Genomic DNA, 214,852 nt, shown 5'->3' on the forward strand with positions numbered 1-214,852 from the left:
TTTTGGCAAGTTACTTAACATCTCTGTTTCTCATTTTTTCTAATGGAGAGTTTCCTTATGTACCCAATTAGGATAATAATAGTTCCTGTGTCATAGGATAGTTGTATTAATAAGTTAATATCCAGTAGAAAAAACTAGTAACATCTGGGAATTTAGAGAAGAGCTCATGAGAAAGGAAAACCTCAGTAGAGTCTCAAAGCATGTGTATAAATCGGGCAAAGAAAAGTTGGGAGACTGGGGGGAATCAAGGCAGAGAGAAATGCAGAAACAAAGTTTCAGAGGTTAGAAGTAGCAAAGTGCATGCAGAAAACTTCAAGCAATTCAGTATCACCAGAGTATAAAATTCAAGGAAGGGGAGTGGCAGAACAGGAGGCTAAAGGGAAAGGGAGTAGGGAAAGCAACATGGAAGGCCACCTATGTTATCTTACAACTTTGTAATTTATTCTGAAAAAAAAAAAAAAAAAAGTGGGGGGACCACTGAATGGGAGTGAGTTGGTCATATTTGCATTTTGGACATCTTGTTTAAACAAAGAGAGTCTACCAACTGAGCCACCCAGATGCCCTGGACATATATTTTTTAAATATTTTAATTTTTTAATTAACATATACTGTATTATTAGCCCCAGGGGTACAGGTCTGTGAATCGCCAGGTTTACACACTTCACAGCACTCACCATAGCACATACCCTCCCCAATGTCCATAACCCCACCACCCTCTCCCGATCCCCCTCCCCCCAGCAACCCTCAGTCTGTTTTGTGAGATTAAGAGTCTTTTATGGTGTGTCTCCTTCCCAATCCCATCTTGTTTCATTTATTTCTTTCCTACCCCCCAAGCCCCCTACGTTGCCTCTCAACTTCCTCATATCATGCCCTGGACATATTATTTTGACCGACTTAAAAGTCCCTAATCTCCATACTCACTAAGATGGCTACAATAAAAAATGTGGACAATAAAAAGTGTTGGAAAACGTATAGGAAAAATGGAACCCTCACATGCTGCTGTTGCCAATGTAAAATAGTGCAGTTCTTCAGAAAATAATCTAGCAGTACCTCAAAGAGTTAAACATAGAATTACCCTATAATGCAGCAATTTCACTCCCAGGCATATACCCAAGAGAAATGAAAACACAATTTGTCCTCTCGAAAATGTATACGTCAACATCCATAGCAGTATTATCAGTAATAGACAAAGCATGGAAACAAGCTAATACCCACCAAGTGATCAATGGAGAGATAAAACGTGGTAAATCTGTACAATGGAACCATGAAACCTGGCCATAAAAGGGAAAGAAATGTTGATTCAGGCTACAATGTAGATGAACCTTGAAAACATGATGCTAAGTGAAAGAAGATAGACACAAAAGGCCACATATTAGTGATTCCATTTACATGTAAAATATAAGTAGGCAAATCTGTAGAGACAGATTGTAGATTAGTGGGGCGCCTGGGTGGCTCAGTCGGTTAAGCGTCTGCCTTCGGCTCAGGTCATGACCCCAGGGTCCTGGGATGGAACCTGACATCAGGCTCCCTTCCTCAGTGAGGAAACTGTTGCTTCCTCTCCCTCTGCCTGCTGCTCTACCTACCTGTGCTCTCTATCCCTCTGTCAAATAAATAAAATCTTTAAAAAAATTTTTTAAAAATAATGTAGATTAATGGTGGCCTAGGACTAAGGCAGGGTGGTATAGAGATTGACTGCTAATGAGTAAGAAGTTTCTTTTTTAGGGGCACCTGGCCAACTCAGTCAGAAGAGCATGTGACTCTTTCTTAATCTTGGTGTCTTGACTTTGAGCCCCAGCTTGGGTGTAGAGATTACTTAAATAAATAAAGCTTTTTTTATAAAAGGAGATTCTTTTATAGAACATGGAAATGTTCCAAACTTAGATTATGGTGATGGTTCCACAACTGTGAATATACTAAAACCCCTGGATACCTGATATAGGTGAATTTTACAGTGTATGAATGATATCTCCAAAAAATGTGGTTTTTCTTAAAAAGCCAATAGTCTTTCCAATAGAATATTATGTCGCATGGTTATTACCATTATTATTACTTTTTAAAGTTTCTCTTAAACGTATGTGACATAACATGTGTCATGAAAGAGTCATACATTTTGAATTTGCAATATTGCCTTTCGTGGCATCAAGTTTTTACTTCTTTATCCATGTTAATATAAAATTTTTGAAACAAAGTGGTTTTAAAAGTTCCCAATCTAGTCACATCTTTATTTTAGTATTTTTTTCCATCACATTGAAATAGTAACATTTTGCAGGGCACATTACGACTATAGAATAAGGAACATTAGAGATGGATTTTCCTCATACAGTTGGTACTTTTTTTTTTTTTTTGAAAGAAACATACATTTTTAACTAGAGGAATCAAATTTTTTTTCTTTTTTAAGATTTTATTTATTTATTTGATAGAGAAAGAGAGCAAAAGCAGGGAGAATAGCAGGGGGAGAGGGAGCAGCAGGCTCCCCACGGAGTTGGGAACCCGATGTAAGGCTCTGTCCCAGGAACTGGGATCATGACCTGAGCCAAAGGCAGAGGCTTCATTGACTGAGCCACCCAGGTGGCCCATTCACCTCGTACTTTAAACAAAACCTAAAATGTATAAATTTTTGACTTCTGGAAATAAAAGAATATTTCTAAAAAAAAATCTGAAAAGGATATAAATTATTTTGAGAACCAATTTTTACTTGTTAGAAAATATGGTTTAAATACCAGAAAGAGGGACACCTGGGTGGCTCAGTCAGTCAGTTAAGGATCTGCCTTTGGCTCGGGTCATGAACCCGGAGTCCTGGGATCGAGTCCCACATCGGTCTCTTTATTTAGCAGGGAGCCTACTTCTGCCTCTGCCTGATGCTCTCTCTGCTTGTGCTCTCTCTCTCTCTTTCATTCTGACAAATAAATAGATAAAACCTTTAATACATAAGTAAATACTAGAAAAACTATTATCTTAGCAATGTGTCATATTCCAGAAATATCATTAACTAAATATGGAGAAGGATATAGTTAATTTATATCTGCAATCATAAACTAATCCAACAAAAAATATTTTTTAAGTTTAAAAAGTGCTTCCCTGCTTATAGAAAACATTAAAAAATACACGTAATGCTTGAAATGACCAAATAAATAACATTAACATTTACTTAACTTTTAAACAGGCCAAACCAACCTATTTCCTTATATTTCTCCCCCCAGCAAAACTTGAATAAACTACCTTATTCTCATTATGTCCAATTAAAGAGTGAGACACCTTCACACAATTTTTTTTCTTTACTCCAAGGTTATTTTATGCCACAAGTCCTGCCAGGTATTTGATGACTTTCAATAAAAGGAAGAAGTTTCAGTAAGAATTCCAAGATTGTCTCAGAGATTCCTGCCCTTTGATTTATATGCCTTGCATATCTGAGCCCAGCGAATATGATGGAGTATCTTTCCCATGATTAGATAACCAAATTGGACTTTGAATTAAGAGAAAAAATTATCTTGAATGGGCCTGCCTTAATCAAGTGAGCCCTTTAAAAGACAGTGAACTATCAGAGCAATGTTTTTGGAATCCCTTGAAGAAAAAACAAATTGTCATTTTATGATAGGGTGCCATGTGGCAAGGACCTGAGAGCAGCCTCTAGGAGCTAAGACCAGTCCTCAGCTAACAGCAAGCAGGAAATGGGAGTTTAATCACAAACCACAAGGAATTAAATTCTACAGACATCCACAGTGAGCTTGAAAGAGGACTCTAAGTCTCAAATGAGAGCTTAGCTGTGGCCAACACATTGATTTCTGCCTGGTGAGACCCTGAGCGGAGGACCTAATGATGTCAAGCCAGACTCCTGACTGATGTAAACTGTGAGGTAATAAATACGTGTTGTTTTAAACTACAAGATTGTGATAATTTTTAATGCTGCAAAAATAATTAATATAAAGGAGGTAAGAGACAAGCCAGCTTCCCTTAGATTCTAGGGTGTAGTTCAGTAGTGTTAAGTTTATTCACATTGTTTGAAACACATCTCCAGAACTTTTCCATCTTGCAGATCTGAAACTTTATGCCTATTAAACAATAACTCCCCTCATCCCCTCCCCTCAGTCCTAGTAACCACCTTCTAACTTCTGTTTCTATGAATTTGGCTGCTTTAGATATATTGTGTAAGAATCACGCAGGGAGAATTTTGAAACCGATTAAAAAAAAAGTTTAATGAAAAAAAAAAAGAATCATACAGTATGTGGTGCTTGGATGGCTCAGTCAGTGAAGCGTCTGCCTTCAGCTCTGCCTTCAGCTCAGGTCATAATCTCAGGGTCCTGGGATCAAGCCCTCTGTTGGGCTGCCTGCTTAGCGGGGCATCCACTTCTCCCTCTCCCATCGCCTCTCTCCCTGCTTGTGCTCTCTTGCTCTCCGTCAAATAATAAATAATTTTTTTAAACCCATACAATATTTGTCTTTTTGTGACTAGTTAATTTCACTTAACATAATGTCTTCAAAGTTCATCCATGTTCCAGCATGTAACAGGATTTCCTTCCTTTTTCAGGCTGAATACTATATCACTGTGTATACATTTATACCACATTTTCTTTATACATTCATCTGTTGATGTACATTTAGTACTGGTTATTGGGAATAATGTTGCCATGAACATGGATGTGCAAAATATCTCTTTGAGATGTTGTTTTCAATTCTTTTGGATGTATATTCAGAAGTGGAATTGCTGGATTATATGGTAGTTCTATTTTTAATTTTTTTAGAAAGCATCATACTACTTTCCACAGTGGTTATACCATTTTACACTCCCACCAACAGGATTCCATTTTCTCCACATCCTTGCTAATACTTTTTATTTCCTGTTGTTTTTTTATAGTGGCATCCGAATGGGCATGAGGTAATGTCTCAATGTGGTTTTGATTTGCTTTTCCCTAATGACGAGTGATGCCAATAACCTTTTCATATGTGTATTTCCACTTGTATATCACCCTTGAAGAAGTGTCTAATCAAATCCTTTGCCCATTTTTAATTGAGTTATTTGATCTTTTTATTGCTGTGTTGTTCTTTATATATACAGGATATTAATCCCTTATCAGATATATGATTTGCAAATATTATCTCCCATTTGGTAGGTTGCCTTTTCACTCTTTTGATTGTGTCCTTTGATGCACAACAGTTTTAGTCTGAAGTAGTCCTATTTGTCTATTTTTGCCATTTTGTCTGTACTTTTTTTTTTTTTTTTAAGATTTTATTTACTGGGGCACCTGGATGGCTCAGTGGCTCTGCCTTCAGCTCAGGTCATGATCTCAGGGTCCTGGGATGGAGTCCTGCCTTAGGCTCTCTGCTCAGCGGGAACCTGCTTCCCCACCCCCCAACCCCTGCCTGCCTCTCTGCCTACTTGTGATCTCTCTCTGTGTGTCAAATAAATAAATAAAATCTTAAAAAAAAATTTTTATTTACTTATTTCACAAAGAGAGAGAGAGAGACAGCAAGAGAGGCAATACAAGCAGGGGGAGTGGGAGATGGAGAAGCAGGCTTCCCGCTGAGCAGGGAGCCCGATGCTGGGCTTGATCCAGGACCCTGGGATGAACACCCAACACGGGGCTCTCAAACTCATAACGCTGAGATCAAGAGTCACACACCCTTCTGAGACAGCCAGGTACCCCTCCTTTTCCTTTTCTAAACATAGACTGGCAGGAAAAAATACTTGCGTGAACTAACTTCCTTGGGTGTAGTGACCCTGGTAAAGATTTGGTATGAGTATTCTTGATTTCTATTCATCCTTTTCCTCCCAGAGATGGTCATTATTTTCTTTTGTTACTGTCATCATGTTCCATGTCCTGAGAGCTTGGCTTTATGACAAATGAGAATATTCTGTCTGGTCTCCATCAGTTACAGGATGCAGACAGCCAAATAGGCTATGGCTCCAATACAAAACACCATACTGGATCTGAGCTGAATTGGGTCCAGCGCGATGCAACACTCCCTTAGTCTGACTATGCCAACTCTCCGAAGATTGTGTCATTAGGGGTCCAGTCCATAAGGCGACTTTTGTCGTCTCAGGCTTCATTGTCTTCGTAGTGACAGAAAAGTCCCATTCCAGTGGCATCTGCCTGGTGTCACAGATAGCAAGTCTATGTCACTTTCTTGCAGGAAACCAGAGATACCATTTTCACTATACCATTCTTATCACCAAGACAATGAATGCTTCTGCTTTCTTAGGATAACTCTGGGAGTGAACTTTCTGGATCCTGTGAGGACTGCCTTTTTTGCACTGCACTTTGAAATGTGTCTTATGTTCTTGGTTGAGCTATGAAAAGGCATATTGGTTTAAGCCACTACTGGGATTAAGATTCTACTTGTCAATGGCCAGATGATGGGTCCTTTGTACTGGCTATTTTTGAAAGAAAAAAAATTTACAGAGCTCTCATCCTAAACAATTATCTTACTGGTACTGATGGAAAGACCAAATTAAAGAGAAGACACGAAGGAGTATTACAGCTAGGCTTAGAGATTCCCTTAACAAGATGAAAGGACAGAAATTAGAACAAAAAATAATGTCCACACCCAGTGTAAATTCCCCTTCTTAAAATCAGGCCCATCTGCTTGTTTTAACTTCCCTCTCCCTACAAGATTTGCAGAGAGCACTTCAACCTAATCTTCAGGCCCAGGGTATAAAGATACTAATGTAAATGCTGAAAGCCAGAAATTGAATTTAGTAGAAGCATCTGAGACAGGCAGTAGGGCTCACTTTGCTGTTTCATACAATCTCTGCTTTTCAGGCTGGCTCTGCCAGCTTCAGGAATTCCTTTTTTTTTTTTTTTTTTTTTTTAAAGATTTTATTTATTTATTTGACAGAGAGAGATGACAAGTAGATGGAGAGAGAGGCAGGCAGAGAGAGAGAGAGGGAAGCAGGCTCCCTGCTGAGCAGAGAGCCCGATATGGGACTTGATCCCAGGACCCTGAGATCGTGACCCGAGCCGAAGGCAGCGGCTTAAACCACTGAGCCACCCAGGCGCCCAGCTTCAGGAATTCCTATGCAATATTCTTTGTGGATATATCCTGGACCCCCACAATAAAGAATTCACGTACCACGGACAGCTTCAGATCTTTTAAAATGTAAAGCCATTTTAACTCCATTTTCAAAAGTTCCTACCACATTTAGAGAAGAGTTAGAAAGATCAGTGGCCATTCACAACTGCACTCACTGATCATCTGCTAAGGGGTGTTCTTCCCACCCACAGTTATACTGTAGTTAAAACAAACCAGACAACTCCCTGAGGAAACCCCCCCACCACTACTACCACCACCACCACCGCTGCTGCTGCCATTAAGAGAGGAAACAGATGACCAGAATTTCTCCTAGGCCTTCCTATAAGTGATCAGCTGAAGGTTCATGTTCAGGGGCTAATAGAAGCGATAGTAGAGTCCTTTCCCCCTAAGGTAAAGTGGCCCAAGGTTGAATTGTGAAGCAAATCCAAGAAAACCAGCTGGATGGGTGAATCAACCTAGGATATCAGGTAGGCTGCAACCTAATTCTTCGAAGACTTGAGAGCAACTGTCCTTACCTTACAAATCCTTGTGAAACTACAAATGCAGCTCTACAAACAGTTCAAAGTTCACCTATTCCTTTTTATTTTTTTTTAAAGATTTTATTTATTTATTTGACAGACAGAGATCACAAGTAGGCAGAGAGGAAGGCAGGGGTTGGGGAGCAGGCTCCCTGCTGAGCAGAAAGCCCAATGCAGGGCTAGATTCCAGGACCCTGAGATCATGACCTGAGCTGAAGGCAGAGGCTTTAACCCACTGAGCCACCCAGGTGCCCCCACCTATTCCTTTTTACAAACTTCCAAATCTCCCCAATTTATGTCAAAAGGCTTATAAATATTAGCCTCAGAAAACCAAGACTTTCTCGGGGAAAGCATGTATTCTTTCTCTATGTCTTTGTGATGTAAATGTAACTTGTCTAGGCCATTTCTATAAAGTACAAACTTCAGAGAAGTAATTCTTTTCAGAAGAATGAAAAAGGGAAAGCTCGTTTGAAACTCAGACAAATGAAAAAGCCCTTATGTGTCTTCTCCAGAACTACTGGTTTTTAAAAAGCTTTAACCATCTGAGCAGGTAGCATATATTTATTCTATCTGCCAGAAATATGGGTTATACCTAACTCTCCCTATAACTAGTGAGTTTTATATTATTGTACCTGATTCATGGCAGTAACTTTAAAATGGAAGCTATAACATTTCTGTTTCTATTTGTATGTCTATATATACATGTGTTATAAATATGTGCCATTTTCTACCTCCAGATGGTATACTAAAATTAATCTATAAAAGAGCTCATTTAATTGGTTTAAAGAAATTTGTTTATATAAATTAAGTATTCCTAAAAATTTTCAGAAGTAGAATACAAATTAGCCCAAACGTTTTTCAGGTTCTTATAATCTGGGAAAATATACTGCAGCCAATTTAAGTTGCCTGATTTAGTTAAAATAGATACATCTTTAGGGTTACCTGCCTTAAATATAATACTTTTATTCTATCTAGGGTTCCTAAAGATCAGATGAGTTCATGTTATCTCTTACAAAATTTGTCAGCAAGAAGATGGCTGACTTTGTCTGATATCTCAAGAAGTTTGTGTGAGTATCCTAAGCATAATTGTTAAGAAGTAAATTAAATACATATAATTAGGATAAAAAAGTTTTTTTGTTTTTTTTTTTTTAAAGATTTTATTTATTTATTTGATAGAGACACAGTGAGAGAGAGAACACAAGTAAGGGGAGTGCGAGAGGGAGAAGCAGTCCCCACCCCCAGCAGAGAGCCGGATGTGGGGCTCTATCCTAGGACCCTGGGATCATGATCTGAGCTGAAATCAAATGCTTAATGACCAAGCCACCCAGGCGCCCCCGGATAAAAAAGTTTTAGATGAACTTCTTTTTTAAAAGATTTTATTTATTTATTTATTTGAGAGAGAGAGAGTGAGCACACACCTGTGGTTGTGAGCAGAGGGAAGAGCAGAGAGAAAGGGAGAGAATCTCAAGCAGACTCCTCCATGGAGCTCAGTGCAGAGCCAACACAGGGCTTGACCCCAAGACCCTGAGATCATGACCTGAACCAAAACCAAGAGTTAGACACTCAACCAACTGAGCCACCCCGATGCGCCTTAGGTAAACTTTTTAAATGGTTTCCCCAAATCTTCTTGGTAAAATGAAGCCTTAAATTTTGCTAAGGTAAGTTAAAGATTGAGTTAAATTCATTAAATATCCAGAACATTTCCAACTAAGATAAAATGCTGAAACATTAATTACTGAAAATAGCTTTACCCACTTTTTGCTTCCTTTTACAGAGGAACTAAAGACATTTGGATGTATTCATAAACATGTTTGGTGCTATGCTGAGAAATTTACTATGAGAAAGCATATGTTTCCAAAAATTATAAAAAGTATTCATAAATTTGCCAGGCCACAGAATTCTAATACAAAAGTCAGTTCATGATTGTTCAATTCTTTACTTTCACTAAAAATGAAGGTTTTTAAGGGTTAAAAAAATTCTAAAATATGTATTTTACCCAACATTTAAATAATTCTTTTCAAATTATTCCATAAAACAAAAGATGAAGCAAAGTTTCCAAATTTGTTCTATGAAGCCAACATTACACTGACACCAAAACAAGATTAGGACACTACAAAAAAAAAAAAAAGAGAGTTACAGGCCAATATCTCTAATGAACATAGATGCAAATATCCTCAACAGAATATTAGCAAACCGAATCAACAATACATTAAAAAAATCATTCACATGATCGAGTGGGATTCATTCCTCAGATGCAAGTGTGGTTCAATATTTGCTATCAGTGTGATACATCAAATCAACAAGAGAAAGGATAAAAAAATATGTGATCATTTCCATTTATGCAGAAAAAGCATTTTACAAAGGACCTCATCCATTCCAAGATAAAAACCCGCAACAAAGTAGGATTAGAAGGATCATACTTCAACATAATAAAGGCCATATATGAAAAACCCACAGCTAACATCATACTCAAAGTTGAAAAACAGAGCGTTTGCCCTAAGATCAGGAACAAGAGAAGGATGTTTACTCTCACCACTTTTATTCTACATAGTACTGGAAGTCCTAGCCACAAGATTCAGACAAGAAAAAAAATAAATAAAAGGCTTCCAAATTGGTAAGGTAGAAGTAAAATTTTCACTATTTGCAGATGACATGACACTATATATTCAAAATCCTGAGGACTCCACCCAAAAACTATTAGAACTGAAGAAATTCAGTAAGGTTGCAGGATACAAAATCATTGTACAGAAATCTGTTACATTTCTATATATTAATAATGAAACAACAGAAAGAAAAATTAAGAAAACAATCCCATTTTTTACAATTATATCTAAAAATAATAAAATACCTAGGAATAAATTTAAATGAAGAGGTAAAAGACCTATACTTTGAAAACTACAAAACACTGAAGAAAGAAATTTAAAATGACACAAACAGAAAGATATTCCATGCTCATGGATTGAGCAATTTATGGTTTAATGTAATCCCTATCAAAATGCCAACATCATTTTTCACAGAACTAGAACAAACAATCCTAAAATTTATACGAAACCACAAAAGATCCTGAATAGCCAAATCAATCTTGAAAACAAAACCGGAGGTATCACAATCCCAGTTTTCAAGATACACTACAAAGCTCTAGTAGTCAAAATAGTATGCTATTGGCACAAAAATAGACACATGAGGGGTGCCTGAGTGGCTCAGTGGATTAAGGCCTGTGCCTTCGGCTGAGGTCATGATCTCAGGGTCCTGGGATCGAGCCCTGCATCAGGCCCTCTGCTTGGCAGGGAGCCTGCTTCCTCCTCTCTCTTTTCCTGCCTCTCTGCCTACTTGTGATCTCTATCTGTTAAATAAATAAATAAAATCTTTAAAAAAAATGGACACATGGATCAATAGAACAAAATAGCCCAGAAATAACTCATGAATATATGGTCAATTAATCTTTAACAAAAAAGGCAAAAATATGCAATAGGAAAAAAGACAATCTCTTTAACAAATGGTGTTGAGAAAACTGGATAGCTGAATGCAAAAAAATGAAACTAGACCACTTTCTTGCACCATACTGAAAAATTAACTCAAATGTGAGACCTGAAACCTTTAATAATCCTAGAAGACAGCACAGGCAGTAATTTCTCTGACATCAGCATAACTACATTTTTCTAGGTATGTCTTCAGGGGCAAGAAAGATAAAAACAGAAATAAACTATTGGGATTACATCAAAATAAAAATCTTCTGCACAACAAAAAGAAACAATCAACAAAACTAAAGGATAACCCACTGAATGGGAGAAGATATTTGCAAATGATATATCTGATGATGGGATTGTATAAAAAATAAATAAAGAATGTATACAACTCAACAAACAAGAAACAAATAATCCAATTAAAAGAAAATAATCCATAGGCAGAAGACATGACGGATATTTCTCCAAAGAAGACATACCGGTAGCCAAAAGATAAATGGAAAGATGCTCAACATCACTCATCATCAGAGAATTGCAAATCAAATCTACAATGAGGTATTACCACACACCTGTCAGAATGGCTGAAATCAAAACCACGAGAAGTAACAAGGGTTGGGGAGGATGTGGAGAAAAAGGAAAACTCATGCACTGTTGGTGGGAATGCAAACTGGTACAGCATTTGTGGAAAACAGAATGGTGGTGTCTCAGAAAATTAAAAATAGAACTACCATATGATCCAGTAATTCCACTACTGGGTATTTACCCAAAGAATATGAAAACACTAATTTGAAAAGATATATGCACCTCTATGTTTATAGCAGTGTCATTTACAATAGCCAGGATTTGGAAGCATCCCAAGGTCCATCAATAGATGAAAAAGAGATTACACACACACACACACACACACACACACACACAGAGCAGAAGGTTAACCATAGAAAATAATGAAATCCTGCCATTTGCAATGACATGGATGGACTTAGAGAGTGTGATGCTAAGCAAAATAAGTCAGTCAGAAACAAATACCATGATTTCACTCATATGTGGAATTTAACAAATGAAATAATGAACAAAGAAAAAATGAACAAAGAAAAATGAACAAAGATGAACAAAGAAAAATGAGCAAAGAAATGAACAAAGAAAAAAAGAGACAAACTAAAAAACAGACTCTTTTTTATTATTTATTTATTTTAGAGAGCCAGCAAGCGAGGGGAAAGGCAGAGGAAGAGGGAGGAAGAAACTTTAGCAGACTCTGTGTTCAGTGTAGAGTCCAACTTGGGGTCCAATCTCATGACCTTGAGATCAGGACCCGAGTGGAAACTAAGAGTTGGACACTTAACCAACTACGTCACCCAGGGGCCCCCAAAACAGACTCTTAAATATAGAGAACAAATTGTTGGGCACCAGCAGGAAGGCTGGTGGGGGGTTGGGTGAAATAGGTGTTTGGATTAAATAGTACACTTATTATGATGAGTACTGAGTAATATATAAAATTATTGAATCACTATATTGTACACCTGAAACTAATATAACACTATATGTTAACTATACTGGAATTAAAACATTTTTAAAATCTTATCTCCTTGTAAAAAAAATTCTAATATATGTAATTAAACCTACTAGAAATAATAGGGCATATATCTAGGGATGCAAGTGAAGTAGAATGTGTGTTTTCTTGTGTGTGTGTGTGTGTGTGTATTTTCAATAAAAGAGGTATAAGGAAGAGAAATGCTTTTTTATTAAGAGAAAAGAAGGTAATTTTGTCCTAAAGCGAGATTGGCTATTTCAAAACAGGAAACGGAAAAATGTAAGACAAAATCTGAAAATTGTAGAAGCATTTTGGAAAAGGAAGCTTTAGAAAGAAATTTTATGCATGGTCAGGGCTGGCTAAGATTGAAATGAATTTAATTAAGTGAGTGAATTTTAATATGAAAAGTAAGCTGGTGCAAAATTAGAATTTAGTTTTCTTTGTGTTATAAGAACAAAGTTTTCTTAGACTATTGGTCTGCTCTTAATAGGAAATTATAAAATGTTTTTCTTTACCTATTAAAGTAATCTGCCTAGAAAACAAAGATTCTTCTTGTCAAAATAATTTCTCATGTTCTCTTTATCCAATATTTGCTGAATCTTGGGGTACCTGGCTGGTATAATCAGTAGAGCATGCAACTCTTGATCTTAAGGTTGTAAGTCCAAGTCCCATACTGGATGTAGAGATTACTTAAAAATAAAAATTTATTTTTTAAAAAGATTTTATTTATTTATTTGTCAGAGAGAGAAAGAGTACACGCACAAGGCAGGGAGCATTAGGCAGAGGGAGAAGCAGGTTCCGTGTTGATCAAGGAGCCTGATGCAGCACTCAGGACTCGATCCCTGGAATTATGACCTGAGCTGAAAGCTGACTGATTTACCCAAATGTCCCCAAAATAGAATTTTATAGAAAGAAAGAAAGAAAAAAGAAAGCTGAATCTTCTCTATCACGAGAGTTAAGCTTTTTTTTTTTTTTTCCCAACAACTATTTAACTTTCTTTTGTATTTGTCTGCAGAATCTTTAATTGTCACTATGGTTAAATGGGTATCTAAGTATTGTTTCATAGTAACCTATGATCCTACTTGAAAAAAATTTTTTTTAACTTTTTGATATTTTTGGAGCGCCTGGGTGGCTCAGTGGGTTAAGCCTCTGCCTTTGGCTCAGGTCATGATCTCAGGATCCTGGGATCGAGTCCCGCATTGGGCTCTTTGCTTGGCAGGGAGCCTGCTTCCTCCTCTCTCTCTCTGCCTGCCTCTCTGCCTACTTGTGATCTCGGTCAAATAAATAAATAAAATCTTAAAAAATATATATAAGCATTCCTGATCTTGTATGAAATGCCTAGAAACCTGATATATCCTGGTATAATGCTATCATCATAATTCCAGTTATTATCTTAAAATGTATGTCACAGAAATAAACAGATTTCCTTGTCAATTGCATTATAATGAAATCTCATCAGATCTTTAAGCACCATCTTTAGGTCTTTTGTCATTTACAGTTGTTTTACTCTGATGCTTTTGTAATGGTGTTCCTTCAGGTTCTTCATCTTCAAGGAGATTCATGGAAAGAACTTTGACAAGTACGGGTTTCTGATAACTCTTTTGATCATAAACTGAATTGGATAAGAATTTCCAAAACTAATGAAAACCCTGGACTGAAGCAGAACAAATATTACTTAAATGGGATTGAGGGAACTGGGGAGGATGATTATAATTTTTTTATGACATTTTGCTTGAAACATTGCTGGTTCCTTAATGTTTTATTTTTCCAGATTTAAGGAAACGTCTTTTCTTAAGCTATCTATGACTTAAAGCAGTTTGGTAAAATATACCTTTGTAACAAAGATGAAATATTACCCTTTCTCCCTAGTGGATCCCCCAGAACTCAGAAACTCTGGGGTCCTCTTTTCATGGCAATATAGTTAGTTATTTGCAAAAGTTCACTAAGAGTCTGTTGTCCTTGTTACAGGACACAATTGGAAATATTGCTTATTTTACTAAGGCTTTGACTATGTTGAGAATGTGTGTGGATTCAGATATGACCAGTCAGCTTTAAAGGACTGTAGTTGACTTTATGGAGCTAACAAAGCCTCTTGGAAAACTTGGCCTGCTACCTTGCTTACAGAGATCCTGACAGCCTTACCAGGTGAGTAAGGAAGACCACTTCCTGGCAGTCCCAGAAACCTCAGAATATTTGGGGGACCTTGAAAAGAAAGTAATTTACTCAAATCTATAGGTATTGCAGGTGGAGTCAGATGGTGAGTATGTGGCTTGTCTTCCTAGCCTTAAGAGGCTTTTCAAAGACCAATCTAAGATTCCTTATGAAAAGTTCCAGCAAAGCAGATGTAAGAAAACCTGTATGATAAATCACTATTTTTGCTACACTTATATAAATAATCAGGTTCCGTTTATTGAAACGACTTAATTTGCAAACAAATTAGTCTTACTGTGGTTATCTTTGATAAAAGTGAGAGTGATTAGAGAGAGAAAAATCATGTTTCAGTAAAACATAATTTACGGATATAAAATTCTAATGCTATTAATTATCTTTGAGGTTTTGGTTTCTACCCATACAGTAGACTAGATCCTGAATTCTTCTAGTTTCTTAAAATATATGGCCACAACTCTCCTAATTAACATTTTCAATTTTCTCTCACCTTTCTGATTGGGAATCATTGAAAACTAAAACTAAAACTAAAACCCTTTCCTCAAAGCCATGTAAGCGAAAGCTAAACAATTTATAAACTTCAGAGAAATCACCACAACAGCCCATGTATGGACAGTTTTCATGCCTATTGCTGTGCGGCTACTCAGAGAGACCACTACCAGCATTCAGACTACAGACAAGGAAAGTCTATCCAGTTGTCACTGCCAGCCTTATTCCATCTGAAGATGCTTCTAGGCTGATATCTAAAAATCTTCTCAATGGGCTGCCTTCAGAACCCAGACACAGACACTATAATCCACTCCAATTATTAACCATTGTTTTTCTTCTATTTCCATAGAAATACCTTTTATCAAATACCAGATTGTTTGAACCACAGGTCTCACTTTGGGAGCCCTCCACATCTCTGCTTCCTGAAATGAGACACAACTATCTAAGTGAAGCGACCTACCCTTAGCACGAACAGACCAGCTCCACAAAACGAAACAATCTACCCATTCAGCTCCTAGACTCTGAAGCTTCTTGGGGAAGTTTCGAAGGCAGGACCAGAGGGGAGCAGAATACGCCACCCCAAAAAATGTCACTTGGACATGTGGATTATTTTGAACTGAAGTCAATCAAGACCCAACAGATTTAAGACAAACTTCTACCTCTCCCTTAACGACCTCCAAGAATTTCGATTGGGGGCCTGGCCCAGAAAGACAGCTATTACCAGAGACGACTTTTTATCTGAAAGACATAGATCTGTGTGGCAAGACAACAGCTAATTACCAACATGGTTTTCTTATCGTCCTGTGAATTATCCTCCTCCTCTTTGAAGCCCCAGGCCACTATCCCATTCCTCAGCAGAGGATGGCAAATAAGCCTCAACTCCCTGACATGCCCTTGAGTCTCAGATCGCTGGGGCTCTGGCACCTGGGAAATTTAACTTGTTTTTGTCCTGTTAATCTGTCTTATGTCAATGTGATTATCAGACCAGCCGAAGAACACAAAAGGGAAGAAAGGAAAATTTGTCTGCCCCTATACCTTTAACATGACCGTTCTTCACGTGGCAACGTGCCGTGATCTAAAAGACTTGCCTCCATCACCACAACTAAGTAAAAGAAGAATTAAAAAGAATTTAAAAATTCAGTCTCATTGTATCATAGTACCCTGTAGCAGCCCAAACACCTTCCTCCTCCATCTCCCACTTAGCCAACAAAAATCTTGTAATTAAGAAAGGAGGATCCTGGGGTGCCTGGGTGGCTCAGTCGGTTAAGCATCTGCCTAGGGCTCAGGTTATGATCTTTGGGTTCTGGTATCATGCCCTAAGAGGGGCTCCTTGCTCAGCAGGAAGTTTGCTTCTTTTTCTCTCTCTGTCTCTCTCTCTCTTTCCCCTCTGCCTTTCCCACCCCCTGCATGTTCCCTGTCTCTCAAAATAAAATAAATAAAAGCTTTTAAAAAAAAAAAAAGAGAGAGAAGGAAGGATCCTTTTCTGACACTTGTCCATATTTAATAATGGGTATAGAAATGCCTGAAGAATTTTTATTTCCTTTACTTCATTTCAAGGTTTTTTGTTTTTGTTTTAGCAAAAAAACACCCCAAATATTTAGAAGAAATGCTTTTGATTTTGTTGCTGTCATGGCATCTTAGAAAAAAAAAAAAAAAGCTGTGGACCTGATTATTATGGCAGTGCCACATCTGTCCTTTAACATTTTGTAACATGTATCAATAAAACTCAAATACCTCAATTATACTGGGAGGAACTCACTTGGACACAGCCCTTTATTTTCTAGAAGACACCAACTATTGCTATGAACAAAGGAGAGGACTCAAGAGTAGCTAGGTAGGAGCTCTAAGGATGGCAAACGGGTTGGAAGGTTGACTGTGGGATTTTCCTTGAAGTTGAAAGTTTACATGGTAAGTAGGCTGCTTCTACTTAGATTCTATGTTTATTTGTAGTGGTTTATGGTGGGGAAAGCAGCTGATGAAGAATGTGATATCCTGGGGCGCCTGAGTGGCTCAGTCAGTTAAGTGTCTGCCTTCGGCTCAGGTCATGATCCCAGGGTCCTGAGATGGAGCCCCGCCTCGGGCTCCTTGCTCTGACCCTGCTCCTGTGTGATCTCTCTCTTGCTCACTCTCTCTCTCAAATAAATAAATACTGTTTAAAAAAAAAAAAAATGTGGGACGCCTGGGTGGCTCAGTTGGTTGGGCAGCTGCCTTCAGCTCAGGTCGTGATCCCAGCGTCCTGGGATCGAGTCCCACATCCGGCTCCTTGCTCAGCAGGGAGCCTGCTTCTCCCTCTGCCTCTGCCTGCCATTCTGTCTGCCTGTGCTCGCTCTCTCCCCCCCTCACTCTCTGATAAATAAATAAAATCTTTAAAAAAAAAAAAAATGTGATTAACCCCACCCCCACACCGAACCAGGATTAGAGTCAAGCAAGTAAGTCACTCAAGTAGAGTGTAAAGTTTTAAAACTCAGTCATCAAAGCAAATAATACTTTAATGCAATATTTTTAAAACACAAATTTAGTACAAACACCCCTGTAATGAACAAAACAGCAAAACTTTATTTTTATTTTTTTAAAAGATTTTATTTATTTATTTGACAGAGAGAGAGACAGAGAGGGAACACAAGAGGGGGAGCAGGAGAGAGAGAAGCAGCTTCCCTGCTGAGCAGGGAGCCCGATGTGGGGCTCAATCCCAGGACCCTGAGATAATGACCTGATCCAAACACAATCAGAACAAGCAACAGAAACACAAACCCATCTTCAACAAGATTAGGAAATATCTGTACCCCCAGCTCACAGCAAGTGAAGACAAAAAGCAGGTGGAGAAACGAGAACTAAATTTGCAGAGGGGGGGCGCCTGGGTGGCTCAGTGGGTTAAGCCTCTGCCTTCGGCTCAGGTCATGATCCCAGGGGCCTGGGATCGAGTCCCGCATTGGGCTCTCTGCTCAGCAGGGAGCCTGCTTCTCCTCATCTCTCTGTCTGTCTCTCTGCCTATTTGTGATCTCTCTCTGTCAAATAAAAAAATAAAATCTTAAAAATAAAAATAAAAATAAAATAAATTTGCAGAGGGCTTGGAGCGCCTGGGTGGCTCAGACCTAGTCGGGCTCCCTGCTCAGCTGGGAGTCTGCTTCTCCTTCTCCCTCTACCCTTTCTCTCCCCGATCGTATTCTCTCTCCCTCTCTCTTTAATAAATAAATAAAACCATTAAAAATTAAAATAAATAAGTTAGCAGAGCAGAAAAAGGCCAAACTTTGTTGGAGAGTGTTCTCAAGAAGCAAGACAACTCATTCCAGAAAGGCTTAAGCTTTGAAGCCTGGTCCCTAGAAGGCAGTGGTAGGAATGGGGCACTGAAAGCAATGAGGGGTGTCTGAAAAGACTGAAAAAGAAACAGACCTATAAGCCTTCCTCCACTCCCATCAGTCAGGGACCCATCCTCCCCAACTCCCCCAGTTACTTTCCTGGGGAGAAACCACCTTAGAGGCTCTTGGGGAACACTAGGCAGGGTGAGGCTTTAAGGAAAGTCTGCTTCCTGAATCGTGAGCGTCCTCCCTCTCTTACCTCACCCTGTGGTACAGCACCACCAGCCAACCTTATCCTTCTCAGGCAGCAGATTAGAGGCTGTCTCTAGATAAACTAAATTGCTACAGAGAAAATACCTACCCATACTGACATTTGGGGACCACACCCACGCCCACAAGCTGGCTGACTATCTCCTCAATCTAAAAATAAGCCCACAAGCTAAGAAGACCTGCCCACTCACACAGAGTTTCCAATCAGCTTTGCAGTGATTCATTTAAAAACCTGAACAAACATCCAAGGATCACCAGATCTTTGAGGAAAGCTTCCAACAGTAAAGACAGAGGCCAAAACAAATAAACCGAAAGGGAAGGAAAAGAATTCAGAGGAAACAGATAATGCAGATGGTAGAAGAAAATTTCAAAAAGTAAATTAATATTATCAGGGAGATAAGATTCTAATCCCTTGAAAGAAGACTGAAATTCTCTCAGAAGGAAGGAAAGAAGGAAAAGGGAAGAAATGAAAGAGAGGAGGAAGAAAATGTAGAAACAACAGGTGATTTTGGAAATTAAAAATGAGGGTAAAGCATGAAAGATAACAAAATTAAAGTATTAATCTGAGAGTTTCAACATCTACCTAAAGGAGTTCCCCAAAGAGAAGACATTGGCAACAAAATTATTAAGGAAACAGCACAAGAATATTTTTCAGAAAAAAAAGTCAACAGGGCACCTCGGTGGCACAGTTGATTAAGCACCCAACTTTTGGTTTAGGCTCAGGTCGTGATCTGGGGGTGGTGAGATCGAGCCCCCCCCCCAATCAGGCTCTGTGTTCAGCATAGAGTATGCCTGAGATTCTTTCTCCCTGTCTCTCTGCCCCTCCCGCTCATGCTCTCTCTCTTTCAAATAAATAAATCAACCTTAAAAAGAAAGAAAGAACAAGAGGAAGGAAGAAAAGAAGGAAAGAAGGAAGGAAGGGAAAGAAAGAAATGCCAAGTCTCCAGTTTAAAAGTCCACATTAAGGGCACCTGTGTGGCTCAGTTGGTTAAATGTCTACCTTCGGCTCAGGTCATGATCCCCAAGTCTTGGGACTAAGTCCCACAAGAGGCTCCCTGCCCAGCGGGGAGTCTGCTTCTCCTTTCCCACTGTTCATGCGCATGTTCTCTCTCTCTCTCTCTCATGCTCTCTCTCTCAAATAAATAAATAAAAATCTAAAGAAACAAAACAAAACAAAATAAAAGCACATATTGAACAAGCAATTATGGAATCATTATATTGCACACCTAAAACTAATATAATGTTATGTGTCAGTTGTATCTCAATGAGAAAAAGTATACTGAGTGCTCAATATAATAAATTTTAAAAACAGCAACACTAAGACAAATCAACTTGAAATTTCGGAACACAGAAAAAGAGACGATTCTAGAAGCTTTCAAAGAAAAAAAAAACGCAAACAGAAGACTGAGAGTTGGAATCATGTTGAATTTCTCCACAACACAGCATGCTGGAAGGCAACGGATCATTGTCCTCAAAATTCAAAATTCAAAAATGGCTTTAACTTAGATAGATATGCATAGTATCGCAATGTTTTCTTCTCCACACTCTTTGTCAGCATGACATTAGAGGATACGCTCCAACAAAATAAGAGCGTAAAAGACAAAAGAATAAGTCATTGGATCCAGGAAACTGGGCCAAGCAAGGATGACTGCTGTGTAGAAGGTCTAGAAGGAAATCACTACAGATCCAGGAAGGAGGTCTATCCAGGCAAGAAATGGCAGTGATAGTATGGAAAATGGAATTCGCCGGCATTTTACAGAAGTCAGAGAGTCAAAGAAAACTAAGCAGAGAGGGAGAAAAAAGGGCAGGTGTTAAATATCATTATTCTACACTTTCAGGCTAAGCAGTAGATAATATTTACGTGCTAGTGGTATTGAAAACTCTGGAAAGTTAAGGAGGAATCCCATATTTTCCTAAATATGGAAAAATGTTTATGCATAAAGATATCCTTTACAGTGATTATAAAATCAAATAGCAAAAATAATCAAGATGTCCAACCAGAGGGGAATAGTTGAATAAATTATGACATATCACTAGATGGAATTTAAAATAATAACATTACCACTTTTGTGCATACCAGGACTCCTTTTAGAACCTAGCTTGAGAGCAGCTTGTTAAATTGAAAGGAGAAATTGAGAAAAGGAGAATGAAAGCTGTTTGTGTGTTACTGTTGTGGGAAACTAAAACTAAGTGCCTTGTAGAGATGTCAATCAAGTAAATCCCCAAACAAGCAGCCTCAGAGTCCCATGTTGCTAGTATTTAGCATTGTCTGTATGAAGTAGGAAACAGAAGGTAAATGTTTCGGTAAACCTGTTTCTGATGGCTTTGAGAAGAAAGACACAAAGGTCTGTGATATGATCTCGAGATGGTAGAGCCTGGAAAGAGACAGATGACTGTGGCCTTGATGACCTACTTCAAGAGTGATTCACTTTGCAATAGGAAACAAGTCAGGAAAGATCATGGATAGAGTCAAGAACAGAGCTCACCTTCTTTTTTTCCCAGGACAAGATCCTCAGCCAATCAAAGAAACTGCCCTTCTACCCCAGCAGCTCCAGGCATGAAGTCCTGGCTGCTTCTGAAAAGGATCAGTAAGGCAAGGAGGCAGGGATCCCTGCAAACCCTGCTGGTGACTCCAAGCCCCAGTGACTCCAAAATCATCTGCCAGAACTCAGCCTTTTATGCAATAGAGCTGTTAGATGATTTCAACAGAAATGCCCCAAATGCTTGAAAAACTGATCAACTTTGGCTCTGCATTACCTCCAAACCTCCAAAACAAGACAAACAAAAACACAGTATGAGAAATACAAGAGTCTATATTACATTTTCTTAGTTAAGACTATTTTGAAACAGAAACTCCTCCAACTCCCTTCAGCCAAAAAAGAAAATTCACCATAATGATGCAGGGGAATCTTGAACCCGTGGGTTGGAAACATAGCTGGGAAACCAGGAATAGAAAACTGTCACAGACCAGACCAAATGCCCTTTTAGTCTCTAGTCTGTCTGTCTCTCTCCCTGACTCCTTTTCTTCTTACCAACCACTTTTGACCAATATTTTGAATTCACTGGTTTAATTGTCCTTCCAGGGCACCAGTCTGGCAAAAATCCCAGCCTGGATCAATCCAACATTTCATACCATCTGTAGGTGGACCTGCACTGCCGTGGACCCATGGAGAAAACCATGCGGTGTGGATTGGTATGATTGGGATCAATATGAATTCATGGCTTCCAATATCCACTGGGCCCTTAATCCTGACCAGGGAATCTTTGGCTCCCCTATTCTGTGCACACATCCGTTCTTCACCCCTCTTCTCCACTCTTCTTTCATCTCCAATCCTGCTGCTTCTCCCTCATGAGTACCGAATCCCCTCATCTCTTACTTTACAAAGAACAGGAAGTAGTAGTAAGAGTAAAAGATTTTTAGAAATAATAACAGAAGAAAGATATAATAATAATAGAGCCTGGAAAGCTATATTAACACTCTGGAAAGCTCTGTTAACACTCACCAACTAACCATTCTTTGATCTTTCTCCTGTTAAATAGACACGGCATCTCTTCCCCTACCTGGGAGGCTGATCTCTTTACTGTGTCTCTTCAACTCATTAGGGACCTCGTTCAAATTGTTATCTCTATCTCATGTATTTTATGCTGAAGACTCACAACCTGAGCCCTTCGACCTCTAGCAGCTAACACTCTTTGACATTTTTAGCTTAAATTTTTTTAAGTATGGCTTAAGCATGAACTATTTTAGGCTGTGTGCTACAGAATATTGTGGTGAACTAGACAGATGTGATCCTTGTGAACTTCCCAGGCCAGGAGAAAGATTTTGAGTAAAGAATTATAAGTCTGATTTGTGTTAATTAATGAGAAGTACAGAATGCTGTGGAAATTTGCAGTAAGGAAATTTAACTTTACCTAGAAGTCAGGAAAGGCCTTCTTGAGGAAGGTAAAATTTAAAGCTGCCTCCTAAGGAATGTATAAGAATTCAATAAGAAGAAAGAGGTTTAAATACTATGCAGGTCTAACCAAAATCTTATCAGATTTTCATGAAACTTAACAAGTGTATTCTAAAATTGAAATGAAAAATGGGGTACCTGGTAGGCTCAGTCAGTAGAGCATGCGATTCTTGATCTTGGGGTGGTGCATTCAGGCCCCACATTGGGTATACTGAAAAACAAACAAACAATCAAGTAAGTGAATTAAAATTAAATAAATAAGATTGAAATGAGAAAGAATAAAGTTAAGAATCACCAAACCAATCTGAAGAGGAATAAGATGGAGGAACTTGTCCTCTGAAGACCTATTGCAAAGCCATAGTAATTAAGACAGTGTAGTTTCAGTACAGAAATAAAATTAGAGCAATGAAATCTTCTCTATCCCTGTGCTTTTCTGTTCATCCTTCAAGACACAGTAAGAATTATCACTGCCTCCAGGAAACCTCTGAATATCTCTACCCTCCGAATCTTGACTAGGTTCCATTTTGTGGTGCTTCCATGAAAGTTCCCTGAGAGTTAGGGACAGAGGTCGTTACTCTTTTTCACTGTTGATCCTCAGCCTACCTGGCATTCCTTTAAGGGAAGACTTGAAGGGTACTACTTTACAGGCAGCATGAAAATAGTGCTATCCCACCCCACCCCAGCCTATCTCTTGCTACTGTTGACTTCCCATCCACTTTCCCTTATTTATTGAAGACGTTAGTACTTTCGGCCACAGTCGTATTCTCAAAATGGCAGCCAATTTTCTGAATTTATTATCTACAAAGACAATTCATCCAAAGTTTGTCTTTGCAGTTTCTTGACATCATCATCTTTCAATAGATTCATTCTACCTCAGCTTCTCACTTAGAGGGTCATGAAGTCTACCTTCAAAATCATGAATTCAATCTCTCCACTGTGGACATAAAAGAATGTCACCCAAATTAAAACAAACAGAGGCTATTTTTTCAGAACTTGCTATGGCAAAGCAGTCAGCCATCATCACTTGCTTTTGGCAGAGACCCAAAGGCAAGCAAGAAAGCTTCATCATTAAAAACAAACAAACAGGGGTGCCTGGGTGGCTCAGTGGGTTGGACCTCTGCCTTCGGCTCAGGTCATGATCTCAGGGTCCTGGGATCAAGCCCCACATCGGGCTCTCTGCTCAGCAGGGAGCCTGCTTCCTCCTCTCTCTCTGCCTACGTGTGGTCTCTGTCTTTCAAATAAATAAATAAAATCTTTAAAAACAAACAAACAAAAAACTCCAGGTATGCTCTGGTGGGCAGTGGCTAGCATGAGGAAGGTGGAGGCATGCTAGCTGGAAATGAGACATCTTACATGATTGCTTCAGGGAGCACATGTGGCTCTCTCTTGTTCTGAGTTGGAAGGGAGGGCCAATAAATAAATATACAAATAGGGAGACCAGCAGGCATTGACCAAGTCCTGATCATTCCATGCTTGTTGCTTCAGAGGTTATGGATCAGAATTCTATGGCTATATATGGTTTGGCCATTGTCCATTTGTATATTAAGTCTTCCACTACTCATTAAGCATAACCTTCAAACTTTCCAGTACCTGTCCAAGTATACCCTCTTTGGTGATTCTTCACCTCACATTTGAACTAGTTGCCATCTCTCACTGGATTTTCTTTTCTTTTCTTTTTTAGGTAGGCTCCATGTCCAATGTGGAGTTTGAACTCATGACCCTGAGATCAAGAGTTGAATGCTCCACCAACTGAGCCAGCTAGACATCTCTTACTGAATTTTCAACTTCTCTGTACTGGATATTTTCCTTCAATATCCAGGTAAGTTACACTCTTTTATAACATCAAAACAAAACAAAACAAAATGAACAACAATCCCCTATCTGAATTCCATCTTTTCACCTACCAACACACCACTACCCTTTGCAAGAAACTTCTCAATTTTTCCAAATTTTTGGATTCACCAAAAGCTTCATTCCTAACTCTTCTCTCTACTTTCCCTGAGATGGTCTTTATTCTAAAACTGATGTATATCATTACCATCTTTGTATGTATCTGAATTTCATCATTAGGTTTACTATACAAAGTTTTAATATTTCATCCTTTGGAAGTATAAAATAAACAATTTCATTTCATTCAAGCAGGTATTAATGTATGTAGCCCTAAACAATATATACCATGGGTTTTTTTGTTAAAATTTTACATAACCATATCTTTAAAAATTTGCTTATTATGCATAATTATATTTTTTCATTTTAAAATAATTACAGAGTCACAGGAGGTTGTAAAGACAGTGCAGAGAGATCCTATGAATCCTTCATCCAGTTCCCCCTTCAGTTATATTTTATATAAGTATAGCTCAATATGAAAACTAGAAAACTAACATTGTTTCTTTGTAGTTTTATACCATTGTGCTGTGTGCAAACACCACTGCGATTGAAATACAGATCTATTTCTTTACCACAGATGTTTTCCTGTGCTACCCTTTATAGCCATACATTCACTCCCTAAAAACTCTGACAACCATTAATTTATTTTCCATTTCTGTAATTTTGTCAGTTGTAGAAAGCAATATAAATGGAATCATGCAGCATGCATTCTTTTGGGACTGGCTTTTTCACTCATCATAATGCCCTTGGGATCCATCTAAGTTGTTTCATGTATCACCAGTTTGTTCCTTTTTATTGCTAAGTATCATGGTGTGGATGTACAACAGTTTATTTAGCCATTCACCTATGGAGGGACATTCTGGTGATTTATAGAGTAGGGCAATTACAAACAAAGCTGCTATGAACATTCATGTACAATTGATATGTGAGTGTGAATTTTCATTTCTTCGTGATAAATGCCTAGCATGCAAATACTGTGATTAATGTATGTTTAGTTTTTAAGAAACTGCAAATTGGGGTGCCTGCGTGGCTCAGTCATTAGGTGTCTGTCTTTGGCTCAGGTCACGATCCCGGGGTCCTGGGGGTCGAGCCCCATTATCGGGCTCCCTGCTTGGTGGGAAGCCTGCTTCTCCCTCTCCCACTGCTCCTGCTGTGTTCCCTCTCTGTCTCTCTTTGTCAAATAAATAAATAAAATCTTAAAAAAAAAAAAAAAAGAAACTGTCAAATTTTTTTTCCAGTGAGGGTACACCACAGGACATTCCCATAAGCAGTGTATGAGCAAACTAGTTTCTCTACATTCTCGCCAGCATTTGCTATTGTCACTACTTTTTGTTTATCATGTCTTTTCTAATATATGTATAGTAATATCTCATTCTGGCTTTAATTTTTATTTCACTAATAGGTATTGAAGTTGAACATCTCATTTGCATCAGTATAGTATATTTTCTTTGGTAAGAAAAAATTCTTTTCACATCTTTTACCCATTTTCTTTCTTTTCTTAAAGATTTTATTTATCTATTTATTTATTTAGAGAGAGCATGCACACATGTACACGAGTACATGTGTGGGATAAATGGAGCAGGAGAGAATCTCAAGTAGACTCCATGCTAAGCACAGAACCCAGTGTAGGGCCCAGTCTCACAACTTGGAGATCATGACCTGTACCAAAATCAAGAGTCCTATGCTTACCTGACTGAGCCACCCAGGTGCCCCTTTTACCCACTTTTTTTTTTTTTTTAAAGATTTTATTTATTTATTTATTTATTTGACAGAGAGAAATCACAAGTAGATGGAGAGGCAGGCAGAGAGAGAGAGAGAGGGAGGCAGGCTCCCCGCTGAGCAGTGAGCCCGATGCGGGACTCGATCCCAGGACCCTGAGATCATGACCTGAGCCGAAGGCAGCGGCCTAACCCACTGAGCCACCCAGGCACCCATTACCCACTTTTTAAAAAAGATTTTATTTATTTATTCAACAGACAGAGATCACAAGCAGACAGAGAAGCAGGCAGAGAGAAGGAGGGGAGCAGGCTTCCCACTGAGCAGAGAGGCCGACTCCCAAGACCCTGGGATCATGACCTGAGCCGAAGGCAGAGGCTTTAACCCACTGAGCCACCCAGGCGCCCCCTCTTTTACCCATTTTTAACTGGATTTTTTTTAATGTTGAGGGATTTTTATATGTCTTAGCTCTAAGTCCTTTATCAGGTATGTAGTTTGAAAATCAGAACAAAAGTTTTAATTTTGAAAAAGTCCAATTTATTCAATTTTTTTTATGGATCATGCTTTTGGTGTGATACGTAAGAATTCTTCAAGCCAGCATAGGTTCCAGAGATTTTCTCATATGTTTTCATCTAGAAGTTTATAGTTTTACATTTTGCTTTTGAATCTATGATCTGCTTTAAGTTAATTTCTACATTTTGCCATGTTGATAATTGTAGTTTAGCACAACCTTAGTACAACTTTTTAGGATATCATTCTACAACTTAATCACAGTGCATCTGTCCTTTGCTATAAATGGGAAAGTCGAGTTATTTCCACAAACGGTGCCGCAGTGATCACCCTTGTTCATTTCATTTGATGGGATATTATTTTGTGCACACTATTCCCTTCTTAACTCATTTCAAGAACTTCTTTTGCTAATTTTAATCGTTGCTTTTCATTTGTTGTCTTACATGATCACTCAAAAATAATTTTTTCCCTTCAACTCACACTTCTGGTTTTCACCTCCTACTTCTTGGATCACTACTTTTCAGCTTTTCCCTTGAACTTCTTTTTTTAAAGATTTTATGTATTTATTTGAGAGAGAGAGCACAGCAGGGGTAACAGGAGAGGAAGAAGCAAACTCCCCACAGAGTAGGAAACCCTACGTGGGGCTCAATCCCAACACTCAGAGGTCATGACCTGAAGTGAAGGTGAACCCTTAACCGACTGAGCCACCCAGGCACCCCTTCTTTGGAACTTCTTTAGCCAACCTTTCAGCATTGGAGTCTCCACGCTTAGTTATCAGCCCTCTTTTCTGGACTCTGTATACATTTTTCCTCTACACTCTACATTTCCTCTACATTGTACATTCCATCCATTTCCACGGTTTCAAATACCAAATTAATTTCTTTATGAGACATTTTTTCTGAGCTCCAGAAACTTACTTCTAACTCCTGATTCAACATCTCCACTAAGATGTCACACATTTTGTTATCTCAAAACCTAATATTGCCAAAACCTCTGTATATCCACAGCCATCTTATAAGTCTAATTTTTTGTAACTTGCCAAGGTCCCCTACAACGTTGAGCCTTTGTATATGTCTGTGTCTCTATCCAGAATGCCCTCTCCTTTCTCTTTGCATAGTTAACTGTTCTACTCGTTCGTCAAACCTCAATTTAATTATCACTTCCTTGGCAATATCTTCTCTAATCATCTCCAAACCAGGGTTATATTCCCCTTTATTTTTCTTCAGAGACTCTATCACAATTACAATTGAAGTATTTTGTTTATGTAATTATTAATATCCATCTCCCCTACTATGTGTCTTGCTCACTGTTATATGTTAGTCCCTAAGTACGGGGCTTGGTGCATAACAAATGTCTAATAAATGTTTATAGAAAGAATGGGTAATTTTTTTAATTTTTTTTAAAGATTTTATTTATTTATTTGACAGAGAGAGATCACAAGTAGGCAGAGAGGCAGGCAGAGAGAGAGAGAGGAGGAAGCAGGCTCCCTGCTGAGCAGAGAGCCCGATATGGGACTCGATCCCAGGACCCTGAGATCATGACCCGAGCCGAAGGAAGTGGCTTAACCCACTGAGCCACCCAGGCGCCCCAGAATGGGTAATTTTTAAAAAATATTTTATTTATTTATTTGAGAGAGAGTCAGCGAGAGAGAGAGAAAGCACAGGCAGGGGGGGAGGCAGGCAGAAAGAGAGGGAGAGCAGACTCCTCTGCTGAGCAGGGAGCCTAACGTGGGCCTTGATCCCAGGACCCTGGCATCCTAACCAGAGCCAAAAGCAGATGCTTAACCACCCAGATGTCCCAAGAATGCAGAATTTTTAAGTGAATATTTGAGTAGCTGAATGAATAAATATTTGGGTGAAACATTTCAAGAATCTTAAAAATAGGGGCGCCTGAATGGCTTAGTGGGTTAAAGCCTCTGCCTTCGGCTCAGGTCATGATCCCAGAGTCCTGGAATTGAGCCCCATATCGGGTTCTCTGCTCAGCAGGGAGCCTGCTTCCTCCTCTCTCTCTCTCTGCCTGCCTCTCTGCCTACCTGTGATCTCTATCTGTCAAATAAATAAATAAAATCTTTTAAAAAAAAAGAATCTTAAAAATATTTATATCATTAATTCACTAATCACTCTTCTGGGATTTATCCTATGTGAACAAATACTAAATACAGGCAAAGCTTTGTATATAAGTGTCTTTACTATAGTCTTCTTATAACAAGATAGATAGATGATCCAAATATCTTACAAAAGGTAACATAAGTATATTAAAATTAAGTAATTTATTTCCAAATCTAGCTGATTATCAGAATCCCCTAAGGAACTTTTATAAAAATAGAGATTTCTGGGTCTCACTTTGGACCTACAATATTAAGCTCTCTGTGAATGGACACAGGAAAAAAAATTCCTTAGATTCTTCTAACGATTAGCTGGGTTTTGGAATCACTGGGTTTAGTGTGAAGAATATAGATTCTTAACCAACTTTGCTGGTTATCAGCTCTGTGGCCTCAGAGCAGTAAATTTTCAGACTTCCCTGAGGCACAGTCTCCTCATCTGTAAAACACCAATACCTGGCATACTGAGGAATGAAAAAAATGATGTCTATAAGGTATGGGACGTGCATGTTAAGTAATTTGCTATTAGTGTTAAGGTACATTGACACTATGGAATATTCTACAACTACCAAAAAAAATCTTTCTGAAAAAATTCTTATTCTCCCACATCTTTTTTTTTTTTTTTTTAAAGATTTTTTATTTATTTATTTGACAGAGAGAAATCACAAGTAGATGGAGAGGCAGGCAGAGAGAGAGAGAGGGAAGCAGGCTCTCCACTGAGCAGAGAGCCCGATGCGGGACTCGATCCCAGGACTCTGAGATCATGACCTGAGCCGAAGGCAGCGGCTTAACCCACTGAGCCACCCAGGCGCCCCTTATTCTCCCACATCTTAGTTGAAGTCCTAGAAGAAAGGGTAATTTGAGGGGATTTAATAAAGAGATTATTTACAAAAGGTTAAGAGAAACCAATAAGGATTACTGCGGGACTTTTGGGCCTGTCAATAACGGCTACCATTCCCAGGCCTGAAAGAAGCCCTCAGAAAGGGTAGTTATATGGAGAGAGACAGGAGCTGGGACCTTCGGGAAAGGGACAAAGCCAACCCACAGCAATCCCTCAAAGAAGGAGATGGAAATAAATACTGTGTTGCCCGTTGACCAAATCCATATAGAAGAACCCAATAGAACCTACTGATGAAATACGTACTGGTCCACCTCCAGGGACACAAAGCAGAATGGAAGAGTAGATTCTGACTAAAGTGGAATAGGAATAGTATACATAAGTATTTCAACTGTGTAAAATATCCATAACTCTTAGAATGTTAGTAAAAACATCAATATTTTAGTATTGTTTGTTTGGGGGGAGTGAGAGTTTGGATTACCTTTGCTTACTCTTTCTAATTTTTTGAATACCATAAAAGTTTCAACCATAAATAATAACAGTTAACATTTATTCAGCACTTACTGACTTTTTGTTTTTGTTTTTATTTTTTAGGATTCTACTTTTTAAGTAATCTCTACAACCAATGTGGGACTTTAACTTACAACCATAGATCAAGAGTCACATGCTCTACTGACTGAGCCAGTCACGGTCCTGGAAGTTATTGTTGTATGAGCATATGTGTATTAATATATAGCATCTTTTCAGCAACCCCATAAGTTCAGTACTATCACTATTCTCATTTACAGATGGAGAAATTGTGGCTAGAGAAGTTAAGTAACTTGTTAGAAGTTATACAGCCTTAGCAAATAAACTATGGAGCCATGATTTAAATATCATCCTTCTACTCTAGAGTCCGTGCTTTTAAAAACTTACTGTTATTTTCACAGTAGGCAACAAGAAAGACTTTTGCAAAGGAAAAAAATGAATAAACTTTGTTTTTTTTAGTGCATGAACATGTGAGTAGGTGGAGAGAGGGAATCTCCAGCAGAATCTTCAGCAGACACCAGTGTGAATGAGGAGTCCAACATGGGGCTCAGTCTCATGACCGTGAGATCATGACCTGATCCCAAACCATGAGTCCATCACTTAACCAACTGAGCTACTCAAGTGCCCCTGAATAAGCTTTTTTTTTTTTAAGATTTTATATATTTGTCAGAGAGAGAGAGAGAAAGAGAACACAAGTGGGGAAGCAGCAGAGAGAGAAGCAGGTTCTCTGTGATATAGACCTTGATCCCAGGATGCTGAGACCATGACCTGAGTCAAAGGCAGATGTTTAACCAGGTGAGCCACCTAGGCTCCCCTGAATAAGCTTTGTTTTAAAGAAAAATGTTTTGTAGTAATTTTTCCTGGTATTCAATTGAAATAAAAAATATAATACATGTAATAGCCACCCCACATATACTATATAATATTAATAAGTGGTTTAGTATGTATAGTATAGTATAATAAACATAGTAAAGTATAATAAAAATAATAAGATTTATATATTTGATTCACTATTCTCACGTCTTTCTTCATAATAAAATCTCTGATTTTCCTCTGGGCATGAGGCCACCCAGAATAATGACTGCATTTTCCAAATTCCCATATAACTAGGTGTGGTCATCTCTAAATTCTAGACAGTAAGATGTAAGTAGAAGTTATGTGTGCAGCATCTAGAAAGTAACTGAAAGGAGGGAGTAAGTACTTCTCCCCTTTGTCCTTTCTGTTGGCTGGAATGAGGATATGATGATTGGAGGCTAAGCAGCCATTTTGGATCATAAGGTTAAAACCATATCTTAAGTTTGACTAAGTAGCAAGGTAAGAAGAGTTTGTACTCAAGAAATAAGTGGTGGGGAGGATGTGGAGAAAAAGGACCCCTTGCGCACTATTGATGGGAATGCAAACTGATATAGCCACTGAGGAAAACTGAGTGGTGGTTCCTCAGACATTTAGAAACAGAACTATCCTACAATCCAGTAATCACACTACTTGGTATCTGCCAAAAAACAAAACAAAACATTAATTCAAAGAAATGCATGTACCCCTATGTTTATAGCAGCGTTATTTACAATAGCCAGATTATGGAAGCAGCCCTAGAGTTCATCAGTAGGTGAATGAATAAAGAAGATGTGGTATATAAATATAATGGAATATTATTCAGCCATGAAAAAGAATGAAATCTTGGCCTTTGCAATGACATGGCTAGAGCTAGAGAGTATAATGCTAAGTGAAATAAGTCATTCAAAGAAAGACAAATTCCATTTGATCTCACTCATATGTGGAATTTAAGAAACAAGCAAAAGGGAAAAAAAGAGAGGGAGACAAACAAAGAAACAGACTTACAGAGAACAAATGAATGGTTACCAGAGGGGAAAGGGGTGGGAGGATGGGTAAAATAGGGGATGGGGATAAAAAAAATGGGTAAAATAGGGAGTACACTTGTCATGATGAGCACAGGGTGATGTATGGAACTGTCGAATTACTATATTGTACACCTGAAACTAATGTAACATACAGTAGCTATGTTAACTAACTGGAATTAAAATAAAACATTTTTTAGAAGTGCTCTTTGAACACTTTGAATTCTAGGCTTTGAAACATATTTACTTATATAATTATTAAAATGTTGAATATTTCTGGAGTCTAGAGATTATGTGAGCATGCACACCAAAATCCTCTATGAAGTTTTAATTACCTTATTATAAAATATTGCAGACATAAAGTAAGGTACAAATCATAACATAAAAAGAAACCACGTACACCCTACTCAGCTTAAGAAATAAAGTGTTAGTGTTGAAACCTTCAGAGTGTTCTTCCCTATTCTTAGTTCTTTCCACTTTATAAAAGGCTGCCTCTCTCCTGAAATTAATGATTATCATTCTCATTTACATCTTTATATTTTTGCTACATGTATATATGACTCTAAAGAACAATTGTTAGTTTCTGCCTACTTTTAAGTTGTATATGATTTATATAAATGAAACAAATTTCTTGGATTTTTCTGCAGTTTGTGGGGGTGCTTATTATAATGTTTTTGAGATATAATCATGTTGGTTCATGTAGTTACGCTTCATGTCACTTACATGTATTTTTTAAAATCCTAGCATTCTTCGGACGCCTAGTGTGGCTCAGTGCATTAAGCCTCTGCCTTCAGCTCAGGTCATGATCTCAGGGTCCTGGGATCGAGCCCTGCATCAGGCTCTCTCCTCAGCAGGGAGCCTGCTTTCCGCCCCGCTCTCTCTCTGCCTGCCCTCCTCTCTGTCTACTTGTGATCTCTGTCAAATAAATAAATAAAAATCTTAAAAAAAAAAAAAATCCTAGCATCCCTGGGGCACCTGGGTGGCTCAGTGGGTTAAGCCTCTGCCTTTGGTTCAGGTCATGATCTCAGGGTCCTGGGATCGAGCCCAGCATTGGGGCTCTGTGCTCAGTGAGGAGCCTGCTTTCCCCTCTCTCTCTGCCTGCTGCTCTTCCTACTTGTGATCTCTCTTTCTGTCAAATAAATAAATAAAATCTTTTTTAAAAAAGAAACATCCTAGCATCCTGTAACTAAATTATAGTGATAGAAGAGTGGTTGCCGCTGGTAGACTGGAGCAGACTGGACTGGACATAAGGGAATTTGAGGATGAATGAAATGTTCTATTTCTTGTTTTGGATAGTGGTTACTGAGCATATGTAATTGTCAAAATTTATTGAACGGTACATTTAAGATCTAAGCATTTCACTGTATACTAACTTTATCTCCATAAAATGATTAAAAGCAAACAAGTAAAAAACAACAAAGAACTCTAGTCTCAGGCATTCTAATTTAGTAGGTCTGTGCTGGGGATAAACATATGTATTTTTTTACAAAGTTCTAAATAATTCTGAGGGGCACCCTCAACTGAGCACAACTGCCCTAGAATGATACAAAGTTGGGGCAGGAATTAGGAAGAAGAATAATCTGTCAAAGATCTGGGAAATAGGGGCGCCTGGGTGGCTCAGTGGGTTAAGCCGCTGCCTTCGGCTCAGGTCATGATCTCAGAGTCCTGGGATCGAGTCCCGCATCGGGCTCTCTGCTCAGCAGGGAGCCTGCTTCCCTCTCTCTCTCTCTGCCAGCCTCTCTGCCTACCTGTGATCTCTCTCTGTCAAATAAAATAAAATAAAATAAATCTTTAAAAAAAAAAAAAAAAGATCTGGGAAATATCTCATGACCTTCCTAGACTTCTTAGAGACGTCTAATATGACCCCCCTAGATCTCTTATAGTATAGCTGGCAAGTTTTACAAGAGAGGAAATAGGATGTTTGACCCCAAGGCAAACATTAATGGCAGCTAGTCCTGACTGCAGTAAAGCTAAGATTTTTACAATTTAGTAATGGACAGCTAAGTTGGATTTTTTTTTAAGTTTGTTTGTTTATTTGTTTGTTTGTTTATTATAAAGTAATCTCCACACCCAATGTGGGACTTGAACTTATGACCCCAAGATTAAAAGCTACATACTCTTCTGACCAAGCCAGTCAGGCACCCCACAACTTAATTAAATATAATTCTTTCTCACCCATAGATGGAGGCACAACTAGGAATTTTTTCTCACCCATAGATGGAGGCACATCTAGGAATATATCTACACGATACGTATTTAGGTGCTATGCCTCTTCAGATTATCTAGTTTCCCTCTCATCCTTTTTTTTCATCTTTTATCTTTGTTCCCCTATCTCATGTTCGTTTCGGAGTTAAATCAAGGAAGGGACCTCTCAGTTCACTCTTTGTATATGACTTGATTTTTTTTTTTTAAGTATAAATTTCAGTGCACATTTTGAGAAGCTCTTTTGTGCAAAGTACTATTTTAAAGATGATGTGCCTGTTTCTCATAAATTCAGAAAAAGGTACCTCTCCAAAGATGCCAGTTGAGGGATTAAATTCAACTTAAGTTGGCTGTACTCTTTGCAGAGGTCCCTAATGAGGCATTTCTTGTGTGCATTTTGCCCGGATCTTGGCCAGAGTCTTCTGCCTCCTGTCTCTCATAGTCTCACTTATTATTGAAAATTCTCTTCAAATTTCAACTCTCCTATAACAGGTAAAGGTCAAGATTCTCACTTCACTGAGCACCTGGGTGGCTCAGTGGGTTAAGCCTCTGCCTTTGGCTCAGGTCATGACTTCAGGGTCCTGCGATGGAGTCCTGCATTGGGCTCTCTGCTCAGCAGGGAGCCTGCTTCCCCACCTCTCTCTGCCTCCTCTCTGCCTTCTTGTGATTTCACTCTCTAAACAAATAAAATCTTAAAAAAAAAAAAAAAAGATTCTCGCTTCACTCAAAATAACTGCCCAATGAACAACTGATTAAATTGGGATATTTCCATTGTAAAAAAAATTTTTTTTTCTCATTGTAAAAGCAATACACGTGTGCATCAATTAGGAGTATATTCTTGTAGGCAATATATTGGCTAACTTAAGCAAAAAAAAGAAAAAAATGTATCTGACATATATCAGAGTAGTTCACAAAATCAAAGAAAAAAACTAAAGATCTGAGAAGCTGGGGGCAAAGGCAAGGCCAGGGATCTGAAAGTAATGAGCAGCCTTCATGGGCTACCTTTCCACAAATATTCACTGACCTCCAACAACATGCCTGGCACCAGCCGCGGCCTACCTCAATCAGTCATGGTAGGAAAAAAAAGAGGAGTGTCAAGCAAGGCTTTGCCAAAGAAGAAATGCTTGAAACAGGTCTGAGAGAAAACACACAGATAAACAGGCAAAGATGTCAAAAAGGTCAGATGGCAAATACTAGGAGGGAAAATGGCAAAGAAGGCAGGGAAGGTTACGAGAAGGTTTTATGTCTAGTCCCCAGAACTGCAGTGGAACTGGGGGTATAGAGGTTGAGGGTAAGGAGAAGGGAGAGGAATTTGGTCTCGATTATACCCAGAGGGTCAACTGATGAGAACGCCAACTATACCAAAATCGTGTAAGAATGTGAGATTAAAATCAAGTGGGATTTGACCTGAGACTGGCTGGGTGGTGAGAGGATTCCAAATAGCTCAGAAAGACCCAGAAGTCTGATATAAATTTGATGAGCAAAAAGTCAAATGATCAAAATGCTTGGACAATAAAAACAAGAATGTTCCGGGTGAATACCAAAGACGGGAACTTAATACTCACAGGTATACTATGTGTAAGAGAGCCAGCTCTACGTTAACAGCAAGGGACACTGTAGACATGTTTATTCATGAAATATTTAGATATAATCACAGGTAATTAGGAAGAAGAAAGGAGGAAAAGGAGATACCAATATGTGTAGTATTTACTAATGTCAGGCCTTATTCCAGGAATTTACACACGTTGTATAATTTAATCCTCAAAACAATTTTATGAGATAGTTGCTGTTATTTATCTCTCTTTCATAGGAGAGGAAACTACAGACCAAAAATACTAAGTAGCTAGTAAAGTATGGAACCAGAGTTTGCTGACCTCAGACTCTAACTCACTATAATGTGACTTTAATCAGGAAACCATAATCAGATTGGAGATGCAGAAAGATCCCTCTGGTGACAGCTAAAAAGAATTCAGGAGAGTAAGTGTATGGCAGTTGTCAAGAAGGTAAGCAGGGCAGTGTGAATGATGAGTGAAGTCTGAAAGACTAGACTATTATGGTAGTCTGGATGGGGTTTGGAGGATCAGAGCCATGGTGGTTGGAGAAGGGAGGAAAAACAGCACAAATTAAAAGGAAACAAAAGGAAATAGAATTATTGGGATTTGGTGACCAAAATCCCGGCCCTGGGACCATGCCATGGGAACAGGGGCTGGCCCTGTGCTCTGTGTGTATGTGAAGAACTAAGTGTTGGGATTCTGGGTCTATGGAGATTTGGGTCAACTACAGTGAAAAACCAAAGAGACTTCTCATTTTGTTGCCAACCTTCATATGTGTGAGGTCCTACAGGAAGCGTGCAGGGAGTTTGTGGAGAGGTACTGTTGAGACTGTCTGGGGACAGATAGTGGTGACACATTCTTGAGCACAGGCCCAGAGCCTCCAGGGTTTTCCTGCTAAGGTGGTAGAGAGGGAACTATGGCAGCGGTAGTACACTCTTAGTTTCAAAGGTAGACATTTGAGCTTCAGCCCCCGAGGTTCCTTGGCAAGTTCAGTGGTCAGGCTGACCATAGCTGAAAGAACAAATGGAACAGACTCTCAGACTCTCTGGTTTCTTTGAGATCATTATTCACAGGCCTGAGGAAACACTGGGGTTATTGGATGTATCATGAGTAAAGAAACTCATGGAAGAAGATAACCTGTCCCTTAACCACAAAATGGAGACTCCAGGTAGTTAATAAGAATAGCAGTAGGTTGTGAGATTAAGAGTCACTTATGGTTTGTCTCCCTCCCAATCCCATCTTGTTTCATTTATTCTTCTACCCACTTAAGCCTCCATGTTGCATCACCACTTCCTCATATCAGGGAGATCATATGATAGTTGTCTTTCTCTGCTTGACTTATTTCGCTAAGCATGATACGCTCTAGTTCCATCCATGTTGTTGCAAATGGCAAGATTTCATTTCTTTTGATGGCTGCATAGTATTCCATTATGGACATTGGGGAGGGTATGTGATTTGGTGAGTGCTGTGAAGTGTGTAAACCTGGTGATTCACAGACCTGGGGATAAAAATATATGTATATAAAAAATATATGTTTATAAAAAATAAAAAATTAAAAAAAAATAAAATAAAATAAAATAATTTTAATCCCCAAAAAAAAAAAATAAAAATAAAAAAATTTATTAAAAAAAAAAAAAAAAAAAAAAAAAAAAAAAAAAAAAAAAAAAAAAGAATAGCAGTAGGTTGGGGAGAGGTGGACATGTGACCTGATGCATAATGGCACATCAACTAAACTTTGTATTTTAGGCAGAGGGAACAGCATGCACCAAGTTCAGGGTGCAAGGAAAAATACTGATTTGAAATGGATTACATAAACAACATTTTTTTTTTTTTTTTAAAGATTTTATTTATTTGGCAGACAGAGATCATAAGTAGTCAGAGAGGTAGGTGGGGGGGGCGGCGGGGGAGGAGAGCAGGCTCCCCTCTGAGCAGGGAGCCTGATGTGGGGCTCGATATGGTGCTCAATCCCAGGACCCTGAGATCATCACCTGAGACGAAAGCAGAGGCTTAACCCACTGAGCCACCCAGGCAGCCCTACACAAAAAACATTCTGCTATTTCCATGAGCAAGCTACCATTCCTCCTCTTGTATTATTTATCCTAGCACATGAGTGAAGTATAAAGTTAGATGAGTGACAACAGAAAGAAATTAAAAAGCTTAACAAGGGCTATCATTTGAAGTCTTGTAAGTCTCCATGTTACTCTTTGTTCGCTATCATCCATTGATTTTGTAAAATTCTGAGTCATCTCATTTGATATTCCATTTCATTCTATTCTCTGCTTCTGAATCAGTATTAGGAACGTATGACATTTTCCTGCTCTACTCTCCATGTCTCTTTTTATATTTGTCATTTCTTTATCTCTGTATATTATATTCTATGTGTTTTCCCTAGATCGATTTTTCAATTCCTTAACTCTCTCTCTTTAGCTACTTTAATCAGCTGTTAGACCTGACCATCATTTTAAAAATGTCAATGATTACATTTCGATTTCTAGGATTTGTATTTGTGAAGAAATTCGATTTCTTCCTCTTCTTCTTCTTCTTCTTCTTCTTGGAGGAAAGAGGGTTTTCGAACCTCTGGTATTTTTTCAATTTTTTTTTTAAAGATTTTATTTATTTATTTGTCAGAAATCACAAGTAGGCAAAGAGGCAGGCAGAGAGAGAGGAGGAAGTAGGCTCCCTGCAAGCCCGATGCGGGGCTCCATCCCAGGACCCTGGGATCATGACCTGAGCTGAAGGCAGACGTTTAACCTACTGAGACACCCAGGTGCCCCTCAATGTCTTATTTTTGTTCTAAAGTTGTCAATTTCTTCTGAAGTATGTCTTAATATAGACTTATTTTAAGACTGTATCATGGGGGCGCCTGGGTGGCTCAGTGGGTTAAGCCGCTGCCTTCGGCTCAGGTCATGATCTCAGGGTCCTGGGATCGAGTCCCGCATCGGGCTCTCTGCTTGGCAGGGAGCCTGCTTCCTCCTCTCTCTCTCTGCCTGCCTCTGTGCCTCTATGCCTACTTGTGATCTCTGTCAAATAAATAAATAAAATCTTTAAAAAAAAAAAAAAAAAAAAAAAAAAAAAAGACTGTATCATGAATGTACTTTGAAAATGTTAGTGTATAGCAGAGTTGATGTTTGTTTTCTGTTTGACCTTAAACAGAAAAATAAAAGGGGTTATAGCTCCAAAAAAAAGTATATATCATTAAGTATATATTAAATAATTATATTTTGTATTCTTTACTGAATAGGTATCTGCCACCCTTCGGTGTCTCATTTTGCTGATTATTGTGTCTTTCCTTATTGATGGAGCGTAGAGTTTCCCTCTATGTTTTGAAATTTCTGTGTGGTTAACTTCATGTTCAGCTAGGCTTTTATCTTCTGGAATCTTATGAAGCCTGTGTTAAGAGTATGTCTCTCCAGAGAAGTTTTTACTGACACCAAGCCACTTTATTTTGGTCAACTTTACTGAGGTATAATTTACATTCAACAAAATTCACTAACTTAAAATGTGCAATTCAAGGAGTTTTGATTAATGCAAGCAGACATGAAACTAAAACCGTAATTAAGATACAGAATATTTCTATCACCCTAAAAAGTTCCTTTGTGCCTCTATGTAGTTAATCCTCCTCTGTCACCCCAGGCAACTATTGATTTACTTTATCTCATTTATACTTTTGACTGCTATAGAATTTCATGTAACTGAGACCATACAATATGTAGTCTTGTTTCTGATCCTTATATTTGGCATAATTCTTCTGATACTCTTCTGTGTTAAGTGTATCAGTGATTTACTCATTTTATTGACATACCACAACTAACTATTCACCAATCGATGGACATTTAGGTTTCTTCCAGTTTTTGAGTACTATGAATAAAGCTGCTATGGATATTTGTATACAAGTGTTTGTATAGACTTTTGTTGACACTTCTCTTACAGAAACACCTATTCCTGGCCTATATGTTAAACATATGTTTACCTTTATAAGAAATTGTCAAACTTTTCCAAAGTTGCTATTTGGAAACTGTGAAGCTTTTCCAACATGAGTACTGGCATTCCCATTGGTGATATATCAGAGTTCAGTTGGTCCACGTTCTTACTATAACTTGGTATTATCAAACTTTAATTTTAGCCAAACTAGTATAATGGTATCTCGTGATCTTAATATGCTATTCCCTAATGATTAATGATGCTAAGCATCTTTTCATGTGTGTATTGGTCATTCGCATACATTTTTGTCATGAACTGCCCATTGACACTTTTTGTGTATCTTTTTTAAAAATCTTTTTAAAATCACACTGCTTGTCTTCTTTTTATTGAGTTGTAATAATGGTTTTTTAAAAATATTCTAGGGTGCCTCCGTGGATCAGTCAGTTTAGCGTCCAACTCTAGATTCTGGCTCAGGTCATGGTCTCCAGGTCATCCCTCTCCCTCTGCCCCTCCCCCTACTCATGTGTTCTCTCTCTAAAATAAGTAAATTAAAAAATATTTAAATTTAAATTTAAATTAAAGAATATATATTCTAGATATAAGTTCTTTATCAGATATATGTTTTGCAAATATTTTCTCTATGTGGTCTTTCATTTTCTTTTTCTTTTTTTTTTTTTTTAAAGATTTTATTTATTTATTTGAGAGAGAGACAGTGGGAGAGAACATGAACGAGGAGAAGGTCAGAGAGAGAAGCAGACTCCCCATGGAGCTGGGAGCCTATGCGGGACATGATCCCGGGACTCCAGGATCATGACCTGAGCTGAAGGCAGTCGTCCAACCAACTGAGCCCTGGTCTTTCAGGCGTCCCTGGTCTTTCATTTTCTTAAGTGTTTTTCAAAGAGCAATCATTTTTCATTTTTATGGAAAAATTTTTTCTTTCATGGGTTTCTTTCATAGGCCTGAGCCTACTTAAATAAAAAATTAAATAATATTTATATAAAAATGCAAAGGACCCAGAATAGACCGAAACAATCTTATAAAAAAACAGAATTGGAAGAATGCATACAACCTGATTGTAAGATTTCTATAAAGTTACAGTAATCCAGAGCATGTAATATTGGCATAGGATTGACATGTAGATCAATAGAGCAGAATAGAGCGCCCAGGGTTATACCCACATATATAAGGTCTATGTCCCAAGATAATGTAATGGGAGATAGGATAATCTTTTCAACAAATGGTGTTGTAACAGTTGGATATCCATAAGCAAAAATAAAGGTTTCTCTTTATCTCATATCAGACAAAAATTTTAACTTATAATGGAACATAAACCTAAACCTAAGTTCTTCCAAAGGCAAAGCTGGGTTGGGAAAAGAATTCTTACATAGGCCACCAACTCTGGGCTTGAACTCACAACCCTGAGATCAAGACCTGAGCTGAAAAATCAAGTCAGATGCTTAACCAACTGAACCACCCAGGTGCCCCTATATAAATTTTAAAACCTGCTTGTCAGTTTATACAAAAAGTCTGCTGAGATTTTGTTTGGTATTACTTGAATCTATAGATCAATTTGGGGAGAATTAACATCTTAACAACATTGAGTTTTCTGATCCATTAATGCAGTATCTGTTTACTTAGGTAATCAATTTTTCTCAGAACAGTTTTGTAATTTTCAGTATATAGGTCTTGCACATACTTTGTTAAATTTATCCATAAGTATTTTTGGATTTTTAAAAAGATTTTATTTATTTATTTGTCAGAGAGTTTGAGCACAAGTGGGTAGCAGCAGGCAGAGGGAGAAGCAGGCTCCCTGCTAAGTAAGGAGCCCAATGTGGGACTCCATCCCAGGACCCTGGGATCATGACCTGAGCCAAAGGCAGACGCTTAACCAACTGAGCCACCCAGATGCCCCTCATGCTTTTTGGTTCTACTATAAATGGTGTTTAAATTTTTTAATTTTCAATTTTTCATTGCTGATAAGAAATACAATGATTTTTGTGTATTGACCTTAAACCCTGAAAGTTTGCTGAAATCACTTATAGAACTAGGACTTTTTTTGTAGATTCCTTAGGATTTTCTATATAGATGATTATGTGGATAGTGAGCCACAGCTCACTTTTTTTTTTAGATTTATTTATTTTAGAGAGAGAGGGAGAGCACTCACAAGTGACCTGGGGCAAGGGTAGAACGAGACTCCTAAAGCAGAATCCTGAAGCAGAATCTGTGTTCAGCAGTGAGTTGTATACAGGAACCCTGAGATCTTGACCTGAGCCAAAGCCAAGAGCTGGCCACCTGAGCAACTGTACCATGTAGGCACCCCCACAGACCACTTATGTTAAATTCTAACTGGGAGTTCCCAGACTGATACAAATACACTGATGGTTTACATTCAAACTCCAAATCTAAGTGTAGACAGATTCAAATTCAAATAGAATATTTCCTTTTTACTGCCTAGATCCCAGGTCCAGAAGACAAGCTTTCTTGTCCTTTCCCTATGCCAGGAAGCAGAGTTTTTCTTGGTCCACTTGACACTTAGGCTACTTAGAGCAGCCTTTCAAAGTGTTGACCTCATTAAGAGGACTTTCTTCCAGCTTCTTACCTCATGAGATATCACAGCCTTGCTAAAACCTAAGCGCCATTGTTATCAGGATGGGAAAACCCCATCTAACCTTGGTCCAGGGGTACCTGAGTGAAGAGCCCACTTCCCTACTGCCCTGGTTTTACTTTCTTTGTTTTTGGCTCTCAAGTATCAGTTACCCATTTCTGTAACTGAACTAATGTGTCTCTTCATTGGGCTGGTCCTGATTTGTATCCTTTACAACAAAACTGTAACTGTAAGTATAGCACTTTCCTGAGTTCTAGAAGTCATACTAATGAATTACTACACTTGATTGGGAGAGGCGGTCATGGGAACCCACCCAGATTTGTAGCCAGTTGGTCACAGGAGCAGGTGGCTGGGGGACGCCACTTGCAGCTGGCATCCACTTGAGGAAGTGGGGCAATCTTATTGAAGATTGTGCCCTTTAACCTGTGGGTTCTGACCGTAACTCTAGATGGTTAACATTAGAATAGAATTGAATTGCCGCACATCAGTTGGCCTCAGAATTCAAGGGCAGTCTGGGCTAAGAGGTGAGGAAGTAGATTGTAGCTCTTGAGACCAGCAGCAGCCAAGTCACACTGCAAAAGCACATGCATACTGGGAAGGAAGGAATGTGTGGCCATTACACAAGCTTATTACACCTACTTTCTTGCTAGCTTAGCTCTTCATTTAAAAGAATGTTTGTTATATTTTATCCAGCACTTCTAGGTGTTTCGTAGGGAGGTTTTCCCACTTACCAGTTCACAATATTACCAGATAAAAAAGCTCTCCTTATTACTTACCATACACACTCAAGTAGGTAATTAGAGGCTAAAAAGGAAAGGCTAAAAGGAAAACACTGCCAGTAGCACAGAAAGATCCATTTGAGAGGAATCCAGACAATAGAGAAGAGGATGGGTTAGGCAGCCCCAGTTAAACTTGTGAAAACAATGAATTATCTGGGAGGCTGGGGTGGGTGTTGACTTTGAGCTTAAAAAAATGTATAAAATATAGCAGACATCCAACAGAAATAAAAAGAATGTAAAATATTAAAAGGGCATAGAAATCTCTCTGAAAAGAAATTCCTGCAAGAAAGAGAAGTTTCTTCTTAAAGAAAAAAAGAATGCTTCAAAATACCATCTTTGTTACCGACAGAAATAAAAAATTACTGAAAACTGATATTTTTAACGTCATGGTTGTACAGTGTTGTACTTCAATTTCTTTTCTTTAAGATTTTTATTTATTTGAGAGCCTGAGAGCTGGGGGATGGGCACAAAGAGGCTCCCCGCAGAGCAGGGATTCCCAGGACCCTGGGATCACACCCTGAGCCGGAGGCAGAGGCTTAAGCCACCCCGGGACCCCACTATTTTAATTTAAAGTCACAGACACAGTACTAAAATTGGAGCAGTCCGACAAAGAAGCACAAGGGAATAGCAGTTGACTTAGTTGACTTTCGATAGCACGCCTCAGCACAGGGATTGTTTCGCTGCTAGGACTGCTTCTGCTGAATATGCAGATAAACTAAAAGCACCACGGGGTTATACAGAAAAGCTAGAACTACAGATCATTGCTATTAGGTCAGTCCTTTAAGGGAAGTAGGAAAGGGCCATGGGGAAGTAAGATTAAATCACTTGGCAGGGGATAAAGAGTCTCTTAGGTAGTTATGGATTCCTGTTTAGACTGGAGGGTGTGTAGGCAAGAAAGGTTCCCCACCTTCAGGCACCAGCAAGAATATTCTCCTATCTGGACATCCTCCCTCTCTAAGTGTGGTTCATGGATCAGATGTTAATGTGGCACTCAGGCCACGCTGCCTGTCATGTCTGGGTTGAATTACCTGACCTAGATCTTCTTTCCTGTAGACTCTAGAACCCAGCTACCTTCATTAGGTCAACAAAAGGAACAGGTAGGTATTGAACTGTTCTTTGCACTCTCATTAAAACTTTTGTGCAGGGGCGCCTGGGTGGCTCAGCTCCCCCCCCCTCTGTTCCTCTCCCTTGTACATGCTCTCTCTCCTGCGCGCGCTCTCTCTCTCAAATAAATAAAATCTTTAAAAAAAAAAAAATCAACTTTTGTGCACCATACAGCATATTCTTGTTATCTATACCGCAGTGAGACTGGACAGGACTAGAAATACCACATCTCTTATACAAGAATGTTCAGAACAGCTCTCTTCTTCATGGCTGAAACCTATAAATAACTCAGTCTATCAACAGGTGAATGGATAAATTGCAGTATATCCTTATAACAGAATAATGTTCAGGGGCGCCTTCGTGGCTCAGTTGTTAAGCATCTGCCCTGGGCTCAGGTCATGATCCCAGGGTCCTGCGATTGAGCCCAACGTGGTAGGGCTCCCTGCTCAGCAGGGAGCCTGCTTCTGCCTCTCCCACTCCCCCTGCTTGTGTTCCCTCTCTCGCTGTATCTCTATCAAATAAATAAAGTCTTAAAAAAAAAGAGAGAGAGGGGTGCCTGGGTGGCTCAGTGGGTTAGGGCCGCTGCCTTCGGCTCGGGTCATGATCTCAGGGTCCTGGGATCGAGCCCCGCATCGGGCTCTCTGCTCGGCGGGGAGCCTGCTTCCTCCTCTCTCTCTGCCTGCCTCTCTGCCTGCTTGTGATCTCACTCTGTCAAATGGATAAATAGAATCTTTAAAAAAAAAAAAGAGAGAGAGAGAGAAGAATGTTCAGCAACAAATACCTCCAAATAGATGTAACAGCATGGATTAAATTTAAAACCATTATGCTGAGTTAAAGGAGCCTTATACAAAAGCATATACTCTAAATTTCGCTTATGTGAACTAGAACAGGCAAACTAATCTGTTCGACTCATTCCCACTTTCCCCATTGTTTATGGAGAGCTAGCTACTCTGGAATTCTTTCGGTTCTTTGAAGTCAACAAGTACTGTACCTTTCCACCTCAGGGTCCTTGTTCTTATTCTTCCCCCTGAGTAGGACAGTGTGCCTTCCCCTACATTGAGACATTCTGTCTTCCGTTCCTACATTGAGACAACTGGCAACAACTTGGCACAAAAGTGATTTCAAACTATGTAACTACATAAATACATTCCACTAAATCCAAACTAAATCCTACAGTTTACATATTCTTCCCTCCCCCCACCCCAAGGAAAACTACCCTAAACCCAGACTTAGATGAGCTTTCAGAACATCTGGTACTGTCTTTTCCACTACTATCCTAATTATAAACAATTAATGATATTACTTGTTGGGGGACTTCTCCACCTTCAACTATGACTATCTCAATGTCAGAGACTCTATATCTGTTCACTGTTCTATTCCAGGCCCCTATCACCATTCTTGAAAGTGTAGGGGCCCCTGCGTGGCTCTCTCTGTTGAGCGTCTGCCTTCGGCTCAGGTCATGGTCCCAGGGTCCTGGGATGGAGTCCTGTCTCAGGCTCATGGCTCAGCAGGGGAGTCTATGTCTCCCTCTTCCTCTGCCCTGTCCCTGCTATTGTGTGCGCTCTCTCTCAAATAAATAAATAAAATCTTAAAAAAAAAAAAAAGAAAAAGAAAAGAAAGAAAACATAGTAGGCAAATCATTAATATTTGTGGGTTAAACAATTAGCCAAAAGAATGAATATCTCCATATTTCCATATTCTCATTTTCCAAAAACTTGATGGTCTTTGATACCTTTTTATATGATCATGGTTTTAGATTATTATTTTCTTTTTTTAAAAAGTTTCTACTTTCATTCCAGTTAGTTAACATGTAGTGTTACTTTCAGGTGTACAATATAGTGGTTCAACCATCCCTTACATCACCGAATGCTCATCATGTTTGCAATACTATTTCCTATATAGTGAATGAAAAGTAATCTAGTCTTCTCTCTAATTTGGTTATTCGAGGCTTTTTTTTTTTTCCTATTGCTAGTTTTAAAACACTTATTTTGGCTCCACAACTTGTTCTGGTAATGTCATATAAAGTTCTAGGGTTGTTGTTACATTTGGGAAATCCCCGTCAAGTTTCCTTCATGTCTGAAGTACAAAGGATCTGAAGATGTCTTGTGCAGTGAGAAACCTTAGATACTCTGCATTGTCAACATTCATTAATAGTTTGCAGTAGAAGAGTTCCTGGAAACCATTCCTACATTGAGACAACTGGCAATAACTCAGCACAAAAGTAATTTCAAACTGCATAACTTCATTCCACTAAATCCAAACTAAATGTATCCAAACTCAGCTGGATTCCAAAAATGCCTAAGGACACGCAAGTGCCTCTCAACAGGAAGGAGATGCTAAGGAGGATAGAGTGGAGAGTGGCAGTCTTAATCTACTGTTGAAGATTTTCTGGATTTGGGACCCCCGGCATCCCGGTGATTTAACTTTTTAAAAATTAAGCCACACAGGGGCACCGGGTGGCTAGGTCCTTAAGCGTCTGCCTTCAGCTTAGGTCATGATCCTGGGGTCCTGGGATTGAATCTTGCAGGGGAATCCCTGCTCAGTGGGAAGCTTGCTTCTCCCTCTGTAGGCCTCTTACCCTACTTGTGCTTGCTCTCTCTCTCTCTCTCTTTGACAAATAAATACATAAAATCTTCAAAAGAAATTTTCCTAATTAAAAAAAAAAAATCTTAATAACTGTGTGACTCTGCTAAGATCCTTCCCAGAGGGTGCTGACACTTGAACTTCATTGGCTTCTTGGTAAATCCATCTCTGCCTACCTCATTGGGTTGTTCATAGCATTAAACAATAACCTGGATGTGAAAGTACTTTTTAAACTATAAAGAATTACACAGAGGTAAGACAAGGATGACGATGGGCTCCCAGCGTCAGTCCAAGTTTTGTCCACTGTATATATGTATGGAGATAGCTAGTAAACTAGTGGGAAGAGCTAAAAGAATCCTATTTGCAAGAAGGTGGAAGGAGTTCCTGGTGAGAAAGTTTATCCTAAGAGGACAGCCAGGACTGACACATTGGACTTAATAATGAACCCTTGGTATATACAGTAAGAGATTATTTTTTTTCCCTCTATGGACCATGTCTCATCCTTTCATGGGAGTCAGTTGTGGGGTGCATTATGAATAAGCACTAAAATAACAATTTCATTGAATAAACTTATAAGTCATCTGACCAAGGAAATTTTGTTGGAAAACTTTCCAAAACTCCACTCTAAAACTTCTTAGGGTTCAAAGCCACAGTGATAGATTCACATCTTCAAACAGTTCAGTTGACTGAATAATAAAACATCCCTGACCCTGCCTATGTAGTTCTATGTTCAAATATGATAAGAAGCTACTTATTTACATGAATTGCTATATTGTTACGCACAATTAAAGCTATTATTTTTATTAAAACTTTTTTTAAAGTTAGTATATAACACTCTCCCATTTTTCCTGGGTCTTAGGCCAAGTCAATCCATTTAAAAAGAGTTGACATGATTGGATAAATACAGTAAAGAGAGAAAAAAGAGAGCAGCAGTTTCTATACTTAAATTTTTTTCTATATTTAGGGGTGCCTGGGTGGCTCAGTAGTTAAACGTCTGCCTTGGGCTCAGGACATGAACCCAGGGTCCTGGGGTGGAGCTCCCGCATCAGGCTCCCTACTCAGCAAGAAGCCTGCTTCTCTCTCTCCCACTCCCCCTGCTTATCTTTCTCTATGTCAAATAAAAAAATAAACTTTAAGGGGCGCCTGGGTGGCTCAGTGGGTTAAGCCACTGCCTTCGGTTCAGGTCATGATCTCAGGGTCCTGGGATCAAGCCCCACATCGGGCTTTCTGCTCAGCAGGTAGCCTGCTTCCCTTCCTCTCTCTCTGCCTGCCTCTCTGCCTACTTGTGATCTCTCACTGTCAAATAAATAAATAAAATATTAAAAATAAAATAAATAAATAAATAAATAAACTTTAAGAAAAATAATTTTTTCTATATTTAAAAACCTTTAAGTAATATTGTAAATATCTAATTCTACTCCATTGTTGACCCTAATTCCTCCTATATCTGAAATGGAGTCAGGGGTAATAGCAGTGAAAGTCTAATACAACTGGTAGTAAAGTATTTCCTTCTTCCCCTCCACTCTTTAGCACATCACTTGATAAATAAAACGGTTCATTTATTTTTTTTTAAAGGTAAGTTTTATTTTTTTTTATTTTTTAAAGTAATCTCTACTTCCAATGTGGGGCTCAAACTCATAACCCCCAAATCAAGATTTGCATGTTCTATTGACTGAGTCAGCCAGGCACCCCTAGTTCCCCTAGTTCATTTCTTTCTTTCTTTTTTTTTTTTTTTTAAGATTTTTATTTATTTATTTGACAGACAGAGATCACAAGTAGGTAGAGTCAGGCAGAGAGAGAGAGGGGGGAAACAGGCTCCCCACTGAGCAGAGAGCCCGATGTGGGGCTCGATCCCAGGACCCTGAGATCATGACCTGAGCTGAAGGCAAAGGCTTAAACCACTGAGTCACAGAAGCCCCACCCCTGGTTCAGTTCTAATGAAAACACCAGAACTCTACCTTGACTGGGAAAAGTAACAGAGGTACATCCAGTATTAAACAGCCATATTGTTAGCCAATCACACAGACATACGCAGTCCAAGATGTTTAGATTCAATTGCACAAATATTTATTGAGTGCCTATAGGTGCCAAGCACTATTCTAGGTGGTTGGCACACAGCCACGAACAACAACAAGATCCCTGAGCTCACACAACTTGTATAGTAACAGAATGTACACAGTAGTGCCTTGCTTCAAGTTAGTGTTGGATCTCCTAACTCAAGAGTCACAAGGGAGTAAAGGTTTGAAAAGCGTTCCTCTACTCTTTTCACATCAGCCTCCCCAGTCATCAACGGGCAGGGGTCTTGCCATCTAGGCCAGTTGTGCTGCCTATTTGGCTATCCCTTTCACTGCCAAGAAAAAGCATCCTCACCTTTGGCGCTTCTCTTTTTTTTCTTCTCTCTCCATGACACCTACATCCTTCCCCCAGGATACTACCTCTTTTCACTTCTGGCACAGGCTATGAGCTCTATTCTATTTTAGATGACAACTGGGGTGTGTCTGATCCTTTTAGTGGAGTACATACAATCAGACTTTTCACATCACAAAACAGACCTCCCCCAATGTGTCACTATTCTAAAAGGGTCTGGTCTTGGTCCCTTCCTCAGCATTCAGTCATATTGTGCCTTTCTGTTCCCCATGGTATGTGCTAGCTTCCAGTAAGGAAATGGCATACAGAGAGGAAAGGAATGTCTGTCCAGCCACAGTAACAGTGAGAGAAACAGGAATGAAGATTAGGATACAGAAATGGAGTTTCCTGTAGATAATAGTTTTTGTTTCATTAAAAAAATTTTTTGAACTTATTAATATGGATTAAGTATTATTTATTAAAATGTGAATAATATATTCATTTTTAAGATTATAGAAGTAAAAAATTACATTTTAATAATTAAATTCAATGCTAATGGAGTTTTTTTTTACACATTGGTGGGTATACTGGGAACTTTGTGTGTGTATGTGTGTGTGTGTGTATGTAAATACAAAAACCATTGCTGTGGTACTACTTTAAGAGAGAAAAAACTTTGATGGAGATCTTTTGGAGGATACCCCTGGTCCATGACCCAGTAATCCTTCCTTAACTCTAGAAATTGCTATTGGATTCACTAACAATGGCTCACCTAGAGGTACATTTTAGACATGATCCTGACCATCTGGCCCCAACTGGTTAGAACAGGTACGGCCACCTGGAGAGACAAATCATAAAGAATAAACATAATAAATAAGTAAATTATTTAGCATATACTTGATGATAAATGCTATGGAGAAAAAGAAAACAATTAAATCTGTTGTCTTTAGCATTTGGGATTTGGACTAAGAAATTCTTGTTTAGTCTAGACTGATCTAAGATGAAGGAGATCTAGAGGCAGAAGATGAGGGGCAGTTCTCTTCTGCATGCCATGTGAACTGAAAAGCAAATAAGAGGGTCTCTTCAAAGAGCAAAGAATAAAACAGGTGTTCAGAAGATAGCAGACTGTATCCTGATGGCTTTTCAGTTCTACTCCCATTCTTTTCTTGAGGCATAGCTGTAATTTTTGCTCTTGGTTTCCCTAAGATATTACCTTGTTTATCTATCTATCTATCTATCTACCTATCTCTTGCTAAAGCTAGTTTTAGTTTCCTTTGTTCCTTGCAACCAAAGAGAGCAAACAATAATGATAAAAATATCAGCAATTGTAACCAATATTTATTAAGCCCTTAGTAGGTGCTAGGGTCTGTGCTAAATACTCTAGGTATTCTATCCCATTAGATGTAGATTTTGTCACATTTTAAAAATTATTTTGCTTCCCAATTTTAAATATTTTGGAACCATTTTTTTCTGAACAAACCTTTTTCAGAAAGCTTGGAAAGTACATGAGAGTATGAAGGAAGAGAAAAGCATATCCCATAACCTCATTAACAAGAGAGAGCCATAGTTAACATTTTATCTTTGCTTACACCTAAGAAAAGTCTTATTTCCCCACCACCATCCCAATTCCGTTATCTTCTATCCAGACTTCCAGTTTCCAAATTAAGAGTTAAGATAGCACAAATATAAGAAAATAGAGTAAAAGAAAAAAAAGAAAAAGACTGCCAGTTGAATTCAGGGACAATATCTTGTCACCTTTGCATCCTCAACATTTATCTGCCAATAGTTTAATGTATCAAAACCCTAAGGTTCTTAACTGGCCTCTCCCCATTGTATGTTCTGAAATACACGAGGAGATGAAGCTAACTTCCATGGAAAGTTCTAGCCTCAGTATGTGTCTCGGTCAATCAATCACTGAGTCTATACTTAATAGTTCTGAAATTTAAAGTGGCTTTCAGATGGACAGCCCTGAGGCATTTGGGGTATTTTCAAACACCAAAGATTCCTCATTATGTTCATCATCCTATGCTTTATAAAGACTGAAAAGATAACTGATATATTTTCGAAATATTTTCAATGGATTGGACAGAAAAGGAATTTTCTGGTTAAGTTTCAGTGTGTCAAAGAATTCAATCAACAGGAAACATCTTATACCCTTAAAATCTTGATAAATCTCAGTTAGAAGGTGAAACAATTCTTGGGGCACATGGGTGGTTCAATAGGTTAAGTGTTTGACTCTTGATCTCAGCTCAGGTCTTGATCCCAGGTTCATGAGTTCCAGCCCTGTGTGGGGCTCCATGCCTACTAAAAAAAAAAAAAAAAAAAAAAAAGAAGAAGAAGAAAAAAAAGGTGAAACAGCTCATATTAATTTTTCTGCAGATTCCCTGCTTATTTTTCTTTAGTCTCTGGATAAGTCTATGCATAATTGAACTCCAAAAAGTTTTTCCAAAACAGTATCTATCCAGGTAGCCACAGTCCAAGAACTATTCAGTTTCTGGAATCACTTGAAAAAATTCAGAAGGCAAATGTTGTGCAAATTCTTTGCACATTCCTTGGACAAGTCTGATAGTGCTGGCTACCAGTTCTAATGTGGTTACATTTCCAGTTAAACCAGAAATTTGAAATTCAGTTACTTATTCCTATAGTCTGCCACAGTTATTATAATGACACTTGATGGTTATAAATCATAGAAAATATTGTACTTATAAATATCCTTAATAAAGTGAACATAAAAGAATTATTCAATTATTAAACAAGCTCACTGTGACTTCAGTCCTTTCAATTTTATACAACCTCATTTAGAACATTATATATTCTCATTCCTAAACTGCTTTCAAAATTCCAGTTTTGGACTTTTGCATATAAGCTGACAAATGATCACTTTGAGCCAAAGCTTGGTGAAGCTGGTTGCCAACCACCAGGTCCATTTTTGTAGTTTCTCCATCATAGTTGTGTAATTATTTAAATATTTGCTTGCATATTGTTCTTATTTCCTAAGAAAGTGAGAAAATGGAAAAAGGAAAATCCAGATTCTAGAGATAAATTGGGGCTCAAAGTTTACTATGGCTGAAAAAAAAAAGGTAGAAGTAAGATAAACTGTTGGTCACAGCTTTATAAATATTCTATGGGTCTCTTTCAAGAGCAAACGGTTAGGTCCAAAAATGAGAGTGAAGAAATTTTTCCCTCAGAAGGTAAGATGCTTTTGCTTTCTTACAGCTTCTAACCAATCTACTTGAAGATAAATTTTACACATGGCTGGTATAATAGTTTCCTAGAGCTGTTGTAACAAACTACCACAAACACAGAGTCTTAAAAGAAAAGAAATTCATTTTCTCAACTGTTCTGGAGGCCAGAAGCCCAAAATCAAGTTGGCAGCAAGGCCATATTCTATGTGAAGGCTCAAGAGAAGAATCCGTCCTTGCCTCTTTCCTTGCTTCTGGTGCTTGCTGGTAATCTCTAGCACTCCTCGGCTGGAGGCTACCTCATGCCAACGTCTCTGGTGGCCTGGCCTTCTTCCCTGCATATCTTCTTAAAAGAATATTGGTGTTTGGATTTAGGGCCAACTCTAATCCAGTATGACTTCATTTTAACTAATTACATCTGCAAAGAACCTACTTCCAAATAAGATCATATTTTGAGGTTCCAGGTGGACCTGAATTTTGGGGGCTACTATTTGACTCAGTAAAGCTAGGTTCACAGATCATGGTTAAGATTTCATCAAGTCCACGGGGTGCCTGGGTTAAAACCTCTGCCTTCAGCTCGGGTCATGATCCCAGGGTCCTGGGATTGAGCCCCATATAGGGCTCTCTGCTCAGCAGGGAGCCTGCTTCCTCCTCTCTCTCTGCCTGCTTGTGATCTCTCTCTGTCAAATAAATAAGTAAAATCTAAAAAAAAAAAAAAAAAAAAAGATTTCATCAAGTCCAATTTTTAATTCTAAATCAAGTCATGTTTGGTGGTAAAAGATCAGAAATTTGTTCAAATTAGCTCAGGTAAAAGGGATTATACTGTAAGGAAACAACTCTTATGGGGAGTCCAAAGAAAGCAGAATAATCAGGACAAAAATTAGGACACATCAGGTTTCCTCAGCCTACACGTATGTAGACAGTTAAAGACTGTTACTGTTTTGCATTGATATAATTCGGCTAAAAGTTCCATCTCTTGCTGGGTCTCCATTCACAGCCTGTTTCATGATATTTGTTTGGCTCAGATCAGCCTATGGACAACATTTTCTTGGTTCAGGTTCCACAGTAGGCTCAGTCAAGTGCGTGCATGTGTGTGTGCGCGTATGAGAGAGAGAGAGAGAGAGGAGAGAGAGAGAGAGAGAGAATATGTAGGGCTGTGATAGCAACCATACTCTTAAAAGAGTTTGCAGGAGGGGAGGTAATTATTATCCTCTCTAATATGTTTCGATAAATGAATCTCTTCTGCCTTTACTGTAGTGAATTAGTATTTGTCATAAGTTTACTTTCTTAATTATATTAATCATATAAAACAACAGGAGTCTGGCATCCCAAACTTCATAATAAAATACATTGTAATGTGATTGTTCAAAGTTTAATTACCATGAAAATTCTTTCAGTCCTATAATCATTTATCTCCTAATACTAGCAATTTGAGGAAGCAAGCGGTTTGAGAAAATATAACTCCAAATAATTTCTCATTTTACCACCACTATTAGAAAAAATTATCGGGGTGGGGGGAGCAGAATTTCTTCGACTTTGGGGGATATAATTTTCAAAAATATTAAGTTATAATATTTTTTTTAATTTCTTGAAGAGTTTGTCATCTTATTTCTTTTCTCTTCTGCAACTCAGAAACCCTGAATTGGATTACTCATCAACCTTGGGTTATGAACACATCCCTCACCGGTGCGTGGATTGTCCTTATTCATTCATACATTCATTTACTTATCATTTAATGAACACATATGAAGCCACCACTCTGCTTTGATAGGGATACATCTACCTGTGCACTCATTCTCCCATTTTGTCCCCCTGTGTTCCTTCCTTCCCTTTGTACTTCAGGGAGCCACCCCCCTGAGCTTTGCTTTTGAACATTATAAACAAGTTATCATATTATGTCACTAAGATTTACTCATCTTGTTTATACCTGTGGTTTCTTTCATGTTTTGAAAATATTTGGTTATAGTTTGTTTTCCCTGCTAGTTAAGTAATACTTAATTTTGATTAAACAACTTTAAGAAACTGGTAGGGGCACCTGAGTGGCTCAGTCAGTTAAGTGTCTGCCTTCAACTGAGGTCATAATCCCAGAGTCCTGGGATGGAGCCCTACACTGGGCTTCCTGCTGTGGGAAGTGGGGAGTCTGCTTCTTCCTTTCCCTCTGCCCCTCCTCCTGCTTGTTCTCTCTCTCTTACTCTCCTCTCAAATAAATACATAAAATCTTTTTTTTTTTTAAATTTTTATTTATTTATTTGACAGAGATCACAAGTAGGCAGAGAGGCAGGCAGAGAGAGAGGAGGAAGCAGGCTCCCTGCTGAGCAGAGAGCCCGATGCGGGACTCGATCCCAGGACCCTGAGATCATGACCTGAGCCGAAGGCAGCGGCTTAACCCACTGAGCCACCCAGGTGCCCAGATAAATACATAAAATCTTAAAAAAAAAAAAAAAAAAAGGAGGTTGCTATAACTTATGTTGGTGCAGATCAGCCTTTACAGTTTAAACTGAAGAGAGATGTGCACGGAGACTAAGAAACTAGAATTCAAATAAAGACTTCAAATTACTATGACAAGTTAATCACTAACGTCTTGGTCATATTAGACCAAAATGATTCAGACTTCATATTTTTAAAATTTTAAATATTTTATTTATCTGACAGCACAAGCAGAGGGAGAAGCAGGCAGAGGGAGACGGAGAAGCAGGCTTCCGGTCGAGTAAGGGAGCCCGACGTGGGGCTCGATCCTAGGACCCCAGGACGGTGACCTGAACCAAAGGCAGATGCCCAATGACTGAGCCACCCAAGCACCCCAGGCTTCATATATTTTGTCTTTATCAATCATCAGTGAAACATGTCAAACTTACTTAGTTCAGTACAGATAGATAAATTATTATTATATGCCTAAATAGATTCCAATTTTAGCAAATCTAAGCCAAGATGTCAGTGATATCTGGAAAGACACTAAAATAAAGCACCACTTTTTCAACTCTCATAGTGATTATGACAGATGGTTAATTTCTCTGTGACCAGAGGTACACGGATGATTCATATGCATAATTTGTGAAAATACTCAGAACAGATTTAGTTAGTTCATTTCAGATCGAAAAGCAAATAAGTAATTTCAGATAAAAAGAATAGACATTTTTTTTAGAACTGCATTAAATATCTTAAATATTTTGGGGTGCCCGGGTGGCTCAGTGGTTTAAGCCTCTGCCTTCGGCTCAGGTCATGATCCCCGGTGCCTGGGATCACGCCCGCATTGGGCTCTCTGCTCAGCAGGGAGCCTGCTTCTCCCTCTCTCTCTCTCTCACTGCCTGCCTCTCTGCCTACTTGTGATCTCTGTCTGTCAAATTAATAAATTTAAAAAATCTTTAAAAAAATAAAAAAATAAATATCTTAAGTATTTTTGTATTTTTAATCTGCTTGATTATACTTTACCTTAGTCCACTTTCACTATGCACAGCTTTAGTCTTCTATTACCCCGATTCATCCTTTTAAACTATCACCCTGCTCAACATCTATAGTATTCAATATGAACACAATTTATCTTCTAACATCATTTTCTGTCAATCACTCCTCCGAACTCTATACTCTAGAACTGCACTGTCCAATATAATAGTGACCTAGCCACATATGGCTAGATTTTAAAGTTAAATTAAATTAAAAATTCAGGGGGCTCCTGGGTGGCTCAGTGGGTTAAGCCTCTGCCTTTGGTTCAGGTCATGATCTCAGGGTCCTGGGAAAGAGCCCCACATTGGGCTCTCTGCTCAGCGGGGAGCCTGCTTCTCCCTCTCTCTCTCTGCCTACTTGTGGTCTCTCTCTCTCTCTCTCTGTGTCAAATAAATAAAATCTTTAAAAAAAAAAATTCAGTTTCCTGGTTGTAGTAGCCACTTTTCAAGTGTTAGTCACAGTTTTCATCATCTTCATTGTTACTACCTGGTCCTTATTACCATCTCTCCTTGGGATTTTTGTAGTTGTCTTATACTTGGTTACCCTAATTCTATAATTGCATTTCTACATTGTTTTCAACCCAGCAGCTAGAATGATTCTTTCATTATATATAGATAGAGAGAGATAGAGAAAGAGAGAGGGGGGGGGGAAGCGCACTTATGTAGAGCTGAGTATGTACCAGTTCCAATTCTAGGCACTTTACAAATGTCAACTTATTTATTCCTCATAATGACCCTCAGAGATAGAAACTATTACATCTGTTTTACAGATGAGAAGAAAATAAGGCACAGGAAGACTAAGTAATTTGCCCAAGGTTGCCTGGCTCATAGAACATAAATCATATTGTGTCACTTCTCTATTTAAAATACTTCAATAATTCCCCCATTTCAGTCATAGTACAAGCCAAAGTCCTTCCAAAGACCAAGGGCCTAAAAGGCTACATGTGATCTGCATTCCTCTTCTATTCCATTTTTCTCCATAACAATTTATTTATTCTCTTGTCTACCTCTTCCCAAACAATTAAGTTTCATTAGGGTAGGCAGGAATTTCTGTTCCCCTCTCCACTACCAATTTTTTCTAAATGCCCAAAACAATGTCTTGCATAGCAGGCACTCTATAATTATTGCACAAATAAATCTATCCCTTCTCATATATAGCAAGTGGAGACAAATGTTTAAGAAAGGAGGTTAAAAGCAGAGATTTCAGAATTCCTATTTTTCAGAATTGTATAAATTCTATTTATTTATTTATTTTGGGGGGGTTGGGGGAGCAGAAAGAGAGGGAGAAATAATGGAGAATATAGGGCACCTGGGTGACTCAGTCGGTTGACGCTGCCTTTGGCTCAGGTCATGATCCCAGAGTCCAGGGACACCCCCCCCCCCTCCGCCTCTCTGCCTACTTGTGATCTCTGTCTGTCAAATAAATAAATTAAATCTTTAAAAAATAATGGAGAATCTAAAGCAGGCTCCATGTCCAGTGCAGAGCCCAATACCAGGCTTAATCTCACAACCCTGGGACCATGACCTGAGCCAAAATCAAGAGTCAGTCCCTTAGCCAACTAAGCCATCCAGGCGCCCCTAAATTTAGTTTACTTACGGGTTGTAATCCTTAGGGCTTACTAATCTTGTGTTTATAAAGTCAAACATATTAAAAAATCATAAATTGTGTAAAATTAAAACTTATAAAGCATATATAAAATTCCATTTAATAACGGGTAAATTACTCGGATAAAAAAAGAAAATGAAAAGCATCACTCTTCTGTTATTTGTGACAGATTTAAAAAAAAAAAAAACCACTTTGAGAGAGAGCACTTAAAAGAGAGTAGGTTTTGGTAAGTTCAGTTGTTTGGATGAAGATGAACTTAAATGGATTGTCTGCTACTCTAAATGCCCAAGAACAAAGCACTGACTTTTGGGTAGTTCTAGCAAATGAGCAACTATGGCCAGTTCCATTCCAAGATGAGAGCTCCCTTGTGTAATATCTGAAAAACAATTCAGTGAGTACATTACCTTTAATATTTTTCAGACCAAGTAAAGGATGTGGAAAAGACCAGCGGATATTCATCAAAAATAATAATCGAATACAACCAAATATAATTTTAAACTATAGTAGTGATCGGTTTCAAAAGCTGAATGCTATTTCGTATTATTCCATTCTTTTTTCAGCTTCATCTTCTGATACATGAGCACCTGAGGTTCATTTGCCTTTTTTACTTTTTTAACATTAAACTGTTCAAACCCACTGCATTGGGTGTTCCTTTGGATAAAACAAAAAGTTATTCTGGGTATATTTAAAACATTTTTAAGAAATATTTTTATTTCCATATTCACAAGAACCATCTAGCTAATTTGCAAATACGCTTACTTCTGGGTGTCACTCAGAGATCCCTGTTCTCTAGGTTTGGGAGTGGAGCCCAGGAACCTACGTTTCAGACCATTCTTTGAGCACTATTCGACTCAAAGCTACTTTCGTATTTTCTATCTTTCAAACTATTAATTTTAGAAATGCAAAGAGGGGAAGGCAAAAACTCCTGTGGCTTTCAGAAGGAACAAGAATGAGTAGCTCACGTCGTGCCATGTTGTAAAACTTTTCCTCAGTTTGCAGATCTTCTGTTCCTGGGGAGGAAATTAGTTCATTTTCACCGAGTAATTAACCGTCTTTCAAGCGGTTCCGTCCATGCCTCTCAGGATGACCCCCAAAAGTCATGAACTCATCTTCGCAGCGTAACGTAAAGCTCATCTCGTCTTGCCTGCCCTCACAGGGGCCTCTGGGACCGGGTTCTCTTCCCGCCACAGGGGCCCCTCCTCGGCCTGCCCTTTGGGTCCAATCCTCACAGAGGCGCTCCGCGCGACAAGTCTTGGCGCCAACCGGGTGGCGGCGCTGTCCGCCCCGCGCGCGGCCGCCTCAGGCCCGAGGGAGGCGGAGGCACGGCCGGCAGAGGAAGGGGAGGGAGCGAGGCGCGCGCCCTGCTCTCGCGTGCTCTCGCACCGCTCGCGTGACCGGCTGGTGTGTGCGCCAAGGACCGGCTCCCGGGGGCACGGACGGCCGGGCGCGCGCCGCTGCGAGGGGCGTCCGGGTCCCGGTCGGCGGACCCGGCCGGCGCGAGGTGCGGGCGGGCCGCGGGGGTCTCGGGCGGACACGGGCGCACACGCTCCCGGAGGAGCCTTCTCGGAGGCTGCTCTTCCTCGGCCAGACGGAGAGCGGCAGTGTCTCCCCGCCCAGCACACACTCGCCCCGCGTCTCCCCCCGCGGCGGCTGCTCCTCCTCGGCACCGCCAGCCCCAGCGCCGCTCCGGGGCGGGCGGCGGCGGCGGCGGGACCCGCGGAGCCGCTTTGTGTGCAGCCCGACGAGGGGCGGCGGCGCAACCACCTGACAGAGGCCCGGGAGCTCGATGCACCTTCCGCCCGCATGAGGAGGAGGAGGTAAAGGCGGCGGCGGCTCGGCTCCCGCCCTCGGTTGGTGGAGGGAGGGGACGGAAGGGGAGACCAGAGCGGGCGGGTGGGGGGGGGCGCGGGACCGAGGCCCGGCGGGGCTGCCCGGAGGTGCCAGTAAGGCCTCGGCAGCGCCGGACGGCGCCGAGCAGTCGGGGTCGAGAGAAGCCGCCGGGGCCCCTCCGCCGAAGTTGAAGGAACAAAATGTGAAGTGCGGAGCCGCGTCAGCCGCTTCCTGGCGTGGGGTTTGGGGTGGAGGGCGGCTTGTTTTCCCCTCCCGCGGGACAGGGGAGGGGCGGGAGTGTGGCGGGGACGCCGGGGGTCCCGAAGCTCGGCCCGGCAAAGGCGTTCGTTTCCCGGAGCCACCGTTGCGTGTGGGTCGGGTTGAGTCCCTAGTTTTGCGGCCTAAGCCGAGCCCTATAGGCCTCGCGTCTCCTTTCCCGAAGGGGACTGGCCGGGCGGGGACTCGGAGCTTCTCTCCGACCGAGCGGGGGCCGTGAGGGCCTCGCCGGGTTCGGGATGCTGCCAAACTTCGGACCTCGGTGCTTGGGGGTGGATTTCATTGTGAACGGCGGAATGGGAAACTCCTGGCGCTTGCTCGGCGCTTCCCGCGGCCGCTGGGGCCGGAGAGCCCCGTGGGCCCGGGGCTGGCGGGGCCCGCGGGAGTGGGGGTGGCGGGGCGGCCACCAGGGTCCAGGCCCGGGGAGGGGCGCGTGGCGGGGCCGCCGCCGAGTCCCCGGGCCTTCCCGGAGAAAGGGCCCTTTGCAGATTAGAGATTTTTGAAATGAAAAAAGAGGTTACAAAGTCTCCCTTTTCTCGCTGAACTTTTGTTTTCTGACCGATAGAGGCCGGTAGAGGACTGTGAAAGAAAAGTTGTCCCCCAGGATGGACTTCACCGCGCAGCCCAAGCCTGCCACTGCCCTCTGTGGCGTCGTGAGTGCAGACGGGAAGATCGCTTACCCTCCGGGGGTAAAGGAGATCACCGACAAGATCACCACGGATGAAATGATCAAGCGACTGAAGGTAAGCGACTGGACACAGTGTTCACACTTCAGACGTTTGTGCTCCGTCCTGTGGTATTAACTGTACTGCTAGGCCTGGCCTTTACAGTTTCACCTACCTGGGCTTTTTTAGGTATTTTATCATCTCGTTTTTTACTCTCTCTGAAAGGTATTGTTCTTTCTTGGCTGTATCTTTGAATAGTTCTGTAGGTATGTAATCATTATGGGAAATTAAAAGGAATGTGCTTGTTTTTTCAAACATGAGAATTTAAGTGCTTTTTAAATAACTTTTTTCTAGAAATATTTATGAGAATGCTGTTCAGAGTAGCTTACAACCTTAAATGGAGGCAGTAGCTTGCCTAGGAGGGTTCCAATTTCCGTTCATTTCTGAGGAGATCGATTTATCACCAAACCATTTTAGTAAATGGTCAGCAATTTTCTAATATCCAGAAGCTTGAATATGAATTTAGTATTGTTAAACTTTGACAGAATGTACTGACTTCAAAATTCAGACGTGAAGTAAGGTGATGATTTAGGTCCACATGTTCAAAGGGGTTTTCAGGAGAATATTTTAGCTCTTTTTAAGTTAGCTTATTTAAGCCATGGTGATCTTAAGATTGAGGTTGTAAGTTCCAGCCTTATGTTGGTCAGCATTTTGCTTTTTTCTGTTGCATGGACATAGATTGTGCCTACAGCCTTATAAGATAGTGCTGTTCTTATTAAGGGATCAACTTGATGCAATGGTTCTCAACCAGTTATTTTCTTTCTTTCCTTACTTCCCTCTTCCTTCCTTCCTCTTCCTTTCATTCAGGTAGGCTCCACCGCCAGTGTGGAGCTCAGTGCAGGGCTTGAACTCAGGGCTGTGAGATCAAGACCTAAGCTGAGATCGAGTCCAGGACTAAAGCAACTGAGCCAGCCAGATGTCCCTCAGCCAGGGCATATTTGACCCCCAGGAACATTTGTCAGTGCTGGAAATTTTTTGGTTGTCACAACTAGGGCCAGAATGGAGCAAGGAGAGGGAAAGACTTGAGGCAGGAGATCCAGATAGGAAACTGGTAAAAGTGTAAGTGAAAGATGTTGAAATCTTGAAGCTGGGCTAGTGGGAAGAGAGGTAGGGAAATATCCAAGAAATGTTTCAGAGTTAGAATCAATTAGACTTGGTGGGTGGTGAGGGAAGAAACAATGATGACAGTGTTTCTAACTTGGGCAACTTGATGAAATGTATTTTTAGGGAATGATCTTGCCCCTTTGTTCTAGAGCTTAGTATATAGTGCCTACTAAATGTTTTTGATGTTGTGAGTGCTTAATGAATATTTAAAGTATTCCTTTACCTTAGTTCTTAAAATCTAATTAGATCCTGCAATTTGTTGACTCTTTTTTGAAGGAAAATGATTACAGTACCTTCCATTAAAATAGATTTGATACTAGAGATTATACATGAGGCGAGGTCCTTAATTGATGCTTTTTAAGGTTGTATTGAATGGTGTTGCTGAAAAATTATGAAATGCAAAGCTATTAAGTAAGCAATTTGTATCTTTTAATTTTTATTTTCATATAAAACATAACGAAATCTTGAATTCTAGTGATGGATAATCCATATGTACTTTTTCTACTTGAGGATAGAGTGTCAGAAATGCCGTTGTATAAATGGACATGTAACCAAGTCTAGAATGAGCTTTGGGTTAGGATGTCATTTGTTATGAGTTCTTTTGGAAGTTAAAATTGACCTGCATTTTAACCAGTTTGAATGTCCTGCTAAAATTTCGCTTTTCTTAAGAATCTTATGATTTTGTTTTCCCCTTGTTTTTCTAAGTCTGTTTTTGAATTGGGCTCCCTGGTTAGTTAAAGTAGTACTGTCTCAATGGAAGCATAGATTTTTAATAGTGTTTAACCAGTTTTGATAATTTTTGTGTTTATTAAACCCTTAATTATGGGCAAATTTTGTAAATTCAGTAGTTTTTTTAATTATAGCGTAGCAACAATGTTTAAATGCTGTATAAATGCAAACTGAGCTTAAAGAAAGGTAAAATCTTAGTGGAATTCAGAGATGTTTGGTCCATTCTCTTCAGTTTTCAAGAATGGGACAAATATTTTTAACAAAACCATAATTTTAGAGTTAGAAGGATGTTAAAAGAAATTCTAGAACTCCCTGTATTTCACAGATAAGAAAATTTAGGGCCAGAGTTGCCAAGTAACATGTATGGAGATCAGTCAGTCATAGAGTGGCTTAGTGGCAGAACCAGGACAGTAGCGTCTAATTTATTTTCATTCTTATAGCTGATTTTCTTAAAAGGATCTAAGTATAACTAAGAAGTCGTGATTTTTTTTTTTTTTTTGCAATAAAAAAAGAGAAGGGAATCAATGAGTTAATTTGATCTTTTGCAAGGAGATAATAGGACAGCATTTTTTTTTTTTTTTAACACTAGAAGCAATTGTAAGCTTTTTCAAGAAAGTTTTGAAGCTTTCTTGAAAATGGTTCTTAGAGTATGTTTTTGGAATAGCTAAGATATACTTTTGGGTATATATTATAGGTTTTAATTTCAGTTTTCAAAGAAGTATTTTAAATATTTTTACACTTCCAATCACACTGGCCTTCAGTCAGTTCCTTGAACATGCCATGTTCATTTCTACCTAGACAGATTCCACATTGCATGACCCATATGTGTACTCTTTTCAACTTCCTTTGTCGTTCGTGTGTTCACCTTTTGTCACTCATTTGTTGTTCTTAAGGGAAGCCTCTTAGATTCCCCATTACGTGTTCTTTTAGCTCCTTCATAAAATTTTTTACAGATCTATTACATTCATGTGTATGTTTATTGGTTTGTCTCCCCAACTCTGTGTAAGCTTCATGAATACAGGTACCATGTCTCTTTTTGTTCACTTTTGTACCCTGCCTGCACCACATTTAATGCAAATAATTGGTCAGTGGACAAATGAATACTTTGTATTAATATTGGGTTAGAAAAAATAATAATAGTAGATTAGAGAAATACCTATATTTTGGAAATGAAGGATAATTTGAAAATATTTTGAATTGCAGCTAAGTCTTTACCACCAAGTTTGCATACCAGAAAGATACCATGGATATTTAGAATTTTAGATCCACAAGATAGCTTAGAGGTTATTTGGTTCTGTTCTGATTTTCCAGATGAAGAAATGGAGTCTGTGATATTGTGACCAACCCTAGTTACAGAAAGCTGAAAACTTTCACCAACAGTTTTGTTGCTTAGGGTAGCCCGGCTGGCTCAGTTGGTAGAGCATGCAACTCTAGATTTCAGTGTAATGAGTTCAGGCCTCATGTTGGGCGTGCAGCCTACTTTTTAAAATAAACAAACAGTTTTTATTACTTAGATAAGTTACAATTATATATTAATTTTAGAGATATTAAAGGCCATACAAAGTTACCTGTTAGAAAGGACAGCTGATTGTTTACTACTAATGGTACATTAAGGAACAAGGTTTATGGTTCAGGAGCAGCCTTCCTTCTGTATAGTTAAGGATTCTGAAACTAATGTAGCAGTCATGTCTGATAACTTTAATAACATTAAAAATACACCTATAAACAGTGTTGTACAAAATTCCATTAAGTGCTTCTATGCACAGTTTATTATACACAGTTGGTTTCAAATCATGTATTAATACAGAACTACATGCTGCTCACATTTTTTTTTTTTTTTAAGATTTTATTTATTTATTTGACAGAGAGAAATCACAAGTAGTTGGAGAGGCAGGCAGAGAGAGAGAGGAGGAAGCAGGCTCCCTGCTGAGCAGAGAGCCCCATGCGGGACTCGATCCCAGGACCCTGAGATCATGACCTGAGCCGAAGGCAGCGGCTTAACCCACTGAGCCACCCAGGCGCCTTTTTTTTTTTTTTTTGGCTAACATTTTATTCCTTCCTTTCTTGCTATTTTGGAAGTGGAAGGTCCTTGATAAGCCTTGATTTTTAGAGAGAGGGATGGACCAGGTTGAAGATTTATTTATTTATTTAAGTAATGTCTGTACCCAACATGGGGCTTACTCAGGACCCCGAGATCAGTAGTCACACTCTCCAGCTGAGCCAACCAGGGGCCATGAAGATTGTTCCTTATATCCACTTATTACCTGATCTTAGGGTTCAGTACCCCAGACAGTTCTCTGGCTATTAACTTCATACCCAAATATGCAATACTCATTCAGTCACAGTATTATATCAAAATCCTTACTCCTTTGGGGTTAAGAATTGGGAAAGATTAAATAAATAACAGGGTTTCGTTGTTCTTAATATGTTCCCCATTTTTTCTCCCACCAGCTGTTACTTCTATATTTTTCTTTGTATTTTTCCTGTCATCTTTGTCTTTGTGTCAACCATTCCCTCTGCCCCACACTCTTCTCCTTTCTATGGTATGGTTTGTTTGATATAGTTAGGAATTAGGATATGGTGGGCTTGATTTAAGGGAAGGGCATCTCTCTTTTCTCATCAATTGTAGGTTGTGAGGGGAAGAAGAGATTAGGAGCAGAGGAAGGCCAGCCATGAATTCTTTCCTGTCTTTCCTCCAGGTGGATCCCAGAAATAACTGTTTGGATTATAATTATTTTCACTTCCATAAAAGATTTTTATAATCCCTAAATGCCACATAGGATGCTGATTTTATATATAATTCAGTATTAACTGCCAATCTAAAATTTGTTCATATATTTTATTTTAATATTTGTATTAAATCTTCTTTGCAGAAGAATCTGCTAGGAAATTAAAAAATTAAATAGGCAAGATTTCTTAAAATGAAGTCCTGTAATATAGCCAATATGTATTTGGGGAGTAATGCTAACTAGCACAGTTCTTCTTTTAGACTTGCATTTGTATAGAGGAACTATTCTGCTGTGTGAAGAACTACCCCAAACCTAGTGGTTTAAAACAGTGAAGTCTTGTTTTGTTTTTTTAATTTTATTGTAAAATATATATAATAGATTTTACCATTTTAATCATTTTTAAGAGTACAGTTTTGTGGTGTCAAGCACATTCACATTGTTGTGCAACTGTCGCTCCAAAACTGTTTTATATTCCCTACCTGAAACTTTGTACCCCCTAAACAGTAACTCTTGGGGCACCTGGATGGCAGTGGGTCTTGGTTAGTGGTCTGCCTGCAGCTCAGGTCATGATCTCAGGGTTCTGGGATGGAGCCTGGTGTCCATTGCATCAGGCTCCCAGCTCAGGTGGAGTCCGCTTCTCCCTCTCCGATTGCCCCTCCCCCTGCTGTGGGAGCGCAGGCGCACGTGTGTGCATGCACGCGCTTGCTTGCTCTCTCTCAAATGAATAAATGACGGGGTGCCTGGGTGGTTCAGTCGATTAAGCTATTAAGCGGCTGCCTTCAGGTCAGGTCATGATCCCAGGACCCTGGGATCAAGCCCAGAGTCAGGCTCCCTGAGCCTGCTTCTCCCTCTCCTTCTGCCCACTCTCCCCCACTTGCAGGTGCACACATGCTCACACTCTCTGTTGAATAAATAAGTAAAATCTTTTCAAAAAAAAAAAAAAGAAATCTTAAAAAGACAATAACTCTGATTCCCCTTTCCCCACCTGAAACTTTCCCCCAGCCAGGGGCAACCGTCTTTCTACTTTGTGTCTCTGAATTTAACTATTCTAAGATTCTAGTATAAGTAGAATCATGTAGTGTTTGTCCTTTTGTGGCCGGCTGTTTCATTTAGCATAATGGCTTCAAGGTTCACCCATATAGTATGTGTCAGAATTTACTTCTTAAGGCTAAATAATATTCCACTATGTGTATATAAAGCATCTTTTGTTTTTCCATTCATTTGTCAATGGACACCTGGGTTGCTTCTACCTTTTGACATCTGCCGCTTTTCTTCTTTATCTCACATATTTTGTGAATCAGGAATTTGGGCAGGCTTGGCTTGACTTGATTATTCTTCTCCATGTTCCTTACAGTTCTCATTAATTTCTTCAGCTGGTGTCTAAAACTGGTCTAGAAGAGCCACACTGGTTTCTCTTAAACACTTCCTGCTTTGGTAGGAACAGCTGTAAGGTTGAACTCAGCTGGGCCCTTTTACCTATCTGTGATGTAATCTTTGGGCTTTTCTGTGGGGTCTCCCTCACAAGGTAGTTGGACTCAGGCTCTAAGACACCATGGAGGAAGTTGCCAGTACTTTTTAAAGGCTTGGTACAGAATTGGCAATGTCACATCTACTTTACTGGTTAAAGTAGCCATTGCCCATTCTACATTCAAGGGTAGAAAAAAATGATTTGATTTCTCATTGGAAGAAGAAAGAAAGAATTTGTAGCCATCTTTAGATAGATTAATCACAGGAACTCTTCTGACAAATCAGAGTATACCAACTGTAGACTCTGTAGCAGTATTCATAAACTTGAAAAACACTTCACTTTCAAAAATAATAGTATATTTTTATAACCAACTTGCTAGATTTGTGAAATTTATTTTAAATACTGTAAGAAAAATTCATAGAAATTCCTTTATGTGCTGAGTAGGGAGAAATTATATGTGGGCTTCTCATGATTTGATCTTAGAATCCTGTTTCCTTTATTATTTGAATTTTTACTGGAGAGTATTGCTGCGTAATGATGATGATTTTTCCACTTCCTACTCCTTTTTAAGAATTACCTCAACTTTGAATTTTGAGACATTTGAACCTCTGGAAGAGTTGGAAAAAAATTGTACCTTCAACACCCATATCCCTTTCTTTAGGTTTACCAATTGTTAACATTTTGTGGCCTTTGTTTGCTTTTGTTTCTCCATATACACACAGAGGGAAATAGACATGATACACTTTTTTATACCAATACATATATTGCGACATTCTGCTCATGAATGCTTCAGTGTTCTTCTTAGAATGATGATCTTTGGGGCAGCTAGGTGGCTCAGTCAGTTAAGCATCTGCCTTCTGTGGAGGGCATGATCCCAGGACCCTGGGCTTGAGCCCCACATACTATATAGGTGAACATAAAATGTTGCCCCACTGAGCAGGGAGCCTGCTTCTCCTTCTCCCTGCCACTCCCCCTGCTTCTACTGTCTCTCTCTCACTATCAAATAAATAAAATGTTAAAAAAAAAAAGCACACAGAAATCCCCAGTGATCATTATCCCACTCAAACTTAAAATTGGTGCAGTGTTATCTGTTATCCTGTTCATAGTAAATTTCTCCCAGTTGCCCTAAAAATGACCTTTTAAAAGATGGAGTTTTTCCTCTATCCAAGTTTCAGTATAGGATCATTTGTATATGTTACATCTCTTTGGTCTCCTTTTTTAAAAGATTTTTATTTGTTTTAGAGAGAGAGCACATGTGCAGGGCAGGGGTCAGAGGGAGAGGGAGAGAGAATCTCCAGCAGACTTTGCTGACTACAGAGCCTGATGCAGGGCTCCCTCTCAGAACCCTGAGATCATGACTTAAGCTGAAGTCAAGAGTCGGAGGCTTAATTGACTGAGCCACTGAGACGCCCCTCTTTAGTCTCTATTTAATCTAGAAAGTTCTGTCACCATTGTTGGAGGAGGGGAGTCATTCATGATGTGACATTTTTGAAGCATTGGTCTCATAGGAGTGTCGTAATCTGTTTTTGTCTCATTTCGTTGTGCTTAGGTTGAACTTTTTTGGCATGTACTTTACCATGCAAGTGGTGATGTGTAGTTAGTTTCCTTTACATCATCAGAAGGCACAGAATGTCATTTTGTCCTATTGGTTAATGCTAAGTTTGATTGTTTGGTTATTATGGGTAAAACTCTTTCATTGCAAATAATCCCTTTCCCAGCTTTGCAATTACTAAGTAGTGTTTAAAGTGAGAGTTTTTAAGAATAATTTGTTTTCCAACAGTTTTTACTTAACTTTGGTGGTTATAAAATTTTGCCTTTTTTTGATTCTGTCATTCCTTCTTACATGTGTTAGCTGGCAAAGAGCTGGGAAAGAGCCTTCGCCCTGTTCCCCCAACCTCCCTCCTTTTTTTAAGAGTTTATTTATTCATTTGAGAGACAGAGTGCACACAAACAGGGGGAGAGGCAGAAGGAGAGGGACAAGCAGCTCCCTGCTGAGCCAGCTGGAACCCTGTTGTGGGGCTGGATCCCAGGAACTAGAGATCAGGACCCGAGCCAATGGCAGACACCTAACTATCTGAGCCTCACCTACTCCCCTTTTTAAAAAAATTATTCATGAAGTCTTCATTCAGTGCATTATAGTCTGCTGTCTTTATTTCCTTTGAGAGTCAAATTATCCCAAAATGAGCATGCTGGCTTTGGTGTATTTTGAAACATCTAGTGTCTTTTCGACATGTCTCTGAGTCTTTGAGCATTCCTTTGTTTTCTGGCGCAACCTGTTCACCTTGTGCTTTCTTTCCTGCTCCAGATTTAGATAGGTCATTTTTTTTCCAGAGTCCTATTTCCATTCTAGTTAGAGAGAGGTGTTTGTAAACCAAGGTCCTAGCGTGGGCATTGGGTTCGCATAGGTAGTAGGATGTAATTTTTCAGTCCCTTCAGTGTGTAGAGTTAGGAAATGTAGATACATAATTTAAATCATGAGTTCATTCGGTTCAGTTAAAATCCAGCACCACAGGGACACCTGGCTAGCTCAGGCAGTAGAACATGTGACTCTTTCTTTCTTTCTTTGTTTTTTAAGATTTTATTTATTTAATTTGGTGAACAGGATTGGGGGAACAGAGGGAAAGGGACAAGCCAACTCCACCCTGAGCTTGGAGCCCATTTTGTAAGGCTGATCCCGGGACCCTGAACTGAAATCAAGAGTTAGGCCCATAACAAACTGAGCCACCTAGGTACCCCAATGCACGTGACTCTTAACCTTGTGGTTGTGAGTTAAAGCCCCATGTTGGGGGCAGAGGTTACTTTAGAAAAAAAAACAATGCAGCGCCATGGTGTTTCCTAAACTTCCTCCATTCCATATTTATACCATTTTTCTGCTACAGTATAAATCCTGTTTTCCTTTAACTTTGATAAATTTATTTCCTTGTACTACCCAGCTGTAAGCTCAAAAAAATTTCACTACTATACCAGTATCCTTACATGATTTTTTTTGCAGTTTTGTTGTCCCCCTAAGGTTGATAGAGTACTGTATTTGTTGAATTTGAATTCTTTTGTGTAAGTGATATCAATTTTGTGTACCATTGGTTTCTTTCTGTTTGTATTCAGTTTTTATACACACAATACGTTCAATTTCCACACTGGTATATGTGATCCTTGCTTGACTTTTTTTTATTTTGCTAAGAAATGCATAACATAAAATTTACCATCTTGACTGTTTTTAAGTCTACAGTGCAGCACTGTTAACTATGTGCATTTTTTGTGTGTGTGCGCCTCCCTCTGCCCCCTCCCACATATGTACGCATTGTTAATAGGACAGATCTGTGTAACTTTTTCATTTTACGGAACTGAAACTATGTACCCACTGAATAACTCCCTCCTTTTCCCCTCCCCCTCAGCCCCTAGGAACCACAGTTCTATTTTCTGTTTCTAGGGGTTTGACTACTTTAGATACAACCTATGAGTAGAAGCACATTTTATCTTTTTGTGACTGGCTTATTTCACTTAACAAAATGTTCTCAAGTCTTATCTGTGTTGTAGCATATGACAATTTTTTAAGGGCTGTATAATACTCCATTGTATGTATATACCACATTTTCTTTATATGGTGATCTGTTGATGGATATTTAGGTTGTTTCTGCTTCTTGGTTATTGTGAATAATACTGCAGGGAACATGCGTATGCATACATCTTTTTGAGGTCTGTCTTCATTTCTTTTGCATATATACCCAGAATATATACTACTGGATCATATGATGATTCCATTTCAATTTTTTGGAGGACCCCCCCCCCATACTGGTGCCATAGCAGTTACACCAGTAGTGCACAAGGGTTCTAATTTCTCCAGATCCTTACCAGTGCTTGTTATTTTCTGTTTTTGATAGTGGCTCTCTTTCTTTCTTTTTTTTTTTTTTTTTAAGAATTTTATTTATTTATTTGACAGAGAGAGAGACAATGAGAGAGGGAACACAAGCAGGGGGAGTAGGAGAGGGAGAAGCAGGCTTCCTGCTGAGCCGAGAGCCCCATGTGGGCCTCAGTCCCAGGACACTGGGATCGTGGCCTGAGCAGAAGGCAGACGCTTAATGACTGAGCCACCTAGGCACCTGATAGTGGCTATCTTAATAGGTGTGAGGTGATATCTTGTAGTTTTGATTTGCAGTTCCCTGATGAGTGGTGCTTAGCATTTCTTCATGCTTACAGGCTATTTGTGCATCTTCTTTGGAGAAATGTCTATTCAGGTCCTTGGTCCATTTTTTTAATCGGTTTGTTTTTCTGTTGTTGTTGAGTTGGAGTACTTGTACTCAGTTTTAGGAATTACTTCATTCTTTTTGTTTAATTTTACATGTTTCAAGAGTCAGTAGTATATAAAAACTTAAACTTTTCAGAAGCCTTACTCCCATCCTTATCCTTTCCATGCACCCACACACTATCGGTAATCATTTTCGGGGTGCCTAGGTGGCTCACTTGGTTGTGTGACCAACTCTTGATTTTGGGTCAGGTCATGATCTCAGGACCCAAGAGAGCCAGGCTGCTGCCCATATCCCCCGTCTTCAATCTGTGTACAGCTTCACACTCCTCAGGGAGTCTGCTAGAGGACTTCTCTTCCTCTGCCCCTCCCCCACTCATACAGGCATATACATTCTCTGTAATAAAAATAAATAAATCTTGTCATTTTCATTAATTTATGGTCTGTCCTTTCTGTGTTGTCTCCCTTTTTATTCAGAATGTTGACTACTGGGGTACCTGGGTGGCTCAGTCAATTAAGCATCTGCCTTTAGCTCAGGTCATGATCTCAGGATCTTGGGATCAAGCCCTGCCTCAGGCTTTCTGCTCAACAGGAAGTCTGCTTCTCTCTCTCTCTCTCTCTTACCCTGCCCCTCACCCTGCCCATTCTCCCTCTCAAATAAATAAACAAAATCTTAAAAAAAAAAAAAAAAAAAAAAAGGTGGACTACTATATGTACTCTTCTGTACTTTGCTTTTTTTCACCTAGTATATCCTGGAAATCACTCCATTTTCACTTGGAAATTTCCATATCTGGAAATCGTTTTTGATTCTTTTTTGTTGTATTTTAGTACTATATGTGTAGATGTACCAGTTTATTCAACTAGTCTCATTGTTACATTTGAGATTGTTTCTGATATTTTGCTATTACAGATAATCCTAATGTCAGTATCCTTGTTCATGTTTTGTATTTGTAGAAGTGTATCTTCAAGGCAGATTTCTAGGAGTGGAATTGTTGGGTCAAAGAGTAAATTTATGAGTGAATTTTTTTTTTTTTTTTTTAAACTGGTCAGATTCTCCTCCATAGGTGTTATACCATTTTGGACTTCTACCAGCTAGTATAGGAATGGTCAGACTCATAATGTATTCTTAAATAATGCCTACTTTTTTTTTTATTTTTTTGAAAATTTTATTTATTTGTCACAGAGAGAGAGAGAGAAAGAGCATGGGCACAAGCAGAGGGAGAAGCAGGCTAATCACTGGGCAAGAAGGAGCCCGATACTAGACTTGATTCCAGGATCCTGGGATCATAATCTGAGCCAGAGGTAGACACTGGACCAATTGAGCCACCTAGGCATCCTGTAATGCCTACTTTTAAATTAGAAAATTGGCAAATTAATATGTTGCAAAAAACCCATTTTATTAACTCCCAGCAACAAGAGTTCCTTATGGGAATGATCAAACTTACGTATCACCTTGAGGTTCAGAGGGGTAAGAACCCTATTTTTATCTCCTAAAAAACCCAAAGGGAATTGAGTGACTTCTTTAGTTTCTAGGTTTTTTGTTGTTGTTGTTTTGTTTTTTTTTTAATTTGTTTAAAGAAATGATGTGTGGAGATGGAGACAAAATGTTAACAACAAAGATGGTATTGAAATCAAGTTTCACTTAGGTCTTAATTCAAAACCTGGAATTAAATTGAAATTAGGTGAAGTCATATTAAAAACCACATATGAAATAAGCGACATTGACTGGTATGTAGAATGCCAATACCATGATATTTTTTTTTTTTAAGTAGTCTCTATACATCATGTGGGGCTTGAACTCACGACTCCACGATCAAAAGTCGTATGCAGTATGGACTCAGCTGGCCATATACCCTTGTGATGTGATGTTTTAAAAGTTGGGAACTGCTATAATATGTTTTATTTTTCATGTTTTAAAATTGTTAAGATCAACCATTTAAAACTTCTACCAAGGTAGGAGCATTGTGATTGGTCCTGTTAAAACCAGCCCTTAATAGAGCACCTGGGTGGCTCAGTGGGTTAAAGCCTCTGCCTTCAGCTCAGGTCATGATCCCAGGGTCCTGGGACCAAGCCCGCATCTGGCTCTCTGCTTGGCAGAGAGCCTGCCTCTCTGCCTACTTGTGATCTCTGTCAAATAAATAAATAAAATCTTTTTAAAAACCAGCCCTTAAATAGCATTAGTCCATTGGGGAAAGTGGATTTATACTAGAATAATACTGGAATGGATTTCTATTTATATGAAGAAAGAATATTTGAGATTATCTTATATAATTTATAAATTAAATGCCAATTACTAGCATTGTGGGTTTTTTTGGATAAAGAAGTGCTATGAGGGGCACCTGGGTGGCTCAGTGGGTTAAGCCGCTGCCTTTGGCTCAGGTCATGATCTCAGGGTCCTGGGATCGAGTCCCGCATCGGGCTCCCTGCTCGGCAGGGAGCCTGCTTCCCTCTCTCTCTCTCTCTCTCTCTCTCTGCCTGCCTCTCTGTCTACTGTGATTTCTCTCTGTCAAATAAATAAATAAAATCTTTAAAAAAAAAAAGTGCTATGAATTTTGATCACCATGCAGTTTTATGGAGAAGGTGATGGGCTGGAATTTGAAGGGTCAGACTGTGGTAGACAAAGAGGTGGTAACACATTACAGACAAATCAGCAGGATCAAAAACTGAGTGGCAGAAGCATGCCTGGTGTGTTTGAAGAAAATGAGTAGAACAGTTTTGGTAGAGCTAATGCATCTTAAAAGAGTAGTTGGGAGAAAAAAGAGGAAGGTACCTCTAGAAATTGTTAAAGTCCTTAAATGCCAAAGAAGGGAATTTGAGTTAAAAAAAACTCAACACATTTGTGCTGAGGAGTCAGTTGGTCTCTAACACATTTGTGCTGAGGAGTCAGTTGGTGTCTAAGTCATAGTATTGCATGATTAACAAAGCTAAGTGATCAAGCAGTTTCTTTATTCATGAATGCCACCTTTATGGCTGATATGTGGTCTTTTTGTCCTCATTTCTAGACCAGCATCTTTGATTGAACAGTAATCCATTTCTAATTGATACTGTCTGAATAGATCTGTTAGTTGGTGAGAGTTTAGTTATATGACACTAGGTGTGAAGACTGGGTGAGTAAAATTTTAAGAGTGGTTAGTAGAATTTTATGTACTAGACTGGCATATGAATTGGACTTTTATCGCATACTTACTGCTTGTTTTTTCCAAAATTTTTAAGAATTTCTATTAGGGGGGCGCCTAGGTGGCTCAGTGGGTTAGGCTGTTGCCTTCGGCTCTGGTCATGATCTCAGAGTCCTGGGATCGAGCCCCACATCGGGCTCTCTGCTCAGCAGGGAGCCTGCTTCCTCCTCTCTCTCTGCCTGCCTCTCTGCCTGCTTGTGATCTCTGTCTGTCAAATAAATAAATAAAATCTTAAAAAAAAAAAAAAGAATTTCTATTAGGAATTTAAGTGAATAATAATAAACTGATGCTAAATTATTAAGTTTAATACTTGAAAATTAAACTTGTATTTGGACATGTGTAATTTATTGGACAATGTATAATTGTTCTGTAATTTCAAATGTTTGAATTGAGTATCCTTCACCTAGCCATTATAAAATAAATAGGTGAATTTTTCATTATAGAAAAAAACAATCCTTAAATAAAAATGTTTAAGGATTGAGTAAGCATGTGTAAGAAGACTAGTTGGTTTTTGGCAGAAGTTTAGAAAATGGTTTTCTTCTTGAAGCATGTGCCTAAATAGTTTTGAAAAAAGTGGTAAAAATCATGAGGTAGTAATAAGACGAAATTGATTTTAGATCTCTTGGAAGTAATTGTGATTTTTTCTATTATATTCATTTCTCATCCTTTATTTGATACTTTAGCAGGTTTTTAAAATTATAATACCTGTTCTGCTTGTTCTTTATATTTTTCTATACATTTTTATTATTCACTTAATGCTTTTTTTTAATAGATGCTGGTTTTGGGTTTTTTTTTTTTTTTGGTTTCTAGATTTCATTTAGTTATTTGACAGAGAGAGAGATCACAAGTAAGCAGAGAGGCAGGCTTTGGGGTGAGGGGAAGGGGGGAGGGAGCGGGCTCCCTGCTGAGCAGAGAGCGCAATGCGGGCCTCCATCCCAGGACCTTGAGATCATGACCTGAGCCAAAGGCAGAGGCTTAACCCACTGAGCCACCCAGGTGCCCCTAATAGATGCTTTTTTTTAAGAGCAATTTTAGTCCTTAGCAAAATTAAGTAGAAAGTACAGAATTCCATCAATTCCTATCTCCTCTCCCCCACCATTACATCCAACACCAGAGTAGTATGTTGTTATAGTCCATGGACATAAACATATCATCATCACCCAAAGTCCATATTCCTTTTTTTAAAAAACTTTTTTTAAATAAAAAAATTGTTTTAGGAGCACCTGGGTGGCTCAGTGGGTTAAGCTGCTGCCTTCGGCTCAGGTCATGATCTCAAGGGTCCTGGGATCAGCCCCGCATCGGGCTCTCTGCTCAAGGAGCCTGCTTCCCTCCCTCTCTCTCTCTCTGCCTGCCTCTCTGCCTACTTGTGATCTCTGTCTGCCAAATAAATAAATAAAATCTTTAAAAAAAATTTAAAAAAAATAAAATAATTGTTTTACAAAGATTTTATTTATTTATTTGAGAGAGAGAGAGAGAGACAGAGTGAGAGACAGAGGGAGGTCAGAGGGAGAAGCTGAGAGCCTCATGTGGGACTCGATCCCAGGACTCCAGGATCATGACCTAAACTGAAGGCTCAACCAACTGAGCCACCCAGGTGCCCTAAAAATAAAATTTTGATACACTGTAAATGTCTTATGTTCTGATCTTCATTGAACAATATAGCATGAGTATATCCATATCATTAAATAATCCTTTAAAATATGATATTTTAAAGCATTTATTTTTAGACCAATTTTTTTTAAAGATTTTATTTATTTATTTGATAGGCAGAGATCACAAGTGGGCAGAGAGGCGGGCAGAGAGAAAGAGGGAAGCAGGCTCCCCGCTGAGCAGAGAGCCTGTTGTGGGGCTCAATCCCAGGACCCTGAGATCATGACTTGAGCCGAAGGCAGAGGCTTAACCCTCTGAGCCACCCAGGTGCCCCATAGACCAGCTGTTGTTTCAGAACAAAACTGAAGGAAAGGTACAGAGATTTCCCATATACTTCCTTCCCCCAACACATTTATTGCCTCCCCCATTGTCAGTATCACTTAACAGGATGATACATGTCTTACTCCCTAACGAACCTGTGTTGACACATAATCACCCAAAATCCATAGTTTACCTTATGTTTATTCTTGGCATTGCACATTCTTTGGGTCTGGGCAAATGTATATTTATATATATCCATCTTTATAATAACAGTGTATTATTTTCAGTGTTTTCAGTGCCCTTCCTATTTATTTTTTACTGTGAAAAATCTCAAATGTTTATTTTTTATGTATTACTTACGTTTTTTATCTAAGTTGAATGTATTGTCCTCTTAATATTCTTAATTTTGACTTTTCTTATTTGGCCAAAGTGGAGCTTTAGGTGCTGGTTTTAACTGGATGGAAAAGATTATAAATCTTGGGCATACTCAGCAGCTTTTAATCTAGATAGCAGTTCTCAGATTTTTAGAGTTTTAAAATATCACCTGGTGCTTTTAGAATTAGATACCTGATTTATTAAAAAAAAAAAAAAATAGATAATTGGTAATCTCCCACCCCTCTACCCCCAATTTTGTAGTTTAGGGGTGGCCTCAATTTTCTGCATTTTTTTTTTCTGCTGCATTTTCGTGAAGCCCCTCTGGTATTCTTGATACAGAGAATATACACTGAGAACCCAGAAATATATCTTACTTTCCTTATTGCTAAATTTCATATTAACTATTCTCAAAAATTTTGTCTAAAAAAGATTTTTTAAATTAGTTACAGGATTTTTACGTTAAGTTTCAATACTAATTTTTAACAGAAGCCCAAATGCTGGGGCGCCTGGGTGGCTCAGTGGGTTAAGCGTCTGCCTTCGACTCAGGTCATGATCCCGGGATCCTGGGATCGAGTCCCGCATCGGGCTCTCTGCTTGGCGGGGAGCCTGCTTCTTCCTCTCTCTCTTTCAGCCTGCCTCTCTGCCTACTTGTGATCTCTGTCTGTCAAATAAATAAATAAAATCTTTAAAAAAAAAAAAAAGCCCAAATGCTTAATCTATCAGATACTTTAAAATAATTATGCTTCTTTTGCATAAGTATGCTGAAGTATGCTGAAGTATGCTTCTTTTGACAGTGGATCTGTCTCCCCATCTCCCTCCTGTCTGTTTGTTTTTAAGATTTTATTTATTCATTTGACAGTGAGAGAGGGAACACAAGCAGGTCAGTGGGAGAGGGAGAACCAGGCTTCCCGCTGTTTAGGGAACCCAGTATGGGGCTTGATCCCAGGACCTTGGGATCATGACCTGAGCAGAAGGCAGATGCTCAACAGCTGAGCCACCCAGGTGCCCTTCCCCCTGATTTTGAATGCTGGACATTATGTATAAAAAACCAGACTGAGTTAAATAATATTTATGTACAGAAGTAAACATACTCTTTTGTCAGGTTGTTAGTGCAAGGGATTGAATCAGTTCTTAACTGGTTGAACTGGATTTGCTGTATTTTGCTTTAGTGTGTGTGTATGTGTGTATGAATACATCTATTCCAATCATTTTTTTAAAATGTATTTCAAAGTGAGTTGCATTCGTCAGTATACGGTACCTCTAAACCCTTTATCACAGATAGCATTAATTAGAATTCACAGCATAGTTTTTTAGTGTGGGAGGGTAATATACATATCTTAATAACACTATTTGGTGAGTTTTAGCTGGCTCTTACTCACATATAACCCAAACACTTATCATGATACAGAACATTACCTTCACCCCAGAAAGTTCCCTCATGCTCCCTTTGGTTAATTTCTGCCCCTCTCCCGCCCCCACAGTGGTAATCACAATACAATCACACCTAATTTAGGTTTAAAAAATTAGTTTTGCCTCTTCTAAAACTTCATGTAAATAGAACTACACAGTATGTATTTACTCTTGTGCAGATCCTCCGTCATACCTCATAATGTTTTTGAAATTCGTCCATGTTGTTGCCTGTATCATTAGTTTGTACCTTTTCGTGGCTCCACATTATTCCATTGTATGACTGTTCCAGTGTGTTTTCCATTCTTGTATTGATGGAAACTTGGACTCTTTGTGTTTTAGGCTATTATGAATGTATTATACACATTCCCGTACAAGTCATCTTTTGGACATATGCTTTGATTTATATTGGATAAGTACCTAGGAGGGCAGTCATTGGATCATAAGATAGCTTATGTTTAATTTATCTTTTTTAAGATTTTAGTTATTTAATGGAGAAAGAGAGAGAGTGAGAAAGAGAGCAAGAGCATGAGTGGGGTGAGAGGCAGAGGGAAAAGTGGACTGCCCGCTGAGCAGAGAGCCTGATGTGGGACTCCATCCTGGGACACCAGGATCATGACCTGAGCCAAAGCCAGACGCTTAACTGACTGAGCCACCCAGGCGCCCCAGGTTGTATTTAATTTAGGAAGCAACGGCTAGTCTTTTTCCCAGAGTGGTTATCTTTTTCCCAGAATGGTGGTTCTGTTTTACAGTTCCACCAACAATGTATTTTTAAGGAATTTGTCCATTTCTTCTAAGTTTTGTATCCACATAAAGTAGGTATTTATATTACCATCTTTTTAATGTCTATAGGATCTGTGGTGATAGTCCCTTGTTGCATTGCTCATGTTGGTTCTCTTTTTTTAAATTGGTATGTTTAGCAAGAGCTTTGTTAAATCTGTTACTTTTCAAAGATCTCACTTTTGGTTTTGCTCATTTTTTCTATTGCTTGTTTTTTTCTATTGATTTCTCTTCTTTTTTCTATTTCATATACAGAGTTTTCTCAACCTCTGCACTCTTGCCAGTTTAGACCAGGTAATTCTTTATTTTGGAGGGCTGTCTTGTGCATTGTAGGATGGTTAGCAGCGTCCTATGAATGTACCCACTAGATGACAGTTGCAGGCTCCTCCATTCCAGTAATGACATCTGAAAATGTTTCCAGATACTGTCCAATGTCTCCTGGGGGCAAAACCACCTTGGTTGAGAACCACTGTCTTAACATAAGCTTTTTTTTTTTTTTTTTTTTTTTTTAAAGATTTTATTTATTTATTTGACAGAGAGAGATCACAAGTAGGCAGAGAGGCAGGCAGAGAGAGAGAGGAGGAAGCAGGCTCCCCGCTGAGCAGAGAGCCCGATGCGGAACTCGATCCCAGGACCCTGAGATCATGACCTGAGCCGAAGGCAGCGGCTTAACCCACTGAGCCACCCAGGCGCCCCTTAACATAAGCTTTTTAAAGCTATGCATTTCTTTTAAAACACTTTTAATTGCATCTCACTAGTTCTGATGTTTTCTTTACCATTTAGTTAGAAATGCTTTTTCATTTTCCTTGTGATTTTTTTTCTTTGAGTCCTTCAGAAATGTGTGATTTAATTTCCAAATACTTGAAGTATTTATAAATATCTGATTGTTAATGATTTCAAATTTAATTCTGTGGTCAGAAAACATATTCTGTAAGATTACAGTCTTTTGAAATCTGTTAAGATTTGTTTTTTTGGCTTACCATATTGGCCTCTCTTGGTAAGCATATCATGTGCACCTGGAAAGAATGTGTGTTTTATTTGTTGGACACAGTATTCTATAAGGTTATTTAGTGTCCATTTTGTTAGGGGATTGAGATTCTTATTTATTATCAAAGTCTTAACTGATTTTGAAAAACTTTGGCCAGTTTTGTTGCTGAGAAAGAGTGATAAAACCTCTGTGAATGTGAAATTATATATTTCTCCCTTAATTCTTTTGGTTATTCTTTCATTTATTTTATAATTGTTGTAAGACACATATCATTGGATTTATGATTGTTAGGTCTTCCTAATAGGTCAACCATTTTAGCATTGTGAAATGTTCTTCATGTCTAACCTCCACCTTTTTTATAGTTTTTGTCTGCATTATATATTTTTCCACGTATTTTTTTAACCAATATTTAACATGCATCTGGCATGTGGTTGGGTTATGCTTTTTAAATTTTTTAATACCGTTTTTATCCATTTTAGCAATTTGTTGCATAAATTGGAATAAGTCACATTTAATTGATGTGGTTGGATATATGTGTACCATTTCATACTTTTTTCTCTTTGTCTCACCTGTTTGTTTTTCTCTTCTTTTCTGTCTTTTATTATGCTGTTTTTTAGAATTCTGGTTTAATTATCTATTGGCTGTTTAGGTATACCATTTTGTTCTTGTGTCTGTCTACGTCTGGTTGCACAGGGATTGAAATACACCTTTACTTTTTACAGTCTTAGACTTTTATTTATACTACTTTATGTAAAATGTAATAATCTCTTATCAGTATAGGTCCATTTATCCCCCTGCCTTTATGCCACAGATATATTTATAACCCCCCATTGTCTTTTAAATAAGACCCCCTCCCCCGTCTTTTAAATAAGTTGCAGGGGAAATAGTCTTATGTTTGTGCACTTATTCCCATTTCTTGTTGTTTTTCATTCCTTCCCAAATACTGGATTTTCTGCCTTATTATCATAAGGGTTTGAGGACCCTCCCTTTAGTGTATATTTTAGTGAGGATTTGCTGAGGTAATTTTATGTAGTTTTTATTGTTTGAAAATGGCTACTTTACCTTCATTTTTAAAGGTTATTACTTTTTTTTTTTTTTTTTTTAAGATTTTATTATTTGTCAGAGAGAACATACACAAGCAGGCAGAGGCAGAGAGAGAAGCAGGCTTCCCACTGAGCAAGGAACCCTGATGTGGGACTCAATCTTAGGACTCTAGGATCATGATCTTAGCTGAAGGCAGCAGCCTAATCCACTGAGCCACTCAGGCATCCATTAAAGGATATTACTTTTTGCATATAAAATTCTAGGTGGACAGTTCCAGTGCTTTGAAGATGTAGTTCCACTGTCTTATATTCTTTAGTGTTTCAGATGAAAAGTCAGTGATTATATGTATTTTTGTTCCTTCTATGTAATCTGCAGTTTCTAGCTGCTTTCAAGATATTTCTGGCTTTTTTATTTTCAGCAGTTTAACTGTGATGTTCCAAAGGGTGTGTTTCTCCAATTCTTGTCCTTCCTTGGAATCACTGTGCTTCCTGAATCTGTAAATTTATGTCTTTAAGCAGACATGGAAAATTTGGGGTCATTTCTCTTCTAGGATCCAATTACACATATGTTAGATTTTTTAATGTTGCCCTCAGATCACTGGGACTCTGTTTCCTTTTTTTTTCAATAATTTCTCTCTGTGTACTTTAAACTTGATAATTCCTATTAATCTATATTCAAGTTTACCTACTTTTTCTTATGTCATTTTCAGCCACACATACAGCCTGAAAAATGTAAAGTCCTAGGGACTTGGGAGATGATCTATGTGGCATTAACATATGTGTTTCTTTCCTCTATATGTTTTATAATTTATACATAACTAAAATATATAAACCAGAAGTGTAACATTCTGTTAATTCTTACATATGTATTTACATACAATCATAATCCAGATCAAGATGCAGAACATTTCTGGCACCCCAGCAGGCTGACTTGTGTTTCCTCCCCAGAGATAGACACAATTCTGATCTCTATCAAAAGTTTTGTCACAAAACTTGGTACAAATAGAATTATGTAGTACATACTCTTTTATGTCTGGCCATTTTATTAAACATCCTTGTCCAAGATACAACTTGATTGTTAGGGGGTGCAGTAATTTCTTTTTCATTGTATGAATATACCAAAATTTATTTATCTGTACTGTTATTGGTGGGTGTTTGGGTCAATAGTTTTTTTGCTTTTCTGAATAACACTTCTGGAACATCGTATGTGTTTTTTTTTTGGTGGAGACGAGGACTCATGTATCTTGGGAGGTAGACTTTTTGAAGGGGCCGGATAGTAATTTTTTTTTTAAATACTTTATTTATTTATTTCACAGATCACAAGTAGGCGGGGTGGGGGAGTGGCGGGGTGGGGGGTGGGGAAGAAGCAGGCTCCCTGCTGAGCAGAGAGCCTGATGCAGGGCTCCATCCCTGGATCCTGAGATCATGATCTGAGCCTAAGGCAGAGGCTTAACCCACTGAGCCACCCAGGTGCCCCCAGATAATAAATTAGTAAATATTTTATCCTTTGTGAGCCAAGAAGATACTGTATAGGTACTTACAGAATAAGAGGAGACAAATTTCCACTAATTTTTTAAACAAAATTCAAAACTTAATAAAGCTTCAATACATTTTTTGGTAATACAGGTCTGTTCATGTGAAAAATGGAATTCTTGTTGGTGGGGAGAGTGGAACTAATATTTCACTTAATTGAGGTTTAAAGTTCGTGTTCCCTATCACCAAAATTGATTTCAGATGTTCACCTGTTAATGCTAATCTGTAATGAAATTTTGTGTATTTCATTTGAAAGTCTTTTTTCACAGAGCTAGATATTCCCAAATATTGTTATCTGTTTATGAGCATATGGTTTTAATTGAACATATTCATTGCTTGGGAGGCATTTGCAGAATTCTTTTATATTCTTCTGTTGATAATTGCCTTTTAGCATGTCATTACATTATAGATTAATTGCTTCCAGTTGGAGGGTAGATGGAAGCTCCTCAAAGGCAGTTTGAAATGGGCTTTAAAGTGTGGAAATATCCTATGCATGTGTTTTAAAGTCCTAAAAATGCTGTTGGAATTGGAGTTTGAGCTTGGAAATGGAGATCTCACAAGAAGGAGCTTGACATTTCTTGTGATTGAGCTAATGTTATTTGTTGAAATAACTTTAATATGTCTCACATAGAAGTGCATTATAGTCTTGTAGTTAGTTACAGCTGAATTCATTTAGAAACATTACCAAGTCAGCAGCCAAAGCTACTTTCTAAAGTCATTCGGTGTTTAAAAATACTAATAACAAATACTGTCAGTTAAGGGTTATTGAATGCTGACAGAAGCCGAATACTACTGGAGTGATACTGGCAAGAATAGCAAGAAAAACAAGAAGGATGTCCTTTTTCTCATTTCCAGCCCTCTCAATCACTTTACTTGCAGTCAAAGACTGCAGTGTGTTTTCCAGGATTCTGGTCTTAGTATCAGAAACAGGATATAGAAGGGTGGATTTGGAGTTGAGAGACTCTATGTCAATAATTAGCACACTGTTCTACTGATATGTGAACTTCCACAGAACAAGAATGATTATTTCATGTTTTCATCTAACAAGGTACACCTATCCCTCTTTAAAAAATGAAGATGCTTTCATCTCTTTCCAGATACTCTCAATAGTCACATCAGCCAATCTCTAAGTGATAACATACCCAATTCTGTTCATTGCTTTTTTGGGTAAAATGCTATTCCACTTGAATAGCCTAACTGAAGTTCATCATATTTGGACTGCTGCTTGTTTTTGTAGGCTTGGAAGCAAAGAATTATCTTTACATTATTAAGTGGTTGGGGGAAATCGAATAATAATATTTCATGATGTCTGAAAATTATATAGATTGCAAATTTCAAAGGCTGTAAGTAAAGTTTTATTGGAACACAGCCATACTCATTCATTTACATATTGTCCATAGCTGCTTTCATGCTGACAGAGCAGTTAAGTACTTGTGACAGAGACTTTATGGCTTACACAACTTAAAACATTTACTCCCCCCCCTCCACAGAGATGACTGGGGAGGGGCAGAAGGAGAGTGAGAGAGAATCTTAAGCAGGCTCTGTAAGGGCCTATTTAGCCAGAGTGGCCCCACCCTGGTTGAACTGCCATTTTGTTGTAAAACTTAAATTGACCTTGGCGCCCCCCCCCCCAACTTGTTTAAAAGCAAGTCCAGGAAACCAGCCCCAGGTAACAAAGTCCAAATACAAGGGTGGGTCAGGCCAGGTGGAGGTATTCAAACAGTGGGGGCGCATACTGTCTCCTAGCTACACCAAGGAGTATGGGCCCCGCTCTTTGGGCACTTTTTGGGTGCCAATTCTGAACTAGGTTATAGGCTGGTTCAAATGTCTACTAGGGTAAATTGTAATTCAGTTGGTCACCTAGCATCACTGTGGAGTTTCCTGTGTGTGTTACAATCTCATTGGCCACCTGTGTGTGGCCTGGCCCAACCACATGGCCTTTGCTCTATAAAAGTTAGTCTGGAAAGCAGGGAGGGGTCGTCTTCTCTGTAGTGGCGGCCCCGACGGGTCTGTTTGACGGTTGGTCTGATTCTTGATGCTTGGCGGGAAATAAAGCTTTGCTTGACTTTCCCTTTGTATCAGTCTCACTCCTTTATCACGGACCCATTATTGGGGTACCCAATTTTGGGGGGACCCAACAGCTCCACGCCTAGCACAGAGCCTGATGCAGGACTCGGTCTCATATCCCTGAGATTATGACCTGAGCTTAAATCAAGAGTCAGTTGCTTAACCAACTGAGCTACCCTGGTGCCCCTAAAATATTTACTTTTCTATCCTTTACAGAAAAAGTTTCTCAGTCCTCTAAACACAGGTTAGAAACCAACACTGACAATCCTTTATCTAAAATAATTAAGAGAAAAGAGGAGGAAAAAAATAAATTAGTTAATACACTTGCACACAGATGTTAACAAGCAGGGACACTAGAATTGCATAGCTGTTTACAGGCCTCATTTTTGTGTTAGTCATAGGGCCTTAATGAACTTCCTTCTTTCATGACCCATTCGGTTTCTTTTGCTTTCACCCAGTACTTCAGGTTGCTGTCGTTTTATTTTTAAGTTGTAGATTGTCCTTAAACTTCATTCACAGGTGCTCTGACTGAAACCCTTAGGGATTCTGACTTTATTAGGACACCGTAGTTTCCTATGAACTTTTAATATTGGGTGCAGAAATCCTAAGAATTGCCTTAGTTATTGAGGGTATGGTACCATTGCACGACATGATGAAGACAGAAATTGAGGGTATCATATAGAAACATTGATAGGCAATTTGCTATTGCTGCAACATCTAAGTGCTTTATTTTGTATTTTACAATTGTAAAGGAATTTTTTTTTTTAAAGAACCACAGCTGGTTGGTTATTCACACCACTTGTTTGACAACACTATTTAACCCATCTGCTGAATTCCAAACCTATTTGTCCCTGCTCCAGTTGCACAGTAGCAACAAGTTTTCTTATAGCAAGTTGGGATCTGTCACACCAGTCATAGTAACCTTCTTAACCTGTTGTTTCATTGGCTTGAACAGCTCAGACGGGCAGGTGGCAATCCCAGCTTTTTAGTTTAGTGTAACCATTCTGTCGTATAATAGAAACATTCTTCCCATGGAAACCAAAATCTCTAACTAGCAGGCCAAAAGTTTTAGGAATGAAAGCAAAAATTCTCTTGAGTGTAGAGTATTAGATATAATAGAGGAGACACTCTGATTTCCACCCTTCGATTTTTAGGCCTATGTACTTTAGGAGAAGTAGCATAATTTATTGGTTACAAATTTAGAGCACATGTTACATCTTATAAAATAGAACATCGTCTTTTCAGGCATTGTCCTCTCCAATGCTGTTAGTGATGGGATAGGTAGAAAATCACTCAATTCCATCAATACGAGCCTATTGTCAAAAAGAAGATTACCAATTAAATTATGATCTAATGATTTTTTAAAAGATTTTATTTATTTATTTGACAGATAGAGATCACAAGTAGGCAGAGAGGCAGGCAGAGAGAGAGAGGAGGAGGAAGCAAGCTCCCTACCGAGAAGAGAGCCCGATGTGGGGCGCGATCCCAGGACTCTGGGATCATGACTTGAGCCCAAGGCAGAGGCTTTAACCCAATGAGCCACCCAGGCACCCCATGATCTAATGATTTTTTTTTTAAGGCTTTATTTATTCATTTGTCAGAGAGAGAGAGAGGGAGCACAAGCAGGGGGAACAGCAGGCAGAGGAAGAGAGAGAAGCAGGTTTTCTGCTGAGCAAGGAGCCCAATGTGGGACTCCATCCGAGGAACATGGAATCGTGAGCCGAAGGCAGCTGCTTAACCAACTGAGCCACCCAGGTGTCCCTGATTTTTTAACAAATAGAAATTTTCATGTTATACTTGTTGAAAGAGCTCATATAGATAACTTAGACAGAAATTTTTCATATTTTTATTTATTTTTAAAGATTTGGGGACGCCTGAGTGGCTCAGTGGGTTAAAGCCTCTGCCTTCAGCTCAGGTCATGATCCCAGGGTCCTGGGATTGAGCCCCGTATTGGGCTGTCTGCTCAGCGGGGAGTCTATTTCCTCCTCTCTCTGCCTGTCTTTCTGCCTACTTGTGATCTCTGTCGGTCAAATCAGTAAAATCTTTAAAAAAAAAAAAAAAAAGAAAAGATATTATTTATTTATTTGACACAGAGAGAGCGAGCGAGGAAGAGAACAAGCACAAGCACAAGTAGGGGGAGCAGCTGTCAGGGAAGTAGGCTCCTTGGATGTGGGCCTCGATCCCAGGACCCTGGGATTGTGACCTGGGCTGAAGGCAGCCAGTTAACCAACTGAGCCACCAGGTGCCCATTCATGTATTTACATACGTAAAGGAAACTGAAATAAATTGGCTGTCATTCCAAAAATCTCCATATTCAGAATTTGGCCCTTCTAAACCTTTCCTTTGACTAGATATTGACATTTATGTGTTTCTATACTGTGTTTTGGTTTTTTTTTTTTTCATCAAAAGTATTAGTAATGCAAAATCTTTTCAAAGTGGTCCATTATTGTTTCTGAGATACTCTTCCAAGCTGTTAACACTTAATGCTGCAAGATATGGTGCTAGTATTTTGTAGATATTATCAGGCGTTATAAGCACAAAGTTTTCAAAGTGAAGTTGGTATGAGTGCAAGCAACAGTTCTTTCACAATTACTTCTGGCTGTCACTTTTTATAAGACCATTGATTTTAAAACAGTCTCAAGGGGCTCCTGGGTGGCTCTGTCATTAAGCCTCTGCCTTCGGCTCAGGTCATGATCCCAGGGTCCTGGAATCGAGCCCTTGCCCTGCTCAGCGGAAGGCCTGCTTCTCTCTCTCCCACTCTCCCTGCTTGTGTTCCCTCTCGCTGTGTGTGTGTGTGTGTGTGTGTGTGTGTGTATGTCTCTCTCTTTCTCTCTCTCTCTGTCAAATAAATAAATAAAATTTTTTAAAAAAAAATTTCTCAATATCAGACATGTTAAAAAGTGGGTCTTAGAATTGATAAAATAAGGTAATTACTTATCACAGACCAATGTATGCCAGACACTAAGCTGGAAACTAACTTCATATCCATTCTTTCTAAATATCACAGTCTTTTAGGGTTGTATTCTTGTTTTTGTCTTACAGGCACACAAAGTTAATTTATTCAGGTCACATAATCCATTAAGAAGCAAAATGGAATTCACACCTGTGGTCTGAATAAATCCAAAATTTAATTTGTGTTCTCTCTCTGCTGTAAGGAAGAGATCTGTTTCAGAGATTAAGGTAGAATGGATGTATATACTCATCATTCGTTAGCATTGCTAGCCTGGTGGACTCAGCCAGTGGAAACCACTCTGGATTGAAAGTCAAGAATTACAAATCCAGGATGGGGGTGTGTAGTATTGTTAGAGCATGATTGAAATGGTACATTTGGGTGTGGGTCAACAGGGGGATAAGTATAAGGGGGTTGAAGGGTTTGTTATAGAGTATGATTGAAGATTTAGAGTTCAGATTAAAAGCAAATGGTAGATTTAATAAGACTAAAAGATGGAGGAGTTGGGAGGAAGAATGGTTTTTTCAAGGTTTTACTTATTTATTTGAGAGAGAGTACAAGCTGCAGGAGTGGCAGAGGGAATGGGAGAAGCAGGCTCCCCACTGAGCAGGGCTCCTAATGAAGGGCTCAGCCCAGTACCCCTGGATCACGACCTGAGCTGCCCAACCAACTGAGCCATCCAAGTGCCCCCAGAATACTGTGTTTTATAAAGGAAATTTTACAATTAAGGATGCTGGAAGTAAAAGTTTATAATGAGGGGGGTTCCAGGTATGGATCAAGCAGGATAAAGATGAAAAACACTGATGAGAGATGCTTTTAGTAATTATGCTGAGACAGAAGGTATGAACTAGGGCTCTTAGACTAGGCATATTGGGGTATATGGTCCGTCCATGAATAAGGAACTATAATGGCAGGATCTTTTTTTTTTTTTTTTTTTTTTTTAAAGATTTTATTTATTTATTTGACAGAGGGAGATCACAAGTAGGCAAAGAGGCAGGCAGAGAGAGAGAGGAGGAAGCAGGCTCCCCACTGAGCAGAGAGCCCGATGCGGGACTCGATCCCAGGACCCTGAGATCATGACCTGAGCCGAAGGCAGTGGCTTAACCCACTGAGCCACCCAGGCGCCCTATAATGGCAGGATCTTAACTGGATCTTTGATCTAGAGTGAATTGTAAATTTAAACTTAGTCTGTGAGTTCTCAACTGAGAATCCCAAGATTTATGTCTAAATCCTGGATATTCTACTTACCAACAAGTGACCTATATAAAATCTTTTCTTTGAAATTAACTTTTTCTTCTCTTGAAAACAGGTATGTTTGTCTCTGCCCTGCATTTACAGTAGAGGGTGATATAGTATACATACTACAATCTAATGTGTTCTCCCCCCCCCACTTTAATTTTGTGATATTATAATACTGTCTGATAATACCCTAGGCCTTTTTCACTTTATAGCAGGAAAGCACTCTGCCTTGCAGAAGATTGTCCTGTCTGAGTCTTCACGGTTTCCCATAGTTTCTCTAGGTGACTTTATTGCCCATTCCCTCCTCCCCCATTTGTTTAAACAAGGTGTCAGGGGAAGTATAATATTTGGTATAGATGCCAGTGTCCAGTGGTTATATAGGAAAGGTCGTGGCTAGTTTATTTGGCTTGCATGGACAGTTATTCCCTTCTAGTACTCTCTTTTCTAATGTTGGAATGTGGCTTATGAATCACAGTTTTGTCAGTTGAGCCTTTTTCATTGCCTTAAAGGAATTACTTAACTTTTAAAAGAATATTTTTGTAGAAAAATATGAGGATTTTAGGAGCTCTCTCCAGTTCATTTTTATCCATTTGTATTTTCTTTTTTAAACAGCTTATTGAAATTTAACTCACATACAAGTCACCCGTTTAAAGTTTTAGTATATTCGCAGGTATGTGGAGCCCTCACCAGAGTCAATTTTAGAGCAGTTTCATCACCTCAGAAAGAAACCTTTTATCCTTTAGCTGTCACTTCCCTATGCCCTCCAGCTCTAAGCAGTCACTAATTTACTTTCTGTTTCTGTACATTCCCCCTGTCCAGATGTTTCATATAGATAGAATCATATAACATAGTTTCTCAAAACTGATTTCTTTAACTTAGCATAATGTTTGTAGTATTCCCCCCATTTTGTAGCATCAGTGCTGCATTCCTTTTTATGACCAGATAATATTTCATTATATGGATATATCAAATCTTGTTTATCCATTGTCAGTTGATGGACATTTGGAGTAATTCTACCTTTTTGCTGTTAGGAATAATGCTGCTATAAACGTTTGTGTACAGATTGTTGTGTGAACATACATTTTTACTTTTAAGAGTGGTGTTTTGGGTCATATGGCGACTGTTCAGTCATTTTGAGGAAATGCAAACTTTTCCAAAGTGTGTATACCATTATATATTTTTACAAGTGTATGAGGTTTCCAATTTGTCCACCTCCTTTTTAACACTTGTAATTATCTGACTTTTTGATCCTAGCTAACCTTGTATATATGAAGTGGTATCTCCATGCAGGGCTTGAACTCAAAATCCTGAGTTCAAGAGTTGGACACTTAACCAACTGAGCCACCCAAGTGCTGCTCACTGTAGTTTTGATTTTCATTTTCCTGATAACTAATGATATCAAGAATCTTTCCATGTGCTCATTAGCCATTTGTATATCTTCTTTGGAGAGATACCTATTTGGGTCCTATGCCCATTTTTAAATTGGGCTATATGTCTTTTTATTATTGAATGGTAAGAGTTCTTTTATTTTGGATATAGGCTCCTTATCAGGTAGATGATTTGGAGAGATTTTCTCCTGTTTTTTGGGTTGTCTTTTCACTTTATGATGTCCTTGGCGTATAAGTACTTCATCTTGATAAAAGCCACAGTTTATCTTTTTTTTCTTTTGTCACTTACACTTTTGGTGTCATATCTAATAACCATTGCCTAAACTAAGGTCCCAAAGATTTATGCCTGTTTTTTGTAAAGAGTTTTACAGTGTTAGCTCTTATATGTAGGTCTTTGATCTCTTTCAGTCAGAGTATTCAAGAAATTGAAATTGGTCAAAATTGTTTATTTTTCTGCATTGTGTGAGGGTGCACATTCATTCTTTTGCAAGTGACTATTCAGTTGTCCCAGCACCATTTATTGAAAAAACTGTTCTTTCTCTAGCATCATTTATTAAAAATGCTGTTCTTTCCCCATTGGATAGCTTTGGTACATATGTTGAAAATAAGTTGATCATTGATGTGTGGGTTTATATGGTACCCTTAATTCTGTTCCCATTGATTTTTCCCATACCTGTCCTTGTGCCAGTACCACACTGCCTCCCCCCCTCCTCCAGTTTTATTGAGATATGATTAATATACAACACTGTATAAATTTGAGGCATACCACATAATAACTAGACCTACATATATTGTGAAGTGATTACTACAGTAAGTTTGGTTAATGTCCAGCTTGTGTAGATTTTAAAATGTTTTCTGGTGGGAAGGGGCACCAGGGTGGCACAGTTGTTTGTGTGTCTGACTCTTGGTTTCGGCTCTGGTCATAATCTTTTGGGATCATGGGATTGAACCCCATGGGGGAGTCTACTTATGACTCTTTCTCCTCTGCCCCTCTTCCCTGAGTGCACATGGGTTCTCTCTCAAATAAATATCTTAAAAAATGGTTTTTCTCCTTGTGATGAGAACTTTATATACTATCATGATTACTGTTGCTTTTTAGTAAGTTTTGAAATCAGGAAGTGTGAATCCTCCTACTTAGTTGTTCTTCAGCATTGTTTTTGCTATTCTGTATGAATTTTACATCAGCATGTCAATTTCTGCAAAGAAGTCAGCTTGAATTCAGATGTGAAATTTCATTGAAGGTGTATATCCTCTTGGGGACTATTTCCATCCTAACAGTGCTAAGTCTTCTCATCCATGAACATGGGATGTTTCTCCATTTGTTTAGAGCTTTGATTGCGTTTAACAATATTTTGTAGTTTTCAGAGTATAAGTTTTATACTTCCTATGTTAATTTTAAATATAATTTATTCTTTTATACCACTGTAAGTGGAATTGTTTTCTTAATTTTATTTTCAGATTGTTTATTCCAAGTATTTAGAAATTTGATTGATTTTTATATACTGATCTTGGAAGAGACCCTTCCTAAACTTATTTTAATTGGTTTTAATGAATTTCTTAGGCATTTTTATATATAAGATCATGTAATCTGTGAATAAAGATAACTGTACTTCTTTTCTAATCTGCATGTTTTTATGTCTTTATCTTGCTCATGTGTCCTGGTCAGAACCTTCAGTATAATGTTAAATAGAAGTGATAAAAGCAGACCTCTTTGCCTTGTTCCTCATCTTAGTGGGAAAACATCCAGTTTTCTGCCATTAAGAATGATGTCTGTGGATTTTTTATAAATGCCCTCTATCATGTTGAATTTCCCCTTTAGTTTCTTGAGTATTATTATCAAAGAGTGTTGGATTTTGTGAAACTCTTTTTCTGCATCTACTAAGATGATCATGTGACTTTTGTGTTTTTATTCTGTTGATATTGATGTTTTAAATTAATTGATTTTTCAAGTGATATATCAACCTTGTTTCCCTGGCATAAATCCCACTTGGTCATAATGTATAATTCTTTTTATATGTTGTTGGATTTTTTTTTGCTGGTATTTTGTTGAAGATTTTTGCATCCGTATTTTTTAAGAGATTAGTCTACAGTTTTCCTATGATATCTTGTCTAATTTTGGAATTAGGTTAATATTGACCTCATAAAATGAGTTAGAAGTGTTTCATCATCTTATTTTTTGGGAGTTTGGGGAAAGTTAGTATTAATTATTTAAATGTTAAGTAGAATTTATCAGTAAAAGTCACCTGGACCTGGGCTTTTCTTTGTGTATATTGTTTATTGCTAATTCAGTCTCTTCATTTGTTATAAATTTATTCAGATTTTCTATTTTTTCTTGAGTTGTGTTATTCTAAGAATTTATGCTTTTCATCTAAGTTGTGTAATTTATTAGCATATAGTTATTCATAGTATTCCTTTAAAATCCTTCTTATTTCAGTGTGGTCAATAGCAATATCCTCTCTTTCATTTCTGATTCCAGTCACTTGAGTCTTCTCTCTTTTTTCTTCGACTGTTTAGCTAAAGATTTGTCCATATTGTTGATCCTTTTAAAAAACCAGCTTTTGATTTAACTTTTCTGTAGCAATTACCAAGTTCTTTTGGGCAGAAGTATTTTCTGGCAACTGATATAGAAGCCTTTGTCCAGTTCTGCTTCCCTGCCACTGTCTACCCTTTCCCACCATTGCCTTTTCATTTTGCCCCTAGCGAATTTCCCTATACTTAAAATTGGTTATCCTCTCGCTTTCACTCTGCGTGCCATAATTAATTCCATCTGTTTTTTCCCACGTGTATATAACTGTCTGCTTTAACCTTGTTTTTCTTCTTCTTTCTTCCAAATTTTAATCCACTTAACCTTGATATAAGCCAGTTACTTTGCTTTTTTTTTTTTTTCAAAGATTTTATTTGTTTATTTGACAGAGCTCTTGAGAGAGGGAACACCAGCAGTGGGAGTGGCAGGCAGAGGGGAAGCAGGCTCCCCAATGGGTACTCAATCCTAGGGCCTTGGAGTCATGACCTGAGTTGAAGGCAGACACTTAACCAACTGTGCCACCCAGGCGTCCCCTCATTGCATTTTTCGGTAGAAAGATCTTGGATAATGATGGATCATTTTAAGAATAGGGCAAATAACCCACCTTTAGGAAAAGGAAAACTAGAAAACTTGAAGTTAAATTAATATATTAACAGTATCTATTAAGCTGCCATCTCCTCCCATCCAAGTTCTCTACTATGGTCTTCACCTAGTTACATTGTGAGGAAAATAGGCCCTTTGAGTTGGCTTGGAAACATAACATAAACACTTAGAATTTATAGCACTGCCACAGTATAGTTTCAACAGTGTACTCTCTGTATGTGTAGGTATTTTAATTTTCTGTAGTCATTTTGGACAACCACTTGTCCTGCTCTACTATACTATATATAATGTATAGGATGAGTGGTAAGAGGGACACTAGAGTGATAAGCCACACTGCCTGGATTTGAATGTTTATGCCCTGGAGCAAGTTACTTAGCCTCAGTTTCCTCATCTATTAAATGATGATGATAATCCCTCCCATAAGTAATCAGTGTATTAGAGGAGTTAATAGAACATTTAAATTACTTGAAATATTCCCAAACATAGCAAAAACTCAATAAATAAAAGTTACTAGTACTATTACAGATTCATTGTATCTGCCTTCATTGAGAATTTTTTCTGTTACATGAGGGTCAAACTGTAGAATAATTAATTGGTTTGTATAATGTTGACTTCACTCATTTTATCCTTCAACCTGCTACCCCAAGAACATCTGTGATTCTGTTAAAACCAAAGTCAGAACCTCTGAAACCTCAGTACAGATGTGAGGCTTCAAGGCTATTCATATTTTAGGACCTTATAAATTTCCCTTGAAGCTAAAATAGCTTCTGTGATGACTTGTTTCTGTTACAGTCAGTATCCAGGTTATTTTTAGGACCCTGGTAGGACTGGATTACCTTAAAAGTGGAATTAAATGTAGTAAAACATTTCCTCTAGTTAAGAAACTTTCAGGAGTCATTGAAAGTGTAGTTTTATAGTATATACTTATTAAATGGCTTGGGACTAATAGAATGGGCCTTTAGAATAAATTTGGGTTTGGAGTTTAGGAAGAGGGTAGTGGTATGTGTAGCATCTAACTTTTCTATACCACACAATTTAGGTATAAAATAATAATGTCTCATTAAAGAATACTAACATCAACTAAACATATTAGTAACAAAACAAATTGTATCCTCAAGTAATCTCTACTGGCTTGTTAGTAAGACAGCTTTTTGAGTTTTTCCCAAGAATAACTTAATTTGTTGAAATTGAATGAAATAGCTGTATTGATGCTTTGTTGTTATTTCTTGTGGGTTTTTCCCCCCTCTTGCCCAGGTGCAGGATTTCTTTGTTTTTTTCATTAGGAATTATTCATCTTAAACTAAAAAAATAAACACTTCACCCATTTCTCCTACCCCATATCCCCCACCTTTGGCAACCACCATTTTTTCTCTGAGCCTGTGGGCTTGGTGTTTTGTTTTTGTTTTTTAAGATCCCACATATAAGAGAGAGCATATGGTATTTGTCTTTTTCTGACTTATTTTACTTTTAGCATAATGCCTTTGAGGTTCATCCATGTTTTGAAAATAACAAGGTTTTATATCTGTTTTGTAGTTGAGTAATATCATGATGTGAGAGTGCGTGTTTAAAAAAACACAATTTCTGGGGCGCCTGGGTGGCTCAGTGGGTTAAAGCCTCTGCCTTCGGCTCAGGTCATGATCCTGGGGTACTGGGATCGAGCCCCACATTGGGCTCTCTGCTCAGCAGGGAGCCTGCTTCCTCCTCTCTCTCTGCCTGCCTCTCTGCCTACTTGTGATCTCTGTCAAATAAATAAATAAATCTTTAAAAAAAAAATCACAAAAACACAATTTCTTTATCCATTCTTCTGTGGACACAAGTTGTTTCCGTATCTTGAGTATTGTAAATAATGCTGCAGTAAACATGAAGGTGTAGATATCTTTTCAAGTTGGTGTTTTTGTTTTCCTTCTTTTTTTTTTTTTTTTTTTAAGATTTTTTTTTTGGTGGGGGGGACAGAGAGAGATCACAAGTAGGCAGGGAGGCAGGCAGAGAGAGGAAGGGAAGCAGGCTCTCTGCTGAACAGAGAGCCCGATTCCATGCAGGGCTGGATGGGAGCTCGATCCCAGGACCCTGAGATCATGACCTGAGCCACCCAGGTGCCCCAGTGTTTTTGTTTTCTTCACATAAATATCCAGACGTAGAATTGCTGAATCATATGGTAGTCCTATTTTTAATGTTTTGTTTTGTTTTAATATTAGCACTTAGTCTTGAAATGTGTACATACTTCTTGACAAGTAAGAATTTTAGAGATTTACATTCTCAGACCACTAAAGTCTAGAGCATGTCAGAAAGTGTATTAGTACATTTCATTCCCTCAGAAAATACGCACTTCTAACTTACTTTACAAGACCAGTGTAGAATATGTAAAATGTGGCACCTAGGTCTTAGAGATCAAAATCTTGGGAATACATGATTTTTACATTATCCAGTACAGCAAGGTGACACCATAGTATAAATGCTTTGTAATTGGTACTCTGTTTTCTGTTCAGAGGAGTCAGAGATCCATTCAGATGAGATCAAATGGGCATCAAGAAGAGGAAGCAGAGGGGCATCTGGGTGCTTCCGTGGGCTAAGCATCCAACTCTTGATTTTGGCTCAGTTCATGATCTCAGAGTTGTGAGATTGAGCCCCATGTGGGGCTCCATGCTGGGTGTAAAGATTCTCTCTCTCCTCCTGCCTTTCCCCTCTCCCAACTTGTGTGTGCACTGTTTCTGCCTCTTTCTCTAAAAAAACAAAGGAAGAGGAAGTAGAATTTGGGCAGAAATTTTTAAGTTAATTAATATTTTAATCAAGAGTATATTTTGGGGTGCCTGCGTCGCTGAACCAATTAAGCGTCTGCCTTTGGCTCAGGTCATGATCCCAGCGTCCTGGGATTAAGTCCTCCATCATTTTCCCTGCTCACCAGGGAGCCTGCTTCTTCCTCTCCTGTTCCCCCTGCTTGTGTGCACGTTCTCTCTCAAGTAAATAAATAACATCTTAAAAGAAAAATATTTTGAGTGAGGAGGATAGTTAGAGGTAGAAGCAGTTCTAGGGCCTATTCATATATTTCTTTAGTTAAGTGTTGTGCTCTCTATGAGTTCTTTCTTTTTTCCGTGCAAAGCCTTAAAGATGGTTAGGATGGGACACCTACCTAGGTGGCTCTGTTGGTTAAGTGTCCATCTCCTGGTTTCAGCTCAGGTCATGAACTCGTGGTGGCGAGATCAAGCCCAGATCAGGCTTTGCACTTAGTATGAAGTCTACTTCAGATTCTTTCTCAAATAAATAAATTTAAAAAAAAAATGATGCTTGGGATGTTTTTGTAAGATAATATAGTTTGATTAGGGATTGAAATCAGTATATAACATTTTATATTTACAAGTATATGCATACATATATATTTGTACATGGATATATACATACATCAAAGTAACATAAAAGTATAAATTATGATGTTTTAAATGTCAGAAGATACTGGTCAATGGGAACCATTGTTTGAATTATGGTGACATTAAAATAGATGTCTTAAGAATAACTTAGAAGTATTGAGTTTGATTTTGAAAATGAGAGTAAGATAAGGTATGGTGTAAGAAGGAATGTAAGTTGTATAAACTGTACTCAGTATTAAGATAACTTACTTTTAAGTTAAACAGTCAGGGCCCTTAAGAATACTGAAGTTTTGGGGCACCTGAGTGGCTCAGAGGGTTAAGCCTCTGCCTTTGGCTCAGGTCAAGATCTCCAGTGCCTGGGATTGAGCCATGTATTGGGCTCTCTGCTCAGCAGGGAGCATGTTTCCCCCTCTCTCTGCCTGCCTCTCTGCCTACTTGTGATCTCTCTCTCTGTGTCAAATAAATAAATAAATAAAATCTTTTAAAAAAGAAAAGAATACTGAGGTTTTGGAGTACCTGGGTGTTTCAGTCGATTAAGCATTTGCCTTTGGCTCAGGTCATGATCCCAGGGTCCTGGGATCGAGCCCCACATTGGGCTCCCTGCCCAGTAGAAATCTCCCTCTCCTACTCCCTGTTTGTGTTCCTCCTCTTGCTGTTTTTCTCTCTGTCAAATAAATAAATGAAATCTTGTTTTTTTTTTTTTTTTTTTTTTTTTTTTTTTTTTTAAGATTTATTTCACAGGCAGAGATCACAAGTAGGCAGAGAGGCGGGCAGAGAGAGAGAAAGGGAAGCAGGCTCCCTGCTGAGCAGAGAGCCTGATGCCAGGCTGGATCCCAGGACCCTGGGATCATGACCTGAGCGGAAGGCAGAGGCTTTAACCCACTGAGCCACCCAGGTGCCCAATAAATGAAACCTTTAAGAAAAGAAAAAAAGAATACCGAAGTTTTCTTGAAAGACATTTAAAATCTAGTGCAATGAAAAGACAAAATAATAATGTGATAAGTTTGGTCAGTGTGTCACTTAAACTTTGAGCATTAAGCCCAAAAGTTGCTCTAATCTGTTTAACTCCCAAATCAGAATGTGTATTAGACAGACTTTATTTTTGTAGTTCTAATGGCTTATGCATTAACTGTGCTCCTGCCTCACTGCTTCTCTCATATTTCACCCCAAATTTACATTAGATGGTAGGATTTATGTTACAAGTAATTATATAAAAGTGGAAAGGAGTACATGCTGGCAAACAGCTCAGTACTCATTCTAATCTAGCAGTCCATGTGTACACTTAGTGAGTGAGCCACCATATTAATATAAAAATCACAAGATTTATGTAACTCCAAGGTCACATGTTTTCACCCCTGAAAGGTAGATTTTTTTGTTGTTGTTTGAAGATTAGGATACAGGTAGAGATTGTCTAAACTAATGGTTTCATTCATAATTCATCAAATAGAGTGCTGTGTACAGTTTTATAGATTCGGACCACACAAATGAATACATTTTTATTGCCTTTACAGTATTTAAAAGTCCTAGTGCAGAAAAGACAGAATTATAAATAAAATGGAAAATAAAAAAACAGTTTGAAAATTTAAAGCCCTGACATGTGAGAGTTAAAATGGTGTCAAGAAGGTATTAGATTATTAATCCTGAGGTGCAGGTTTTAGTTTTTAGCCCTAGAACTGGCATTAACTCATTGCATTTTTTTTTTAAACTTAATATCTCTAGGTCTCCATTTTCCTTGTATACCTCTTCCTTTCCCCTTCTCCCACTTCCTCCTCTCATTTTTAATGGAGTTGAAATTTTTGAAGTCCTTACGTTATCTAAAAGGTAATCAGATTAGTTGCTTTAAAGGGAATCTGAGATTCTTATGGTACATGTAATATTATTTTATAAATTTTGTCACTTTTTATTATGGAAAAATTCAAACAGATCCAAAAACGGACAAAGCAGAATAATGAAGTCCTGAAGCAGACCTCAAGCATTATATTGTTTAATTATTATTTTAAAATGTATTCCTAAAAAAATAGAATACTTTATTTTTCAAAATCACACAATGATTAGCAAACTTAAAAAATTTATTATTAACTATTACTCTAATTAAAAACAGCTATTAACTATTTTACTAAAAACATATGGTGTGTCTCTTATGTATGAAATATAGCTTACAAAAATTCATAAACTATGTAGTTTAATAAGTAACTATAAAGTGAACATTTGAATAAAGAAATAGTATTGGGGTGCCTGATTGACTCAGTCATTTGAGTGTCCAGCTCTTGATACCAGCTTAGTCTTGATCTTAAAGTCATGAGTTGAATCTTCTGTATTGGGCTCCATGCTGGGTGTGGAGGCTACTTAAAAAGAAAAAAAGGGAAAAGAAAGAGAGAACAAAAAATAAAATACCAGTACACCCAAACTTCTGTAAACACTGTATCAATGCAGTCTTCTTAGTTTGCTTATAATGTCATTGTCTATGTATGCATCTCTAAAAATAAAGTTTGATTTTTTTCTAGTTTTAGATTTTGATTTTTATATGAATGGAATGATATCATATTGTTCCTTGTGTTATACATCTTATTCAATGTTTGAGCGTCGTCCATGTTATTACTTAATATCTGTTTTTCAATTATTTTTATTGCTAAATAGTACTCTGTTGTACTACTTATCCAGTCTTTGTTGACATTTGCTTTCTAGGGGTTTTTTTTTTGTATTTACCATCAACATTGCTGTGAATATACTTGTATACATATTCTGTGTAAATGTACAACCTGCTTTAGGGCACGGACATAGACATACACATAGGTGAAATTGTTGTGTCATTGGGTGTGAGTATATTCTATTTCACTGAAAACACCGAAGTGGTTGTATCAGTTTACATTTGAATTAACAGTGAATGAGAGCTCTCATTGTCTTTGTTGGACCTTTAAAAGGTTGATTTAATTTTCACCAGTGAGGAAGCTAAAAAAGATCTTAGACTCTTTCACCAAGGTAGTGACTTAAAAAAAAAATAGTTTTAGGGGCACCTGGGTGGCCCAGTCATTCAAGTGTCTGCCAGGGCTCTGGGATGAGCCCACACTGGGCTCCCTCTTCCTCTCCTCCTGCTTGTGCTTGCTCTCTCCCTCCCTCTCTTGTGTCAGATAAATAAATCTTCAAAAAAAAAAAAAAACAGCTGTACTGACTCATGATTGAAAATACAGTAGGTTGCACTTAGTAAACTATGCAATATGATATAATAATATATCTACTTTTTGTTACTAGTTCTTAGCACAGAGGAGTGTCTTTGTTATACTAATTAGGCAACTCTTGGCCCTCCCCTATTAGATAGTCATCAAAAAGTCCAAGCACATGGTTTGAGAGTTGGAACTTTGCCACCTGACCTCTGAGAGAGATGAGAGGCTAGAGATTGAGTTCAGTCATATGATAAAACCCCAGTAAACCTCTGGATACTAAGGCTCAGAGGAGTTCACTGGTTGGTAAACCCACTGGTGTGCTGGGAGGGTGTTGTGTTAGATTCCACTACAAGAGGGCATGAAAGTGGTTTTTTTGTTGTTGTTGTTTTTTTGTGGGCATGAAAGTTTTTGTCCTCTCTTTCCTCCCGAAGTGTTTTTTCCACTTGGCTGTTCCAGAGTTGCATCCTTTATAGTAAAGCTATAATTATCAGTATCTTGCTTTCGGTGAGTTCTGTGAGTTGTTCTGAGAAATTACTGAACCTGAGGGTATTGTAGGAAGCCCCAAAGATACAACTGGTTTGTCAGAAGTATGGGTGGCTTCCAGGACTTGTAAGTGGCATCTGAAGCAGGGGGCAGTGTTCAGAAGAATTTTGTCCTCTTGTGAGATTTGTACTCATTCCTGATAGTTACTGTCAGAACTGAATTGAAATGTTGTACACCTAGTTGGTGTCAGAGAATTGCTCTCAGGACGTAAGTTTGACAAGTTTTGACATACATGTCTATTCCTCCCACCAGTGTGTAATTTTTTTTGTAAAGTGTCTGTTCATATCTTTCTCCTATTTTTATACTGTGTTAGAGGACTCATAAGCCTACCTGATTTCAAAACTTAATGTGAAGCTACAGTAATCAAAACTATGTGGTATTATTAAAAGGATAGATAAATAGAGCAGTGTAACATAATGGAGAGTCCAAAAATAGACCTACACATTACAGTCAGTTTTATTTTCAACAAAGATGCCAAGATTGTTCAAGAGAAAAAGCATAGTCTTTTATACAAATGGTGCCTGAACACCTTTACCCGAAACTCACAGGACATCTAGGAATTAACTCAGAATGAATTATAGACATAAATGTAAAAACCTAAAACTATAGATGGTCTACAAAAAATTCAGGAGGAAAACTTTGCAGGCTTTGTTTAGGCAAATACATCTTAGGGTCAGATATAAAAAACACAAACCATAAGAGAAAAAAATTGATAAATTGGACTTGATCATTTAAATCATCCTTAAAGCATTCTATATTGTTAAGAAACTTAAAAGATGAGCCAGACATTGAGAGAGAATATTTGCAAAATACATATATAATAAAGAATTGGTATCCAGAATATATAAAGAATTCTCAAAACTCATTTAACAGGAAAAAAAAGCGAGAGATTTGACAGGACACTTTACCAAGAAAATGTACAAACAGCAAACAAATATGTGAAAAGATGCTCAGTTTTGAATTTTATTTGTTTAATTTTATTAGAAAATACAAATTAAGGGGAGCCTGGGTGGCCCAGTCAATTAAGCATCTGACTCTTGTTTTGGCTCAGGTCCTGATCTCAAGCCCCTCCCGCTCCCCCTTTAAAAAAAAAAAGAAAGAAGAGAGAAAATACAAATTAAAACCACAACAAGATGCCACTACATCCCTACTAGTATAGCTAAGAATAAACAGAAAACTAAAACTGTCTGAGCAAGGTTACTGAAGAGCAGCTGCCTCTCTCATACAGTGTTTATGGGAATGCACAATAATACAATGACTTTGGAAAATGTTTTGGCAGTTTGTATAAATATTAAAGGTGAATATGCAGTTAGTATATAACCCAACAATCCAACTCTTAGGTTTTTACCCAAGAGATACAATATAAACATGTTTACAGAAAAGCTTATACATAAATACCTATAGTGGCTTCATTCATTAATTGTCAAAAACTAGTCCAAATACTAGGCCAACATGTCTCAAAAAAAGTAAAATGATTGAAATTCTATAAAATATATTACACAAATAAATATATGTAAAATATATTTAAACTATATTCCTGGGGTACCTGGGTGGCTCAGTCATTTAAGCAGCTGCCTTTGACTCAGGTTATGATCCCAAGGTCCTGGGATTGAGCCACACATCTGGCCCTACTCAGCAGAGAGCCTACTTCTCCTTCTCCCTCTGCCTGCTGCTCTGCCTACTTGTACTCTCTCTATATATATCAAATAAATAAGGTATTTAAACTATATCCCTACCAAAATACTTCTTGGTTAAAAGGAACAAATTAACCGATACATACAACAACACGGATAGATCTCAGATGCAATATGCAAAGTGAAAAGAGCAATAAAATAGCCTAACCTCTTGTTAGATCATGTTTCTCAACCATGGTCCTGTTGACTCACTCAACCTGCAATTGGTGGTTGTGGGGAGCTGTCCTATGCATTGTTGAGCAACATCTTTGGCCTCAATGCAGTACGTGCCAATAGAAGTCCTTTTCTCTATGTTACAACCAAAAATGTCTCTAGACACCATCAGATGTCCCCTGCAGGTGGGAGGCAAATTCACTCCTTTCTTGGAGTACAAATTTGGCTTAGTATTTTTTTTTTAAAGATCTTATTTATTTATTTGACAGATAGATCACAAGTAGGCAGAGAGGCAGGCAGAGAGAGGAAGGGAAGCAGGCTCCCCACTGAGCAGAGAGCCCGATGCGGGGCTCAATCCCAGGACCTTGGGATCATGATCTGAGCCACCCAGGTGCCCCAAATTTGGCTTAGTATTTAAATATTAATGTAGTTCAACATAAACTACTATAAAATGGAAAACTCATGTTGTTATCTTAGTAATTGTAGAAAAAGTATCTGAGAAAAAAGATCCAACACGTCATAAAAACTAATAGCACTTTAGGAATAAAAGGTAGCAGGGTGCCTGGGTGGCTCAGTTGTTAATTGACTGCCTTCAGCTCAGGTCATGAACCCAGGGTCCTGGGATCAAGCCCTATATCAGGCTCCTTACTCAGCAAGGAGCCTGCTTCTTCCTCTCCCACTCCCTGTGCTTGTGCCCCCCCCTCTGTTTCTCTGTCAAATAAATAAAGTCTTAAAATTTAAAAAAAAAAGTAATAAAAGAGAGCTTTTCAACCGGATAAAAGGCATCTGCAGAAAACACCAGTTAATACTTAAGATGAAAAATCAAGATGCAATGTGGGGCTCCATCCCAGGACTCTGGGATCATGACCTGAGCTGATTCAGGCAGACACTTAATGACTGAGCCACCCGGGCAACCCCCTTAATAGGTTTTTGTTTGTTTGTTTAAGATTTTTAAAAAAATTTATTTGTCATTGGAGCGCTTGGGTTGTTCAGTGGGTTAAGGCCTCTGCCTTCGGCTCAGGTCATGATCTCAGGATTATGGGATTGAGTGAGCCCTGTGTCGGGGGAGCCTGCTTTCATACCCCACCCACCCTGCCTGCCTCTCTGCCTGCTTGTGATCTGTGTCTGTCAAATAAATAAATAAATAAGTAGTTTAAAAAGTAACATTTATTTGTCAGAGAGAAAAATAGCACAAAAAGGGAGAAGCAGACTCCTTGCTGAGTGGGGAACCTGATGTGGAACTCAATCCCAGGACCCTGGGATCATGACCTGAGCCCAAGGCAGATGCTTAACCAACTGAGCTACCCAGGCGTCCCTCTTCATAGTTTTTTTAAACCTGTTTAAAGACTTGTATTTCTCTATTAAGTACAAAAGAAGAGGGAAAACAACTTTTCAAAATAATTTATTTACCTGAAAAGATAGCTGTATTGACATTTTCCTTAAATTATTTCCAACAGTTTTTAAATTGTTGATTTGAGGACCACATAGAACATGTAGACATGTTTTGCTTTTCCTTTGCAATAGTGGGAACTTTTTGGAGTTGCTAAAATTCTCAAATCAGATGATTTCACTTAAAATTTTGTTGTATCCTGAACACCTGGATGATTTTGCAATATTTTACTGCACTGTCACCTGGAAATAATTAACTAAAGCTCACTCTGTCTTTAGTTGCGGTGTGTGTTCTCCATTTCTTCCCAGTCCTTATTTCCATGTCACTCTTCTCTGGTTGTGACCCCTGCTGTAGACCCATGTTTAGGATTATATTTACTTAAAAATTCTAAATAAATTTCTAGCAAACAGATATATACTTACTGATTGATTATCTAGAACCGAGTAAGTTTTATGCCAGAACGGTAGGAATAAAAATCAGGGGTCACAGTGTTGGTGTGTGTGTACATGCACACACATACACACACACACATATATATATATAAAACACTCATATGTATATGTAATCAGAGTAAATGTTAAAGATGTGTTTTCTGCAGGATGCCTGGGTGGCTCAGTTGGTTAAGCGTCTGCCTTTGGCTCAGGTCGTGATCCCGGGGTCCTGGGATTGAGTCCCACGTCTGGCTCCTTGCTCAGCGGGGAGCCTGCTTCTGTCTGCTGTTCTCCCTGCTTGTGCTTGGTCTCTCTCTCTGATAAACACATATAATCTTTAAAAAAGAGAGAGAGAGAGATGCATTTTGTGAATTCTAATGTTTTTTCTTAAAAAAGTATATGCCCACCCACTTTGTGCCAGTCAGTGTTCTAATCATTGAGGATACATATGTTAACAAACAAAATTATTTTCTTGAGAAACCTGTAATTCAATTTTTTTTTAAGGTTTTAAAGTAGAATTAGAATACTTTGTGTCATTGTATTCCTAGATCTGTAACATCTGTGTATTGAGCTAATTATGCAATGGTAAATATGTTCTTTTAAATTCAGAAACTTTTTTTTTTTTAAGACAAGTCCTCTTGGTGAAACTTTCATTTCAGCTATTAATTAATATATATGTCTTGTATTTTGTGGTAAATGCATTCATTTTTAATTTTAGTTTTTTAGTTTGATAAAATTCCAGGCTTAGAAAAGCTACAAGAATAGTAAAAAAGAGTCTCCTGTGTTCTCCAGATATTAACTTTACTCCTCTTTTCCTCTCTGCCTATTCCTATGTTCTATATGAGCACAAAGCCATTTATAACAAAAATACTGTATTCACTTTAAGATTCCATTTTTGATGTTTGTATTTGGGCTCATAGGGACAGTGATGTGTAGTCATCCTCATCTGTATTTTTGCCAGGTTAGGTCATTCATGCTATACTTGTCTATATTTTATGAGTATATTAATAGCATTCCTTTCTGAAAGTTTTGAAAACCTAACTAGCTGATTCCCAAGAATCATATGTTCTTTTGTGTTTTATTTTTATTATACTACTATTATTTCATCCTGAACTTTATTTTTTTGTTTTGTTTTGTTTACATGTTTTGATATATTGGTGTTTATTTCACCTGGTTGTAACATTAATTAACATATAGCTAAGAAAATATCTCCCCAGTTTTAGAAGTCATTTGTACTGATTTTTTAAATTGTGGTTAAATATAAGTAACATAGAATTTACCATTTTAACCATTTTTAAGTATACAGTTGAGTGGTGTTAGGTACATTCACATTGTTGTACATCATCGGCACCATCCATCTCCAGAACTTTTTACATCATCCATAACTGAAATTCTGTACCATTAAAAGTACACAAAGTCCTCATTAAATACTAAGTCCTCATTCCCTCCTGTTGTTAATCACTGATAATCACTGTTCTACTTTGTCTCTATAAATGTGACTACTCTTTGTACCTCGTGTAAGTGAAATCATATGGTACTTTGAAAAGGATATAAAGAGAGGCACCAGGATGGCACAGTCGGTTGGGCGTTTGCCTTTGGCTTGGGTCGTGATCCTAGAGTCCCTGGATTGAGTCCAAGTTGGGGCTCCTGCTCCCTCTCCCTCTGCCTGCCACTCTGCCTACTTGTGCTATCTCTCTATCAGATAAATATGTAAAATATTTATAAAAATAATAAAAAGGATATAAGATACTGGTGGGTAACTAATATAATAACAACTGTCACAGCTTTCAAAGATCTTTTTTTTTTTTTTAAACCACAACCCATGTTAAGGAATACACTTTATATTGTGCTCCCCAGTTCAAACATCCATTTATGTGATATTTATCTGAAACCAAATTTCAACTAAATTATACCTTTATCCATATGTGCTGCCCTCTAATATTTTCTTTCTTCCCTCCCTTCTGTGCTAAGGATTGATCTTGTTCTGGGACTCTGTGAACCAGGGCAGATTACCTACAAGTGCACAACTTTCCTTAACCATAAACTTAGATGACAATAATACCTACCTCTCAGAAATATTGTCACGAGTAAACTATTGCCATAATGATTGCTTCAGAGCCTCCCACACCTGAAAGATCAGTACCAGCACAAAATGGATGAATCCTTCCTGTCTGTCTTGACAAAGCTTAATGCTGCTTCTGCCACACACCACAAAATGCCTTCGCTCCGTAGGTGCCAGCCAAAAAAAGAAAATAGCAGAAGCAATAGCAACACAACCTCTTCCATGCTTCCACTTTCCAAATCAGGAATAAGTGCTTCTGATTGGCTAAACTAGGTTATAACTGTAACCCTTAATGTAAGATGACCAAGGATATATAATTTTTAGCTTTCCTGCTTCAGTACAGAAAGGCATATTAAAAACTGCAGAATGGATGTGGTTTAATTTAATCGTTGCTGTATAGTAGAACAAAACCTCATGGGTTAAAATTATTATTCCTCTCAGCTCTGTGATATGATTCCCCCATGTGGTGTAAGGCAGGGTTACTCCTACAAGCTAACTTTAGCTGGGAACTCAGCTAGGGAGGGCTTTGAGCTTTCTGTGTAGTCTGCCTTTAAATGTTGTCTCATTTTCGAGGGTTCTGTGTATGGTCTCTTCTTTCTTGGATAGTCTGGTCTTCCTAACAGTGTGGCTGCTGGGTTCCAGTAGGAAGCATCCCAGCCTCTCTGTGCACCAGGCCTCGCCTTGCATTATGCTTGGTAAAGTCCCATTGGCCTAAAGTCACAAAACCAAAACTGGCGTCTTTATGAGAGAGTATCAAAGAAGATGTAAATATTATGAGACATAATATGGTAGTTAGCCTCCAAGATGGCCCTGAATGAGCCTCATTTCCTTATATTTCGACTGAATAGGGCTGTCCTGAGTAATTAATAGGCTATTTCAGAAGTGACAGTGTAGGTTTTTGAAGGTTAGTTCATAAAATATTGCCATTTATGACTTGGCGCTCTTGTATCACTCTCTGGGAGAAAGCCAGCGCCATCCCATGAGGACATTTAGAGCAGCTGTCCGGAGAGCCCCTGATGCCTTTTGCCAAAGCCAGTGCCAGTTTACCAACCATGTGAATGAGCTACTACCTTCATAGCACACCTGGTAGGCCCATTAGACCTTCAGATGATTACTGCTTTGATGGATTACAATTTCATTAGAGAGTCCGAGCAAAGCCACCAAACCAAATCACTCTCCCAATTCCACCTGCATAGAAACTGTGTGACAAGTATATGTGTATTATTTTAAGGTACAGAGTTTGGGGGTATTTTGTCACACAGCAATAGATGACAAATACATAGGTTTTTCTGACAAATATTTTTTGTCCTATTTCCTATATAATAGGAGCTCCCATTCCTTATATAATAAAATTTTAAACTCCTTAGTTATAGCATTTAGGAGTACAGTTTGCCCTTTTTTTTTTTTTTTACATTGTCTCTTGCCTCCCACTGAACTTGCTCAGATTGCTTCAGAATACTTTATGTCTCTGATGACTTCAGAGTTTCACAACTCCCATTTGGTGCTCTTTATTTCTCTAAGAATTCCTAAACTTCAGGTGTTTATCTTCTGTATTATATTACTAATTCCAACTAGATAATCTCTACTAAAATGTTAATAGATAAGGAATGTTTGTAGTTGAATAGTAAGTAGGCTCTCACTGACTAGTAACTGCACACCAAACCAGGATACAAAGCTGTAGCAGAATGGCAGGAGAGTTTTGGTATTTCAATCAGAGTAGTTAGGAATAAGATCGGCTATACCTATCTACATAGTCTTGGGACTTTGTTCACCAGTGAAGCCATCTAACATTGGAGATTTTTTTTCTGGGAAGGTTTTAAATTTCAGATTCAGTTTCTTTTCAAAGAAATAGAATTATCCAGATAGTGTATTTTGTGTGACAGCCCTCTCCAGTGTGTTATTATTTTTATCAGGATGAATAATATAATATGTCCTCTTTTTAATTCCTGATATTGGCAGTTTGTACCTGCTTTCTTTCTCCTTGATTTATTCTTAAAGAGACATGTCCATTCTATTAGTCTTTTCAACAGTCAATGTTTGGCATTGTTTGTTTTTTTTCTTTTGTATGTTTTTCAACTTCATTGACGTCTGTTTGAACTTTTCCCCCCCTTTGATTCTACCTTCTTTTTATTTAATTTGGTATTTTTCTAACTGCTTGCAATGGAAATGTAGATCACTGGTTTTTCATTCTTCTTTTGTAGTTTATACATTTAAGGCTCTAAATTTCCTATAAGTACAACTTTAACTGCATCCCCCAACTATTGATAGTTTATATTTTCATTGTCATTTAGTCCAGAAAATTTTCTGAATTCCATTATAATTCTTCGAGCATTTGACTTTCACTAAATATATAAGGAAGAAAGATAAAAGCAGCATTATTATAAACTTTCCTTATAGTAAGGAAAAAGGGATAACTTATCAATTTGTTTGAAGCCAGTACAACCTCATTTCTAAAATGGACAAGGTTGGGGGCACTTGGGTGGCTCAGGTGATTAAGAATCTAGCTCTTGGTTTCGGGACAGGGTCATGATCTCAGGGTCATGGGATTGAACCCCATGTTGGGCTCCATGCTTAGTGCAGAAAATGCTTGAGATACTCTCCCTTTCCTTCTGCCCTTCCCCCTTTTCATCCAGTCTCTTTAAAATAAGGAAAAACAAAAAATCTTTAAAAGATTAGGAGGAAAATATGATCACCTCAGCATGCCCAGAAAAAGATGATAAAATTCAATACATATGATAAAGTCAGCTTCTGTATGATTTATTTCACCTAGTATAATACCCTGAAGGTTCATCCATGTTACCATGAATAGCAAGATTTCATTATTTTTTATGTTAGATTAATATTCTAGTGTGTGAGTATGAGTGTGTGTGTGTGTGTATCGCCTTTATTCTCTTCTCTATCAGTGGACATTTAGGTTGCTTCTGTATCTTGGCTATTGTAAATAATGCTGCAATAAACGTAGGGTTGCATGTATCTTTTCTAATTAGTTTTTTATTTTCTTCAGGTAAGCACCCAGAAGTGGAATTATTGGGGCATGTGGTACTTCTATTTTTAATTTCTTGAGAAACCTCAATGCTGTTTTCCACAGTGGCTACACCCATTTACATTCCCACCAACAGTGCAGGAGGGGCCCTTTTTCTTCACATCTTCTCTAATACTTGTTATTTCTTGTATTTTTGATACTAGCCGTTCTGATGGGTGTGAGGTGATATTGCATTGTTGTTTGCATTTGTATTTTCCTGATGATTAGTGATTAGTTGAGCATCTTTTTATGTGTCTTGGCCATCTTGATATCTTCTTTGGAAAAATGTCTGTTCGAGTCCTCTGCCCATTTTTAAAAATTAGATTATTCGGTATTTTTGTTGTTGGGTCTTACTGGATCTTTATATATTTTGGATATTAACCCCTTACCAGATATATCATTTGCAAATAAATATCTTCTATTCAGTAGATTGCCTTTTTTGGCTTATTGATGATTTTCTTTGCTGTGCAAAAGCTTTTTAGCTTGATGTAGTCCCAGGAATTTATATTTTGGGGGGGTTTTAAAGATTTTATTTATTTATTTGACAGAGATCACAAGTAAGCAGAGAGGCAGGCAGAGAGAGAGAGAGGAGGAAGCAGGCTCCCCACTGAGCAGAGAGCCTGATGTGGGGTTTGATCCCAGGACCCTGGGATCATGACCTGAGCTGAAGGCAGAGGCCTTAACCCATTGAGCCACCCAGGCACCCCCAGGAGTTTATTTTTACTTTTGTTTCCGTTACTTTTGGAGACAGATCCAGAAAAATACCTTAAGGTCAATGTCTAAAAGATTACTGCCAGTGTTTTCCTTTAGGAGTCTTATGGTTTCAGGTATTACATGTAGGTCTTTAATCCATTTTATATTTGTGTGTGGTCCAGTTTTATTCTTTTGCATGTAGCTGTCCAGTGGACACTTGTTGAAGAAACTGTTATTTCCCCATATTCTTGCCTCTTTGGTGGATTGATTGACCATATAGGCTTGGGTTTATTTCTGAGCTATATGTTCTGTGCTAATACCCTAGTGGTTTGTTTTTTCTTAAATTCTCTTTTCTTTTTATTAAAGTGTAATTGACACACAGTGTTACATTAGTTTCATATGTACAGCATGGTGATTCCACAACTTTATGCATTATGCTGTGCTCACCACAAGTGTAGCTACCATCTCTCACCATAAAACATCATTATGATATCACTGACAATATTTCTTTCATCCCCATGACTTATTCATTGCATAAGTGGAAGCCTGTGCTTACAACTCCCTTCACTCATTTTCCCCATCCCCTATTAACCACGTAGTTTTGATTATTACAGCTCTGTGGTATGCCATGAAATCTGGGATTATGATACCTTCAGCTTTGTTCTTCTTTCTCAAAATTGCTTTGACAATTCAGGGTCTTTTGTGATTCCATAGAAATTCTGGGATTTTTCATTGTAGTTCTGTGAAAAAATACTATATATATATTTTTTTTATGGGAATTGCATTGAATCTGTAGACTGCTTTGGGCAGTATGAATATTTTAACAGTATTCTTCCAAATAATGAGCATTGGTTTTTGTTTTAGAGTGATTCTAAAATGTACATTTGGTAATTTTGTAATTACAAACAATAAGAGAGGTTATTTTATAATTACAACTTTTAATCAGAAGTACAGCTACAGGGCGCCTGGGTGGCTCAGTGGGTTAAAGCCTCTACCTTAGGCTCAGGTCATGATCCCAGGGTCTTGGGATTAAGCCCCGCATCAGGCTCTCTGCTCAGCAGGAAGCCTGCTTCTCTTCCTCTCTCTCTGCCTACTTGTGATCTCTGTCAAATAAATAAATAAAATCTTAAAAAAAAAAAAAAGTACAGCTACATAAAAATGCTTAAACATGGTTTTCTTTTGTGAAATCCAAAACCTACTAAAGTGTGAAATGAGAGCAGTTTGAAAGAGTCTAAATCAAGGCAGCTTTGATAATAAAATATAAAAGAAACATAATTGATGATATTGTAGAATATCAAACGAATCTGGTTGTATGTATGAGACTAAGAATTTTTTTATCTGGGTTAAATTTTACCTAAAATGATCAGTCTTAAATGAAGATTTACACAAATTGATTGTGAATCCTCTGATAGTAACTAGTAGTTTGTGTTGTAATGGACATGAGTTTTTAAAAATATATGTCTTCTAATTTGTAAATATCAGGAGTTGAGTATTTTTTTCTTTTTATGTACTTTTACAGATGGTAGTAAAAACTTTTATGGATATGGATCAGGACTCAGAAGATGAAAAACAGCAGTATCTCCCACTAGCCTTGCATCTTGCATCTGAATTTTTCCTCAGGAATCCCAATAAAGATGTGCGTCTCCTTGTAGCATGTTGTTTGGCTGACATTTTTCGAATCTATGCCCCAGAAGCTCCATATACTTCCCATGATAAACTTAAGGTAAATAAAATCTTTACAGAATTAGTTTACTTTTATACTTTATACTCTAGCTTATCTTTAAGAATTAGCTTTTATTATTACTCACCTGTCATCATCATAAGATTATATCTTAAGTTGTAAAACAGATGAATTATTCAGTTAAAATTCATTGTATATCCACAAAAATGACCGGTATCTTTATTGAGGCATTGAAAGATGTAGATCGGAACTAACCCCTGTCTGCTCTATGTAACCTTCATGGTAACCCATCACAAAGCCCAGGTGATTGAATTGAAGGGATAAATAGTAGGTTAGTGACACTTTATAAAACAATAGTGTAACAGAATTTATGTATTCAGATGATTATTTCACCCTGCACAGTACATGCAAAATTATATTCTGCTTATCTCAGAGGTTTCTGCCTTTGTTTAAAATGTTTGAGGAACTCTTTTAAATTGATCTCTTTGAGCTAACTTCATATTCTTAATAACTTTTTTCCCGGCAAATTTTAGTATTTTGAACTGCCTTCTTTTCAATTGTCCTAAAGTCATTTTTTTGCATGTTGATTCTATTTTGGGTTAAAACTTCTTAAGGAAAAAAAAAAAGCTTTTAAAGCTTACTAAGAAATGGCATACTATTGTTATGAAAAGCACAACCCTTGAACCAGTCTATTATTATTTTTGTTCCAAACAAGTTTGTGGTCACACATCAGATTCAAACTTCTGAAAATTACTATTTTCATGTAGGAAATAGTAATGGAAAGACTCTTGTCCAGGTCCTTAAAATGAAGATAATTGTTTGCCATGATGCAAGATGAAGATAATGAGTAAAGTGGACATTCTGTAGTAGAAGAAAGGGCAACAAGATAGAGAATTTACGGTTCTCCAAGAATGAGAAAGACAAAAAAGTTATGCCAGTAATAATTTTTATTATCATTTTTAAAAGATATAATTTGCTTTGTTCTCATTATTTGGAGTAATGGACTAAGCCAGTCCCAAGTCATTTGGCTAAGGAGAATTTTCTTTTATTGTATTTAATGGAGAATATGTATACAGACTATTATTAGTGTATTATGAAAGAATGATAAGTATTTGTATCTAAATTAATTTTATCATTTTTTTTTAACAGGACATATTTTTGTTTATTACCAGACAATTAAAAGGTTTGGAGGATACAAAGAGCCCACAGTTTAATAGATACTTTTATTTATTAGAGGTAAAAATAAAATTTAATAAATATCACATTATTCATGTAATAGAAAATTCCTTACAGTAATTTTTTAATGTAGGATGAATTTTTTGTTTTATACAAATCCCACTTAATAAAATGTCTTTTTTAAGATAAAGTACATTCCACTGAAAAACCTATTACTTGAAACTCTATTTTCATCTTTCTGTTTTTATTTCTAATCTGAAGAGGAATTAAGTTGAATTAATTTTCACTTGCTTATATTTAGTATATATATATATCTACTAATCTCTAACAATTTAGTATTTTTCCACTAGAGTAAGTTAATGCCAACAGATACATCTTTTTAAAGGTCACAGTATATGATAACTTTTAACAGCTTTAATTTTATATACTTCTGTAAGCTTTAATAGAGATTCGTAATTCTATAAATTGTAGTATTGAATTTGCTTTTGTGTAGCTATTCTGTGCAAGTGTAAATATCTATTATTTATTTATTTATTTATTTAAGAACTTAGCTTGGGTTAAATCATACAACATCTGCTTCGAATTGGAAGATTGCAATGAAATTTTTATTCAGCTTTTTAGGACTCTCTTCTCAGTGATCAAGTAAGTTATTTTTTAAGCATTACTGTTTGTCTCTTTCCTTGCTGTGCATTTTGAAGTATTGTGTACTTTGCCTGTGACTGTGATCTTTTAGATTTATAATGAAATGTTTCCCTTAGAAGACTTGGCATGAAGAGGAAAATAACCAAACCTGTTGTCTGAAAGCTGCTTTTGCTTTTATACCACTATTTTAGTTTAGGTATCAGTTATATTGGTTGACTCATAAATGTGATGTATGTGATAAATGTAATGAGATATTAAATTATGAAGTGGAAATTATAAGTATTGTAAATAGCATTAGTGAGTGCTGAAAATCAGTACCTCAGTGGTTAAGCACACTGACTTCTCATTTTCAAGCAAGGAAAATACCTTAAGCATTGCTCCTTCTTTGGAGAAATAGGGAAATTAATGCATAGGGGAAGGGAGTGTGGTGGCTTGCCCAAGGACAAATTACTGAACAGGAGAGCCTAAACTCTGATTTCAGTTCAGTGTTTTGTTTTATTTTTATTTTGTTTTCTATTTGTTTGTTTGTTTGGGGGTTTTTTGTGTTTGTTTGTTGTTGGGTTTTTTTGGTATAGTAAACCCAGCATCATCATGAGATACATTCTACAGCATTGCACTATATGCAAACATAATGTATCTCATATAAATTTTAAATTTTCTAGTAACCATGTTAAGAAAGGTTAAAAAACAAATTAGATTTATTTCAATAATATACTTTATTCTACAGTATCCAAAAGCATTAATTTTTTTTAAGGTTTATTTATTTTAAAGAGAGAGAGCATGGGCAAACATATATGCGAGCAGGGAGAAGGGCAGAGGGGGAGAGAGACTCTTAAGCAGACTCCCCACTGAGCTTGGAGCCTGACATGGGGTTCAATTTATGACCCTGAGATCATGACCTGAGCTAAAATCAGGAGTCCAATAATTAACTGACTGAGCCACCCAGGCACCCACAAAAGCATTATTATTTCAACTTGTGGCTCTGTCCCTACTACATGTTTTCAGTGGCCATGTGGCTATTGGCTTCCATATTAGATAGCACACTTCTAGAGTTTTCTGTAGATTTTTTTTTTATGGATACTGTGCTATCATGCTTTCTGTTTCCCTAGAGTGGTAGGAATAGAATTTAACCTGGCATATATAGGAAAGAACTAGACTGAACTGGTGTAGAAATGGAAGCTTATAAAGAGACTGCATGAGAAAAAGCTTCCTTTGGCAACTAAATGAAGGCATGAAAAAAAGGATAAACTGTATAAACTACACCTAAAGATGTAAGTTTGTTGTTGACCTAATTAATTAATTCATAGTGAGCTAGGAGTAAATAAAAGACTTGGCTTTTGGAAGCGCCAACGTGGCTCAGTCGGTTGAGTGGCCAGCTCCTGACTTTGGCTTAGGTCATGATCTTGGGATCCAGGAATTGAGCCATGTGTTCCCTGCTCAACAGGGAGTCTGCTTAAAGATTCTCTCCCTCTCCTGCCCCTTCCCCTGCTCGCGCTCTCCTGGTCTCTCTCTCTCGGACAACTCTCTCAAATAAATTTTAAAAGACTTGCCTTTTGAAAGAGGAACTCATTATTTTGTATTTACTGACACATTTACCATTTGTCTGGTGTTCTTCATTTCTTTGTGTCAATGCAGATTTCTATGTGGTATTGTTTTTCTTCAGTCTGAAGGACTTCTTTAACATTTCTATAATTCTGATCTGGTGCTGATAGATTTCTTTTGGTTTTGTATGTCTGAAAATGTCTTTATTTCACTTTCATTTTTGAAAGTTATTTTCATGGTAAAAAATTATACATTGATAGGCTATTTTCTTTTTCTTCGTTTGTTTGTTTGTTTTTTCTCTTTTAGTACTTTTAAAGATGTTGCTCCATTTTCTGGTTTTCATTGTTTCTAGTGAAAAGTTTTGTCATTTTTAATCTTTGTTCCTCCGTCATAATGTATCTTTTTTCTCTACCTACTTTTAAGATTTTTCTCTTCATTGCTGGTTTTAAACAATTTGATTATGATGTACCATGGTGGAGTTTTCTTTTTCTTGTGCCTGGGGCTCGTTGAGCTTGGATATGTGGGTTTACCATTCTGATTACAAGATACCCTATGAATTGTGAGATTTTCCAGTTTGGTTGGAACATGTTCTATTCTAAGACCTTTGTAAATTCCAAGGATTATTCCCTCTGCTCCTTTCAGGTGGTGCCTTTCCCAGACTCCAGACATTTCTTCACATACATGTACTGATCAGTAAGCAAGCACTTGAAGACTCAGGGATACCTTTACAGACCTGCTTTCTGAATAGGTCTCCCCCTCTGATATTCTGCCCTGCAAACTCTAGTTTTTCCAGACTTAGAAAAACCACTAGGCTCTGTCAGTATCTTCCCTTCCCTTACTGCAGCCTGGAAAATGTTTTCCTCTCTGAGCAACATGTGCATGATGTGCAGTGTCTGAAAACTGTCATTTCGTGTATTTTCTTCAGTTTTTTAGTTAGTTTGAGGTAGGAGGTTAAGTCCTACTCAATTATTGAATCTTGACTAGAACCAGTGGAAATCATTTTAAGCTGCTTTGTTTCTCTTCACTCTAATTCTTTCCTTTCTGTAAGTATATTTGGGTCTGAGAGTTAAATACTCTCTTCAGTTTTTTTGCATCAGTCTGAATATTTCTATTTTTTCACCCTTGCACACACTCCCCCCGACACTATATAGTTGATCCTTCATGATCTTGGCCTTTAGTAAACACGATATTTGAAAGTGGGTATGCTATAGTGGTATCTTTCTAAAAGTTGGAGGAAACTGTATCTAATGTGAGAATTTTTCCACCAGCTTCAGAAATTTTCATCTTTCATTTTACCACCAAGTGTTCAACAGGTCTCTTATACATTATTTCAGGTTAATTTTTTTAAAAGTAAGAGAGGGGCGCCTGGGTGGTTCAGTGGGTTGGGCCTCTGCCCTCTGCTCAGGTCATGGTCTCAGCATCCTGGGATCGAGCCCCATGTCGGGCTCTCTGCTCAGCAGAGAGCCTGCTTCCCCTCTCTCTCTGCCTGCCTCTCTGCCTATTTGTGATCTCTCTCTCTCAAATAAATAAAATCTTTAAAAAATAATAATAAAGGGCGCCTGGGTGGCTCAGTGGGTTAGGCCGCTGCCTTCAGCTCAGGTCATGATCTCAGGGTCCTGGAATCGAGTCCCGCATCGGGCTCTCTGTTCAGCAGGGAGCCTGCTTCCTCCTCTCTCTCTCTCTCTGCCTGCCTCTCTGCCTACTTGTGATCTCTCTCTCTCTCTGTCAAATAAATAAATAATCTTTTAAAAAATAATAATAATAATAAAAAAATTAAAAAGTAAGAGATACATAAATGATGTTAGAATTTTGCCTTGATTTAAACTTTTCTATATCCCTGTATCTGTAGTATCACTAAATTGTATCATTTCTCTTGATTTATCTCTACATATATATCTGATAAATGTGAAAATGGATATTTCAAGTCTTTAGTTAAGATGTGGGCAGAGAGAAGCCTAGATGTTCTACTCGTTTTTAGCAGTTTTATAGCCAGTCTTCTTAGGTTAAGTACTGGATCAGCGGTAGAGATGTATTTATTGAGGAGGCCTACAGTTGATACTTCACTGGCATGGCTTAGAAAGTAGGACTAAAGCTGATTCTAGGCTTTATACCTTGTTGACTTCTCATTTTGTTTGAAATTCTTTGTGAGATACCTAAATGACATTTTCAGAAACTTCTAGTCATAAATTCTGTTAAAAATTTTATATCAGACTTTTGATTTTCAGTATCGGTAAACTAAAATCTCTAGCGACAAAGATATTATAGCTAAAATTACTTGTATTGGCTAAGGGTTTTTGGGTGTTTATAGTTTCATTTTGGAAAGGTATTAATATGTAAAAGGATAAAAAACTGTCTATTATCATTATCGTGTAGTTTTTTTTGTTTTCTTAATTTAAATGTTATCACCTTTTAAAATCTGGGGACATATAAGCAGGATGTCCTTTCTTTGAAGTTGATGTTTTTGTTTGGTTGATTTAACCCACTCTTTGACTCCTAATTGTGTGATGACTTAATTCATTTTAAAAGTCTTTGATTTTGTAAACTACTTTACAACCATACCTTAAGCTGTTGTTCTAGTTAGCAGAGCGAGAACGTAAATAGAACACCGAGAACGTAAATAGAACAGTCACAATTTCTTTGCCATTAATTAGTATGCTTTCTTCAAGTAACAATTCTTTTATCTGAGATCGTTGTTTTAAACTGGGAAGTATAATTTTCAAGCCTGATTTTTTTTTTTTTTCCTTTAAGCAATAGCCACAATAAGAAGGTACAAATGCACATGCTAGACTTGATGAGTTCTATCATCATGGAAGGTGATGGAGTTACTCAAGAATTATTGGACTCCATTCTTATTAACCTCATTCCTGCACATAAGGTCTGTATAATATGAAGATATTAAGGGCTATGTTTAAAGATAGTACTTCACATATAAAACATAATTGTTTTCCACCGTTTGCAATTTCACATAATTATTCCCACTCTCATTTTCTAGCCCCAACAAAATAGTGTAACACACATCAGTCTTAGAGGTATTGTTTTTAGGAGATTTATTGATTAACATATATTATAGAAGATTTTCATTCAGTAAAGTGCTTCCTGTTTTCAGGAACACAAAAATCTTTCACATTCACTTACCTGTAATGTGGGAATTAGAAAGTACTGTCTTGGTTAGGTGTTTGTTTTTTGTTTTGGGTTTTTTTTGTTTGTTTGTTGTAGGATTTTTTGGGAAGGAAAATGTAGTTCCTTCTTTGTAACACAGATGTGGGACATAGGAATTGTATTAATTCTCAGAATCCATTTTTCTTGGGCATTTTCAGAAAAAGATTTGTGCAGAAGCAGGAACTGTACGGTTTAATGTTAAGGGGAAAGAGATGATTCATAGCTGTATATTTCTCCCTGTTTGGTTTTTCTGTTTTTCTCTGTTACTTCTTTCTAAGGACCTGAAGGACTTAGCTTTCCACAAGCTCCACCACAGGGCTGGATTCAGTTATACCGTATTTTTGATATTCTTCTAATGGTTCAGTGACCTATTATCAGATGTTAGATAACAGTGTATCTAATAATGCACTTATCTAATGCAATTAATTAGAAGTTTTTCTTTTGCTTCCAAATATTATTTGCATTTTATTAATTCAAATGAATCTTTAATTTGCCAAAATTTTAAGAGTAATGGTGGGGGGGACATATCAGGCAAAATAAGAGGGGAAAAACAGAGGAATAAATAGCATATATGGTGTTTATATTCTAGTTAGTATTTTTATGATTAGGAAATATATATACTGTTTTAGGAAATAGAAAGGTTACCTTAATTTTAAACTAATTTCTTACCCTTTTTTCAGTGGAATAAAATCTTAGAGCAAGGGTCAAGAAGCTATGTCTTGTAGAACAAATCTAGTTTATTACCCATTTATATGAAAAGTTTTTTTGAATACAGCCATCCTCATTCATTTTCATTTTGTCTGTGGCTGTTTCACACTCAACAGCAGAATTGTGTAGTTGCAGCAGTAACTGTAGGACTCAAAAAGCCTAATATTTCCATCTGGTTCTTTGCATAAAAATGTTGCTGATTACTCACCTAGAGTATAGGGTTTCCCAGCCTCTTTTTTGGAAGAGATGCAAGATGATGGTGAATGAATCTGTTTAGTCCAAAACTTCAAAGTGTAGAGATGCTGATAGGTACTCTTTAAAATAAGAAATCCATTTCCAAATGTGTTTTTAAAAATTGAATATGTCTTTTCTGTGGCCTTTCTCAGACCCTTTAATTTGTTATAGTGCACTGGTAATCTTGAGGGGCAAACACAGTAATCCGTGTTTCAAAACTATCTTAATTGACCAAGTGTTTTTCTTGGAACACTTTCCAGGTGTACTATTTCTTAGATCACACATTGATAAGACAATGAAGTACTTGGGATGGTGGGTTACATGGGGGTTGGGAGGGTGGGAGGTTGGTGTATTTATTTAGAATACAGGGGTATAATTGGCGGGTCAGATTGGTTAACAAACCCGAAAAGCCTTAGGTCCATTTTCAGTTTAATAAAACTAAACAAAAAAAAGAGTTCGACTTTGGCTGTCTAGTATATTTTAGGTTTTTATTTATAGTGCTATTTGCAACTTCTGCATTTAAGACCACTTGACTAGAGAATATTAGGTAAAACCTTGAATGGGGTTCAGTGATATTTTTTGCTTTATAGTTTGGCAATTTGAAGATTATAGTGTTATCATGGTTCTTTCTCATAAACTCACAAATTCATTTGTAACCTTGCATATTTTTATTGTGTTTCAGAACTTAAATAAACAGTCCTTTGACCTTGCAAAAGTCTTACTGAAAAGGACAGTCCAAACTATTGAGGCATGCATTGCCAATGTATGTATTTCTGTTTATATTTATTCCATAATTGTGTAATTATTAATCCATTGTATTAATTAATGAGACCTTTCACATACAGTTTCGTGTAGCCTATAAACGGTTTCATCTATTTAAAACAAATACATAAAAGAACTGATATATCCAGATGTGACCAAATCCAATATAACTGTGTAAGCTTTGACATTATTTTTAAATGGCGTAAGAGTATATCTTATAAAAACTTGTCCACAACTCCCACCCCTCTTTTGCTGCCTTTATATTTAACTTTTTATCTCCTGAGTATGCTGATCTCTTTCACTTTCTCCTTCCTTCTTTACCTTTATTTTTCTAGGTCATTCCTCTGAACTCTTCTTTCTTTCTTAAATAGCTGTTGTATATTAATAAAAATACTTTCTTCTTTATTGAAGTTTTTTTAACTTAAAAAAAATCAATAAGTGACAATAAAAAATTTTTAATTCTTACTAATATAGCAGTTCATTCCATTGTTTGCACATTTGCTCACATTCATGTCTATTTTTTCACATACTCTGTGTAAAATTTTGAATTGTCTGTATTTATATGATTTTTCTCTATTTTGAAATTATCTCTTTTTAATATAAATGACTATAAATATTTCTTTGAATTGACATATATCCATAATTTATCTAACCATTCCTTATTATTTTGCATTTAGATTATTTCAGTGTTTTCCTTTAATAGCTATTTTCTTCAGTATAACATTTATCTGTTTTTGAATTATTTTCCACATATAAAAACCCAGGTGAGAGTATATTAATGGTATGAATTATTAGTATTATTTATATTACTAAACTAATATTTAAACATGGTAGAAGAAAAGTTTCTTTTCACAAAAGAATATATAGTGGAAAGTGTCTCTCTTCAACTCTGGATACCCTAATCTCGGTTTTCAGAAATAACCATTAAAGTAGACTTTAGTATATCCTTCCAGAATTAGTGTTCTATGCGTGGTCATTTTTGTATATGTGTATTTTTTAAAACTATTTTTTTATTTTTCCAAGGTGTGCATAGTAAGTGTAATATTTTCGAATTTTTAACATGTGTTGGTTTTCAAAGGAAATATATTGTTTGATGATACTACCAAATATACAGGCTACATCAGTTATGTGCAGCTGCCTCTAGCATTTTTAAATATAATATTTTTTTCCTACGTGTGTATGTGTATTGTCAGGGAACGTTAGGCATCTTTTAATTTGTGCTTTTGATATTCTCTTTGTTTCTTTCTAGCATTCTTTTAAATTATCAGTTAGCTTTGGTATCCTCACTTTTTTTCTCTTGATACTCTTAGTCAAAATCTTTTTGACTTTGGGCATTTAAAAAAATAAGAATTCAGTATTCTTTATTACTACACTCATGGCAAAATTAGTCAGACTTAAGTAACAAAAAGATTGAGACTTTAAAATTTTTCTATTATAAGGAAATTTATCTATGAAATTTTTTATAGTGAATTACATAAACTATCAAAGTTGTTTTGTTTTTATGGAAGATTCCTAGAAATACCATCTTAATTTGAAAAAAAAGCTAACAACTGAATTCCTTTTTCCCTATTACATTCATAATTAGATATTTAGAGGTTTATTCTGTTTTAGTGACTATTCTATCATATATTAGTAACTGAAATCTGTTTCATCTCCTTCAGTTGTATATGTAATGCCTAATTATATCTTTTTTAGACAGGTTTATTAAAAAAAAGTCTGTCCAAATTTTTAAGTGAAATAGATATTTTATTTTTGTTTAATATCTCCTTTAGTTTTTCAATCAAGTCCTGGTGCTGGGAAGATCATCAGTAAGTGATTTGTCAGAACATGTATTTGATCTGATTCAGGAACTTTTTGCAATAGATCCTCATTTGTTATTATCTGTCATGCCGCAGCTTGAATTCAAACTAAAGGTAGGACTGACTATAAGTTTTAAGTTTTTTAAGCTTTAAGAGAAAAATTTATATGTAACTGTAAAAGATATAAATATTGTTTTTCTCTTATAAAAGAATAAAATGGGAGTTTAGTTTATCTTCTTACAGTTAGTTAAGGTATACATTTTTAATCATTTCAGTAAAACAGTCTCATCTAGGTGTAATAGAGTTACATGGGAAAATTATAACTCTCTTAGTTGTTAAAATCTGATTAACAGGGGCACCTAGGTGGCTCAGTGGGTTAAGCCGCTGCCTTCGGCTCAGGTCATGATCTCAGGGTCCTGGGGTCGAGTCCCGCATCGGGCTCTCTGCTCAGCAGGGAGCCTGCTTCCCCTCTCTCTCTCTCTGTCTGCCTCTCCGTCTACTTGTGATTTCTCTCTATCAAATAAATAAAATCTTTAAAAAAAAAAAAATCTGATTAACAGAGTGACACAATAATAGATTTGAAAAATGGTATTATCCCTTGTAATACATTTTTTTTTTTAAGATTTTTTATTTATTTATTTGACAGACAAAGATCACAAGTAGGCAGAGAGGCAGGCAGAGAGGAGGAAGCAGGCTCCCTGCCGAGCAGAGAGCCCGATGTGGGACTCGATCCCAGGACCCCGAGATTATGACCTGAGCCGAAGGCAGCGGCTTAACCCACTGAGCCACCCAGGCGCCCTGTAATATATATTATTATTAAATAGTATTTATTATTAGGTAGATACATTTTCAAACATCAAAACATTTCAAACTGACTGCTCAAAGGATCTTGATTATAACGACATGAACCTTCCATAGTATAGATCAAGGACAAAACTTTTACTGTATGACTTGGGGCATATCTTATTTTTTATAGCCAAGTAAACAAGGGATTCATAACTCCTCAAAAAATACAAAAAACTTTTGACACTCGATCCCCTGTTCCAATTGAATTATGTGAGATAACAGCTTACATTTGCTCAATATTTTCAACTTTGTGAAAGGTTTTTTATATCTAATATCTTATTTGATCTTTAAACTGTGGTTTAGTTAGGACCAACATTATAGTTTTGAGTTTTGAGATGAAAAATTTAAGATGAAATAATTTTGCCTAGTTGCACAGTTAAAACGGACTTGTTAGAACTCCAGTTTTCAGACTCTTTCAGTATATATACATGATGGTTAAGAATTGTCCATGTTGGGGGTGCCTGTATGACTCACTTGGTGTTAAGCATTCTGCTCAGGTTATGATCGCAGGGCTGTGAGATAAAGCCCCATTGGGTTATGCACTTAGTGGGGAGTCTGCTTCTCACCCTCTCTACCACCCTACCCCACTCAAAAGCGCTGGACATGGAGCCTGTTTAAGATTCTCTCTTCCCTCTTCCTCTTCTCCCCCTCCAAAAAAATAAAGAATTGTCCATATTGTCTTTATTATAAATATTTATCACTTATAGTATAAAAGGACATTGTACCAAGCTTCTAAGAAAATCTATTACTTGAAAAATATTAAATGAAGAACAAGGTTTAGTGTCACTTTTTAATATTGAGTTTATTTTAACAGCCTAAAGATGTTTCCATACCAAATTATTTCTAGGTATAAAGCATTAAAATATTTTCTGTTAATAGAGTGTGAATATGAAAAGTCACACCTCTTCAGTCTTTAAATAAGATTGCCATGATAGATGGGGGATGGAATTAAGAACTAGTTTTCTAGGTTTCTGTGTGTGGACTGAGACACCACCTCAGAGACACCAAATGGTTTTTGCACCAAAATCAGTTTACCATCACTATAATCATATTCCAACCTCACTCAAGAAATGTATTTTAAATTTTTATAAGGTAGGAGGGCAAGTTGTTGCTCAGTTTCAGTAGTTAAAAATATAAATATAAAATGTCACATCGTTTGAAATAATCACTAAGTCACTGAAGTAGTCACAAACAAGTAGGATAAAACTTCCACTTAATTTAGTTTTTGACGTTTAGGCAGTAGACTGATTTTTCTTCAAAAAAAAAAAAAAAGTCGTGTTGGTTAGTTGATTGGATTTACTAAAAGGTCCTGATCTGTGTTGTGGTCACATTGCTTGAGAAAAATTTTGTCAAAGAAAACAGTTTTTTTAATTACAAATATTAAAGCTTTATACCATTTTCATTTTTATCTCTTTGATAAGGGTGCCTGTTTTACCCACAAAACTGCTTTTCCTGAAAGATAAACTATTCGTAACAAAGACCATATCCCATGTTCTTTATTTTTTTACCCTGCTTTTTCCATGAGTATTTTTTTATTGGATATCTGGTATTACTGTAGACACACATTGTATATGAATGGTTGAGAAAATTAGCAATTGCTTTTTGTTACTTCCTTTATTTTCCTAGTCAATATGTGGTTTTTAAAGTTTCACATTTTACATGGTTTCAGAATAACTTAATTTATAGTAAGATGTGACATCACTAGTGAAACTGAAACAATTCATAGCATATATTGATTCAGGATAAGAAAATTGGAGGTCTTTATAAAAAAAAATTTCAAACTAAGTTTTGATTTTTTTATAATGTTCTGTTTTGCTGATCTTTTAGATCTTCTTAATATTCTTGTTATTCTATTAAAATGAGTTTTCCTGGGGGTGCCTGGGTGGCTCAGCTGTTAAGCATCTGCCTTTGGCTCAGGTCATGATCCCAGGGTTCTTGAATCAAGTGCCATGTCTGGCTCCCACCGTGTCTTGGTCCGTGTTCCACGGGAGCCTGCTTCTCCCTCTCCCACCCTACCCCACCCTGCGCCCCCTTGCTTGTGTTCCTTCTCTCTCTGTCTCCCTCTGTCAAATAAGTCAATAAAATCTTTTTAAAAAATGAAAGTGAGTTTTCCTAAATCATGACATTCTTCAGTGTTATTTTCTCCAGTAACTTAGGGGATCTCCGTTTTTGTTTTGTTTTGTTTTGTTTTCAAGATTATGTATTTATTTGAGATAGAGCAAGAGTGAGGGAGCCAGAGCAAGAGCTGGGGGAGGACAGAGAGAGAGAGAAGGGGAGCGGGAAGCCTGATGTGGGGCTGGATCCCAGGAACCTGAGACCATGACCCGAGCCAAAGGCAGAATCCTGGTCAACTGAGCTACCCCAGGTCCCTAGGGGATCCTTGATTAAAATTTCATATATCAAAACCTTAATTGGGGGGCGCCTGGGTGGCTCAGTGGGTTAAAGGCTCTGCCTTCGGCTCAGGTCATGGTCCCAGGGTCCTGGAATCGAGCCCCACATCAGGCTCTCTGCTCAGCGGGAAGCCTGTTTCCCTCTCTCTCTCTCTCTCTCTCTCTCTCTGCCTACCTCTCCGCCTACTTGTGATCTCTCTCTCTGTGTCAAATAAATAAATAAAATCTTAAAAAAAATTAAAAAAGTTTAAAACCTTAATTGGTAGGAGTTTATGTTGGAGTTCAAATGGCAGAACGATTTCTTATAAGAAAACTTAGTAGGATGGGGGCCTCCCGGGTGGCTTAGCCTGTTAAGCACTCTTGATCTCAGAGCTGAGTTCAGGCTCCACATTGGGCTCCACAGTGGATGTGGAGCCTACTTAAAAAAAAAAAAAGAGAGAAAGAAAGAAAAGAAAACTTACCAGGGTGGGAATTATTTGCAGCTTTGCCTTTCACAGAATTTTTTCCAAGACTCTTAGAGAATGTTAGAATTGAATGATTATCTTAGTATTTCTACAGTGTCTGTGTAGATTGCAAATAAGCAGTGAAGTAAGCATAAATTAGCAGTTGGAGGGGGTGTAAAATAAGAACAAAGAACAAGATGATGTGACATGGAATCACATCAATTTCTACATAGTAAATGAGAGCATATGATATTTTAAAGTTCTCATCGTTGTAAGTGGAAATAGGAAACTGTAGCTTCTCAGGAATGATTCATGTTGTTTTCTGTAATCTGATGAATAAACTTTGGCTTCATTTATTTTCTCTTTTTCCTTAGAGCAATGATGGAGAAGAGCGATTAGCTGTTGTTCGACTTTTAGCTAAATTATTTGGTTCTAAAGATTCGGATTTGGCAACACAGAATCGTCCTCTTTGGCAGTGTTTTCTTGGACGGTAAGAGAATATATAATTCTATGGATTCTGACTTGTATGTTTTGGAGGCCAGTCAGTATGGTCCATTTGATTAAAACCACTCGTACCAAAACTTTAATTGATATGTGGTGGGTTTTTTGTTTGTTTGTTTGTTTTTTAAGTGTCTATTGCTCTTTCTTGGAGAACAAGTTACACATCAGATTTTTTATGAAGAATGCTTATTATTTACCACATAACACTTTTTAATCTTCCTGTGCTACAATAATGTCATTAGAATAAATAGGTAGGCAATATCTGAGAATGTTCCATCTTAAGATTTTTAAATCATGAGACTGAAGACATAATGATCCAGCCCATGCCATTTTTCAGTCCAATAATGTATTCATTTACTAGTGTTTATTGTTTAGATCTGTAGCTTATCTAATTGAATAATGTATGTTATGAACTAATTTGGTATTATAGTACGATTTTGAAATTGAAAATGACGCTCTTGGGACGCCTGGGTGGCTCAGTTGGTTAAGCAGCTGCCTTCGGCTCAGGTCATGATCCCAGCTTCCTGGGATCGAGTCCCACATCGGGCTCCTTGCTCTGCGGGGAGCCTGCTTCTCCCTCTGACTCTGTCTTCCACTCTGTCTGCCTGTGCTCGCTCTCGCTCGCTCTCTCTCTGACAAATAAATAAAATCTTTAAAAAAAAAAAAAAAAAGAAAGAAAGAAAATGACGCTCTTGATTCAGATAATTTTTAATGTTCCTTCTCGAGAACTTAGAATTATTAGGATCTATTCAACTTGATGATAAGGTTAAAAAATATCTTTGAGGGACGCCTGGGTGGCTCAGTTGGTTGGACGACTGCCTTCGGCTCAGGTCATGATCCCGGAGTCCCGGGATCAAGTCCCACATCAGGCTCCCAGCTCCATGGGGAGTCTGCTTCGCTCTCTGACCTTCTCCTCACTCATGCTCTCTCTCACTGTCTCTCTCTCAAATAAAGAAATAAAATCTTTAAAAAAATAAATAAATAAATAAAAATAAAAAAAAAAATCTTTGAAATTTATCAAATTCCCTCTTGCATTCCATTTACATGTTTCTTGCTTCAGACCATGAAAAGTCTGTTTTTACTCTTAGTATTCTGGAGAATATTTAAGATTCATCATTGTTTAATTCAGCTGATTCAGAAGGTGGGCTTAGAAATTTTCTTAAGTTCATTATAATGATCCCAAGTTAGATTTGCCAGTTATATTTTGATATTTGAGAAATCTCTGACACTGACGATCTTAATTTGCTTAGAACAGGCTATTTTGAAGGTCTGTAAATGCTGGCTATTTTGAATAATTAAACTTGATTTTATGACAACTTAAAATAGAGGGAATGAAACAACTAACAACTATACTCGTCAATAAACAAAAGAGGAGTGATTCTGTCCTTGTGATTGCATCGATGTTTATAGCAAAACCAATAACTTATAAAAACTAAATCAACTGTAAGAAACTTCTTATATTCATAATTTTATATTCACTGATATTTCTAATAGTCAGTCTCCTTCATATTTCTACATATGAAGCATTCATTCATTGAATTCATTAAAACAAAGAAGTATTACCAGTGTATCTGTTTTACTGTATTATTTCCCTTAATTATTTAGCAATAAGTGTTTTGATACTTTGTAATTTAGTTGATCGTAAATGGTAATGTTTTCATTTTTCTCTGGCAGTTAGAAAAGCCTGGGTGGCTCAGTGGTTGGGCCTCTGCCTTTGGCTCAGGTCATGATCTCAGGGCCCTGGGATCGAGCCCCACATTGGGCTCTCTGCTCAACAGGGAGCCTGTTTCTTTGCCTACTTGTGTTCTCTGTCTCTGTCAAATAAATAAATAAAGTCTTAAAAACAAATGTTTAAAAAAAAAAGAAAATTTATAAATCCTAAAATTATTGTAATTTTAGTCTTTACTTAGGAAAGTAAGAAAAAAGTAAGCTTTATTTATTAAGACGTTTATTGGGGCACCTGGGTGGCTCAGTCAGTTAAGCATCTGCCTTTGGCTTGGGTCATAGTTCTAGGATCCTGGGGCAGAGTGCTCCCTGCTCAGCAGCGAGTCTGCTTCTGCCTCTCCGCTGCTTGTGCTCTCTCTCTTTTTCTCTCTCTCTCAAATAAATTTTAAAAATATTTTTTTAAAAAGGCATTTATTATATAACTTTAATTGGTTATCTTATGAGATTACTTTAAAAATAGTTTTGCTTTTTAAAAACAGATTTTTATAATTAACAGTTGTTTTTAAATTGCCCATAATTTTAAATTTGAGATTTGCTAAGTTTACCTTTATCATGTACAGGCTGTGATCTACATGTGGTGTTTCATATTTACTGCATTTTTACGGTACACTAAACCTTTGAAAGAGTACTTTAATACAAGTTTGTCCCAGCATATGAAACTTTTTTGTTGTAAGGCAGTTATGACACATATATTTTATGAACTTACCTTTGAAGTTCTAGATCTGCCTCTCATATGATTTGTTTTCTACCTCTTCGTCCAGTATTTTCCCCTTTTAACTTTTATCAAGTAGATTTTGTAGGTTTTAAATTTTTATTTTTTGTTTTGTGTTATAACTAGGCTCTTAAATTTGGGGCTCCACAAAGTATGTAGTTTGGGTTGGGGGATGTGTTTATACTTTTGTTTTAGCATGGTAGACATTGTGTTTTCAAAAATGTTTTTGTGAAAATATGTATTTTTTTTATTTTCTCCCTTCAGAACATACTGTTATTATAAAGTAACACACTTTTTTATTGGTAACTGTTGTTTATAGGCACTTATGTAATGTAGATATGAAAATAATTATTTATTTGAAAATAATTATTTTGCCTTACAACTAATCTTCAACTACCCTTTCCATGTAGATTTAATGACATTCACGTTCCTGTGAGGTTAGAAAGTGTGAAATTTGCCAGTCACTGTTTAATGAATCACCCAGATTTAGCAAAGGATCTCACAGGTAAGCTGGCTGATTTATTATAAATACGAGAGTAATCACACAAATATATATTAGCTGTGACCTTTGACCTTAAATTTAGTATCTGAAGAGGTTTTAACTCTGCCTCTACTTCAGTTTTTTATAAATCCTGGGCTGATAAGTGATTTTTTATATTTATACAATAAAATTACTCTTGAAATCTTCATATTGTAATCCTTCAGGATTTTTTGGAAATCATAGTTAGAGGAGGTAGACATTGGGTTTGGGCACAAATCATTATACCTATATGATAATTAAATTTAGAAACATAACTAATAATAATCCGGAAAGTGATTATCTCCTGGAGGAGACTAGAATTTCCCATTCTTAACTTGAACATTGAGCATTTGAACTTGCTTGTTTGGTATTGGCAAATAAAAGATTTTACCAAAAGAGAAGAATAATTTTTTGTTTTTATTTTGTTTGTACTGTAATTAAGTATCTTTTTTAGAGGTCATAGAATTCTAGTTACTCTGTATTTTATATTGTGTAATATACAGAAATATACCCATCAGCAAACTTGCTATAAGCATTTTTACTCTTTTTCTTTTACTTCTTTTAATTTGTATTGTAACTTAAGCTCTGAATATATAAATCAGATATTTCATTGTGATTTGACTTTTCCACAATAGTTGAGGTAAAATACATTATTTATTAAGATGTGACTCCAGTAAGAAATAGTGTGGTATATTTTATTTTGTGATTATGTAGGGTATTGTCACATCAAAAATGATTTTAATTCATGCCACTTTTTACAAACATTGTTTCAGTATGGATAGAAGCCTAAAGCGTTAGTCTTTTCTGTCATTCTGAACATGACAAGTATCATAGCTAACATTTAGCTTTAGTTTTTTTCTCTTATTACAGAGTATTTGAAAGTTAGGTCACATGATCCCGAAGAGGCTATTCGGCATGATGTCATTGTTACTATAATAACAGCTGCCAAAAGAGACCTTGCCTTAGTAAATGATCAACTCCTTGGCTTTGTAAGAGAAAGAACACTGGATAAACGGGTAAAATCTGAGGAATTTTATTCTTTTGTAATTTATTATATTTAAAATGTTTGCTAAAGACAAATTATTTCTAAAGTTTTAATTTACCTTTTCAGTTATGAGTTTCAATAGAATAGTGAGTGATCACCTATGTTGTTTTTCTTACAGTTACCATTTTCAGAAGTGACCGCGTTGCATAAACTTAGCTGGATCTATCATTCATTGGGCTAAAAGAATATCATACTTTATATGAAAGTGATATTTCTATATCACTATGCCATGCTAAGGGTTATAGTGACAGTTGTATGTTCAGATACTTTTTTATGTGATTTCCTCTCTGTGGTTATAGTTAAAAACATGATTTGTTAAGGAAGACTAGTACTAAGAACAACAAAACCTGTTGCTAAGGAATAGTGTCAACTGTAAGCCAGAGACAGACATGCAAGGCAGGCTGATCAGGCATCGTATTAACAACTTGAACACAAGTTACCTTTTCATTGTGCTGTTTTATTTGGGGAATAGTTGAAAACACACTGTCCTCGTAAAACCAGTGTCCTTTAGCAGTAGTTTCAGAGTAAAACTATATTTCTTGGTTATAAAATACAGCAAAGGTATTCTTTAGGTTCTTTCTAACTATTTTGGTAGAATAGGCAAGTATGTCAGGTAGGCGCTATTTAACATGTTCAACTGTGTCACTAATTATAACTTTGAACAAGTTTTTCCTCTTGGCTTTTATTTAAATGAAATGAAGCTCTACCTGTCGGTTAGCTAGTAATTCTCCCACCCCCACCTCCATACACACACTTGATTGAAGGTATTACCATTTGTATTATTTCTTCCTTTTAGAAACATGTCACTCCTGCTTCTGCTAATGTTTGTTTATAGTTTCTGAAAGAGTTGAATAAATGAATCTTCCTAAGGCTGTGTGATATGGTCATAATAGCATCTACTGGAATTTTTTTTAGGACCCCAATTTTGGTGCAGTAAATTAGATGACCTTGTGTATAGCCTTTCTGAAATTTGGGGACAGGACTTATTTTTAGATTTCACTGCTTACATTATTTGGTTTCATGTGTGATATGTCAAAGGCATATATGTTATGTTATATGGGAACAAAGTTTCATTCCATCTAAATAGCCTAAAAATGAGGAAATTATACAAAAGATTGTAAAGAAATATTAATGTAAATAAACCAAAGATTATATGCTCTGATTTGTTGAGACAAATATCTTTTTTAGTTTTCTTTAATTACATCTCACTGTCATGGTTCTAACTGTAGGTTTTTATAGTCTCCTTTTTTTATCAACCTTCTTCCTGCCACCTTTCTTTCCTCCTAGCAGACTGTTCCAGTCTCTAGAAGTCCCAAAGAGTCTTCTTCCACTAACTAGTATGTGGCTAGGTAAATCATTTGCCCTTTTAATCTATAAAGTAAAGAAGTTCACTTAAAATGATCACTAAGGTGCTTTCCAACTTTGTAATTTAGGATCCTGATACTAAATTTTATTTTTATTCTGAGTTAATATCAAAAGGAATGTAATTAGGATAAAACATTACAGATGATAGGGCTTTTGGTTGCAGGGTAAATCACATACTTTATCTTTTACGTTTTCATCAGTTTTTAAACTGGGGCATATATTTTAGAAAGAATAACAGTCTGATTTATGAATAGGAATATTCAAAATTATTGGTAAAGCAATTTGTTGCTTCTTAGGAGAATAAGTATTATGCCAGCTTAGGTACATGTAAGTCTGATTGTAAAACCTAGTGAAGAAATGCCAATTTTTGCAGATTTGTATACTAAAGTTTGGTATCTTGCTCATTCAATAAACTTTATACTTTTTAGTGGCGAGTAAGAAAAGAAGCTATGATGGGTCTGGCTCAGCTTTATAAGAAATACTGTCTTCATGGTGAAGCAGGAAAGGAAGCTGCAGAGAAAGTCAGCTGGATAAAGGACAAACTTTTGCATATTTATTATCAGAATAGCATCGATGACAAGTGAGTCTGGCATGTTGGTAGAATGGTTGACTTTAAAAGTGCTTTTGATTTTTTTGACATATAATATACTTCTTAATTTTTTAATTGTTTCTAAATTTGGAAATCACTTTCTGTATATTTATACATTCTATGTTTAGATAAGGCTGGTATAAATTATCAAGTAGCATAATTAATGAAGTGGGTATGGGCTTTGGGGTCAGACCAGAGACCAGATCTTCATTCTTCACCTTATTAGACGTGTGCTTATACACAGCTGACTTCTGTGCACCTTGGTTTTATCTAAAAAGTAATAAAGCTTTCCATACAAGATGGTCATGTGGATTAAGTAAAAAACGAACATAAAGCTCCCTAGCCCAAGCCTGTCAATATGAGACTATTCAATAACTGCTAGTTACTATTTTTACTTTTTTGCAACACAATAGGTATCAATAGAGGCAGTGCTATGATTTTTTTTAATTGAGGAACAATTGACATATAACGATTATAGGCATATAACATCATGATTCTGTATTTGTGTATATTGGGAAGAGATTGTCACATTATGTCAAATTAACATGCATCCCCATACTTGTTAAAAAATTTCTTTCCTCGTGTTAAGGACTTACATTGTTTCATTTTCTGAATATTGCTTGTAATTCTATATTGAGTTGTAGTAATGATTTTGGTTTTTGCAAAGTGCTTTGCAATGTTTGATAGAATTAGCCTGATAACTTCTGCATCACTGGCTGTGTATTTTATTGATTAATGAAGATTTCTTGTATTGTCTTATTCTTGTGGTTCTAGTTAATAAATATAAGCTTAGCAAGATGGTTATTCCAGTATCATTAAGGAATTTAGACTGTGGAGAGAAGAGAGATCAGATACACACAGGAAAAGCTAAATTTTCAGGAAGTAGTAATATGAAGGAAGGTCCCCCTGATTTTAGATGACCGCATGGGAAAGGAGTTGGATTGTAATTGGAAGAAATTAATGTGTATGGGGTGGGGTTAGGTTGTTTTGGTTTGATTTGGAGGATTTTCTTTCTTTCTTTCTTTCTTTCTTTCTTTCTTTCTTTGAGAATTAGCTGTCCATGACTGCTAAGTAATTTCCTATAGTTCAGAAGTGGTGAAGAATAGCTGGCACAGCCTCGCACCCTGTATTTAGGAATAACATATAAACCCTTTTAGAACAAATGTTCCATACTGACAAAAAGTGAAGCCACCATAGCTCTAAATTTTAAATAACATAGCAACCATAGCTCTAAATTTTAAAATAACTAACCCAGGGTACCTGCCTGTCTTAGTAGAGCATGCAACTCTTAATTTCACAAGTTCAATCCCCACATTGGGCATAGAGAATACTCCAGAAACAAAAAACAAGAACCACTAACAATCAAATAAAGACCGTACTCCAAGAAAAGGAACTGGTCACCTACTGATCTTTTCCACTGTATTTACACACATAGATCTGGTATCTTTGCATGAGGTGGTTAAAATATAAAAGGGCTATTACTTCTAAAAAACAATAGAATAATTGTTATTGGGATTTTTTGTTTTATAGACTGTTGGTAGAGAAAATCTTTGCTCAGTATCTTGTCCCCCACAACTTGGAAACAGAAGAGAGAATGAAATGCTTGTATTATTTATATGCTAGTTTGGATCCAAATGCTGTCAAGTAAGTTACTTTTTAAATGATTGTTTGGAGTTAAAGATTTTGTAAAATTACTTTACCTTATCTAATTGTTGATGGGATTATTGCTGCTTCTAGTTAAATCAAGAACCTCAGGGTGCCTGGGTGGTTTATTCCTTTAAGGGTCTGACTCTCCATTCTGGCTTTTTGCAGGGAGGGGCTGGGCATGGAGCTTGATTAAAGATTCTCTCCCTCTGCCCCCACCCAACCCACCCCTTGCACTCAGACATGGTCTCAAGGAAAAAAAGAACTTTAGATAATGTTTATACAGAAAATTTTTAGAAGTTCAGATAAATTAAAAGCAAAAATTCCAATATGTGTAGACATATTTGGCAGCTGAGTCAGTAAAACAGTTTCAGGGATTCAAAGAAATCCCCTCGTCAAAATTACTTTTGTCTACCTGTTGAAAGGGATCTAAATTACACTATTGGAACTTTACAGTACAAATCCTAAGGACTAAATACTGCTTCTTAATCAGGAAAATATATTCAGATCACCCCTGTGTAGAATGACCATATGATTGTTTGTCTGAATTGGAATATTTTTGAAACTGAAAGGCGCTATTAATATTTTTGATCCATACTTGGCATAAACTTTAACTGTCCCAGGCCAACTAGAATGTGTGGTCATTCCATTGTAATAAAGCTTTTTAAAAAGTAAACGTGTCCTGTCACTAAGAATTCTGATTATTCTTTTTTTTTTTTTTAAGATTTTATTTATTCAATAGAGAGAAATCACAAGTAGGCAGAGAGGCAGAGAGAGAGAGAGGGAGGGGAGGAAGCAGGCTCCCCACGGAGCAGAGAGCCCGACGTGGGGCTCTATCCCAGGACCCTGGGATCTTGACCTGAGCCGAAGGCAGAGGCTTTAACCCACTGAGCCACCCAGGCACCCCAGAATTCTGATTATTCTGAAAAGAACCTTAGCTCGTGTGTGTGTGTGTATTATTATAATATGTGTATATTGTATTTTATGTATTTGTCTTTTAACTTTCATATAATTTCAAACTTATAGAAAAGTTGTGGGAAAAATACAAAGTGTTATGATATGCCTTTTACCCAGATTCGTCATTTGCTTTATCATTTGCCATTTGCATATACTTTTTCTTTCTCTCTACATAAATATTTTTTTCTGAACCATTTGAGAGTAATTTGCAAACATTAGATCCCTTTACCCCTAAATATTTCAGTGTTCCCTAGGAGCAAGATATTCTCTTATAAGACCAGAGTACTCTTACCAAAATCAAGAGATTTAACATTGATACAATATCATTGTCTAATCTAATGTGTATTTAAGTTATTCCAGTAATGTGCTTTATGAGGTTTTTTATTTTTCATTCTAGGATTACAGATTGTATATTTCATTGTCATGTCTCTAGTTTCTTAATTTGGAGCCATTCTTGGCCTTTCTTTATCTTTTATAACTTTGATGATTGGGAAAGAGTATTGCATGGTCCAGTCCAATTTTGTAAAATATCCCCTCAATTTGGGTTCATCCAGTGTTTCCTCATTATTAGATTGGGCTTACGCATTTTCAGCAGAAATTCTACAGCGGTAACTTATGTTGGGTCCTTAGTGTATTATATTAGGGGACTTTGGCCATTTTTAAAAATTTGCAGGTGATTCCTGATGCTCACTCTAGGTAGTAAATCCCTGGCCTAAGGTTTTGATCTCTCTATATTTCAAAATATTGGCAAATAATACTCCAACATAGACTAATATCTCAGAGATCCCTCTGGGCACCTGGAATTATGAACTGGGTTTGTGAGAGAAGAAAAATTGCTTTCATGGAGAGAAGGAAGTCTAGAATAATAAACACTCAAGTTAAATTTGATGCCTTGAATCTGCATCATTTCTGTGAAGTTCACTTCTGCAGCCCTTCATTCATACCTCTTTAGCCTACCATGAAAATGCCTTTATGATCTGATCCTTTTCTGCAGTATGTTCCCGCTTCCCGATGATTCTTCATTTATACTCTCTGCCCCAAGTCTGTAAAAAAAAAATTTTGTTACCTATCCCAGGCATTTTGATGCCATTTTATCTTTTTTTGTACTAGAACATTCTAGTTTCCTCTGCTTAGAATGTCTTTCAGTCCAGGGCACCTGGGTGACTCAGTTGGTTAAGTGTCACTCTTTGGCTTAGATCATGATCTCGGGGTGCTAGGTTCAAGCCCCACATCTGGCTCCCTGCTCAGTGGGGAGTATCCTTCTCCCTCTCGCTCTTCCCTTCCCACAACCTCCCACTAAAGCTTTATCTTCCTCTCAAACAAATAAAATCTTTAAAAAAAAAAAGTCTTTCAGTCCTCATTTACCTAGAAGATCCTATTCATCCTCCTAAAACTTCTTAAATACTTTCTTTCCTAAGAAGCCTTTTATTTACTATTTTAAACTAACCTGTCTTAATCCCGTAAATAAATGCTGGTGCTGCTGCTTAAAATTTTTAAATAGATGGAGAAGCATGGTGTATCTATCCAATACAGCAAGAAAAATAGTAAAGTTGAATAATTACCAGATTATTATATTACATATTTTTTTAATATTTATTAACAGAGCTCTCAATGAAATGTGGAAGTGTCAGAACATGCTTAGAAGTCATGTACGAGAACTGTTGGATTTGCACAAGCAACCTACAGTAGGTTCATGATTTGTTTAAATTAATAGTTTGTTATGGTCATTGCTCAGTTTTTGTGTAGTTACATATATTGAAGCAAGTAAAAACTATTATTGTTTTCCAAATTTTGGTTACACATAATTTCTCTAGTTTTCCAAGCTGTATTTTCACTGTAAATGAATATAACAAAATTTTATTTTCTAGCATGAACAAATAAATGGTAATTTCTAATTTATCGTTTTCGATACTAAGAATTTATATATGGTTCATCCATTTTCAAATAATTAGAATTAAACATCGAGATAAAATTTTGTGAGAAACCATGATTTGCTTTTTTTTTTTACTCCATGATTTTGGGTCCTTCATTGTAGAGTCAATATCAAATTAGGTACCAATTCTATAAATATGGCAAAGTTAAATTAACAAAAAAATTCTGCCCAGTGTCATCTGGAAGATGGAGGAAAGAAATGTAATTAATTTCTTAATATATTTCTAAATGTGTTTGCTATCAGAATAGGTGTTCTTAACTAGGAACTTGTAGACAGAGACCCTTCAAGGGTCTATTGATGCTAAAGCAAGGGTTGACAAAATTTTTTTATAAATGATCAGATTACAAAAATTTAGGCTTTACCAGCCATAAAGTCTCTGTTGAACTGCTCAACTCTGTTTCCAAAATCACAAAAGCAGTCATAGACAATATGTAAATGAACGACTGTGACTGTGTTTCAGCAAAACTTTAACAGTAACAGATGGTTCATCGGACCATAGTTTACCGATTTCTGATCCAAATTATTCCAATGTCATACAAATTTAGTAATAAAGTAATGCTTTATTATTTTGTTGGATTATACAAAATTACTTTTTGGAAGGCAGAGGATATTCTGAGGTTACTTAAGTAATAGGCCACAGAATAGTTAATAGAACTATTCAGAATAGGAAGAAATTTTTTTCTATTCTTAACATTTTTAGTTAATTTTTTTTGATGTATGAATTCACAGTAATTTTGATGATAATTATTTCCATTATCTTCAGTTCCATATTCTGGCAAGATGTTTTCCTTGTGGAAGTTATGTACTCCTTTTTAATATTTAAAACCTCTTTATGACATCACCTTTTCTTCTCTTTGTCCTGACTTAATAGTTGTTGCCACTCCACTGTTCTTTGTTATCAACTTAAGGTAGAGATTTTCTGGTGACTGGTTTGTGATGTTTTTTGTTTTGGTTTAGTTTTTTTTTTTTTTTTTTTTTTTTTTTTAATGTGTAATTGGATTTTCTTACAGAAATTTGGTAGCACATATGACTTCTGTTTCTGTTTTAAATTTCAGTCAGAGGCTAACTGTTCTGCCATGTTTGGAAAGCTGATGACCATAGCAAGTGAGTTTGTTTATTCATTCCGTATAGATGTGTAATAAACATCAAAACAGACAATTTACATAATGGGATTATCAATTTAATACTAAGTAAAGGAAAGTAATCATCTTAATTTCTAAGAACAAGTGAGGCTGATTATTTTTTGATAGCTCAGCATAATTTTTAAGAGAGCTTGCTTTTAGTTTCATAGTTTTTCTTTTATAATACTGATTCTCTTTCAATTTTACAGAGAATTTGCCTGACCCTGGGAAAGCACAAGATTTTGTGAAGAAATTTAACCAGGTTCTTGGTGATGATGAAAAATTACGATCTCAGCTGGAGTTATTAATCAGCCCAACCTGTTCATGCAAACAGGCAGATGTTTGTGTGGTTAGTAAATTATATTTCTGCACATGTTCTTTTAGCTTTGCTTTGTTGAAATTTATATTTTATTAAAGTTTGCTTTACATAAATTATTTGTGTTAATTTAACAATATTGTGAACTCAAAATTATCTGGAACTATATCTGTGGTTAGCTTAGCTCTCTTACTACTGTTTAGCCAAATTCCAGGAAAAATGAGAGAACTAAGCCAGGGAGGTTGGTCCTAGGAATTGAGCAGGACAGTATGCTTTGTATTTAGTAGTAAATAGAATTTTCTAAATGCTTAAGTATGTATGCATTTTCTTCACTCACGTATTAGCATAGAAGTAACCCTTGTCAATAAATTAGCAGCAGTTACATTGCCATATATGCATTTATAGATAAGGTAATTCCTTTTAGGCTTTTGTCTTCATTCTATTCCTGGATTCTTTATTTTATAGAAAACCAGTATTCATTGAAAATATCAGGAAGGAAAACTTCATCCATTCATTTATTCAGCATTTTTCTGTGTTTGAATTTCAGCTGTACCATTAACTACCAGTGTGACCTTTAGTAAGTTCTTCAGTATTTTGTAGCCTCATTTTTCTCATCTATAAATATTAAAAAACTTATAAGATGATTAGAAAATTAGTGGGTGTATCTGTGCATATATATCCTAATGCCTGGCCCTGCACTGCCCTTTAGGATTTAAATAAATTATATTTCCCTTGTATTACATATGTTACAACTACTGTGTTTGGGACCAGGCTTACAGAGCTGAGTAAGAGAAAAGAAAATTATTTCAGATATTTATGTCTAACTTTGTTCTAGAAAGAATTAGAGTGCAATAATTATTTGTGTATAAAGTGATGAGGACTATAATAGATGTATATACAAAGTGGTCTGAGAGCATGGAATAGGTATTTTTTTATTCATTCTTGGAATATTAGGTCTCTAAGTGGATTTTTTAAAAAATAAGAATGAAGAAGAGATGAGGGGAAGCTAATTTAGGGAAGAGAACAGTGGACTCTTCTCTTCCGCCTAGGGATGAGGAGATGCCAAGTGCTCAGACTGCCTCTGCTTTTGCCCTTCTGAGCAGGGTGGTTTGCTGAAAACAGTTAAAAGGTTGCATTTATGTCTTTGGCATTTAGTATTCTAGTTCTAGAGTACTGTGTCCTGCAGGGTATCTACTAATGTAATAGGATCATAGAATGAAATATTTTGAAAAGACCTTAGAAATAGTTGCTTTAAGGGCACTAGGGTGGCTTAGTGGGTTAAATGTCCAACTCTTGATTTTGGCCCAGGTCATGGTCTCAGAGACATGAGATGGAGTCCTACATGGGGCTCAGCGCTCAGCACAGAGTCTGCTTGAGATTCTCTCTCTCCTTTTGCACCTCTCCTGGCTTACACGTGCTCACTCACTCGCTCTCACGCTCTCAAATTAATAAAATCTTTTTTAAAAAAGGGGGATTTCATTTTACAGTTTTACCTCATTTTGCAAATAAAGACAGTGAATTTTAAGGTTTCAGCTGGTGATAGTAGCTGAGCTGCAGGTAGAGTCTAGATCTTACAGGTCCTGAATAGTGTTCTTTCTATACATTCCATTGTTTGTAGGAGGAGCCAGTACAAACTGAGTACTCCTCAACAAATGACCTTGAGAAAGAACAATCAAGGGGTGTTTTTGGTCTGAGAAAACAGAAATTGAGCTTGAGTTTGAAAAAATTGCAAATAACATGAATTCCTACTATTTGTCAGACCATAAATATCTTAAGAGTTTCCAAATCCAAAAAGTATATGTAAAACAGATGTTTGTAACCAAAATATCTCAGGATGAATACCATGGCCCTGCAGTGCAGCCAGGCAGCACTCCTGATTTTAGCAACCCGCAAAGTAGATATGAGGACCACGGTTGCACTAGGAAGAGCACGGTAATGATACTTTTTGGTGGGTTTGAAGGGGGGCGGTTATTCTGAGGATATTTTAAGTAATGGACCACAGAATAGCTAATAGAACTCTATTCTAGAAGAAAAAATTTCTGCTATTCATGTTTTTTAGTTTATTTTCTTTGATGGATATTTCACAGTAATTTCTGGCTTTTACATTAGCATTGTGTATTCTGAGTACATTATTTAACTTATCTGTATATTCTTGAGTATAAAATAGGACTTATAATACCCTTTAAATTCTCAGAAGAATGACTACTGTTAGAGTTTTTGCTGTTTTCCAGAATATCTATATAATTTTGTCTTTATCCACAAGGGATGCTGGTACTAGTTAACATATATCCTCTAGTATCACATTCCTCTTTCCCTGACAGTTTCATTCTGAAGTTTTAAGAAAAGAACAAAGAAGAATTAACACAAACACTGGGGTACCCGCGTGGCTCAGTCGTTGGGTGTCTGTCTTCTGCTCAGGTCATGATCACAGGCTCCTGGGATCCAGCCCCACATCAGGCTCCCTGCTGAGCAAGGAGCCTGCTTCTCCCTCTCCCACTCCCCCTGCTTGTGTTCCCTTGCTCACTGTGTCTCTCTCTGCCAAATAAATAAATAAAACCTCCAAAAAAAAAAGAAATACACAAAATTTACCTCCTGTCGCTCTATGTAGCTTTTGTTCCATCTCTGAGAATCTCTTTCTGTCCCCTGCTAATGTGTATATACTACCACTTCCTTTTTTTCTAAATGGCAGTCACTTCTCAAGAGGTGACCGTTACTCAGTAACAGAATTCGTGGGAATGGAGATCAAACACTTTGAGCAAGGATTAATAGACACATACTGTGGATTAATACATGTATACATGATGCTGTAGTGAGAGAGAATGAGCAATGGTATTATGATACGTGCTGGATAGATTGGCTTTCCCTTTGGACTTCAGGTTTTGAGTTTCCACACTTTGGTCCTAGAGACGGATCACATATTTGCCATACCATGAGTTCTGCTTGCTCTTTTATGCTGTAGCACCTCCCTATGAGCTAAACTTCAAGATTTTCCAGGAAGCTTATTAATTGAACATTTGAGACAGTCCTAGGTTTGAATTTCAGCTGTGCTATATACTACCATTTTGACTGTTGGTGAGTTACTCAATATTTCTGAGCTTCCTTTTTCTTCACCTATAAATATTACCAGCCTCATAAGATTTTTAGAATAAGATGAAATTTTGTCTGTGACCTAATATTAGATCTCTTGCACTGCCCTGTGAGATGCAAATGAAAAGTAATTCTTGTGGGTTAGATATTTATAACGAACACTAGGAATTCTTAAAATAAGTTGGTGGGATCCTAAATCTCCATCTTTTTAAAAGTCTTAAAGTAATTCTGATACCAGTCTTTCATGGACCACACCTTAAAAAACCCTTCCCTGCGGTGTTATCTGAATGTGCATTGTATCTTCTGAAGGCCAAATTTTGGGTTGTCCCTTGATCAAGGGACACCATTGTAGATCACTACATGGATTTAGTAAATTGTATTGTACATGGTGTCTCACTGAAGTTGCAGTTTAGGTGACAGAGGCAGGCAGATATTTCAATAGAGAATAGGGTCTGGTATGTATTCTGATAGAATCATGCACTTTGGTAACAGAAAGGAACAGCAGGGGTGGAGATGGGAATAGCTTATTTTAGAATAAGTGATTCCAGAATCAAATCTTAAAGGGCGAGTGGGGATTAGACCACTACATCAAGAATGACTGCTGTATTTCCAGCTTAGTGATTGGTTAACAGAAAATATGTTTGAAGGGTAGGAGAAGATAACAGTGTGTGGCCTTGCAGCAGCTGTGTTTAGAAGTCTGAAATTTTAAGGCTGGTTGGTATATATTAACATAGGTATAGTTCCTGGAAGAAGTAGAGAAGAAAAGAACAAAAGGAGAGAGAGATGCTAACTTAGCATTTAGTAACAATCATCATGTGCTTCCTGTTTTCTTTTAATTTAACCTTTCTATGGTTCAGTGAGAATGATACGAGGTGTGATGATTTATAGTAAGAAATATATATTGGGTCTTGTCCCCCATTTCTGGCACAAATCTAAAACCCTTTAATTTCCTAAGTGCTGAGAGATGGGAAGTTGTCTTTTGTTATGTTAATAAGTTCCTTTGGCAACTCACCTAAGGGTGGGGACTGCTTCCCTGCCTAGCCAATCACATGATTAGAGGGTTAGAACTGTCATTCCTACTACCCTCTGACATCCGGGAAGAATGGAGGGGCTGGAAATTGAGTTCAGCCACCAGTTGCCAATGATTTGATCATCAAACCTATGTAATGAAGCCTCCATTAAAAACAAGAAAGACAAGATTCAGTGAGGCTTCCAGGTTGGTGGACATGTGGAGATTTGGGGAGAGGAGCAGGCTCACGGAGGGATTAGGAGTTCTCTGTCCTTTCCACATACCTTGTCCTGTGCATCTCTTCCCTCTGGCTCTTCCCTAGTTCTGCATCCTTTTATAATAAACCAGTAATCTGAGAAGTAAATTTTGCTTGGAGTTTGATGAACTACTCTAGCGAGTTCTTCAAACCCCAAGAAGGAGGGGATCGTGGGAACCTAGATTTACAGCCGGTTGGTTGGAAGTGTAGGTAACAACCTGGGATTTCGACTGATATCTGGGGGTTGGGGGAAAGCAGTCCCTTAAGACTGAACTCTTAACCTCTGGGAACCCACCGATGCTACGTCAGGGTAGACAGTATCAGAATTGAGCTGAATGGTAGGACATCCTGCTTGTGTCTAGAAAATTGCTTATTGGTGGGGGAAACTCACCCATCTCTCTCTATCTCTCCAGGAACCAAAAACAACAGGTAACATGAAAGTTAAACCCTTAGAAGCTGCTTCTCATGAGAATTTGCCTTTATCTAGTTTTACTGTTTCCAGCTGCAAAAAATATTGATACTGTAAAATCCTCTTATGGGACATTTTGATTAGGAAGACAGAATATGCGAGGGAACACTGTATGTGAAAGAATACTTTTTTTTTTTAAGCAAACATTTTTTTATTGTCAAAATGAGAAAAGAAAAATGTATGAAGAACAAAGGATATATAGTGCAGACTTCTTTTTTTAAAGATTTTATTTATTTATTTGACTGAGAGAGATCACAAGTAGGCAGAGAGGCAGGCAGACAGGGAAAGCAGGCTCCCTGCTGAGCAGAGAGCCCTATGTAGGGCTTGATCCCAGGATGTTGAGACCATGACCTGAGCCAAAGGTAGAGGCTTACCCCACTGAACCACCCAGGCAGCCCCAGATGCAGACTTTTAAAGCTATTTTGTAATAACAAAATGAATAAATTGTAAGCTTGTTAAAATAGAGGTTGGGCCACCTGGGTAGTCATTCGGTAAAGTGTCAGACTTCGGCTCAGGTAATGATCACAGGGTCCCCAGATCAAGGCCTACCTCTGCCTCCTTGCTCAGCAGGGAGTCTGCTTCTTCCTCTGTCCCTGTCCCACTTGTTCCTGAACTCAGGTGCTCTCAAATAAAATCTTTTAAAAAAAGAGAGAATAGGGACTATTTCTGTATTTCCTTGATACTTGTTAAGGGTGCTTAAAATACTAAATAATTTATGTAATTAGTAAATATCAGTAATAGTATCAATCTGCGCTGTTACTGGAGTTGGTGAGAAATTTTGGAAATACTGTCAGGTATGCAGAAATAATTCATTTTCTTTATTCTTTCTGCTGTCATTTCCTAAAAGGAGTACAAATGATTACTCCTGTTTAAAGCTATGTCAACTACTTTTCAGTTATAAAATTTCTTGTTTGTGCATGAAAGTGTGTGTGGGTATACTTTTTTTTCTTGTGTAAAGAATATAAGGAAACTGTTGATTTGTTGCTATAAACTAATTAGTTGGTTTTTGTTGTCACAAACTAATTTAGCTTGCTGCTTATCCCTAGTATCACTTAAGATTATCACATATCATTGTTAGGTGAGAATACCTAAATATTGCATGCATTAAAATATTGTTATGAGGGATTACTTAAATGTAAGGTTATATTGGAATACAAAAACGTCACGTTTTAAAAGTTAATTTTGTCAGATGCTTGGGTGGCTCAGTCAGGTAAATCATCTCATTCTTTTTTTTTTTTTTTAAGATTTTATTTATTTTATTTAACAGACAGAGATCACAAGTAGGCAGAGAGGCAGGCGGGGGGGGGGGGGGAAGCAGGCTCCCTGCTGAGCAGAGAGCCTGACGCGGGGCTCCATCCCAGGACCCTGGGATCATGACCCGAGCTGAAGGCAGAGGCTTTAACCCACTGACCCACCCAGGCACCCCAATCATCTCATTCTTGATCTCAGTTCAGGTCTTGATCTTAGGGTCATGTTGGGCTTCATGCCCAACTTTAAATATACTTTCAAGTTCTACTTTAAAAAAATAAAAGTTTATTGTGTCTAGTGTTACCATTTATGTACCTACGTGTATTTTATAGTGTTATGAATGATTAGGTAATTCTGAATTACTCTTATTCCCTTTAACATTTCCTTTTATTTTTTCCACCATTACTGTTTCTCCCAATGCCTAGTTTTTCCTTTTTTAGTAATCTGTTCCAAAGTACTGACTTTATAGTTTGTCTAGCAATTTTCCAATAGATTTATTTGTTATTAAATGATTACTGACTTTATCTTGGGCTAAAGCATTTAAATTTTTTTACTAGGAAAAAAAATCTCCTTTTAGGGAGATCCACACAAAATAAGTTTGATTTCAAAAGATAGTAATGTACTTGAATTCAGATTTAAAATATATATCTATAGTTAGAGCAAAGTATGTAAGGACTGAGCTCTAACTGAAATATTTTTTATTTTCTCAAATGCTAAAATTTTGCTGAGTTGGTTACAGCTTGCAAAATAAATCAGGCATCTCTTAAAGACTAAGAAATTTTCCCAAGACATGCTCTGTTAACAAATATGGATGGTATCTAATTTAATATTTTTATAATTAATTTATGTCTAGATGTCACTGAAACTACAGTAGGAATTTTTTCCTTTTCCCCTTGTCCCTCTGAACATGTATCACTAATGTTGGGGTTTGGGTTTTTTTGTTTTGTTTTGTTTTGTTTGTTTGTTTGTTTTTATGAAAAGTGAGTATTATTTGTTAGTGCTTTTATATTTTGGAAAGCACTGTTAATGTGCTTAAACTCTCAGACAAAATTTGCATTTACTTATTACAGATAGCAGTTAAAGGCCTCGTTATTAAACTTCTTTCCCCAGTGCCCAACACTTCGTAAATTTAACCTTCTCTTTGGACGCTCTATATATTTTAGAAATTCTTTCAATAATGTGTTTTCTTTGTAGAAGATATTTGATGTAATATCACTGTCTTTGAAATCAGCTATTCTCTTCGAGAACTAAAAAACTTTATGTACTACCTTTACTTTTACTTATGTACTACTTTTTACTTTTTGTAAAACTGTTAGTATTTTATGTACTAAAAAATTATGTACTTACGAATCTTCCCCTCTTTAAAAAAAAATCACTAACTGAAATAAAACACATACTACAAAATTATTATGAAATAAACATTATGTTTATTAGTTTGAAATAGATTTTGAAATTAACTAGTAAGACATACCCATGAAAGTTTAAATTTTTAACTTTTAAAAATAAAGCATTAAAAAGGATTGTTTACTAAGCAATAACTTCATGGGAGAAATTTGAGAAAGAAAGCATAAGTCATACATACCATGTCATCCCCTTTCTGTTCTCCACAGTCCAGATTTTGCATTGATTACCTGATGAGTATATAATTTTAGTCAGGATCTAAGACAGAAATTTAGTCAGGTCTAAAGCAAATTCTGCTGGTTTTGGATCTTTAAGTGTTTTTGTTACCTATAATCATTCTTATTTTGAAAAATCACACTTAAGGTAAAATCTTTCCTTTCTACAGAGAGAAATAGCTCGAAAACTTGCAAATCCTAAGCAGCCAACAAATCCTTTTCTAGAGATGGTCAAATTTCTGTTGGAAAGAATTGCACCTGTGCACATTGATTCAGAAGCCATAAGGTAAGCTAGGAAATATATTCACTCAAAAATAGAACATAATCTGAAACCACAGTGTTACAAGTTTAAATTCTGGGTCCCTAAGAAAACCTAAAAAGTTCCCCTGTATGCCTTTTTAATGGCAGAAGGATGTATATTGAAGTTGAAAGAAGGGCCTGCTTGTTTTCTGGTCATTGGCTTACTTCAGTACTTTTTTATTTTGTAAGGGTTCTTATCTTTAGCCTGTATGTGCTCATTAAAGAAAACCTAGAACATCAAGAATGGAGAAAGAAGAAAATTTTGAATCTGAAGGCTATCAGTCTGTCTTTGAGTTTTCTTTACCATTTTGATGGCCACACAACATTCCTTTAGTATATATCACTGTTTACTTGAAATATGTAAAAACAATAGTATTTTGAAAAGAGCACAAGTTCCCCTTAGACTAATCTGGTTTTATAACCGGTGTCTACTGCATACCAGTTTTGTGGCTTTGGAAGAAGCCCAGTAATTTATCTGAGTTTTCATTTTATTTTTAACTCCAATATGTTTGTCATAGCTCCCTGTTGGATGATTATGAGAATCAGAGACAACATGTAACACTAAGCAGCCTGGCTTAATAGATAAGCCATACGTCTTCATTTTCATGTTGGGTTATTACAAAGCACTTAACTGGTTTTTTTTTGTTTTTTTTTTTTTTTTTTGAATGTGGTTTTTTTGTGTTTTTTTTTTTTAATTTATTTTCAACGTAACAGTATTCATTGTTTTTGCACCACACCCATGCAATCTGTGCCCTCTCCAATACCCACCACCTAGTTCCCCCAACCTCCTCCCCTGGTTCTCTTTTTAAACAGCCTTGGATTAGAGGAGCTGGTTCTAGCTATTAGTTATTTTATGATATGTGAACTACTGCTTTTGTTGTATTGAAATGCCAGTTGTTTTGACTTTCTAGGGCTGCCATAGCAAAATACCACAAACTGGGTGACTTAAACAACAGAAATTAATTTTCTCACAGCTTGGAGGCTAGAAGTCCAAGATAGAGGTGTCTGCAAGTTTGATTTCTTCTGAAGCCTTGACTTGCAGATGGCCTCTTTCTTGCGGTCTCCTCACAAGGTCTCACATTGTCTGTGTTCTAATCTTTTCTTCCTATAAGGACTATAGTCATTGGATAGTGCTCCCCACATTTCACTTCATTTTTTATTATATCTTTTAAGGTCCTTGTTTCAAGTATAATCACATCAGGTACTGGAGGTTAGACTTCAACAGTACACAATTCAGCTAATGACAGCGATATTTGTCTCTTTTCTCTTTAATTGATAATTCCTTTTTACTTAATTTTCTTGTGAATAAAACTAAGGATTTTAGAGAATAAGTAGTTTGTTCACAGCTGGGTAATGACAAAACCATAGATTTGTTTGTTTGTTTGTTTGTTTTTCCACAGGATGGAAGTAATTTTTAATTTTTTTATTTGGGTCTACTTCAGAACACAATTTTACATTAGTTTCAGCTCTACGACATAGTGATTAAACATATCTCAATGGCTCACCACAGATGTAGCTCCCATGTATCACCATACAATGATATTGTATGTACATGAACTATATTCCTTATGCTGTACTTTTTATTCCCATGACTTATTCCATAACTAGAAGCCTATATCTCCCACTCCTCTTCACTCATTTTGCCCATCCCTCCATCCGTCTTTCCTCTGACAACCATCAGTTCTCTGTATTTATAGGTCTGATTCTGTTTTTTGTTTATTTTTTTTCTTAGATTCCGCATATTAGTAAATCATCTGATTTATGTCTTTCTCAGTGTGACTTACTTCACTTAGCATAATACCCTCTAGGTCCATCCCTGTTGTTGCAAATGACAAGACCTTGTCTCTTTTTATGGCTGCATAACATTGCACTGTGTGTGTGTGTGTGTGTGTGTGTGTGTGTGTATCCATTCCTCTGTCAGTGGACATTTAGGTTGTTTCTATATCTTAGCTATTATCAATAATTCTGCAGTAAACAAAAGGGTGCATATATCTTTTCAAATTAGTGTTTTTATTTTCTTTGGGTGATTACCCAGTAGTGGAATTATTGGATCATATGGTATTTCTATTTTTTAATTTTTTGAGGAAACTCCATACTGTTTTCTACAGTGGCCATACCATTTACATTCCCACCAGATTTATTATTTTGATGTCAGTGTCCTTTGTTCTATGCCGTTTAATTCTAATGGGGTAAATCAAGGATGTAATACATGTAAGTAGTACTTTTGCCTTTGTGTATTGACTGTGAAAGAGACATATAAGGACATTTGCTGTTTGTTTCCATGAAGCTTCATAAGGTTTCATTACTTTTGTAAATTATAAGCTAGTGGTTAATTTCCAGTCTTAAAAGACCAAAAACTCGGGACGCCTGGGTGGCTCAGTTGGTTAAGCAGCTGCCTTCGGCTCAGGTCATGATCCCGGCGTCCTGGGATCGAGTCCCGCATCGGGCTCCTTGCTCAGCAGGGAGCCTGCTTCTCCCTCTGCCTCTGCCTGCCATTCTGTCTGCCTGTGCTCGCTCTCTCCCCCTCTCTCTCTCTCTGATAAATAAATAAAATCTTTTAAAAAAAAAAAAAAACAAAAACTCAGTTTTTTCAGTAATGTCATAGGTGTTTAGGCTCAGAGAAATCAACTTAGGGTTTCTGAGAGACTAATTTTATGCAAAATTCCAATTTATTAATTTTAATGAGAAATATATATGTCATATGATATTCTTTTTGTGTAATCAAATCTTCATGGACTATTAAATTACGAATAGATGGTTTACTTATTCATGTAACATGTATTTGATGGAGCAGTTTGTGAAATACATTGGGTAAACTGGAGAAGGATAGTTAGATAACCCAAATTGTATAGGATGGATTCATTGTTAGAGAAGGCTCTGAAATAGATCAGTAGGTTTTATGGAGGGTAGCCAGGTAAAGATTGCAGGGGAAAAAGCAGCCCAGGCCACTAGCCCTGTGTCCTTGGGTAGATTATTTAAGCTGCTCTGAGCTTTAATTTTCTTACCTTTAAAAGAAGAAGAAGGGACGCCTGGGTGGCTCAGTTGGTTAAGCAGCTGCCTTCGGCTCAGGTCATGATCCCAGCGTCCTGGGATCGAGTCCCACAAGGGGCTCCTTGCTCAGCAGGGAGCCTGCTTCTCCCTCTGCCTCTGCCTGCCATTCTGTCTGCCTGTGCTCGCTCTCTCCCCCCCAGCCTGATAAATAAATAAAATCTTTAAAAAAAAAAAATAATAAAAAATAAAAGAAGAAGAATATATGACAGTAACAACTGGAATTGTTAAGAGGCTTAAAATGACATAGATATATAAAATACTTAGCACCATGCCTCACACACCATAATTACTAAATGAACAGTAGTAGCTATTCTAGGAAGAAAAATTAGACAATACAAAGGCAGAAGGAATCAAGAAGTAGTTAGAAAATTGTATGTACTTTTAACCATAAGGAAGGACTTTGGAAGAAAGGAATGAGGATAGTAGAAAATCATCCTAAATATAACCAATTTTTCTTTAGTATATTTTCTCCAGATTTGTGTTTATACAAATACACATATGCATGCTCCAGTTAGTTATTTGTCTTTGGATAATGGTTGAGAGTGAAGTAGTGATTGCAGTAATGGTTGAAACCTCAGGGAGAGGGTAAATTTTAAAAAGAAAAAGGTGAGGACTGAATCCTAAGGAAAATTAAGAGGGTGGCAGAAGATAAGGAATTCATCAAATTCTTAGAAATTTTTAACATTGTGGTATGATGACAGGTGGTAACTAGACTTACTGTGGTGACCATTTCATAACATTTATAAATTCCAAATCATTATGCTTTATACCTGAGACTCATATAATATCGTATGACAATTCTTCAATTAAAAAAATTTTTTTAAGGAGGCATGGTCAAAAGTGGAAGAAAAATTGGAAAAGAGTGATAACAAAAAAGTCAGACTAAAAGGTGGAGGGGTCAGATGCTACCCAGAAATAGATACTAAAAAGCATCCATTGGATATAGAAAAGGGAGAAACATCATAATGGCCGGAATAGTTTCTTTGAGGGAGCAAGGGCAAGCTCAGATGACTCAACTATTGAGAAGAGCTTAGGATAGTCCTTCTTAACATCCACATCATGATACACAGAGAAAATTGAGCAGAGGAGACTACCCAAGCTCAGAGTTAACTGGCCTGACTGAACAGGATCCCAGTAGGTTCCACTTAGCAACCTTTAGGTATGAGAAAATCAAAGGCGAAAAACACCTTGTCACACTTTGAAACTCTGCTTTAGGAGATAAATAAGGATGTGGGACAGCCACTGTGGACAGTTCAGCTATAAAAAGTAAAGGAGAAAAATGAGATGATGGGGGGACGCCTGGGTGGCTCAGTTGGTTGAGCAGCTGCCTTCGGCTCGGGTCATGATCCCAGCGTCATGGGATTGAGTCCCATATCAGGCTCCTTGCTCCGCAGGGAACCTGCTTCTCCCTCTGACTCTGCCTGCCACTCTGTCTGCCTGTGCTTGCTCGCACTTGCTCTCTCTCTGACAAATAAATAAATAAAATCTTAAAAAAAAAAAAAAATGAGATGATGGGAAGGGAGTGAACTTGAAGGGTCTTTTGTTGTTTTTAATGAAGGAATTTTGAATATTGAAATACCTTTCAGGGGTACTAATAGAAAAGAAGAGAGGTTGAAATTAGAGGAAGTGAGAAGGTAGGGGTATAGAAAACTGGTTTTCACTCAGGGCCTCCATTCTTCTCTATTAGGTTAAAGGTAAAGTAGGTAGTCTGCTCAGTGGAAGGATTTAGACTTGAGGTAAAATGGTGAAAATTTGTATCCATTGTTATACAGCATAGAAGAGAAAGAGACACATAGATTTCCCAAGCAGTTTTGAACATGTACTCGAATTGGTAATAATCTTTTGCTGCATGATACCCCTGTGAAGTATATGGAGTATGTATTATTTCTCTAATTTAGAAATGAAAGTACTTTAATAAGAGGAAAGACTATAGTCCTGCTTTCAATACTTATAGCCCAACTCATAATGGTGATCAGCCCACATTATAATGAAAAAAGATTATGCCTGTCTTGTTTTACACTATATTTTCAGGACAGATCCTAAGACTTGGCACGTAATAGGTAGTCAATAAAACTTACTAAGTAAGTGCATGGCTGACCTCTTACAAATAATCAGATACATTTATAAAATTTTAAAACACACTTATCTTATTAAATACATGTATCATTTTATAGCATTTCTGCCTAACAAAGTTTAATTCAAAAATATTTTTCTCAAATTAAAAATAACTTTTTAAAACAAAATAATGTCAGAGCTAATAAAACTTTTAAAACAAAGTATGGGGTGAACAAGATCTCTTAAATGGGACATAAAAAGCACAAGCAGGGGCGCCTGGGTGGCTCAGTGGGTTAGGCCGCTGCCTTCGGCTCAGGTCATGATCTCAGGGTCCTGGGATCGAGTCCCGCGTTGGGCTCTCTGCTCAGCGGGGAGCCTGCTTCCCTCTCTCTCTCTCTCTGCCTGCCTCTCCGACTACTTGTGATTTCTCTCTGTCAAATAAATAAATAAAATCTTTAAAAAAAAAAAAAAAAAAAAAAAAAAAAGCACAAGCAGTGAAAGAAAATTAAATACTTTCTCCTTTTTGCAAGACATCATTATGAGAAAGAAAAGCAAAGCTACAGACTGGAAGAAAAGACTTGCAAAGTATATATCTGATAAAAGATTATATCCAGAATATAGAAAGTATTCTTACTACTCAGTAAAACAAACAATACAATTTAAAAATGGACAGAAGATTTGAACAGACTTCACCAAGTAAGATACACAAATAGGAAATAAGTACAGGAAAAGACAGTGAACATTATTCCTCATTAGAGAAATATAAATCTGGATTACAATGAGAAATAACACTGTACAATCATTTGAATGGCTAAAATTAAAGATAACTGTCCATACCAAGGGTTGATGATACAGGAGACAGTTTGTTTTAACATTAAATAGATATATAATGTTACCATGTGACTCAGGAATCCCAATACTAGATATTGTCTACAAGAAAAAAAAAGCATAAATTGCCATAAGTACATATACTTAATTGCATATAGCAGCTTTATTTTTATCTTTAAACTAGGAATACCTAATGTCCATCTATTGGTAATTAGATAATCATACTGTGATATATCCATACGATATAATACTTTCCAGCAGTAGAAAGGAATAAACTGCTGATTCTACTCAACAACATGAAGGAATATCAAAAGAATTACGTCACATAAAAAATGTCAGACACAAAATAAATGAAATTTTAGAAGTGGTAAAATTATAGTGACAGAAACTAGATCAGTGATTGCCAGCATGGAAAAGGAGATTGATTGACCACATAAGGGAACATAAGGCAATTTTTTTGTGCAGAGGTGGGAATATTTTTATACGTGTGTGCGTACACACAATGAAACACTGCCGTACACCCACTAGTATGGCTGTAATCAAAAAGAGGAGTTGAGGAGCGCCTGGGTGGCTCAGTGGGTTAAAGCCTCTGCCTTCGGCTCAGGTCATGATCCCAGGGTCCTGGGATCGAGCCCCACGTCAGGCTCTCTGCTCTGCAGGGAGCCTGCTTCCTCCTCTCTCTCTCTCTCTCTCTGCCTGCCTCTCTGCCTACTTGTGATCTCTGTCTGTCAAATAAATAAATAAAATCTTTAAAAAAAAAAAAAAAAAAAAGAGGAGTTGAAAAAGATCCAAAAAAAATTGTTACCCTCATATATTGCCCGTGGGAATGTAAAATGATAGAGCGGCTTTGGAAAACAGTTTGGCAGCTCATCAAAAAGATAAAACAGAAAGTTACTATAGCTACCAGCAATTCCACTCATGTATATATGACCAAGAGAAATGAAAATATATGCCCATACCTGTATATGAATGTTTATAGCAACCTTATTCATAATAGCCAAAAAAGTAGAAACAACCCAAATGTCTGTCAGTTGATGAATGGGTAAATTGTCTTATATTCATATACTGGAAAAGTATTCAGGATTAAAGTGAATGAAATACTGATGCATACTACAGCATGAAAAAACCTTAAGAATAGTTCGCTAAGTGAAAGGAGTCACAGAAGACCATATATTATATTTTATTTATATGAAATATTCAGAATCGGCAAATGTATAGCAGCAGAAGGTAGATTAGTAGATGACTAGGGCTAGAGGAGGTACAAGTGCATAGCGGTGACTCCTGTTGGAAAAGAGTTTTTTGGGGGGGGGGATGGGAAGAACTCTAAAATTAGGTTGTGGTAGTGGTTATACGACCCTATGACTATACACTAAAAACCACTGAATTACACATTTTTTTTATTTTTTTAAGATTTTTATTTATCTATTTGACAGACAGAAATCACAAGTAGGCAGAGAGGCAGGCAGAGAGAGAGAGGAGAAAGCAGGCTCCCCACTGAGCAGAGAGCCCGATGCGGGGCTCGATCCCAGGACCCTGGAATCACGACCTGAGCCAAAGGCAGAGGCTTTAACCCACTGAGCCACCCAGGCGCCCCTGAATTACACATTTTAAATAGGTGAATAATATGATAAATTATATTTCAGGCTAATGTTTACACACCTCCCTAATTTGTTTTCTTTAAAAAAAAGTTTTTTATTAATTGAAGATATTTAAGGTTTTTAAATTATTCTTGTGATGTAAAAAGGAAACAAAAGTACCAAAAGAGGTTTAAATTGTATAAATGATGCATCTGTGCTTCTTATATATTTTGTACTTAAAATTTTTTAAATAATTTAAAATATGCATGTTTTTCCAAAGGAAAAATTTTAACCTAAAACTTTGATCATTAGCTTCCATTTGTTAAATATTTGCTATGTACTAGGCTATTTGCTGTAATATTTAATGTCCTTCAAAATAAGGTGGTATTATCTTCAGTTTGAGGACACAGTCTCAAAACTAAAAATCACATCTCCTTTTACTTAAAATAGTACCATGTTGCTACAAGCCTGATTTTTATTGACCAAGTAATATTGCTTTGTGGTGGTTAGGTATGTTTGAAAAACTAATTCGATAATGTTGGACAATTAAGTGGTTTTTTAAATTTTTATTTAGATTCTAGTTAGTTAACATACATGCAGTACTGGTTTCAGGAGTAGAATTTAGTGACTCCTGGCTTACATACAACATCAGGTGCTCATCACAGGTGGCCACCTTATCCCGATCATCCTGTCCATCTTCCACCCACCTTCCTCATCAACCCTAAGTGTGTTCTTTATTGTTAAAAGTCTCTTACGGTTTGTCTCTCTCTCTCTTTTTCTTTTTTTTTTCTTTTCCTTCACATATGTTCATTTGTTTTGTTTGTTAAGTTCTACATATGAATGAAATCACATGGTATTTGTCTTTCTGATTTATTTCACTTAGCATAATACACGCTAGTTCCATCAACATCATTACAAATGGCTAGATTTCATTCTTTTGATGGCTGAGTAATACTCTGTTATATATGTACCACCTCTTTATCCGTTCTCCCGTGGATGGACATACGGGCTCTCTTCACAGTTGGGCTGTTGTTGATAATACTGCTTATGAACATCAAGGTGCAGGTGCCCCTTAGAGTCTGTATTTTTCTAACTAAATGGTTCTTAATTGATGGGCCTATTTATGAATATAACATGATACTTTTGATGAACTGCTTCTTTGCTATGAGTTTCTAGGAATGTAATTACTGATGGTAACTTAATTATCAGATTAATTTAAACATCTTTGTCAACATTTTGCTTTGAGTGAATTGTCATTTGCTCATTTAGCAACAGCCATCTATTGTTTTTCCCAAGATTGTAAATGATACCTTTATATATAGAAATCAATATTAATTTAAATTATATTTCCAGTATGTGTCCTTTAATTTCAGTTGTGTTGGTTTGCAGTAGAGTTACACCTGGAGTTTGGAAGGTGGTGTGGGGAGAGAAACTAAAAAAATAAGCTCAGCTGTCAAAAAGGAAGCAAAGTTTAAAAAGTTAACAAAATAACTTTTACCTCCAGGAGCATGTTTGTATCTGATGTTTAGATTCCTTATGTATTCTGCCACAAAGCAATTAGGATACAGTTACTAATCTAGTAAGGTTACTAATTTAGATTTTTCTCATTTTAATAGTGCACTGGTAAAACTGATGAATAAATCAATAGAGGGGACAGCAGATGATGAAGAGGAGGGTGTAAGTCCAGATACAGCTATTCGTTCAGGACTTGAGCTTCTTAAGGTACTTTTGAGATAATTTTGTCTCCATCCCTTTCCAGTTTTAAATTTAATTTAATTTAATTTAATTTAATAAGGATATACAAAAAAGAGAAAGGATATGCAAGGGTTGAGCTTTATTTCATTGGAAACTATTTGAAAGATTAAACATTTGTGGTAGAAATCATAGTTTATAAAAACAGTGTATTTATTTTACATTATAATGTAATTGTTTTACTATATAAAATAATAATTTTGGGGGTTTACGGTTTTATTCATCATTTGCATACCTGTATTTATTAACATGTGCTTGTAACAGTATGTTCTAAAGAATCCAGTCTTACCTTTCATCTGGACTAGTAGGAATATGTTCGCAGGAATTACATGATAGCATCTGTCTGATCAGGGAATTTTTAAACAATTTCTAATCATATTTATATTCTTATGCCAAAGAATTCAGAGAATAGAGCAATTAATAAGAGCCAGGTCAAACAAGACTTTATGGACAAGGTATGACTTAATCTAGGGGAAACACAGCACAAAGAAACACAAGAAAATAATTCTTGGCATACTTTAGGAACTGTTGGGAGTCTAGTTATGCAGAGAAAAGGATTGCTTTGAGGAGTAACAGGAAACAAGGTTGGTTTTAGATTGTGGAACACTGATGGAGCAGAAAGGTATTATCAGGGTTTATTATTCTGTCTTTTAATATTATAACAGAAATTGAAGGCAAAGAAACATTTAGATCACTACAATATATAAGCTAAGTGAGAAAAGACAATCCGCGCCGTGAACATGAGATAGAAAAGAGAGTGATGGGATTGTATTAGAATGGTCTTAAACATATTTTCATGGAAAGAATTTATATGCTTAGCAAGAAAAATTCTAATTATGTTTTTAATGATGAGGTTACATTTTTTAAATAATTTTAAGAATGAAATCTTTAAGATAAACATTTTTAATAGGTTGCTTCAGTTTTTCGAATTTGATTCTCCCATTTTTTTTCTAAGTAAAACTTACGAGGTTTTATATTATCAATTTATTAACATGTCAACATATTATCTAGGTATTGTCAACAAGGACCTAACCAAATGAGACCATCGCTTTACTTTATAACTGAGTAAATAAGTGCTTATTGAATAAGTTAATGAAGATTATATACTCCATCCCCTGCACCCCACTTTTCTACTTTTAGCCTTTATTCCTGATATTATGCTAACTAAATTGTTTCTACTTCATGGAAAGTAAACTTTGCAGATACATTATGTCTAACTTGCTGTACATTCCTTTGGGATAGACTGGAACTTATGTAGAAATAAATAAGGCAATAATTACTTATGTTTGTAATCATGATGAAAGTTCACAATTACGGCTTGCTTATAGTTCCAAGCAGTGAGCTTTTTGTAATGGATTCCACCTAAAATATCCCTTATAGAGAATCTTTTTGCCAGCGAAGTAAAGCTTTGTATTAACATTTTGTTCACATCACATAAAAAAGAAGCCACGTTTTCTGCATTCCCAGTATCAGAATAGACTGAGGGGAAGAAGAAAATAGGGCAAGCGCTATAGATCAGCTCTCTTAAGGAATCTAATGCATTAGATTTCTGCTAATGTCTCATTAAATGCAACAAATTTTAAAGGAAGCTATGAAATAAAATCTTTATTCTATATAGCTAGCATATGCAGCCCAGTATTTTGAATTGTATTTATAGTAGAAAATAATTACCTTCTTTTAATGGATTAAAACCATTGTCTATACTTCTAAAGTTGTATCTGTTCCTCCAGGTTCTGTCTTTCACACATCCTACCTCGTTCCACTCTGCAGAGACATATGAGTCCCTGTTACAGTGCCTCAGAATGGAAGATGACAAGGTAGCAGAAGCTGCTATACAAATTTTTAGAAATACAGGCCACAAAATAGAAACAGACCTACCCCAGATACGATCGTGAGTATATTTTTTCTCATGATAAACACAAAGGGTTTGTTTTATTTTGTTTTGTTTTTTAACACAAATTTTTTTAAGTGTGGGAGCCATGCAGCTTTCCCTTTCATGGAGGAAGATAGGAGAGGGAGAGTGAACTTCACTTAGAAGCTACTTGTCTGGGGGCCACTAGGTGACTCAGTCGGTAGAACATCTAACTCTTAAACTCAGGGTCATGACTTGAAGTCCCCCACATTGGGCTTGGAGCCTCCTTAAAAAAACAAAACAAAAAACTACTTCTCGGTATCCTTTGTTTTATCTTTTCTCTGCCTCATGTTACTGCTCTACCATTAAAAGACCAAACTGAAGAAGAAATAAGGCAGAACAAACTGAAACTTTGTTTATAACAAGATTATTTTTAAATATTAATATTCAGGAGTTTTCACAGAATTTCAAGTTTCTGGTTAATATATCTTCCTTATCTGTATATGTTCATTTTTTCCCCCTCTAGCTGGTTTAAATTCAAAAGCTGCTACCTTCATGTCTCAACAGAGAATGGGATAATCAAGTAGTGTGCTTAATAGCATATCTTATTACCTGCTTGGTTATTGGCAGCAGTCTTTTATAGTTTTGATCTCTCCCTCAAGCTTACCTTTCCCCTTTCATCATAAGAATGAAATACAGGGGCGCCTGGGTGGCACAGTGGTTTGGGCTGCTGCCTTCGGCTCAGGTCATGATCTCACGGTCCTGGGATCGAGCCCCACGTCGGGCTTTCTGCTCCGCAGGAAGCCTGCTTCCCTCTCTCTCTCTCTCTCTCTCTGCCTGCCTCTTTGCCTACTTGTGATCTCTGTCTGTCAATTAAATAAATAAAATCTTTTAAAAAAAAAAAAAAAAAAAAAAAGAATGAAATACATTTTGATATTTTTGCTTTGGCATCTTAAAGAGGTTGCCTTAGGATCAAACTTGTGCTCAGAGTTTATATTTAGACAAAAGATGTGGGAGATGTCTTTTGGAGGAAAAACACTTTGCTGATAGCTGTTGAATCACATGTTCAGGGTATATGCAAATAGTTGCGGATATATCCAAATCAAACCAGTTTTTCCTTACAGGATAATAATAGGATAAGAAGACTCCTGACTCCTAGTTTTTATTAAATTTGTGAGCTATTAGTTTCATTTGAGAAATAAATCAATATTTTGTACATCCTCTTCATTCTCAGAACTGTACTGGCTAATAATAAAGAATTATCACAGTCAATCTCTGTTCTCAAGGAGTTTATAGTCTAGGGAGAATAATCTTTATATTTGTACATTGAGGAAAAAAATTTCACAGTAGGATAAAGTTTCTGGTGAGTTTTTAACAAGTTTGGGAAGCCTTTTTTAAGGTAAAGGATTTATTCGTAAAGAAATTCTATCCCAAATGAAGCAGTGGAAAAATGGGGATAGATAGAATAGTTAATTTGGGACATAAGGAATAAAACCTCTTAATTTTTTTTTTTTTAAAGATGTTATTTATTTATCTGACAGAGCACAAGTAGGCAGAGCGGCAGGCAGAGGGAGAGGAAGAAGCAGGCTCCCCACTGAGCAGAGAGCCCAACTAGGGGCTCCATCCCTGAGCCGAAAGCAGATGCTTAACCACTGAGCCACCCAGGCACCCCAAAACCTCTTATCCATAAGACTAGTGAAGGAAGGGGAGAATCATTGAAAAGTAGAGAAACACAACAATGCAGGCCTTAACAATAACCTTGATGGCATCATTAGATTATAGCACACTAGGATCACAAGGAAAAGGTTTAAAGTTGATATATGTGTTCTCATTTCATTAGACTAAGAAGAATAAATAATACATTGAACAATAATTTGAGCAGTGCTCTGTCTCCTTTTGTTACTTGTTTTATAAAAATTGTTACTGGTAAATAAGGCTGTGAGAGAAAGACAGTACTCAGTTCAGGAGGCTACTTGGGCATAGAAATCCCTAATTTATCATTCTAATCCTGCAGACAAAGAAATGTGGCATACTCAGAAATGTCAAATCCTACTTACACTGACTAGTATATGTTCCAGTTTTTTGGCTGAGGTGAATGACCTGGGATCTGGGGTATCACTCTTAATGTCTACCCTTCTGTTTTCATGAGAAGACCTTTTTGTCACCATGGTATTTGACACCACTGACTTATAATCTATAAAATAGGACCACCATGAATGACAAGTATCTTTCCTTAAAATTTTTTTGCCTTAGGTAGATTTTCTTATGATTAAGAAGAAATACTTGTTTGTTCATTGTAAAAAGGTGAAACTTCAGGAAATATAAAAGAGAAAGAGTCACTGTCAACAATTTGGCATCTTTTATGAGTATGTTATCTACTTGATGTGTATACCTGTTCTTTTATAGGTTGATATGCACATGCTGTTTTCTTCGTACAGTGTTTCCCATATCATCAACTTTTAATGCTTAAGACTGTAATGTAAGACAACAAAGTACATATTGGTTTAAGGCAAGATTGTTTACTTTTGGTCTTCAGTGTCAAAATGGAGGTTAAGTGCATGGATCTTTTTTTTTTTTTTAAAGGATTTTATTTATTTATTTAACAGACAGAGATCACAAGTAGGCAGAGAGGCAGGCAGAGAGAGAGAGGAGGAAGCAGGCTCTCCGCAGAGCAGACAACCCGATGCAGGGCTCGATCCCAGGACCCTGGGATCATGACCTGAGCCGAAGGCAGAGGCTTTAGCCCACTGAGCCACCCAGGCACCCCAAGTGCATGGATCTTAACAGAAGTACACATCTTCACATCCCAACCTCACCAAATCCTAGCTCCATCAACTTAAGAAACTTAAATAAACAGTATTTTTGTGCTTTTGTTTTCATATCTGTTTAATAGTCCTCCTTGCGTGACTATGAGGATTAATAGGCTTAATTCATGTAAAAACATTCAGAATGGTGCTTTACACAATTTCTCAATAATCGTTAGATGCTTTTATTATTCCTCTACCAATATGTATATATATATGTCGTATCCTTGCATACTTTGTTTCACTGGCATCATTTCAACTTTTTTTTTCTTTAAAGATTTTATTTATTTATTTGACAGACAGAGATTACAAGTAGGCAGAGAGGCAGGCAGAGAGAGAGAGGGGAAGAGAAGCAGGCTCCCTGCTGAGCAGAGAGCCCGATGTGGGGCTCGATCCCAGGACCCTGGGATCATGACCTGAGCTGAAGGCAGAGGCTTTAAACCACCGAGCCACCCAGGCGCCCCTCATTTCAACTTTTTAACAAAACTTGGCCTTTTGCTACTTTTTTCCCATGACTACATTAAAATAACTGAAGGGGCTTGTGAAAGGGGAATGGAAAATACAAAAGTATGGCATGGAGCAAATTTTAGATTATAAATTAAGGATGGATTGTTTATTTCTCCATATTCATGAGGTAGCTTTAAAACAAAAATTGTCCAAACAAAAAACAAAAATTGTCTCCTTTAAGTACCTTTTTCTTGAGACATTTTGTTTCTTGGATTATAATTGAGGACAGATAAGGAGCTTTAAATCTTTCTATAGATGAGCTAATTTTTTTCTTTTTAAGATTTTATTTATTTTATTTGACAGATAGAGATCACAAGTAGGCAGAGAGGCAAGGCAGAGAGAGAGGGAGGAGGAAGCAGGCTCCCTGCTGAACAGAGAGCCTGATGCAGGGCTCAGTGCAGGGCTAAAAGTGGGGCTCGATCCCAGGACCTTGGGATCATGACCTGAGAAAGGCACAGGCTTTCACCCACTGAGCCACCCAGGCGCCCCCTATAGATGAGCTAATTTTTAAGGGAGTCTTCCTGGGGCACCTGGCTAGCTCATTTGGTGGAGGATGCAAACTCTCAGTCCTCAGAGTTGTGAGTTCGAGCCCCATGTTGGGTGTAGAAATTACGTAAATAAACTTAAAAAGAAGAAGAAGAAATTTCTCTACCAACATACATCGAAACAGCTATGGGGAAGGAATTAGAGGAGACAAGCAAAAAAACTACTTGTGGTATATGGCCTTTTTTTTTTTTTTAACTATGATTTTTTTTTTTTTACAGGACCTTAATTCCCATTTTACATCAGAAAGCAAAGAGAGGTACTCCACACCAAGCAAAACAGGCTGTTCACTGTATACATGCCATATTCACAAATAAGGAAGTCCAGCTTGCACAGATTTTTGAGGTATGTATAATACATAGAATGTGTTTATGTTGATTGTTATTTTTATGCTGTGTGGTTTGATGAAGATAGAAGGTAGTTTTTTTGGAGGAGGGGCTGTTTAGTCTTATAAATTCCATGGGAGCATGGGCTGTCTTTTTTGAGTACTGTATTCACAGCCTTTAGATCACAGTATATGTTCAAACACTACATACAGAAGAATATTCTGTGTGTTTGTGTTAGAACATTTTACTTAGTTTTAGCTTTATTGGCTCAGTGGTATATATCCTCAGAAAGTAACTTTGAACTACCCAGTTTTTAAAGTACCTGATAACCCTACCTGAAAATTAGTCCTGTTTGCCTTTTCTTATGTATGATCTTTGGCCTGATTCCACTACTGGAAAGGTACTCCTGTTATTTTAAGCAGTGAACATTTATTTAATGGTCCATGGTCTTTAAAATGTCCAAGTCCACCAACATACCAAGGCTGTTATTATAGATGGCTTGAAAATAATGCTGATTTGATGATGCAGAAATGTTCTTGTTTTTACTTCTGCCTTTTATGTGTACTTTATTTTTTTCTTTCTTTTTTTTCTGGATTCTTTCTTACCGAATTTCAGTAGTTGAAATAAGAATTGAGTGTCTGATATGGTTGAAGGTACTTTTGATCATATCATTAGAACAGCTTTATTTGGGCACAACAAATTCAGGAGGGTCAGGAACATTTACTGTTTCCATAGAATGTCTGGATATTTTTAAAACAAACTGGTAATTTTGACTCTTTCATTTTTATAGCCACTCAGTAGGAGTCTGAACGCTGATGTACCAGAACAACTTATAACTCCATTAGTTTCATTGGGCCACATTTCTATGTTAGCTCCAGATCAGTTTGCTTCCCCAATGAAATCTGTAGTAGCAAATTTTATTGTGAAAGATCTGCTAATGAACGACAGGGTAAGTTTCTAATTTAATTAAATTTAAAATAATGATACTAAAACTGTTTACATCTTTATCACAAAAACATTTCTGCGTCTCTATTTAATTTTCTTTTCCTCTTAAATTATTGTGTTTTCCCTCCTTATTTACTTAAATTTCCAAATGACATCCTGACTTCATGTAGCTATTACCAGAACTTAACATTTAAGAAAGAAAAAATGAGAACATAAGATGGATGAATCATGAAGTAAAAAATATAAGTCAAATGCTATTATCTTAACATTTGAAGGACGATTTACTGGAGTGCTAGAATTTTATCAGATGTTGTTAAAAATATGAGTGGATTTGTATTTAGTGTTTTGAAATATAATTACATTGCATTTTTGGCACTAGATACATATTCTGTTTTAGTTATTGAAGTGTGTGGGTGGGTGGTACATGCACATGTGTGTGCCCACATGCTAATTTATTAACTCTGGGCTCGAGTCTGGGAATATATAGCTTGAAAAGGCACCCCAGGTGATTACTGAAACACACCTCTGATTAAGAATCACTACTTGAGAAAGAAAATCACTACTTTACCAAGTAGATCTAAATTAAAAAGTTGTTGAGTGAAGACAAATCAGTTTTATCTGCTAGATCATTGCAGATGACTTTCAGTGCAGTGCTAATTTATCCCAGCTTACCTGTTCCTTCCACATGACCCAGTAGTCTTGGAGCCTTCGATATCCAAACTTAAAAAGGACATTTGCCAATACATTCCATCCTCTTTCCCTTCCCCCATTTGGATGTAATAGACAAGAATGGAAGAGCATGGCCCAGGTGTCATTTCCCACTCAACACATTCAGGCTGTACTTTGCTCTGTTGATAGATATGAATGGCAATAAATGTGAAATTTAAGACACCTCTTAAGATGACTAGATTGTAGTTTACAATGGCTCTTTTTTGTTGTTGTTTGTGTGGTAAAATATACATATTATAAACATTGGCATTTTTGCCATTTTTAAGGTTATATCACTTATATACACCAACATTCTTGTTTTGTTGTTGGGTGGGTGTTTTTGTTTGGTTTGGTTTTTTAAAAAATAAGAAAGTTTTATACCCTGTATGCCTCCTCTGTACATAGGAAATACCCAAGAAAGCCAAACAACTCTCAAATGACCCAAAGTACCACCTAAAATATGTACCCATATTGTGTAACTGTCACCACTATTTTCAGAATATTTTAATCTCAGAGAGAAATTCTGCATTCATTATAACCCCCATTATAACAGAAATTCTGCATCAATAACCCCCATTGCCTCCTTCTCATAGCCTCTGATAACACCTCTGTTGTACTTTCTTCTGACTTTGTATTTGCCTCTTTTAGATACCTCTTACCATATAAAATTTATCCTTTTATGCCTGGCATATTTTACTTAGCATAATGACTTCAGGGTTCATTTGTGTTATGTATTAAAAGTTCATTCATTTTATGCCAGAATAATACTGTTGTATGTGTAGTCTACATTTTGTTTATTCATCAGTTAATGGACATTTGGGTCTTTTTGCACTTTTTAACTTTTGTGAATAATCATTTGTGTCCCTGTTTTCAAATCTTTTAGACAAATCCTAGGAGAGGAATTGCTGGGTCACGTGATCATTCTTTGTTGTACTTTTTGAGGGATCACCACACTGTTTTCCATAGTGGCTGTACCATTTTGCATTCCCACCATCAGAGCACAAGTCTTCCAGTTTTTTGTCACATCTTTGCCAGTGCTTCCTCTTTTCTGTGTTTTGATAATGGCCATTCTAGTGGATGTGAAATAGTATCTTGTGGTTTTGGTTTGTGTTTACCTAATGACTAACATCATAAGGGATTTTTTTTTCATGTGCTTTTGGCCGTGTTTGTATCTTCTTGGACAAAGTCCCTTGCACACTTTTAAATGGATTATTATTGCTGAGTTGTAAGAATTCTTTATATATTCTGAGTATTAAACTCTTGTCAGATACTTACCAAATCAAATATGAAGATTTTGCCCTGTATCTTCTTTTAAGTGTTTTAATAGTTTTAGCTCTTAAATTAAAGTCTTTGATCTATTTTGAGTTAATTTTTGTATGTGATTTAAGTTCAGTTCATCTTCTTTTTTCTTTTCTTTCTTTCTTTTTTTTTTTTTTTTTTAAACTTGTGGATATCTAGTTTTTCCAGCACCATTTGTTTTAAGTAATTGGGTGCCTTAGCAACCTTGTTAAAAATCAGTTGACCATATATGTGAGTTCACATATTTCTATTTCGTTCCATTGTTCTATATGCCTGTGGGTGTCATTGCCACCCATTTTGTCTTGATTACTATAAATTTGTAATGAGTTTTGAAATCAAGAAGTTCAAGTCATCCAGCTTTGTTGTTCTTTTTCAAGCTCTGGTGACTCACTTAAAGGTTTCCTAGAGCACTGCATTGTTCAGCATGAAAAACATAAGGAAACTCTAAAATTCTTTCTAAGAGTTAAATATATTCAATTATCTATAGTCAACAGGTGAGAAGAATGGAAAATTATGGTCTCCAGATGAAGAGGTTTCCCCTGAAGTACTAGCAAAGGTAAATTTGTGTAGGCCTTGATAATTTTTGTGTTAAAATAATGAACATCCATAGATACTCTTTTTCTTTAACCTGGCAACTCATAGTATTTTTAAATGAGGTACTTTATTTTTAAATCAAAAGTTGTTTCTCTCAAAGAAATTGTAGTCCTCATTGAGTTATTTACATACAGATCTATGTCAGGATCTTCTGTAGAACTTCCCACCTGCTAAAATAATTTCAGTGAGGCTGTTTCACAGAAATTGTTTGTAGGATGTTGATTCTCCAAAGCCTCTCAAGTGTAGCCTCACTTCCACTGTCTATAAAAATATGAATATTAACTTGGCAAAAACAGATGCTGTCATCGAATTCATAACTTTTGATAGATACAAAATGTACCTCAATAAAACTAATTTTTAAAGTGGTAGTATTGGGATTGAAGACAAGACTTAATTTGCTACCATCTTCCTTGATTAAAATGTTTCACCTTGTGTAGCTTCCTAGTCGTGTTCCGTCAATTCTTTTTTCCAGGTTGTCAATAAATATAGTAAATAACACCTAGATCCTTTAGCTAGTTCTTTGACATGCACTGGTAGCCATCTTTTGAGTATAAACCTTCAGGTAATTATGACCACAAATAATTATGGAATCTCCTAATTTTTTTAATCAGGACAGACAGGTTCAGACTTAATGATTTTTTCAAAATAGTTTTTGCAGTATTATAAAAAATATTAAGATCTATCTAAATAGCTCATTTTAATGACTATAATTGGTATAGTTTAAGTAGTTATTTTTAAACAGTATATTTTCAAATAATTTGAAAATCTTAGGCAAGTGTGAAAAGCCTGGGTTCAGAAGCCAGACTTTGGGCATGTATCTATAATAGTAATGTGTCTCCATTGCCTTAGCTATTGGAAATAAAAACACCTCCCTTTAGGCTTGTTTGGAACATCAAAAAAGTTAATACATGTACAGCTCTGGGGAGAGTGCCTATTACAGATTAAACAGAATAAATATTTTTACTGTTATTGTTATTATACTACAGACTTATTTAATAAAATATGTCCACCAGCAATTAAGCAACCTCACTAATCTAATTGACATAAATTAATCTTCCCTTTAATTGGAATTTTAAGTTCCTTTCTTTTTTTAGCATGTTAATATTTTATAGGTACAGGCAATTAAACTTCTGGTAAGGTGGCTGTTGGGTATGAAAAACAACCAGTCTAAATCTGCCAATTCAACTCTTCGATTATTATCAGCGATGTTGGTTAGTGAGGGTGACCTGACAGAGCAAAAGAGGATCAGGTGAGATCTTTCCTCCTTTCCGATTTTTACAGCTCAAAATGTTGGTGGAACTTACATAGGAATTATTTACCTAATTAATATTGAATGTTGTAATTACACCATATGCTTCGGGATCAGATCTAATGTACTTCATGGGGTTTTCATCTCAATGATGATGGAATGTTTCTTCTCTAAAAACCAAACTTTTTCCAGTAAATGTTTAGTCATAATCACTATATGTTACAGTTGGCTTCAACATACGGTTCACTTAAGCAAATACCTGTTGAAATACTACTCTTTGCAAAACACCATGAAAAGCATTTCAGCAAAAACAGAGAAGATTCAGTTCCTGTCTTTTACCCTGTAATATAGTGATTGAACGAGGGGGGTGACTTAGTACCATGAAAGGAATACATGCTTTAGGGGAGGAGCTCAAAGGAGGAAAAAGTCACAGCCCTCCTGGTGGTTTGCAGAAGATTAAAACAAGGTTCTGCAACTGAAAAAAATAATAATAATAATAATAAAGTTTCCATTTCTGCACATTTTCAATGTTTTGTGAAATTGCCATTTCTTCTTCCTATTCATTTTAAGATGAAAATAAAAGCAAATTTTTCATGATCCTTGTTTGTTTCAAATTCTTGATTTACTAGGGTCCAGGAGTACCAACAGATAAAACTATAGAATTCTACTCAAGATGTGTTCCTACTTTAAAATGTGTTATTACAGGATAGATTTAATTCATTTATGCATTCATTTTTTATTGAGCACTGTCATCTTCGGCACTGCTCTGGTTTTTTTAAAAGGTATAAAATCTCTCCTTCCAAGGAATATGCATTCCAGTGGAGGAGATTAGGAAATGAGCAAATTACAGTAGAGATGCTGACTGCTTTTGATAAACTGAAGGAAACCATGGGAAATTATCTTTGTCGTAGAATAAGTCAAGGGTAGTTGTGTAGGAACAGATGAGAAGATTAGAACTGAGTTAGGGATAATAAAAAGTTCTAAATTGGGGGAAACTATGGCAAAGGCTTAATAATGAGCTTTTAATAAGACAAATAGGTAGGATCCCTGATAGAGATGAAGACTACAAATTACCAGTTTATCTTTTTAACAGTATTTAACATCACTAAATACAATAAATACAGTTTAAACTTAGCGATACTTGCCTGTCAAATTAGCAAAAATATTTTTTAAAGTAATCACTGTTTTTTGGGTTCAGGAAAATGGGTCTCCTCATTAGTTCTGTGAATGAATATAAATTGGCACAGTCTTGGCAGGACAGTTTGGCACTTTGTGTCTAGATCCTTATAAATGTTACCCTTTTGACTCTCTATTTTTACAGTCATGATAAATTTTTAAAAATCATACAAAAACATATGTATAAGCGTGTTTTTTCCAGCATTTTTTATTGTCACAGAAAATAAGGGCATAGTTAATTGTGGAACACACATGTCATGAAATACTAGGCAAATCTTAATTAGGTATTCTGTATATCATGGTTTAGCTTGAGCTCTAGAATCAGAAACTTCTGCAACTCTACACTCCGTTTACTAAGTGTGTGAATTCTATAAATCACTTTTCTAAGCATCAATTTCTTCATCTTATAGAGTGAAAATTAAATGAGATAAAGCTTATGAAGTGTTCATACACTGCCTAGCACAGACTTAAGCACCCAGATGGTAGCTGTTTTTTTTTTTAATTCCTCAGTCATTTGTCTGAGAAGCCATTTGAAGTTCCCTCAAGAGTACAGGTGTTCCCTTTGTTAGTCCTATTGTTCTGGAGTGCCACGTTTTCTCCTCTTATATGGTAGTGATGGACTCAGCCAGCTTTCCACATTTCCTGAAATCTTTAAAACATCATAACCATGCTATGTTTAACCTAAGTTGAAATAAGACTGTTCTTTTTTATTTAAGACTGATTTATTGTCACATTTTACCATTTAGGTAATAAAAAACTACCAGGCAGGAGTGAAAGTGCTGGACCTCCTGGGGTGCGGGGGGCCTTTGGCTTACAAAAGGAAGTCTGTCCCAGAGATTAGTAGCCTAGATAGACACTGGCTCTCATTTCCATGTCCTTTCCTTTTAGATATTTGTCTGATACCTCCCCTTCTGTGGTGTAAATCAGCTCCTCATTGCTAGCCCCTCCATTTCATCAGATGTTAGACGTGTGCATTTAAAAACTGTAGGAAATAGATTTAATATGATAGGTGATTTAATTGAGTATTTTACAACAAATGTGTATTCCTCGAGGAATACTGTTCCTGATAGAAATGATTCTTCTTGGCATTGCAGTGATCATAGATGTGATCACAAGCAGAGCTGCTTGTTTATGGTAGAGGATCTATGCTAAAACATAACTGAAAACGAAGGCAGATAAGTTTATTTTTAGTCACAATGATTTGAGCCTTTTTCCCTGTGTTGAGTTCAAGGACTCAAGGTAACTTTCCCAGATTTGTACATTATATGTCATTGTAAGCATAAAGTTAAAGACCTTAACACTCAAAAAGGGATCAAAGCATTGTTACAATGATAATGGTTATAGGAAATGTTTATTTCTTTTTTGTTTGTTTATAGTAAATCTGATATGTCTCGCTTGCGATTAGCTGCTGGTAGTGCCATAATGAAGCTTGCTCAGGAACCTTGTTACCATGAAATTATAACCCCAGAACAGTTCCAGCTCTGTGCACTTGTTATTAATGTAAGTAGTCCTCTTATTTTTGTCAATTACTTGGCCTTCAAAGTTAAATACATTTATTTTCTGTGGATACAGATCCATTTACTGTGTGCACAAAGGAATTGCTATTATAACTATGTTAACTAAACATCTTCTAAGTATTGTTATGTATTCTCCAATAAATCATTTTTTTAAAATGAGGACTTTTGGAACAAACTGCTCTTTAGTAAATGTTTTCCAGTTTTTTTTCTGAACTAGGTTATTTTGTCATGGTTTTAAAAGTACTGACATTTTTATTGAAGTATTTTTGGTTTTATGCTGCTGTAGGATGAGTGCTACCAAGTAAGGCAGATATTTGCGCAGAAGTTGCATAAGGCTCTCGTGAAGTTACTGCTCCCATTGGAGTATATGGCGATCTTTGCCTTGTGTGCCAAAGATCCTGTGAAGGAGAGAAGAGCACATGCACGACAGTGTTTACTAAAAAATATCAGTATACGCAGGGAATACATTAAACAGAATCCCATGGCTACTGGTAAGTAATTTTGAAAGCTCCAAGTGTGCAAGTGTGTCTTGTGAGTGTATCGATTTGTAGGGGGCGTTTATTTCATATCTTTCCATTGTAGTATATTTATAAGAACACTACAGTTTTTATAGAATGCCATTGCTATAGTTGTGATATACTTAACATCTAAAATCCTGGTTTCTGAGTGTTATGATATATAAAACTGTTTGGAGGAATTGTATTTTTCTTACGGGATCAGCAGTGTGGCTTGATTTAAACACATTGCTCAGATGTCAGAGAGAATTGTTTTCCCAGCTTTACGAAGGACTCACTGTATAATCTCAAATTATCCTTTTGGCTTTAATAACTTTCAGCACTGAAATGCATTTCAGTATCATCTAGATAGCAGGTTGCCTATAATTTTAAAATAACTGAGGAAAAGATGGAAACTGGAGTGGTTTGAATGCAAAATTAGAGGGGCATTTTGTAAAAGCTGTTATGGCTATTGTTAATAATAATGTTTTCACTTCAGAGAAATTATTATCACTGTTGCCTGAATATGTAGTTCCATATATGATTCACCTGCTAGCCCATGATCCAGATTTTACAAGATCACAAGATGTTGATCAACTTCGTGATATTAAAGAGTAAGTCATGTTGATTTTCAAGAATTTTAGAAACTTTTACTTATTGAAAAATGACAAATTTTTTCCTGTTACTATTCCCATTAAAATAAAAACTTCTTTGTGGTTTTGTTTATTATAAATTTCATCCTAGAAAATTTTCCCCATCTGTCAGGTTCTTTTTGATTCTTTTGTTTCCTGTTTGCAATTAACTGAGACTTTGAAACAGGTTAGTTTGGTTATTTTAGTTTTTATATTATTTTCACTATTTGTATTAAGATAGGTTTCAGTTACATCAGCTCGATAATTTTGAAAGCCATGTAGTAAAAATTTCTCTCCTTGAAACTAAACCTTACTTTCATACTCAAAAGATGCCTTAAAAATAAGCATGTACACATGAGAAATTCTGTAGCAGGATTATGGTAGTACAAAATTAGGCTTGTTACACCAGTCACAGAGAGATTTGTATCTAGTGGAAACACAGGCAAGTAAACAGTTAAAAAACACTTGTTGAATAAGTGGTACTTGTGTAAAACAGAGCTTTGTATATGATACAAGGTGAAAGAGTGAGAGGCAACCTAAGTTTGTCTACAGATGACTGCCAATAAACTGTTTTTTTAATGGGGAATTAAGAATTGATTTGTTTTGCTTTTAAATTCCACACCACAACATTTTACTGAAAATGAAGTGATTTTTAATCTATAGGTAAAGGACTTTTTAAATGATACTCAGGTTGTTTTTTACAAGTTTGGTTTTAAAATAGATTTGAATTCACAGTAGATCTTACACACAATGATTTCAATAAATCAAGCCCTCCAGAGCACAATGTGGAGGTGTAACAATTATGTGATGACTTCTTAATAGTGCAAGAGTACAAAGACCTTTGAAAGAAATTAATCTTTCTACAGTATTAATCCCTAAAAGCAGTTTTCCTTTATAGATGACAGCAGTATTACCAGTTTCATTTACTTTTACTTTATAAAAGAACTCCCAAAGGAAGAACTTTCTGGAGGTTTTCCCTGATATATACAGCTATATTTTCTGTTGTGCTTATAACATCTGCACAGTATGGCACATCCAGATCCAGATTCTTATGATCAAAGGCCTTCATAACTGCCTCTTCCGTGTACTCTCTGAGGTCAGTCAGATTCATAACCATTCCTGCAACAGGATAAGTGTTCATAACTGTGCCCATAGTCATTTGGATTGTTGAATTTCCCAAACAATTTCAGATTTTCATTACTCGGAGGTTTGCTATAGAGCTGATGGGTTGTGCTGAGGGAGACAGGGTGGGACAGTTAGGCCCAGTGGCCAATGATGACCACATTGATTGCCTTGCCTCCGACCTCCAGGAAACTTTAAAGCAGTATGTACTTTCTCTCCTCTTATCATGATTTTGCTTTGCACTCTTAAACTGGTATCCTCAACTTGTATATGAAAGTATTATAGGGGGGCACCTGGGTGGTTAAGTTGGTTGAGTGTCTGCCTTCAGCTTAGGTCGGATCTTGGGGTCCTTACTTTCTCTCCTCTTACCATGATTTTGCTTTGCACTCTTAAACTGGTATCCTCAACTTGTATATGGAAGTATTATAGGGGCGCCTGGGTGGTTAAGTTGGTTGAGTGTCTTCAGCTTAGGTCGTGATCCCAGGGTCCTAGGATCAAGACCCACAACAGACTCCCTGCTCATTGGGGAGCCTGCTTCTCTCTCTCACTTCCCTCTGAACTCCCTCTCTCCCTCTCTCTCAAATAAATAAAATCTTTTAAAAATAAATAAATAATTGTATTATGATTTTTATATGTGTGGCATTAAACCTTAATCCTTATCTCATTTAAGTTTGTAATCAACATTTATCTCTACAGCTTTCGTCACTGAAAATGTGTTAATATCTTAATTCGAAGAGGTGTTATATCTATATCTTGTCCAACGTTACTGTTAAGCATTGGGCTATGAGCTCCTTACATTTTGAGGGCTTGTCCCAGTAATACAGTCTTTCTATTTCAAATGCTTGAAAATAAGTCTACATTTTAAAAAAAAAATTTTTTTAGGGCTTTTAGTTGTTCTGTATTTTAAGAAGCCATATAATTAGGTTCTAGTCCCAGCTGTATGACTGAAAACTTTACTTCTCTGGCTCTCAGTTACCTTACCCATAACATGCAGGAAATAAAATAATTGCCAAAATGTCTTCCAGTTCTTATTTTTGTCTTGTAAATGTTTACATTTGTATTTACAGGTTTTTTTCTTTAAAAACGTTTAGTTTCGCATTTCCCAGAAAGTACTTCCATAAAACGAAAATATGATGTATGTGTTTGCCTAGGACACAGGATCTAGATAGAGGTCTAGAGGACGTTTTTAGTATATTTCAGTTGCAAAGCAGTCATTTGGAAGAAGGATTAGACTTAAGAGAGAGAACTGATGTGGGAAAAAGAGTACTGACTGGTCTAGAAGTAACTGGAGTTAGAAATGAACTCACTGGCACATGTTTTCTGTCTAGCAGGCAGCATTTTTTAGGATCTTTAAACAATCAAGTTAGCATGTAATTTGAAGTGTAAAATTACATGTTTTTCAAAGTGTGGTTTTTAACTGTGTGGAAATTATTAATTTATTGTGTCACTGTTTGGCTATTCAGAGTGTTTTATGGTTTCATATAAATTTCAGAATTATTTCTCCTAATTTTGTGAAAAATGCCATTGGTAAGGATTGCATTGAATCTGTAGGTTGCTTTGAAATAGTATGGACATTTAATATTCTTCCAGTCCATGAACATGGAATATCTTTCCATATATTTCTAGGTTTTGCAGTATCTTTCATTAATGTCTTAAGTTTTTGATCTATAGATCTTTCATCTCCTTGGCTAAGTACATTCCTAGGTGTCATTCTTTTTGATGCACTTATAAATGGGAATGTTTTCTTAATTTCTCTTTCCGATAATTATTAATGTAAAAAGTACAAGGTTTTTGTGTATTGATTTGGTATTATGCAACTTTATTGGATTTGTTTATCCTATTCAGTTTTCCGATGGAGTCTTTAGGATTTTTGGGGTATAATACCATCTCATCTGCAACTAGTGACAGTTTTACTTCTTCCTTTTCAGTTTAGATGCCTTTATTTCTTTTTCTTGCCTAATTGTTCTGGCTAGGACTTCCAGTACTTTGTTGAATAAACGTGGTGAAGAGTGGATATCCTTGTCTTATTCTTGATCTTAGAGGAAAAGCTTTAGCTTTCACCATTGAGTATGATGTTATACGTGGTCTTTGTTATGTTGAAGTATGTTCCCTCTGTACCCACTTTGTTGAGAGTTTTTCATCATTAATGGTTGTTGAATTTTGTCATTCACTTTTTCTATATCTGTTGAGATGATCGTAGCAATTTTTATCCTTTATTTTGTTAATGTGGTGTACAGCTGAACCGTGCTTCTATCCATGGAGTAAAGCCCACTCAGTCATAGTGTATGATCCTTTCGTTAATGTATTGTTGAACTCAGTTCCCTAATACTTTGTTGAAGATTTTTGTTTCTAAGTTCATCAGAGATATTGGTCTGTAGTTTTTCTTTTTTGTGGCCTCCTTGCCTTGTTTTGGTATCAGGGTACTCCTAGCCTTGTAAAATGATTTTTGGAAGCATTCCCTCCTCTTCTCTTTTCTAGATGAATTTGAGAAGAATTGGTGGTAATTCTTCTTTGAATGTTGGTAGAATTCACCAGGGAAGCCATATGGTCCTAGACTTTTGTTTGTTGGGCAGTTTTCAGTTACTAATTCAATCTCCTTCCTAGTAATTGGTCTTTCAGATTTTCTGTTCCCTATGATCCAGTCTTGGTAAGTTGTATATTTCTAAGAGTTTATCTATTTCTTTGGAATGTTCAGTTTGTTAGCATGTATTTTTCATAGCATTCTGTTATGGTCCTTTGTACTTCTGTGGTATTAGTCGTAACCTTTTGTCTTTGATTTCTGATTTTTGAGTCCTCTTTTATCCTTCATCAGTCTAGCTAAAGATTTGTCAATTTTGTCTTCTCAAACAGCTCTTAGTCTCATCCATTTTTTTTTTCCTATTGTCATTTTAGTCTATTTCACTTATTTCTGCTCTGAATTTTGTTTTTTCCTTACTTCTTCTATCAACTTTGGACTCTATTTGTTCTTCTTTTCTCCTAGCTCCTTCAGGTATAAAATTAGTTTCTTTCTGGAGATAGGTGTTTATCACTATGAATTTCACTCTTAGAGCTTCCCTGGTTGGATGCCTTTGCTACATCCCATAAATCTTGGTATGTTAATTTCCATTGTTGTTTGTCTCAGGTATACCCTTTATTTCTCTCTTGATTTTTCCTTTGACCCAGTGATTGTTCAGTAGCATGTTGTTGAATCTATACATATTTGTGAATTTTTCAGTGTTCTTTGTGTAATTAATTTCTGATTTCATACCATTATAGTCAGAAAAGATGGTTGATATTATTCAATCTCAAATTCATTAAGACTTGTTTTGTGGCCTAACATATGATCTGTTTTGGAAAATGTTCCATGTGCACTTAAGAAAAATGTGTATTTGTTGCTTTGGTATGGAATGTTCTGTAAATATCTGTTAAGTCCATCTGGTCTAAAATGTCATTTAAGACCATGTTTTTTCTTCTTGGTTTTTCTGTCTGATGATTTGTTCATTTGACTAATTGGGGTATTAGAGTCCCCATATATCAATAATTATAAATACAGTTATTATATTTCTCCTTTTAGGTCTGTTAATATTTGCTTTATATATTTAGGTGCTCCTAAATTATGTTGGGTGCATAAATATTTACAAAGGTTATATCTACTTCTTTGTTGACCCCTTTCTCATTACGTGTCACTTTATTTGTGTATTATTACAGTCATTTTAAAGTGTATTGTGTCTGATACAAATGTAGATACTAAAGCTTTATTTTGGTTTCTATTTGCATTAGTATCTTTTTCCATCTCTTCACTTTCACTGGGTGTGTCTCTTGTAGGCATCATATAGATGAGTCTTGTTTTTTTAATCCATCCAGCCATTCTGTTGTCTTTTGGTTAGAGAATTTAATGCATGTACATTCAAGGTAATTATAGGTAGGTATGTGCTTATTGCCATTTTGTTAATTGTTTTGTGGCTGTTTTTGTAGTTCTTCCCTATTCTTCTTTTGCTTATTTACTGTGTGGTTTAATGATTCTTTAGTAGAATGCTTATATTCCTTTCTCTTTATCTTTTGTGTATTTACTGTAGGTTTTTATTTCTTGGTTACCATGGTGCTTACATACAACTTATAATGGTATAAGTTGATAACAACTTAAGTTTGATCCCATTGTAAATCTCAACTTTTTTTTTTTAATTTCATGGGATGCTATTTTATTTATTTATTTATTTATTAAAGATTTTATTTATTTGAGAGAGAGAAGGAGCAGGAGTCCCCATAGAGAGAGGAGAAGGAGTGGGGAGAGAAGGAATGGGGAGTCCCCTGCTCCCCACTGAGCAGGGAGCCTAGTATGGAGCTCCTTCCAGGGACTTGGGGATCATGACGTGAACCAAAGGCAGACACTTAACTTGACTGAGCCACCAGGTGCCCTTAAATCTCAACATTTTAACTCTCTTACCCACATTTTATGTTTTTGATGTTACAATTAGCATCTTTTTATCTTGTGTATCTGTTAATTACTGAATCATAGTTACTTTTACTACTTTTGTCTTTTAACCTTCATACTAGCTTTATAAGTAATTCACTACCTTTACTATACTATATATTTACCTTTCCAGTGATACTATTTCACATGTTTTGTTGTTACTAAATAGGGTCTTTCTTTTCTACTTAAAGAAGTCCCTTTGATATCTACAGTGTTTGTGCTGAACAATGCGTTAGGTAGTCCTATGGGGATTCCCATAAAAAAATTTCCCATTTTTTTTCTCTTGTTGCTTATAATATTCTCTTCCTGTCTTTAACTTTTGACATTTTAATTGTAATGTGTCTTGGTTTCTGTCTCTTTGGGTTCATATGTTTTGGAACTTCTGGGCTTCCTGGATCTGGCGTCTGTTTCCATCCCTGTGTTCAAGAAGTGTTAGCTATATTTCTTCAAATAAGATTTCTGCTGCTTTCTTCCTCTTCTGAAAGCTCTACAATTCAAATATTAGTTCATTTGATATCCTTTGATTTCCTGAAGCTATTTTCACTTTTTATTTCCTTTATTTTTCTTTTTGTGCTTTGATTGGGTAAGTTCCACTGCCTTTGCTTTAGGTTGACTGATCCTTACTTTCTGTTTCATATCTGGTCTGCTGTTGAACCCCTTTGTTGTATTTTTCAGTTCCATTATTATAATCTTCAGCTCTAGGAGTTCTTTTTTTTTTCTTTAAAGATTTTATTTATTTATTTGACAGAGAGAGAGGGAACACAAGCGGGAGGGAGTGTAGAGGGAGAGAGCCCAATGTGGAGCTCGATTTCAGGACCCTGGGACCGTGACCGGAGCCGAAGACAGATACTTATGACTGAGCCACCCAAGCGCCTGGCAGCTGTTTGACTTCTCTTTGGTATTTTGTTAAATTTCATCCCTATTCAAGTTCTCACTCTGTTCATCCAGTCTCCTCCCCAGTTTGGTGAGCATTTGATGACCATTACTTTGAACTCAATAAATTTACTTACCTTCCTTTCATTAAGGCTTTTTTATGAGGTTTTATCTTATTCTTTCATTTGGAACATATTCCTCTGTTTCTTCATTTTGCTTGAACCCTGAATAGGTTTCTGGACAGTAAATGAAACAGCCATTTTTTCTAGTCTTGAAGGAATGAAGGAGGAGTTGAACCTTTCTATTCAGCTCTTGCCTAGCTCTTGGTCATCTCTCAAAACTTTGAGTTTATCCAAGCAGCCTGTTATATTTTTAATAGCTCCCAGTAGTTAAGGATGTTCCAAGAGCCGTCAGTGTCCCATAATGGAGGATCTCTGCACCTAGATTCAGATTGACTGGAAGCCAGACCTTCAGGCAGCTGCATTTAAAAGTATGCAGATATATTACAATCCTGAGGGCCCAGGAACATAAGCCTCACTGACTACCAGAGCCTGGTAATCCTGATGTATGTCCCCTAATTGGCATTCATAAAAACTGGGGTTCCAAATGAGTATATGAGCCCTCTTCTGGGAGATAGCAACAAGCTGGAGAAAGACAGAGCACCAACATGACGTTTATAGCCTTTGTTCCTTGAGGAAGCGCCATAGGTCACTAAAGGTGTGGCAAACCTAAGTCCTGCCCGTGGTCCAAAGCTCCAGAACAGAGCGGCCTTTTGACAGGAAAAACCGGATCTTAGCCTGCCAACAGTGGTCCCTCTGATTACCACAGTCCCTTGGGACCCTGGAATTCAAGCCCCTCCAGCCACCACAGCCAGGTGATTAAGGGGTGCCCCGTGAGCATCAGGCACCAGACTCAAAGCTCTCTTCCAAGAGACCCTACTCTGGAACATGGCAGAGGGTGAGTATGAAGATAGCACATGCCCTCCAAGTCCCTGGAAAGGATTTCAGTCAGCCTCTAGATGATGGTTTTAATTAGAAGCCTACCCCTTAGTCACAGTTATGACTGGCTAGTAGGCCTACTTCACAGAAAAACCAGGCCCTGGGTCAGTTGCTTTTTTCTGTGCCTGGGAGAGGTGGTAGCTGGTAGCTGTTTTTTGTGCACTGGTTACAGTCCTTTGGGACCCAGGAACATAAGCCCCAATGACCACCAGTGTCAGGTGATGTAGAAGTGTCCCTTGGCAGCAGTCACAAAAATTGGGGCCCCAGGGAGGGGTCTGAATTCCTTTCTAGGTGATTATTACATTCCCATGTGACCAGACGCACAAGTTTCTTTGCTCTTCAGAGCCAGGTGTTCACGAGATGTCCCCCTGGGCAGCACCCACAAAAATCAGGGCACCAGACATGTGTAAAGGTTCCCTTCTGGGAGCTACTTGTTCTCTGGAGCACAACAAAGGGAGAATGTAAAGATGGTACTCCCCAGTCTCTGTTCTGAAGAGTGTTCCCGCAGACTCCTAGATGTGTAAGTTGAATTAGATGCCTACCCCTCGGGGTTAGGTTTTAAGCAGGTTAACGTTCTTCACTTTAAGCTGCTTCTGAGCTGGGCCCTAGAGTGGGTCAGTTCCAGCACACAAACATTTTAAGTGGTATTTCTCCGGATCACTACAGGCTTTTGGGGCCCACTATGGGACATTTTAAGGACTCATCTCTGAAATTTCTGTTTTAGAAGTTGGGGTGACCAGTGTGGGATTTGAACCTTTTACCCCTCAGGAAGAAGCTCCAGGTATTTGAGTTCCTTCCAGTTGTGGGTCACAGCACCAGGTGTGGGGTTTCTGGTGAGATTGTGTTGTAGCCTCTCCTACCCATTTTGATGTGTTTTTTCTCTTGTTTGCCTAATGTGTAGTCATCACTGAGTCACCTTTAGGTTTTTTAAGAGGTAATTGGTTCCATATGTAGCTTAGATGCAGTATGTTCCTGAGAGGAGGTGAGTTTGGGGTCTTACTACATCACCATCTTGAATCAGACCAAGTTCTCTGTTTCTTATTGCTCTTCTGGCTTTTCCCCATTATTGAAAATAAGTTACTGAAGGGGTGCCTGGGTAGTTCAGTTCATTAAGCATCCAAGTCTTGATTTCAGGCCAGGTCATGATCTCAGGGTTGTGGGATTGATCCCTGCATCAGAATCCACGCTCAGCAGGGAGTCCGCTTGAAGATTCTTTCCCTTTGCCCCTCCCCCCATTCGTGCTCACTCTCACGCTTTCTCTTTCTCTCTGAAATAAATACATACATCTTTCAACAAAAGAAGCTAAGATATTGAAATTTCAGATTATTATGCAGAATCGTGTATTTCTCTTCAATTCTGTCGATTTTTGCTTATGTGATTTGGGGACTCTTAGGTTTGTAATAGTAATATCTTTTTGCTGAATTGAACCTTTTATCAGTGTAGTACTTCTGGGTCTCTTACAATCTTTTTTTAGCTTAAATCTGTTTTGTCTGATCATAAAATAGCTACCAGCCCTCTTTTGGTTATTATTTGCATGAAATATGTTTTTTATCCTTTCACTTTCAGGTCCTTTGTGGTTTTACTTCTAAAGTGAGTCTCTTGCAGACAGATATAGGTCGATCTTTTTTTTCTTTCTTTACTTTTTCCATTCTGCTTATCTCTGCCTTTTGATTGGGGGCTTTAATCTATTTTAATTTGAAGTAATTACCAGTAAAGGTTATTTCTGCCATACAACTATTTGTTTTCTCTCTTATATATGTTGTTATTTAATATCCTTCATTACAGCTTCTCTCTTTTGTATTTACTTTTTTGTAGTGAGCCTTTTTTATTCCCTTTTCTGTATTTTTAGTTACTTTCTTAGAGATTCCAAATAATATTTGTAACAACCTAGATTGAACAGTAGCAGCCTAGTTACAGTAGTACACAAACCCTGTCCTACACATCTCTATCCTTCTCCCTTTAGTATTGATATTGTGATAGAAATTATATCTTTTTACATTATTTCCATTCACATAGATGGAATTATTCATGCATTTTCCTTTAAAGTCTTTATGTAAAAATAGTTAAAATTGAAAGTACAGTAATGCTGGCTTTTACATTTACTTATGTGATTGTCTGTAGTATTTGCTAGTGTTCTTTCTTTCTTCTTTTGGTTTTAAGTTACAGTCTATTATCCTTTTTTTTCAGCCTGAAGAACTCACTTTAATAGTTCCTCTAAAACAGGTCTATTAAAAATGAACTCCCTTAACCTAGTGCTGTATTTCCCCCTTACAGTAGGCTCCCAAAACATTTACATAGAATGTAGGCAAAAAAGTATGCATTCATTATCATCAAACGATTTCTCCCCTGTTGACGACAGTTAAGAAGTAAGTCCCATGGCTGCCTGAGAATCATCCTGGGAACTGTTACAAACAGGCCTTTCCCAAGATTTCTAAGTTCCCCAGGGCTTCTGATGTTCATCCTGATTTGGGATTCACTTTTACTTAGAAATTCAGGTGTTCCCTTCAGATGCTTTATGTGTTAAATGAGTATACAATACTAAGTGGAAGAGCAAAAATAGTTTGAGATGTGACTGCTTAGCTGAATGACTGGTTGCCGTGCGCATGCAACTCGGAGCCATGTCACAGCAGAATTCCATACAAATCCTAGACCTGCACAATTTGCAAATAGAGTGGAAAGACGTTGCTGCCTGCTGGTTTCCTCGTCATTGCTGGGCAGTGACACATGTCAGATCATCTAAATGTCTGTTGAATCCCTACAGAATGAATCTTTCCATGCCTTCTGAAACTGCCAGATTTTCTTATATTAAACTATGTTTCATTTTTAATATTTTATGGTTTAGTTTATATTTTACTCTTATTTTGTTATATCCAAACAACAGACCTTCCCAATAAGATGTTTAATCCATGAAGCAAAACACCTACATTTAGTCTCTTAATAGGCAAATATGTTCATCATTTAGGTGCCTATGGTTCATGCTTGAAGTTTTAATGACAAAGAATGAAAACAATAGCCATGCCTTTATGAAGAAGATGGCAGAGAACATCAAGTTAACAAAAGATGCCCAGTCTCCAGATGAGTCCAAGACAAATGAAGTAAGATATGTGTTAGGCCAGTATGTATTAAGATAATTACAGGAAAAAATACTGCGGTCCTTGTCCCCCTTGTTTTTCCTATTACATAATAAATCAGATTACAGAATGTTCCTAAAAATACGTATTTATGGTCAGTTTTATTGTGTTTTATTATAATTGAATTCCATTATTTGAGGACTGTTTATTACCCTGAAAAGGACATTAAAACTAATACAGAGCAGGGGGATAAGAACTAATGAAATTTACTATTCTGTAGCTGTCTTAAAATTTTTAATAAGTTACAGACAAGTAGATACTCCTTTCTGTATGTTTCCCTTGGGTTTAGTTGAATTGGTTTGTTTTTAATGCATACTCGACACTCATGTTAATTAGGTAAAGGGTATTTTTGTTTGTTTTTTATTTTTTGTTTTTACCAGGAGGCTACATAAGAAGAAATGCAAACACAAATGTGAACTGTTGGAGGAATAAATAATACCCGTATATCCCTCTTTTGATTTCATTTTATACATCAGGTAGAATTTGTACTTGTGGTTATTTTGTGCTACTGAAAGTTATATGTGATCTTTCTTTCCTCCTTAGAAACTTTATACAGTATGTGATGTGGCTCTCTGTGTTATAAATAGTAAAAGTGCTTTGTGCAATGCAGAATCACCAAAGGATCCAGTCCTTCCAATGAAATTTTTTACACAACCTGAAAAGGTAATTTTTTTCTCTTTATTGTTCTACCACACTAAACTGATTTAAATTTCAGATACCATCAACCCTAGTGGGAAATAGTGGATTGTCTTGACTACAAAGTAAGAAATACCTCTTCATATTTATATCAAGGAATGGGAGGTTGTCTTCCAAAGCCCTGAACAAACGCCATTCTCATCTTGCAGAGTACGAGAATGCAAATCAAGCTTTAAGGTGGTGCTCTTCCTTGAGCTCTTCCTTCTGGATATTTCTAGTATGGAAAAGGAGTTTTCAGATATCTTAAATTATTTTAATTTCATTTTATTAAAACACTGTATTTTATTAGGCAAGAAATAAAATGGTATAAATATTATAAATACATATATAATAGAGATATTATATATACACACACACATGAAATAAAATGTTAGAATTAACAGAACTGGTCTCAGCAGATGATAAACCAGTATTCTAATCAACAGCTTCTAACTCAAGGGACTTTAGGCTCTTCTAAGCTCTTCTAAGCCTCAATTTCTGTTTCTCTAAAATTCAGGTGATAATACCTATGAACAATTATTAATACTATGTCTATAATTTTATGTTTATAAGAGTTTGTCACATAGTAAGCATTCAATAGATGGTAGTAATAATACATCATTATTAATTTGCTACCAGCAAATTAAGTCTTCCATGTAAGTAAATTTTCCAGCTAACTAAAGCTCTTTTTTTTCCAACTAAACTTTTTTTTTTTTAAGTTTTCTATTTATTTCCTGCTTTAAGGAAGTATTTGGAAGTTCAGCCTTCCTGTGCTTTGTTTAAAAAACAGAATCCTAATTTTTTTTTTTTTTTTCTTTTAAATTAAGTAGGCTTCGTACCCAACATGGGGCTTGAACTCAGGACCCTGAGGTCAGGAGTCACATGCTCTTACCAACTGAGCCAGACAACCCCAGAGTCCTAAATATTTTTAATTGGAAAGAATACATCATTTAAAAATGTTTTACACATTTTTCAAACTTTAAGATATGCTTCAGGGTAATACCCTCCCTTAGAGTATTTTACAGAACATGCCCAGGAAATGGAGCTTCTTACTTTTAATGTCATACTTTGACAAAAATTTTAAACAGATTTTCTTTAATTTAGTATTCAGCACTTAGTTTGCCTGGTTTTTGATAGGAATAATAAAGATTACAAAGTTATTTGCTCTCTAATTTAATAGGCACTGGTCTTTTTAAGTAGTCCTACCTGAGCTCTTGAATTTAAATTTACTTTTATTATTGACTTTAGACTTTATTAGGGTTATTGTGACCAGAATAGTACCCAAATAGAACTTTCATATAAGGGGTACCTGGGTGGCTCAGGTCATCTCAGGGTCCTGGGATCAAGTCCTATATCAGGCTCCCTGTTCAGCAGGGATTCTGTTTCTCCCTCTCGCTCTACCTACTACTCCACCTGCTTGTGGTCTCCCTGTGTCAAATAGATAAATTTTTTTAAAAATCTTCATATAATGGTGATTCCATCATTAAGAATTAAATTGTTGGGATGCCTGGGTATCTCGGTTGGGCATCTGCCTTTGGCTCGGGTCATGATCCCAGGATCCTAGGATCAAACCCCACTTTAGGAGCTCTCCCCAGCAGGGAGTCTGCTTCTCCCTCTCAATCTCCTTCTATCCTCTCCTTCTCTCTCTCTCTCTCTCTCTCTCTCTCTCAAATAAATAAATAAATAAATCTTTTAAAAGGGGGGGATTAAATGGGGCACCTGGCTGGCTCAGTCAGTAGAACATGTGATGCTCATTTCTCGGGACTCGATCAGGGTCATGAGCTCAAGCCCCATGTTGGATGTGAAGCCTACTTTTAAAAAAGAAAACAGAATTAAATTGCTATTTGTAAGTACACCAAAGTTGAGTTGGTTTTGTTTCGTTTTAGTTCAGGTAGGTAAAACTGAAATTTAGTGTTTTTAGCCTTCTTAAGAACTAGGTTGTTTGCTTTTTGTTTGTTGTTGTTGTTGTTGTTTTTAATTAACATGTAATGTATTATTTACGCCAGGGGTACAGGTCTGTGAATCATCAGTCTTACACAATTCGTAGCACTCACCATAGAACATACCCTCCCCAGTGTCCATCACCCAACCCATTGCTCCCCCCCCAAACCCCTAGCAGCCCTCAGTTTGTTTCTTGGGATAAGAGGCTCTTACCATTTGTCTCCTTCCCTAACCCCATCTTGTTTCATTTTTTCCCTCCCTACCCCCCACGACCCCCAACCCTGCCTCTCAAATTCGTCATATCAGGGAGAACATATGATAATTGTCTTTCTCTGATTAACTTACTTCACTTAGCATAATACCCTTAGTTCTATCCATGTAGTTGGAAATGATAGGATTTCAGGGGTTTTAATGGCTGCATAGTATTCCATTGTATATACACACAATATCTTCTTTATCCTGTTGATGGACATCTAGGTTCTTTCCATAGTTTAGCTACTGTGGACATTGCTGCTATAAACATACAGGTGCACCGTGCCCCTTCTGATCACTACTTTTGTATCTGTAGGGTAAATACTGAGCAGTGCGATTGCTGGGTCATAGGGTAGCTCTGTTTTCAACTTTTTGAGGAACCTCCATACTGAAGAACTAGGTGTTTTTGTTTGTTTGTTTGTTTTTTCAATAAGCAGCTTTCCTCATTTCCTTTTCTGATATGTTGCTTTTAATCTGGTATAAATTTAAACATTAGTAAACTAAGCATTTTGAGATAATGAGCCTAGTGAGGCTACAGTATGTCTTGATGGATAAAGTGAATGAACATTGGTACCCAGGCTTTGTAACGTTGATTTAAGCTGCACAAAAGCCTTTGTGGGGGGGAAAAAAAGATACAGCTGTGCCTGGCACACATGCTAAAACTGTTATGTCTTTATAGGCACACATAAACCATCTGTTCTTCCCTATGACACCAGTTTGAAAGTAAACTTAATAAAAGAAAACAAAGATAATTTTTTAAGTGAGAGTACTTAAAAAGTTAATAAACTTCTTGGTCATAGTAAATTACTTTACATCATTGTGGTTCACATGGGTGCTGTTTCCCAGATATTTAACAGAAGCATCAAAGTACTCTTAGGTTTCATGTAGGTAAAACTTTCAAGACACCAGTGTCCACATTAGGTTTAATTCATTTATTAGCTATGAAAGTGACAGTTTTTTTCAATGAGAATAATTTTCTTGAAATCCAGTGTGGAGTTATTTTAGTGAATATTAAGTGCTTAATATGTGCACTGTACCATTTTGAATGCTTTGGGAATGAAATAGGTTTTACAATAGAGTAGAGAAAGTAGTTCAGTGAATAACCTGGAGACTGCTTGCCCTGAACTATATGAAAAAATAGGGATGTATTTTATTTAAAATGTGATTTAAGTAATTGAACTCTGATATTTGTCAAGTCTGAATGTGCCATTGAGTTAAAGCTAGAGTTAATGACATGGTTCCTTAAATATGCTTTATTTGAGGAATTAATATGTATCCTGGCCCAAATGTAATTGTTATTGTAATGCACAGTGCCTGAAAAGTCTTGTTTGGACAGTGAAAATACACTTGTTCACTTGATTTTTTTTTTTTTTTTTTTTTTTTGTAGGATTTCTGTAATGACAAGAGTTACATTTCAGAAGAGACCAGAGTACTTCTGTTAACAGGAAAGGTATTATGTACTAGATAATTTGGAAATCTTTGTCTCATGTATATATTATTTCTGCTGTTATTAGAAATAACTTTTAAATGTCCCATGGAATTTATCGTTCCTGATTCTTAAGGACCGTATTGTGGCTTGTAGCATCTTGTTCTATTATGGCTTTTTTCTGCCATAAGTGACTCTTGAATTATGATCATGTGTTCTCATCAGTAGTAGTAGGCTTCAAATTACTCAGAATCCACAAAGCAGATTTTCTTGAAAAATGGTTTAATAAACTTAGATATGTAAGATTTAAAAAAAATAATTTTAAAGTATTAATGAGTTATAATTTTTATTCTATAAAAGTACTATGACATCTAAAAGAGCAATAGAAATTTAATTTTTGATAAAAATAAGTGTCTAAACTGTTATTATATACTTGTAATTGTTTATTCGTATGAAATTATATCTTATGTATTTTGCTGTGTGTTTCAGGGGTACTTTTTACTTTGATTGAACAATAGGAAATAATTAAATACTTCCTATATAAGTAGAAGTAATACTTCTGACTTGTATTCAGATGAACCCAATTTTACAAAATTTATCATTTCTAATAAATTTAGAATTAAACTTTCCAAAGTAAGTTTCTTGGCTTAGGCTAAACAGTATCTTTTACATGTGTCGAAATTTATGTGAATCCCTACAGTAAGGTATAAAATAACATGCATATGTGTAATTTTTAGCCAAAACCTGCTGGAGTACTAGGTGCAGTAAACAAGCCTTTATCAGCAACAGGAAGGAAACCATATGTTAGAAGCACCGGAGCTGAGACTGGAAGCAACATTAATGTAAATTCAGAGCTAAACCCTTCAACCGGAAACCGATCAAGGCAATGTTTTTCCTCCACTTGTCTTTGTTACTATCACTCTCTACTTGTTTCATATTTTATTTTTACCTAAAGCACTAGATCACAAAAACAGACTTTAGGAAACATTTTGGCATAAAATAATAGTGCTGACTTTTAGTATAATTAATGATGGAAATTCAGAGTACACAATTACATTTTGAACCTATGTAACATTCCAAGTGTGTAAAAAAGTAAATGGAACAGAAATGGAAAATTTTTTTTTTTTTTTTTTAAGATTTTCTTTATTTGAGAGAGAGAGTGTGAGAATGAGAGAGAGATTGCAGGGAAGGCTAAGGGGAGAAGCAGACTCTGCACTGAGCAGGGAGCCCGATAGGGGACTCCATCCCAGAACCCCAGGATCATGACCTGAGCTGAAGGCAGATAATTAACCAACTGAGCCACCCAAGTGCCCCAAATTTAAGAATATCTAATATATGTTACAACGAATTTACATAGAAATGCCTATATAAAATAATCAAACACTTAGGAAAACTATGATCATAAAACTCTTTTTTTTTTTTTTTTTTTTTTTTTTTTTTTTTTTTTTTAAGATTTTATTTATTTATTTGTCAGAGACGGAGCAAGCACACAGGCAAACAGAGTGGCAGGCAGAGTCAGAGAGAGAAGCAGGCTCCCTGCGGGGCAAGGAGCCCGATATGGGACTCGATCCCAGGACACTGGGATCATGACCTGAGCCGAAGGCAGCCGCTTAACCAACTGAGCCACCCAGGCATCCGGATCATAAAACTCTTAAATTGAATTTATATGTATTTTAATTTTAACTCAATAAAATCAGTATAGCATGAGTTAAGATAAATTGTTATAACATCTACTTATAAGAATATTCCATGTTTATTTTAACATATCAGGTCTTTACTGTATTAGCTGCATAAAAATTTCTACCTGACCCTATTCTTATCAACACTAAAAATTGAAGCTTTTATAGATTTTTATTCTTTTTTTTTTTTTTAAGATTTTATTTATTTGACAGACAGAGATCACAAGTAGGCAGAGAAGCAGGCAGAGAGAGAGAGGAAGGGAAGCAGGCTCCCTGCTGAGGCAGAGAGCCCAATGCGGGGGGCTTGATGCCAGGACCCATGACCTGAGCAGAGGCTTAACCCACTGAGCCACCCAGGCGCCCCTATAGATTTTTATTTTTACTCATGAAATTTTTTTTTTAAGATTTTATTTATTTATTTGACAGACAGAGATCACAAGTAGGCAGAGAGGCAGGCAAAGAGAGAGAGGAGGAAGCAGGCTCCCTGCTGAGCAGAGAGCCTGATGCGGGGCTCGAACCCAGGACCGTGAGACCATGACCTGAGCTGAAAGCAGAGGCTTTAACCCGGTGAGCCACCCAGGCGCCCCTATAGATTTTTATTCTTACTCATGAAATTTTAACTATAAACTCAGTTGGTTTTGTTTTAAACATTCTTAGATGTAGAACCCCAAATATAAAATAAAATAACATGGAATGTCTACAGTTTACAGAAATGGTGGGTCTCAAAACTCCTCCCCTGCAACCTCTTCTTCCAGCCTTCTTCCTTGCAGAGCATAACAACACAGACTGGAGGGGCACCTGGCGGGCCCAGTGGAACATGCAACTCTTGATCTCAGGATTTGGAGTTCAAGCCCCACTTTGGGCCTAGAGGTTACTTAAAAATAAAATTTTAGGGCGCCTGGGTGGCTCAGTGGGTTAAGCCGCTGCCTTCGGCTCAGGTCATGATCTCAGGGTCCTGGGATCGAGTCCCGCATCGGGTTCTCTGCTCAGCAGGGAGCCTGCTTCCCTCTCTCTCTCTCTCTGCCTGCCTCTCCATCTACTTGTGATTTCTCTCTGTCAAATAAATAAATAAAATCTTTAAAAAAAAAAAAAAATAAAATAAAATAAAATTTTAAGGGATGCCTGGGTGGCTCGGTTGGCTGGACGACTGCCTTCGTTTCAGGTCATGAGCCTGGAGTCTCGGGATCGAGTCCCGCATCGGGCTCCCAGCTCCATGGGGAGTCTGCTTCTCTTTCTGACCTTCTCCTCGCTCATGCTCTCTCTCACTGTCTCTCTCTCAAATAAATATATAAAATCTTTTAAATAAATAAATAAATAAAATCTTTTAAAAAAATAAAAAACACACACACTAGAGACAACACAACTATGTATGCACTGTTCATAATACACCAATCACTGTATTTTTACTTTGTTGAAGGGTTTCTTACCCCCAAGAGAAATTCTTAGAACAGTTACATGATTTTGTTTCTAAACAGCTGTCTGTTGGTTTTAGGCAGTCATTTGTGTCTTACGTTAGTAAGGTTAAAGAGAATCAGTAACATGATATAATACAGCAGTGGTCTATAACCACAGAATATCAGAATCTTGCTAATGTTGCGTCATTTGGCTGGGCTTCTAAATTAGCCTATGCTTGTTTCCTCATTGGTTAGTGAAAGGGTAGGCTCTCTGTCCATGTGAAATAAAGAAGCTTTGGTTTATTTTTCTTCAACAGGGAACAGAGTTCAGAGGCAGTAGAAACTGGAGTTAGTGAAAATGAAGAGAACCCTGTGAGAATTATTTCTGTCACACCTGTGAAGAATATTGACCCAGTAAAGAATAAGGTAAATTTTTAAAATTTAACAAATGGATTTCTCGCAGAGATTATCAGTTTCATGGTAGACGTTAAGAAGCCCCCACTTGACCAGTGACCGTACTGCGTAGTCTCCATTGGCGTACACGGCCTCTTGCCATGCTTTCACTGTGCTTCCTATGTCCTTCTGCCACACTGCTGCGCCCAGAACTGGAAATACTAGGAATTCAGAGTTTTTGAGAGCTTTCAAAGTTTATTGACTCCTATAAGGCATGTGTATCCTGTTTTTATTTCTGTTACAATTTTTGAAAGTTAAATTTACGAGTAACCTTTTAAAATGTACTTGAGTTTTTGTTTAATGGCTACATTCTTTATTGCTGACCTTATAACTGGCACCCGATTTTCTTAACAGTATTGTGGCAGGAGAAAAACAACGGTAAGAATCAGACCTGAGTCTCAGTCCCGGCTCTGCCACTCTTTGGCTGTGTGTTTACTTAGACAGGTTGCTTGACTTCTCTAAGCTTCCGTTTAACTGTAGAATGAAACTGGTCACTTACCTCAGTAGCAATGGCATGGGAATACTATTACTTCTTTTCCTACAGAATCATATTCTCAACATATTTATCTTTTTATTGCCCACCATATATTTATAGTATTCATCAAATGTTTTAGGAGTTGCCTTGGGGTACATAAAATACAAGACTGTACAGTTATTCCCCAAGAGCTGAACTCTTCATACTTACTATGTGAATTCAAACTGAACAGATGAGGTTACTTTCTTAGTCAGTCTTTCACTATTCAGCCTCGTGCTGTGTTATCTGAAATTCGGTGTATCAGTAGATTCAGATAACAGGGAGCCTCTCACTGCCAAAACTCTTGGAATTCAGAAGCCAGTAGACTTGAATATTGTGGGATTCTTGTATAGAATTAAACAGTCTTGATGTAAACAAACTTAGATGCAATGATGCATATTGCCACAGGCATTCATTTAAACATACTTAACTTGTAGAAAGGGGTGGTATGAGGGATAAAAATGTTTATCTGGCACAAAGAACTATAATTTTTCTAGCCTGTGATCTAAAATTCTATGTAAGATATAAATTAATATTATATGTCAGTAATACTTTAATACAAGGTAAATGGGATATTTAAATTCTAATTTTTGAGAAGCCAAATTGTTTATGATTTATGATTAATCTATAATACTATTCTAAACCCTTATTTTAACTTTTTCATGCTTCCTAAGAATTTTATTTTATTTTTTTTATAGATTCCATTAATTTATTTGAGAGAGAGAAAGCACAAACAGGGTGAGGGGCTCAGGGAGCCTGATGTTGGGCTCGATCCCAGGACCCTGAGATCATGACCTGAGCTGAAGGCAGACACTTAAACAACTGAACCACCCAGGCGCCCCTCCAAAGAATGTTTTTATTTTTAAAGATTTCATTCATTTATTTGACAGAGGGAGACACAGCGGGAGAGGGGAATACAAGCAGGAGGAGTGTGAGAGGGAGAAGCAGGCTCAGCCCCAGAATCCCAGGATCATGACCTGAGCCAAAGGCAGAGGCTTAACAAATGACCCAGCCAGGCACCCTTCCAAAGAATGTTGGTTATTTTTTTTTGTTTTGGGGGGGGGGCGGTTGATGTTGTTGATTTTTTTTTGTTTTGTTTTTTGTTTAGGGTTTTTTTTTTTAAGATTTTATTTATTTATTTGACAGATAGTTCATAAGTGGGCAGAGAGGCAGGCAGCAGAGCCAGGGGGGGGCAGGCTCCCCGCTGAGCAGAGAGCCCGGTGCGGGACTGGATCCCAGGACCCTGGGATCATGACCCGAGCTGAAGGCAGAGACTTTAACCTACTGAGCCACCCAGGCGCCCCCCCCAAAGAAAGTTTTAAAAAATTTCGATACAGATCTGAACACACAGAAGTTGTATTTTGACAAAACTTAATTATCTCCCAGTCAGGTCTCCCATAAGTTAATGTTGTCATTTCTTTCCCAAGTCTGAATCCTCAGTCTTCTAGGCTCAAAAAACTGTCCCATTGGTATACTAAAGGAAGAGAAAGATCTAAGAGAGAGTTTCTTGCTGACCAATTTTTCAAAGAGATTAATGCATAAACCAATTTACTATGTGTATAAAAATAATCCAGCAAACTAGATATGGGTGTTTACAAATCAGGACATTCTTGGGGCGCCTGGGTGGCTCAGTGGGTTAAGCCGCTGCCTTCGGCTCAGGTCATGATCTCAGGGTCCTGGGATCGAGTCCCGCATCGAGCTCTCTGCTCTGCAGGGAGCCTGCTTCCTCCTCTCCCTCTCTCTGCCTGTCTGCCTGCTTATGATCTCTGTCTGTCAAATAAATAAATAAAATCTTTAAAAAAAAAAAAAAACAAAAAAAACAAATCAGGACATTCTTGAGGCGCCTGGATAGCTCAGTCAGTTAAGCATCCAACTCTTGATTTTGGCTCAGGTCAAGATCTCGGAGGGGATGTCAAGGCCCACACTGGACTCTGCACTGGATGTGGAACCTGCTTAAGATTCTCTCTCCCTTTGCTACTGCCCCGCTCCATCTCTAAAGGGGAAAAAAAATCAGGACATACTCTCCTGTTATTTACTGTGTGAGGGAGATTAGATTGTAATATGAAGGATGAGGGAAGGAAGTGGTTAAAAGAAGCAAGACCGAGCCCATGGATTCAGGCAAGAGGTGCCGCCTGTGTTGTCCGGAAGGAGTCTTCTTTTTCCTCATACCCGTGGCTAACCAATGGGTTTCTTCTTTCATTTGCTTTTTAATGAGTTCTTCAGACATATGCACATGTACATAATATGCATAAATGTGTAAATACAGTCATGTGCATGATTTTAAATGCACTTTGTTCCTTTTAAAAAGTAATGTATTACTTTTTTTCTTGTCTTACCATTTTTACGTGTGTAAACACATAAACTTAACATAACTTCCTTAAGGAGTTTATTAGAAGCCTTGGAATTCCCGGTCCTCGATAATACTTTCAAAATAATTCATTCCAGTACAGATCTTGATATTTAAGGAATTTATGTTTATAGAATTGTTTTGTGCTCTTTTAGGAGATCATTTCTGATCAGACCACCCAGGGCAATATCAGCAGTGACCGAGGAAAGAAAAGAAATGTAGCAGCAGCTGGCGCAGAGAACATCCAGCAAAAAACAGATGAGAAAGTAGATGAATCAGGACCACCTGCCCCTTCCAAACCCAGGAGAGGACGCCGACCCAAGTCTGAATCTCAGGGCAATGCAACCAAAAATGACGACATAAACAAACCTCTGGGCAAAGGAAGAAAGAGAGCGGCGGTCAGTCAGGACAGCCCCGGGGGTCTGGAAGCCGGCAATGCCAAAGCACCGAAACTGCAAGACGGAGCCAAAAAGGCAGTACCAGCAGAGAGACAGATTGACTTACAAAGGTAATGGGGGCCATACTGTCTGGACCGCATTGAGACGTTTTGTTTTCTTTTTAGCATGTTCCAGTTACCCCAAACTCCGAGGCATTTGGGTCTGCAAACTGCCCTTTGTTTCCTGAGTAGGTTATGATGGCGTTGGTTTCGATCTCATAACCTCCAGGATGCCAGTTTGAAGAGAGATCTTGTTTCTTTTGGTTAATTTTTAATTAGGATATCATGTTTTGCATTTCTGCTTACTAGCAAGGACAGTACTAAATTTTGCTCAGTATCTTTCACATAGTTACATGGGCTTTCCTTCATTTAAAGGGCTGCCTTTGGGTAAAAAGGTCTCAGGATGGGGCACTTAGGTAGCTTAGTTATGTGTCTGCCTTCATCTCAGGTCATGATACTGAGGTCTTGGGATCGAGTCCCAAGTCAGACTCGTGCTTCTGCACTCTTGCTCTTTGTCAAACAAATAAATTCTTTTTTAAAAAGTGCGAGTCTTGGGGGGCGCCTGGGTGGCTCAGTGGGTTAAGCCGCTGCCTTTGGCTCAGGTCATGATCTCAGGGTCCTGGGATCGAGTCCCACATCGGGCTCTCTGCTCAGCGGGGAGGCTGCTTCCCTCTCTCTCTCTGCCTGCCTCTCCGTCTACTTGTGATTTCTCTCTGTCAAATAAATAAAATCTTTAAAAATAAAAGTGCGAGTCTTGGGGCGCCTGGATGGCTCAGTGGGTTAAAGCCTCTGCCTTCAGCTCAGGTCATGATCCTGGGGTCCTGGGATCAAGCCCTGCATCGGATTCTGTGCTCCGCAGGGAATCTGCTTCCCCCTCTCTCTGCCTGCCTCTGCCTACTTATGATCTCTGTCAGGTAAATAAATTTTTAAAAATCTTTTTAAAAAGTTCCGAAAACCAACAAAATAGAGGCGTTATTCCTATTCCATTATTCCTAGCTGCGGTATCCAGGCGGCTTGGGCCTGCTTTGAACACTATTAATTTTTTCAAAGTAAACACTTCAGGCCCCGCGGGACACTCAGCTAAGAGCATCGAGGGGGCACAGAGAGGCAAGGGGCAGGGACCGGCGGTGGCTCGCCTCGCCGCGGACCGCCCACCCGCTCCCAAGATCAACTACGAGCTTTTTTTTTTTTTTTTTTTTTTTTTTTTATATTTTATTCATTTATGTGACAGACAGAGATCACAAATAGGCAGAGAGGCAGGCAGGAGGGGGCGGGGGAGCAGGCTCCCCGCTGAGCAGAGAGCCCAATGTGGGGCTCGATCCCAGGACCCCAGGATCATGACCTGAGCCGAAGGCGCAGGCTTTAACCCACTGAGCCACCCAGGTGCCCCCAACTCCGAGCTTTTTAACTGCAACAACTTTAATATACGCTATTGGAGCTGGAATTACCGCGGCTGCTGGCACCAGACTTGCCCTCCAATGGATCCTCCTTAAAGGATTTAAAGTGGACTCATTTCAATTACAGGGCCTCGAAAAAAAAAATCTTAAAAAAAAATAAAAGGGGGAGGGTCTCAGAATGGAGAAGACAAAAGTCATAGCACACATACAGGTATATCCTACTCTTGAATTCTACTTGTTAGAGTTAATTTTAATACAAGTCAGCAGTTTACCTCTTTTCCCCACTCTCCAGTGAAACCATCTCACAGCTACTCCTCTTTGATCATTCTTGGGCTTCTTGGGCTGGATCTTCAGTTTCTCCGTCCTGTAATGGTGGTGTTCCACCAGCAGATCTAGAAGTTGGCTCCTTTCAGACTTGGCCTACAGTTAGAACTTAGCCCTATCCCCTTCTTTTTTCTTTGTGTATCTGTACTGTTCATCTCCCCTTGAATGAGATTGAAAGCATCTAAATTCTTTGTAGGAAAGAGACAATCTTGATCATCTTAGGATGATCCTACCAGCTATCACAGTGTTGCCTGAAGCGTATGTATTAACAAGTACATTTTTTAAATTACTATTCATGTTAAATTTTCTTACATTTTAAGTGTCTCAAGCTACCTTTTACAATATCCCATGGGAGCAGACCCAGGCCCAAACCTGATCTAAGTAATGCATGTTTCTCCTACTCACTTCTAGTGTTATGGACTAAAGATCTAAATCTTCGACCTAGAACATCATATTTGACCTCAGCCTCCTCTTTGTCATCAGTAAGACAGTATAATAAATAGGGGCACCTGGGTGGCTCAGTCGAGTAAGCATCTGCCTTTGGCTCAGGTCATGATCCCAGGGTCCTGGGATCGAGCCCTACATCAAGCTCCTGGCTCACCGGAAAGCCTGTTCTCTCTCTCCCACTCCTCCCGCTTGTGTTGCCTCCCTTGTTTCTCTCTGTTAGATAAATAAAAAATTTTTAAATCTTAAGAAAGTATAGGGGCACCTGGGTGGCTCAGTGGGTTAAAGCCTCTGCCTTTGGCTCAGGTCATAATCCCAGGGTCCTGGGATTGAGCCCCACGTTGGGCTCTGCTCAGCGGGGAGCCTGCTTCCTCCTCTCTCTCTGCCTGCCTCTCTGCCTACTTGTGATCTCTCTTTGTCAAATAAATAAATAAAATCTTAAAAAAAGAAGTATAATAAATAATACCTTCTTCAAAGGACTGTCTTAGGAATTAAGTGGATCAATAAATATAAAGCACTTAACCAAGTGCCCTTCACAGAATAAGGGCTCAGTCATTTTTGTAAACATGGTTTGGAATTCTAGTTTCTCTACCCCTTAATACACTTTCCAGTTACACAGAAGTTGAATAGTTTCTTCAAGATGGCCAGAATTTTCTGAAGGGTTTCTAAAATTCTCTTCTAGTCGTTCCATTAGTACTGATCACCACACACAGGCCACTTGGGCCACCTGACCTGACCTCTCATTCACTGTGCTTTTTTTGCCTTCTAACCTAAATATCCAGGGTACTTACTTGCTCCCTGAAAATGTTTTCAGTAACCACCAGACCTTGTCTCTGATTAGCGCCTGGTAAAGCCCCCTGCTCTACTTCTGCTGCACGATGTGCCCCAACATCACCAAACCAACAAAACAGCTTCCATGCCAGAGACTGCTTAAAAATAGCACTGAGCCTTCTTGAAAATCTAAAAATGTCTTGAGGGAAAAACACCTTAGAGTTCTCGAGTATGCTGGCTAGTAAGTCACAGGGGGCAGTGTGTTAGCCAAAACAGGAGTTCTGTGATTGTTTCATATTCTCAGTGAAGCTAGGTGGTTAAATTAAATGTACTTGACAGCGCTGTACTAGCTTAACTCGGTAGAATAGATCAGATATTTTGCACACATATTTCAGAAACTTGTGATCGAACTGTCCGCTACTGATTTAACAAAACATAGAAGTACATTCTGAAACTTTCTCCCAGGCTTCCTTTTATCTTTTCCTAAACCTGATACACACGTCTGCCCTTCCATTCTAGGTTTATCACTTAAGCCTGGAATCCTGGTGAACTGCTGAGTGCAAGTTCACGTACTCCACAAACTACCGCACATGATCCCCTCTCGTGTAGAGCTGAATGCCTTGTGGGCACATCCGTATTGCTCCTGGTACTCGTCATCCGTTCTTTTAACAGATACTCAACTGACAAGAGTGCTGGGCATCGTGTGGGTGTCAGCGATACAAGTGTATTGGAAGTGGAAAGGTTCTTGCCCTTATTTCCCTAGCATGTCAGCTCCAGAAGAGACCAGAAAACGTTTGCATTTGGTCTGCTGAATATTACAGTAAAAGTATAGGATTTTTTTTTTTTAAGATACATTTACTTGACAGAGAGCACAGGCAGGGGAAGCAGCAGAGGGAGAGGGAAGAGCGGGCTTCCCGCTGAGCAGGGAACCTGATGTGGGGTTTGATCCCAGGACCCTGGGATCATGACCCGAGCTCAACCAACGGAGCCACCCAGGCACTCCTAGGATTTTCTTAATTACTACATAAAACAATGAAATTCCAACACATCCTATAACATGGATGAACCCTAAGGAAATTGTGCTAAGTGAAATAAGCTATACCCCAAAAGACAGATGTCGTTGGATTCACTTTGTCTGAGCTACCTCAAGCCATCACATTCGTATACACATAAAGTGGAAAGGTGGCCGCCAGGGTGATGAGAGAGTAGTAAGCTCTAGTGTTCAGTGGGTACACAGAGTTTCATTTGGGAAAGAGGAAAACATTCTAGAAATGAATAGCCTTGATTGTACAACATTGTGAATGTACTTAATGCCACTGAACTTTGTACTTAAAAATGGTTAAAGTGGTAAATGTTTAAGTCATAAATTTTACTACAACAAAAAAATTGCTACATAAGAAAAATGATCTCCAACACTTATATAGTACTGATTATGAGCCAAGCTCAATTCTGAGGTCTTTGTTAATCTATTAAATCCTTAAAACACCTCTTTGTGGTAAGTTCTACCATTATTCCCAGGTCACAAAGAACAGGAAACCCAGGTATAGGGACCCCACATAGCTTTTGGTCTCTGCTTATATAAATACTGGAACCAGGATTAAACCCTCCAGAGTTTGTAACTGCCATGCTAAATTGTATTTTAAATAAAATTAAGTCTTGATTTTTAAGGCACTATACATGCAAACAAAACTGGTGTAACAGAATGCTTTGAAAATACTTCTAGCGGCACCTGGGTGGCTCAGTCTGTTAAGTATCTGCCTTCAGCTCAGGACATGATCCCAGGGTCCTGGGATCAAGACCTGCATGGGGCTCCCTGCTCGTCGGGAAGCCTGCTTCTCCCTCTCCCTCTTCCCAGGCTTGTGTTCCCTCTCTCTCGCTGTCTCTCTGTCAAATAAATAAAATATGGGGGGGAAAAAAGAAAGGAAAATACTTCTACACTTTATTTTCTTGTGTACCTTAAATAGCTAATGTAGTTCATAAGTGTAATAGTTTCCATAATGGAGTCCATTTGCATTGTTAATTTTTATAACTCTTATGAAAAAAGCTAGTTTAGTTAGTTATTTTTAAGTTTATTTAAGTAATGTCTGTACCCATTGTGGGGCTCAAACTTAAGACCTTGCGATCAACAGTCGCATGCTCTTCCAGCTGAGCCAACCAGGAGCCCCTAAAGCTATTTTATTTAAAATAACCACAGGTTAAACCAAACAGACCAACTATCGTCATCTTTTTAACCTCTTTCGGAGTTCATGCAAACAAAAGCCCCTGCTTGTTAGCATCAGGGAGGAATAAACCAAGCAGTAGATCAGAGCTTCTTGGAAGCGGCACACTTAAAGAAAAGGAAGCACCCCACGCTAAGAACATTATGGGTAGAATAATGTGCAGAATATATTTGGGGTGGGGCTTGGCATATTTATTAATAAAATAATAGTAATAATAGGGAAAGATTGTTAAACATCTGCTTGCCTTGCCAACAGTCAGTATGAAGCAGGTACAAGCCTAGGTTAAAGGTAAGGAGACCTGAACAGACTATCTGTGGGCACCTGGCCGGTGCCACACAGAGCATGACTTGGGACCCAGGAGCATCCCTTAGTAAGCACCCCAGTGTGCTGGTCCCCGCTCATAGTTTGTCGTATTTTGAAACGTTTTTGAAATAACTGAACATTCCTAACTCTGTTTTTCCTCTTAAGATACTGTGTAATGATGTAAAAGATAACGTATAGTTACCACCAAAAGACAGAGTAGGCACACCAAGTCAAAAGTTCCTTATTTGTGATTCAGCTGGTATTTTAACCATCTCAGCTTAAGGAGAAATGTTAAATGGTCAAAATCCTGAAGATACTGGCTTCATTTTTATTTCATGGTGGGACTGTAGCTTCCACCTTCCTACAAGATTAAACCTACTTCTCACTGGGGCATCTGGCTGGCTCAGTAGGGCGTGCCACTCTTGATCTCGGGGTCATGAGTTCAAGCCCCATGTTGGGCATAGACTTTATTTAAAAATTAATAAATAAAAGTAAACATGTGCCAGCCACAGTCTAGGTACTTCTGTACGCCACCCTGTTCAATCCTGCAGCACTCTTCGGTAGGACTCTTGATAAATGGTAGCCTCTAGAGCTGTTCTAATACCACGCCAGCACTTGTAATGTGTAGCACGCGCTGACCCTCTAGAATTCCTCTTACTCAGTCCTCTTCCTGAGAATATTAGGTCAATAATAATTACTTATAGTATGATTCCTACTTGTATAATTTATTTATTAATTCAGGGGTGGATACTTTATCCAAAACATGGATAGTATATACAGAAATTTACTGGCCTAGATTTTGCTTCTTTTTTTTTTTTTTTTTTTTTTTTTTTAAAGATTTTATTTATTTATTTGACAGAGAGAAATCACAAGTAGGTAGAGAGGCAGGCAGAGAGAGAGAGGAGGAAGCAGGCTCCCTGCCGAGCAGAGAGCCCGATGCGGGACTCGATCCCAGGACCCTGAGATCATGACCTGAGCCGAAGGCAGCGGCTTAACCACTGAGCCACCCAGGCGCCCCTAGATTTTGCTTCTTTAATCTGGGAGTTGATGCTGAGCATTTTACTTGTAAACTTAACTATAGAATTTTTAGATACCCTTGGAATTTTGCAGCAAATATATTATTCCCTCAGCTGTTGCATGTGTGTGCTTGCGTATACATGTGCACGTTCTGGTAAATGTGCCTGTCTGTATTTGGGGCTATATTTGGAATTGTTCCTTGAGAAAATCCCTGGAATTTATCCTGTACATTCATAATAATTAGCCATTTGTTTAATTGTGGTCAGGAAACAGTATCTGACAACTGGACAATTAATGTTGTTTTTCTGAGTTTTGGGTGAAGGGTAGATCAGCGTTTCAGTTACTAAGTTTACTTGTTTTTTCTTTGTTTTTGAGCTGTTATCCAGACAGCAAACAGTCCAAATATTTTGCGCTGAAAATGTATTTTTATAGGTCTGTTGATTCTTCAGTATGCTTTGCTTACACTTAAGGCTAAATTATTTTTTTTAAAGATTTTATTTATTTGTTTGACAGGGAGAGAGGGAACACAAGCGGCGGGGGTGGGGGGGTGAGGGGAGAGGGAGAAGGAGGCTTCCCCTTGAGCAGGGAGCCTGACTCGGGGCTGGATCCCAGAACCCTGGGGCCATGACCAGAGCCAAACGCAGATGCCTAGTGGCTGAGCCACCCAGGCACCCCAGGGCTAAATTCTTCCACAAGGAAGAGACTATCAGGAGATACTAGTGGAGAAACAGTCCTTAAATTTGGGACTTCCGAAGAAACTAAATATAAAGAAATTATCTATAGGAAAATAGACTGTAGTTTTCCCTGCTTTGGGATGAGTATGTTTTGCTTAGCATGCTTAGTGGAGAAGTGTTCAAGAATCTTGGATTTTTTTTTTTTTTAAAGCAAAGAATTTCCTACTTCCTCTGCTCATTTGGGTATTAAGAAAGTTTCCTGTCATTACCTGGGTTCGTATCTTAAAATCATAGTAACCCCTAAGTATATATACTCATGAGTTACACAACCACTTAGATATGAATACTTTTGCAGTAATAGGTGAATTTTTATCAAAATAATAAGACATTTCTTAGAAGCCAGGTGCTTGGATATGATGACAGTTCACTTTGGGACATAGTATCAAGTGCATGGAATTCTTCCAGTGATCTGGATCATGTAAGTCTGTGAGAGCACCCAGGAAGATACTGAGAACTCAGAGCTGGTAAAGGGAAGCTTCCTGAAGGTGCAGCGGGCAGCTTCTGGAAGATTTTTTGATAGAACATTAAATCTGTTTTATATATTATAACAAATTAACTTTTTTTTTTTTTTTTTTTTAGATTTTATTTATTTATTTGACAGAGAGAAATCACAAGTAGATGGAGAGGCAGGCAGAGAGAGAGAGAGGGAAGCAGGCTCCCTGCTGAGCAGAGAGCCCGATGCGGGACTCGATCCCAGCACCCTGAGATCATGACCTGAGCTGAAGGCAGCAGCTTAACCCACTGAGCCACCCAGGCACCCCAAATTAAGTCTTCTTAAGAATCTTAATCACTTAGGTTGTTTTTTAAGCACTGACATCTTAGTAATATGATTCCATAAGATTCCATATGTAGTGGAATACAAGTAAACAACTTCCTTACCTTTCTGCCAAGTTTGGAATTGTTGCAAAGGAGACCCAGTTTTAATACTGATATGGCTGAGGAAAGATGGAGAAAGGACAGGCCAGGTAGCTAACAATGGCTTGCCTCTACATTGAACCACCACAGGCAGACCTGAATGCCCCTTTTGGAGGCAAAAGAAACCAAATCTAGGAGAGGACAAGCCCAGCACGCTTAGTTTCTCCCACCCCTCACCTCTCAACTATTAGATGGGTTCTTTCTCCTCCCAAAGAGGAGTTAGGTGAGAGAAGAGAGACCATATCCCCCCATGCTCATACTTCGAGAAATTAGACTCTCTCTCCTTACTGGGGAAATGGGACCAGTGGGGGTTTGATGCCTCTAAATTTTCCTCCTTGTTTTTTTATTTGGTTGGTTGGTTGGTTTTGTTCTTGGTATACTGAAATGCATGTGTTTGGGGAGCCCCTGGGTGGCTTGGTTGGTTGAGTGTCTGACTTCGGCTCAGGTCATGATCTCATGGCTCTGGAATCCAGCCCCACATCAGGCTCCGTGCTCCGTGGGGAGTCTGCTTCTCCCTCTGCACCTGCTCCTCCCTCTGCTCAGGCGCTCTCTCAAATACATAAAATCTTTTTAAGAAATAAATAAGATGGATGTGTTTACCCAGTTCGGAAATCAGAACTTCTTTTGCTGCTTATAAATAGTGCCCACTAGGGCGCTTGGGTGGCTCAGTTGGTTAGGCAATTGCCTTCGGTCACATCATGATCCTGGAGTCCCAGGTTCGAGTCCTGAATCAGGCTCCCAGTTCCACAGGGAGTCTGCTTCTCCCTTTGACCTTCTGCCCTCTCATGCTCTCTCTCATTGTCTCACTCTCAAATAAATAAATAAAATCTAAAAATTAAAAAAAAAAAAAATGTTTAAAAAAGGTGCCCGGTAACTTTTTTTCTGTAATACAATTTTGAAATAATACTAATGACAAATTACAGTTATTTCAAATAAATAGCTTTTATTGTTGTTTTTTTTTGTAAGCAAATCTGCCATTGGGTAGCAGCACCTAATGGCTGAAAATAAAAACTTCTCTCTTCATTGGGATTTTGTGTTTATATAGTTTAGAGAAGGATTCCTTAAAACAAGGTCTCAGATGAAAAATGGGAAAATAATTTTGAGATTTTTAGATAATAACTATAGAAATGAAGTAATTCTGGTTTGGTGTGTTTTCCTGTTTATGTCTTTTCTAACTTTGCTTTCTTCTACTCCCCTCCCCAAGGTAAAAAGAAAACTCATTTGCAAAGGGAGAAAATGAAAGCCAAACAGAAGCAGGCTCCAGCTTCTGCAAAAACTTGGATTCAAAATGTCCCTAAACAGAAGATGAAGTTAACTTCAGAACACACTTTCTGCCTTGAAAACTGAAAGAAGCTATTACTTCCTTTTCAATTGACCACAAGTCCTTTGATGGAAATGTACAGCAGAAACTCTTGAGAGAGAGGCTAAAGCAACTCTATTCTTCCCTTCCCCTAGACTTTTCTTAGGAAAAGTCAATAATTAAGCAAATTGCTTAACACTTGGTTCCAGTTCCTGCATATCTGGAGTTTAAAGGCATAATCCACCATTGATTTCCATGCTGCAGTTTTTATTTTAAAGAAAGTAACAGGATGTCCTTACACTGACACTGAAAAGTCATCAATTTTAGAGCCAGGAATTCCCATGTTACACAGAAAACAAACAAACAAACAAACAAAAAAAAAAAAAGTCTACTGAATTAATTTTTTAGAAGAAAAGAGATCAGATTAAATATTTCTTTGTTTTTCCTTTTGGAAACTTTTATGTATAATTCTTTCTGCCTGCCTACTTTTCTGCAAAAATGAGATGTACAGATTTCAGTTCCCTGCTATGAAAAGTGATGTGGTGGCAATTTTATAAATGTTGCTTTCTGATTTTTATCAGAGTGAGAAAATAATTAAAATTATTATTGATTTCATATCACTTCATATTTTGATTTCCCCTCCATTTTAGTTTAATATAATTTGCAATAAATGTACATATTGTTGTTTGTTTCATAAAGCATATCACTTTAAAATGGTTTTTACTCCTGTGATTATGTTGGAATATTTGGAATTTTAAAGGAGTAAAGACTGCCCAGCATTTGGTTTTATAATGTTTGTCACCAGATTTTTATTATTGATGTAAAGAAAAAGTCAATTTTTTTAAATAGTTGGACTTTGGCAGCTTTGTAAGGAAAGTTGGAGGTGTTTAGGGTGGCTATCAAGCTTCAGCATTGTGCTGATGGGAAATAAGTATTTTGCTTTTGTCTGCCGGTCTGGGCTCAGTTTTTATGTTTATTTTAGAAGACAACTGTTGCATCAATATATTGTTTCTTGGCATTGTTCAGCATAGGTAATGTGTGCACTTTTTGTGTACACATACTCATATTTAAGTTTTTTGCATAAAATAAATGCTTCTAGATGTCATATGGTAGTCTTTTTTAATCTCTTTACCATATTATGTTTTCTTGTGAGTTTCTTTTTATGTAAAGGGCTAAAGTCATGAATAACATGATTACAGTCAACTCTCCATTATCTATATAAAATAGTGACTATGCCTCGGGTTTCAGGTTTTGCAGTCATAATTTAAATCACAAACTTAATGAAACCAAGTATATTGCAAGAGCTAATCAGGAGGAACTTGAACTTTGTCCTTTTTCATGCTCAGAGTTGGAGCTGCCCCCCATTCTGTACTTGAGGCTCTTTCCCAAGCCCTCACTGAATGTGCTCACTCGGTTCCTTGCACATTCCTAGTGAGGGTCAGAAGACCTAAATGACACTTGCATTAGAACTTGGTCTTAGGAGGCTGTAGTCTACAAGGGATGTAAAACAGCAAACGTGAGCTATGTCAGAAAATAATTACTATGTTAAATGTGAAATTTGCTAGCAGGAAATGTCACTTATCTCATAGATAATCAAGAGTTGGCTGTATATTGACTCAGTGAAAGATGGGTAATTCTTTCAAATATGCATGTACACACATTGAGGTATCAGATGACAGTTAGGGAACAGTGGATACAAGTGACAAATACCTTTGAAAAGGGCAAGAAAAGCCCTCACTCTTCTTGTTGCCTCTTCATAACCCTTTAGAAGGAAAGTATAAAATATTGCCTCCAACATGCTGAAAAAGAATATCTATGCATAAGCATCAGAAAAGTCCCTCAAGCAAACAGTGGACATGTATATTTAGAAAGATTTTAAAGTGCTCTTAGCATCAGACATCTTGATTCTTAAGGCCACTCATCTGTCACCAATAAGCACACTGGTAGGGACCTTTTCAACTCCTTTTGATTACTCAAAGAGTCACAGCTGACTAGATTACCTAGTGTTAAGTCATATTTATAACATAATGTAGCAGAACCATTTGCATCTGTTTGCGGCTGCTTCGATTTTTTTTGCAGGAGAGGAGTTTAGCTAAAAGGATTTGGTCCACAGGTATATGTAAATGGCCCCCCTGGTTCATTAATCCGAGGCAAGCGTCTGGCACTAAGGGAAGGGAGAGTAGGAAGATGAAAAGATTGAGATGATGGGGCGGGACTTAAGGGACATTTGTCAGTTTTCCTTTGAAAAAAGGAAAAAGTTAAATCCCTTAGGAATTTGATATTCACATCTCAGAGAAATACAACACAAAGTGCAGACTTATATTTGAGAATTAATGTTAACCCTTTGTGTCTAGTTTGAAGCTTCTTGTATTTGTCTAAAACTACAAGCCAGAATTTTGTATCTCCTTTGATAAAAAGTGTGTATAATGTAAAGTAGTTTTGCATATTCTTGTGCTGCACATGGGCTGAATTTTTAAAAATTTTTTTAAAGACTTGAAGCAGAACCTTGTAATTTGTGTAAATGATGAGTGTAAAATCCTACCATAAAATGCTAAAAATATGCATTGTTTCAAATAAAACCAAGAAATGCAGCATTATATAGTAGTGTGGAACCCTGAATATTCATGTATCCCCTGGTATGTCACAAGCTGATAAAATATCTGCTTATCCTTACAAGAAATCCAATGTAATCATAAATTGAAAAAAGTCAAGCCTTCAGACTTACTGGTTACGTACTATGATCTGACCTACAGTGACAGGGAGAACATAATAGATGATAAATTCTGATAGACCTTTGCAAAACTTTAGAAGTTGTTTTTTTACCCAAGAATTTAAAAGTGGCCTTTCATTTATACCGATGCATCTATTTATTGCAAATTTTGGACATGCACATTAAGTTTAAAAACTGATGGAGAGCAAGCAAATTGCATGTATCTGGAATAAGAAATGCACAGAATGAGAAATAAAGCTAGCTATCCTGCCTGGTTCTGTATTTTACCCTCAATGGGATTATCATTCTGCACCTTGGTATTTGTATTGTCAAGACTTTACGGCCTCCACTATTCACATGGATAAACTGTTCATACAAACCACTGGAGAACAGCCAAGTTTCAGTCTGACAACAAGCTTTGCAGCCTGACTCAGTAGTAGTGATGGCGCTGCTCACAAAAAGTCGGTGTTGGCCATTAGCCAGTAACAGTGTAGAACGATGGAAACGAATGTGCGTAACCGCACACCTCCTCAGCCTGTAAATCAGAGCTCCAAGTTTTCACTTGCGTAAGAGTAATAAACCTTCTTAACTGCATCTTGTGTCTTCGTTGAAAGGCCAAGTGGGACGCCTGGGTGGCTCAGGCAAACATCTGACTTCAGCTCAGGTCATTATTTTGAGGTCCTGGGATTGAGCCCCACATCGGGTTCCCTGCTCAGCGGGGCCCTGCTTCTCCCTCTCCCGCTGCCCTGCTTGTGCTCACTCGTTCTGGTGGGGATGCAGGCAGTGTCCCCTTGAAGCACCTCTCTTGGTTTTGTTCTCAGCGTTTTTAAGAGACTCACCCTGTTGGCCATACACACGCAGCCCAAAAAAAGTGCCTGAGACCATTTTCCTCTAAAAGGTTTGGCAGTTTAGCCGTCTGGTTTCACCTGGCTTACAATGGAGTCTACCCATCAAGAAACGGGCCAGCTTTAGAACACGAGAGGAACTGCCCCTTTGTAACCAGGCAGAAGGCTGGTGCCCTTAAAGCCACCCGACCTGTAACCATTTTTACGGAGGTTCTTTTAAATGTCCTGTGTGGAACAGGCCCAGCTTGGTCTGCCCGTGGAATCTCAAGAGTTATGAACAAAAGGGCCTGACTCTTTTAGAAGCCAGAGCTCACTGGGATCAAACCTAGACAGCCCCTGGTACTCTTCTCTCTCTCCATGCACACACACACACAACCAGAATCTTCTACTGATCACAAGCCACCCACCATGCCATGAGAGTCAATCAGGTCCTAGCCTCCAAAGCTGATTCAGAGGAAAGCTTTCACAAATATTTATAAACCAAATATTACATCATCTCCAGTCTCCTACTGATTCCACCTTTTTGTGACAACAGCAACATAAATAGCAGCAAAGTGTTTGCTGTCCAAACACCTGATCTCCCCTGAGGAATTTCTATCTGACTGATAATTCTGGCATTGTGTTTTGAGGGTGAGAACTACCTAAATATTACAATTCCTATGAAAGGATGAAGGAATTATGAATTTTCTATAATAATTAGAGACAAGAAGAAAGCCATTGTACAAACATGGGCTTTGTTGCCATTTGGCTTTGGGGAGAATAAGGTTCTGAATGTGGGAAGGAAAAGATTAGAAAGATTTCTGCCTGAGTTCATGTCCATTTTAATATCCCTGCTTGTGATCAATATTTTTCAACAATAATAGTTGAGCAAAGAGGGCGCCTGGGTGGCTCAGTGGGTTGGGGCCTCTGCCTTCGGCTCAGGCCATTATCCCAGGGTCATGAGATCAAGCCCCGCCTTGGGAGCAGGGAGCCTGAGCAGGGAGCCTCTTCCCAGCAGGGAGCCTCTTTCCCCTCTCTCTCTGCCAACCTCTCTGCCTACTTGTGATCTCTGTCAAATAATAATAAACTCTTTAAAATGTTATTGGATAGTCTTGCCCTTAAAATTAAAAAAAAAAAAAAAAAGTTGAGCAAAGCAGCTCAGAAAGGGCTGCATTGCAATTGGAATCTCTGCCCCTAAGAAAGCTGAATCATTGAGAGTACAGACTGGTGAAATGCAAAGACGTTTGCTCTGTGAATTCAGGCAGGAACTCTGGAAGGCATGGTGAGTACCTCACAGCAGCAATGAGATGACAACAAGGTGGTGGTGTGTATATACAGTGGAATACTAAGCAATAAAAAGGAAGGAAATACCAGTCATGCTACAACATAGATAAATCCCAGAAACATTATGCTAAGTGAAAAAAGCCAGGGCACCTGAGTGGCTCAGTCACTAAGCATCTGCCTTCAGCTCAGGTCATGATCTCACAGTCCTGGGATTGAGCCCGGGATTGGTCTCCCTGCTCAGCGGGAAGTCTGCTTCTCCCTCTCCCACTGCTCATGTTCCCTCTCTCGCTGTGTCTCTCTCTGTCAAATAAATAAAATCTTAAAAAAAAAAAGAAAAAAAAAAAAAGAAAGAAAGAAAGAAAGAAAAAAATGCCAGACACAAAAAACTACATATCATATGCTTCCGTGTATATGAAATATCCAGAGAAGCCAAATCTATAGAGATATAGACTAGTGGTTGGCTAGGGCTAAGAGCAGGGATGAACTGTAAATGGGCTCAAGGGATCTTACTAGAGTGATGGAAATGTTCTAAAACTGGATTGTAGTGATTGTCACACAACTCAATAAATTTACTAAAAAATACCAAATTAGGAGGCACCTGGGTGGCTCAGTAGGTTAAGGCCTCTGCCTTCAGTTCAGGTCATGATCCCAGGGTCATGAGATTGAGCCCCGCCTCAGGCTCCCTGCTCAGGCAGGGAACCTGCTTCCCCCTCTATCTCTGCCTGCCTCTCTGCCTACTTGTGATCTCTGTCTGTCAAATAACTAAGTAAAAATCTTTTTAAAAAAATACAGAATTATATTTTATGTTAAGTTATACCTCAATAAAGTTTAAGATAAATGAGACATGGGGCACCTGGCTGGCTCAGTCAGTACAGCCTGTAACTCTTGATCTCCGGGTCTTAAGTCCAAGCCCCACGTTGGGAGTAGACATTACTTAAAAGAAAAAAAAAAAAAAAAAAAATAGGGCGCCTGGGTGGCTCAGGAGGTTGAGCCTCTGCCTTCGGCTTGGATCATGATCTCAGGATCTTGGGATTGAGTTCCGTGTAGGGCTCTCTGCTCCGCAGGGAGCCTGCTTCTTCCTCTCTCTCTCTGCCTGCCTCTCTGCCTACTTGTGATCTCTGTAAAATAAATATTTTTTTTAAAAAAAGAAAAAAATAGACAAATGAGATATCTTGAAAAATCTTTACACAAAACAATGCAGCATCCAGTTAAGCACCAGACTGTCAAAACCCACATCATGTCAAAAACACCATTATTAACAATAGCTGAATTTGCAGGCAAAGCACCCTTCTCATCAGTGAGTTCCACTCCTCACAGGGTTAGTTGCTGGAGTCAATCTGATTCTCAGCTAGGCAGGTCTGGAAACCATTTTCTCCACCATGGTCATGGCCACAATTGATTTTACTAACCAAAGATACAAAAAAGCATGTATAAACAAAAGGCCAACATATTCACAATGACTGATTAGTTCCTTCTCTTAGGAGTTCCTGTCCTTACAAGATATCAGAGAACTCACTTGTGCACTCTCTCTCTCCAGCTATACACATGGAGGAACGGCCATGTAAGGACAGAGTGAGATGGCCAGTTGCAATCCGGGAAGAGAAGCCCCGCCAGAAAATGGATCCCCTGGTAGAAAACAAGCTGAGGGATGGGGCTTCCTTGGTGATCCTGACCTCTCCCAGCAGTAGGAGCCTCTAATGATCTGGTTCCAGAGTAGTTTCTCCTCCTCTCCCGTGGGACAGGGATCTTTTTCTTTCCCCAACCTTATCGGATCTTCACCTATACTCTGGGGTAAAAAGCTGCTTTCCTTTCCCAGCAGCTATGAGCTTTGTTACATGGAGAAGAAGAGTCTCTGACAGAGCAGCAGGTGCGCACCTCCCCAGGCCTGCTCTACCAAGAGAGGCTGTCTCCGGTCTCCACCTGTGCCCAGCAGTCCCCGTGAGTGTGGACGAATAACCACATGAAAGCACCTGTGAATAGATGAAAACTCCCCTTGTGTCTGAGGCACCTTTGCGTAGATTTCAGGTCATCTGGTAACTTCAATTCTCTGACAGGTTCAAGAAAATGACCTGTGGATTAGTAGTAAGCACCCTCTTCACAGCTTTCTTCACTTTCTAGGCAGAATTCCTGGATCCAAAATAATTAGATAAAGAAACTACCTTAGTTATATCAGTTTCGTCATTCTTTATGACAACTTGGGAGTTCTGTGTTTGAATTGTTCTCTGTTGGAATTGCTAGAAACAATCCTGAAAAGTAAGAATACTAACAATATTGCAATATCTGGACTATACCGTGACACGGGACTTATATGAAATTCTGACATACATAAACTTAAGCTTACGACTTTTCCTATAATTTCTTGATCTCTTGATTCATGCAATACTTTTCAAAGTTAAAATAGAGTTCTTTGCTTAACTATGAGTGAGGACAGATGACAAATCTGGGTAGAGTCTTTTTTGAATGTTATATAAAGATTCTGACAATACCATTAATAAATTTGAAGAACTTAAGGCTCAAAAAACCTCAGAGAAGAAGGCAAAGTAGGAGGATCCTAAGCTCACCTCATCCCACAGATACACCTAGATAACACCCACATGAGTGTAAATAACCCAGAAAATGACCTGAAGACTGGCAGAACACAATCTACACAGCTAAATGTAGATAAGAGGCCACATCAAAGAGAGCAGGGAAAGTTAAGACCGAGTCAGGAGCCACAGGTCTGTCTGTGAGAGGGAGGGACTCCACGAACATGAAGAGTGAAGAGAAACAGACCCCCCCACATCAGGCATGCCGTACCCAAGAAACCCACACCTGGAAGACAAATCCCTATAACATTTAGCTTTGAAAACCAGAGGGTCCTAACTTCGAGGTATTACAATCAGTGCAGCTTGACACCTGGAACTTTCTATTACTGGGTTCAGCTTTGGGAGAGACAGGAGAGTGAAAGAAAACTGAGTCTTCACCCTTAAAGAGACACCACAACAAACAACCCCACTGAGATATAGCAAAGCAGCAGCAGTTTGAGAAATGCCTGAGGTATACGGGAACATTTATTTACTTGTCTCATGGCAAGTGCTGGAGAACAGGGACCTTTGGGAGATTTCTCCAAGAACAACATAGCTGGCAGGTACCATTTCCTTCTCACACACACCCCGCTTAGACACATGGACACCATAGGAATCAGCACAGCATGAACCCTCTCCAACTAGCTTGTTAACAGCACATCCCACCCCATGCTCTCCTGAGGTCGTGTCCCCTCCATCCCAGCCTATATAGCATTCCCAGGCAGCTGCAAGACCCTTCCTGTAGCAACAGACTGATGAGGACGTTGCTGGCACCATATGCCCCACCCCCACATTCTCCTGCCAATCTGCCCCCCAACATGCTCTTGGCAGTTATCCATCCAAAGTGGTGCCACAAGCCTGGCAATGTGCAAGCAGCCCCAACAGGGACCAGGATCACTCCAAAGTGACTCCCTCCCCAGGGAGAGGGGCAGATAATCACCCATACCAGTCAGACTGTGGCCACAGCAGGGGGCTGGGAGCAAACACCTGTTCTGACTGCAAACCCCACCCACCAACAAAAGCTTTTCAAGGACCAATACAGGAAGAGTGCCCTGCAGTTTGGTGCTACTGCAGCTCTGGAAACTGCCTGATCTCATTCAACTCAAGTTACTAACAACAGAGGGACCAAACCCTGCTCACAATAAGCAAAGACAGCCATTGCAGACAATCTGACTGAGGCAAATGCAGTGCAGCCACACTAGCGGTATACATCTGACACACGCAGGAGAAACCCTTGAAGCAGCAGAGATAATGCACTATAGGGCATGAGAGGATCTCTCTCTCTTCATAAGGCCACTACTTTCAAGAGCAGGAGATCTATCTGACTTTCCTAACACAGAGAAACAAAGAGCTAGACAAAATGAGGAAAGAGAGGATTATGTTCCAAATGAAAGAACAGGCAAAATCACCATGAGAGCTAAAAGAAATGGAGATAAGTAATATGCCTAGCAGGTAATTTAAAGAAATGCTCATAAAGATACTCACTGTACTAGGGGGGAAAAAAAAAGTGGAAGGCCTCAATGACATCATCAACAAAGAGAAAACATTTTTTAAAAATCAGATATGAAGAACTCAATAACTAAAATTTAAAATACACTAGAGGGCACCAGTCTGGCTCAGTTGGTAGAGCATATGACTCTTGATCTCAGGGTCGTGAGTTTGAGGCTCACCTTGGGTGCAGAAATTACTTTAAAAAAAAAGAAAGAAAGATAAGAAAAATGTGGGGAAAAAAGGAGGAGGGGTTCCCTGGGTGGCTCAGTTGGTTAAGCATCTGCCTTCGGCTCAGGTCATGATCCCAGGGTCCTAGGTTCGAGTCCAACATGGGGCTCTCTGCTCAATAGGGAGTCTGCTTCTCCCTCTCCCACTCCCCACCACTCATGCTTGTGAGCATGCTTTCTCTCTTTCTGAAATTTAAAAAAAAAAAAATCATCAAAAATACACCAGAGAGGATAAATAGACTACAGGAAGAAGAAGAACAGATCAGCAACCAGGAGGATAGAATAAAATAATTGAGTTAAACAGGAGAGAGAAAATAATACTAAAAAATGAAAATGTACTAAAGAAACTCAGCAACACCATCAAGCATATAACATGCAAATTATAGGGATCCCAGAAGGAGGGAAAGAAAAGGTGTGCAGAAAATTTACTTGAAGAAATAACCAATAGCTGAAAACTTCCCAAATGAAGGAAACAGAAATATGGATCCAGAAGGCACAGAAAGCCCCCAACAAAATCAACCCAAGGAGGTCCACACCAAGATACATAGAAACCAAAATGACAAAAAGCAGTGATAGAGAATTTTAAAAGCAGCAAGAAAACAAAACAGATACATACAAGGGAAAACTTCCCTTGTATAAGGCTATCAGCTGATTTTTCAGCATAAACTTTTCAGGCCAGGGCGCCTGGGTGGCTCAGTGGGTTAAGCCGCTGCCTTCGGCTCAGGTCATGATCTCAGGGTCCTGGGATCGAGTCCCGCATCGGGCTCTCTGCTCAGCAGGGAGCCTGCTTCCCTCTCTCTCTCTCTGCCTGCCTCTCCATCTACTTGTGATTTCTCTCTGTCAAATAAATAAATAAAATCTTTAAACAAAACAAAACAAAACAAAACAAAACAAAAAAAAAAACTTTTCAGGCCAGAGAGTAGTGGCATGATATATTCGAGGTGCCAAAAGAATAAACCTGCAACCAAGAATACTCAATCCAGCAAAGGTATCATTCAGAATAAAAGGAGATATAAAGAGTTTCCCAGACAGAGCGCCTGGCTGGCTAAATTGGTAGTATGTGACTCTTGATCTCAGGGTCGAAGTGCAGGCCTATGTTGGGTATGGAGATTAAGTAAAAATTAAAAAAATTAAAAAAAAAAAGAAAAGAAAAAGAAAGAAAGAAAGAAAGAAAGAAAGAAAGAAAGAAAGAAAGAAAGATCTTTAAAAAAAGAGTTCCACACAATCAAAAATTAAAGGCATTCATCACCACTAAACCAGCCATACAAGAAATGTTAAAGGGGACTCTTTGAGTGGAAAGGAAAAATCATGAGCAAAAATAAGAAAAGTAGGAAGCACAACAGCAATAAAATTAACTATTTCTATAAAAATCAGTCAAGTGGTTCACAAAATAACAGGATATAAAGCATGATAATTTATACCTAAAACATGGTGGTAGGAAGAGGAGTACAAATTTAGTGTGTTTAGAATGGGTTCAAATTTAAGCAACCACCAGCTTAACACAGACTATATGCATAAGATATTATATATAAACGTAATGGTAACCACAAATAAAAAATCAGCAATAGATATGAAAAAACAAAAGGGATCCAACTATATCATTAAAGAAAGCCAGCAAAGCCATAAGAGAGCAAGAGAACGGTATAGACAAAAAATACAAAAACAACCACAAAACAAGTAACAAAATCGCAATAAATACATATCTATCAATCATTACTTTGAATGTAAATGGACCAAATGCTTCAATCAAAAGACATAGGGTGATGGAATAGATAAAAGAGCAAGACCCTTGGAGAGCCTGGGTGGCTTGGTCGGTTGAGTGTGACTGATCTCAGACCTAAAGACCCATGCAGATTGGAAATGAGGGGATGGGGGTGTCTGGGTGGCTTAGTGGGTTAAGCTTCTGCCTTTGGCTCAAGTCAGGATCTCAGGGTCCTGGGATTGAGCCCTGCTTCGGGCTCTCTGCTCAGCAGAGAGCCTGCTTCCCCCTCCCTCTCTGCCTGCCTCTCTGCCTACTCGTGATTTCTCTGTTAAATAAAGAAATTTTTAAAAATCCTTAAAAAAGAAAAAAAACAAACAACAAATTATTCACTCCAAATGTTAAATACACTGGGTATGTCACCAATAGAAAATGTTAACAGAACTGATTAGGGTGAATGATCTATTATTACCAAATAGGGAAATATGTTACTGTTCCACAGTAGTGGCAGAAAGGGGTCTGGGGTAATCTAGGGAAACTAGTGTTCTATAAAAAGCTGCCTAATCTATTAAGGAGTTAGCTGATGGAAGGTGAATTTGTAATAAAGGGAAATCATAATGGTGATACTTGTCAGCTACTGTGTCATTGACCAGTTGCAGATATAAGCAGCAGCAATGGACTATGGTTTTTTGCCTTATGATTTGAATAACATTTACATATTTCAGTAATCTATATAAAATTTATATTATATATATTTATATATTTTATTTGAGAGAGAGAGAGTGAGAGAGGGAATACAAGCAGGGAGAGTGGGAAAGGGAGAAGCAAGCCCCCTGCTGAACAGGGAGCCTGACTTGGGGCTCCAACCCAGGACCATGGGGGATTAGGACCTGAACCGAAGGCAGACTTAATAATGACTGAGCCACCCAGGTGCCCATTTATTTATCTATTTTAAGCTATTTTCCACTTTTCTGTACTATTTTACATAGAGTATGTTTTGCAATTAAGTTTTCAAATTAGACAACAGATTACGTAGTATCTAGACAGGATCAGATTAAGAAGAGAAACGGAAATTACCCAGAGATCCTAGGCCAGGACACAGTACTAATGGTATTTGATTTGGTCCCTTTAAGAGGACAGAAGCACTTAGGATATATAACAGTTTCATACTTGCATAGTCTTCTTGTCCTTGGACAGAATACAATTATTTTACTTGTCTTAAAACTTGCCTCAAATCTTTTTTGATACTTGTAAGGGTACAAATATGAAATACAGGAAGAAGGAAAAGTAGGAATAGACCCTTAAAAGAAAAATACAATATATAGCCCTTATAAACAGAGCTTTGTTACACTCAATTTCACTTTCCTTTTTTTCCAACTCATTTCTGAGAATAGCCCTTTGCTTGACTTTCACAGAGGCCTAAAATTCTGATCACTAGAATTATCCAAGTCCTTGGGGGCTTAAGACACCTCATACTTCTGTTTGGCTATTTAGATGCCCTATGTTTCCAAAATTTTGTCTACAAGCATAAATTTCCTGGATATCTTTGGCATGGCTTATAAATAGCATCCATGGGACAATTTGCACAGATCAAAACGATTCATAACAAGAATTCCAATCTGAACACACGGTTGAGCACCAGTTCTCTGCCAGTCTTTATGCTAGGGATAAAAATAAAGAAGATATGATTCCAACCCTTAAAGAGGAAATGACTGACATGAAAAGAAATTATGTTAATGCTGGGGCCCCTGGATGGCTCAGTGGATTAAAGCCTCTGCCTTCGGCTCAGGTCATGATCTCAGGGTCCTGGGATCAAGTCCCGCATCAGGCTCTCTGCTCAGCAGGGAGTCTGCTTTCCTCTCTCTCTCTCTGCCTGCCTCTCTGCCTACTTGTGATCTCTGTCAGATAAACAAATAAAATCTTAAAATAAAAAAAAAAGAAATTGTTAATGCTATAATAAAAGCTTACACAAAAAATAGGAGTCTAGAAAATATTTACTGTGCCTAAGAGGGAGTTTAAAGAAACTTAAAAAGGTTTCAGAAAACTGACATTTAGTTAAATAGGATTTCATCAGGAGGGAGACAGGTATTTTATTTTATTTTATTTTATTTTTTTTTTAAGATTTTATTTATTTATTTGACAGAGAGAAATTACAAGTACACTGAGAGGCAGGCAGAGAGAGAGAGAAGGAAGCAGGCTCCCTGCTGAGCAGAGAGCCCGATGCGGGACTCGATCCCAGGACCCTGAGATCATGACCCGAGCCGAAGGCAGCGGCTTAACCCACTGAGCCACCCAGGCGCCCCGAGACAGGTATTTTAGACTGAATAGGGAAATAGGGAAAATACAGATTTAGAAACAGTACAAATCCCAGCTACATGATTCATTAACAATGTGTAAATGAGATTAGGCAAATCATAATTCAACTTGAATTTCTCACCGGCAAAATGAGATCTGCCTCAAAGATCTCGATGGTTCCTCCTACTGACAGGGTATATTTGCAGCAATCTATACTTCAGACAATAATTCCTTCAAAATAGTTATACTACATCAAACAGCATTTTATATCATTTTATATAAATAATTTAATATATACAATATATATATTTTAAAGATTTATTTTTAAAAGATGTTTATTTATTTGAGAGAGGGAAACAGCAAAAGCAGGGGGAGCGGCAAAGGGAGAAGAAGAAGCAGGCTCCCCGCCAATGTGAGGCTTGATCCCAGGATCCTAGGATCATGACCTGAGCCAAAGGTAGATGCTTAACCGACTTAGCCACCCAGACGTCCCTAAAGATTTTTAAAAATTTTTTATTATTTTTTTAAGATTTTATTTATTTATTTGAGAGAGAGAGAGAGAATGAGAGAGAGAGCACGAGAAGGGAAAGAGTCAGAGGGAGAGGCAGACTCCCCTCCAAGCAGGAAGCCCAATGCAGGACTCGATTCCCGGACTCCAGGACCATGATCCAAGCCGAAGGCAGTCGCTCAACCAATTGAGCCACCCATCGCCCAAGATTTTATTTCTAAGTAATCCCTACACCCAATGGGGGCTCAAACTCACAATGCTGAGATGAAAAGTCACATGCTCCACAAACTGAGCGTCAGGCACCCCTTTATGTATTTCTTGATTATAGAATCCATACTCATTCTGTATCCCACTTTCCTCACCAAGAGATTATTTTCCATCTCCCCGCATCTTTTTCTCTCTCCCCAGTGACTTCTCCTTTTGTCACAAAATGTGTCCATACACAAGTTATTCTTGCTTTAGAAAGCAAACCTTCACCTGACAATACTTGGTAATTATTTTAGTACTCTTTTTAACAGCCACACTTCTCTATTTTAGCTCAACATTCTCTAACATCTAAGCTGATTGTTAATTCCACCAATTTGTCAAAACTGCTCAGATACTGGAAGGAAACTAACAAAATGCTGAAACTATTGCCAATATGCAATGACTAGTTCTCATCTGCTCCATCATTCTGATGCCATTAATGTTGCTGATAGGGCCCTTCTTCGTCACATTTCCTCAGCTTTTGATATTGCTTCAGTGCACATTTGACATTTATTAAGCACCAAGGTTGTGTTTAAGGAGTTTACAATCAACAAGGGAAAATAACCAGTAAGAATATAAAGTAGAATGGATATATGAACTGGAACTTAGAAAGTTCCTATAAGAGATTTGGGAAGGCTCATGGAGGTGGCAGCATTTGAGGGTAGATTTGAAGGGTAAGATTTCAATTTATAAAAATGGAAGAGAATCATATGCAAAAAAAGCAACAGTAATTTTACACAAAAAGAGGCAGGAAACACAATGTGTACTTAAGAGAAACATTACAATAGGGAGAAAATGAAAGACCTACTAATACAAACTCATTTTTGGGACACCCGGCTGCTCAGCCAGCTGAGCGTCTGCCGTCAGTTTAGGTGATGGATCGAGTCCCACTCTGGGCTCCCTACTCAGTGGGGTGCTGGCCACTCACTCTGCTTGTGCTCTCTCTGAAAATAAATAATAAATATCTTAAAAACAAAACTTTTATTCTTATGCAAAGAATAAAGTGGTGAAGAAAGAATAGGCTTATAATGAGTTAATGAAAAAATAGGCTTATAATAAAATCTTTTTTTTTTTAAAGATTTTTTTTTTTTTAAGATTTTATTTATTTATCAGAAAGAGAGA

General features: G+C 37.6%; 1 protein-coding gene across 2 annotated transcripts; it reads left to right on the top strand.

The window, feature by feature from the left end:
• Positions 1–59,143: 59,143 nt before the first annotated feature.
• Positions 59,144–202,874, top strand: PDS5A (PDS5 cohesin associated factor A). 2 transcript variants are annotated; one of them, XM_059163195.1, is made up of 33 exons: positions 59,144–59,284; positions 60,139–60,316; positions 110,583–110,786; positions 111,894–111,980; positions 112,465–112,562; positions 116,853–116,979; positions 118,888–118,968; positions 120,740–120,880; positions 124,820–124,935; positions 127,794–127,888; positions 128,774–128,919; positions 130,742–130,893; positions 132,433–132,546; positions 135,107–135,188; positions 136,492–136,540; positions 136,767–136,906; positions 144,729–144,844; positions 153,986–154,091; positions 155,852–156,012; positions 160,049–160,172; positions 160,944–161,102; positions 163,593–163,661; positions 164,812–164,948; positions 167,501–167,624; positions 167,928–168,132; positions 168,635–168,749; positions 179,173–179,305; positions 179,885–180,004; positions 183,597–183,659; positions 184,373–184,518; positions 187,026–187,134; positions 190,178–190,530; positions 199,787–202,874. In XM_059163195.1, exons 2-33 carry the CDS (start codon positions 60,179–60,181, stop codon positions 199,788–199,790), a joined length of 4,014 nt encoding a protein of 1,337 aa, XP_059019178.1. In that variant the 5' UTR covers positions 59,144–59,284; positions 60,139–60,178; the 3' UTR covers positions 199,791–202,874. The 2 variants fall into 2 exon arrangements, with proteins under 2 accessions (XP_059019178.1, XP_059019170.1); XM_059163187.1 differs by lacking the exon at positions 59,144–59,284 and adding an exon at positions 59,371–59,504.
• The last annotated feature ends 11,978 nt before the right edge of the window (positions 202,875–214,852 follow it).

This window comes from Mustela lutreola, chromosome 1 (genome assembly GCF_030435805.1).
Source record: "Mustela lutreola isolate mMusLut2 chromosome 1, mMusLut2.pri, whole genome shotgun sequence".
NCBI classification, from domain to species: domain Eukaryota; kingdom Metazoa; phylum Chordata; class Mammalia; order Carnivora; family Mustelidae; genus Mustela; species Mustela lutreola.

Bases quoted from the DNA above. Each gene is read 5' to 3' on its own strand.
- PDS5A (XM_059163195.1), top strand. From the start codon at position 60,179: ATGGACTTCACCGCGCAGCCCAAGCCTGCCACTGCCCTCTGTGGCGTC. The intron at 116,980-118,887 runs GTCTGTATAATA...ATTGTGTTTCAG, and splicing joins ACCTCATTCCTGCACATAAG to AACTTAAATAAACAGTCCTT. The intron at 160,173-160,943 runs GTATGTATAATA...TCATTTTTATAG, and splicing joins AGCTTGCACAGATTTTTGAG to CCACTCAGTAGGAGTCTGAA.